The sequence below is a fragment of the Dermacentor variabilis genome, chromosome 1 (genome assembly GCF_050947875.1).
Source record: "Dermacentor variabilis isolate Ectoservices chromosome 1, ASM5094787v1, whole genome shotgun sequence".
NCBI classification, from domain to species: domain Eukaryota; kingdom Metazoa; phylum Arthropoda; class Arachnida; order Ixodida; family Ixodidae; genus Dermacentor; species Dermacentor variabilis.
In genome coordinates, this window is record NC_134568.1 from 270,947,478 (window position 1) to 271,235,835 (window position 288,358).

Below are 288,358 nucleotides of genomic sequence, written 5' to 3' on the forward strand. Positions count from 1 at the left end.
TATCTCCGCCACCTCACAACGCAGCCTGGTATTTGCATTTCGGGCCTTGACTAGAATATGCTAGCAACGTTGTCGTGTACAGCTTTATTGCCTACTGCTACATGCTGCTCGGGAAATGAACGTTTTCTGAGATCCCGTGGCCCGAACATAAAGTTCTTTTTTTTTCTCCCCCTCACTTTGTTCTTTTCCTCTCTTTAGTCGTAGATTATTTTACTAAGGCTATTAATGGTGAAGCCTTATTTGGCTCATACCAGGAACTTTGCGGTAGGTAGGTTCCTATCTCGCATCATTTAAGCCCCCTTCCATAAAAATACAGAGGGAGGATGGCGACGTGCCCCCCTCCCCTTCCCGGTCAAGTGCGTCCTTTTTGGGTTTTATTTGTTTGTATCGCTATTATAGGGGTGCGTATCATTGGCTATAATTCGTAACATTAAGCGATCCTTACTTCACTTGTTTCGTTGTTGTTGTTGTTCGTTCGAGCTTTATTCGCTTTGCTTTCGGCAGTACTGTCAAGGTTTTATGTTGTCAGAGCTAATAAAATGCGATGTCCAACGATTTCCTTCGGCGGGCAGTCCTTTCAAGCCCCTAAAGCGTGTTCACTTTCACAGCGCCAGCTGTTTCAGACATTTTCGGCTCTCAATACAAATAATATTACCCATTCATCAGTTCCTAAGACGGGCCAGAAAACTATAATCGTCGTGGCGTTAAAATCATGGCCGAAGTTGGAGGCCACAGCAGTGCATAGTATCTCGAAATGGGATAGCGTAGCCATTGGTCTCCCGAGTTTGCTCTCCAAAAACGGCGAGCGTCGATCGATCGTCGTATAGCTGTCGTCGTCGTCGCTGGGCCAGCTACTGCTGGCTTTCGTGTCAAAACGTAAGGCTTTCGTTTGAATGACCTTCTGCAATTTCTTTTCGCTTAGTTTACAGGTACGACGGTTTTCGTCTCGCATAATTTCCGTTGTCCGGGTTACCTGCGTTCTTTATAGGTCCCTTCTTGACATACTTTCACAATTATGTGAAGTTAAATGAGCATGGTAATTCAGCTGACGTCTATTAGCGCACACCAACGTAGAGCCGACGACCGAGCATACAGCACGACATTGCCACGAGGTAGCGATGGTTGCTGGCCAGCAGGCACGCAGGCAGGCAAATAACCAGGGCTCGCATGATGACAGGCAGCAATTTAACGGACGTCCGTAGTGCAACGAATCCGCCGCGGGCCTTGCCAGTAGCACTGCCATATATATTCCATCCGAGCTCGTCTTTGTTCTCATGGGCGCTTGGCTGAGCAGATGTCAAGCTTTGCCTCAAGGTTGCGGTTTCTATTGAATTGCCGGCCACTGTGTACCACAATGTATATTTATGAATGCATTTACTTCTGAAGCAGTACCGGTTACATTATTACGGTTGCCTAATACAATATACGGAAAGTAAGAAGCGTCGCTATGGCGCCCAAGTTGACTGTGTGGATTTTTCATCTCAAGAGACACATGCTTTGCAAGCCATGGTTTATTTGACAGGTGCAGAGTGAGTACAGAGATGGAAGCTGAAGTGTTCACATCGTTGCACAAATCACAAAAACAGCGTACAGAAAGAAAGCTCAATGTGAAACAGATAGAGAGATCACCGCAGAATGTAAATCACAATTTGTCACTTTGTGGCCGTTTCGAAGACACCTAACTGTACTGTGGAGAAAGAGTCGAAAACAGTCGAGGAAGCTGTTTTACATTAATTTGACCTGTACTAGATCAGTGATCCAGAGTGGTAATATGTATTCGTTAGCGTTTATGAGACGACTCTTTTAATTTAGCTTTAATACTTTAAAAACATATGAGGAAACCATAAGCTCTCTCAGCTAATTCAGAACTATAACTTTCACGAGATCTACTTGGTTTTTGTGAACTTGGTCTGTAGCATAATGCTTCGTAATCATACAGCCCCATAACCCCCCTATCCAAAAAAATTATGTAGATGAATACATCAGGAATATGGAGAAAGCCCTCTTCCCCACCCCAGTACGTTTCCAGAAATCATATGGGATTATTGGATATGGCATTTATGGGACATTTAAGTTTTTTCAATAAGGAGTATACTGAAGATTTCACAAATCAAATACCATTTCAAGATGAGATAAAATAAATTCTAACTATAAAAATCTACCATTAGAATAAGCTCGTATACAGCTAGGCATGTTAATACAGCAAAGCTAGCAGGGAGAAATATGATAACAAATAGAAAACTGCGGAAATCACATAAAAAAAATGATCTCAGGTATCCGTGTCTTATATGCGCTGCATTGAATAACCACTTATCTATATCCCTTGGGAAACAGCACGGAAAATATGCCATTTAGTGAGGATTTATACAGTGGCTTCATAATAATATGGACGTGACAAATATTTTGATTTCATACATGGTGCTTGGAATTTCTATAAATAGCAATTTTTTTTTGCATTTTACGAGCAGGGTGAAAAGAAATTTCACTGACAAAGAGGCAGAGCGGTCGGCGTCAGGTAGATTCCTATCGCCTGCTATATAGCCAGTCAGACCGGGACCATGATCATCCGTATATACTATGTTCTAAGTCAGCACCGAACTGTGACTTTTTATGACAACGTGCACAAGGTCTTAGTGCCAATATCAATCGAATAAGCTGCGTTGGAGTTCACGCTTTAAAGAAGTGTGTTATTTTAATTATTTAGTCCTAATAAGGTAGCTATTTCAGGCGCTTCAGAGAAGACCTTAAGTGAGTATTAAACAGAGCACAGCACCGGTTAGGACACGGTATCATATTTTAATTATTTTCGGCTACCCATCCAACGCAGCTGTGGCAGCCAGGATCTATGCGATAGAATCATTAATGGATGGAATATTTAGCTAAACTTCACTAAGTTCTCAATGAACGGTATGATAGTATATGTCGCCATTATAAAGCAAGCCAGCCAGTACGCAAATTATACGAATTTCCTAGAAGTAGCCTGCGTTGCAGCAGCCTTATAAAGAACAGTATGATCAAAATACGCTGGTGGTTCAGCTAACATTTTTGCACACAGCGAAAAAATGCAGTTCGGAAGAAGATTAACTGAAACAGCAGTGGGTTTTGCCGGCCATTTCGGGAGCGCAATTTCTCGGAAGTGAAGTTAGCCGCAAGGTTTCTAGCAGATTGGGGATGCTTTGCGTCGTGGCCGGATCCAATTAACAAAGTCATAACGAACCATGTGAATTTGCTAATACAAGCCCATTAGTGACAATTACAGCATTCAATAGTGATTATCACATAGATCCCGATGTCTGCTGCAGCTGATGGTGCGTCGCCTGAGAAATCGTGCCTTCACCTCCGCCTGTGCTGTAAAAGCAACTTAAAGTCATTTTTAAAACATCCTGAATGGCGACGGGATCGAGACTCAATTGCGCTAGTTGGTGAAGTGGCACTTTGGAAAATAGCGGGGAAAAAAATAAGGAGCGGCTCGAACGATAGTGACACACTTCTTTTTTCTCTACACTTCTTACGTGGCCTACGTGATATTCCGATATTTTGCACTTCGCAAACAAACAACAACGTTATGGGTTGTGTAACCTCTTCTTTATTGCCACGTCCTTCCCTTGTCCTGCTTTTCAAGATGTATACACTATAATAAGAAGAGTGTAACTGTTTCTCTTGCGTGCTCACGAGGTTTATTTTCAAATATTCTATAGGCAAGAAATAGAAATGCAGTTCTTAATTTAGCACATCCGTCGCTCGCAATTTTGTTCTGTAGCGAAATATTAAAGAGCCCCACAAACTAAAAGCTACATTCATGGTCTATTGGAAGCGCAAACACGCCCGCAACGAAGGAAGAATGAGACACCACGAGCGCATGTTGTGCCCCGTTCCTCTTTCGTTGTGTGTGTGCGTGCTTCCAGTCAACGGTGATCCACTCTCCTGTAAAAGCTACATTGAACAGCAGTATGAACAGACAAGAATAGAAAATAATGTACAGAAGAGCAACATATGCACCAGAAATAAGAGCTAAATGAAAATATAAGCCAAGAGGAGGCGCTGCCGGCGCAGACAAGATGTGGCGTTCGATAACGAGTATAAAGCAAGGTACCTTCGGTGTGGATACTAGCAGGCAATGACACATACACGCACACAAAAAAACAATGCTGCAATGAAAGCACTTGCACGTATATACGTACGGAACACACTGCACACAGACACTTCGGCGGTATTGTGAACAGTGGCACACTTGCAACGAACCTACGTAGCGCAATGGACGGAAACAAAGAATCCATAGGGTTGACACATGCTGCCACCATTTGGCCACTTGCAAACACTCACGCAGGCGCAAGTTGTTCGCCTTGTCGAAGAGGAGGAAAATCGCAGGTTATTTGCATAGCGCTGGGTGCAATTAAAGCTATCAAGGGCGGCAGACTAGATAAAAAAGAAAGAAGGACAAAGCAGAATAAAATTTTCGCCATCAACGAGACAAAGTGGCCATACTAAAGGCGCCAACAGATAGAAACGCGTAAATATTAGACCCTATATCGAAACACAAAACGAGAAACACACAGCAAACCCCAACCCTCGCGTAGCGTATGCTTATGCTGTATGGCAGACGTTCCCCGTTTTCTCAATAAAAGAGCAGAAAATTCAACACTGTAACAGATGCACTCATTTGCACAACGTAGAATGACACAACAAAGCGCGACACACTACATGCTAAAAGATATTACGTGCTTCTGCTCATTTTTAATGACAGTGAAGGAAATACGCCAGCTGCACGTGCAAAATGAACCCATTAAATATCAAAATATTTTTTGGAGGGTGGGGGGAAGATGGGCAAAAGAAATTGAAATGCAGTGAAAAAATTTACGATCAGGAAATCCTTTCGACCACAGAAATGTTCAAGTGAAATTCAGTAATTATGTCAGTGCTGATGTTGGGACCCAAGACAAGTGTGTACTAAGATCATCTGACTTTGTACTAGTTCTCAGAACTTTGGGCGTTTTGTACCGTTTCATTTTATGACAAAACACGTGACATAATGTTGACGAGAGGAGATGTCACAGTTACACCGCGATATAACAATGACCTCTTATCACGGTAACCTTTACGAAAGGTGCATATTCTCACATCTTGTGTGCACAGTAAAAGTCACACGCCACACTTCCTTCATTGCCTGTAACTTTTCTACTCAGTTATAGTAACCAATGCATCTAAATCACCGCGCTACAAGTTGTGCTTAGAAGCTACAACATGATAATGCGAAATTATGCACCTTTAGAAGGGCTTCCATGGTAACAGTACATACATGATGCTGAGTTCTCAGTAGAGACACAATCTTAAAGATGGGCGTTAGAACAGCAATAAACACGATGCTAAGTGGAATACGATGTCTCGATTATGAAAAAGAAGGGGAACATTCTTACACAGGAAGGCACAACATATTCAGATACACAATGACAACTTAAGTACACAAAACATAAAGCACGGATATGTTTCCTCCTCCTATGGAACCAATGTGGGCACTGATCTTTAGAATGATTGAACTGGCATAACACGTAAAACAGGGAATATGCGTGATTAAAAGAGAAAGTTTTTGGAAGTAGCTTCGGTAAGTTAAGCAAATCAAGCAAGGCCAGCGCGTGAGAACAATAAGGGGAGACTCTCACTCAACCACTCAAACACTAAGCTGCTCAGCGTTTCCTTTCGTCATGTTCGCTGCATAAATGTAATTTTCTGCTAAGCAAGCATCATATATATATATATATATATATATATATATATATATATATATATATATATATATATATATATATATATGTGTGTGTGTGTGTGTGTGTGTGTGTGTGTGTGTGTGTGTGTGTGTGTGTGTGTGTGTGTGTGTGTGTGTGTGTGTGTGTGTGTGTGTGTTTCTGCTGATGCAATGGGGCACCATAAATCGCTAGGTGCTATTTGAGTACATATGCAGGCTGTACTTGAGCGCTACCGCACACTGCCAAGCAATCGACTGCAAAGGGCAGTCACATGCCTAAGCTGCCTATATTTACCCCCACCTGAAAGTAAGTTTGCGTTAACAATAAATGATTTCATGGAAAGCTTTTGCAAGTCCCAGACGCTAGCGGTCTGGACAGGGCTCCGTTGTACGCTTCGGGGGCATCTTATTGAACCTGAGGTCAGATATGGGCGAAACCGGACACGTTTTCAACGGGGACTTCGGACGCTACAGCGGTTCGTAAATAAGTGAGCCGACCAATCCTGACGGGAGCAAGCATAACTTTAGTAAAGGCACAAGACCAATGAAACGTAGTTCTGACGGAAGAAGCGCTTCGTGAATTCCGTTCCTGATGCCCACCTTCACAAGTCCACCGCCAGACTCTTTCTCGCAGCTCACGGCGAAACGCTTTGTTCACACATCGCGTGTATTGCACATCGTGAGTGGATTTTCATAAATTAAGTACACCGCGTCACGTTTGCAGAACCAGCCGCTCTTACATGCTGTACCGTTCGTGTGAAGTACGCTTTTCTTTTTCTCCTTTCCTCAAGTCATATTTAGGGCAGCAAAGAATGAATGAACTCTAATAACACATGGAAGACTATATAGGTGGGGCTCACGTGGTGCGCAGGCGAGTAAATTAAAAACGAACAAAATAGGCGAGAACCCGCATTTCAATACTTTATGGGGCGCTGTAACAAATTTATTTTATATGCTTGTCCCACTGTTCCATTCTTCTTCTTTTTTTTTAAGCGTACCTCTGGCAGCCCGCGGGCACGGAGTGTCAGCGCTTTTTGTAATAGTTGTAGAAGTTTCGCGCCGCCCCGATGCGCCGTCCGAACTGTCCGTGGAAGGAAGGAGCGTATGCCCCGTAATGGCCGGCCAGCGGCGGTGCGGCCAGCACTGCAGGCGCCTGCAGCACGACCTTGGGAACGCGCTGCGCATACGGCGCGTACGCGTGGGCCACCGGCACGGCAGCCGTCGCGGCCGCGGCGACCACGGGCTTCGCCAGTGCCAGGCCCCGTATTACGTTCACGTAAGGCGAGTTGAAGACGGCGCCGGCCGGCGCGCTGGCCGCCGTACCGGGCTCGTTGGTGTTGACGATGACGCGGAATCCGTACGCGTCGGCCACGTACTCGACGCGCCGCTGGCGGCCGTCGATGTCGGTGATGGTGTAGCCTCCGCGCTTGTTGCCGTATGCATCCCCTACCTCCCAGCGGCCGTTGGTGGCGCCAAGTGGGTCGACGATGTCGTAGCTGAACTGGTAGTTGCCATAATCCTGCGTTAAGTGAATGCCACAAGGGCCCACATAAGGCGACGCTCTGAAATGGCCAACGCCCTGGTAAGCCCTATATCACTCACCAGAGCGACGAGCCTGTTATATTAGTCCGCTGCGCTTTTGCTCTTATTTGCAGCGCTAGCAAAATGCAGCGTCAAATGAGGACAAGAGCGCACGCTTCGTGGGGACGTCTCGTTCAAGCTAATCTGTGGCCGTGACTGCAAGCAAGAATATACTAATAATAATGCGATGTGACTGTGTGTACCCATCCCAAATGTGATTGATTGATTGATTGATTGATTGATTGATTGATTGATTGATTGATTGATTGATTGATTGATTGATTGATTGATTGATTGATTGATTGATATAAGGACTCACGTGTTGACTGTTCATTTCGCGTCTAGATATTTCTGCTGCCGTAATCCTTCAAAGTGCGCCACGAAACTCCAACACACGATTTCAAAGGGCAGTGGTCATAACGCTCCAAATTAAGCCCTCCCGGGCACAGAAGTTCGGAAGCATAAGAAATGAGAAGGCGGCTGGTAAAAGACCGCGTATTTCAGACTTTTTGCTCAGATCATCCGGCATCAGTCAACACCCGAGCTCTAGCAAACTGCCACTTTGAAAGATTGAGAAACAACTTTGGTTGTCGTTTTCTGCGCATAAATATGCACTGCGTGCATACTGCGAATGTATTGTTCCTTTCAGTCTGCCCCATAATTGCGGTTTAATTAAGTTCTATGTTTGACCAACTTCACTTAGAACTACCTGGCATCTTTACACAAGACAGAGCTCCGGCCACAAACTCATTCAGTCAGCAGCATTGTACGCATATTAGCTAAATAATCAAGTCATGTATGCGTAGCCGTTAAAGGCGAATGTAAATAAGCTACAGCTGCACTTATTTGTAAACAAACCCTTTCGCGCCAAAAAAGTGGGCATATTTACTGCAGCTGCTCCTTGTTTGGCCAAGAGCTAGAGAAAACTCCTGCCAAGCACGAGCTCCTGTGGTCTTTGTATACAAGCACGCACAGACAGGCGTCAGAACTGCGTGCACTGCGCGCACGACAGCGTGCCTCCTATGGAAAAAAAAAAAGAAAGTTCAAGTCACGCATGTGTCGAGGAAAATGTCGGGCATACTCACGTCCTGAGCTCTGTGCTGCGTGCTTTCACCTCCCAGCAGTGGAACGCCGGCGTTCGCCACGGCGAGCGTTCCGAGCATCACGAACAGCTGTAAATGTATCGATTTCAAGGTTTCATTCGGGTCTTAAAGGCAGACGTTGCACAAGCAGTTTGTTGCAGCCAGTGGTCCAAGCTAGCGCTCAGCGTGACCCAATGGCGCTCACTCGCCGATACTTATTTTAATGAAATAAACTATATCACTGTGTGCGCTCATGATGCGGTAGCATTGAATACTGCATCTTTCGGTCAATGCCATCGACATCGTTTGTGTGCTGCGTACAGTATGCCGTCCGCCTTGAAATTACACTGACAACAGGGTCGCCAAACGAGTCGCTTGCCCAAAGCTATCGTTCGTGATTTCACGCACATAGGCATGAAATGACGAACGATAGGGCTTCGGGCAGGTCTAATGCGGCACCACGACATGCACGTGACATTATGTTAGCGCCACCACCCCGAGTATCGAGCAGATTGTATCAAGTAGATCCTCTCTACTGTTTTCTGTAAACATGAAAAGTGACTGTGCATTGCTTTCGCTTTTACACCGTTTACGAATGAAAGTGGCCTGGACACCTTGCTTTTTGCGTCGCACGAGAAAGAAGACAACCTCCAACTGCCCTATATACTGCGACACCCCAGAGGTTTCTGCGCTTTCTCGAGGACTGTCCGCAATATGAGCGACAGCGAGACCATTTGCGTGATAAGTTGAATGATTTGGTCAGGCGTGATTTCTCTGACCAAAACACTCACTCCATGGCCATGCCTCGCAAAACAGAGATGTGCCGTGACAGCCTTATACGGGACTGCCTTGTGGACCGCAAGCTAATTGAGTTGATTTGGTTTGAACATTCTTCTAAGCTCTATATATATCGAGTATGCGCTTTCATGGCTAATTGAAAACTGGCATTCGTGTGTATACGTATAAGTGTGCACAGCGGATGTAAACGTTAATGCATATGGGTCACTTCTTCCGGACTTTTCGTCATGTTTACATTTCTTTATATGTATACATAGTATGTCTGTGTTCGTGCTAAATGTGTGATCGTTATATGGAAAAAGGGGTAGCCTCAATTTCTTAACTGTGCCTTGGAATAACCAGTTCCATGCAGTGTATAGCCTATAGCTTCCCATTTATCTACAGCTATTAAACTGCAACGAAAAATAACTTCTATCAGATTTTTGTGAACCTTAGGATGGTGGCGCCGAATAGAAACCCAGTTCACAAAAAGCTGTAATGTGCATGCAGGTCGGCGGTCCCTACATGTTCATAGTTTTGACAAATAGTGGATAAGCGTTAACAGGAGACGAAAATAACTATTACTTCAATATTACACGGATGCGGTATAGAGTAGACACAATAGCACCTTTACCGCATACCTTTTCCAGCAAACAGACCAGCAGAGAGCGCTAGCGGCAGGCGTTTACAAAATTAAAGAACGTAAGGTAGGACAGGCGGCCGCGGTGGTATACGAAGCACAGCAAATTATGAATCGGTATACCCATGCGCTAAGAAGAATAAGGATTCCAAGCTGAAAAAATCTGAAGAAACAAGCCAAGAGCTTGCGAGCCAACAGTTGCTGAGAGAAAGCAGACAAATTACATGGCCCGTCCTTCGACGAAGAACCTGTGTTAGCGTACGGACGTGGTTGGTGCTGGCACTAGATCCATCCTCGCATACATTGGTCCAATGATTCCTCTGCGAAGAATTCTTGGTTCATAAAGTACTTATGTTCTTCACCAACATTCCGACTCAAAAGCAGGAGAAATTTCGTGCTGCAACGCCAGAAATAGAGGGGGCAACTGGAGCTTTTTGTGTTACTTTTACATAAAGACGTTGCAAAGCAAATCAAATCGCAGGCATGGGCCAATGAAAGGGTGCTAACGGACTGGATCTCCCTCTGGAGAAAGAGAAAGGAAGAGGATAACCCGGTAGCTTCTAATTTGCTACCCTACACTGAGGGAGGAATAGGTGATCTAAAAAAAGCTAAGGTAAAAAGAAACTTTTTCTGGCTTATCTATTGTTCATATGGACAGGGATCGCAAGATTTACGCCAGCCTGAGTACTTAAATCGAGAAAATCGAGATAAAAAGCTAGTAAGTGCGACCGATCACAGTAATTCAAATCATTTATAACTGGTAACCTGGGGTTCTTCTAACGCGCAACGAAGCCTCAGTATACATACACTAGCGTTTTTGCTCCCCGCTCCAAAGAAAATCTTTAGCGTTCCTGTGTTACCGATAACGCCGCTACGACAAGCGGATACAGAAAACATTCGTGTCTTTAAGTCAATTTCGCCTTACTTTATATAAAAGAAATATGGGTAATGACAAATCAAAGTAAATTTTTTTTTATTTCTAAAGTCGACTCTAATCTCGCGCGCCAAAATTGTTGCTCGCTGTTTTTAAACAACTTCCATCAACAATGCAGAACGCCTTACTTCCGCTTGCGATAACTCTCCCGCTCTTTATGTGAGCGTTGAGTAATATAATGAAGCAATTACTCGCACTTCATCATCGCTAGGAATTTGGAACGTGTCCTAAGGAAATTCCATAACGCCTTGCCGCAATTTAAGACAGGAATGAAAGCTCCCGAGACTACAGGGAATGAAACTGCTGAAGATTGCAGCTTCGTGCACGAGCAATTCACGCAGTACCAGCAAGTGATGTCATTATACCTCCTTTTTCTTTAAAACAGAATGTTCCAGCTTTAACCACGGTCTTTCCTTTTTTTTTATGTTCGCAGAAACTTGAAGGAGCAGGCAAATATAATGCCGAAAGAACACCTCCAGGCCACGTTATGTAAATGATAAATGAAATGGCAAAGCAAGGACTGAGCTCATAAAGCTTTATACATAGAATTGTTTATCAATGGCCGGTGCCTTCGCCGTTATGTATGGCAAAACCCCTTTCCATGAGAATTACGAACGATCTCTCGAATGTAAGTTCAACATTGTCATACACTCGGCACGCTATTTATTTACTGCCAGCGCCCCTTCCGTCGCTGCGGCGACGTGTTGGCACGCTTGTTCCGTGGCCATGCGACACTGCCGGGATAAAAGGGCAATCGAAAGCCGGCACAATGCATAAAGCCACCATAAGAAGCGCTCGGGTCACGTGTGGCAATCGTTTCCGGTGCCGTTAACCGCCCTGGCGGCAGCCTCGAAGGCAGCGAGGAAGAGGACGGCAGAGAGCGCACACTAATCCGGCAGCAAAGCGGTGCCCGTGCGCGCATTTCTCGCACTGCTCACATTGACAGCCTCTTAAACGGTCGCAGAGCGCGCTGCGACGCTCGACCCTGCTGCGAACGACCAACAATGAGTTCCTTTGTTGCGCGGTCGCGCTCTTCGTGTGACGTGCGACTCGGGACAGGCGCGGCGGACTCGCGCCGAATTTGCATGGGCCGAACACCAGGCTGGGCCATACGCGCGCAACGAGAGCACGCGGGAGGAATGCCGCCATTGTCGGCCGGCGCTTATCTTTTCTTCGGAGCGGCAGTACTGCGCCGGCGTCCCTAACGGATTCCCAGAAACAATGGCCCGCGCAGCCCTAATAAGTCGCCCACTTCGGGGAAACGGCGGCGCCGCTCCGCGCAACTGTGCCACTGGGCGTGGGCTGCAGGAGCCGCCGCTGGCGGAAGCCTCTCCCTCCGTCGCGCACCGGAGACGAGCTCGTTCGCTTCCCTCTTCCAGGGTCCGGCACCGGCCAACGAGTCGCGGACGCCGCCGCCTGGCGTAATGCGGGGCCCAGCTGACCGGCCGTGGCACGCCGCCGCGGCGCGGCAGTTCCGTGCTGAGCGATCGGCGGGGAAAGAATGCGCTCGTCGACGCGAGAAGCTTATTGCTTGGCTGCTTTTCCATGTCGCGTGGTGCGCGGTTGTGACATCGCGCGATTCGTAATGTGGAAGCCGGGCACGTGCCCACGAAGGCCACTGTGAAACAGAGAGGCAGGTTTTTGAAGGGTCTGATCTGTTTCGGAGGCCGTCGGTACATCATGCTTTACATATGACTCGGAAGAAGTGGTAACTGAGAAGTTATCGCAGATTGGTTGGATCGCGCGTGCAAATTCCCATCGAATATCTGCCCGGTCTAGCGATGGCACGTCATTTTGACGAACGTCTTTTTTTTTTCCTTTTTCTTCCTTTTTTCTTAAAAGAAGCATCGGCTGACTTTCGCAAAGCCTCTACAGCTGTACACGCCTAGTTGGAAATGATCATTTGTCTGAAAGGCCTAATTCTATGGAAAGTACTTAGCTTCCGCCGAACAACACAAGGAACAATTGCGACGCAAACAATCGCCCCTACAAAGGGTTGGTGTAGTTAATACGCGCAGATACCTCAAAACCCTTCCGATTCTCTCAAGGCTTTCATTTAAAACAGTTTAACGCTGCATCACTTTAAACGATCTATCCCGTCAGCCGATAACAGAGATATTGCGAAGTCCACGACGCCTATATAGCCCCAGAGGCGCGAAGAAATTAGCGCCATTACCCGTCAGCGCGCGCCTCGGAGCAGCGCAATTAGATGGCTCTAGGCACTTGCCATGCAGCGTAGGAAGCTTCAACGGCTTTCCTCGCTTCAGTGCCCCGTATCCGCATGTTCAACGTGCCAAGCTCGCCTGAGCGCCGAACAGTACAGATACCTATCGCCACTTCGCTATTCTTTTTCAGCACATGACGGCTCTACGTGCACGCCAGGAGCCACTGGAGGCGCCGTGTTCAGCGCCTTGGTTTTTCTTTCAAACGTCACTAAGCGTTTTTTCCTTACCGGGCCGTTCCCTTCCTGCTTCTTCGTAGCGCCTGGAACGACTCGCCAGGAAGAGGAGGAGGCGATCGGGTGTCGTTAGCTTCGGCGATTAAGCTCTTGCACTTGTGTATGCGCGCACGCTTGATTGGGGATACACGCCGCGTGCACTGCCCCGAGCGGCGTGCTTCTCTGCGGACGTCCTTGTAGAGGACAGCGCGTACGCGCGCAGCGAAGGATCGCGCACAGGCATACACGCGGCCGTAACCGTGAGCGGCGTCAATAAGCAAACGCCCTCCACCTTCGCCCACTCCTCCTTTCCTTCGAGTGTGCTGGTCTCGGCTTTCCTACAGTCTAATAATAATGCTTAATCTTGATGTTTCGGTTTACTGCGGCCCCCCACCCCCCCGCGGCCCCCGCCCCGTGTGCACCAGATCAAACAGGCACCGATTGCGCTGCCGCAGCCAAGCGCGCCCCTCGTGCAGTTCTCGATGCCCTGGCGTTGCCAATACGTCGGCGCGGACTGCCCGCGCATTCCGAGGCACGCGACGTCAAAAATAGCGGCCTGCAGCAATGAGAGGAGGTGGACACCGATAATTACAGAGCAGTTCAGAATGTCGCAATACACACGGAGATTATATATGTTGGTATCCGTGTGTACTCAAGAACTGATTGGCGCACCCGGGTCGTTAGCCCCAAACGACAATATCAGAGAGTGACTTCCCCACTTCGTGTCCCGCGCCGAGTATAAACGCGCGCTACAACTTTATGTGGGACATGCTTGCTTAGTGGACGCCATCTGCTCCTTCACTCAAGCGTCAGAAGAACCGGCGAGACAGCCGCGATGTCAGACAATTAACTTGGCGTGAAGCCTTGCTTAACGAGCGGAGGAGGAAATCGAAACGAGAGGAAAGTGTGACAAGTTCTCTACAGTCAAATTATGACTGTTTACATAATTTTATCATAGCGCAAAAATAACTAATCACTCCACGGATGTTTATGAAGAGCAACTGATTTGTGAAACGGCTGCTGAAAGAGAATTTAAAAAATATATATGAAATGTAATCTTCCATCGACGAGTGCTCTGGTTACATTTTTGTTATTTACTTTTTTGTTACTGAGTATCCGATAAATAGAGAGAGAGAGAAGTGATAAAGGAGAGGAATGGAGGTTAACCGTGCTGAAACCGGTTGGTTAGCCTGCGCTGGAGAAAAGGGAGAAAGGGTACAAAAACACGAGAAGAATGCGAGAAGAAAAGTTAATGCCGCAAACACGTGCACTGACGCACACACGCACGCGCTCAAACTTTCATCGTTCAGCCAGTCGCAAGTAGTCACATAAGCTATATCACGATACCAGAATCTTCTTTTCTATGAAAGGCCTGTCATCAACTTAACCCAAAGCGGGGCGAAGGGCAGGCCTATGATCATCGTACGAAGGGCTTTTCACAATGACACCCATCTGCTATGTCAGCCGAACAAAGTTTGGATTTAAGAGGCATGTTTTAGCTCGATTTCACCACGAACACAGGTGGCATACCGACATGCTTTCCTTAGGCGGTAAAATAACCTGTGTGAATGAAATATGCAGTATCTCAGATTTTCTTAGAAGAAAATTGTATTGACAGATGCAAAAAAAAAAATTCTTAGGTCCTTAATTCTTAAAACTGCAAAATTATTAAGAAAGTAACAACCCAATTTAAGCGCTGCATCTCCGGCAAAAAAAAAAAAGCCATGAAAAATAAATTTTGCAAACGTCACCTGGTAGAACGTATAACGTCGATTTTATTAAGTCAATTTACGGTCGACATAAAATCGCTACCTCTTTAGGAGGAACTCCGTAAGTCCTATTGGAAAAATAGCAGATAATTTAAAGCCACTTGCGATGTACAGGTATCAGCTTTGTTAGTTAGCTTTACGTGCTTTAACATGACCAGTCTAAAAACGTCTCGTGTTTCCTTTCATAAGAAAGCTGCATAATTCTAAACTTGGGGCTATTTTCCTCTTTAAATTGTGATCGTTTTTACCGAAAGATTGAAGATTCCTGAAGCTTTTGCCTCTACAGTAAAAAAAACTACACTGAAAAATTTTAGTTGGCGACTGTATTTATCAAAATCGCAATGCTGAAAATTTGCGCAGCGTTTACTAGCAACTACGGAATACTTTTTTTTTTGCTTTTTTTGTTTTTCTCGTACGAATTCTTTACTTTAACCGAACGCATGAATTCGGTCTTGCTGGATAACTGCTTGTGGAAATTGAAGGAATAATTGTGTCTATTGAGGCAGAGGTGCATGGTGCACTTGAATCACATGAAAACCGGGTGTCATTTACAGCTAGGCTATTTGCAACTTCTCCACGTGTCTTATACAAGTAGCCAGTCCCCAATGCCGTTAGTACTGACGCCTGTAGTTGAAAGTGGACTCATGGGCCCCCTCTTCTTCTTTGCCACTAGGATGCTTTCTGCTGACGACGACTCTTGAAAGTGGACTCATGGGCCCCCTCTTCTTCTTTGCCACTAGGATGCTTTCTACTGACGACGACTCTGTCGTTTTGCTTTGGAACAGTACATCCTTTTCTTGATTGAGTGCGCTGCTTCGTCAACAACAACAACAACAACAACAAAAATCTCTGAAATACTCAGTCGGAGCCTTCAGGTTCCCACTTTGAGGAAGAAATTGCTGCGATTGTGGCATTTGCTCAATGCAGCATGTCCTCGTCCACTTCACGACGCCCTCTTCTATTGCTGGGAGGCACACGCTCGTTGGTTTGCCCACGTTCGGAGCGACTGCAGTTTTTGTCTTCTTCGTCCTGGCTGCTCGTGTTTATTATTGGAGATGCTGTGCTTTGTATACTGTATGTGTAGTTCTCGTAATCTTTGCCATTGAAATAGCTGTCATATCACTTTCGCCTTCCGTTGGAAGACGCATCCTGCGCTAGTTGACTTGATCCATAAAAATAACGTGCACCCATTATATGGCATAAACCCAACATGCTGCAATTAGAACCTTTCTTCGAACCATGCACCCGCAGCTAAAAGTATAAACAACGTAGGCGAGCGTCGCGCGCTGCCTTTTCTTTTTCTTTTTTTCACGCAGCTTGTACTGCGGCACAAACATGTTTTTAAATAAAATCGTGGAGATAGTGCTCATGCATAAATTGCAGTAGTGGCATGACGAATTTTTCCGTGAGCCAATGCCTGTAACTGTCTGTCTGATTCGTTCGTAGCTTGGAAGCTCTTAGTATATCCTGTCTCGAGTATAGCACTCGTTATTGGACAAAGCCACAACAGGTGATGAAGGTCCGCTGTAGATGCTAGAAGCAGAACACTTTGGGCAGTTCACTGGGTCTTCAGGCGTCAGAGCGCAAGATCAGATGACGGAAGACCTTCCCATCCCGTATTCTCCCAAGATACTCTTCTTCTGCCCGAGAAAGATAACGGGGACGGGGACGGGGGGAGGGGGGGGGGGACACGTGGAGGGATTAAAGCACGTGTGTTCCGACTTAGAAGCTATTTTGGGGGCTAAAAGCACAGGAGCGAGGGTCTAATAGGAAGTACACTCAGAGGCTGTATTGCATCAGCAGAATCCATCAAAGTGAGGATTCAAATAACTGCCAGAGTCCCCACAGCAGATATCCATGGTATACGGCTACTCACCTCATTTCACCAGTCCTGCTAAATCTCGTTCATATTGTATTTGTGTATTTTTCGCGCGGTTAGTTTCCACCTTACCGTGGCAGTACACACGAAGGCGCAAATGCCCGTTGTCGCGAATTCGCGACAAATCAGAAATCCGGGCACTCTGCTGTTGATCTCGCATTCCGGTATGTTTATTGATGGAGGTCATAATGTTGAAGTGCACAAGAATAAAAAGCCTGTTTCTTATTTTCGTTTCCTTTTCTGCGGCCAGTTTCGTCTGCACTGTCGGTCGGCAACAACGAAAAATCGTGAAGTTGCACGCGGTTGACTCCACGCTTGTATTTTGTATTCCCGACGCACGCTCGCTACTCGTTCAAGTTATTGCCCCGAGGTGACACTCCAAGATATCGCGAATTTGCGACACTGGGAGTTAAGGAGTTTGTAAGGAATCAAGGGTGGCATGTAACTATAGAGTCTAGTCAGATGTATGATTGATTTGCTTACCAACTGCGTCTTTAATAAAGGGAGAATCAGACATCCACCCGTTCGTAGCAATTGCTACAATGGAAACCGATACGGGTTCCTCGAAAGAAGAGCCTAGGCTCGCAGTTAAAGACAAATTCGTCGTGGTATGGGACTCGAAACCGGGGGACCACCGCTTTTCCGGGGCAGTCACTCTACAATCTGAGCTAACCAGGTGGCTAGTAGATGGCAGGGCGAAGTCGAATTTGTCAGCAACTAAAAGCAAAGGCAAGAGTTTCACGTAATAGTTCTGCGGAAACCCGCAAGGTGGAGAGAAGTAATTAATAAAGGGGAAATCGGGTATTCGCTCATTCGTAGCAATTGCTACGAATGGGTGGATGTCTAATTTTTTTATATGGTGTTATGTTGTCACGTTTAATTAGCGCCGGCTGCTCCTTTTCTCATAGGGATTAAAAAAGAATAAATAATAATAAAAATAGTGAAATCATAACACAAATTCCAGTCACATAGTTACACTAATGTCCCACTAAAACTGAAAGCGAAACTTCGTGCAGTAAAAGCAGGTTTTTCGCAGATGCCACTGAGGTAACACTCACTGAAAAACTGCCGTCTCTCTTTACTCGGAACGTTTGAACTTTTTCCTTTGCCGCCGAGGCAATTTCTGATGCAGCATGATTTGGATTCACTTGCCAAAAATCGTGTCCTTCTTCTGATGCATGGTCTCGGAACACCACCAGGATTCCTTCACTTTTTGTCTTTTTGTAGGTTCTTCATCGCACTCAATGGCTTCGTAATCGCTTAGGTCATAGTTTGAAGTGCTGTCGTTCTCCTGATTATGTCTTTCGTCAAGACGAGGTCTCTTGCTGTCACCTTCGCTGGGTTCCACCATGGTCACCGCAGGCGGGCCGTCAGCGCCTTGATGTTCAAGGACCAGCCGTGCCGGCTTTATGATGTCACGCACGTGGTGTGTGTTGGCAGAATCGTGGACGCGTTCCTGCAGTGCACTCATGTGCCTCCAAACACGCTGGCGGTCATAGGGCTTGTGCCGCCGTTCTCGGCTGCCGACCGCCGTAGCGGTTGGAGACACTCCCAGGAAAAAGGCGAAGAAGGCTTCGTACCTGGCTTCAATGAGCTCGTACGTCGCTACACTTATTCTCCCTGAATTACAGAGCAAAGAAGTCCGGACACAATGTAAACAAACTAGTTCAAACTGAAGTAAAAAGCGAGCAGAAAAGAACGGTGCCACCGTCTGGGAGAACTTCTTCTCGATGTCTGATTTTCCCTTTATTAATTACTTCTCTCCACCTTGCGGGTTTCCGCAGAACTGTTACGTGAAATTCTTGCCTTTGCTTCGAGTTGTTGACAAATTCGGCTTCGCTCTGCCATCTGCTAGCCGCCTGGTTATCTCAGATGGCAGAGTGGCTGCCCCGGAAAAGCGGTGGTCCCGGGTTCGAGTCCCAGACGAAGAGGAATTTTTCTTCACTGTGAGGCTTTTCTTTCGAGGAACTCGTGTGGGTTTCCTTTGTAGCAATTGCTACGAACGGGTGGATGTCTGATTTTCCCTTTATTAATTACTTGTCTCCACCTTGCGTGTTTCCGCAGAACTATTACGTGAATCAAGTGCGTCTTTTACAGAAATTAAAAAAAAAGGACATCTGTGAAACTTTTCGTGAAGTGTAACTTTCCTGTACAGCTTTCGGCTGACATGCCCAATTAGATTCTTCCTCCAAAGATGACAAGAGGGAAAATTCTCAAATAAGCTCGTCGTTTTGACATTTCATCGAGAGATCGTTTATCACACGAGTAGCCCTGAACAACTGGGATGGAAGCGGTTGTTAAATGAACGTAATATTGTTTAATTCGCAATAGATACATTTTTTCTTTCGCTCAATCTTTCCCCGTACATAGAAAAGTAAGGCCGCCTAACCTTTTAATAGAAGCATTCTGTCTCATAATTGCGCTGGTTAACCCACTACAAGGACTTGTTTCGCATTCTAGTCACGAAAGCTGATTTCACGAAGTGGCAGCCTGCGCAAATTGCTCGAAGTGCACAAAGTACAATTTCGATGTTTTCAATGCTTCTCAAACCGATAATCTTTAAGCAAATGAATGCACGCGGGAAAGCGTCACGGATGGGCCGAAGCATTCTCTCGGCGTCACTCGATCATTCTGTTCGGAGCCGCGCCCTTAGCTCTTTCAAGTAAAACAGCTTACCGTTTCAACACGTGAACTTAATGAGGCAGGTGTGCGCGTGTTTTGCATGCAAAAAAAAAAAAAAAGCCAAGCAGTTCCCTTGAAGGTTCTCTTGAAACCCTCGGTGGTCCGAAATAGTTGCAACTACATAGATCTCTGAAGGCGAACAGCGCGTTACTTCCAAAGTACTTATACTCGTATATGCATTCAGCAGAAACGCCAGCGACAAACGTGACTCTACCCAAGGCTTTTCGAGCAATAGAAAGAGCCAAGCTAAATTTCCATATATATAGCGAATGACCGAGAGGCTTCGGTCTCAAATGGAGGGGCCAGAGCATGGAAAGGAGAAATAGATTTTAATGAAGAGAAAGGAGGCGAGAGAGAGAGAAGTGGTTCTTGTGGGAAAGGAGGAAAGGTTGACGTAGACCTGGAGAGCTTGTCTCTAGCCTGCTCCTCCTCACTGGGGCAAGGGGAAGTGGAAGATAGAGGGAAAGGTAGATGGCAGGCGATTACGATATGGAAGACTTAATACGTACATCTTGTCCAATACGCGGAGGAGCACAACCGTGAGCAATATGGGCAGGAACACGGAGTCGGTTTCCGAGCAACGATTACTTGCAGCGTGTGGATTCAAACCTGATATGTGAATACACACCAAGTAGCTTTACGGTTAAATTCGTGGAACACTTTAATTTTCGGCATTGGGATGTTAAGCTGGCATGGCCGTTATGACCAACTGCGTATTTTGGCTTCGGCGTTGGTGCCACGGTGCTGGAACTGCAAAAAGAATATGATGTAAAAGAAGACCTATTTCATCGCAAACCTAGAACGAAAAGGTATTCTAAAAAACACCGGGTAGGTGATAAACGCTTCTCGACACCACGTCCCCCGTTTACTAGGACGCCGCAAACCGTCATAGGTCGCTTCCAGAGTGACACGGCCCTTGCAAAATCGCTAAAGACTTTCTTCGCGAGATATTAAACTAAAGGCATTCTTTTTTGGAGATATAAAAATAATTCGAACAAGAAATGGCGCAACACTAGAAACTGCACAAACCAGTACTATATAGGCATGGGTCATTTTTGAACAGCAACGACACGCAGGGTGCTGGCGAAAATAAGGGCGAAGAATCGGCCTCATATACTTTGTTAGATTGGGTAAAACTCCGGCTAAAATTCATGGCGACATGGCGGCTCCTCCTCTGTTGGAGCCAGGATGTCATACCTTGCGGGTACCATCTGGAATTTCAATCGGAGAAGATAGCTCAATCACCATCAGGGCAACAGCAGAGAAACCTCAGTCCTACGTCACTCTCGCACCACGTAGATACCATAGTGCCGACCATAGTGCCGACCATAGTGTCCCTGTTTAAGAAATTAACATTGAACATGCAAGCATTAACATCAGTAGCGGGAGGTACATATGTAGCTATAGTAAAGAAGGGCGGCCATAGCTACTCAGCCTCAGCGGCAGGTGGATTTGAAGAGTTGTGTTGTCCCATCTTGGAATGTTGTGAAAGAAATGTAGACTATAAGCCATGGTTCACAAAAGAACCTCTAACAACAAAAAAAGTTGACCCAGCGGACTAAATGACTACACAGAACTCTTACAAGCCCAATTCGATTTCTTCAGCAAATCTTGACGGACGAGAAAATTTATGTAAAAGTTGCAATTGCACATTCTAAATGAAACTTCATTGAAAAGCTTCCCTCTATAGGATGCGAGAAATTTCTAAATAGCAATTATTTAATTAAGCGGAATGCAAGAAAAATAATCTGAATATCTCCAAGCGACGGCAACCAGCATTACGCAATTCGCGACACTGGGAGTTAAGGAATTTGTAAGGAATCAAGGGTGGCATGTAATTATAGTCTAGTCAGATGCATAATTGATTTGCTTACCAAGTACGTCTTTTACAGAAACAAAAAGAAGAACAAAAAAGAAAACGATATCCATGAAACTTTTCGTGAAGTGTAACTTTCCTTTACAGCTACGCCCAATTGAATTCTTCCTCCAGAGATGACGAGAGCAACAATTCATGAATGAGCTCGTCGTTTTGACATTTCATTGAGAGATAGTTTATCATCATATGACTGGCCCCTGAAGAACTGGAATGGAAGCGGTGTCTAAATGAACGTAATATTGCTTAATTTCCAATAGATACATATCTTTTTCGCTCAATCTTTTCCCGTACATGGAAAAGTAAGGCCACCTCACCATTTAATAAAATCATTCTGTCTCATAAGTGCGCTTGTTAACCCACTATAAGAATTCGTTTCGCATTCTAGTCACGCAAGCTGATTTCACGAAGTGGCAGCCTGCGCCAAGTTCTCAAAGTGAACAAAGCATAATTTCAATGTTTTAAGTATAATACACCAAGGACAACACAAGAAAAATTACTTGTACTGACTAATTGAAATCAAGAAATTGTAAATTAATGGAACTGAAAGTGGATGAAAAAACAACTTGCCGCAGGTGGGGAACGATCCCACGTCTTCGCATTACGCGTACCGCCGGCGCCGTCTTCCCATCCACTATCTGGAGTATTTATGTGTTACTACTAGAACTAACCCTCGGAGTGTTAGCCAGCGCCCACCACGTTTTTTCATCCACTTTCAATTTCGTTAAATTTACAATTTCTTTATTTCAATTAGTCAGTGCAAGTAATTTCCCCTGTGTTGTCCTTGGTGCCTTTGTTTGTTGGCTTCTCATGCTATATATATATATATATATATATATATATATATATATATATATATATATATATATATATATATATTGTGTGTGTGTGTGTGTGTGTGTGTGTGTGTGTGTGTGTGTGTGTGTGTGTGTGTGTGTGTGTGTGTGTGTGTGTGTGTGTGTGTGTGTGTGTGTGTGTGCGGCCATTGTTAAGGATAACGTAACCATCACTAATCTGTTTTACCGAATACTTTTAAATCAGTATTTTCAATGCCAATAAGCACACCATGCGGACAATCTGTACCAAGTGAAGTGCCTGTAATGCCTGAAATTGTGCTTGACTAGAACTAGATAAAAACTTTGTTAGGCCGATTTAATCATTCAAAAGCTATTCGTCCTGATGGTTTACTGAATGCCCATCGGAAGCTACAGAGCTCTTGCCACACGTCAAGGAAAAGTCGTAGATTACTCCCGTCGAACATTCTGTATATGGATTTGCATGTATTCTTTCTTGACGGATGTCATGGGTCGCTGGTCAGCTTTAGAAAAGCGAGCACAGTTTGGCCAGTTTGTTCTGCCTTGACGTAGGAAGCCAGCGTTGTGTGTCGATGATGTTCTTTGCGCCCGGAACAACGGCGACGTCGTGCGCTCGCATTTCAAAGAACAACAGACGCAAACTACGAAAGTTCCGCGACCTGCAGCAAGAATTATAATATACAAGGTGCTCCAAAATGTCATGCCACAATATTTAAAAGTATGCAAACGCAACGTAGCTGGACAGAAGCAAGGTAATGTCGGTTGCCGTCGCTTGGAAATATTCAGGTTATTTATTGCATTACGCCTAATTAAATCATTAGTCTTAAATAATTAAGCAACCTTTAGATGGTATAATTAGATTAAAAGTGTAAATGAGAAAATTTTAGAGCAGCATGAAAAACTCTCGATACAGCTTTATGTTGCTCAATGCATGCTACATGCAGGTGTTTTTCCCAGCGTGAAAAAACCCCGCGAATACACGCAAAATTGCCGCGCGACGGGCCGCTCGAGGCACTTTGCGTGCATTCGCTGGCTTCTTTCACGCTCGGAAAAACACTTTTGTATAGCACGTATTGAGCAACAGAAAGCTGTATCGGGAGTTTTTCATGCTGCTCTACAATTTTCTCATTTACACTTTTAATGTAATTATACTATTTGAGAAGTTGGTTGATTAATTAAGGCTAATTATGTAATTAGGTGTAATGCAAATGAACAATATGAATATCTCCACGCGACGGCAACCAACATTACCTTGGTTCTGTCCGGCTACGTTGCGTTGGCATATTTTTAAATCTTGGTGCATGACAGCTGGGACACGCGGTATATAGGCGATTTTATATTCGCTTCATGGGCGCCGCCATCTTGGGCTGTTACATAAAGAATTTCGATGTTTTATTAGTAGTGAAGTGACGTAACATGGTCATAAACGCTGAGCGCATTTATACAAGTGTTTTCGTGCTTGCGCATTGACTGTAGCAAACTACACGTCGTCGTTAAAGACAGAAAACAGCAGCATTAACAGCTCAAGATGCTGGCACCTAAGCGCTTCCGTAAAATAGTCTATAGGACAAACGGATCGCTTCGTGAATGATCACGCAGGGGAACATTGCCCTCAATGTTAAAGACAAGGATGGTGCGCATTTATAACGTGTGCACATGTCTCTTCACGTAGATGCAAAACGCGTTTTGGGGAGATATAGATATTAGGAAACAGCAAAAATGTAATAGCGCGTTCATTAATTAGGCGCAGAGGATAAAAGTTCGTTAGCGATACTTCGGAGTCACCGTAACCATACATAAATGAACCTTCTCCCTATATTAAACTTTTGTTGAGTTCATATAAAGTTAAAATAAACTCTCTTGACATGATGTAATCTTGGACCGGTGGGCACAAAGAAGAAAAAAAAGCTATCTTTAATTTCAGTTCTGTTTGATTGTAGTAAATCTGATGTCAAAATATCTCGTGCCCAATAAACAAAATAGACCTTTAATTGACAGTGTTTAATATTATTTCATTTGAGCTGTTATTGCGAACGTTCTACCTTCAGAAAACCAATAGAGGCTACAGAGGTTATTTCATTTAGAAAAATGAAGTCTTCTGTTAACGCTGAAAGACAGATTTTCTTTTTAATTTTAGCAAAAGTATAGTCCATAGGGTAAAGTGAAATTCTTGTCGTAAATACTACGAGCGAAATAAGTTTCGTTCGTTTCTTTACTGTCCTCATTTAACATTTGTGTGCAGCTACACCACTCACGTTAGCGTACACATACAGATCTGGTATACGTTTAATTTCTGAAACAGTCAGGCTGCTCACCGAGCCAGTCATACCAGTCAGAGCATGACTATGTATTACTCGTAAAGCGGATACTTGGATGGTGTCGCGTAGTGCCGGCTGTTTTGTCGCTTTCGACTTGTTCTATGTAGCGTGATTATCTATATTTGTATACGTATATGATCTGTACAAATGCATAGCAGCATTTGACTCTTTTACACTCGTTGAAAACTGCTGTCAGGAAGGGAGTAAAAGTTACTGCCATAAGGAAGTGAACTACGTAAAATGACGGGAAAGGCTATAGTACAGTGAAGCTAGGGGAAAAATGATAATATTTATGTCACTAACATTGCCATAATTTTTCTGTTTATCTCACACACACACACAAAAAAAAATAGCAGTACGGGAGTGACATGCAGTAGATCGGCCGTGCTCGCGGAACCACTATGCACGTAAACGGTAATGATTGGATTGGTGACATGCTGTGCTTGGACGGAAATTTGCATATACGTTTGTTCTCACGATTTCAAGTTAACAGCTGTATTGTCAGCGCCTGTCCGATTTAGGTGTCTTTTCGTCTGCGGTAATCAGTTTCGCTTTAAAATCTAGTAACTTGCAGTTGGCGTATAGGGTGCCCCAGGTACCCCCTCTGTATTCCGGATCATGGCACAGTAGAAGAAACCCACACAGTGTAAAACTTTTGTACTTTGACGTGAGAAAAAGCGAGAGAGAGAGAGATGGAGGGCGCCTCGCACTCATCGGTAGGTATGCCAGGTGGCCTGTATAGCAGCTCTCGGGAAATGTGCGTCCAGATAGCCAACCTACAGGCGCAGTACACACATTCGTGACAAGCGCCGTGTGTACAGGCCGGCATGACGGTCGGCAGTTCCTGCTTCTGAGCGCCTGCGCCGCGCTTCGCCCCGTGAGAACAAAAGGGCCCCGTCAGTTATCAGGGCTAAAGCGCACCAGCCCCGTATGGAAATTGAGCCGCTTTGTGCGCGCCGCCACCAGAGCAGCAACAACCGTTTGGCTGTCCCCGATGGAGGCGCGGTCGGTTTTATAGGAGCGCTCATTTCCGGACGCATTCGTACTATATTCCCCTTGTTGTGTGCCTCGCTCAAGGAGAAGGCGTGACCATTCGCCGCCATATTTCGCAAATGACTTTTATCTCCCACGTCGGACACTTTTGAAGGCCCCTTAAATTTAAGAAGAACTACAAGCAACGCGGGCATCTTGACATTGCACTCACACGATCTGTGCCTGTCGGCGCATGCCTCGGCGGCCCAATGTTACGACAGTGGGAAACGCGACTACAGCGCGACACTGAATCACCGCGCGCGCATATTATATACGGGCGAGAGCGCTGCGGTACAGCCTGACGTGTTGCGACTGCAGACACGGAGCTGACGAGAACGCGGAGCGCTGAATCCAGCCGCGCGGGTGCGGCCCTTGCGTGCGTCTCATCAAGTCGTGCAACAGCCCCTTGCCGTTCTGTCCATTCCAGCTCCGACCTCCAGCCCTCCCTCTTTCCCTTAATCGCCACCTTCAGAATGCAGCCCGCACCGCTTCGCTTTCGAAACGGTGTGCTATTTGCTCAAAAGTTGCAAAATGGAAGAAGAAAGAAAGAAATGGAAAGAGCGCACTATAGCCTTTGCAGCATGAGTTACTCTCGTCAAACACAACACCCGTCTTTCACACTGAATGCCGCCCTACGAGAAAGAGAAAGTTCCGGCCCATGAGAGGACGCTTGTATAATCGACCTGCCTACACGTCGCTCAAGGTGTCAGAGTTTCATGCATAATAAAAACGAGAGTATGCACGCAACGTTGGAACTGAGAGTATATAGCAGTCGTCGAAGGGTGGCCGTAACAATCATGCTGCGAACGGTGCGAGGCTGGGCCTTCGATCTATGCACGTACTGCGCCAGAAACTGAACAGATCAAGGTCACCGATTGCGGGCGCAGACATTTGTGACAACGCTTTCACCGCTTGTGATTTTTTTTATCTCCACCTGCATTACGGGGCCTTGCTTCTCGTTCTGTTCCTTTGTGTAGCACTCATCGTGGCAATGGTCCGTTCTTTTACTGCGACAGCACAGTTAAGAGCGCGAAACTGGGTTCGTTGTGTCCGTAGAGTTTCTCAGAATTACCGAGAGGGAAAGATGGCGATGGTGTACGCATGGGAAATGCTGGGAAGTGGCGGCTTCGGATTTTCATCGTTCTCGGAGGACCAGGACACCTTGAAGGCGCGGCTGGCGAACAGCGTTATGTTTACCACAATGGTTCAGCCTCACCTAAAACAGCGTGCAAAATTCTGTTTTTTTTTTCTGTATCCTTGCGTAAGAACACTTTTCATTCAAATGTAAGTTAGGAAAAGGTACAGTTATATCAAACATGAACAGTATACTGGCGGGTGACTGAATGGCGGAAGAAAGGCGAGGATGTCTGCGATCACTGCTTCGGTTTAAATCGTTTGTTTCCACTTTGAGTCAACGTTAATGATATATATTTATTACTCGAAAACAAAAAAACAAAAGCATATTATTCTATGAAAGCTTTATTTTCAGAGCCATGACTATGTTTTAGGCCAAGTCACGCTCAAGAAAGGCCGAACCACTCATTTCCCTTCATTACCTTCTTTTATTTTCTTATCCCTTAACATCCCTTCATTTCCATGGAGGCACAGAACCCATAGCAAACTCGCATAGACAGTGGCACCAGATTTCGTTCTATATTGCAAGAAACTCCATGGCTGTGTCCCGTCGGTCCTTCCTCTACGTTATACGCGATCGTTGTCAGGTGTGACGAATTCCGCAGTTCATTCCATCCTCCGCTTCATCACCACTAGATAACAAACAAAGCTTTGTTCCCCACCCGCTACTGAGAATCAAATTGATGCCGCGCGCTACCTCAAAATGCAGCTGGGAGCCAGCCTAGTACGCCTAACCAATGAGCTATCGCACAAACTGTGTATATGGCCGGAAGTTGAGCGCCACGCAGACTCTGAGAGCGATGGCGTCTGTGCATGTATATTTTACAGGTCACAGCAGGCAATACTGCAAATAGATGACGTTTGTATACCCACCGCGAATGAGTTCTTGAGAAAATGGCCGTGTCTGCTGACCAGGGCTTTCCAAATTAAAACTTGTTGACGGCTTCTACACGGCTCCGTTATAAAACGCACACGCAGCATACAGCTCTACAGTGTCATGCGGCAGCCGTTCGCAGCTGCGGCTTTCGGCGCAGCAGATATTCTCGGCGTTGTTCTTGGAAAGACGGCTTTTCACTGACCCTGGATGCCGGTCAATGACTTGTCGTCGTCATATCGCCGTTGTAGTTGCTGTCATGTCATCGTATACACTTGATTACGCTTAAATACAGAATAACAAAACATTAGCGGTTATCACGACGCAGTCAGCCAACTTCTCATTACAGCGAGAAAGTGTGAAATCCCAGAAATCAACAGTGCCGTGCAAATCTCTGCTTCGCCTTTCCTTAATTGTCCATGTTGTTCCTGAAATTGCGAGGTCTGCATTGAGTCTGAATTCTGAAACCTCGACGAGAATTTTTAACAAAGTCGTGAAACGCATGTCCCCTATAACTAATTGCAAACAACCTTCCGTTAAGGTGTTGTTAAAGGGACGCTAATTAAGAGAAACACTAATTCCCAGCTTAGACTAAATTATTATTATTTCTGAACTCTATTTTTATTTATTTTGGAGTCGCTAGTAACGGGCTGATTATTAGACGCGAAAATGAAGGCAAAAGCTAAATTTATTTAAACCTGCGCTGTAACCTCTGCACCGGCACGTCAGTGAGACGTGGTTAAAAATATCTTTATCGTAATTGAACCGTGGTGGCTCAGTAAAATTTAGCCTTCGAAACTTATTGAACTTAGTCTTTAGCTCTTTAAGAATAGAGTGTAGTCCATCTTTACCGATAGGAAACCACGTAGGACCCAAGCGACGGCGTCAAAATCCATGATGTCACAGCGAGATGGTGCGGGAACTCCAAGGCTGCCGTCGCCACGCGTCTTTCCTTTTCTGCCTCTTTCGGGTTTGTCACTTATCTTATCTCGCAAGATTGGCTTTCTTTATTCTTCTTCTTCTTTCTGTGATAAAGAAGGGTAACTTACTAATGCAGCGCCTCTTAATTTTCTCTTTAGTGCCCCTTTAAGTATCCGCAGCGATGATTTCTGTCATTGTTTAATTTGCGCGGCACTGAAACAAGCGAGATTTAATTTGACATACTTAGTGCACTTATGCGATGCTACCTTCTCTATTCACTGGCACGATGCAAACTGTGAAAGGGCGATGGAATAAGTGCGACAGAGGCGTATATCCCAAGAAGCTGCCTCTAATATGTCCCGAACCCTAAGATCTTCTTCACTCCTCCTGATATCCTCTAATTTCCGTTGGATAATACTTCTATAATGCAACTTCGTAGCGGTAAACATAAACTAATGAGACAAACTATAGTACCCCTTGCGCTTATGTGCAATCCATTGTGCTGTCATCAAATACACAAATATGCGCAACACCGCGCTTTTTTCCTGTTTAGCGGAGCCTTGCCTTCCATTGACTTTCCTTCAGGTTCAAACTGGCTTCGCTGAATTGTGGATTTCCCCTCTGAAACCGCACGCACTGAGGCGGAGAAGCAATCTGCTGAGGGCAAACTTTATTGCGTACCTGCCTGATGGCGCTCAATGGCGTAGCCACGGGGTGCCCCACCGGGCAGCTGCCCCTCCAGAAGTTTCTAGATTAGTACGCGGCCTTCACAACATCCCTCCTCACCGCCCCTGCCTTTCTTTCGATTACGATCAAGTGGGTGCAGCCTCTCCAGGAAAAAAAAGAAATTTAAAGCCACTGAGGGCGCTGACACTATTTCAGTGGAAGGTAGGGATGTCATTGTTCATTCATTGCTTTCTAGCATCGTTTCATTTCATCGTTTTCCAGTTTTAAGCACGCATGGAAGCCCGACTAATGAATAAATACAAGAAGATACGGGGTGGTCAAGTTATCTGAAGCGCGAGGAGCCAAAAGCAAGAACGATTGAGAGCAATTGGGGGGAAAGCGATGAGGAGGCGAGTTTTCTGGTACACCTGTATTGCTGCGGCGTGGGTATACTGGTTGCGGAATAACGTGGTGACTTGCATGAAAATACGAATGTCACAGAGGAGCACGAAATAATCAGATTACGTGGAAAGAGAAGCTAAGTTATTCCCAGAGAAGTTAATGTAGAATTTGAATGCAAAATAAATTGAATTTAGAGCTCTACATTACGGCTAAAGAAGACATTTAAAACGAATTCTTTTTTAAGCTCCTAAAGGAGCGTTTACTTTTTGATGCTACAACTGAGTGTTCTTACGGACTTACTGCTACCGGCAAAAGTTTTACAATGTAGATGATATTTGCCACTGCTGTATGCAAGGGAAAGTTCCTTCCCGCAACGAACGGCAACAGTTAGAACATAGATCAAAGAAGCACTGGTGATTTCTTTTTACAACTGTCCCGAATAAGTTAATACACAAAAGTAGACAAGATTAGACGTACCCTGTCAAAGTAAACTGATACGTAGTTATCGTGTATGACTTATGAAAAAGGTGAAAGAATCTGACGATGGAGTATACAGGGTGTCCCAGCAAGTGAAAGCAGCCCGCAAATGCACGCAAAGTGCCTCGAGCGGCCAGTCGCGCGGCAAGTTTGCGTGTATTCGCGGGCTTCTTTCACGCTCGGAAAAACACTTTTGTGTAGCACGTATTGAGCAACAGAAAGCTGTATCGGGAGGTTTTCATGTCGTTCTACAGTTTTGTCATTGACACTTCTAATCTAATTATAATATTTGAGAAGTTGGTTAATTAATTATGACTAATTATGTAATTAGGCGGAATGCAAAAAAAAAATAATCTGGGTATCTCAAAGCGACAGGAAATAACATTACCTTGGTTCTATCTAGCTACGTGGCATTTGCATATATTTAAATCTTGGTGTATCATAATTTGGACACCCTGTATATGGTAAACGACAGCTCGAACAATGGTGGTGCAAATGTAGGGAAAACGCAGAATGAAAAGGACATCAATTCCTTAGGCCGATTAAGTAACTAGTGCTTCGATGGTATTTAGGTAAGATCCACGAATCTTAAGGACCAAGAATAGACGCAGAGGAAATGTTAAATGAAAAAAAGAACGATCGAGCTACAGGTGGAACCTGCAGCTGTACTGCGTCCCAAAGGGGATGCTCATGAAATTCATCGATTGCTCCTGTTTCATGTGCACGCCAGACACTTGTAGCGTTCACGTGGAGGTCATACGCCTCATCGCTTCTCTTGTAGGTGCCAGGTTACTCGACTCTCATTAGACAAGTTTCAAGAACGATACGACATGTTTTGATGTGACTAGGTTTTGCGACGGGCTACAGAAGTGTTGCGGCCTATAGCTTGCGTCTGTGCACACGTTATGCGATCGTGCGCCTCTCTAATCTCTTTCCTTAAGTCTCGCAAGAAGGTGAATTAACGTCAGTCGTGGTAAACCACCTCGTCTTTCCGTGGGCCTTTTGTCTTACAGTATAGACCATGGAGTAACATAGGAGTGACGACACTCCTAAAAGCAGTCCAACTTATAATGTTCTGCCGATCCAAGCTTCGTGAAACAACGCTTAAATGGTGTCGAAAACTCGTTACTAAACTTAGCAGCACAGTCGCGTTGCGCGATGCTGGCGAGCTCTCGGTGCAGCATTTGGTTTAGCGTCGACTTTTTCCACCCGCGGTTAACGAGCTGGCACACTTCGGTGACACGTGTTACACGCATTTGCCGCCGGGCTGCGAGATGTCGGCACGATCCGACTGCTCGTTCTCGCGCGCAAGTCGTTTGTTCTTACTGCTCTGTCCGTAAGGCGGCGCGCACAAATAACGCAATCATAAAGAGGATGAAAGAAGGGAGAGAGCATATTTTAAATGCGCAAAGAAGAGAGGTGGTTAGCAGTGGAAGAGAGCAATGTAGAAAGCTGGGCGCCTCACATGTTGCAAAGAGCTAGATTAGTTGGTCGCAACAAATTCCCTGCGAGACATGCAAGTCGGTGTTCCTCCACTCCACCGGCGCTCCTCCGTGGTCTAGAGGAAACGACTGCGATTCTAAACCTCCTGCGCGGTTCGTTTTCCTGCACGCGGTGTGCAACCCTTTGCGCCACAGTAGGGTACGCATGACGGCGCACGGATCATTCCAGACTGGCGCGAGAAATTTGCTTCGACCAACCGTTAGTAGGAATTGGTTGCAATATAACTCCGCGTCTCGTTTAGCTAAAACTCCCTATCACGGGGAGAAATGGCACAGTTCGCAATTTAAGGCAATCACGAGGTCAAGAAGCAGACTAAAAAAATTTAATTATGGGGTTTTACGTGCCAAAAACCACTTTCTGATTATGAAGCACGCCGTAGTGGAGGACTCTGGAAATTTCGACCACCTGGGGCTCTCTAACGTGCACCTAAATCTAAGTACACGGGTGTTTTCGCGTTTCGCCCCCATGGAAATGCGGCAGGAGCAGACTAACCACGAGTGTTTTCGTCGCAAAATCGTCATCAACGTGGGCATCGCAGCGTTTCTTTTTCTTGTTTTTGTTTAGGAAGCAACGGGATTGTTTCGTTTTAGCAATTGCGTTCTGGTTTCGAATTCACACCTGAAAGGTACCACGTGTAATTCACATTTTATTATAGCGAACGTAGCCTCAATTGTGCGTCGAATGTGTGTATACAGTGAGGATGGAGAGATCAGTTTCTATCTAACAGAAACTGTTGTCTACTATTACAACGAAAGGGCAAAGAATTAGGTGGCACGATTGACTTTTGGGGAATAACATGGTGAAACAAAATTTTTTTGTTTATTTAGCGTACACTCCTTAGACGTTTTCTATCGTTTCCTGCTGGTCAGCAAAGGAGAAATGGCCTCATTTCAACTTAGTTCAAGAACTTACTGCACTTGATTTCACAATAAACAGTCCCCATTCGATATTGACATGTGTACTTGTTTATCTTGATCGGATGACCACGTTTCACCGCCTCACAAATGTTATCGCACAGCGCAGGACGCGCCTGCATGTATCGGAAGTTTCTCGAATGTTATCGACGGTTCTATCCACTGTCTGTTGTCACCGAACCTTGGGTAATCTTATTTCATGAATGCGCGACCCGAATGGTGTAGAACTGTCTGGAAGACACGCGGGCACCAGCGATTACTCTGGAGCCTTCGATGACTGATGCATAAAAGCCGACGCGCTTGACCCGCTGATCATATTTCGACGATCGAAGACTGTGTTCCCCGCTGTCGTTGTGCTTTAAGTGTGGCCTGTTCTTGTGGGCACAGGTTCGCCCAATAAAAGTTAGTTTCGTCATTCACAGTATTGCTACTGTATTCTTTACCGTCACTACTACGTGACAATATTTTCGATGAGAGTATGATAGCTCTCGATCAACACTCAAGAAGGGTACTAAGCTAAATGAAAGGGAGAGAGCCATTGTAAGATCCAGCTGGCTACTCTCTAGTGTGGGAATAGGGTTAAAGGAACTGCATAATGAGGAGAAAGGACGAAAAGACAGAGAATGAGCTTGGTACCGCTTCAACGAGGATCCATGTTGCCATGTAGGCTCACAAAGCAAATTATTCCACAATCATACCGGCAACGGTGGAGATGAAAGAGTAGCCAAAGGAATCGAACTCGCATAGAGATGTAATTGATGTCTTCCAGGGTTCACCAGCCCAGCGACAAAAGCGAGGCGTGAGCTGCTGCAAACCGCCTTCTTCGTGACAGAAGAACGCACGATAACTAAATGCACGAAATAAATCAGCAAACGCGATCTATTCACAAAATATTAAGCATCCTTGTCAGCGCTTAATGCAGCGCAAAGGAACTTGCGCATAAGAACTATGGAGTTTCTTCCTTTGCTAAAGAACTTGAGAAGCGCAGCGAGTTTTGCGCCGCGCTTGTTTGTCGACACGGAATCCTGCAATGCGACTAGCGTAAAGGGTCCCCGCCCTCAAAATGACGTTGGAATTTTTTGTACATTCTCTACCAACAAACAAACAACTTATTTTAATTAGACTCACCTTCTCTAGCTCGATGCGGTTAGCTGGAATATTTTTGACTGGATATGGATTTGTGAAATCGCACGACGAAGCAACGCAGTCTCACTGGGGCGAAGAAAAGTTAGCATAAATTTGCTACAAAAGAGCATCAGAACAGCATCCCATGAAAGACCATCTTTCCCTATTTCGACACGTTCAACAGGATTTGCCTGCGCTGAAACTGCATGTCACTCTGCACAGTTCAAGAGGTAATCTTTTAAAAGTATGATGAAGAGATTTGCCCGGTCTTCCGTTAAGTTTAACAGAGCACACTGCAGGATTCGTATTGGCTGTTGTGCAAGTGTTCACATTTTGCAGCTGCGCTTTGCACAATTACGAACTGCCGAAGGAAGACTTCACTGCAAGTGCCATCCGCAAGATTTAGTAGCAGTAGGCACAGGAGTGCCAGTCAGTGGCGGTGTATAATGCGTATGCAGTAATCACATTTCTGAACGTTCGTATTTCCGAGCACTTCTTTCCCATCCTGAATTCTGGAAGGTCTGATTTACGAAATCAATCACCGCTGCAGACATCGTAATGTCGGGCCGTACGGAAGAGCACAAGCTCGAGCAATAAGCGACATGCAGAGAAACGATTGTCAATCAGCTAAGTTGCGGAGTGATCCCCAGTCCCCATCTGCGGTCAGAGGGACAGGACTCGGGATCGCGCCGGGCACATTCAGTAGATCCTGTCTAACTGCAGACCCTAGGAATCTTCAGTACGTACCTTCGCGTTCATGCTGGCTTGCCGGCGGAGAAGCTGCGAGATAATCCGGGACCGGCGCGGTGGATTTACGGGGGCGTGCGACGGTGGGATGCGGTACGACTCCCGGGATCGCGCAGAAGTGACGACTCGGCGCTTGGCGAAGCGCGTGCACACACACAAACACCGTTACTCCCTTTCCGGTCAACTTTTATATATACCCCGGTAGCAAGCGCGGTGCTCGCAATGTGCGGCCGCACTCGGTTCGGGGGCTGCAAGAGGGAAACCCCTCAGCCGCGAGTGGTGGAAATTACGAAAAAAAGTCGGCAAAAGAAAGGAAGACAGCTTCGGCGTCAGCCGTGACGTCACGCTTTTCTCGCTTTCTCCGCGCCGAACGCGGCGTGGAGTCCAAGCGGCCGTCGTCCGCGCGGAAGAGTCGCGCGCGGCGAGAAGGGTGGATGTAGGTCGTCATCGCGGTAGCCGTGCTCTCCGACGCCGGGCCAGTGGCCGGCGAGGGAGGAGGGGAGGTGGTCGGAGAAAGCGCTTCCACGCCCTCGGAACTTTCTCCGCCGGCCACACCTGCGTAGGCGCCTTGTCGCTCTCCGGCGGCGGCCACCACCGACGGAATCGCGAGAGCGCTGCAGCGCGCGGCGCATTGTATCGCCGATTTCCGTTGCTCCCCGCGCAGCGCGCCTGTGTGACCCCGCCAAGTTGCTTCGAGACTCTCGGGACTTATCATTTCAATTTGCGCCGTTTCGAAGTGGGAGCACGCGGGCGCCAAACGAGCGTCTCTTTTTCCCCTGAGCGTCACGGCTGTCCTCCGTTAGACGGATGCACATCCGCTGCGGGTGATGGATGGAGCGAGACCGGGTCGCGGATCAAACGGCTCAACAACTTTTAAAGGTCAAATCGTAGACGGCGCTATGTAAACCTTGCGCGCTGGGACAGACGCCTGTCTCCTCGCAAATGGGCGAAACTATATATGCAAATACATTCACTTGTTCCGTTTCTCAAACGTTTGGTTCGTGTCCAGTACAATTTGTGACAGACTTGTTGTGGAAAATGCCCCGTGCGTGCTGATGTCGAGGTAATAAAAAACATTTTCTTTACTGTCTTCCTTTTCTTTCGTTCAGACAAAAAATAGCTTTACATAAGCGCTTTAACAAAATGAAGTCCGCTTAGCGCACGACTGCAGCCTAGAATCTATGCAAAGAGAATGAAGAGAAACAAGATGCTATGGCTAGGGCTTCGGATATTATCCCCTGTCGCTGAGTTAAATGGGCAACCACGTTTTTCATGCAGTGTAGCTTAACCTTTCTAGTAGGCTTCCAACGCCTTTTTACCTTTGCTCCTCGACAAGCACCGCTTGGGAAGCGCTATCAAGAAGAAAACTTGCCAAGTTGAGTTCCTGTCGTACGTCATAACGCCTATAAACACGCTGACACAGTAAGTTCAGGAACGACACTGTAAAGGATCGTAAATTATCGTCAAAAAAGCGTGGTAGAAGGATGGTAAAAAATTATTTATTTCCCAAGCACTATGGGTAATCGGGTGTAAGCGAAGCTTTTAGTAGTGTTTGTGTTAATTGACGGCCATTGGTGGTGATGTTGATGGTGAATGTTTTTTAAGTTATTTAGCATATTTTGCACTATGACAGTGTTGGGGGTGATGTTCCCCTTGCGTGCACCACTTGTGTTTATCCACACAGTGCCCAGGACACACAACGAGACGTGTTTGCTTGAGACGTTGTTGTGGGCCATTGTTCGTAGCCTACGAGAAGGTTAGCGCGGTCATTTCCTCACACGGTGCATCGCGTCGTGGAAGAGGTGTTGAACTTTGGTTAAACTTCGGTGCTTTGCGCGGCAAAACCACAATCAGATTATGAGGCGCAAGGTAGTGGGGGACTCCGGATCGATTTTTACCACCTGGGGTTCTGTAACGTGCACCTAAATCTAAGTACACGGGCGGTTTCGCATTTCGCCCCTGTCTAAATGCGCCCGCCGCGGTCAGGATCGAACCCGCGACCTCGAGCAACGCCACAGCCACTAAGCTAATCAAGAGTGTTTCTGTAGAAAGTCATATGCCGGTCAAACCGAAACAGAGCAAGACTGCCAATAAGCGCAAGAAGAGTCTACTTGATGTCTTACAAGGAGCCACAGTATACATTGTCGGTGTGCCCCACTGGAAGAGCAATGGCAATGGCTAACGGACAGTAAGTTCGCAAAAACATTGCCTCATTGCCTAAACCACACACGGCTGCATGGTTTTACGAGATATTTTTTTTACTTTATATTGCCTTGACAAGAATATCTAGAATTGAGATTAAAAAAAAAAAGAACTAGCATGCGCAAGTAGCAAAGCGTTATATGCGATATGAAGGCATATAAAGCAATAAAGATCTATCCACATGCGCGTGGAATTATATCCGCACAGCATATGTCTTCTGCGGCTTCCACGTTTACCGCCATTTTATGAATGGTATTCATTTGTTGCAAGTAAGTTTGGGGCAAATAAAACCGTGCGTCATCATTTTTAACGGAGGACAAAACACAGGCGCATTTGCGAAGGTGAATTCGCTGCTCCCGCTCATGAAACTCGGCGGCTGCGGTCAGAATTTGGCATTCATCTCGAAACCTAGCAGAAATGGTAAGGAAGAAGAGTGCGCATCCTTTTCGGTATCGTTCACTGCGCATGATGGGGACCCATCAACCAAAGACAGTTTGCTTACCACGCTGACATTATTGGAAATACGCCGATGCTTTGGGTGGCGAACGATCAGAGGGGTGGGAGGAAACAGAGCTGCGACCTTAATTTTGTCAAGAATGCGCGTATCGGCGAGAATAGCCTACTGCCATAAGTCTCGGTGCCTGCACGCAAATGAGACGACTGCAGCAGCTGTGCAACGATACATCTAGGAGGCCGGCGCCCAGAGGCAAGCTGCGGCCGCGTTCCCTGTTCACAGCGATCGAGGTTCCGTGGGGTGGGAACGAGGTATAGGAGCTGAGAACGAGCAGCGTACGTGTTGCGAGAGCAGGCAGCAGCTGCCCTCCCACAAGCGTAGAAAGTGAACTTGCAGAAACTAGGCCGCACAGGAGATTTGGAAACGTGAGGCTGACAGTGTATCACATCCGTAGGCAGTCGGCAGGAGCCCTCGAGCATTTCCTTTTTTTTTTCCTAGAGACTACGCATGCAGTGTGATGCCACGCGGATCTGGCCGTGCGAACATTCTGTATACAAGGAAAGGACCAACGCAGAACGTTCGCGCTGGCAATTCCGTCTATCTGCTTTATATGGACATCTATGCAGTACTTCCTGACACATTTCAAGATCAAGATTACAAAGTGCACATTCAAACGTCAGTCAAATCAGGACATTTATCGTAGCTCTCACAGTCTTTATTTATCTATACCCTTCCCGTTCATATGTTCTACGCGCGAGACACGGATAGAGCTATGTTGAAGGTATGGTTCAGTGCCGCTTCGGTATATCCGTATGTTAGCTGGTCATTTGGATAGTATCATTCTTTCTTTGCGGTGTTCGTTTCGAATTGAATCTTCGTTGTTGATGGATCTAAGTGGCCTATCTTTTTCTCCCGTTGCCGCAGTACAATACAATCAATCGCGGGAGCAAAACTAGCTAACTACCGAAATATTCGAAGCATTTGTTGCGCCTTGCATGCTCTTCAACGATATGAGTATTTCGATAACGGTTCTCTCCGCAAGTATACTGTAATGCATTCGCCAATGAGTGTCACGGGTGCAATTAAACAAAATGGGCTTTTTTTTCCCCTTTTTTTCTTACACGCACTTGTAACTTCAAGAAACTACTTATAACTTTATTGAAGGGCAAAAGTAATCCAAACACACGAGTAATTCGAACATACCCCTACAACATACCCCAATAATGAGCACGAGAAATTCGAACACACCCCTTCCGTACCCTCCTGCGTGTCCTTCTATTCACCAATGAGCGCCACGCGTCATGATTCCGCCGTGTTTGTACAGGGTGTTCACGGCTGGCTCACAGTTGCATCCATGTGGCGGATGCGACTGACCCCGCAGCCGCGTCGTCGCATTCCTCGGGAACGTCAACGCGGAAGAAACCGAGTACTGCAGGATGCGCGGGCTTGTCGTCGTCGTCGTGCTTGCCCAACATTAGACAAAAACACGCGCGCCCGTGTGTCGCACAGTACCGTTCTCAGCTACTCCACGCAGTTTCTCTTCGCCCGTGTACTTTCTGTTCGAAATGACGCGCGCTGTGTTCCACATCGACCGCGAAAACTACTATCAAGAAAAAAAGCAAAAATTGCGCCTACCTTTGCGATCGCTTAGACAGAGCTCTGCGTTCACCTCGGCCAGCTACATAAGTTTAACATTTCAATCGGAAGTAAAAGGAACACTGCCGGAGTTTCCCATCGCGAACCTTGGCGTCGGCCTCGCCAGCACTTGTCTATAGCGTTCATTAGCGAACAGATGGCTACCCCATAAAGCATCGATAAGTGACTACATTGTTAGCACGGTCATGCGCGCGCAACAGAGTCACGCGATGCGGTACCGCGTATATCCTAAGTTAGTCGAGCGTGTTTTGTCTGTAACGAGTGGTTCACTCCGGTAGACAAGTGCACAAATTGGGGCTCATTACTTCAGCCGCTAATTATGCACGCCAGAAGTACAATAACTCAAATCGCAGCACAAGCAAAGCCGCGCAGGACACGAATGGGAATACGTTCTGATAGCCGATAACAAAAGGGAAGGCCTCGCCCATCTGATTTGTCATGTATTGCGTGGTTCGCTTCTCTATAGAGATCAAAACCGACCTTGCTTTCATTCTTCAATGGTGCCATTTCATCTGGGTTGCGGCACCAAGGTTGGAACGACCGATGCTGACCGTTCCCTTACGCGCCTGGGGTTGGTGCGCAAACAGGCGCGCATTTATAAACGCGCACGAACGTGAACGGCCGCGACCTTGCATGGAATCGCGGGAGTGGCGTATCACAAAACCCTGATTTTATATGCTGCTGGTCAGGGTTGAAACGTTTTGGCATGAAGCCGTTCGGCTTCCTTTCGACTGATGAAGGTGCGCGGCAAACAAATACGCTCGCCTTGGAGCTATACCGCACGCTGCACTTTTCTTTTCCCACGCTCCGTATACTTACGAAGCAGCGCGCTTCTTGAATATACGCATGGCCACTCGAGTTAAGCAAAAGCGTATGCTGGACGCAGAAGTCGCTCGCAATGCGGCACTGGCAATGTGACGATGGAAAAGCGGCAATAGCCGGAAGCGTTACGGGCTCGTTCTTCACGGGAACGCAATCAAGCTTCTGAACATGCATGCGCAGACGTGAAAATCGATTTAGTCCGAACGCTTAATTAATAATGCAGTGAGAGAGAAAGGAGGCAGGGGAGTTAAGCAGATTGGCTACACTGCATTGAGAGTGGAGGAAAAAGGAGAACGAAGAAAAAAAAAGGGGGAAAGTGAGAGAAAGTGATCATGCCCTCACTACAAGACATTGTTTACTGCGCATTCCGAGGCAATCACAGAGTCCGCTTGTCTAAAAAGAGTACTGACATTATAGTTTCGGCTCTCTCGTTTCTTTCTTTTCCTTTTCTTTTTTTCTGTTAAATGGCAAGGTCCTAGACCTCTAAACCTCAGAAAAAAAAAAATTCGGCTGAGACACTTAAAACTGCTTACGTGTGGCAATGCGAAAGCATTACACCGTTTGTAGACCTCGGAACGGCATGAACGCGCTCATCTTATACATTCATGACGTGGCGCCACCTCCTACCCATTGGCTGCACCGTCAAGTGCCTAATGACGCACGCACTAGGCACACCTTTAGTCAGCCAGAACCGTTGAGCCGCCGTGACGCCGGGGAACAGTGCTCGTCTCGCACCTTTGAGGCCCGGGTTCTGTTTTTACCCAAACCGAAATTTACCAGATTTGCTTTTCGAAGCAATTCATCTAGCTTGTTTACAGAAACCTCCCTGAGAAATAAGATGTCTATCCGAGCATTTTTTACATGTTTTTACTCCTTGCGCGTCGGCCATTTTTGGTGCCATTTTTGGTACCATTTTTCGGTCACGCTGACGCCGACGGATATTAGTGTAACGGGGCATATAATGCTTTCGCATTAATAATGCAAAGCCTCAGAGTGGCCTAAGCTTTTCTACACCCAGTTTCAGTTTCGTGTACCAGTATGTGACTGTGTTGAAACGTTACGACGCAGAAGTTGATCACGTGCGAGCAGGACATTGCGAGGTTTTGACACTCCCTAGCAGTGAGTGAACCGCTACGCCTCCGATTTGCTACCATGCACTGGGGGAAGGGATAACGTGTTCAAAAGAAAGAAAGGAGGGAAGAAAGAGAGAGCACCAGTCACGCACATACTTGAAGGAGCACACCAAGTCTACAAACGGTCGCAGAAACCTGTCGATTTCAAGTACTGTAACAACGCCCTCGTCGCTTCCTGAGCCAGCGACGCGCTTAGCCATGGTCCAAGAATCTTGGCTTCTGAAAACGGTATTGAGTCCAGTCAGTTTAACGCTGTCCGGAGAGGGCGTCATAACAAGAACAAAAGGCCAGGAAGTGTTTTTTTTTTGTTTAATTGAAATGAAAATAAATGAAATAGATGTACAGTTACCCTATATAATGGTGACGGCTACTCCTTTTCACATAGCAGAAATGCCCATATAATAAAATTTATATATAGTAAGTATAGAAAAAAGAAACAACGTCCTAGGGCCAATAAGTTACCGCACAGAGTCCTACACACACACACGAACATATCGATAAAAACGGCAAAGGCAAGTCGCACCACACTGTGTTCGTAAACAGAGTCACAAACGCACACAACAGCCGCGATGTCATCTGCGATGAGCAGGTAAACAGATGAGCAATACATTCCATGTTTTTTTTCGATGCCGCAGTAATCGCACGTATGTGTGTCAGACATTCTAATGCGTAACGAGTATGCTTTCGTGAATGCGACCCCGATCCAGAGGATACATAACAATGTTGAATTAGAGCAGGAAATTCGTGATGGCAGTTGCAGCTTCAACAAAGAATAAAGTGGATGCAGAGTACTGTAGAATAAACCACGTTATAGGGTTTGATAGCGCTTTGCGCACGTGGTCTCGTTGTCCGGTTAGGCGTCTGCTTTACTGCGTTATTCATATGGTACTTCACGCACTATCCGGGGGGCTATGTATGTATGTTTCTGTCTATACGTATGTTTGCATCTCGCTCAATAAATCACTTTTATTTTATTTTCAATGTGAAAAGAGGAGGCGGAACAAAAACCTGAAACAGCTTGACGAGGGTCCCGCCTCCTCTTACAGTCAACCAGCATGCGTAGAAACATCATCTTTCCCCAAGACATGCGAAAAGTATTCACAGTTAAACAATATCACAAAACCATGCACACAAAAACCGTATCTCACCGTTTTCCTGCCTACCTGGGTTACTGGGTAGTCTGTGCTGAGGGAATAGGGTTCGAAACCAATCGTGGGACCAGCCTGGGTCACTGAGTATGAGACAATGTGTACATACGTGCCGTTCTTCAAACAACCTCTTTCAAGCTGACAAGGGTCCCTGTATACATGTAGATGCGGGACTGGGTGGTGTTGGACTGGGTAGGTACCGCGCTGTTCGAAGAAACTCTTCGACACCGACTTGGAGCAGTGGGCATGTGCCGCTCGGTCTGTGCTCGTCTTCAATGAACCTCTTTGATGCCAACTTGAGTCGCTGGGTGTGTGCCAGAAGGTGCGTGCGGCTCTTCAACGAACGCCTTTTTACGCCAACGCTTTAGTGAACCGCGTCTTCAACCACTGGATATGCATGTGCAGCTCTTCAATGAAGCTCTCGCCAACTCGGGTCACAGAGTATGTGCCACTGGTTGTCCGGAGAGCGAGGGAACAATTCTCAGCGTTCGCAGGCGCCGGTGAGCCGCGCTTCTCGTCTCGGAGGCACCGCGCGGACTTCTCGGCCGCGCCACTAGATGGCGCATCGTGCCCAGAAAAGAAACGCGAGAGAGGAGCCCGGTTGGCGCATGACGCCTTTCTCAGCGTTCGCACGCACCGGCGCGCCATGCATTTCGGAGGCCAGACGCAGGCTTCGCGGTGGCTGAGCTAGATGGCGCCGGGTGTTCTTAGAAAAGCGCGAAGGGGGAGTCCCGCCGCAGTACACGCCTCGTACATAACTCCTTTCGATGGTGGCAATACGTTGTGTGGCTATATAGAGTCAATGTTAAACGCATTACCGTCTACAGTCATCGTGAGATGGGTTCTGCCGTTTTTTTTTCCATTGGCGCACATTGTTAAGGTGCGAGGCCCTCTATTCATCGCAGGTTCTGGTCTGCAAGCATCTGTCTCCCAGTTAAAGTACAAAACCTCTTTCATTTTATCTTTCATTTATTTGTTACTGTACCTATAGGCTGCATGTACAGCGGCAGACACGCGTAGCCCAGGCGCGCACGATGAACGACGAACTTGGCACACAAAGAAAATATCAATTACTTGCAAGCCATCGAACATAATTTAATGGTAATGATAAAAAAATGTCTTTAAAATTAATAGAGCTACATAAGATGAATTTTAGTAGCTGTTAAGAGTAAACCCTTTAATTATGCCCTGAAGATCTTTTCATGCTTGTTTGTTTCAGGTGCATTATAAGCTCATTTTCAAGGTATTTTTCCTTACAATTTATTTATGTTCGATGGCTTGCAAGTCGTTGATGCTTTCTTTGTGTGCCAAGTTCGTCGTTCATTGTGCGCATCTAGGTTATGCGTGTCTGCCACTATACATGCAGCCCTATAGGAATAGTAATAAATAAATAAATAAATAAATAAATAAATAAAGAAAGAAAGAAAGAAAGAAATACGTTTTGTACCATAACTGGCAGACCATGTGGATGCTTGCAGACAAGAACATGTGCGTCAATCCACCATGGTGGCGTAGTGGTTACGGCGGGACAAAATCCCAACCGCGGCGGCCGCATTGCTATGGGGGCGAAATGCAAAAACGTCCGTGGTAGCGTGCACTGGGTGCACGTTAAAGAACCCCGGATGGTCAAAATTATTCCGGAGTCTCTTACTTTGGCGTCTCATAATCATATTGTGGTTTTGGCACGTAAAACTCTAGAATAAAATGTAAATTTTTCAATATTCATCTTATAATCAATGCCACATATATCATTCAGATCGGTTCAGTGGTTGCCTGCTGAGAATATATCTGCTTTTTGTAAGTTTCGTATCCGTTTTCCATGAGCTTGCTCTTAGTGTCTAGTTCACCGACGAAATCTACGGAAAGTATTGTTTCTAGAGTGGTTTACGCTTGATCGAAGGACTAGAAGGTCGCTGGCCTATTCGGTTGCCAGCCTATAAAGAATAAGTACTCAAATGATTTCAACTGGATGAAACGTGATAGCATAAACCAGTTGCAGCAATGAAGCAGTTTGTGCGATTCCATGACACACTGAATTACATTCTTATAAATTTTAGGTTTCCTAAACTCTGCTGTAAGGTGGTGCTGCGGCCAGCAATTCCCAAAAGGCCAAATTCACCTGCCAACATCCTCGTCCTCCTCAGCAGTTGCTAACGCTGCTAGCTTCCACACATTACAATCCCTCGTAAACCATTCAACCCAAGCACATTTCAGTCGAACACAGTAAAGGCGCATACCGACATAGGCATGTACCGTGACGTTCCCCGCGTTATAAAAAACGTTTATTCCTCTTAGCCACACAGCTGATGCGGGTCAAGGGCCGATGATTTACGTAAATTGAGGCACTATTATTCAGATTTAAATATACAAAAAAGAAAACAATGGGAGGGCTTATGAAGGCATGTTGGTGAACGCATTAAGCGGGAACGTCAGTCTCTGTTGCAATGCGTAACGGTGCATGTCGTTAGTGATTGCGATTGCAATTTATTCAAAGTTTTGTCTACAATACCTGCATGATCAAGAAAATAAATAAATTCTGGAATGTTACCTGCCAAAACCACGATCTGATTATGAGACACGTCGTAGTGGCGGACTACAGATTAACTTTGATGACCACGTGGTTGTTTTTTTTCTAAGTACGCGAACGTTATTCTCTTCTTTCTTTCTTTTTTTTTGCATTTCGCCCCCATCGAAATGCGACAGCGCCGCAGGGAGGATCGAACCCGCAACCTCGAGCTGTAGCAGCACATCGCCACAGCTACTGGGCTACCACGTCGTGTCCCTACACAAACAGCCTGCAGAAGCATTAACACTCGTATGAAAGACGGGACCTCCGCCCGAGGAAGTTCTGCAACAAAATTGTGAAGCTTTGCATCGCATTAACATAGCGCAGAACGCAACTTCGCAAAATTCAACGACAATTACAGAGTTACGCTTCAATCAGATCCCTTAAGTATTTTTTCTTATAGGGGCCAGTTTGTGAATGTTGTGATAATGTTTCCGCTCGCTCCCAAAACAAATCTAGGTCTGCTTCTCGTACGCTGCATTTCAAGAGTCAGTCACGATTTTGTTGCAGCAAGGCCAATCACGACAGAGAATAGGCGCACACGCACGCACCCACCATTAGGAAAACTAGAGCTAACGACGTCCTGTAGGCATGATGGCCTATCGATACCTGTGGGTGCGCAGAAAGTTGTCCTGAACATACAGTATAGGGCACAAAAAAATATGATATGTTGTGTTTGTGTGCTGTGAGCTAAACTACTCAGAATCATTGTTCTGCTTTAAGCCAGACCGCTAGCGTAGGGCAATAGGCTCTTGAACATGCACTACCATTGTACTTTATTCGCACCGCATAGCCCACCCACCGTGTACGTAATTTGCGTATTCCAAGAGTATCGCAAGGAAACAGTCATATCCACCAGTAGCGAAAATGCGTGCGCGCTGGTGAGAGAAATTTTAATGATAGGTAGGGTGGCTAGCCGAGCAAAATGTTTGGCATGTTACTACAGGTTTAATATTATAGCAAGAGGTCAAAGGATGATATAAGAAGAAAAGATACACACCCGCATCCACTCGCACAAAAACTCGGAAAGAGGCAGCAGTGAGCACCATGAAATTAACAAAGTGGAGCTTTATGGCACCGTCAATAAGCAAAGTGTTATCCATTTCTGTCATTCTGGCTGCACCACATGGATGGATAACATTTTGTTTATTGACGGTGGCATAAAGCTCCACTTTCCACTGTGTGTATTTTCCATGTGTATTTTCCACTGTGTGTATGTGTATTTTCCACTTTCTATGTGTATTTTTTTCTTCTTTCTCTCTTGTCCTTGTCTATCGTCTGTAACATATGTTGAAACAGTGGGATGCTTATGTTTAAAAATTCAACACTGCGGTTTATCGGAGCGAAGATCAAGGTAAACGACTACGCGAAATGTTTGGCCTCCAAACCTGCGTTGCGAAAGTGTGGTCAGGTGAGCGTTATATCATGACAGATATATCTGACCGCGTCGTTCACACATGGTGCCAGTATTACTTGAATTGTGCGGTCAGTAATCAGCGTTGTGCGTTGTTGTAATGCTATTTATTTAGCGCCTTAGTTGGGACATTTACAGAAATACAGTTGAAAGTAGGTTCTTTCCAGCCTCTACATCCGATTTCCGGCAGGCCGTGCCTCTGTAACACCGGCACCAGTGCAGTGCAAGCTATTGAATGTGCAGTACCACAACAGTAAAATAAAAAGCTCACGGTCTTCAAAAAAATTCTACCTCTGAAAAATTTATGTGCTTCATTCATGTTCAGGTATGCGATGTTTGTGAACAGTGAACATTTGTCAACAGTAGGCCTGAATTCCAGTCACATCGTCTCCTGCTTGTCTCATTAGTTTCTATGCATGATGTTCATTTTCTCCACGTATCAAAGATGGATGGATGGTATGAGTGTCCCCTTAGTGTCCTCTCTCTCTCTCTCTCTCTCTCTCTCGGAACAAGATTCTAATCTGAACGTGGAGGATCTTCGCGACGTATCCATCGCGCACAAAAATGAACATATCACTTCGAAGTATAAAGTGAGCCTCATTTACACACTTTTTACATCTTGACTGCGTTTACATTTTTACGTGTTGCCTTATTTTTTAAAACAACAGGTTAGAATATTTCTTACCCACAATTGCGGCTCAGCGGCTATGACGCCCTGCGTCTGACCCCGAAGTAGCAGGATTCTTCATCAACGTGCAAGAAGACCTGTTCCGACGGCCACCTCCGTGTCAGCCTCTTCTCTCCTTTCGTAAAGCGAGCAGCTTCATTCATTCATCCGTCGCTCGCAAAAGAGAGAGAGAGAGAACAACATTGTGCAACGCTGGCGTGCGTGCGCGCTTTCCAAACCGTCATGGTTTCGATTTTGCGGAGGAGGAAAGTATCAGAACCACAACACCACGTATAGCAGAGGTTCGCATGCACATACCTGTGTGTCCTTTCTCAGCTCTTGCCACAATCATCCTCCTTCTCCTCGCTGTTACACCCTCGCGTTTCGCCGCGCTACGCTTTTGTAGATTTTCCTACTTCTGCGCGCCCACGGCAAGTGGCGAGCTTCTGATCAAGTAGCGCAGTTTCTTCGATAACATTTTAATTTTCCGTCTGAACCGACACAGGAGCCTCAGCAAGGGCACCCAAGTTTATGAAGGGCCCAGCATAGAGTTACGAAACAGGAAGTACCTCGTTCTAAAAGCCTAAATTGGCAGAGCGTAGTTTTTATGTTTTCTACTTTTTATTTATTTTCTTCTTTATGAACGCCTTCAGCATCTTCTGCAGCCAAACGTAAGCCGCTTCATGAGCGGTATAATTAGAGCGCTTTCTATTCGTCTATTCCACAAGTGCAAACACTACTTGCGTGTAAGTGCAATACAGCCGTCTGACTAAACAGGGCGCTCGTCACGTATACATGTTACGCAAGAATGCGGCAACAAAAAAGAATGCATGTTCACGTTTTTGGCGCTCCTCTTTCTTCCGGTACTGCACTTTCAGCAACATGCATAGCAGGCATCACTCGCTTGTGCACTGAGCTCGAAAAGCGCTAGCCTGCAGCCACAACCACCTCTTTTCCGCCTTCTAACCGCTGCCTTTTTGCCCTCATAATCTCTGCTCACCCCGCCGTTCCCGTCTCAAACTTGGTCGCGCCTTTTTGGCGTGATTATGGCGTATTTCTCGTTCAAAAGTTTCCTCTGCAGTGGCTTCCGCTGCTACCGCGCGCGACGTAGGTACCGAATGAGTGTATAAATTATGCATCAGGCGCGTGCCACTTTAACGTGCGCGAAAGAAGAAGAAAATATGGACATATAGCGAGAGTGGTCCACGAAGCCGAAGCGTCCTGCGAAGACGCTATTTTTCGACCCTTCCCGGCGCACAAAGGTAATCGCCTGCAGTTCGCGCTTCTCGCAGCAGCCGCGCGGGTGTGGCTCGTCGGTGAATGCATGCATTGCTAGCGGAACAGCAGCGAGCCTTCCTGCCTCGGCGACGAGACGTTTGGCGCCTCTTGCGAAAAAGAGAGAGAGAGTAAGGAAGGAAGAGCAATGAGAAAAAAATAAGAGAGCCTCTGCCGAACCGGGCCCAGGCGATCGTTACCGAATTAGCTTGACCAGAGAAAACAGCTAAGGGAGCGGCTTCGGCATCGTGCGCGGCTACAGTTGTTAATTGTCGGACAGAAACACGACTCCGATGCGCCAACAGTCGGACGAAAGACGCAACGGGAGTAGCTACAACGTTCAGCTTGCAGATGATTATCGGCACACAATTACGCCTTTCGGTTTCACTCCTTTCCTTTCTGCGGTTCCGAGTTTATCTTCGGCGGGTGTTTTCTTTTCGGCATGGCAGCGGGAACATTTTCACTCGGTATCCTACAGACGCGCCCCTTTTCTGGCCGAGGAAAAGGGCGGGTTACACCCTACCGTGTTCTTGTACGTCGTTACGCCGGCCGATGCGGAGATGCCCGATTAGGCAACGTTCTCTGCACTCCGTGAGGCGAATCAAGATCAGCTTCTCCGCTCAGTGGAGACGTGAACGACTCGTCGCTTCAGCGATACAAAGAGACCGCATCGAGCCACCGTTGAACAAACTGCATGATATAAGATACCGACGTCGGATATCTGACGCAGCCGCACACGTCGGAACTCCGGAGAGTCACAAGGTTTCCTCAAGGCATTATACAGAGGGGAATGCCCGTGGCGGAGTGAAGCCGGGTGCTATTAGCGCTTTGTCTGCTATGATATATATAGTCATAGCCGAAACAGCGCACAGCTAAATGAAGGGGAGATATAAGCGGATAAAGATTCCAGGTGACGAAGGATCAACCCTGTGGAATCATGGGCGCTACGGTCCTCTTGTAGTCAACGTCTAGCGTCCTCCATCGCTGCGTACGCCAGACTTCTTCGATCATATCCTATTCTCATCGATAGCGTGATAGATGTGTGGTCAGGCAAACATATACTGTTGCCATTAAAGAGCTGCCCACTCACAGTTCCGGGGCCGCTAGCACGTTCTGCAAGCGGCCCCGTGTTTATGAGAGACGTTGGAGTGGAAGCGATTTCTTACATACCGCTCTCATCGCAAGGCGGCGAAGTCGAGCCCACTATCGCGTGCTCAGCACCAGCACGTCATGTCGATTGATCCGCAGTGGCGGGTTGCATGATATACGCAATGCGTAGCAGATACATGCAAAAAAGGTTCGTACAGCTGAATGATCTGATCACTCAGATAGCGATCTCATGCGTAAAAACGTTGCTGTCGCGCTGACTGCTGAGAATAAAGTTATGCTGGTTAATAAGGGTCATTGAAAATAATGTGTCCTATCATCTTATGACATGCAGGTAAAACGGGCTTGTAGTTATTACGACTTGTATTGGTCCCTGATATATTTTAAATAAATATATTGGCATGCATGCTAAACTTCTTATGTGTTGTATCCATTACATAGGAACCGCTGAGAAATTGCAGATAGTACAAAAACAGAAAAGGCGGCATGTTATCGAGATTAGTTTCTCGCATGTATTATCAGATCCAGGGTCTGCAATGGCGTGACTACTCCATTTCAAGTTAATGTGATTGATGAAAAACAGCGATGAGTGGCTGAATAATTCTTAGCGACTTCCTAAAGTTGAGCTTATCTATGAATATTTGGGTGGAAATGCGCTTAAAGTATACTGCGCACTCGTACATCTACTGGTACGGCGCGGCCGGTCGTCAATAACGGCGCTGTGTACCAAGCTTTTGGGTTAACTGTAAGCTAAAACTTTCCCTGATCAGTTTATAACATATTATGGTGGCTGCAATTATACCTCTTCAATCTCAGAATCCGTTACATTTGGAGCCTATTAGCTTGCCAATAATTACGGGATTTCGTTCGCGTGACCTTTATGTAGTACGCTCGTTTTTTTTTTTTTTCTTTTTGCTCAGACCTCTCTTGATATGGCGGCCTAACAAGGAATCAAGTTGATTCTTAGAAGTTGTGCATGTCGGTATTGTTGCGACGGAGACGTCTCAACGCTGCCGCCACCGTTGCGAAGGAGGATCCAAGGCGATGGTGGTTAAACGAAACATATATGTGCAGTATGTACAAGGGCGTTACATGAACGGCTCAGAGGCCGGGAGCATAACCGATTCGCAAAAAAGCGTGCGACGAGAAACGGGAGCACGCCTCTGCTCGCTGTCGTCGTCGTCTCTCTCCGGCATCACGTGGTTCGGGCTTTTCCCAGGAGTCGTTGCAGCCGCCAGCGGTTCGAACTCCTCCAATCAGGAACCTCCGCGGGTTGCTGTCCGAATTCCGACGAATGGACGAGAGGCACCTGCATCAGGCGATCCCGGTGAAGTGGCTCATCGTCGCCGCTCCGGCGGCGCCACCGGATGTAACCCGAACATGACTCGCCGTCGGGCCCGGCCGATTCACTCGGCGCCAGGTTTCAGCCGCATGCCGCCAAAGCGAACTCTTGTCGGGAGCTCTGTTACAACAGTGTGCAAGAACCTTCCACATCTTCAAGTGTGCCACTAAATTATAGGTTAGTTTTGACAAGTCGTTCGATTCTGAATGTTATTTTCGAACGTGGCTGCTGGAAAATAATTTTGTATCATTTTTTTTTCTTTTCGTTACATTAGCTTTATCGAAGCGAGGCGCCGAATAATGCGGCGCATGATCGATGCCGCAGTCACTTTTTTGTTTCTTTTTTCTGACGAGAGTGACATGGAGCAACGGAGAATTTGCGAAGAGGAGCTTTGGAAAATAATCGCACCGAGTCGGTTTGCGCACTGAGGTAGTAAATGTGAACCAAGATTGTAAGCCACCACTCTGAGAGATACTACAGACATAAATGCGCGACGTCAGTGAAACACCTGAGACACATGCATGCGCAGCTAGATTTTATTAGATTGTTGTACACCTGAACGTCCCGCTTATACGGTCCGCTCCACGTAACAGAACGCTCAGTGTTTGCAGAGAACTGCGTTGCGTTCGTGTTTTTTTTTTTTTTGATGACCGCGTTGCAAAGACACGAGAGAGAGCGGTCAGGTTCATTGTAAAACGACGACAAAGTCACGCGGACGCACCCCCACTTTCCGCGTGGCCGCCATGGCTGCGGAGCGAGGGCGTGCAGCGTTCTGCTTTCCGCTGTTGGTATGAGCGTCCGCATACGCCCGGTTTCCCGCTGGGAAGCTGCGCGCAGCTTGTTAAAATACACGGGTCTGAACGGAGCACATACTACAAACGCCGAGCCAAAACTGTCTATTCTTGCACCACACCTTGAAGGATTGTGCACGGTACACGCAATTTATTTATTTATTTATTTATAATACATATCTTCAAGGCCTAGTAGGCACAACAGAAAGGAGTGGTGAAAATATACAATATTTGCAGTACAGAGCAAGAATATAAAATCAAACTACAAGGTGCATTTCACGGCGATCTTGAAGTTAGTAGTGTCACAATTGAGACTGTTGAGGCGGGACGGCGGTTCCATTGAATGGCGGTTTTTGGCAAAAAGGAAGAATGGCACAAATTCATTCGACAAGGTGGCCTTTCAATTTTGTGTTGATGGTCGATGCCCGACGAGATGTATTTTGGTGAAAAGATTTTCTTTAAGAGAAGGGTTAAAGTATAGCATATTCTATGAAAAAGACAGAGACGAAAGTACATGCGACGTAACCAAAGGTCAGGTAGATTTAGTTCTTTTCACCGACGTGACGCTAGAATGAGGTGAACAATTTCAGAGAATAAAACGGGCGGCGCGGTTCTCAATGCTTTCAAGGGGGAAATGGCAAGATTAGCACGAGCAGGGTCCCATATGGCACAAGCATATTCTAATTTTGGACGGACGAGTGCTTTGTATAGAGTAAGTTTTAGTGAGGTGCGTGCTGATGCAAAGTTTCTTCTCAAACAGCCAAACCTTAGGTTAGCATTGTTAGTGACATATCCGACATGCATATTCCATGGAAGGTTGCTAGTAACATACAGGCCAAGATATTTGTAGGAGTTAACAAACGACAGGGTAGTACCGTTAATGGAATATTGGAATACATCACAAGAGGTAGAGCTCGAGGAGGCGCGCATACTTTTGCATTTAGTTGTGTTAAGCTGCATTAGCCATTTGTTGCACCAGTTGGATACGCTATTCAGGTCGTCCTGTAGCCTACGGGAATCACTAAGGTTAGTTATTTTGCGATAGATGACACAATAGTCCGCGAGCAGCCTAATGGTTGAATTAGAGATACAGTCAGGAAGGTCATTAATGTAGATTAGAAAAAAAGCAAGGGACCAAGTACCGAGCCTTGTGGTACACCGGATGTTACGGAACAAGGTCTGGACGAAATTTTGTTACCGGTTGCAAACTGGGTTCTGTTAGAGAGGAAATCCTTTAGCCATGTAATTACCTTGGGATCAATACGTATTAAGAAGGGAAAGTTTAAAGATCAGTAAATCGTGAGAAACAGAATTTAAACGCTCGCGAAAAGTCCAGAAATACGTAGTCGCTGTCAATTTTCTGGTCCGCATTATTGAACAAATCGTTCGTAAAAGAAAGGAGCTGTGTTTCACAGGAAAAGAATTTTCTAAAGCCATGCTGCGCGTTGGTAAAGAAAGAGTTGGTCTCGAGAAAATTAATAAGATGTGAATAAATTATATGCTCCAACATTTTACTTGGGATGCATGTTAAGGAAATTGGACGGTCATTATTAGCGGAATGGACGTCGCCTGTTTTATGAACCGGAACCACCTTTCCCACCTTCCAGTCTTTGGGTAGGGCAGAAAGCTGTAAAGACTGGTCAAAAATCTTCGACAAAATAATGAATGAAAATAATTCAGCGCATTTTAGCATTTTTGAGTTTATGGAGTCAGGGCCACAAGACGAAGAAATTTTTCAGATTGCTGATAAGTTTGCCAACGCCTATCCAGTCAAAAAAGATGGAAACCATAGGCGGAAAATTTGCGTGTAATAAGAGTGGCACTGCAGTTGCAAGTAACTGCTGAAATAATGAGGAGAAGGTGTCGTTCAAGATGTCACATCACTCGTCAGGTAAAACAGGCACGTCAGACTGAATCAACTGCATAACATTCTTTTTGGTACCAGTGAAAACGGACCACAACTTTCGAGGGTTACAAACCAGAAACGATGGAAAATTTTGATCAGAAAAGTTTGTTTGGCATTGGCTAATGCCGAACAAAATTCATAGGCAATGTGGCGATAATGGGAGCAGTGATCAGGATGATTTGCAACTTTGGCGCGGAGAAACACCCGCTTTTGCTTGTTGCGCAGGCGCTTTAGCGAACTATTAAACCACGGTGAACGGGGATTAGAAGGTACCTTCTTTTAAAGGCGCGTAGCGATGAACTAAACATAGAAGTTTGTTTCTGTACAGAAACCGGTTTCATCTACAGTTCGTTGTGAGAAATGCACGAGGTAGTTTCCAGTAAAAGACTCAAAATCGGCAATTATTTAATAAACATCGGCTCTGTTATAATCTAGTATAACTTTTGAGCTATTGTTACTGTTAAGATGTGCCTTAAGAGTGAACTGGTTCATTAAATGGTCGCTTATTCCTTGCAGGAACGTTAGGGGAGAAACCAAGTTGGGCGCAGTGGTAAGAATAAGGGCCAATGTGTTGGCAGAAGTCTGTGTAGAACGCGTGGTGTAGTGTACCAGTTGGACTAGATTAAATTCGTGGCAGAGGTTTAAAAATTCGGAAAAGCACGGAGAACTTTGCTTAACAGCAACGGAGTCATTCGACCGCACAATATTCGGAAAATTGAAGTCTCCAAGTATAAACAAAGGTGACGTAGGGTATCTAATACTAACATGATTAATTGCATCATGGGGTTCTTAACAAAAAGAAACAGAAGCAGCAGGCGGTCTATAATAGGCACAGAAAATAAACTCGCGGTTCGCAATGATCACTCGTACACACACAAGTTCTAATGATCAAACAAGCGGAATGATTTGTGACACAATAGCATGTTTGATAGCTATCAAGACTGCCCCTCCTGATCGAGTACAGCGGTCATATCTGTACAGATTATAAGGGTTTTCACAATCCAATATTTCACTGCTCCTTATTTTTGCGGACAGCCACGTTTCAGTAATGATAACAACATCAGCGGAACAAGACTGAATGGCTGACGACAAAGCAACACGTTTGTTGAGTACACTTCGTGCGTTAGTGAAGAGTAACGATAAACCTTGCGCTTTCTGGCGTGCACAAGATGTATATGAGGAAACATTCAGCCGAGTGACTGTAGACTCAGTTACGGCCGCGTGCGCATTTAGGGACGGATAAATTTCGCAGACGCTATCGGTGGCTGCACAGTAGGCATACGCTTTTCTGTTGATGATAACTTTGTTGTGACAAGGTGTGAAGGGTTGTTTGCGGGCGTTTCCAAAATTGATAAGTTTTTTACGCAGTTGCCTTGCATACTTTTGCAGAAATATTCGCCCACAGATACACCTGAGCATTTTACCGTTGCCCTCTGGAAAAAGATAGTCTCTTTAATCGTAAATGTCGAGAACAGAACAATTATGGGGCGGGTCTTATTCGCAGAAAACGACCCCAAACGGTGCGCTCGAGATATAGCCGTGTCTGGAATTGAAATATTGAAATGCAATGAAAGGATGCAATGAAAATATATGCAGCGAAACGGACCCAAAGGCGAGGACAAAGCACCAATTCTCAAGTGATGTATCTCTATTTGCTCCGACAGAATGCGAACCTGATTGATAACGCTTGCATTACGCTCCGACGCAATCGGACGATTTCTTTCTTTCTTTTCTTTTTTGTCTCGCAGATTTCTTACTTTACTTGTTTATCGTTCGATCTTTACACATATAGATTTTTCTGCCTATTATTATTAGTTATAGTCCGTTGTTGTTGTTTAGTAGGTGACGTAAACCTAGAAAAATTGGCCGCTGAAGAGCCACCAATCCTACAATTTTCCATAACAAACCCAAGCGGCTAATAATTACTATAAGAAAAAAAACATCAATGACTCGGGTGAGCAATACGTCTTGTACACATTCATCCACCTTTTTCTTTGGCGAGCGGCAGAGCTGGCGGAGAGCTTAAGGTCTGGGATCTGAGGAAATGTGCACAGCTATACGTGGAGAGCGACAGCAACGAGCCGCGATGCTGAGGGAATTGGCTGGAGCGAGCACCAAACATGAGCTGTGCCAGTAGGCTGTTCCTGTTCCTGAAACGTGAGCTGCAGTACTTTTCGCAGGAGCCTTCATGCGTGAACATATGCGCATTCTTCAGCTGCTGTGATCATAGCATAAAAGGAGGAGAAACCACGACGTACAAACGTTCTTATTCTCACGCCTTTGGAGCGTGTCAGCGAGAAGCCGAACATTCGTGCGTGTGCGGATTGCCAAGTAGCCGAACTTTTCTTCTAGTTTTTTTTTCTCATTTATTTTCGTCCCCTATTACTTTATGAGGAAATATATGAAGCACCCCCATTTACGACCGCCCAACTAAAAAAGTATTATTCATATAACAAGGTTGCTGCCATGACAGTGTTTTGTTTAATTTTTGTTTTCGCTTTTCTGGTTCAGACAGACATGTTCGTTTGCAAGGGTTGGACCACTATGAATGAAAATATATCTGATCTGCGCTCAAGACCAGATAGTGCTACAGAATATATCTTCTAGAACACGAAAGAAAATGACTCGCCGAGTGCCACCTAGCGAAGTTTGAATTTATATAAGTCGGGTCTTACGTGCCAAAACCACGATTTCATTATGAGGCACGCCGTAGTGGGGGACTCCGGATAAATTTCGACCACCTGGGGTTCTTTTACTGTGCACCCAATGCACAGTACACGGGCATTTTTGCATTTCGCCTCCATAGAAATGCGGCCACCGCGCCCGGGATTCGATCCCGTGCCCTCGGGTTTAGTAGCGCCACGCCTTAGCCACTATATGCCACCACAGCGGGTAAGTTTGAACTCGCGTGTACATGCGTATGGCGCTGCTCAAATACTAATTAGGTATTTCATTTGTTACCGAACCCTAATGTAAGCAGCGCAGCGCAACGTGTCACGCTCTGTATCATACAACTAAAAGCCTGAACAACACAGTTAATTAGGCATCGAATGTTGGTACGACACAATCACGTTCCGTTCGGAATACGGATTACTGCTGTCTTGACGGCTAACGAGAGGCCACCCGCCGCGGTATCCTAGTGGCTTTGGCGTTGCGCTGCTAAGCCCGAGGGCGCGGGATCGAATCCCGGCCGCGGCGGCCGAATTTCGATGGAGGCGAAACGCAAAAACGCCCGCGGTAACGTGCATCGGGTGCACGTTAAAAAAAAAACCAGGTGGTCAAAATTAATCCGGAGTTCCCCACTAGGGCCTGCCTCATAATCAGATTTAGCTTCTGGCACATCAAGACCCTGAAATTAATTTTTATTTAGCGAGAGGCTGCGACATTCGACCATTAAAGCGAAGCTTTCTGATAACTTCTTCCCCCTTCTTTGCTATGATCCTAACCGCTATCGAATTGTCGCGCGCGCACTACACATGTGCGCATTGACGGCGAGTGGTAGCTGTCGCTCAAAAAAAAAAAAAAAGAAAGAACGAAAGTCCAGTGATTGGTATCGCACCCGGTTTCCTAAGCACCGAATCCCCATAAGGAAACCATCTTCGTACGCGTGCTTGAATATATGGAATAAAAACCCTTACGAATTTCTCTCGTGCAAGCCAGCGCTTTGAGATGCTCGAAGCGTTAGCCGCGCGTCGCATAACGATAAAAAGCGAACGCGCGCATCTAGCTGATGATGAAGACAGGAGGTACGTGACGCGTTCGTCGCCGAAATTCGCTGCACGCCTCTCATTGTGTTGTCATCGCTTATCGCATATAGAGAGACAGATAGAGAAGAAAGGCATGGAGGTTAACCAGATGCGAGTTTCCGGTTTGCTACCCTGCACTGGGGTGGGCGAAGTTTAATGGTTGGAAAGAGGGCAAAATCAGAGATAAAGATAAAACAAGAAAGAAAGAACAGGAAGGACGTTCCCATTAGAGGCGTTCACACAGGCCGTCAGATCGCATGAAGCGCAGTAGCACTTGCACGGGCTTCTGATGCGACGATAAGTCCCGTAGATGCTGCAAAACTCTTTCTTCCCGTAGAGGTCGGTCGTCCGACTGGTTGAATACGACGGAGAGCGATTGTCTCTGCACACTGTAGTGCCGCCACTGGGGCAGAACATATCGTAGTAGTCACAAGCTGTGGTGTCGGCCATCCCTATGCGGAACGCGTAGGCATTGGTAAACGCGACGCCAAACCAAAACCTACACAAAAAGGTCGCGTGTCTTGTCGTAATATGCCATCTTGCCTTGCTGGCTCATGAAAGCTTCCCGTACGCCTATTCCCACAGTGAGTGGGATCCGCATACTTTCTTTAGCAGTTCACCTCTTGACAAGACTGCACAGACTAAACCCTTCACTGCAACTCAGACCATCGGCCGGACTGCACCGACGCGAAGGGTCTCTTCTGCGTCGGTTGTGGCTGGGAATCGCCTTCACTAAATCTTGTTCAGCACTAATTGTAATGGTTGATAGTCCTCCTGCATGTGATGTTTGCGGTTCGAGGAGAACATTGACCACTTATTGTGCCACTGTACTCAATGTCAAGCACAAAGACAATATTTGTCCAACACATTGAGGAGACCGATCATCGGCTCAGAAGGCAGTGAAGGCACTTTTGTGCTTTTTGAGAACGTCTGGTTTGTAGGAACGGCGTTGACTCAAGTACTGTCCGTGCACGTCTCCGTACCCTCTCTCTCACTCCCTTCTTTCTCTTCCCATTCTCTCTTCCCCCAGCGTAGGGTAGCCAACCGGACTCTTGAATGGTTAACATCCATGCCTTCCTTATATATATCTCCCTCTATCTCTTGATATGTCTGGTTAATCTTAGCTCATCTCTCTTGCAACAGACACGTCTGTAATATATACACAGAGTATCATTTATTAATGCATGTATAACTTTCTTGGGTAAAGTGTTGTCGTCCTTCAGCACATTGTTTCTCTCCTGCTTTCGGGCGGTATACCCCAAATAGTGATATTCCTGGGGCATCGCTTTTCTAACCAATACAATATTACCGTGCTCGTCCACTTGTCCGCAACTTATGAATGGCTCTAGGATGGGTTTATTACAAACAGTATGTGCGCTCTAAACTGAATATACCTGTCACGCGCGATCAGTAACCTTCCAAAGGGTCAAGGCCAAATTTCGACAACTGACCAGCTTCTTTTTCAAAGTTCGAAGTTTATTCAAAAACAAATGTACGTGAGTACGAAAAGTGGACACGTCAAAGCAATAGGCTTTTCGTTCATAAGTGCTATTTGCCATTGGCCTGCAGCCTTCGCTACTATGTCAAGTATCAAGGTTTACTAGATGTTCTCTTACGAATAATTTTAGCGTAAGAGCTTTTTCTAAATACGGGCCCTGTTTTTAAGTGGTTTATTTTGTTGGCCACAAACTTTTACTGGCAAGAATTTCGAGATATGTGACATGCGCTTATTTATTTATTTATTTATTTATTTATTTATTTATTTATTTATTTACAAATACTGCCTTTTGCACATCAAGATATCCGAGGAGCGAGTACATAAAATATCACAGACCAGACAAGAACGTGATCGGAGATCAAACTGTCAAGAAACATATCATAACCAGGAACACGAGTAAAATACTATAAAAAAGATTAATTACTACTTCGTAGATGATAAGAGTCTATGTCATAGCTCTAAATGTTCATGAAATTACCCACCAAGACCATCCCAAATCGCAAATGTGTGCAAGTGAAAAGAGAATTTATAACAGCCTAGTGAACTTTCTAACGGAACAATGTTTAGGTAATGACTACGTCGAGTAGGTCGGTTAAAGGAATGAGAAAAAAACGAGCGGTGCTTTGATAAGTGCTATTCCACGAACAATTTTGTGCAATAGAATTATACGACCACGAGTGCGTCTATGGACAAGCGATTCCAAAAATAATGCACTAGCTTGCAAAGATGACAAAATATAACGATCATACCCAGGTATATTCAAGCAGAGGTCTTATTAGCGATATACAAGTTGTTACTAGCAGTCTCTTGTTGCACCCCGCGAGTTCCCTCTAAGATAACCTAATTTCCACAGCGCCTTTGTAAAATTTTGATCGATGTGTTTATGCCATTTTATATCTGTCACCCAAAGGTGCCCGAACTCGTCAACAGACGCAAGTTCGTACGCTTCGTTAAGTTACATGAACTGTAATGGTTGCTTTTTATTTCAAAAAAGTAATTGAAACTGTCCTTTTCATTTAATTGATATTTGCCACTACTTGCTGCACGCACAAAACCGAGAGAAAACTTTGTTTAACTGCGATTTGTTTTTGGTATTAGATATATGTTAGAATAAAAAACACCCGCGGTGGTACCCGCCGTGGTTGCTCAGTGGCTATGGTGTTGGGCTGCTGAGCACGAGGTCGCGGGATGGAATCCCGGCCACGGCGGCCGCATTTCGATGGGGGCGAAATGCGTAAACACCCGTGTACTTAGATTTAGGTGCACGTCAAAGAACTCCAGGTGGTAGAACTTTCCGGAGTCCTCCACTACGGCGTGCCTCATAATGAGAAAGTGGTTTTGGCACGTAAAACACCATAACTTAATTTAATTTTTAACCCGCAGTGGTGACGTAATGGCTTTGTCGTTGCTCTGCTAAGCCGGAGCCTGCGGGATCAAACCCTGGCCGCGGTGGTCGCATTTTGATGGAGGCGAAATGCAAACACGCCCGTGTGCCGCGCATTAATTAGGTGCAAGTTGAAGAACCCCAGGCGATCGACATTAATCCGCAGTCCCCCACTACGGTGCGCCTTATAATCATATCGTGGTTTTGGAACGTAAAAACTCCAGAATTTAATCTTCAAGAATAGATAACAGTCATTGGCACATAAATTTATCTTAGCAGAAGTGTTTCCAATTACTTTGATGACATTGCTAATATAGGCAACAAACAACAGGGGACTCAGAACTGAACTATGTGGTACCTCAGCGGCAACACTGACGAGGGATGAGCGAGTGTGGTTAAATGCAACAAACTGGGTTCTAGAACGACTTAGTCGTTTATCCAAGCCAGTAGCTTTGTGTGACAAATAATCGTACCAAGCTTAATGAGAAGCTTGTTATGACAAACCACAGCAAATGTTTCACTAGCCCATAAATATAGCATCAATATGTCCTTTGAAATTAAGTGCGGAGGCAATGCCATATGCATAGCCTAAAAGTTGCGATATGCCGCAGAAAAGCCTGAACGGAAGCCATACTGGGCATCTGAGAGAATGTTCGTTCCTTGCATTCGTTCTCTTTACACTCTCAAGTTTGCATAGTTGCAAGCTTATACATACTCTTTTTGGGCTGCACAAACCGAGGAAACAACCATTATATAAGCGGTAACACCCAGCTGCCTTTAGGAAGAAAAGGAAAACAAACCTGCGGTCACGCCGAGGCGAGGTTCATCGCGTATTACCGTGACAATAGTAAGAAACTCAAAACTGGAATTATTGTGTCCGCCCCGTCCTCGCCGCTACGTCATCGTTATCAGGCCACCCTCTCACTCAGCTTCACGCTCACCATGTGGCGAAGAAAAACTTCACCCACAACCGCGACTGAAAATCGAACTCGTGCCTCGGCTGCGGCAATGTGCAGTTCGAGACGCGTATGCGCGCTCACCACTGAGCTTTCGCGCCATGTTCACGCTTGGCAATTTGTGCCGGGATTTATTTGCCGCGCAGGCCCTGAAAGTGGTAGAGAGTCTGTGCATCGATTTCAGAAGGTACAGTCGGCCACAAAAGTTTACGGACCACGGTATCTCGGAAAGCGTTCAATTTCCAAGCAGCTTGTAACAGTAGTCAGTTAAACCGAATATCACAATGTTGTTCACGTGTACTAGTAGAGGATGTAAATGCGAATACTATGCTGCGTTGTGAGGCTGCGCAGATATTCAGCTTTTTCTCACATTTCGTGTTCCCTAAAATGTTGTGGCTGATTGTATATCGGGGAATACACCGTAGTGTAAATACGACGTTGTGAGCATCGCAGAGAAGTTGTTATTTAAGGCAGTGATCACTGTGACAGCCTGCTGTGGTCGCACTTGATGAATTCTGAGCAAGGCTGCTGGTTGTTCTAAGCGTTCCCTTTTTCTTTTCCTACTGCTTGATAACTTTTTTTTTTTCTTATCAACGTGTCGATGATTGACAGTCGCTAATCGGCATATAGCGGTGCAACGCATTTGCCTTCCTCTCGCACTCGCAGCGTCCCGCCGACGCGGACAGACGCGATGAAGCAGTTGTTGCGGCTCTTATTTGCGCAATCCGTGTTCGTTGGTATGCTGCTGCCGTGAGGTCAACGTAGCCCCGCTTCGCCTAGCTTCGCCCCGCTCAATGCGACATTCGGCGGAGGCCATCTTTAGTGGAGCACTTTCATTTGCTTGATGCTGCAGCACGCTCGTCGCGTACTGGACGCATTCTAATGAGACTTCGCGCTGCAGGTGCCGGTTCTTTAACCCGCCTGTGGAAACTTCTTCTTTTCTGCTTGTTGCGGTTTCCCGCGAGCGCTCTCCTCATTACCTTTTGTAAGGAAATGAATAACAACGGGCGTTCTGCAAAACCAACAACAGTGCTATATGCCAGCCGGCCACCCGGGGTCACGCGGTATAAAGGCTTTTGTCTCGGTCAACTATCGCGCCGGTGTCTGTCATACCGAGTGGCGGCGGTCCTTCGGGGCCCGTCTTTCTGCCGTGGCGTTTCTACGTTTCTCCGCCATTTGACCTGTGGTACGTTTCGCATCAAACTGCATACAAGTGCGCAGACATGAAAGCAACAAATAAAAGCAATACGCTGAAGCTGGCAAATATTTTCAAGTAAACGTACCTTCCTTGCCTCTGTGCTCTATCGATATACAAGGTATTCTTTTTTATTTTGGCTGCAGCAAATTTTTAAAAAATTTCCGCGGCAAATAGTATAATTTTAACGCTTGATCTAAATTACTCGATGATGTGGCCATTACTTCTACAAGAAATCAAAATGCTTAATTGAATAATTAACATAATTACGCTGATTAACTTTTTTATCCATATTTCGATCTACAAATTGTAGCTAGTGAGTATAAGGCATACTGACGTAGAACGGAACGGGGTGGAAAAGGCAGGAAGGTTCTCCGGTTAACCTCCGCGCCTTCCACAACCCGCTTATATATCTCTCTCTTCTTAACGTAGAACAAATTTTCAGGACTACGCCAGTTTCGAGATAATTTTCAATGTACCCGACGAAGTGCGTTGGCGTTCCAGTTACTTTTGTCAAACAAGTTTGACGGTGCATATCTCGAAAGTAGTGCCATCCTCAGAACTCTTTCTATGTCAGTCTTGCGTGCTCACAAGCTACAATTCGTATATTGAAATATGTGCCGTATATATGGTTACATAAATAAGTTAATTAGCGTAATTATGTTAATTATTTATTTAATCGTTTTGATTTCTCGTAGAAGTGATGGCCGCCTCACCCAGTAATTTAGATCAAGGGTTACAATTGCGCAATCTTCCACAAGCACATTTTAATTACCTAGCACTTGCCTACACACACACGCACACGCTGACAGTTAGAGAGAGAGAGAGAGGAAAACTTCCATGCGCGAGCATGTTTTCCTTGCTTACCAGTGCAAGTCCAAGATATAAGGCTGCAGAGGTGACAATTATGGAGTTTACATGTATGGCTCAAGAAAAACGGAAAAAAGAAATCACCGCCCAAGCACTCCGACAGATCGTTAATCAGCGAAACTGAAACGTGCGGCCCCGGTGTTTATGACTGGGTTAATCCCCACGGTTCATTAAACGACAGCTTGGTAGGCTGCCGGATCCTTGGTAGGCAGCTGCTGCTTGCGCTCGGCTGCACGAGCCTGTTCTTGTGCCCGGGCTGCAGCATCGGCATGGCGTATGCGAGCTCGTTCCCGGTTCTGCTCGCGGCGTTGCTGATCGAAAGCTGCCTGCTCCTCAGGAGTACAGTCACAATCAATTTGAAGGTGATCGCGCGAGCATCGACCGGCGGGCCTTCCAAGCAGCACAGCGACCGATTTCGGAACTGCGAAGATAAAGATTGCGCTGCCTTCTTCCCCTTTTTATGCTCTTCCAGGCTGCACCCGTCACCCCCATGACAGACTCTCCACATTTTTGTGTTTGTTTCCGTTTCATGGCAATGATGTGCGTGCGTCGCTGCCTCACGCATATCTTGTCCAACAATGACGCCTCTGTGCAAAGCACGACACGCGCTGTATACCGCTGCCTGTTTCTTGGGGCATAAAAAAATAACGAAAAGCTGCAAGTTGCTAGATGGGAGTGACAGCTGATCAGGGAACAGCAAAAGAGAGAGAGGGAAGCTGTGTGACGTTTCCCTCTCGAGTGACGGTGATGACGTAACGTGGCGCTGCTCCTAGTTTCGGTCGCCGCTCGAGCAATCACCTCGAAATTGATCGCGACTGTACGTATTACGCGTCGCCTACCCATTTCGGAGCCGGAGAGAAACTGTTGCGCACGCGCTCGGCCGCGACGGAGTGCAGTATACTGGCGCAGCCTATCACGCACCCCTTTCTTTTTTTTTTTCTTTTGTGCATGCGCGTGGGGTTGCGCCGGATCAGTTTTCGGCGTACAGGCAATAGACGGACGGACGGACGAATCGGCCAGCCATATACAGCTTCGCTGTAAAATTTGCTGCAGCTAAAGAAAAGACACCCTGTATATAATCAGACATGTGCAGTCTATCGAAAAAAATCAAAGCCCCTTTCTTAAAGAAAGATGGTTGAACTCGAAGCTTTCCCTCAACGCAAACTAAATTTAAGAGGAAGCTTTAGCTCGGGTGCTCCTATCTAAATACATGTAAAAGGAGAATTTTGTTTTCTCGGCAACCACTACACCAAATTTGACGAGGTTTGTTTCATTTAAAATAAGAAATTGAAATCTAGCGACTATTCGTTTCGAATTTCTGATTTTGGCTCTCAATTTTTATTAAAAATGGGCAAAAATTGCAAATTTTCGGAATCTAAACTATCAAGCTTACAGCACTAACTCAGCAGTGAAAAATGATATCACAATTATGTGAATTGCACCTAATAGTATATCTAAAGCGGACGAAATTGATATGTTACACGTGAATCTACAAGAAAATTAATAATACGGAAATACAGCTTTTGCAGAACCCTTGTACACCACGTAGCGAATTCACGTAAGACATAAATTGACATATAGAATTTGTCCGCTTTGAATGGTCCAATGGATTCCGCTTACAGAACTGTGATATCAGTTCTTGATGCAGAGCTATTAATTTGTAAACTTCGTGCTTCTATTTCTTTCAAATTTTCGAATTTTCGAGAACCCTTGTAACAAAATTCAGGTCCTAAATCGAAATTCCGCTGGCAAAAGTCACTATAATTTACCTTTATCTCTTAAACGCCACAAATTTTATCAAAATCGGTCGAGGTGTTATCTCACAAAAACGTTTTTGCGTTTTACATGTATTTCAATAGGCCGCGTCGGAGTTGTGGCTGAACTAAAGCTTCCTCTTAAGTCCAAAGCCAACGACCACGCAACGGTCGAACCCAAGAATTGCTGAGCGACCCGATGCTATGCATATGTGATTTCATTGCTTGTTTAGGATTGTATTCTTTGAACGTTGAAGCTGAACAAAGACACATTTCGTTAAGTTGCATAGCCTTTATTTTAGATCATGTGGTTGATCATATGATCATTTTAGATCATATATATATATATATATATATATATATATATATATATATATATATATATATATATATATATATATATATATATATATATATATATACCGTTTTTTCATGGGCGCGCCCATATTGTGAACGCAGTGGCGCCGCTTATGAGCAGCGAAATACTGGCTTGGGTGAAAGCGGTCTTTTGCATCGCTGGTATACGTTCGGCGGTAGGTTCTGGCGTTTACAAGCGTACAACCAGCCTCGGAGATCAATTGTGTATTTATGAATGTTCCATTCACTAATGTGACCTTATTGCAGTCAGTATTATCCTCTATATATAAGCTGCGGTTTAGGAGCCATGAAACATACGCGACGATCGTAACAGCGTGAGTACCGTTCTGCTACGATAGGAGCTGTGATGTTATACTTTGACAAGCGTTCAAACTGTTCGCTGTAGGTTAGATTGCGTGACTACTTAGTTCGATGGATGGGGTTTCCGCCCCTGAATAAAATAGTTTTGGCTAGTAATAGCAGCATATACCTTACAGTCTGAATTAAGCTTGTCCAGCAAATGGACTGTTTACGAACTGCACGAGCATCCTAAGCAGTTTAGAAGCGCTGGATTACAGATATCTTTGTTATATATACTACATGTTCCAAGCATACGGCATCAGCGGTTCCATATCTATAAACATTGTGCGGCGTGACTATGCGAGGTCGTATTGCGGCGTTAACCCGTTTTCTCTTGCTTTTTCGAGAAGGAGGATGATAGCCGAATTTTTTTTTTCGGTTGTGTTCGTTCCGTTCTCTACGACGCACTAACACACATTACGGAAATTTCGTCCTCAAAAATAGCCATCGCATTCTTTTTATGCGATCCCTCTCATATATTATGGCTGTATACAGGCCAAAAAGGCAATGCCGAAGCGCACAGCTTATATATATATCGTGCTGGTTCACCAAACGCAGTGATCGCTGTGTTGAGAGAGAGAGAGAGAGATGCAAATGAGAGAAAGGCAGGGAGGTTAACCAGACTTAAAACCTCCGGTTTGCTACCCTGCACTAGGGGAAGGGAAAGGGGAAGTAAAGACGGAAAGAAGAGCGTGACAAAAATAAAAGCGTGAGAAAAAAAATATGAAAAGGGATGAAATGGGGTCCTTATAGTCTTTCTAATAGGCCACTGTCACGTAGAAAAGTCAACAAAGCCTTGAGCGACTTTTGCTGCGACGACAGTTCACGTCGGCATTCCAAAACTGACTGTTCTGAGAGTGGCCTGTCGTCAAGGCGTGCCAACGTGGTCGCTAGTGACAGCCGGTGCGCGCTGTATTGAGGACAGTGGCAGAGCACGTGTTCGATGGTCTCCTCGCCGCCGCAGTGTCTGCAAGCCGCGCTGTCGTCCATACCGACTCGGAAGGCGAAGGATCTTGTGTAGGCGACACCAAGCCACAGTCGGCAAAGTACTGCTGTTTCTAGTCGAGAGAGTCCAGATGGGGGTCGAAGTCGAAGGGATGGGTCCAGTCGGTGTAGACGTGTATGCTGTAAGCTTGGTGTGTTCCATAAAGTTTTGATGGATTCATTTGCAAGCGCACGAATTTCGTCATATGACAATGATTGGAAAGCGGTTAGTGAGAACAAATTGACGAAAATCGGCGATGCGAGATCTTAGACCTCTCGCGTTCCACTGAAGGATCGACGCTTCTCTGACCTCCTTACGAAATGACTTGTGATTGTCAGTCATGGCTTCACTCAAGGCTTGCGAGGACGGGGCTCAGCGCGTCGAGCACTTGTAGTCCACTACGAGCAGATGGAGTGTCAATGCTTGTCAGCATGGCCCTGATGACATTCACAATGGATCGCAGCACCGGGATCATTTGGCAGTCGACTGTTGAAGCCTCACCGACAGAAGCGGGCTTCGATGGGGGCATCAAGCGTGGAGGCTCCTTAGAAGACTGAGAGCTTGCAAGCGCCGGCCACTCTTCCACGGGGGCAGCAGTTCCCCTCTGAGGCTTCCTTGTGCTCTCGGGCGTTCCATATGAAGATGATGGCGTTGGCGCAAGCGGCGCACGAGCTCCACCCTGTCTTGAGCGTTTCCGTCGATGACGACGTCGACGCCGGATCTTTTCTGAGGCTTCTCTATGGGTTGAGTTATCCCTCACCATTTGCTTCAGAACTGCGAACTCTTTTTTGATTCTTGGGCATTCTTTAGACGTCGCTTCATGGGTGCCTTCACAGGTGCCACACCTTAAGTTTGTGGCACGGCAGACATCTACCGTGTGTGACTCCGCGCACCGGGGGCATATAGGGGAGTTTGTGCAGGCGCCCTTAACATGTCCGATCTTAAAGCACTTGTGGCATTGAAGCGGCTTTGGGATAAACCGTCGTACGACATGTCGGAAGTGACCGACCTTTACGTGCGAAGGGATGGAATCCCCCTTGAACACAATCTTGACACAACGGCTGTTGCCAAGTCGGCATACGTGCGTGATGACCATTCCTTCGTATGCCGGTTTGATCAGAATTGGCAGGTCCGAGTTCGAAATAGCCAAGTCAATATCGTACATCACACCTGCAGTGCAGGCCCCATCCATAGGTATGACTGATCGTACTTTTATGTTGCCCAAATCTGTTATCTGTCGTAGCGTCTCCAGCGTGGTTCCACGGGTTGTGTCGCCAGCTAGAACATTCTTTCGTGTGTTCAGCCGGACTTCCTTGATTTCGTTAGGCGCCTTTCCCTCAAGAAAAACAGAGAGAGCTTGCCTGTTCAATACTCGAAGGTTGACAGAAGAATCCACTGGCATGAAGAGGATGGTGTGCGGCCAGCGTTCACTGCCAGCCTGCATGGTTGACGTACTCGCTGGTGACGACGCCTTGATAAGCCTCCTTTTAGCCCTTCGGCTCCTCACCGACACGAAGCTGTCATCAGATGAGTCGTCACCTGTGATTGAGTAGACCTCTGTGTCTTCGCTGGTGCTGGACCAGGTGCCTCGTTTCCTTGAGGAACTTGTTAATGTAGTGATCTTGCCAGACGGGCCGGCAATAGGCTCTGCATCCATGGCCACAGGAGTAGGAGTCTCTCTAGAGTGGTCACTGGTGGTTGACCAGGTGCCTTGACTCATAGAAGAGATTGCCGTTGCAGACTTCTGGCAGCACGGGCCTGCGGAACGTTCCGCGTCCATCGCCTCAAGCCAGGACGCGGAAAATGCCCCAGAGACTGATGAAAATTTGACGTAAACTGGCTAGCTGGGACAGATGCGTTCTAGCACTGAGTAACTTCGTCTTCGTCTTTTGTTGAGCAGCGCCATCGGCCTCATGCAGGAAGGCTAGCGTAGACATATAGTAATTTTAAGCCTACTAGACCTGAAATGCGCGAGAACGATGCCATGCATCACAAATATTGGATAGCGCCTGCCGCTTAGATGTTTCGTGGTCCTTAGGTTGCCGTGCACGAGCATGCGTCCTTATGTTTTGTTTTACTCCCTATGCCAAGCGATCAGACAGTGAGCTGATTTATCATTTAACGCTGGTAATACAGAGACACCGGGTTTCTTTGTTGAATCAAAACCGATATAAGCAAAATAGTTCACAACACATACACATACCGCGACTGATAATGTGCGTACACCGCGGCTGATGAAGCGCGTCACATTCTTGCGCCCCCAAGACATATTTCCGCCTACTGTAGTTACCGATGCACCGAAAGGCTTCCCTGACGACCTTATATGAACGGACATGGCGTAAATTTCACAAAGTACGGTTTAAAACATTCCGAAATCGTTCCGCAGCACGCGACAGCAATACTTTCAAGCCGCGCCTGATCGCCCAAGCCACCAGAGAGGAGGAAAGGCTCGCCGCACGCCCTATCCTCCTCGCCCGATGAAAAGGTCTGCACACACACACACACACACACACACACACACACACACACACACACACACATATATATATATATATATATATATATATATATATATATATATATATATATATTGTTCACTGTCCTTAACATTGTTCACTTGCAAGTGTTCTTATCGGTACAACTGCGAATGTAAACTAGTGTTCTACGCAGACGTGCAAGTTGGCTTTCCTGCAGTGCGTTTTCGGCGCTCACCGACGAATCAGTGAGACAGAAAGCTTCGCCTTAAAATCCGCTTCTCCTGACATGTAGCGATCCTCGTCAAGGCTCGGTTGTTTGTCCCCTTACAGCTGTGACCGCAGGTCGTGTCCGGTTGTTGAGGTTGCTCCGAAGACGAGAGTGAATACTACAATCCGCCGTCGCTGCCACTACCGCTAGGCATCAGTGAATCAGAGCGCTGCGCAAGACTGATTCCGCTCAGGTAAACATGAGCGTCTGGTAGTACCGGCGCAGTCACGCATTGCTGGATCAGCGCTAGCTGCGTGTCCCTTGTGTGCTCGCTCACAACGCGGCAGAGGGCGACGCAACGCAGTGACCGCCTTGCATGTGTTTACTGTTGTGACATGTGGTCGCGCGCTCGCTCGCTTGTTGTTCGAACGCGCTTTCGCTGCAAGAAACAAGCGCGATAACATGCACGGGGCGGCCACTTCCCTAAGCGCGAGCGAAAGGCATGGCGATCACCCAAAGCACACGTGTGTGTTATTCAGGTCGTCGCTTTTCTACAGAGGGGCCGCAACATTGTAAGTTCTCGCAGGAAATGGCTTTATTGTATGTCAGAGCCGGTCATCGCTGACGCATTCGACCTGCAGCACCGGCGCGACGCCAAAGACAGAGCCACGAGAGGGGCACCCTGCACACTGGCTTCAGTGACGGGTGTAGTGTCGCGCGGTCGACGTTACAACTGCTGCTTCAGTATAAACGCACGCTGCTTGTTGTATCTTTTGTTTCTCTCGATCTCTTGGCTTTGTTGCGCCTGTTTCCCCACAACTCTAGCTTCGCTCAAAGGATGTAATCTCGACAGGAGTAACCGACTTCGCGCAGTTCGGCCCTTATGCGGAAGAAACACGAAAAAAACCCCGTGATTTTCGTTCAAAAACAAGCCCTCCAATTGGGCGCGACCGACGCGGTGGCTTGCATGTATGTGCAATATTTGCCCGCGTTTTTGTTTCATTTCTTTTTTTATGTCTCGAAGCGCCTTGAAGCTCGGAACTTTCCGCGCTACATGCGAAAGCTTTCCATTGTTCGCCGACGAGCAACGTGCACCGCGGGTGAAATGAAACTTAGTTGAGTCCGGAAAACAAGCGAACAGACACGCGCGGGATCTGGGCCGATAAGCCGGCGGCGCGTTGTCCCTCTCACGTAAGCACCACGACATCGGATCCAACAATGGCCGCCGCCTTCCAGGTTTACGTGCGCGCCTTACCCTTGACGTGGCCGGTACACAATCGGAACCGGGCGGCATGCGTCCCCCGAACGCGTGCAGTATGTGCGTATAGAACAACGCACGGGCCGCCGCCGCCGCTTGCCCCGCCCGTGTTGGGGGGCGCTCTGTGTCACGCCGCTGCTCTCGCCGCTAAGCTCGCCGCGGCCGGCGGGGAAATATGCGCGGCGGCGTTTTGTAGCCCGGTTTGTATAACTGCCCCTACTATCTGCGCCTCGCAAACAATGAGCGATTAGGAAAAGTTCGCCCCGCGCGGCCCCGCTCTGTCACGCAGTGCTTCGTACGGCGGCGGGCCACCCCGCGCGAGGCAGCAGGGACACAGCGCGAAACACTGTGACCTTGGCACGGTCGAAGCCCCAGTGATCTAGCGGTGAATGCGAGCGCCGGAGGGAGGCGGGGAACGTGTCCAGGGTCGATAATTCGCAGTTGCTACACCACGCACGGTTCCTCGGGTTCTCATTAGCTGAATGATTTCTTTTACGCCGACTCAAACGCTTTCTCTCCAGTTTTGGTTCTAATGAGCGCCATATATACAGTCAAGGCGTACCTTTGTTCAACGTGCCAGTGATCTTGAGCCGCCAGCTGAGTCGTGCAGTTCGCGCAGACGGCGTAAGGTGCACCATAGGCACACTACACCCTTTGTATATCCTGTTTTCGAGTTTTGTGCACCACAGATAAAAGCTCTCCAATTGTAGTTGCTGAAAGGACACATACCTCGACCTGCGGTGGCGAAAATGTGCGTTGAAATCGGAAACTTTGTCACTTAATGCTAGGTGGGTCGACTTAGCTTTATCGTGCAAAACGAGAACCACATGGACACTGCCGCGTCATAAACCACGCTTGGCGATGTTCACGCTGTAATCAAGAATGAATGAACACAGCTGAACCTCGATTACAGCGCGAGTACGCCGCGACGTATGGTGTGGAATAGCTGTTTTTAGGCCTGCACACAGTTTCAGGCAGAGGCTTAGCCGACCGGAGGGGAGAAGGGGGGAATAGAACGAATTCTGAGGATGGCACCGGGCTCGAGATATGCGCCGTCAAACTTGTGATTTGACAAAAGTAACTGGAACGCCAGCGCATTTCGTCGGACACTGAAAATTAACATTTCGAAACTGGCGTAGTCCTGAGAATTACCCGCCGTGGTTGCTCAGTGGCTATGGTGTTGGGCTGCTGAGCACGAGGTCGCGGGATCGAATCCCGGCCACGGCGGCCGCATTTCGATGGGGGCGAAATGCGAAAACACCCGTGTGCTTAGATTTAGGTGCACGTTAAAGAACCCCAGGTGGTCAAAATTTCCGGAGTCCTCCACTACGGCGTGCCTCATAATCAGAAAGTGGTTTTGGCACGTAAAACCCCAAATATTATTAGTCCTGAGAATTCCTTCTACGTCAATACGACTCAGTGGGCATGGAAGTACTGCAGTGATGTGGCCGCCTCAATCAGCGTTCTGCTTTGTCGTGCAGGCTTTGATAACTGTTTCCACGTGGTTCCAGCAAAGCAGCGCAGGAATTACCGAGCTACCACCTCCCCGATGTGACGCCGTATTCTCCCTTGGATTGCCAGCAACGCCTTCAGCCTGTTGCAATGGGCCCGCTTCATTTCTTCGAGAGTACCAGCCTGTACTCACCGCAACCTGGTCTTCCACATCGTCGTATGCATCGCAAGAGCGCTTCTTAACAGTCTCCTCCGCCCCCGCTCAGTGGGCTTGGAAGTACCGCAGTGATGCAGCCGCTTCGAACACCATTGTGCTTTGTCGTGCAGGTGGGTTCTTCTCCTTCGCTCAACTGTAAAAGGTCTAGAAATCGTTGTGTGCTAGTACTTCCATGCCGACAAGTGTTATTATCTCTTGGTTGCGAGTGTGTGTATGTAACAAGGTTATTGTTTCTCGCCGATGACGTGGAGTTGAATCTTGGGCCTCCGAGGGAGGAGCCAAGCAAAGAGCACAAAAAAAAAAAAACTTCTTTCTTTGATAAAATGCCTTCATAAGAAGGTTGATGCAAAGCACAATGAGGTTATGGCATGTCTAAACGCCTTTAAAGCAGGACAGAATTCACTTGAGGAACAAATTTGCGACATTCACAACAGGCTTTCACTATGCGCTTGACTGGAGAAAACGCGAGCTTGGGCGTGACACCGCAACTGACAACTTTAACCAAACGTCTTGACGAGCTTAAAGATCGCTCCCGCCGAGATAATCTGATATTACATGGCATTGAAGACAGTGCTGCCGAAAAATGGGCCAAATGCGAAGAAAAGGTTTGTAAAATCCTTAATACAACGTTGAAGCTCAACTTGGGTACCGATGACGAACGCGTATCTTTGTGCGTACAGGCTGGGAAAATTCGCTCCGGGAAAGCGCCGGCTCGTCATAATCAAATTTGTCTTTCAAGCTAAGCGAGGGCATTCTCACTGAAAGAGCCAAGTTCAGGGCTTGTGATGTGTCGTTTAATAAGGGCTTCAGCAGAGGCTACACGAAGTGTGCGTAAAAAACTTTTTGAATAGGCAAAAGCTAGTAAGGAGCAGTTCACGGTACGGTACAACAAACTATATATAAACAAAAAGTGCTTCGTCTACTCGCGGGCAACCGATAGTATTTGTGAACTAGAATATGGCAGTGATGGAAGGACGAGCGATTTCTCGTCCGCTTCTACGTCTGCAGGTCGTGCCACTTCCTTGTCCTAGCAAGAACAGCAAATGTTGCGCCACCTGTTCCTCGAAGTATGTCCCTCCTGCTATCAAATATCCGAAGCATAACCAATAAGTGAGACACTTCAACGGCTGTTGATGACTCATGCAGTGCTGACGCTGTGGCGCTTACAGAAACATGGCTTTCTCAAGAAGTAGCCATCAGTAGCGAACTATTTAACTGCGATAAAAAGTACACCATCTACCGATGTGATCGTCACACCGGAAAAGGGGGAGGTGTACTTATAGCTGTAGCCGATAACCTAGCGTCGCATATGATATCAGTGAATTCTAGCTTAGAGCTTGTTTGTGCGCTCTTTTTTGCCCGTGCTACAGGCCGCTCAACGCGACACCTGATTTTTGGAAAGAATTGCATGACGCGTCATTAGTTCATTAGTTCTACAGTTTCCGCGTGCTCCTTTGTTTCTGTTCGGAGACTGTTTTAAAATTCATTGGTCAGGTACCAGACCTGCGAACACTGAGACGGTCATCGAGAATAAATCATTTGTTAATTTATGTTTAGATTTCAATTTGACTCAACTGGTCACCAAACCAGCAAGAGTAGGCCTTACGTCTGCTAACGCGCTGGATTTGATCCTGACCCCGACACCAAACTTGGTGCACTCACTGACTTACTTTCCTGGTGTTAGCGATCATTGCTGCCTTGAATTTACTTTAAACGTTGACATTTCACCCCGAACTACTGTTACCAACACAATAAGAAACTACAAGAAAGGAGACTATGCCCCAATAAATAAGGAACTGGAACAGTTCATCGATGATCAAATGCCTGTAATTTCTTACAGGTCAGTCGCGCAGAATTGGAGCCTTTCTATAGACAAAGTCGCTTCATAGATCGATAGGCACGTACCACTACAAGTTTCATCAATAGAGCAGCGAGCGCCACGGTTTACAACAAACCTAAAAAGGCTTCTAAATAAGAAAAAAAAACGCCTCTTCCGTTCTGCAAAGCTCGGCAGCAGTGTTTTTCGTTGGCACGCTTATCGCGAAGCTCTTTCCGCATATCATCATCAGCCTATTTTTGTGTCCACTGCCAGGACGAAGGCCTCTCCCTGCGATGTCCAGTTACCCCTATCCTGCGCCAACCGATTCCAACTTGTGCCTGCGAATTTCTAAATTTCATCACTCCACCTAGTCTTCTGCCGTCCTCTACTGCATTCCCCTTCTCTTTTCATCCTTTCTGTAACCCTAATGGTCCACTGGTTATCTAACCTACGCCTTACATGACCTGCCCAGCTCCATTTATTTCCCTTGATGTCAATTAGAATATGGGCTATTCCAGTTTTCTCTCGAGATCCACACCAACCTCATCCTGTCTCTTAATGTTACGCCTAACGTTATCGCATATAGCATGTCGCTCCTCTGTAAAATACGCCAAGAGTGACTCTCAACACTACGCTACCGTCGCTTTTGTCTACTAACCCATCCCAGTTTTGGAAAACCGTTAAACCAATGAGACACAGTCATAACCCTTACAGACCTATGGCCGTGCACTGCGCAACGAAGAATGCTTTTCCGTTTTTAACGACGTTTTCATTTTGCAATGTTCTTTTATTTATTCACGCGCAGTTTCGGTGCCGGAGCTATGAGACACCAGGTTTTTTCCAATGGACTTTCTCGTGAATATATATATATATATATATATATATATATATATATATATATATATATATATATATATATATATATGCACGCGAAATGCGAAGGTTGTGGGTTCGGTTCCCACCTGCGGCAAGTTGTTTTTTCATCCACTATAATTTCCATTAATTTATCGTTTCTTTATTTCATTTATTAAGCACAAGTAATTCCCCCTATGTTGTCCTTGGTATCAGTGTTTGTTGGCTTCTTATGATATGACTAATAAATATCGGGCCCCTCGGTTAACCCTCTTTCTTCTCGTTTATATATATATATATATATATATATATATATATATATATATATATATATATATACTCTGAATTTTCGGGGAGAGTATGCGTAGGACCTTGCTGTTTGGGATAGTGCCTCATGGTGGCGGGGCTGGCTAGATATCACGCGGATGTCGAGTCTCCTACTACAGTCTTCGCAGGATGGCGTACCTTGGCTGGACGTTGTTAGTCAAGAATGCTACGCTTCCTTGTGCGCATTAGTATTTTTTTCTATATTGTTGTGTGTGCAGCCACTTGTAAGGCGAGATTTCTTGGCCTAGGGTAGAGCTCCGAGCTCTACTCTTCGTCACCTGTGAGCCCTGCCTTCTTAAGAGCTTGTCGTGTTGCGATTTGTTAAGACGGAGGATATGCATACATAATTCTAGAGTAAGCGGTGGCCCCCATGATTTTGGCTGGTTCGCATTGCTTAAAGCCAGATTTGTGTTCAGTGATCATGTTTATCACGTGCAGTACATTTTGTATTTGCTATGTGACACGCTTCCCCCTCTTTGTACTGCCACTCGTCTTGTTATTGGCAATAGAAACCAAGAATTTGGGTGACACGTCTTCTTGGCGAGGGAGAGGGGGGGAATTTCCACGCCAGATTCAAAGTACCGGAGAGAGGATCGCACCCCGAGGAGGCAGTATAGGTACCGCTTACTGCATCTCAACGTTTCGGTGCAAAACAGCTGCTGGTCTGTTTCGGAGGCGCCAAGCTGCATCCTAGTGTGACGCACACAGGCGCAATGAAAACGGGACAGCACTGCGCCGTTGGGACAGCGGGACCATACACAAAATATAGACTATAGTATTAACTGTAGTGGTTAGCCCAGCTACAGGCTTGGTATGCTATACTCCTTATGTGCAGTGCTCGACGACCGAAACTCGATACTCGGATTGCGTGGCGGCCGGCACTTTTGTCGTTACCGGTGATCGCTGAAGGTCCGATTGCACCTTACAATGGATCACAAACATTCTCGCTTTCATGTGGTACAAAAATGCGTCAGCTCGGTGTCCCCAGCGCCCACCGGTGGCGTAAGAAGTGTGAAGAAGTCGCGCGCTTCGAGTGTCACGTTCCAATCGCTGAGCACTGTATACATGATGAGGGATGAAAGAGAATAAAATCGGGTCGTGTCCCGCCTAATTAGGAACGTCCGGGCGACCATCTTGCATGCCATGCGAAGAAGCATCACTGTAGGGCAGCCGCAATATTGCAAAAGTTGTCTTCGTAGTGAAGGGGATCACGCCGCAGCGTGCAGTACACCTGAAATTTGAGAACATATCGATTAAGTTTTCTTTTTTTTATATGATCTGAGGTAGAAACGAGTAAGAGAAAGATAAGAATGTATAAAACATCTTTTTTTTTTCTTCTCACTCAGGTGAAACCAGTTTGTGGATTCCGTGGTCTGGTAATTGTCGTTTTATGGTCGCTGCCATCTACAAGACGCTAGGCTGTTGACCACAATGATTTCTTACCGTGGAACATGTGGCACCAAAAGGCTCCGTATACGATCGCTAATATATTAGCAGATAGACCTCAAACACTGCTCGTTGTCAGCGCAGTCACAACACTGCCGCAGTAACACTGCAACACGGTGTCGCTTCTTCGATTCTGGTGAGAATTTAGAAGGTATACTATATTGGCTCCACAAAGAGCCGCCTACTACAAAGTTTTTTTATCACTACCTGAAGAAAGAGATAAAAAAAAAAGAAATAAACCATAAGACGGTACAAGAAAGAAAACATCCGTACGGTCGGCATAAATTCAAATGCGAACAAGCTGAAAATGGCTGAATACGTTCTTGCGTTTCCAGGTTCACCTGCTTCTGTAATCATGGACTAATTCAGGCTTCGAAACGTACGTGTGGGTTCATACCACGCTTATAAACCATCTACGGAGCGACTGCACATCGCACTCTCATGTAATTACGCGCAATGAGCGTTCTAATCAGTTTCTATTCGCGTTCCAATTTACGCTGACGGTACACCGCCTCATAGATACTGTACATGATGCACATTATGAAAGTACACTTCAAATGCAACCTATACACTATCACAGTTGTGAATACTAAGCGCTGTGTAAAACACTACCAAGGGGTGTGCTGCGTGCCCAACGTAATTTCAAACTGACTGACAGCGCCGTGTTTGTCTCCTCCTCATTCTGGTCCCGTTCGTTTAGCGCTGTTTGAATTTTATTGTTACCATGAGAAAACACCACCGGGTGACAATACGACAGGCTCTACCTGGGGTCACTTATACTATAGGGGAAACTTGCCCACTACGTTAGAGTTGTAAGGACGAGGACACGGATACGCCAGCGAATCTAAAAGCGGTTCGTCGAGGCGCCCTCCTTGCAGTCCGCTTCTGGTTGCAGCCACCGTCGAGCAACTGCCGGGAAACGAGGGAAGCACAAGACAGTTCCGACACCGTGTTCCGCGACTCAAAATCTTCCTGAAGGGGCTCACGCTTTCGACAGTGGCCTCCGCAAGGTTGTCTAGCAATAGACTAAAACCCTCATTGTCACTGCCTTTCGCGTACCTCCGCCCCCCCCCCCTTTTTTTTTTCCTCTGCGCCTCAGAATGTCCTTTGTTTTCGCACGATCCCGTTTGGATATATACTATATAGTTGGTCTATGACAGTATGTATGTCGCCAGTGTCGGTGCATATATATATATATATATATTATTTGAAGCAAATTTGCCTTACTCTTGCGCTGCAAGCTTATCCAAAAATAGTATTTTCTTTGTCATTGTCTTAATCGTGCGAAAGGTTTTCCGTTGTTTTCGTATAAGCGGAAGTTAGAAAAAGCGTGGTACCTGAAATTAACACGATAACACAAGCTATATCGATTGACCTCAATGACATTTTTGCACATAAAAACAAGCCGGTTCGTTACAGGAATATTTACAGGAAACATTTTCTGCTCTGTCAGCAAGCGCAGCAGCATGTCTAGTTAAGGTGATTTTCTATAAACCCTCACTTTCTTTTTCTTTTTTTCAAATTAAGGTTGCTGCAAGTGATAAGCAGCGTATACATATATGTGGCAGGTTGATGGTGGCGTCATAAGATACGTGCAACCATCGAACGCATAGGGTACGTACACTGCAAAAAATAAACGTAAAAAAAACAAAGAAAGAACTGAACATTTCAATTTTACTAGACAATTTCTTTCAATGAAGAAAACATACTATTTCATTTTTAAAAAGTACCTTTTCTATTAGGGTCAGAGACAGAATTTTTCTTGATTTCAACAGATTTGGTCCCCATACAGTAAAGTGAAAAATTTGTTATCATCACAGTGAGCGAAATGACATTTATTCGTCTCTTTACTATTCTCAATAGGTACATATATAGGTACATATACGTATATGTATAGGTACGTAGATATCGTATGCACGAGCCAATTGGCCTTGGTTTCTGAATAAGACACAACTGCAATCAGGGCGAGTGATTTCGTTCTGAGCATAGCTACATAAACTCGTAGAGTGGCGAATTGGATGTGCCGCATATATAGTGCCGGGTGTCTTGGCGCAAGATGTCTTGTCAGTGGTCACATCTCATGTATTCTATGCAGCGTGCTATTCTGTACATGTATGACCTGTTACAACTGAATTGCAGCATTTGACTATTTTCTTCGACATGAAATATGCAGTCATGAGGCGATTAAAAGTTACTCCCTTAATGGAATAGACTATATAATTAAATTAATTTATTTCCTGTAATGTTACAGAAAAACAATAAACAGGTTATTTTGGTGAAATCACAGAAAAAGCCAGCTAGCAGAAAACAAGAGAACAAAAAAATTGCCATACTGTTTTTTTTTTCACACAAAACTTTTAACAGTGTGGTACTTACATGAATGACCCGGCGACCGTTCCTAAAACGGCGCGGTAAGTGGTGACGCGATGGTCGGGCTCACTCAGCGATGTCCCGAAACAAACGAATAGTCTATAACTATTGTGAGTACGGTGGTGTGCGAATAATCGATATTTATAATACGAACCGAATAGTCTTTGCTATTGGGTTCTATTGTTCACTATCAAAAATTGCCGAATATTCGGATCTCCTCGAATACTATAAGGGATAACAACAGTTGCTACAGGGAGAAAGACTGATGCTGAATACTCTCGCGAATGATTCTGCTGCAGAACCGCGATTGTTGTGCAGTTCCTCGGCGTACGCACGAAAGAGGCGACTTCCGCACGATCGTTTGTGGTCCTTAATAAGCGTGTCTCGTTTCGTAGCAGCCTACGAATTTAAGAGAGGGAGACATTCCTTAATGAGTGCTGGAGATATTTGCCTGGCCGTACGCCTGGTGCGTTACTCCCGATGAGATTGACTCCATTGAAGCAAAGCAATTTCATTATTAGGTAAATATCACCATGCTTGGATTACGCATACAGCACTTAGCTCCTTCAGTGAGCACTGCACCCTAATACGCGTGCATGTGGTGACGTGCTGTGCGTTTGTTTCGTTACGGTAATTGTCATGGTGCACCATGTGGGTCACCTCCGTGGCTTCCGCTCACGCGATAGAGAAGTGGCGGCCTCGCTCGTGTTATCGCGCTTGTTTCTCGCAGCGAAATTTAGGCGCGTTTGAACGACGCAGAAAGTCATCCTGAAATGCAAACTACAATGCGTTCTGCCTTATGCGTCCGGGAGAATTCATTGCCCACGTCAGTGACGGTTTATGGCTCCGAGTAAGCAACAACTGCCGTCACATTTTTTTTTATTTATTCCTTCTACTGCCCTTTTAGTCAATGGTACGTTCGGCATTTTGAACGGTCATTGTGGCATTTGAAGAAACGCGCGCACGCGTGAAATCTACCGGTCGTCGCTAGTAAGCTTTTAGTGCGCTGGTATCCGAACTTAGAGAATCTCACCAGGGCGGTGTTGAAGACAGGTATACGTAACTAAATTTCAGTGGCTCAAGGTCCATTGCCACATCGTCGGCAGCGAAATAGCTGAAGCAGCAGCGCGTTCCGCCCTCGATATAAGTGCAGCGTGTGTCTGTGCCATTGTCAAGGCCTGGTGCAGCGCGGCAGTTTCGCCTGCTTGCTCATCGCAATGCTTTATAACACTGGAATTCACCGGAATGAGCAAACTCGCGAATGCTCTCCCTTGACATCATACCTTGCTGGTGAAGCAGCGCACTGACACGGACACAGTGACGACGCACAAGACGACACTCGCTGCGGGTGTCGCGGGCAAATGATTTTAAAAAATACCTTTAATCTTGCCCTGATTATCTTTGACGCCTCAAGGTGCGCAGGTATATAAAAAGTGTGTGTTCTGAAATGAAATAGTTGCGAGTGCAGCGAGTGTCTTGTGTGTCTTCACTGTGTCCGTGTCAGTGCGCTGCTTCACCAGCAACGCATGATGATTAATCACCAACTAGCCCAACTTTCCACATTACTGAACTCTCCATTGACACTTCGATGCAGTTTCGAGTACCGCCTGGTCCATTCCTCGACGTGACGCAAATTTACCGTCGTGTCGCTTACGGTTAGACGTCGCCGTTACGAACGCCTAGTGTTTTCGCATCGGTATGAAGTACAGTGCCTCGTACATCATTCGCGATTACGACGGGACTATATATACATATCCTTACATACTTCGCCTTTTTTAGCAACGAAAGACAGATATTTCGTGCCACTTTAAGTCAACTGGACGACCGAGCGCTCACAGAATAATATATATATTAACTGCATTGTTCAATGGGCCAAACGTATTTATAAAGGTAAGCACAACATCGCGGTTATCGTTGATTTACTTATCCAACAGTGTCCGTCGGTGGACCGACCTTTTTCAAGGGATACCAAAAATAACCGCGAAGTTGTGCTTATCATATATATATATATATATATATATATATAGGGATCGTAGACTCGACCATCATTCGCGCTTTTCCCTTTCCTGCCCGCTTCTCCTTCAACCACTGTAGGGTAGCAAACTGGATACAACAAGGTTAACTTCCTGTTTCCTTTTTTTTTTTCGCTGTCTCTCTCTCGCACTTAATGTTATTGCACGCATTTACAATTTTTGTCAGTTAAACGGGATCGAAATTAAATATGTATGTGCGAGCGACTGACAGCTGCATTTGTGCTCCTTTATACGCCGCTGCGTCTAATGATCGCAGTCTTAGAATAAAGAGAACAAGACCTTGGCTGAGTAAGTGTAGTGTTCGCTCTTTGCAGTGGTTCCATCCCGCTTACTAGCAATTTTGTAGAAATGAAAGCGTGTACGCTCGTGCGCGAGCGTATGCGTGTCGTTTGTGCTAACGTATACATGCGCACGCGTGTGCATATCTATACAGGGTGGTCATATTCAAGTTTTAGGGAATTTTTAAAAATAGCCTGTTACGCATAATGTAATTCTACTCATAGTTACAAATCAATTTCCAGGATGACACCAGTTTCGAGGTATTATTTCCCAAAGTGTGGAACGAAATACGTGGGCGTTCCAGTAATTTTTTTTTCCTTCAATGCATCAAAGACGTTTTCGTTAAAAAAATAGTAGGTGGGTACAACAGTGTATTATTACGGCAAGTCTGATGGCGTGTATCTCCAAACTGGTGTCATTCTAGAAATTCATTCCAAGTGGATACGCCTTGCAAACCCACCGGCTACAATTCGTATATTGCAGTATGTGACGTCGAGTATTTAATTGTGAAGATAGTCAGTGAATTTTTGTTAATTAGTTGAATGTGTGTTTCGATTTCTGGTGCAAGTTATATGTCTGCCTCTCTGAATAGTCCAGCTCAAGGACAAGAATTCTCCTATCTGCCACAGGCGATTTTAGAAATTCCCTAAAACTTAAAAAAACATCAACCTGTATATGCATGTGATTATACCGTTAGTGCCAGAAAGCAGACAATCGTGACGTCATTTCTTTTTCTTGTTTCTTCCGGTGCAACATTACACCATAGGTTTTGTTCCATCAGAAGTCTCCTTCGTCACACAGATGGCGCCAGTGTCCATAAACCGCCATTTTCTAAGCACGTGGGCTTCCATATAAGCTTTGCTGGCATGCGTATCTTGCATTAGACTATAAAAAAAGAAAGCTTGTAAAATGTTTGCAACTGCAAGCAAAAATTTAGTATAACTGCAGGAGCTACTATCCCTTGTCGACGGTTACTAACTTTTTACTATGTATTTACTAACGCTAGAACCATAAATGTCCATTTGAGATAAGTTGGTAATGGCTACTACCTCATCTTGCCACCAGCCGTGGTTGCCCAGTGGCTACGGTGTTGGGCTGCTAAGCACGTGGTCGCGGGATCAAATCCCGGCCACGGCAGCAGCATTTCGATGGGGGCGAAATGCGAAAACACCCGTGTACTTAGATTTAGATACACGTTAAAGAACCTCAAGTGGTCGAGATTTCTGGAGTCCCCCACTATGGCGTGCCTCATAATCAGAAAGTGGTTTTGGCACGGACAACCCCCATAATTTGATTAATTAACCTAATCTCGCCCGTGGTGTATTGTGCTGGGTGATGATAGTTTCTGCGCATCATTTAAATGAACTGTTTCTTCTTTCATTATATCGGATTAACACTTACGTGCTACTTCGTTGCGCACATGCGTGCAGACATTCGGTTATAGGAATTTAAGTCCCCAAATTAACTTATTCTAGGCATAGGTGCTCACCGGCACTAACTGCGGTCCCAAAAACTGTGACCATATTGTATACTTCGGGTAACGCAAGACGTTTCGCGTAGTAGCCGGCTCATTTTGTTGTGCGATACGTTTTTCTCTCGTGTGTTGTGTTTATTTCTGTTAAGTGTATAGTAAGTCACACGCGGCTTAACACTCCTTGTATGACCTTTATGTGCCATCAATTAATGGTGTAATAAATACGAAGAAAAATGAACGTGCGAATGCGGCCCTTGCTTTTCATTTTACCTGGATATGCTTTTAAATAGAAGCGACATAATCATGGCCTATACACAGTTCTCCGTATGCAAAAAGGCACCGGCACACTTTTGATAATGATAATTCAGTTTCGTTGATAACGGTTACTATAGTTCTTGCAGCCGGCACAGGAGTCACTACCCTTTCTAGTTAACGGCTACCCCCTTCTTCCAATAACTGTTAGCGCTACCGTTATATTAACTGCAGTTACTAACACATTAATATAGAAATTAAAACCAGTTAGTAACTTATGGTTAGTAACTACTACATCTTTTCTAAGATTGTATGTTTCAACCCAGCCCCCGCCCCCTCCCCGGTGGAACGATGTGACAAACACCAGAAATCAATTAACGTTTCCGCATTCCATACAAGTGTGGTGCGAGTTGCGGGTACTATATCGACAACACCTAGCCGGTTGAGCATACTTACCAGTTGTACAAAATTAAAATATAACAGGGTACGATTTGGCCTGTCTTGCTGCTGGCCAGGAGATGATGATGGCAAGGAGCAGTGAAAGGAGTGTAAAAAGCAGCATAACTTGATATCCGCTGTGCCACAGCCCTTCTCTGGCGAGGACGCAAATTTGGCCAGCGACTCTAGTGTTTGGCGTGGAGGCAATGGGCACCGGCTTTGCCGGCAATGCCGCGACTATACCGTGCCTTCAGTTTCACCAGTTTCATACAATACGTATGCGAGTTACGCGAATACTGATTTTATAGATGATTTATATAGTCCTTGGCGGACATTATGTGCGCGAGCAATGCACTAATCATGTACATTAATTAACCAAATTTGTAAATGAACATATTAGTTAACATTAAGAGCATGCAGTAATCGCAAAACGGAAGCCAGCCACTCTTGATGTGCGCTGCTATATGCACGCACAATATCGACAAAAAAACGTAAATCATTTATAAAACCTGTGTTCGCGTAGCCCGCGCTTTTTTTTTTTTAATTAGAACTGGTGAACGTATAACCAGAGTTATTTGATACAGTGTATAACTTTGAAGGTTCGGCATACCGCAGAACGCCGAGTGTTTTCTGGCGCTCGGCGAAGGTCTTTGTTATCGCGTTAAAGGCTTCTCGAGACACCAGTGTTATTTTCTCCCAGATCCGAGCATCACATTTCTCAACCGGTAGCGCAGCGCACCAATCAGTTCTTCAGCGCAGTCGTAAAATCCATTGTCCGGTGGCAGAGCGCCACAGCCGCGCGTTCAGACACAAAAAGCGGGCGCCTGCTGCGACCTCGCGAGCGTCGATTGCCGTGCGCAGGCGGTTCGTGTGTGACACATCTGCGCGTACTTTCTTTAGGAACCGGGGTTTTCGAACCCGGGGGCCAGTCTCGAACGCCACGCCATCGGCGAAGAGCGAGCATCATCACGCACTCTCACCCAGCGTATATATCGGACGCTGCCTGGTCACCCTTCTTTCTCTCGCCTGCCTTCCTTTCTGCACCACTTGAACTCAATGACCGAGAGGGACACGATTGGGTGTACGGTGTTGCTGGCACATAGCTTTGTTGTGGGCGCACTAATGACCACCGAGTTGCAGTCGAAAAAATGCGAAAAATCTCGCCGGTATCGGCCCATTTTACCCTCCATCTTAATGCTCAGACATCAGAAACGGCATAAAAAAAAAAAAAACATCACGAAAGGGGAGCGAAGTTAAGACGGGCAATGGCGTAGTCCCCTTTTAACGCTTGCGGAAAGCCTCGCTTTCCGAAACGGCTTCTGTGCAACCGGCGCACTGAGAGAGTGCTCCATTTGTCCCCGCTCTCGCTTATTCTTATTTATCCTTTTCTCGACACTCTCGCAAGGCCTGCACGCGCGCGCAGATTACGTGCTCGGTGTAGTTCGCGCTGTCGTGTTACGTTGTTGTTCCTCCTCATACCGGCAAAGCGCTTTCTCGAAGGTTAGACGAAATACAATTGAACAGAATCGCCGGGGCGTTTTCGAAGCAGGACCAACTAAAAGCTTTTTTCTATTTTTTAAAAACATTCTCATGTTTTTTTTTTCTCGCGGGGCGTGCGAGGGGCCAACCTTCAGCCATTCTCTTCCCAAGTGCATTTACAAGACCATATCGAAGCGGCAACGGCTCGCAGAGGTGAGGCAGCAAGGCCGCGACAAGCTGCTGGGTCAAACGTGACAAAAAATTTCGCCATTTGCGGCGGAACGCCCGTGTCGTCCGACGAAAAACAGACCGACAGGCCGCTGCGTTTTTGCCCTTCACAAGAACGCGCGCAGCTCTGCAGAAGCACCTCGGTAATTTGCTTTCTCGAGTTCGCTGTCAAAACGGTGACTGTCGTTCGACGTCCTTGACCGGTAAAATGAAGAGAGAAACAGCACCATCTTGAAGCATCTGAAAATGGGCGAGAGGCAAAAAAGAAAAAAAAAAAAGAAAACTGAAAGCAATATCGTGAACAAACTTGGAAATTTTGTACGCTCTAATAGCGCGTCTGCCGCTTATATGCGCTGCGCAGAAACATAGAACCCCGTAGCCGCAAATTTTCCAGCGAGGGTCTCTTTGGCGGCGTCGCCCTCGTATGCCCTCTGGGTTGTTGTGAGCATATATATGTGTGCACCTGCTCGAAAGCAACAGGGACATTCATAGACCCGCCGTGGTTGCTCAGTGGCTATGGTGTTGGGCTGCTGAGCACGAGGTCGCGGGATCGAATCCCGGCCACGGCGGCCGCATTTCGATGGGGGCGAAATGCGAAAACACCCGTGCACTTAGATTTAGGCGCACGTTAAAGAACCCCAGGTGGTCCAAATTTCCGGAGTCCCCCACTACGGCGTGCCTCATAATCAGAAAGTGGTTTTGGCACGTAAAACCCTATAATTAGAATTGGGACATTCGCAGACACGCGCGCTTTCTATGCATGCGCAACAGTACGTGTATCTCGCGCTCCGAAGTAAAGGTCTCAACCTTATAGTCGAATTGCGCGGACTCGCTTTGTTTCCCCCGACACACTTTACGCGTAACAGCATGCGCCAGAACTACTGCCGGGGCTTCGTTACGCACGTGCTCTTTGGTTAAATCCACTTTCGTCGTTTTATATGCCCTTTGTCTCTTCCTGAATAACCTCGTCTTGAATAACGTTTAGGTTCCTTATTTCTTTCATTTTTTTCTTTTTCTCTTTTCTCTCATGCTAGAATAACATACAATGCCCTAACAATCGCTGTTGCCTAAAATAACCGTCTAAAATTTTCAGAAATATAGATAGCGTCAGATGCCCCTTGCGCAAGGACAAAGAACAGGGACGCTAATAAAGAACGTACCAAGAGATTGCGCAAGAGCATGTCGTTGGAAAAAGAAAAGGCTTCCCGGATGCTGCCGGATGCGACTCGCGCGTGGCAGTCGGTATGTTAAACCTCTGCGCAACAGCGTGAAACACACAAAATACACATACCGAAAAAAGTAAAATAAAGAAACGAGAGAGAGAGAGAGAGAGAGAGAGAGAGACAATAAAACGCGCATGGCGCGCCGTTGTTAGCATGAATACGTGCTTCCACAACGTCCGTTACGGAGGGAAACTCTGAACGCACGGAATATGAGATGGTCTTGCACCCAGGTCTTTTTTTCTTTTGTTTCCTTCTTATTTTTTTACTAACAGCTTGCTACAGGGATGATGGACCTCGCCACCGAATGCGCACACTAGTGCCGGGGCAGTTTGGCAGCTCCATATTATAGCTAGCTGCAAAAGTTGCCCAGCGACTCAAATGGAGCCTTTCAATAAAATTTCATCTCAAGTGAAAGAGTACCCAACTTTCGCTTTTATTATTCTGTGCGCACAGCTTCACTAGAGCACGTGACTCGGATCAGAATTGCCCATTTTCACGTTTCAGCGTGCTAGTTACGATGGGAATGGCAAGCAAGCAGTTGGGGGGGGGGGGGGGGGGGGCATCGTTCTGTTTCACCTCGTCCTCACCATTGTGCAAGCGTATAACTTCGTTATTTAGTGTGCGGCTCCCGTCACATTCAACCGAACGTTCAATCAAAACAGGTTTAAAATAATTTCACTTGTGCGCGGATTAGTATGCGAGCTGTTGGAGGAATTAGTTTATGCAGAACCAAAAACATTTGTAGACACCGAACGACTGATTAGACTCCTTGATAGACTAAGTGCGTGATTTTAATGTCTCTATGTTCTGAGCGAAACACTAGGCTCCGAGAGACGCCTCACTGTATAGGGCTCCAGATTGAGTTTGATTGAGCTAGTGGCTTTTTTTTTTTTTTTAACGTGCTTCGGAGGTTTCATTATCACAGACTCGTGCATTCCGCCCCCATCGGAATGAGGTCGGTTGACATCGGTCACGAATTCCCACTACCAATATCAACCCAGAGCACGCCACTTTAAAGCCAGAGATATGTAAAGAAAAAATAAAATAAAATAAACATAATATCGGGCACTAACTAATCAAGAGGCACCAACAAGTAAAGCAAGAAACCCAAACTACATAATAAATGCTTATTGAGACGGAAATGAGTCTACGGCTGGATAACAGTCTGGTGTGCTACCCTTTTCATAACCCTGTCGCAATAAGATTGAACTCTGGTATGACTAGCGTTGTGTGCGCGTGATCATTTTCACAATAGGCCTTTAGCACAACTCCCCTATAACTAGCCGCAATTCCTACATGCTTATACAACAAGAAAGCTTCCACAATTTACAACATGCGCCCGCAACTGGGCCAATAACGGTCGTGAGAAGAGTGTGATGACTGCTTCGAGCGTGCCCGCCTTTTGCAATTTCTTGCGGCGTTTTTTTGGGGGGGAAGTGGGCGCCACATCGTGTTGCATTGGCGCGAGGGACGTTTCGAAGTCAGCTTCCTGTTCAAAGGGCAGTCAGGGCAGCCCCTCTGCATATGTCTTCTCCCTCTTTTAATGCGTTTAGCATTCTTTGAGAACTAACCGCGATTTTCTTGCGACTCTGCAACCGCTTTCGTGGGCCGATCCCGAAGATATAAGTCTAACACAGGGGTAGAGACCACACGGCAATACCGCACGGTGGCACGGTGGTAAGGGGAGCGTTCTCGCGTTCTTCCCTCGTGACAGCTAGCGTTTTGAGACGCTGTCGACGAGACGCCGTGCCTCTGGTCGCAGACGCTGCACGGGGTTCCGAGCTGGTCATTGAGGAAGTGGCGCTCGAAGTATCGGCTGGCTTCCCACATATGGTTAAGGTACGGTGGTAAGGGCAGCGCCACCCGTAACACATATAGTGCAACACAGTGACACAAATAACCACCTCACAAAGCATGCTAAACGCATTCTTGGATAACAACCGGGCTTCCTTCTTCCTAAAATTTCTTCTTCTTTGGAAGAATGGCGTGACATGTGCTATACCAACTGGGCTATATACGTACGATTTCGGTCCGCCCATTGTCGATTTGAAGAGGCTACGTAGCGCTTTGTTATTTTCGACTGCACTAAGACAGAATTGCAGGACGCGTGCGTTGGTTGTTTTCTTTTTTTTAGCATGCACGCCTTGCTTTGCATTTGTAGGCTCGTTAGCGACAGCTCTAATCTTGTGTGTGAATCACTCATTCATTAGCTATAAAATATGCCGGAATAAAATACCGAGCTTCACGAATGATATCGTGAGATCAGGTAAAGTTATCACGTAAAATTTAGTCATCTAATTTACACTCTAGGCTTAGGGCATATATAGGCCATCTTTAAGCACGTTATTACGAAGATCCTACACCCAACCGGTCTGCACTTCTACGCTTTCAAAGTGTTTTTCTTGATATTCTGTTGTTTGGGGAGCGGTTCCCTTCCCTAAGTTATCTACAAGGCGTACTTGAGGAATGTTCTACGCGCTGCCGGTGTAAGGAATGTTCAAATCCATTATTAAATGTTATATATATATATATATATATATATATATATATATATATATATATATATATATATATATATATATATATATATATATATGGAGTTGAACATATATGTCAAAATCACTGGATTCGTCGAATGTTCGTCACATAATCTATTGTTTAAAAAATTTGGACGTGTTTTTTACAGCGAAGCTGTTAACCTCTAGTTGGTAAAAATTTTCGTGTCCGTCAGCAAAAAAAAAAAAAAAAAAAAACGACCTTAAAAGAAGAGCATATCTCCTTTGCAATCAAGCATATACAACACAGAGCTCGGTATTCATTTCAACAAAAAAAAAGCACAAAACAAGCGCCAAAACCGCATGATGGATGATAAGGCGCCTGTGAACAGTGTGAGGCACGTTCCTTCTCCCCGCGTGTGTTTCCCAGTAAATATTACGGTTGCATAAACTGCTCCGGTGGAAAAGGGGCAGTAGCAGCATACGAATCAGTGAGAGACGTCAGCAAACTTCATATATAAAAGGGAGACCCGCCTGGCAACTCATTCAGTTCATTGCAAGACAGATATATGGGTAGACCACGCAAAGTTAAGGCTCCCGAAGCGCAGCGTGAATACGATGAGCGTCGAAGAGTGCAAAATCGTCATGCTCAACAACGGAGTCGTGCTAAGACTAGGCAGAATAATAAAACATTTCATATCCCCATCGACGGCATTTGAGTGGTTTTCTAACAACTTCGCTGGCCATCCGCTTTCGCAGGGTCGGGATGGCGAGTCAATTTTCTTTTCTTCTGCCGACAATGACGAATAAATGCGCGTAAAATTTCGATGAACGTCACAACGATATACAAAGCTTCTCAATGCAGGCATTGCGACGCTCTCACATTATTTTTTTTCTGCTCAGGTTATAGGAACGCTGTAATTCTTTACGTGATCAAGGTGCATGGAATACCACATAGAAACATGGCACACTTGATGCTTATATTCCCAACTATGTCGTAGAGAAGCGAATATAACCGCGATAACGCGGTTGAGTATCTGAGTAGCCACCGGACTAACGCACAGCCCAAGCACGGCGCCATACAAGCTTTCACTCCCTTTTCCCCTTCCCCAATACAGAATCACCAACACCGAAAATATCCTCTGGCTAACCTCTCTTTCTTTTATTTTTGTCTCTCTCTCGCTCTATTCACTTCCTAAAGATGAGGGGCGCTGTGTACTCGCCTAAGATAGTGTCCCTGTATATGCTCCCGCAGACGCATATACAGGAATAATAGCCTATAAGAAAGCAAACTAGCGGCCGATCAGGCATTTAAAGTAAAATCGTCTGTAGTAGCTGGGAGGACAAGAAATAAGCGATAAAAAAGGGTTTCGTAACTGCTGACTCGGCGAGCTAGTTTTGCACAACTACATGACGTTGTGTTTTTCTTTTTTTTTTTCTTGCTTTCTTTCTTTTCGCCGCACTTACCCCGTCGTGAACGAAACCAAGGCAAGCCAAGGCCTCCGGGTCGCCTCGTGACCTAACGTGACTAGCTCGTTAATTTAGAGATCGGGCGTTTCGGAAAGCCGTGCAAGCGACAAGACGACGTCGTGCGCTCGCCCATCTTCGCGCCTGTGGCAGGGGTCGTGTGGCGAGAAGATGCAATAGGCCGCCGCGCTCACGTTCCGTCTTGCGTTCGCTCTCACCACGACTGCACCAGTACGCCACAGTAGAGAGGAACGTGAGGACCTGAAAAAAAAAAACAAATAAAAAATAAAAACAAGAACAAATGGTAGTTTAGGAGTTGAACCGCGATATGATTAAATTAGGCACGCCGTATAGTGGGGGACTCCAGATTAATTTTGACTTCCTGGGCTTCTTTAACGTACCCCTAATTCTAAATGTGCGCGAGCGTTCTTGCATTACGCCCCCATCGGCCCGGATCGAACCCGCGTCCTCAAATTCAGCAACGCAACGCCATAGACAATGGACTATACCGTGGCGGGTCGTCAGTACTTCGTTCCGGCCCAACCTTCGAAGCATTGTGTGTCGATGTTGGCGGCGTCCCTTACTGCACCAACAAAATAGAGCGGTCATGCAAAGCGTCCCCTGAAGAGCAAAAAGAATGTGCGCCACAATGGAGATTTCTCGCCTCGCACTTTAAGCGCTACTCTGCAGCTAGACCTTTCCTAGAAGTGACGTATCGAATTGCGTTACACAAAGACCCCAGTTATACCTTTTAAAGGGAAACGCCATCGTCAAACACCGCTATTAGAAGTCAACAGTATATACTTCGGAAGTATTGGCAGTGTGTCAATTTGATTTCTGCAGTCCGCATAAGCTATTCGCTTACTTTGACAACCATAATCGATGGTTTCGGCGTAATTCTTCTTTCTCAACTGGCTGTCCGTACAGTGTCTATGGTGCTGTATATGCTGTATACCACTATGAAGCTGTATGCAAGAATGAATAAAGGATAAAAGTCTTTTTTTTTCTGTATTGACGACTATACGCGGACATGGTGGTTCTCACGAATAAGGAATTTAATGTTAAGAACCTAACATGGTCTAGACGGTACACTGGTGCTTAACATGTGAACAAGCACTGATGTTTAGCTATCTGAGCACGTGTAGTGAAGTGCTGCAGTCGAACAGATGACATGCGTTCTCAGACTGTCACTAAATCGTATCGGCAACATGAAGAATATATGCATACAGGATGAAGGGGCGCTATCTTGGCGTGCCTTCTTTGAGCCCTGCCCAATATACTGCGGCAAGGAGGCTAGTTTTCAATGCGACATGGTTCGCAATTGTTAGAAAATATGAGAAGAGCAAAGAGACGAAGGGAGGTAAGTCAAACAGACGCACGGTCGGTTTGTTCACAATGGTCGGACGAGATTCATGACCACTGAAAGTTACGCACGCTATCCTGCTATTCAAGCACACACAAGTAGGAAGGATCATGCCCCCGATGCGTGTAGGAGGTACCTGCCGTCTAAGCGATCAAGGACAAGTGTGGACATTCCAGGATTGACTGACGAGCTAGTTGATTCATTATCGCAGAAAGAACAGCGCTTCAAGACCGGACACAAGGAAAGAACCACGCACACATTGCGCTAACTGCGTTGGAAGGCGTTGAAACAACAGCAAGATAATAAACACGCAGTTGGTAGTCAGCGCAGTGTGTGAGTGATTATTCCCTAGTGTCCCGTCTTGAAGTGCGCTGTTCTTTCTGTGAAGTGTGGACAGTCTCTCGGAATGCGATAATCATCTGTGTACGCCACAGCTTTTCTCTAATCAAACAAAAACGCGTAGGCCAACTCACAACCACGCTGTATAAAGCAATATGAATTTAACCACATCAATCTCCGCTCTAAAATTAATATTAAAATTAAAATTAAATTCTAGAGCTTTAGGTGCCAAAACCACGATTTGATTATGAGGCACGCCGTAGTGAGGGACTCCGGGTTATTTTAGAACACCTGGAGTTTTTCAACGTGCACCCAATGCACGGTACACGGGTGCTTTTGCATTTCACCCCCCTCTGGCAGTAGCATGACGCCATAGCCTCTACGTAGGCCACCACGGCGGGTAACCTCCGACTTCTTTAATTTTTTTTTTCATTTCCCCTTAATACGAGTGACGAATAAAAACTATTTACGTGGTTGGTTGGTTTTCCTCTATATATGGCTCATGCCCACTATGGGGGATTGGCCAGGATTAGGATGGGATTAAAAAGATTAGTCAAAGTTAAAAAAAAATAAAAAACGAACTTTTTGGGGAATATTAGATGAAAAATTAGATAACATATGTTCCAAGAATTTGGCGTTGAAATCATCTTGAATCAAACAAATTTCTCAACGGCTTCACAGACATCCGTAAAAATGTCACATACTATATAGGAGGCTCCCAAAGACAGAATATTGGGAATCGAAAGATGGAAAGAAATTGAATGGACAGGAATCGAAAGAGACAAGGCGGCATAATATGAAGCAGTGAACAAGAAGTCAGGGTGTTGTTGTTGCTTTTGACTAACTCAAAGGCTCAACGTTCTTGTTTTATTTATTTAGACGTAGACACCTGGGAAGGTATAGCTACGTCATAGCCGGCTATCCCGAAATTCCACTTTCTTAACGAAAGCTGCAATAAAGAATGGAAATACAGAGGATATCCTAAGGCACCATGCACACACGAACAACAGGCGAACAAAGATTGCCTCGTCTACGTGCACCAGCCCCGAAAGCACAGTCCAGTAGGTATGGCTGTTCGCTCTACGTCTGCATTGGCAACATTTGAAAGGTGGCTGCCAGAGATTTTTGCCCAAATTTCTCTTTACCTGATAGAAATAACTTCAGCAATGATTGACCGAAAAATATCCTCCAAACCCCATCATCTCACTCTAAATTATTAACAATACATCCCTATGACAACGTCTTACAGAGGAGGCTCCCGAAGAAATAATATTAGGATGATGATGATGTGTGTGGGGTTTTATGGCGCAAGGGCCAATGATGACCAAAGAGCGCCAAGCAATGATATAATGTACTTGATGACGCAATTAATGACAAAAGGTAACATGGCTGACAAGGACAATATATTAAATATAATGAATAATAACATTAGAAATGGAAAGATTCAATCCAATGCGCTGAAATGGTGCTTCTAAAATAATTTTCCGTAATGATAAGAAACAGCGGCATAATAATAAGTAGCGAATAAGTAGTAGTAAATAAGAAATAGAATAAAAGTTGCTGCCATAAATTTCTATCCAACCTTCTCTTTCACTGATGGAAGCATACCTTCAAGAATGATTAACCAAAAGATAGCCTCCATACCAAAGCCCCTCTATATTACTCTAAATTATGTTATGTCTGGGAAATAAAGGCATAGATTGCAGTCCTTCACACCACTTAACTACAACAGTCTAATACAAAAGTCTAACACGCTAACCCAAAACGCTAACACTGCAGCCTTTTTTCTCACTCTGACGCCAGCACTTTATGGCAGCACCTCGCATTTCCCACCAACTCAACATTATATATCACTTAGATATTTCTTCCCTTTCTTCTCGTTTATTAGATATTATCTAGTAATATATATTTCTATGTATATTTTTCTAGTAATAGTAATATTTTCTTTGCGCTTACAGCGGCTGGCGCGAGTCGTATTATTATTATTATTATTATTATTATTATTATTATTATTATTATTATTATTATTATTATTATTATTATTATGTCAACATTATATATCAGCCTGACCGAAGTAGTTGGAGAAGTATGGGAGAGGCCTTTGCCATGCAGTGGGCGTAACCAGGCTGATGATGATGATGATATATCAGCCATGTAAGCAACTCCCGAGAGATTTGAGCAAAAGCTATTCGCAGTTTTCCTGAATGACCCATATTCAACTACGGATCAAGTTGCCTCTGAGCAGCTTATTCTTACTAAATAATTGCACAAACAATACAGAAGTGACATCCGGCTATCACCCAACAAAGCGAGTTCCATCTGCCTGCGGGATGCCTGCCTGCCCCCCCCCCCTTTCTTTTTTTGTCTCTAGAATACCGTATTTACTCGCATGATGCTCGCAACCCCCACATCGGTCATCACAAAAATGTATTTTTTTCCCTCAACTAAACATCGCACCCTCAAAAATTGCTGCAACGACTTTCGTCAGCTTGTTCCGGCCGGTGGTGATGATAGCGCATGGCAGCCGACCGCTGGTGTTACGATCAGCGATTTCAATGTTTATACAGACTCAGCAGAACGTTTCTCAGATTTCCGACTGGTAATCTGGGTTTATCACTTACAACACGAAACATATTATCATTTGGTGCCTGTCAATAAGCGCAAGTCACCGGTCTATCGTACTGCTCTGCGCAAGTTCATTGAAGCGTTCGGAAGATTACGCTGCTAGGTTACTGTGGTGTACTTCAATTCTTTCTTCTTTTTGTTGTTGCACGTTTATGAACGAGCCTTCTTAGTATTTTGTTACGCTTTAATTACCTAACGTTTCGTTTTTGATTGTTTGCTTTTTTACCCCTCTTCGTCTTTTGTTGGGTGCCCTTTTCATTAACTCCAGTGTGGCCAATGGCCCGCGAATGTATGATCCATGTGTTGAGGCAACAACATAGGACTCTGAATAGGTCGGGCCGGAGTCACTTTATTTGTTTAGTGATTCTAGGTGGAGCTAGTGTTTGCAGATAAGGGGTCTTTGCAGTTTCTATTAGTGTAGAACCTGTGCTCTGACTGCAAGGGTAAGTGCTGCTTGGAAGTAATATTTTCGTTGAGCTTATAGCGGCTGGCGCGAGAACTGCGATCTACAGCCACCTGACTTTTTTGGGGGGAACCCTACGTTCTCCTGGAATATTTTCTGCGTGTAATTATCGACTCTCGTAACATCGCATCTATCTTCCGCGAATACCAGCATTATGCGAGTAAATACGGCAAGCCCGTCCTTTTGGTTTGACTCCCGCGCCTGAGAAGGCCAGCGTAATATAGGGAAAACCGGACAATCACACGAGTTCCTTGCATATTCCACAACTACCACAGCCCCGACAGAGACCGAGAACTCGCAGGTCCGTGTGTTTGGGTGGCTGGCGCGACAGGACAATAGTCCATGAATTAAGACAAACGCACGGTGGAGAAGGCAATATGGCGTGGCATACTGTGCCCAAGCTTCTTATTCATGCGCCCGACTTTTCACGTCTCAGCAAAGCTTTAGCAATGTCCCTCTACGTCCACCGTTTACTTTCATTAATTTTACGTCCCGCTTTTCATTAAGAATTATATGTCTTCCCGGAATATTACTTTCTTCTTATTTAAACGTATTATGCCTTCCTTGCTGCGTTTAGTTCCCGTCTTTGTGCGTCCACAAGGCAATCGGCAAAAAAAAAAGCATCCGACAAAAAGAGCCTTTTAACATTTTGGCGCCGCTGACACCGCAAGGAGGAAACAAGCCCGCCAAGACAAAGGCAAGGAACTGCGGCTGAGCGCCTCGGCAAACGGCCACGCCCAGCTGTAAAGTAATCAAGACCGTATTCACTCTCAAGTCACGACTCCTTACCGCAGAGTAATACATGCAGTGGCCTCAGAAAAAAAAGGCGCCTACCGGCTGCCTGAGAACGGAACAAGAACCACCGTTCGTGTTGATCACCAATTAGCTTCCGCCATTTAAAGAGCGCGCGCAATTTGCATTGCATGGAACCAACCACGCGAAGCATGCCGGCTTGCATGGTGGCCCTTGTGAAAGGAGCTGAGTTGTTTTCTGGTTCACTATAATAAAGGCGCTGGGTAATTCAATCCTATAGTGCAAGCGAACTGACACGTGCATGCAGTGTGTGAACTCAGCGCCGCTTTTATCAAGCCGCGCAGAAAGCTACTCGTATACAGATATATCTGCAACATGTCATAAATGTGTTTAAGCTCGCGATTCAACGGACTTCCTCTTCTAACGCAACATGCTACTGACTCACGAAAGAAATCGATAAGGTGGGGGGAGAAAGGTACAAGCGCGCCCACTGACCTCGGAAGGCTTTGTAGTCTTTACTGGTATTTACCACCGTAAGCTTGCACTGCAGTCGCGGTCGTTTGCGGTTGCATATCGAGCGACGCCGCGAACGATTTGAACCAATAAAACCTTCCGTTCGTATAGCTCCTTAGGCCATGTCACAACTGCTATGGCTGTTACGCCAACAGTATAAATGCGCATTTCCACCGTATCGGCTTCTGCACCAGGGATTATGTTCTCAAAACGCAGTTACTGACTGCCATGCACTCGTGCGTCAGCCAATTAATCACGATAGCCGAGCTGTTACATGTACTAAAACTTTCTGGAATGTGACTCGTCCGTGGATGCTTGACATTGGTGAAAAAAAAAAAACACTGATACGCAGCCATAGGCCGAATGTAACTAGATTTCCCTAAACAAATTCGAGAAGCAAACACTTGTACGATATATGCACGCTGCGCGCAAGTAGCTCCGCCACGACACGTAGCCTCGCTGTTCACCTCCGCTGTCGCCGACGTGCAGTCCTTACTCATTGTTCGTTGTGGGCGACAGACGCAGGCGTCGAAGCAACCGCAGCAATCTTTAATCGCACCAACTACCACGCGACCACCGAACTCGAAGTGCGGTCACGGCAAGTGGGCAACCCCGTGCATGCTAGCTAGCGAAACGCCTACGGTGTGTACGCGTCTTCGAATGGGGCGCCTCCTGACCTTTCATCGTATGGCCCGATAAGCGACCCGGGCCAGCAGCTGGAGACTGGAGTGTTAACTGGTTGAAGTGAGCGGCAGCTGTGCAACTGCGACAGCCTGGAAGCACATCAGCCGCCACCTCAGCGGTCTCTATCGAAATAAAAATTAAATCAGCACTCCTGAGGTCACTCGACACCGGAAAATCAAAGAACGATTAAAAACAAAAGAGAGAGAGACGCGTGGAACCGAACGCTGCAGATCCCACTAAGTGCCGCGCGTGGCTACATCAACGGCGACCACTGAAAAGAGGCTGCATGCACGGGAGGTGAAATTGAAAGGCACTGTTGAGTAATGCACACAAAAGCACAGAAGGACAAGCCAGACGCGCACAGAAAGCAGATGAACCGAAGGAGAAGTGTATTGCAGGCACAGCGGCTACGCAGAGCATTGCTTATCGGAGAACACTGACGAGTAGTACGCGTATGCCTCGTTCCCAAAATGCTCGTTTTGTCGCCAGTTAATGCGCAATGTAGATCAGTCCTGCATAGCAGAGAAAAACAAGAAACAATGGTGTTGATCAGAAGTGGTGAAGGTACAAGTGCAGCAAATATATATCTATAATCAAAATAATTAAAACACCGCCATGACAGTCATTCACAGTGGCCATTTATTTTACACTTAACCTCTCATGACCAGATTTTTTTCTTTTTTTTTACACACACAAATACATTTTACTCGGACTTCTAAGTATTCGTATGAGTGGCGAGAAACCGAAGTTACTTTCAACGCATTTTCCGCTTAATTTCTAGCACGTACGTAAACAAAAACGAACAGAACATGGCGTCTAGCGCCAAAAGATGCCTCTTTATCCTCCATTTCACTCAGTGCGTCTTTCGACTTGAGAAGTGAACCATCTCGCATCTCGTGACATCTTGTGAAATGGTTAGTATCGTAGAAAGGAAGCTAGAAACTTGTTAGACCGACGTGAACCTGTAATGGCCGCGTCTGCGCGGGCTTTGTACCGTTCGACCTCGTTGCAAACTCAGATAGGGCTTCATTTTCCAAATGCGACATGTTAGAACACTTGGTTGTCAGACATGTCGCACTTGTCATTAGAAACCAGCTATCTCTCTGCTATCTAGGTTTGTGAATGGTGGCGACGGCTAACACTCGCAGGGTTCTAGTAGTAACACATAAATACCCCAGAAAATGGACTGAAGAACGGCGCCGGGGGGCGGTAGCCCAATTGGTAAAGCATCGCACGCGTAACGGGAAGACGTGGGATCATTCCCTACCTGCGGCAAGTTGTTTTTCATCCACTTTCATTTCCATTAATTTATCATTTCTTTAATTCAATTAGTCAGTACAAGTAATTTCCCCTGTGTTGTACTTGGTGTCAGTGTTTGTTGGCTTCTTATGATATGACTAATAAAAAATTGGGCCCCTCGGTTAACCTCCTTTCTTCTCGTTTATATATATATACATATATATATATATATATATATATATATATGGCCAGAGCTGCGTTCTAGGCGAAAACAATTTCCCTACGCATGCGGTGCGAAATGCAGTGATGGATGCGGCTGCAGCCGGAAACACAGGCAGCAGGGGGCCCCCGGCGCTGCAGCAGCCGCAACGCGCTGCTCGCCTGTGTACGCTCCACATCCCGGCTTAATCGGGCTTGCCGCTGCAACGCGTGCGAGCTTCTTCGCACACGCCGCGCAGCGGGTGCGCGCGCGGGCCGAAAACGCGGAGCGGTGGGAGCCCTCCTCCACGCACCATCCGCGACCCTAAACCTCCTCCCCCTCGCACTTGAATTGCCCTTTTTCATGTTCGCGGCGAGCGGACTGAACAGGAACAGCCGGCTACAGCCAAATGGACGAAAACAATGAACGAGCGCTGCCAACTATACGGCGTCAGCACAGGAAGGTCGACGGGTACTCTACGGCCTTGTTTTTTTAGGAAATCGCCCAAATGCGAAGCACAAGTCCGGAAAAGAACTCGGCGCGGTTTTGTTATGGGCTGCCGAATCGCGCAGCAAACTTGGCTCGAGAAGACAGTTTACGCGGCACAAAGCATGCCTCGGTTGCGTCGCGAGAGTTCTGCGTACCGCTCAGCCAAGAATCGTCGCTCTATGGGGAGAGCGACCCCTTTTGTGAGCGCTATTCTGCGAGAGACGGCGTAAATGTAACGTGTGCGGTGTCTGATGCTAGTGGTGGCAATAACAGTGCAGTTTGCCTTATAGGGAATACAAGCATAATGTTTCTTCCGCACCGAACTCGCACAATATGACGTTTACAAGCTAATACCGGGGCACCGTCGCTCCATGTAAAGTGCAATACCTATAACGTATCGAGAATTTACAGAGCAACATAGTGCAGGGAATTGCAGAGATCTGGTCACTTTCATAAGGGGTGGCCTTAGAACTGCGCTGTATGTTTCATAAAACGACAGTGACGAGCACGCATATGGAATATATACACCGATGTGACAAGGACAAAAACCCATATTCACGCTTTCCATTCCGCAATCCAAGTTAACCGTTTCGCACACAGATTTCGCCTTGCGTGACCATTTGCTTTCACTATTGACCCTCTTCGCGGAGCAGCTGGTTCTAGAGAAACGAGAGGGCGCTTTCGGCGGCGCACCGCCGAATTGGTGGAAGAAAAGTAAGGAAACGACAAAGGACGGAGACGTACAAAAGCACAGTTCGCAATAGGGGATCAGAAAATTTGGGCGTGGTAGTTCAGCGTTTTTTTTTCCTTTTTTCATTGTTTAACCTACACTCTAAGAAAAGTTTACACCCTTTGGAGTGCCCCTTCTGCCACACAATAATCGTTATCTGCCTTGATGCGTTTCCTTTCTTGAAAACGCCGCGCCCGCAACTTTCCTTTCGGGAATGCTATCAAGCTGATAACGCGCGTGCCGTTCGTTACTGGAAAGTTCCGGGCTCGCAGCGTTAAAGAAAGGAAACGCATCAAGGCATATGACGATTATCGTTGTGTGGCAGCAGGGGCACGCCAAAGGGTGTAAACTGTTCTTACACTCTTAAAACGGTTGCACCATTTGGGGTGTAAATTTGTACCACAACAATAATCGTCATCTGCCTTGCTTGCGTTTCCTTTCCTGAAAACTCGGCGCTCGCTACTTTCCTGTCGAGAATGCTGCGTCACACTGATAACGCGGCGCCGTTCGTGACTGGGAAGTACCGGGCTCGCCGCGTTAGAGAAAGGAAACGCGGGTAAGACGGATGACGATTATCGTTGTGGGACAAGATAAACCCCAAAGGGTGTACATTTTTCTAAGAGTGTAGAGTGTAAGTTTGCTTAAGAGTGTACACTTTAACAAAAGTTTGCACCCTCTGGGGTGTATATCTGCCACACAACGATAATCGTCATCTGCCTTGATGCGTTTCCTTTCTTGAAAACGCCGCGCCCGCTAATTTCCTGTCGGGAATGCGATGTCATGCTGATAACGCGCATGCCGTTTGTTACTGGGAAATACCGGGCTCGCAGCGTTAAAGAAAGGAAACGCATCAAGGCAGATGACGATTATCGTTGTGTGGCAGATATACGTACACTCCAAAGGTTGCAAACTTTTTTAGTGTGTAGTTGGCTGCAAAAATAGTGGTATATTAAGGAATGGAATGAATCTGCGAAGCCATGTTCGCGAACCGCTCTCTATTTAAAAAATTTGCACCCGCCGTGGTTGCTCAGTGGCTATGGTGTTGGGCTGCTGAGCACGAGGTCGCGGGATCGAATCCCGGCCACGGCGGCCGCATTTCGATGGGGGCGAAATGCGAAAACACCCGTGTGCTTAGATTTAGGCGCACGTTAAAGAACGCCAGGTGGTCAAATTTTCCGGAGTCCTCCACTACGGCGTGCCTCATAATCAGAAAGTGGTTTTGGCACGTAAAACCCCAAATATTAAAAATTTGCACCCTTTGGGGCTTATCTTGTCCCACAACGATAATCGTCATCTGTCTTGCCCGCATTTCCTTTCTTTAACGCTGCGAGCCCCGTACTTCCAAGTCACGAACGGCTTGCGCGCTATCAGCGTGACACAGCATTCTCGACAGGAAAGCAGCTAGCGCCGAGTTTCAGCAAGGAAACGCAAGCAAGGCAGACGAGAATTATCGTTGTGGGACCACAATACACGCCAAAGACTGCAACCACTTTAAGAGCGTTGCTGCAACTGTCCGTACGCGTTACCGGCACTTCGATATGTATGGCTTTCTTCGAGGATACAGAAATTTGCTCATCCGCCAGCGCTGTATCGCTAATTTTCAAAGAAAGTGCTTCAACCCCGGAACGTCGGCAAGAGTGAGTACCGCCGACAAACGAGTAGCGCCGCTTCCTGTCGTACGTTTCGCGCACAGTATCTACACACATCTACCCTCAGATGGCACGGAAGCTTACGCCCACTCTATCACTAACGTGCCAATAAGTGCAGTGGGCGCACACTTGAACATATGGGCAGCATATAGGCGCAATAAATGACGGACTACACCAACAGCGCACGAATGGTCGAAGCTGAATGTTTCATGACGGTCCAGAAGAGTAAGCGAGTTACTAGCGGTAATACATCTTTGCTACAAGGTATTACAATGTATGAAAGGGCTGCATTTCAAGCCGCGCGCAGCAAGAACAAATTTACCGGAACTGAGCAGACCCGCGAGCGATTAGGCAGAAATAATCAGACAGTGACCGCACTAAGTAAATTTACTGAGTCAGAAATGTGGCAAGCCACGGCTTAAACATATTTGCCAAATAGAAAAATAACAACAAAACACACTGATTCTGATTAATTTCATGAGCGGACAGTTTGGATAGCTTGGAATACATATTTAGCCTTACTTTTAAAAAACAAGCACCACATATGTGCTGCTCGCGCCATTTGGACATAGCTTAATCAGCTTTCAAAGCGCTTTTGCATGTTCTCTGAAGCTGGGGCCAAAGCTTCGTGTATTCCACCGTCTACGATATCTCCCGAAACAGAAGATTGCTAAGCCACACCAGCGTCATACACATCTATTGTAAACGCGGAGGCAACGCAGACAGTTGAGGCAAGCAATGAACTCGTCGTGCACCACGTGATCAAACATGGCAGCGCCCACGGGATCGCCGCGAAAAGGGTGAATACGCTACGCTAACAAGCGCGCTACTGCACTCACTGTCGTTGGCATTGAACGACAGCTCATAACCGACACCCGCGGTGCGTACTCATCGACGCATTGGTCGTACGGCCGCTTCGGGGCTTGACTGCGTTGCAGGGTGTTTGAATGACATTTGATATCGACCAAGCTCGAAAATAGTTGCAGAACTCCGCTTTAACAACCTTGTTGTAAAATTCCACAACATGTATGGTATATAGACAAAGTGACATGTGAATTTAATTCGCGTTAATTTATCTCCTGTTATTCTGGCGGATATTCAAATGTCAGCGCTCACAGTGAATGAAGGTTGGGGGTGCAGAAACGTGCGTGTTCGCTGATGACCAGTCGCCTGGCACCGCTTACTCGGACTTATTCGTTTGTTTTACAACACCTTCGGAAAAACGATTATGTTAGTTACTACGGGCAAAACCTTTCCATACGTTGAACAGGGAGCTCAAGGACAGTAAAATGAAACTGCTTCCAGCATCAAGTTGAGCTGTAACATATATTGCGAGGGGAATCCTTTACGTTTCTGGTAGAACATTGTCGGTGACCCGCTGGCCATTCGCCACAACAATATACCCTGAAACGCGCCATTTATAGGCCAGTTAATTATCATTCAAGTCGAGTTATATAACTCTTTAACCATCAACCATTCCGTGCTATAGTGTTTTCTATTGCTAAACTTCTGGCGCGCAAAAATAAATAAATAAAAATAAAAACACGGACAGGAACGCGCACAAGCGCTTCTGTGTGACGTGCATTCTTTGACCATAAAGAGGGTGAACCGAACAAGCTGGTAGCAATTCATGTCGAAAATTTAGCACTAAAACTAGACAAACAAGAAAAGGTAGAACACCCCCCCCCCCTCCCCGCCACAAGCGCTTACTATCAACTGAAGGTTTATTACGGAAAAACAGGTATATAGTGAATAAAATTGCGCATGCCCACTTACACGCTGAGAAATATTATGCAGCAAAAATAACACAAAAGGAACGCCAAGAAAAGGCGTGCTGCATGATGATTCCCTTCTATAGACAATTCTCCCTTTCATGTTTTGCTGTTGTGGGGTTTGAGTTGAGCGGGCTAACGTTGAGATTCAAAGATCAGACTGCGTGACGCCACATCTTACGGCATTCGGTTGAAAAATGGGCTCAATAGCTTTCAATAACTGGCTGCTGGATGCACAAGCGTACAGTAAAGGTGGTAATTTTCGCGATAATGTTCAGTTCTTTTTCGCACCAAACGTCTCAATCCATCGTCGGGACAAAGCTAACAGTAGCGAAGTAGCCCTGCCCTAATGGCCGCAATAGGCGCACGTTCGCCGACTGCTAAACACTCCTCGAATGTGTCGCAGCGAACGTGCATGCCCAGCCTCCAATGTGAGCAGACCCGAGGCGACTCTGCGCCGGTGCCTGTGTGTGTAGCCTGGTTTATTGCCCGTAATCGCGCCAGCACGCCATTTCATAAAACACTGACTCGCAGTCATCAACGGCGCGCCCCCCTGCACAAACGAAGTGAAATTTCATGCCCGAGCATTATCACCCTGCGGCCGATCTCGAGCATGTTCAGAATTCCGTTGCGCCACGCACTAAAAACTTAACGACCGGCGCCGCCGCCGGGCGCTCCCACCGTCGGCCGGAAAGCGCGGGCAGTGTGCGTTTACACCGCCGCAGCGGCGACCGCCGGCTGCCGCACGCTACCGCGGCAGCCCGGCCGAAGCGCCGGCGATGGCCGCGCGTACGTACAACACGCGCTTAGCCGCGCGGGTAACAGAAGTGCGCGACTCCGCCTTCGTCGGCGACTCTCCCTCCTTCGGTCAGCGGCACCGAAGCTCGTACGATTACGCAGGCCCATTGCGGAGATAGGCATCGGCATACACAGCCTTTGAAAAGGCCCGAAAACGCGCTCTCCTTCCGGGTGCGGCATAATTCGTGAGGGAGACCTCTCCAGCAGCGGTCGAACTGTGCAGCTATACCGTAGGCACAAACACAGTTTGTGGGTCAGGTTCGGCGGCTTTTTGTCCTTTCCGGAACTCGGGCCAGCATTGAAACGGCGGCGGACGTATTGAAATGTGCTCGGTCACGCTTCGATATGGCAACATCAGGAAGCGAAACTAAGAGCTGCGGCCTGTCGCACGTATCATCGAGCTTTTTTTTTTTCGTTCATTTTTTCTATTTGGCGGCCACACGTGCTCTGCCCGGCGGTGTCAAATGTTGGTCGCTCCACCCACTCCTTTTAAACGGCCCATTACGGGCACTATTGACACCACTATTCTGAGTTTAAAAGGGTGCGCCGAATAAAACGCTGAGCAACGCACGCGCGTGGCAGTTACGAGTAACTCGTAGAAATCAGCTTAGACGCCTTTCGAAAATGCTGTCCCTGTATAGCGCCATAACCTTACCACGCAGTGTGGCTCATCATGTGCGATTTGGAAAGACTAATATAAAACCATTTGTAATGAAATACCAGGCGTTTCTTTTTATGCGCAGCTTGCTCTTCAGAAAGAAGCTGTCATATCCAGGCCCCTGTGGTTTTGCAGATAGGCTACGTGGGTAGCCGGATATTAACAGCAAGAAAAAAATCTACGATAATTTCGCTAATTCTTTTCTTTTTTTTTCAAGTCCCCTGAAGACCAATACGGACATTACATAGGGTTGTTAACCCGCCGTGGTTGCTCAGTGGCTATGGTGTTGGGCTGCTGAGCACGAGGTCGCGGGATCGAATCCCGGCCACGGCGGCCGCATTTCGATGGGGGCGAAATGCGAAAACACCCGTGTGCTTAGATTTAGGTGCACGTTAAAGAACCCCAGGTGGTCAAAATTTCCGGAGTCCTCCACTACGGCGTGCCTCATAATCAGAAGGTGGTTTTGGCACGTGAAACCCCAAATATTATTATTTACATAGGGGTGTTAAAATAAATCAGTGATAGATACAGTACACGCATTCAAAGAGATAATGCATGTTAAAATAAAACGTAGAAGACAAGCGTAAAAACAAAAACATATATATATATATATATATATATATATATATAAAACTAAAATATGCTAATTAAATTTCTAATTGCTAACTTTAGGGCAGTTGTTCGAACAGCGAAATTAAAGTCGAGGAGTAGTGAAGTCATGTCTGCTTGCACAAATCCTGAGACTAGCCCCACTTTCGAGATATGCGACCTCAAAATGTGCTAAAAGATGTCTCGATGTTCCAGTTAAGATAATCTTGAACTGTTAGAGGCCCGATTTTAGGAAAATGCTAACTGGAACGCCCATGTATCGCAACACAAATTTAGGGTTGCATTCTCTCAAAAGTGGTGATATAGTTCCAGGATTTCTGCTAAGCAGGCATGACTTCTCTGTACTCCTTGGCTTCAGTTTTGCATTTACATGTGCCCCAATTTTAGTAATTAGAAGGTTAATCGCTATATTCTTGTCAACTAGCGAAATTACCGTTGAACATTTTCTCGTTGCTAACGTCTGCCTGGCCACGTAGCCTATTAGCAGAAACTGCAGGGGCCCAGATATGACAGTTTTTTAAAGCGGATTTCCGCATTGAAAAAAAGACGGTATATCGAAAAGAAAGGATGCGAGAAATGTTTACATACGTTAGGACGCATTATGCAGTGCATTTTCCCGTGAAAAGCTATTAAAGAAGCACATTACGCTTTTCGTGGACATATGTTTGTGCATGAGGACTATTCACTCGGGAACTTTATTGGCGAGTTCAGGAATGAATGACCGATTTTCCGCCCAGCTACTGCAGCGGTCTTGCGACGGCCGCGTTCAGTGTCGGGTGAATTTGCACCGTTGCTACAACAACGAACCGTGCAACTTGCGCAGCACTAACGACCAAGCACGAGTCCTTCTCTGACGCAAGAGCGCAGTCGAACGCATTTCGACTGCTTGCTTACCTGCCATGGCACATCATCGAAAATCGCCAGTTATAAAAAGCCTTTGTAGTATATGTTCCACAGATTCAAGCGAAAAAGTTGCGAGGTTTAACGTCAGAAAAACAACTCACGGGCTGTGATAAATGCCAATTTGTTTGTTTGTTTTTTCCTTACATCGGAGGGGGCGCCTCCTGAATAGTTTCCACTGCTTGGGGTTCTTTATCGGGCACCCAAAGTATGGTACACTGGCGTTCGATTTCGCGTTTCACCCACCCCCCATTGGAATGCGGCAGCCGGGGCCACGAGTCGAACCCTTGACTTCGCACGCGGCAGCAGAACGCCACGGCCACTGAGTCAACGCGGCGGGCCCGAGCAGATAACAATAACATACAATCGGTCATTCGTACAGACCAATCATGTTGGGGTTTTGCCCTAAAATTAAAATTTAACACCGCAGTTTACTCATGCCAGTTGGCTGATTTATACACTGACAACAGCGAATGGCGTTACTGTAAGAATGACAGCTAACCTCCTGGTGGATACACCGTTGCAATCTGTACTGATTCACCAAAGTACAAGCTTAGGAAACCTTACTGTCTTACTATGCACGGTAGGCGTGACTTGGCGACAATGTTTGTTATGTTTCTATTGCCGAAAAACAGTTAAATAATAATAATAATAATAATAATAATAATAATTTCACAGATAAACTCGACCTTCTTGAGACAATGTAGAACGCAAATATTACAAGCCATCCTTCAATTTGGTCACAATAGTCATCCCCAGCAAAGAATCACTTAAGCCTTCTATGAGCTATAACTCAACTTATATTACACACCAACAGAATATGGTGTAGAGGTCTGGTTACATACCGCCGCTTGTGGCTTGTAAACGCGCGGATACATACGGCGATGCCAACGTCGTCTCCCTGTGGCGTAGGCAGAACGGGGAATTCGCTTGCGGGTCCGATCCCCACATTCTTATTTTCTTAAGCTGCCACGTGTACCGAATGTCAGTGGCGTGCTAAAAACTTCGCTCTTTTCTCCCTTTTCCCAAAATGAAATCATAGCTACGACACAGTCGTTGTGATATCCTAACAGTATACACTACAGTATCATGGTTTGTATACTTAGCAGTTACAACTTGGCCAAGTAGCACTCGATAACCAAGGTGACGACGATCAATAACCGCGCCATACTTGCTACGAACAGTTGAGACTGCAACATTTATTTAAAAAAAAAAAATTGCGTCAAGTCCACAGTCACACGTTTCAGTAAAAATCTGATGCGAGGCTGTGAAACGGTACGTAGGAGCCAAACAAAGGAATCAAATCGGACGAAATGTCGTTGAGACGTACTACAGTCCTTGTATTTAAGGCCATGTATACTTATCAGGTGAATTTTAGTGCCTCCTTCTTGCAATTCTCAGTGTCCGCGTCAAAGACCGATTACGTGTTCCAATTAAACGGATGACATCCATAATAACTGAGCGACTCTGACATCAGAGAATCAAGACATGGCGTTCCCGTAATTCGAACGCCGAGAGTTCGAAGTGACAAAGGCTGTCGCTCCATTTCCCACGATACGTGCACGGTATCGGGGGCGAGCCTGCGGACTGCCGTAGCCTCGAAGAATCGAAACCACCTCGCGGCGTCGGCACGCAACCGATAGTTGAGAGGCACCGCTAGGCTAAACTTCGGTGCGTTCCGCCATTGGAATGCGCCTTCCAATATCCCTTAGAATTGTCTTGCCCCTTTTTTTTTATTTATTTTTTGATATCGTGGTCCATCAGCTTTCGTCCCCGATGAGAGCGAGACGGGAGTGCTATAGTCGCCCGAGCAAAGAGATTGCCGAAGCAACTCTGCAGCGACTTGTAGAAGAATCGTTAGCAGCAATTATAAAAATTTAATTAGAAGTTGTTGTCGCGCTACAAGCAAAAAAAAAGAAAAGCTTACACGACGAACATGCAATGCGTGTTTCACGACTTGTCCACAAATACATTTCTAAATGCTAAGCGCTTCTAAGTTTTTGCCGAACGAACTGGCAGTTATAGACGTGGGTCCACAGACGCTGCTTCAGTTGTCACACGAGGAGGGACAGCTCGGTTTCATTTAAACGCTCATATACGCCGCTGGACAAACTGTTCGAGTTAAAAAATAAAGCATAACGACATATACTTCATCGAAAGCAAGTTCATCAGCCTAAGGCGTTTCATCCATGCTATCGCTACGACATTTACACGTTGTGCTATTGCTATGCACTGCTATCGCTGACACAATAGCAACAAATACAGCAATCACACTTCTCTGTGCTTGTCGCTTCGCCCTAGATGAAAAAAGAAAGCATTAAATAGGTACTCGTGCCTTAAAAATACGGCTTAATTGGATCACAACATTACGGGTGAGCAAGGAAGAATACGCAAAAGTAAGGCCGCCACTAGTGAGGAATCGCGCACTACTACTCATGCTTACAAGTTGTCGTTCGCACGGCGCCTTTCAACCATTATCAAAGGCTTCAGGTTCTTCATACAGTGCCTGATAATAAAGCACACGCATAAAGTTTTCGCCGCAAATGTTTTATTGCTTCGTGCTCAAAAGGACATGATCTCGTGCAATTAAAGCAGCTAGTGACACTTGTCTGCCACTATTTTGTAACTATAGTTTGTTCTTGAAGGATCTCAACAGAAACCTTTTGACCATAACGAAATAGCTACACCAAAGTGCAATACTGCTGCAAACGTAGGTAACTTTTTAAGTGCAGCACATCTTTTCTTTTGAGAAATATTACTTCAGCTTAGTTCTTCTACACATGTCGTTCTGTTTGACGCAGCACAACACGGATCGTGAAAGCTCGCGAGGAATGGCGAGGAGCTATAACAAAATAATTCAGTCAGACGCTTAGAAAGGCAGCAGCTCCAAAATGGCAGGAAAGGGGACACAGGTGGTCTTGTGCAGTAACACTCATATTTGGAGCCCTTGATGTCCAGGGGTCGACATCTATATACGGCTATATTCACTGTCCATCCGGAGTCACAGTATAGGATATCTTTAGCTTTTTGCTCCTACAGGGCGCTGTCAACTTCAAACTCTAGACTCTAAACAGGAACAATTGCGCATTGCACTATTACACGAATCAACCCATACACGTATACGCCCAAACTTTGCCATATCTTGTATGGGAACCAGGTGCGCTGGCGGTATGATCTCACTAATTCCATTTCATGTGCCCGATTTTCAAGAAAAGCCGTGATATGATAGCACGTTTACGAACATGCCAACGAGGACGGCAGCCTGCTATTCAACTTGTGCTCACAAGGAACAAGCCTAATAAGACGCTTAATGTAATGAATGACAGAGCTGGATGGCTCTCGTTTGCGTCGGCTCAAATGGCATCATGAGTGAAAACAGGCTTAATACAGCTTCCACACGTGACAATGTGGCGACGTGGGCTTGTTTGTCAGTCATACTAAATTGGGATGAAGTGCACCGCAACACCAACAAGTAGACACAAGAGTCATTGTGTGTCTACCATTCCTTCTCGTCTCGTCACCTCAATTCAATATGCCCGTGCTAACGGGAACGTAATGGTTTGTTCTTCACTACTTCCTCAACACCGCCGTAGACAATACTAGACAATGACGCAGCTTTTCACTGAGGTGCTAATGGTGATGACGTCAGTCGTACGGAACCCACGAAATGAAAAAAAAAAACGAAAGTCGGTTGCTTTAAATTCCACTGACAAATCAGAGCCGCTTGCTAGGGCGGAGGGGGCAGCCACCGCGCAGTTATGCGGTGAGCAGCATTCTGGCTGCAGCCGCATTCTGGTCACGCGGTCGTCGCGGCCCCACCCCGCCTCATGAAGCACTGTAACCGCTGTAACTCTCGCACGGTCACTCACAGCTTCCGCCACAAAACATTTGGGCGCAACCGTTGTGCTGCTGTATGCGGTACAGCACACCGGAATAACGCAACAACCGCCACCACCACGCACGTCACGCAGTCATCACGCCCGTTCAGCAGGAAACTTCTCACTGTCCTTGCGAGTTCTAATAATGCAAATGACGTTGCGCTGCCTCGCAGTTCGCTTCGTGCCAGCGGTGTCAAAAGGAAGCACACGGTGACAGCGAACGAGAAGTTTTTCCCACTTTACAAGTTTAATAATATTTGGGGTTTTACGTGCCAAAACCACTTTCTGATTATGAGGCACGCCGTAGTGGAGGACTCCGGAAATTTTGACCACCTGGGGTTCTTTAACGTGCACCTAAATCTAAGCACACGGGTGTTTTCGCATTTCGCCCCCATAGAAATGCGGCCGCCGTGGCCGGGATTCGATCCCGCGACCTCGTGCTCAGCAGCCCAACACCATAACCACTGAGCAACCACGGCGGGTCCACTTTACAAGTTTGTCCTGCTGTATAGGAAATCCACTTTAACAGAACCACATGTACATATATATAGCGGCAAGCAGTAACCGACATCAATATAAACCACTAATGCGATCCACGATACATCACAAGTGCGCCGTGCAAACGCCCTTCACAAACGTGCCGTTAAGGAAGACAAACACATGGCGATCATTGTTGAACCTAAAGATATTAAAAATCTTAAATTAAAGAAGAAAAAAAAAGAAAGACGAGGCCTTCCGTAAAAAAAAGAAGACGAAAAAAAAAAAGTAAATGCTGCAGTGTGATGCTGCGCGCTTATAAATTCATGTATTGCTATTTCATAGGCAAGCAACACACGCTATCGTGGAAAACACTGAGCAGGAAGTGCACAAATGGCAGACGAAAATGAAACAAAAAGCACTGAGATTGAGTTAAGCGAATAGCGTCGATGATCTGGAACTACGCCATGTGCTCTGAACTTCACCGGCTTCTGCAACAGGAAATGAATTATAGAGTAGTTTCCTGATAAACCGAACCCGGTAAAGCCGAACTTCCGGATGTGCCGAACAATGCCAAAATTAAATTATGGAGTTTTACGTGGCAAAACCACTATCTGATTATGAGGCACGCCATAGTGAGAAACTCCGGAATAATTTGGAGCACCTGCAGGGTTCTTGAACGTGTACCTAAATCTACAATTTCAAAATACTTTGTCAGCTCTACACGTAACCGCATGTAAAAAATAGTAATAAAGAGAAAGGTTACTACGATTCCATTTACTTTTCGGCTCACACGAACTTTTGCGGTGACTATCGACACCGGTGAGTCTACCGCATGGCAACTCGAAATAATCGGTCGCAACAGGGCCTCTTAAAGAGGCCATGTAGTGGAATACGATGCGCTAAGTGTTCATAACAAAAGTTTAAAAAGGACACTTGACGTCCCCAGGGCTGTGATACTACTATCTATAACCGTCATGCTACAGGAGCAAAGGACGAGAAGACAGAAAATGAGAGGTCAGCACCTGAAAATTCAGATGCGTTATCATTTCTATTTGCATGCTTATAAATGTCAATGTTGATGAAATATAGACTTGCAACCTGTAGCCCCCCCCCCTCCCCCCGCCTGCAATGGAAGTACTCGTAGTTCTTGTGGTACCTTCCGAAGCTACATATGACGATTTCTCCGGGAAATAACACAAATGATGCGATGCAAACAACGCGGCTATACGTTATTCATTGAAATTTCTTCAGCAGCATGAAAACATTCAATGGTCCCTGAGCAGCCCGAGACAGATGCGAGCTTTCGTCTCGGCGCGCCCATCCAAAGCAATCGAAGATCACAGAATGGCCCAAGCAGTGAAGTTTGCGAGCACGCTACTTTCTGTCACTCAGTGTAACACCCATTTGGATAATAAATGCCGGCATTACGATGTACGATTCTCTTGTCAAGTTGCACTTGGGATATATTCAATATTTCCATTACTCCATTACTTCCTGTCTATTAGTTGTGGTTTTGCCTGGAAACCTCGCTGCTTTGAAAAAAAATACTGCATAGCAATCATTTGTCACCCGTGTTTACCCTTCAAAAGAGAGCCCTTCGCATTATAACACCTCACAATACACACATTAGGAGTGAAAGATTTATTTTGGATTCTGAACATCCTCAGTGTTTACGACTTCACATCCTAAAATATCGCTTCCCTTATGCATCAAATAGTTAACAGAAAGCTTATCTCAACTACAGTCTCACTTCGCCTCTCACTGTCGAAAGTGCGTCGCGTTATTGTTTTTGGTCGCCAAAAGTGACTACTGATGATTCTGGCCGAACTACGTTTGAGCGTATATGCGCCTAAGTTTGGAGCAGCCTTGATAATAAGCAAACGCTACTACGAACATTGCATACACTCCTAAAAAAAATTAAAGCAATCAGCTAGTTCACAATGCGTAACGCATGCATGCGCCTATAACCTTGGTTTTGCTGAAAATTGTGTTGACGACGTAAAAAGAAACTTGTTAAAAGAAGCATCTTGCGTATAAATTTTTCGCTGCTACTGTACCTTCTTACTAATCCTAGCTGTTTTTTTTTTATTTTATGATATTTACGTTGTATAAATAGCAGCCGCCATAAAATTGATTTTCCTTAATAACAATCCGTACAGACCCTTTAACAAACTTGTTGGGCCTCAATAGTGTTCACATTATGATTGTACAACTGACGTTAAACTTTCAAATTTTCAAGAAAAAGAATAAATCAGTAGTAGTCATCGAACTAGCACTCACCTCAACAACCATCTTGTCCATTTCCATGACTCGGAAAGACTCCATGACACTCTGTAGTGCTTATGTCCTCCTGCCGTGCGTGCAATATTCCAAGAAAAAAAGAGAGAAAGAGTCACGTCAGCAGTATGGCACACGTGTGTCCAAGGCTAACGGTACGCTTACAAAGCGACTTTATCAGGTGCCGATATGTAGGAAAAAGTATGCACCGGTATGCATATATGGCGGTGAACGTTGAACAACGTTGCCGAACTACTGCAGGCGCTAGACATATCTCGCAAATACTCCGGAGAGCGCGCCACTGACGGTGAGCCACAACGCATATCACTAGTCCTCAAGCCACCGAGAAGTGCACCAATGCATGCGCCGCAATAATCCACATTTCTCGCACAGATGCGAACCGCGGCTGCCCCGGAAAGGCGGTGGCCCCGGGTTCGAGTCCCGGACCAGGACGAATTTTTCTTCAACTGCGAGGCTTCTCTTTCGAGGAACCCGTGTGGGTTTCTGTTGTAGCACTTAGCTACGTTTGGGTGGATGTCTCATTTTCCCTGAATGGATGGATGGATGTTATGAGCGTCCCCTTTGGAACGGCGCGGTGATTTGCGACACCAAGCTCTTGCTATTATACTGCCTAAAGTCCTACCTAGGTAAAGAAGAAAAGCCACGCTGAGCTCCCACAACCAAATTTTCCGACCTCCTATTGTGAACTTTGCTTTTGTACGTCTCCGTTTTTTGTCGTTTCCCTACTTCCACCAATCTTCCACTCGCCTCTTACTAACCTCTATAGCGGCCATGTTTACTCTTCCCCTGCTCTCGCTGAATCCAAGAGCTTCAACGGGGCCAGTGGTGCCTAAATCTACTGCTGGGCAGATGTCTTCACGTTCTAATAAAACATGCTCCATCGTTTCCCTAGCTTTACCGCAGCAAGCACATGCTTCTTCTTTCTTCTTATATGTCGCTTTATAGGTGCGTGTTCTAAGGCATCCTGATCTCGCTTCGAAAAGTAATGAGCTTCCCTTTGAGTTATCATAAATTGTTTCTTTCCTGATTTCGTTTTTTCCTCTTCACTAGTTTCTCATGGCAGGTTTCTTTTCCATTGCCGATACCCATGCGATTATTTCAGCCTATCTGACTTAACGCTTGACGTTCTTTGTCGCTGCGTTGCTCACCATACAGACCGCAAACTTGCTGGCAAGCTTCATAGTTCTTTTCCTCCACTGTGAATCAATGTTTTTCCTGTACAGGTACCTCAACACTCTCCCAGCCCATTTACTTTCTTCCATATTTCTCAGTCGTTCTTCATAATCAATTTTACTGTGAGCGTCCCTCACTTCAAACTAGTCCAGCCCATATCACCCTGCACAGCTTCATTTGTAGTCTTCCCGTGAGCGCCCAGTGCGAAGCGTCCCACTGACCTTTAGTTCCCATCGAGTCCTGCTTGTACCCCTGATTTCAAGCAAACAACCGCATTTCCAAAATTAAGTGCTGGAACATTTACACTTTTCCACATACCCCGGAGCGCCTCGTACCTATTGTATCCCCATAGCGCTCTGTGCTTCATTATGGCTGCAGGTCTCTTCCCCTTCACTGTTATTGTTTCTTTCCTGTGTTTCCATATATCCATTGCCTTCGTTTATCCATATACCAAGGTATTTATATCCTTTTACCCGAGGTATTTCCTGGCCTTCTATTGCCACTGTCTGTTCACTGTTTTCATTGAATACCATAACACCTTATTTTATAACGCTAAATTTCAACCCTGAATTCTCGCCTTCCTGTCCACAGATATTAGCCAGACGTTGCAAATCACTTTGCTTGTTAGCTAGCAACACAATGTCGTCCGCATAATATAAACCTGGGAGCTGCTGCTCTACTACTCTACCCGCCTCTTTGTATGATAGATCAAACCCGACATTGCTTCCTTCTAGCGCCCTCTCTATACTCATCATGTACATCATAAACAGGAGTGGGGATAAAGGGCACACCTGCCTCAGTCTCTTGTTGATATCAACTTTCTCCTCGCTCCTCATCTCTTCCCATTCAACGCAAACAGTATTTTCTAGGTAAACCTCTCTCAAAAGCTGTAGAACATCGTCACCTAAGCCTTCCCCTTCCAGAATATCCCACAAAATGTTGCGGTCTACGAAGTCATACGCTCCTGTAATGTCTAGAAAGGCCACATATAACGGTCTGCTTTCTACTCTTGATATTTCAGTACACCGAGTAAGAACAAATAAGCTATCATCCAAACGCCTGAAGCCATTCTTAAGTTCTCCCAAAATGACATTATTCTCTGCCCATGCTTGCGCTTTAATTTGATTGCCTGCATTGCTAGCCTGTATATTACCGATATAATGGTCAACGGTCTATGTGAGTGAATTCTATATTTTTCCCCTTACCTTAATAAATTAATTTCATTCTGCTATGTCGCCAACTGTGCGGTATTCGTCTGTCTTTCAAAGTTTTTTTTTTTCCACTGCTTTCACCAGAGCTTCCTTACTTTTTGGTCCTAGTTCATTAATCAGCCTAACGGGAACCTCGTCTAGCCCTGTGGCTGTTCGCTTATGAATTTTCTCTTCGGCTTTCTTCCAGTTGAAATTTGTCAGCACCAGCTCCTTTTCCACCTGGTTCTCTTCCATGCTCTTTTTTTTCTTCAAACACAACCTCGTTATTGCCTTGGAAAGATTCGAGTGTTATTTTTCGATTGTAATTTAATGCCGCTTCCTCTTCCAGTTTGTTTCCATCTTCGTCTAGGATATGTTGTGGTATTCTTGTTGACTTCCTGCCTAATAATTTTATGTGGTTCCAAAATATTCTAGGTGCGGCCGTTCTTTTTCTCACGTATTTCTGACAACCAACGTTCACTTTCACCTTTATTTGCTTGCACCAGTATTTGAACCATAGACTTTTTCTCCCGGTATATTTCCCATTTACTGGCTACTTCATCCTGCCGCAACTGCGCATTCTTTGCCTGCCTGTGCTCTCGGGATGATTTCTGTCATTCGGCGATCGCTTCTCGTATCTCCCTGTTCCACCAGCTTTTCGGTTCTTTTTTTCCTTTCCAACGAACACGTTGTTTCTTTTTCCGTATTTCTGTCGTTATTACACTTAGAAGCTCACTATATTTCCACTCTTCGCGATTTCCCAAGTTCTTCCTCGACCCTAGCGACTATATTTGTTATTTGTTCAGCGTTCAAATTTGGACAGGCCATTTTACACTCCTTGCTCTCTTTCCCAACTACACATCTCATTTCCAAAATTATGCTCTTATGGTCACTCCCTCTGCTGCTATACCTTTCCTCGTCAATGACCATTTCTCTCAACTTATCATGAATTCCTTCGGTCATCAGACAGTAATCAATGGTCGATTGCCGGTTTCCCATTTCTCACATGATCTGCCCTACACACTTAGGCCCTGTATTCACGATAATGAGGTTATGTTGCTTACAAAGGTCTAGCATTAACTTCCCGTTGTTATCGGTATAGCCATCTAAATCCTGTATGTGGGCATTCATGTCACCTAATAGGATAATTTCGGCATCATTCCCGAAACCCTTAATATAAGCACTTATGCATTCCACTAACTCTTTACTCTTTGTGCAATTATTTCCGGTCCACAAATACTTAACGCCCAGCCAAGCTTTTTTTCCCACTCATTGTACCTGATACCCAAAAATGCTCTTGACATTTTGAATTTACTCTTTCATTTGGCTTCCCGATGGATGAGCATTCCGACTCCCCCTCCCTTTCTTTCAGGCTTAGTTCTGCTGCACCCTTCCCAAACATAATTCTCAATTATCTCTCCACCTTGCGGGTTTCCGCAGAACTACTATGTCAAACACTTGCCTTTGCTTCGTGTTGACAAATTCGACTTCGCCCTGCCATCTGCTAGCCGCCTGGTTAGCTCAGATGGTAGAGCGGCTGCCCCGGAAAAGCGGTGGTCCCGGGTTCAAGTCCCGGACCAGGACGAATTTTTCTTCAACTATGAGGCTTTTCTTTCGAGTAATCCGTATGGGTTTCCTTTGGTAGCAATTGCTACGAACGGGTGGATGTCTGACTTTCCCTTTATTCATAATTCTCAATCACTGGCGGCTCTTCCGAGTCTCTAAAGTGCGCTTCTGTAACCGCATACACCCCTATTTGTTCTCTATTTAACTGCTCCTCAATCTCTGTCCACTTTTCCTTTCTTCTGCCGCCCTGCATGTTTATGTAGCCTATTGCATGGCGAGCTCTTTTGTGCTTTCCTCCTTTTTCTGTTATTGATGGCGATGCTATTCTGAGGTTCCCTTAGGGACCTTCTTCATTACTACCTACTCTGGCCTCCTGAGCCCCCGTGGGCCCCCTAAAGAAAAGCAACAGTGCGACCAGCAAGTCGCCAGCCCAGTTCTCGAGCAAGCCTGTAATTGAAGTGGATCCCGTCTCGATGAAAACCACCACACCTTCTCACCTCCCTGTTTACTTCTACAACCTCGAAACCTTTCTGTCGGCTCATTTTCCATATCGCCTCATTAGCAGCCACTACGGCTCTTTGCTCGTGACTGTCACGTACAGGCACCTCCAGCACCGTGCACACAACGATCTGCACCTGAGGGGATAGTTCGCGCAAATCGCCCCCCCCCCCTTCGCCAAGCGTTGGGCAAGTCCTGTCCCTTTCCTGTTTAGGACGTCATTTAGCCCACCTGCTACTATGACAAGGTTGTGCACGTGGGCACTTTCCGCGAGCTTTGCTTTTGCTCGCTCCATGACAGAACCCAGTGTCCGCCCTGGAAATGTCCCCACCGCCACTCTTTTATCGCCTTTCACCCTCTCCACAATTACTTCTCAGCACCTAGCCAGGTTTGAGTCGCCGGCGACAATCACCATTTCACTCTCTCCTACCTCTCCCTGCTTCCCTTTGTCCTTTTCTGCGCGATTCGGACTCGACAAGGGGCACTGACCCCTGCGCTCCTGCCTTTTGTGTGTGGCGGCCTCAAGGTAGGTGCCGCTCTTTTCAGCTACCTCCTCCCCACGTTGCATGTATTCCAGGTGCTTTGCTGACACTCCCTCTCCTGTCACGTCGGGAGACTGTGTTCCATTGTCACGACCATTCTCGTTCACAATGGCGGCCCTGTTCAGCTTTTCCTGGGCTGCTTGAAATCTTTCTTCCACTACCTTCTGTGCATCACGCTCCTTATTTAGCTCATTTTTGAGATCTTCAACCTGTTTGACAAGCTTTTCCTGGAAAGCCTCCATTTTCTTCAACCTAGCATCGACATCACAATGTGCGGCGATTGACTCGACTCCCTCTCCATTCTCATCCGTCCCCTCGTCTGCCTTGAGGGACCCCCCGCACATGCATGCTTTCCCGGCTTTCTTGCCATGTATTGCACGGCTTTTTCAAATGCAAATACTATAGTACTATAATACTATAATAATGCAGAGCACGTGCCTTCTAGCAAAAACCGATACGCACAGGATCTAAATCCTTAAAATGTCGCAAAGTAATTCTCACCAATGTTTTAAAAGCAATCAATGCCGCACAGACTTAAGGTATGACACGTTTTCGCACGTGTTCAACCTCGCGGCCACGGTCTCACTTTCCTACTAAAGCAATATTGCCGATACCAAAGCACACACCGTAAAACCATTAATAGCCATTAGTCTTGTCACTACCAAGCTACTATTTAAAGGCTATAAAGACTTAATGTCGCACCCGGTTGCACGTGTTGAAGCACGTGGCGCGAAAGGACGCTCTGACAATCCTGCAAAACCAAATGTACACGAAACATACCCGCGGACTCGAAAAAAGAGAAACAAAAATATAACTACCCAATTATTATTTAAACGCAAAAAAATTTAGCAAATCAAAAACAAGCAAGCTCAAAGCATGCACAAAAAACATGATTTCGTCGCCGCCACGGAGGCCTGAAAAGCATGTACATTCGCCACAATATCTCACGTCCCGACAACCTTTATTAATTTTTTTCTTTTTATAAACCCATTTATTAATTACTTCTCTCCATCTTGCGGATTTCCGCAGAACTATTACGTCAAACTCTTGCCTTTGCTTCGAGTTGATAAATTCGACTTCGTCCTGCCATCTGCTAGCAGCCTGGTTAGCTCAGATGGTAGAGCGGCTGCCCCAGAAAGGCGGTGGTCCCACGTTCGAGCCCCGGACCACGATGAATTAGTCTTCAACTGCGAGTATTCTCTTTCGAGGAACCCGTATGGGATTCCTTTGTAGCACTTAGCTGCGTTTGGGTGGATGTCTCAATTCCCCATTATTAATTACTTCTCTCCACCTTGCGGATTTCTGTAGAACTATTACGTCAAGACCTATTTTTACTAAGTCTTAGCTAAAGTACATGTTCGCTTCTAAGCAGCGAAATACTATATTGGGGGTAAGCTCCACCACTGGAAAAGTTGCCGCCACCGTCAGCGTGACATGAGGGATCAGGTGGACACCGCGGCTGCTTCGGAAGCGCCGGAGAGAGTTGAAAACGAAAGTTTAATGTCCCACCTGCGCTGCGGTTCTGATTAGGTGGTGAGGCTTTCCCGCCTTGAGTGCCTGCTTGACAACATTCGAAAGCACCATGATAGGTAGTGGCTGGCTTTGGAGGCATGGTAGGCTACTGCTCGGTACCGCAGTGCCGGACGTACGCAATGAAGCCCGGTGTCAGCCTTATTCACACGTAACCGCAGGACAAGAAGCTGCGTGAAGCTTGCGTCGCGAAACTTTGAACTGGCAAACAGCCATGCGCTACAACTCGGTTATGCAGCAAGCACAGACGCGAGGAAGAATTCTGCTACGGCGCCGGGACTGCGACGTTCGGCGAGTAGCAGAAAACGCGCACTGAGAGGCTCGCCCTCGCCCGCTGCCCGGCTAATGTCACGACAGTTTGGTCTATGAACTTGTTGGTGCTAGACACTGGCAAGTTCATTGGAATGGAAAGGGAGCGGTAAGAAGCACATTAAAAAAGGCATGGCATATGTTCATGCTTATGTGATGTCTTAATGCACTGGATTACGAAAAAGAAACAGCGGTAAATCGCACGCTGAGAAGACCGATAAACACACAGTGCGACGCAGCTTCAGAAATAATATTGAAACGCCCAAGAATTTAGAAGAAAGAAAAAAGGATTGAATCGTCGCGACGGCATATCAGTCGCCGTAGGCGTCGAAGTCTCTGTAACAAAATTATTTTTTAACAGCTCTGACAGTGTCAACGCAACAATGGTTACTTGAGAACTGTCAAATGCTCATATTCTGAGGCCTACAGCTCACGGCACGGTGCGAAATCGCGCACGCAGCAAAAGCGAAACACTGCGCGCGGACATGCATGCAGTCGGTCGCTGCGAACCCGTGCGATCACTGCATTGAGGCTTCATTCTGTTATGCTCCATTTGGTTATATAGACAGCCCACTTTTCACACAGTTTGCTCTCAGCGTTTGCCTACTTTTCACGCAAGAAGCCGATTCGGGAGACACCATCGCGGTGACAGGGCGCACTGGCGTTCACTGTACGTATTCGGCAACGAGGTAGCGCCTGTAAATGATTCTGTGCTTTCAGTTTGCCCAAGGTTATTATTTCGACAGTAAAAAACTACCCTCGTTTTGAGAGTACTTACAGAAATGTCTAGGAGGGCTGACGCGTAGTGTTCTTATTGAGCGCCGTAAGCTAAACCTGTGAGGAGCGCGGCGCGTGATCCCTCGCACTACGCAAGGGAGGCGCATCCGACAGATGGCGACTACGTAAGTCTTCGCCCGCAATATATCGAGCTTTAGCGGTGCCGCCTCGATACGAGGGAAGATCGAACTATAACCAACTAGCTGACAGTGATCTCTCTCCACCTTTTGTTTAGGCCATCTCTGCAGCCTAGCAAGGTCTGAATATCAAGCCTTCCATCCAGTTCGTTACTTGGTCTGCATCAGTTAGTCAAACATGGCGTCTTCCCACGATGTCAAGCTCGAGTACCGGAGCATTATCAAATTTTTGTGCAAAGAAGGAAGTTCTGTCAAAGAAATCCACAGTAGGATGGTGAATGCGTATGGCAGTGAATGTCCATGTACTACAGTGACTCGGTGGTTCAATGAGTTTAAACGTGGCCGTGCGCACGTGGAAGTCGACCCAAAGTCAGGGCGGCCGACCACTTCAACCTATTTGGACCATTCAGCCTCAGCAGAAAGCTTTATCATGAATAATCGCCGAATAAAGGTGTCCGAAGTTGCCGGAGAATTGAAAATTTCTTATGGCAGTGCTTCCACTATCATCCACGATGTTTTGGGTATGTCGAAGGTCTCGGCACGATGGGTGCCACGGAACCTCTCAGCACAAGATCGACACCACCGCGTGCATTCATCAAGGGAACTTTTGCATCTCTAGTCAAGCGACCCAAACTATTTTCTCTCCCGCCTTGTGACAGGGGACGAGACGTGGCTGTATCAGTGGGACCCAGAAACAAAACAGAAGACTAATGCAGTGGAGGCATTCGGGGTCCCCTCCCCCCAAAAATTATACCCAACGCTCAAGGAGGAAAGTGATGGCGACACTTTTCTGGAACGCAAAGGGGATCCTGTTTATTGAGTATCTTGAAAACAGTAGGACAGTTGCAGGCGAATACTACGTCAATTTTCTTCGAAACCTGCGTAAAGCCAACGTGGAAAAATGCCGAGCATTAGTGACAAGAGGTGTCACTCCTCCTGCACGACAACGCCCCGGTTCACAGGTCTCGTGTTGCCCAGGCTGCCATTCGAGTGTGGTTTCGAACAGCTGCACCACCTTCCCTACAGTCCCGACCTGGGCCCGAGTGACTTTTATTTATTTCCGAATTTAAAGAAACACCCGAAGGGAACGAGGTTTGACGACTTGAACTTGCTTCAAACTGCCGCAGAGGAGTGGCTTGGCAACCAGGAAGTTTTCTTTTTCTCAAGGTATCAAAAGCCTTCCAGGAAAATGGGAGAAGTGCATTAGTGTGAGGGGAGATTATATTTAAAAATAATTTTTTTTCCCAAGGCGTGGCAGTTTTCCTGATATGCGAGTTGCAAAACTTTTTTTGCCATGGATATACACTACAGTAATTCACAAATTGCACTTACCCGTGCCATTTCATAAGTGAAAGTGTTAACTGTACCGCCAGAACCTTGTACGACACCACATACCGTAAAATTGCTATAAATGAGCGTCAAACACGGGAACATTAATTTTAATCCTTTTATAAAAAGATGCGTAGCAACCGCACGAGAATCGTTTTTGCGTACCATCGCACGTCGTGCCGCTAAGTTTGGCCAGATTTTGCCTGAGGCTTTCGGGGAATTTGATCGGCCACCGCACCTGCAGAATGTTTCTCTTTTTCGAAACATCAACGCCTAAACGACGCGGCGCCACATTCCGTGCGAAATGTCATGCTTTACGTCTTGCGCAAGCTTGCCTCGAGGCTACCGATTAGTACCGCTCCTAACCGTTAGTGGCGGCACTTGTTCCGTCCAAAGATGCAGCGCACGAGGCTCACGCTGAGCTCGAGGTATTTGATCCAGGCCGCATTTAAGAGGGGCGTAATGCAAAAACGTTCCTGTAGTTAAGATTTAGGTGCACGTTAAAGAACGCCAGGTGGTCAACATTAATCCGGAGTACATATAATGTCCGCGTTACTGCTTTGGTGTGCTGGAGATTCCGCCATTAATATAAAATAATGATACGTTGTTACTAGTGCACAAAAATTCACGTAGAAACCCATCTGGCAGTTGTTATGTGTGCGTAAGCATTGTGCCACTCGCTGATCTCCACGCAGCCCGGTGTCATTATTAATGTTATGAAACTTGATCCGACCAACATAAACGACAGCGCTGCGGCGACACGAACTGCTGCGGACGGCGGCGCAAGGTGAATTGATGCAACTACCGCAGGCGGCGACGCCAGGCTTGCTGATGACGTTCCGATCACTATAAGCCGGTATCGCTCTTGCGGACAGAGTATGCCGACTGCCGATAGTTCAGCGCGCTGTGTTCTCGCGGGCCCACATCTCGAAAGCGATCTACGAAAGGGGCAGGGTGCGGCGTGTGCCGAGGGCTTCGCGAGCGCTGTTCTCGCCGCTTCGTTCACGTGGAAGCTACCGGCAGCACGAAGATAAAGTTGCTCGCTGCTGCTGGATCTATCTTGAAAGCGATTGTCTTAAGGGAGGAACGGACGGACGGTTTTTCTCGTTGGCTAAGCATAGCAATGCTTACCCATTTTATGACGATTAATAATCAGGCCCAGCCACCAACTTTGCGACGTTAAAGGGACCCTGAAACGATTTTGCCGATTTTGTACAAACGCAGAGTAGTTAGAGTAGGTCCTTCTGATCACTGACACGTCTAAGTGCTCCGCGTAAGGCGTGTTATTATAAGGGTTTAAACATGTACATCGCTGGCGATCGCAGCACATTGCTCGGCGAAATTTTCAGCATATGACGCAAATCACCCAATTGACGTCAGTAGGGCGAGCTACTCGATTGGCCACCCAGGGCGCGGCATCGATAATTTTTCCACCTTTATGGTGAACAAATGATGTTCGTAATAGTTCGAATATTAGTTAATTTGTTTCTATAGGAAGAAAGTAACAGAAAGAGAATGCACAAGAACACTTCCTCACTACAATTAAGCACTTCCGGCCCACAGCAAGCATCGTCTGCTTGTTACAACGTGCTCCATTTTAACAAGAGCTCCGCGGTCAGAGTCTGTCTGTCTTCTCGCGAGCACTATGATTCGACTGTGTTGTGTTGTGGACTGCAAACGTAGCGACTGGCAATGTATCAAGCTGCGACATCGTGTCACTCTGCAAGGCAGCAGATGAGCGGACTGGCTGCAGCGCATCGGAGTGCCGCTATCTGATCGTCGCCAGGGTTTGCGCGTTTGCGGCCGTCACTTTACACAGGAAGATTACAAACGCAATAGCGTTTCGCGAGTCCGGTATCAGGGTAAACGCAAGCGCAAGGGGTCAGGGTTTGGCCGTTTGATCGTGGGTTTCACGGGATGAGCAGGAGCGCAAATGTGAATAGTCTGCACGGCGCAGCCACCTGGTGGCACAGAGCTCAACCACACACAGTAGCAGTAACGAAATGTATTCTTTGCTGCTGGTGTAAATTTTTCGCAGGAGTGTAATCATTAACACGTTTTTGTATGTTTAAAATAGTTTGCGCTTGGTTAGAGCAGTATTAGTGCTTTGTTCAGCTGGTTAAGCTCTGCGCCAACAGGTTGGCTGGACTGATCAGGCCGCTCATGTACATCTACGCTAAAGTTCCTTCAACAGCTCAAGTTTATATGCCTCCAGCCATCCGTCAAAACGCCCAGCTCGCCTGTGGTTACTGGAATACCAGACACATTTGGCGCTGCGACAGAATGCTCACAATGCGCGCTGCTTCGATAGCTCTCACTTGGCATCGACTGCCAAGCAGCTGGCGGAGAGTTTGGAGAGGCTTCGCACACTTGTTCCTAGAGAACCAGAAGTTGACGACACGACGTGCCATCATGACGCAGAGCCAGTGAAGGCGGAGCTTAGCCCCGATCACTCGGTGAACGAGTTGAGGAGAAAATGCACGACTATGGAGGAGGGCAACTTGTAATCATCCGTAGCTCTCTTAAAATGAGACGTTTCACACAAATTATGGTGCGAATAATTAATGTTAGCTCTACCCTATGCATATACAAAATTTGAACCGTTTCAGGGGCCCTTTAACTTCAGCACCAGCCCACCATGAGTAAGTGTTCATTTTCCCAGTGAGAACAAATCGTCATTAGTACTATCTTTCTCACTATGAATTGCTGGTGTGCAAACAATCAAGGGCACTGCACTTTTCATTTCTCACTGTCAAAAATCCGGTCTTAAGACTGAGCATGCGTAAGAATCTAATGAATACAATACATGAAAGGGTAACTTTTAAGTATACTGTATAAACAACATACCATTTGCATAACACTGAACTCGTTAGCATCAATCAAGAAGAATTTGCTTGAAAATTGGCTTGTGCTGCAGTTGCAAATACTAGCAAGCTCGCTAACACGCATGGTAGCCAACAAACCTTGCGTACCGACAGGGGTGAGAAGTCAACATCACTTGTGGCAAATGTAAAGTCCATTAAATGCTGTGGGTAGGGCTTTACTTGCAGAAACACAATACGGTTCAACACACAATCTGTAATGTATAGAAGTTTGATGATAAAAAGTTACATTTCACAGTACCCAAATGAAAGGAAAACACTAGCTATTTCTCGAGACCCTTCTGGCCATCACTACCCCTTCCACAAATGTGAGGCAACAAACATGACACAGAACAAACATTGGACATGGACCTGTGGTATTTATTTACAAAATAGGTTTTGACAAACAGTAGAAAAAATCCTTTTTACAGGTCTATGAAACATGCTGACACAGTGTAAAAATGAGCAATGAACAAAAAATACATGCATCAAACACACAGCAAAACATGAGGAAGCTTTGGACAACTAGCATCTACTTTCACACTTATAATCAGAACACGTGCAGGTGTCTATCTGGCCTGTAGAAACAGGACACACATAAAGCTCAACACACCAGCTGAAGCATTAGCATTTGTTGTAAAATTGTTTATCAAATAATGTAAGCCACAAAGCCAATGAGAATTCCCATGCCAAATGCACCCTCACTTGACCAGTTTACTTTTCATAGATTCAATGTTTGCTTTGTACCAAAAGAATTACCCAAGTTAACTTTCTCATTCTAGCTTGAAAAAGATCTGCAAAGCCAGTGAACATTTTTTCAAGAGATCTCAAACGGGCCTTATATATGTGCTTCTCAAAGCAAATGTAAACCCAGGACACAAAGAAGCAGCGCTCGTAAAATTGTCTATTTTAACCACGTTTCATCAAATGCAAGTTATACATGGTCATCACTATTAAAGAAAAGAAAAAAAAAAGGGGGAGGGGTATGCACAAGGAAGGTCAAGTTCAACAGCTAGTGCATTTGGCATGGAGTGACCCCAACATAAGGGAAAGTAGCACATAGCCTACGAGCAGCAATGCTAGCAAGACAACTGGAGAAGCACTGTTATTGCCATTGTTCCTTAACAGTGATATCTGGATAAAGCAAAACTTGTTCACAATAAAATTAGCAAGAGCAATGGCACTATGAAGAACCATACTAAATGAAGTAGCCTCATGCTCTGTAGCACAAAAAAAAACAACAAAAAAACCAAGAGTCTTATCATTTCATCGACATTTCTATCCAAAATAGGTAAAATTACACTGAGCTGACGGGTGAGTGATTCCACAAGCTTCTACCTTCAACTATTACAAGCAATAGTTTGTGCAGAAGGTTCCGAGCTTAGTTAAAACAACTGAATTGGTGACCATATACAAGCCAAATCATGCCCCCTGGAGATTTGTCAGAAACATTGCCTTTGCTGCTGAGAACCTTGTAAAGAAAAGTGATCACAGCCACGGTTAGTTCATATTTCTTGGCTTAGACTAGTTTGTCACATGCCAAGTTACTACTGCCTGGACGGCACAAAATTACCAGGAGCACGCTGAGCTTGCATATGTCAATATTATGTAGATGGTAAAAACCCTCAGTTTACACAAACATGTACCATAAAAAAATAATCTTTGTCCAAAGTTTCCTGAATGTATGCACTCAGTTGGTAATTATACGAATGACAATGCTTCAATTGGCACACATGTTCACAGACGTACAGAACAAAACTAGAACATATATATCTTCACAGTAATTTTTCCTGTGGCAGTTGTATGGAAGACAGCTGCAAGAACATGAGCTCACTACTGTACATTCTGCTTGTGTGCAGCAGACCACCAAAATGCTCTTGCAACTTTTCTTCTATAACAGCACAGCACGCGTCAGTTTGAAAAAACTTCATCAGACAGACAGAAATTATGATTTACCTCAAGAATCGCACATGCTTTCGCACAACATGGGTGACACAAGCAACCCCTTCCAAATCGATACTATTTATACTTAATTTTGTTATGTCTCTCTATACATATTTTATGTACAACCATATATATGTATCTTAACGAATGCACTGTAAAAATTCAGCAATACTTATGACAAAGAGACAAAGAGCGAGGATCTCCCACTTACACATAAGCACTGATATAACACTGATGAGGGATCTATTGGTGGCTGTAAGGCCAACAATTGATCCAGGTTGGCGCATACAGACCTTACACGAAACTGCTGCCATGTATTGGCAGTGCAATGCAACAAAAACGTTACAGATATCATGTTGAAGTATCTCACACGCATTGAATGCATAAGCCCACTGTGGTAAGTGCAATTTAGTTACTAGTATTTTTACAATTGTTCTATTTATCAGGATAAAGACATGTGAACAAAGGAGACACAGTAACATAGCACTAGGAAGGTCAAAATTTATATACAGTAGTAGTGACAAAATTCGACTCAATTTTCCTGCTTTGTTAGCTAGCTACACTGGAAGCATAGCACGAGAAAGACAATCGACAAAGACTAGACAGGACAAGCGCCAACTTTCAACACGTTTATTGCTGGGTTGAAAGCTAGAGCTTGTCTTGTCTCGTCTTTGTCGATCGTCCTTCCCGCACTATGCTTCCAGTGCAACTACGTATTACCAATCAGCCCAAGCCTATACCCTTCTTATTAGCTAGCTGCTGACTCCATAATCGCAGTACGAGATCTCAAGACCTCAAATGCGCAACAAATTATGTATTATATCATTTTTTTTAATGTGGCTGATTCAAAATGCAGAGTGGACTGTGGCTTCTTGGCATAAAATGCTTTCTTTGTTAAATTACATTCCACTGAAAAGGCTCCACACTTGTCCGCTTGTAACGCCCGTTGAGCATTGCAAGCAGACAAGTGTGGTGCATAGATCACACACCTATTGTATCTGCAAAGTATCAAACCGCAGCATGGTGCAAAAAAAGCTGAAATTTCAAATGAAAGCCTGCGACACCCTCCCTCTTAATGGAGCTCCACTTCCAGCTGGAGAACCAAGTTCACATGCATGAGTGCCTCTATGGCAGATTCACTACCTGCAATGGCACCAATTATGGCACGCGACTTTGGTAAATCGTTCAATGCAGCAGGTGCAAAACCACCCATAAAAGTATGCTGTACAACAAACAAAGAAAACATAAATGGGGTTGAGGGCATCTGACGTGGTCCCTTGTCTGCATTATGGCAGAAGGCAAGAAGGAATGTCATTATATTAGCAGTGAAGCTTGCCTCCTGGCTGCATGATTGTGCAACATTTAAAATTTCTCCTATGTTCTCCATTAATGGAACCAATTTGAGAAATTCTTGTGATAGAAAATCGTAAAACACCGTCTGGGTAGTGTTCCGTGTATAACCAAAATGAAAAAAAATGAAATTTTCTGGGTATTATGCACCAAAACCATGACATGATTATGAGGCACACCATGGTGGGCGACTCCAGATTAATTTTGACTAAATGGGATTTTTTAATGTGCACCCAATGCACAGTATATGGCCTCTTTTGTGTTCCACCCCCCATTGAAATGTTGTAGAGCACCCGCCTCAGCTGTGGGAGGTTGTGGGTTTGATTTCCAGCGCCTCCGGGTGCCCATTGGTTAAAATGGGCACAAGTTTGCCCCGGCCAGGTGTTCGGCTTTTAGAAGTGACATGCTTGGGAAAGGAGCCTGCTTCCTAAATTCCTGTCGAAACCATCGAAAGCACAAAAAGAATAAAAAAATTATGGGGTTTCACATGCCAAAACCATGATCCGATTACGAGGCACGTTGTAGTGGGGGACTCCGGAAATTTGGGCCACCTGGTGTTCTTTAATGTGCACCTAAATCTAAGTACATCGGTGGTTTGGTATTTCGGTCCCACTGAAATGCAGCCGCCATAACCGGGATTTGATCCTGTGCCCTCATGTTTAGCAGCCCAACACCAAGGCAGGTCACAAAAAGAAAAGTGATCCTGTAGCCAGGATTTGATCCCGTTTCTTCGAATTGGCACTGCAACTCGAAAGCCACTACGCCACCATGGTGGGTATAACCAAAATTTCTGACAGAGCCTGGTAACATCCGTATAAAGGGTCCTTCTCAATGCCCAGTGGGATATTTTCGTTATACACAAGTTGTAAAGGGCCATGCAGAAGTACCAAAATAATCTTTAAATGTGGTTTAGTAACAGCAGAAATACAGGTAAATGAAATATTGAGAGGCCAGTGCTAGGAGGCAAGCTACCCTCCCTAAAGTAGAAGTTTTCTCCCACTGCCTTGACTGGCACCTGCAATCAACATTCCTTTCTTGCCTTCTTTCACGTTTGAACCTAAGGCCCACATGCTGGTCATGTGACGAGCACCGCTTCACTTTCTCTCCTTTCTTAATGCATATGCCCCCCAATGCATATGCCCGCCAAAGGTACAAGTGACCACAATTTGCTTACATTGGCATAGCCAGGGGGGGGGGGGAATTAAAAAAAACACTGAAGTTTTCCGATGAACCCTCCTACCTCCCTTCCCCATAGAACAAAGTTTCAGGAGGTGGGCTCCAAAAGAGCGACACAGATGAAAGGAAAAGCGAGGCAAGGACTAGTGGCAGTCCAAAGGGGAGGGGAGGGCTGTCATGGGGGCGATCCCCTCTCCCATGCACAGAACATTGAGGCCCCACTCATGGCGCGCCTCTACCTCATGCTGGATCATGTTAACCATAACTACTGAGGGGGAATCAGCGCTAAAAATTCCCCACACAGATAAAGATGGGATGAGCACATGCATAAAACTTGGGCATTGTTGCTCCCCACCAGGCCTTCATGTCATTGAAGGGCTTTTCCCCACCCTCCCCCCTTTTTTCTTATTTTTCTTTCCCTTGTCTCTGACTTTATGTTAATAAACTTCAGAAGAGCTTGCTGTAGGGCTAATTAGTACAAGCTGCTAAATATGACAACAGGGCAAAAAAATATGGAACAAGAAAGACATACAGAATACTGATTTGTGCACAGCAAAATATATCAAGGACAGGGGTGCTGGGTCAGGGAACCTAAGAAACTGCCACAACAAACAGGTGGGAGGGCAGGTAGGTGGATGGCTTCGAAGTCCATGAAGAAACAGAAATACAGGAACGCAAGGGGCTGCCGCGCCGTTCAACAACCCAGTGAATGTTGCGTGTGACAGTCACTAACGGAAAAGAATTTTGAGAAGGGGAGTGGGGTGATGGATACTAGGAGGGGGAGACGTGCATAAAAGGCACCAAGAACTAAGTTGGCGGATACTTATGGACATAGGGAGTGCATCTCGTCAAAGCCCAATCGCTCAACACCAGATGGCCGCGGCCAGTCGCCTAACTGAGGCTCACCTAGCCCATCGTAACACGTGCTGCTTGCTGTGGAGCACCCATCCTAACTAAATGTCTTGGCAATTTTCAGAGTAGACGGGTGTCAGGAGACATGGCACTAATCTCTTGGAGCTAATGGCTCTTCTTTTACTGCGAACTATGGATGACGTAATTTTCACAAAGGCTTCTAAACAGGAAGCAGCCCTGCTTCGGACTGTCTTTATTTGTGTGATCAAGTAACGATATGCGCTGCGTGACGACTATCATGATTGCAAGTCACTTCCAAACATATATTCAAACATGTGGGACAGCAGGTCTACGAAAGTGACTGAAACATTAATCATATGACACTATTGGAGTTCTAGCGCAATGCTTCGTTCCAGTATTCTTAAGTGCAGAATAATATAGCATGCCCACGACACCGAAAGCGTGATTGAGTGATAGGTGGCTTGCGATATAGTACCAGCCCTCTTCCGTACGTAACCGTGGCTTTACCACTCGCTAGAAGATCTGGCTGGAAAACAACAGTTATCTCCACAGTTACGTAGGCTGCACTAAGTCTGGCCTGCAAACAAGACACACAATAGCGCATTGTCTTGTTCTTGTTTGGCCAAGTTCTTAATGATGTTGATTTTTCCAATCATGTACCAGCTAGGTCATCACCATACATGATATAAATACATAAATTGGTAAATGAAATTTTAGTTTTTATTATTATGATCACTTTTAGAAATAGCATAAGGATGACGGCACAATTTGATGCAAAGTGGCTGCACGCCTTAGCAAAGAAAAGCTTTTGTCATAAGTTAAGCAAAGTGTTCTTTTGGCAACGCAAGAACATGCATCCTCATTGTTAAAGCATTCTTGTCTAGGGAGTGCTAGGAGTTGGTCTTTGCATGCTGCACAACCTCGGTACACACACACACACACACACACACACACACACACACACACACACACACACACACACACACACACACACACACACACACACACACACACACACACACACACACACACACACACACACACACACACACACACACGCGCGCGCACACACACTCATAGGTTGAGGACGCACATATGAAAAAAGTATGCTTTATTTCCTACGTTTCGGCCGGGGTCCGACCTCTGGTAAAATCTGATGTCTGGTAAATCCCTGACGAAGGCCAGACACCGGCCGAAATGTAGAAAATAAAGCATTCTTTTTTTCCTATGTGCGTTCAACTACCGGATCCCGGCAGATTCGTGTGTATGTGTATATAACACACATGCGCATATGCATACACACACACACACATTATATATATATATATATATATATATATATATATATATATATATATAGAGAGAGAGAGAGAGAGAGAGAGGGGGAGGAGTGGGAGTTGTCGGCAGAGAACCTCCCTACCGAAACAAATTTCTGGCTATGCCACTGGCTACTTACGAATAGCTACCATCTATAATACTTGCACCCAATGCAGTAGAAGAGCAAACATTTCTTCACATAAAGTACTGCATGTGCTACTGAGCAGCAATCTTAAGTTTTATCTGGAACCTACACCTAACGTTTTCACAATGCCTGTGCAACACTTCCTAGACCCTTTGACAGCATTAGCTGTTAAGAGGTCACTCACACATTTGTGTCCATCTAGTGTTTGTGCACACAGAGGCAATAAAAAAAAAATCTACACAGGGGCTACATAAGCGAGTCAAAAGAGATAGCAGGTTCGAACTAAGCAAACAATGTGTAGAGCAGATGTAGACACAGAAAAGTTTCTTAAAAGTGTGTTTGGTAAAATACTGAAGTCCATAACAAATGCTACAAGGAACCTTGAATGTTGAGTGAATAGATTTAGGTGAACCTAAATTTTAGTGATGTTCCACTCTGGGCATCACTGGATATTATGCTTGTAAATGTATTTACAAACAATCCTCACAGGCAAGAGAGCAATGGTTTACAGTGAGATGCTTACTTTAAAGGAGTGGTGTCGCATAGATATTGCATTTTTCTTCATTTGCTTATAATACAGCTGCCAACTCAACAATCCCCAATATGGACCTCAATTTCTAGAATGTGACCAGCTCAACATGCATGCCAAAAGGAATCTGGTTGCATGGCATAGAGTGTAATTAATTAGAATACAGCGCTGCAGAGTTAAGTCCACACAAGTTTTGCTTCATTATCTATATGTTTGTGTTGTGTGTCTGTATTAATTGTGGGCAGTGCTGTATTCTAATTATACTGTTACAACTACCCCCAACACAAGCCTTAATCAAAGACGTGTCTGTTGAGCAGAGCTCATGATACACCATGGAAATCGGTGGTGGTGATTATGCCGTTCTTTGAATTGCCTGCATGTGCAACAGTCAGCACTGTGAAGTTCCCGCAAGCTGCCGTATGACCATGTTGATGAAAGCTACATCTTCCACTCTTTCCTTCATCACTCTACACTACAGAAGATAATCCTGGTCTGAGAGAGAACAGAGCACAATCGTGGTCCCGTACAATTGCTCATTTCAAAGCAGAATGACCCCTTTCACCTTTTCCCCAAGCTATCTCCATCAGTGCCTAATGCATTCATCTTTCGGCAAGATGCTCACAATGTGACCTGCGGCCACTGCACCATGCTGACTGACCTGCATGCAAGTCACTTGCAATCCATGTGACCACTGCCTTGCATTTCCATTATGTACTGGGGAAATCTGTTCTCCATGCCCCTAAGTTATCCTCCATATGGCACATGGTTTGAACTGGTCACATTAAAAACAGCAATTAACGATCTGGTGCCCTCTTGAGGAACTGAGGCCCTAAGCTGGGATCTTGAAATCAGCAGCTAGGAGTTTGTATAGACTTGCTAAACATTTTCTGCACTTCACAAGGAAGGCACAAAAAAGTCGGGCTTGGACAATTTTGAAGTAATGAGGCAATGCAGTTACAAAGCTACCACGAATCAAATGCTCTTAGGTGTAAAAACTAGACCTACACTTGATAGCAATGTAAAAGTTAATTTACAATATGGAAAGCATTTTAGTGCAGGCAGACAGTGTCACGAGGAAGATGTAAACAACACGGTACGATATGGTGTTTATGTCTTACTGCACTGTGGTGTCTACGCCTTCCTCTTGCCCTGTCTGCATGTGCTAAAACGCTTTACAAGTATGTTAATCAACATGCTCAACAGAAAACTTTTCTACAGTGCCTTGATAAAGCCAGAAAGTTTTGATAAGAGACTGTTGTCGCTTTTCTCCCAAAAAACACATCAGGCTTAGACGATAGAAAATGACCCAAAGTGTAACAAATAGCCGAAATGTCAGAATACAGACCAAATACATACAGGCATAAGCCAACAACCAACATTAACACATCTGCACTGCTTGCCTTGTAATTAAACAGCAGCATAGCATCATATTGGAAAGAATCAGTTTTAAAAAAAAGGAGAAAGGATAAGATGTTTAGCGCCAGCGAACGAGGACAGGAAGATGGCACTAACAACACGAAGTGTATTGTATTGTCAATGTCTTCCTTCTGTCTGCTGGCGCTAAAAATTTTATCCAAGTTAGAGTACCAACATGCCCAATATACAGCAGTGCTACAGCAGAAAGCAACATGACAAATAGAAAGTCCTGCTCAATGAGAATTCGGTGGCTCCGAAATTGCTGCTGCAAACACATTCAGAGCACAAATATTTTTGAAGTTCGACGAAGTGTGAGTGGGCAATTCAAATTAGATGGTCAGGGTGCTACAGAACTTTTCTTTTTTTTAAATCAATTCGGGTTTGATTTTGAGCTTAAGTGCAAGCCTTTATCAGCTGCACAGTGACTCCTTGGTCACTTTACAAAAGCTATTAAAACTTGCAACAAACCACTTCCATCAACGTCTCAAGACAGTTGCAAACCATATACAGTCAGTCACTGACCAATTTTCTGTGACAAAAGGTGCAAGTTAGGAAATGGCATTGCCCTGTCACCAAAAGTCTCCCTAGCTATGCCTGCACACGCACATTAGACAGACGCCAAGTACTCTTTATGTGACATTTGCAATAAAAAAAAATATTTGCAGAAAGCCCCACAAATTATAAGCATTGGAAGAAATTGCTGAAGGTTTAGTGGACTTCATTTCTGTCTGCTGTCACAGTAATGAGTGGAGGGTCTTACTGGAGTGTTATTTATTTATTTATTTTTTTTACGGTGAACACGTCCAAATAATTGAGTAGGCCTGAAAAAAATCAGTCTGCGACTGCAGTATAGGGTGCATGCACTGAAACTGGTCCAAGTGCCATGCACTGCTATGTACAAGTCGGGAAATGATTGAAGCCAAGTACTATAATGAATATATCTATTTCAGTGCTGGCTCTCATCCTTCTGGGGCCGTATTCTGAAATGATCCACTTTGGCGATACTATCGCCTTGACGATAGTCACGTTCAATAAAGCAACTGGCTGCTTACCCGTGATCACAGCATGCAGTACCAACACACACTCTCAAACGCTTCACAATGCATGAGGGAGCGCACCGTGCAAGTGTACGGGTGCTGTGCACTGACTACGGTTGGCTAAGGTCGTTTTAGGTAAAATAAATTGAAAAAGGAAGTGTGAAATGTTTTATTTGAAAGAATATATTGTGCTACAACTCATGCGCTTGCAAAACACATTTTTGATGATGTTATAAAGCAACACACTGTTTCCGCATCTGCGTGTCAGTCATCGTGCGCCACCAGAGCGGCATCGTCTGACTTGTCTCTGCTACACTTCACCACCAACGTATTGTTCATGGTGCTGCTGCCAGCTGTTCCAAGACACTGTCACTAAAAATTCCTGCTTACATGGCAACACAATGCAATAGCCTATCGATAGTCAACAAATACTGCTGTGTAAAACCACGTCCAAACTGCCATAAAAAAAAAATACTTTAAACTACCAACTTTCTTGTCTCTGCTACACTACACCACCAACCGACCGCGAAAAGGCGCGTTCGTTTACTCACTATATGTTCCGAGCCCTCAACAACACCACAACATCAAATTGGCGTAGGCCAGAACTACTAGATGGCTCTATTTTCTGGTTTTGCTAAAACAGCAAGTCAGCACGCGGCGTTGGCAGAGATGTGGCGAACGCAATAGTATCATTGAAGTGGATCATTTCAGAATACGGCCCCTGGTTGCCCCATAGCAATTAATAAAGCACTTTTGCCAGTATTGTTAAGCCATAGTCTTTTGTCTCGTCATGTGTCACATGGTGCAGCTATTTCAGGACAACCTGGGTTGAAATGCTTCACTAAATGTGCTGTGCAAATGTGGAATGATTAAGTACATATTAACAGATTCCTGAGTATGTGCTTCTGTGCCAGGCTACAATTTCAATGGTGAAGTGCACAGTTTCTGGTTGTTCAACTAGCTTAAGAAACAAGCCCAATGATGATGTTTTTATCACACCAATGCCATCCAACATGTGAAGAATGCATCATACAGAGCACCATAAAAACTTCGCTACTGGGCTTTTACAACAGTCATGAAGCAACAGTTTCTCATTAAATGTCTGAATGTGCATTACCTGTACAGCAGAAAGTTGGGCCAGAGTTTAGCTTATGAACTCTTTACATCCTCAGGATTTCAAGATGATGTAAAAGCTTGAACCTCGTATTCAGCAATTTTGATTGCTGACATACGACTGTGCGACGAAGGTTAGAAAGAGCGACACCTTAAGGCCTTACTGATCGCTGTAATTTGCACCACCAACCCATTCTTGGAGTACCAGAAAATATCTCTGGCAAGAGCATGTGATTGCCACTTAGTGAAGTCGCCCATTGTTTTAATGATGACAATACTGACATAAACAAGCGCTTTCATTTTTACTGGCTGTAGGTTTTACACATGTAGGTCTTGTCTCGCAAATTACATCTCGCATATACATGGTAAGCTATCGAGTTCTTTCGAAGACTGCTCATGTGAAGTGCTCATTGAGGAGTGTCTACGACCCCCTCTTCATCAGACACAAAGACAGGCACAATGAATGAGTTGCATGCAGTGTATACAATCGAAATGATGCTGGAAGTAGCACAGGCAACTGCCACAGGAGTGGTGTATAACCACAAACATGGTGAACTGACACCGTCACCAAGTGCTATAGTGCCACCATGTGTCCAAGTTTCAGTGCACAAACCCTGTACTGCTAATATACTACAGCCGAAATCGGCAACAACAAAATCCTGCGACAATGGAATCCTCGCGACAATAAAATATTTTCGTATCCCCATTGAATGCCCATAGGATTCAAAGCATTTTGTACCTTTCAACAATCAAATGTCACTGTACAATACCGCATCAACGAAATTTGCTGGAACGCAACCCTGTATATTACCTACAAAATGGCTACAGGCTACAAATGTGCTCAAATACAATTGCTTTGCACTAAAATTTCATAAAACACCCCCACATTACACTTGCATGGGTGCAGCAATTTCTGTTTACAAAAACAACCACGCGCCAGAAGCATGCCACAAGCGAACGCGTGCGCTGGAAACACGTCATGGCCACCATCTTGTTTGCTGATCGCCCGTTCGAAGCGGCACGCATGTTGCTACCACACATGACACTGATTTTGCACACCTAGTGCAGTGTGTAATGTGCGCCTCGGTGAGAAAAATGCAGCGAAAACAAGGAAATCCACGTCCCACTGACGTGGAATTGTTTGGGGCGCTTGAGATGGTGGTTGCAGCATGGAGTGCCATGCATCGGGCCATGATTGAGATATCGTCCAGGAATATGTATCCCTTGCTTCAAGAATGCTGGTTTTTGGTGCCACCCAACAGGCATTGCATGCGGATTTGGCGCCGGACGCAAGATTTGAACAAAGGGGCCATAATCGCGATTGATTGCCTCCAAGTATACGTGATACAATCACTTGTGCTTGGCACCAGACAACGTTGGCAGCGACAGCGTGCGCTGGAGAAATTCCGCTGCTTGCGTGGAGCGCTGTTGCTCTGCATCCGATGCAGAGTTACACAAAATCTCGTAAAAATGATTATATCTCCAAAAGCAATTGACCGAGAATACTGCTCCACGGCAGTGCTACAACTGCTGATCGACAGATGTGGGTGCACTTTGTACTGTCGGCAATGCGGTTCTATATCCTCGAGCAAAGCTTGCCAAAGTAGGCTAACGGAATTTCGACAGTAAAGTTTGGTTCTGCGATGCATTACCTATCTGTGTTGTCTCATTTCACAACAACAAAATTCTCGCGAAACCAATTTTTTCGTCTTCCCTGCTGATTTCGTTATTGCGAGGTTGAGCTGTATATACAAGGTATTTCAGTGAACACTTTGAAAATTTCTTAAAGGTTGCCTGTGGCAGATAGTGCAATTCTAGTTCATGAGGTGGTCTTCTCAAAATGACAGACACTAGTTGCACAAAAAAATGCAAATGCATAGTTGACTAATTAACAAATCATAAACCATTTAGCTAATTACCTTATGGCCCATATTGCAATTTACAAATTCTAGCCGTGAAGTTCGCAAGGCGGATCAGATCCGCTTGGAATGACTTCTAAGGATGAGATAATCATTCCTGAACTTAGCGGAGAAATGCATTAGCGTTCCAGTTACGTTTGTGGCTGAATGCATAAACGACGTTTAGTTAAGAAAGTAACTGGAATGCGAACGGATTTCTCCGCAAAGTTTCGGAATTAATATTTAAAAACTGGTGTCATCCTGAGAATTCGTTCCAAGTGAATTTGCCTTGTGAACTTCACGGCTAGAATTTGTAAATTGCAATATGGGCCACAAGGTAATTAGTTAGCTTAATTAGTAAAGTTTTGTTAATTAGTCAATTGTGCATTTCAATTTTTTTGCAAGTATGTCTGCCTCTTCAAGTAGACCAGCTCACGAACTAGAATTGTGCTATCTGCTACAGGCAATGCTTAAAAAATGTTGAAAGTGTTCGCTGAAGCACCCAGTAAGTATACAGGTTTAAGTTCACTTTCAAAGCTTTACTTGGTTTTAGCTATGTACAAAAGCAATAAATAACAGCTCAAGAATCCATTCTAAATCAACTTGGTAACATGACAGCCTGACCTACGCATGCGCACAAAGCTTTACGTAAAACCTCGAAGCTGGCAACAAGCATCCCTTATTCATGCGGAATATATGGAACCCTCAATGACACCTATGACTTACCTCATCATGTTTTGATGTCTGCGCATTGAACAGCTGCAGTCAAGCCGAGTGAGAGCTAAGGTAAATCGGCAGGGCTGAAAGCTTTTTACATATGTAGGAGCTGCTATAATATTAGTGCCCACTAAGAAAAAAAAAAAAACAGATAAAATGGGCAGGGGAAGGACACAAAACAGCCAGTGTTTTGCTTTCTAGCCAGTCCTGCCCCCGCAATAATCACTTATCCAAATCTACACCAATTAGCCAAATCTTGTCGTACCTTCATTTAGTGTCTGATGACCGGAATGGGTGAGGCAGTGCAAAATGTACGGATATGCCTTCTGTTCTTCATGCTCTGTTTTCACGAAGACGTGACCACCGTGACCATGTGGGGGACAAACAGGTGTGCTGAACATTTCCTAGCAGACAGAAGAAATTAAAGAGGTTCACAAAGCTTCTCTGCGAAAAAGAAAAAAGAATGTGTGTGAAGAGTTAAACAGCGGTCATTGTTCTCTTGACCCAAACCTATAAAATCGTAATCTCCCACACTGCTTGTCCCTTTGAGTGCATTTTGTGGGTTTTCTTTCTCCTGTCAATAACATCCTTTTGTTCCTAACCAGCTCCGTTGAGTTTACTGCTGGCAAAACACAAGCCTGCTCTTGGCCAGATCCACTGCAGACTACTGACAGGACTTAGCTTGCACAACGTTCCAAAAGACCCCGATACCAGTGAACACCAAAATGTCTCGTGTGCCCAATGTGCTCTCCAATCCTTCCTGGCCCACTGGCTTAACAAAGCATGTTAGCGAAAACCTACATATCTTTGTGTGTAGGTTTTCGAAGGAGACAAGAGTCAGGTGTTGGAAGAAGGAGAGTCATTAGTGCGTAAGGAGACATCGTTACTGCTACTGCTATCAGGGAGGTCATGTGTCGAGACATTGTAAGGTGATGCCACATGTGGGCATGAGTGGTGGTGATGACAGGGTGCTGTGGGAGGGTAGTTGATGCCCATGGCCTTGCGGATTGCCTCCACACTCACTATGCTTCCTGGCTTCGCCTGCATTCGCAAAAAAAGCAACCTCAAACACCAGTTTCTTCACAGTGCCCAGAGGCAGACAATTGCAAACACAGTTTTGTATCACCCCTTCAGGGGCTGTGTGCACAACTGTGCATGCCAACACTGCGCATCAATAGCATAAGCACTGTCGAAATAGCCTTGAAACATGTCTGATTGGACCTGTGCTGCAAGTTTCAATAATAGGTGTACAGTGTTTTAGTAAAACATGTTGGAAGGTAGCCGACTCAGTTCTTGCTCTTGGCGTCAGTGTGTCATTATGTAGTGGGCTCACTATCATTGTTTTTCACAACGCTTTACATCCGGCAACATTCAAGTGGCTGGATAGGTGCTTTCTAGGAGTGATTGAGTTACCGTATTCCTTAGAATCTAGGCAGACAGTTGTTTTTCTTTAAATAATCATACACCAAACTCTAGGGTAAGCTTAGATTCGAGGATTTTAAAAAACATGCCAGTTTTTAATTGAAGTTCATAAATATGGTGCATAGCTAGCGCAATCTAGAAAACTCAGTATTGCAGATGTTACTAGCCGTGTCAGTAGCCAACTGAAATACACAAGCGACGTTGCCATTTTGACCTGTGTCGTATCGGCATGCGGCGTGGCACTATTGTAATGGCACCAAACAGGCGATACCACTATGCTGCCACTTTCAAACGAAGAGTTGTGCTAGCGGCAGAGGCATCGTCAAACGTTCATGCCGGGTGGGACTTTGACATCAATGACAAAAACATCCATCATTGGGGGGGGGGGGGGCAACGGGAGACACTTTTTGTGTGCCCACCACAAGGAGATGTCAGTGATAAGGAAGATAGCGACGAAGAATGAGCTTGGCATGTTCTTATTTAATAAATACTGTTTTCATTTTGTGAATGCTGTCCTCGCTTTCTTGTTCGGCGTACATTCGGGGTAAGTTCTTTTTTTCTGGCTTCGGACTTGGCTTAGAATTGGGGCCGGCCTAGATTCAAGTAAATACAGTACTTTCCTGAAGAGAGTTCTAATATTGAGTCCACTTCCCGCAAACTTGACAAAAGTAACTCAAGAACTGAAAGCTCCTAATCTGTTCTGCAGCTATACTTTCTTTATTATTATGAAGATGCAAGAAATGTGACGCAATTAAATTTTTAATGGACATAAATAACTCGTGCCTGAAGGGGATAATGAAGTCTGAGAGACACCCTTTGAATGCCCACAGGTAGCTGTCTCACATGAAAATTAATGTGGCTGCGGTACTTGATTAACAGGGCAGTTTTAGGGCGACCAGTGGTTTCAACTGCACAATTTAACTTAACATGTACTTTCAATGTGCTGCTCCACAGAAAGTTTGCCAAGCCTCAGCTAACTCATAAAATGTACAATGCCTGTAAGCTGCAATAATTACATCAAGGCAAATAAATCTACTTCTGTCTAAAACAATTTCAATAAAATGAACGTTAGCATCATACCATACAGAAAAAATCGGGAAGCACAGCAATGCTTAAATTATTTCAGTATGTCACATTTAGGGGTCTTTGTTTGAATGTCATCAATATGTAATCGGTAAAGTAGAGAACAAACAAAGATGCCTGAATCAAAAGACATGTTCAGCACAATTAATACCTATGTGCATGATACTAAGGAGCACATGAAGTTGAAGCTATTGGCAAAGCAGTAAATCAATGGTCCACTTTCAAGTTTCCAACCTGAACTAAAAGCAAAATACAAATGCTGCATTATATGTAAATGAGAAAAATTTATTTTTGCTTTCCACTTTTGATGAAATTTTCATGTAAACTGAAGTCAAATTTTGATTAAGCAAAACTTGTCTAAACAACAAAATCCAGCACTCATGTGGCTTTTGCACATGTAAGGTATGTCCTAAGTGGATAAAAATTGCTGTAGAAAGTTGGTCTGGTTTAAGCCCTCTGCGACTTACTATACAGTAGAACCTCAAAGATAGGATCCTATTATGATTTCCCGGTGCCAATGTTTGGGATCGAGAGCACAAAAAAATAATTCAATACAGTTACGCTTCCTTTTTACTTTTTAATATGTTTTCACAAAACAAAATTTTTCAGCATCAACACTCAGTATATCACTAAACTGCGATTGTACGATACGTTTTCTGACTGCTAGACCCCATCTGTACAAGGCGTGAGGCATGCACACTCGAGAGCAGGCACATGCCACGGCAGCTTCCCCGCAGCACCCGCCTGCCCATGTTGTGTGAAAATTCTGGCACACTCAGTTTCTCCTCCTGGGTCATTACACGTCATATTCACAGGCATTGCCACCAATGGTATTACGAGTCTGTTTCACAGCGCATGGGGCATAGTACCGTTGGAAGCGTACTGCACACTTTTAATCGCTTCCAGCAAATGCGCTGCTATTCCCTGCACCGAGAGTCACATTTTGGCTCTGGCGGCATTATATTATGGTGTTACCTACCAGCTTGACTTCCTTTCGTCTTCCAGTCGCTGTCTTAAACACTACACAATAGGAAAACGACAACGCGCTAGGGCCCCACAATTTCTGCGCACGTCGGTGTCATGTATTGTGCTGCAACGATTCTCGCCGAGTAGGCACTTCAAAACGTTCCGTAAATATGTGGCACACATGTGGGTTAGGTATCTTTCTGCAGTGACCTGTCACTATGGCTTGTTGGTACAATTAACCTATGTGTGGCTCAAAGCTAAACATAGTGTTTAAACTTGTGGGAGTTTCATGGTTTGGCATGTAGCTGGAAGGATATATTGAGAGCTCAAAGAACCCATATACAGCTACTAGAGTAAAAACCAGTATGTATTAAGGTACAATGGAGCAGTTAAACTACACAAAACAGTAATGCAAGACCTTAATCCTGTGCAAACATGTTTACCTACAAACAGCATGCAACAACATGGCTGAAAAGGAAGGACTAACTTACATGAGAAGCCAGCTCAGAAAGTGTCTTTGCAATCTTTTCCGCTAGAACAAGAAATAAAGGAAATCATTTAGTGGATATCTGTAACAGCTCACAGCAAAGCAGTGAACCTCTGGAAATGCTTTAAAAATGAAAAGGTGTTGGCAAAACTTCAGCGCTAACAAAATATAATTGCACAAAACTGCATCCAAGCAGTGACACACATTAACTGTGCACAGAACTAAGACTGTTTTTGAAAGGGCAAACACCTTTTCCTTCTTGATGTCCAATGACATCACTAACTGATCACCAAGCTTTCAAGTGGCACTCAACCAATGTGGCAGTTGGCCCTCAGAAAGTCTCAGAATTGTTTGTCATTTTAGTGATGCAATTGATGATCTATGCAACAGCTTCCATGCTTCAGTATCATAATGCAGATTTCCTGAATTTTGACCGAACAGCAGCTAGGTTGATCAAAAACCTCAGCTTCACCTGAGGTAGCTCACTGCACAGATGCATGTGTGAAGCATGCAGAGTTGGTGCCGTGGGATGTGGAATTGACGAACGCAAGTAAGTGCACTGGGGCTGACATGCTGCAACGAGAGGGGCGATATACAGTAGCCTATATATACAGTCGAACCCATTTATAAAGAATGCGACAGTCCCGCAAAAATTGATCGTTAATCAGTAGTCTGTTTTATTTAGACTCGCCCTTAAAAATGCAGAAAAATTGACTGCACTGATGCTGGCATCAGCAGTTGCAATTCAGAAGCGGTGGAGTCCAAACAGCAGATTTTCAGCTATTTTTGTTCCCGGTGCGCTTCCGCACCTAGCTGTAAATTTCCATTAGAAATGCCCATCTAAAAAACAAAATGCGTCATTTTATAGCTCTTGCAGAATGGTGTCCAGTTCCGGTCATTTGTCATTCCGAAACTGCAAGTGCAACTGCCATCTTTTATTAGAGAGCTTTTGATATATTTTACTACCAGAGGGACATGACTATATTATGCAAAAGAGTGAAGCGGTCTAGTTGGCCGGAAGCGTAAATTTCAGAAACTACTGCGGCATGCCACCATTATGCGAAAGTCTTGGATATTGTGGTCTCAGCATTATGACTTCGCATCAGCCACACATGAGCAGTAAAATTACGTTTTCTATGCTGCTTTCAGTGGAAAGAAATGCAATGTTCGAGAGGTAGATCGTCACCACGAACCATTATCAGCAATAAGACAAACAAAGCGCCGCCGAATCGTGATTTCCTGATAACAGCATAGTAACCGCTGATACTTTGGAACAGGGGTGCATGAATAGCAATTTTTGAGAATGAATCGATTATGAATCAAATAGTGCAAGAAGCAAATCAAATTGAATCAAATATAAAATACTTTTCTAATAGCTTTTAAATAATGAATAGCCATTATTGTAATTAATATAAAATGATGTTCATATCCCAGTATTCTTTAAGTTTGGAAGTTTCTGTCATAGTATGTTATAAAGTGTTGTTTATTAAAAGCACACATTAAGCATTAGGAGAAAATAAGTAGTGTCTTAGCATGAACAGGGCTCTTGAGGGAGTGGGAATGATCGTTGTGCAGCCAGTAAATTATGGCTAGCTAAGCGACGTAGCCTACTTCACTATGCAAATTCTCATATTTTAGCTATTTATACTATGGCCGTGGGGGTGGAAATTTACCGTGCTTTGCTCCAATTTAATGTTCATTTGGGGACAGTTGTCTTTGGAAATATTTGAAAAGTATTAGACAAGTATTTGCATTTACGAATAGTGACTATTCAATTCGTTATCCAAAAGCTTTGAATATTTGTGCACCCCTACTTTGCAACACTGCATGGTGGCAGTGCATGGCCCAGCATTCTCAGACTCTGACTGTGTAGATATCAACAGCAACAATAGGAATGCCTAAGCGGCCAGTGATCCCATGGTGGAAGTATGTAGATGGTGATTCCAAATCGCTAAAACAGGCGTAATGCATGTGGTGCTGTGCGAAAATGAGAGTGCTACCATCGTGGCATCCATATCATATCGGTGCACACATCAGTGCACACCCCGCCTCATGCTGTTTATGATGTAAGCATCCTCCCTGGAGGCATGCCTTGACAGCAAGTGGCCTTCTTCACAGCTTCCGCAATCTGCACGCGGCGGCTGCTCGCGCATTTTGAAGGCAGTATCATCGTGGCAACTGGACTGGAGCAAGGCATGCGCTGCCGTGCACCTAGTTTAGTCACGCTCCCATGCTTTGGTATGTACTTTGCGTGCACCCTCTTTCAACTGTGACTGAGTTTGAAGCAGTCATAACAGTACACCAATTAAAAAAATGTTTGTTATCCCTGAAAGCAGTTTCAATAGGCAGGGTCGGAAAATCGTAAATACACTGAAATGTAGTCGTTTTAACCGATAGATTGTTATATCTGAGATTACTATAAGTGGGGTCAACTGTATAATGAAGTCAGTAAAACAGACACTTTACTTCATTGTATCAATATTACACAACAGTGAAGTTTTACCTTGCATAGTAAACGACATCTGTGATTAAAATGATGTTCTACACTGCTCCCAGGGTCATATCTTGTATACACAGACACACAAGAAAGTAGATGGGAGAACAGCAGTTGCTGTAGCTCTATTGGTAGAGCACTGCACAGATAATGCAGAATATGTGGGTTCGGTTCCACAGGTGGCAACTTGTTCTTTTGCCAACTTTCATTTTCCTTTACCTTTTATCATTTATAATTTTGATTAAGAACCACAGACCTTTATGCTTTTCTTGGCATCATGTGGTTGTGGATAAATGTTATACTCAAGAAAGGAAAAAACAAAAGGAGCTCCACATAAAGAATTCCTATTATGATAAATTGGAGAAAAAATTTTAAGGAGGCTGACAGTGGGGACATACCCAGCTCAAGTTCCAGTTCACTGGCACCCTGTATATGGCTCAGGTGTGCTGGTGGCGTGGCACTAAGCCGCTCTTGTTGCAGACGGGACAGGGTATCAATCATCTCCTTTGACTCTTGTAGCTTCTGTTGTAGCACAGCATTGATATCACTGTCAGCACTATCCAGTGATGAGGATTCTGAAACTGCAAAATTTTACAAGTCAAAAGAAACTCAAATAAAAGCAAAAGAAACTCAAATAAATTACATAAACAAACAGGCTGGCACTTGGTCATAACAAGGCAACACAACTTGGGCACAACTGTGAAACAATACGCTGTGCCACAAATTTCCACAATGGCCCATAAATTATCCCCTATTAAAAGGAAAACACATGCAAATCCAAACGTGGAAGCTGAGCCCAATGTAACAGAGTTAACCCATCACCAGCTTGATGATGATGATTCTGATCAATACCCTGCAACACTTTTTGAATGTAGTGCCATCTGCCCATCTCTGCCTTTTCTGTTTTTCCAAGCAGCACCAGTAGTGCTGCCTAATGTCTACTGGGAAGCTTCAGCTCCCAGTAGGCTCCCAGGGGCGGCCATTTTTGCTTTCTGTTGTGATGATTGCCAAACTTCGGAGTGCGTTCAAAAACTAACGCCTGGTATGAAAAAAGCGAACTTCTTAGAAAACGAAAACATAGTTCTCCTCCTTCATGTTCTATGGTGCAGAGTGTCTGTGAACGCCGCGGAAGGTCTCGAAAGCGGTGTTTCAAATCATCGATAGCGGACGGCCATTTTTGCTTTCTACTTTGACAAGCGCGAAAACTTCGGAGCGCGTTCAAAAATCATCGCCTAAGGGAAAAAAGCGAACTGCTTAGGAAACAAAAGAATAGTTCTCCTCCTTCATGTATGATAAGGCAGTGTGTCCGTGAGCGGGGCGGAAAGTCTCGAAGCTGGCATTTCAAACTATAGTTAGCGGGCTAACGATACCCAATGGGCACGGTACGGAAAGAGTTAAATAGTATTCATTGTGTTAGGTTGGTGTTTGCTTCTAGCATTAGTTTGCGAAAACACACATTCGCAAAAAAAAAAAAAAAATAAAATAAAAAATGCTTCTCTTTGATAATAAATTTTTTAAACAGCCGAGCCAGTGAGAATAAAAAAGAAATCATTGCAGGAAGAAGACCATGCTAATTGTGACCGATAAAAATGTCACAATGAAAAGGCTAGCACTCAATCTTCTATGGAGTTGCTTAACCGAACGTGCACCCGTAGTCAAATTAAAAACCAAGTAAAGCTTTCCTGATAAATAGCAATTTCAATAGATATGATGCTTGAATATGCTCCACTACCATTGTAATGCCCTCTCTTTGTCACCACCATTTCTTTTTTTATGCAAGGCATTTCCAGGATTTCAAATGTGTGTTTCATCTTTCTCGAACACAACAAACCTGTGTGCCATACTCGCAGCCAAAGAAGACAGTGTACACTAAGTCCACGCTGTGGCATGAGCTGGTCAAAAGAACAGTGGAAGCCTACTATCATTGTCTTTTTTTGTAACTGAATTACCTTGGAGTTTTAACTAGTAAGGTGGCTAAGTCATGATTCCCCTTATTTCACAGCAGGGTGCAAGTGAACTACTGCACACTGCTTATAATAGAGGACATAACAAAGTCAGCAAGTTACAAGCATCCTGCAATGATTCTAAAACAGTTATAACTACATGTCTGGTCTGTATGTCTCAAAGACAAAAACTTTTCTAAGAAGAGCAAACTCTTTTTAGAGTAAAAATTAAAAGGAACCTAATTTCACTGAGAATTCCAGCATACATAAACACACAAGGTGCCATCAACTCAAATTTCTTTCTTTTTCTTTTTACTTTTTTGCCTTTTCATTTTACTCTCCTTATCACACTTCCATGAACTGATAATGAGTTTAGAGCATTGGATACATGTAAGAGGCTGGTGTGCCTTAGTGGCCTAGCTTGCTCAACCTGAGTGTGCAGCACCTTTGGTAAAGCAATATTCAGTGTCCCTATGTGACACACAGCAAAACGTACTTTGTACCACAATGCCTTCGTGGATGTACTAATTAAATAAGTTGCAAAACATCACCTATATTTAAGCAGCACTTGGGCTACATCATTATCATCAGCCTGGTCTTTGGGTCATTAGAGGCCTTTGGGGCCCACTGCAGGGCCCCAAAGGCCTCTCCCATACTTCAACTAGTAGCCTAGTTGGAGAAGTAGAAAAAGTAGCCTGCCACTTGAGCTACATGACAGCCCAGATATACTGTATTCTCGTCAAATTATTAAAAGGCATTCAGTAAAATTTCACAATTTGCATCTAGCACTGACAATCACTACCATATACATTGCTATTGGTGGCATACTCCCTGGTGCCACATCATTGCCACATCCCACAGCATGTAAAAGACAAGCGATAAGTGCACTTAATATGCCATGCAGGTCCCCAAGTAGTCAGGCACAATGCACCAGGATCACAAAAAAATTTGTGCCTATAAGGAACTCCTAGTGAGTTGCAGTGCACAATCACAGTGCAGAGCAAATGCCAAAGGGGTGGGGGTTCGAATGTGTCAACAGAGTGAACCTGCTGAGCAGGAAAGGGGCAGTGCAAGATGATACAAGAGGGGCCTTTTTCGTATCTCACGCAGTACATTCTGGCAACAAATGGGTCCTGTGACCGTCCTTGCTTACAGCAGTGGACTTGGCAGACACTTGCAAGCAAACTCTATATGCAACTTGCTTTGTCTAAATGCAGCATCTCGCAGCTAGCAATTTGCAGCTATTACCCAGTTGCCACAAACCTTGGCATAGCAGCACCTGTACGCTTCAGCCTATGTAGTCGATTTGCATCTATACAAAGTAGTGCTGTAGCTTGACTAAGCTACATATGTTACACTTGAAGACCAGTTTCTCAACTGCCATTGTAGCAAAAATTTCTCTTTAATATCAACATACATTGCATTCATTGTAAGCACAATGTGTTCAACTGTAGCTTTACTTGCTCAAGTATACATATAATACCATATTTTTTAGCATTTAAGTTTCTTTTCCTCAAATTTTTGTCAGTGTGATTTACATAGCACGTGACCTAACAACCTTTATATTTTTTTTTCTCTCTCTCTTTTTAAAAACTAGCTTCTGAAACACCGCAAGACCACAGTACGTGCTCGTGGAGATGAATGCCTTCTCATACAACTCAACCAAAGCCCCCCCCAACGTTTTGAAAGCATGTGATGCAGTGGTACAAGTGGTACAGAAAATTTTTTAAGTTGTGTGTAGTAAAAGAAAAATGAAGAAGTGCAACACTAATGGTACTTCTGAGCACCATGCCTCAACTGTGAGCATTCTTTCGCAACTGCCACACACGCAATTGTTTGCCTGGTGCACAGGTGGTTGGTGTGCACTGTGGCATGCTGCAACAGGTACCCTATGAAGATGTGCAATGCCTCTGCGCTTGTACAGCAAAGTTTAACATGTCTCTTATTGTGTGCACAGCTGAAAATGAGAAATGTGCTGGAGCTGCATCACTTCTAGATAAGTGTGACACTGCTGCCTATGGTGGCCAAACTTTTGCATGATGCACTGGAGGGCGATGACTTCAATGACTTTAGATGTTTCTCTTCTGAATTTACACAGTGTTATTTTTTTTCTTACAGAATCAGTGTATTCAACACGGGACTTAAAACAGTGCCGACCAGCAAGGTTAATGCTCATCTCATCCAGCACATATGTAACATCACCCATCAGGACTACGCATTACAGTGCAATGCGCTAAGACACAATAGTATTTCACGATGAGAATACAAATAACCGTAGTTGTATATAATCACGCCACTCAAGTAAAAGGGTGCATCTTACATAGACTTTTGTTAATTAACAGTAGGCTTTTGTTAATCTTAGCAGACTTTTGTTAATTCGACTCTGGATAAAATCAATATTTCGATGAAATTTCAATTGACAATAAGTTCATTAATCACCTAAATTCAGCAATTAATTTTGTTGGTCAAATTAATGATGCAAATGTTGTAATTGTGGAATTAAGAACAGCGAGTGCACAAGACGTGTCACTTAAATAGGAGTCTGAAGACTAGCATTAGTTAAGATGTTAGTCGTCGGCTATTTCAGTCCCCAGTTACTACATATAACTGATGGGTCAGCGCTCATACATTTTTATAGGCCACAACGTTTGTAGAATAATTCAAATTAGACTGGTCAGCACAATGTGCTTGACCAAAATGCGACCCCACTGGATGTAGGGCCAGTATAATGTAGCAATTCCTTCTGCTTGGTTCTGTGCCACTCTTAACACCCACCATTCACAGCTCATCGATCACGCTGATAACATGGGTGGGGCACTGCTCACACCACTGATGAAGCACGACAAGGAATGGCACTGGCATCGAATGGTTACATTATCCCAGCCCTGGACCCACTACAAGGTCCAGGGTGATGTGAGGAAATAAATGGACTTCAAGATGGAATTCAAGACAAGGACGTAGTAAGAGACACGGACAAGCACTGGTCCATCTGGTCCATGTCACGGACCAGCTGCATTACATCACTTGCAGAGCCGTTTCTCACCTCATTCTGCTGTCGCAGCAAACTTTACAAACATGTATCAATGAATATCACCAACTCACGACATGCATACACTATACATTTCTTGCATGTACCTGTATGGTGCAGGTGGTCATGACGATCGTGGTGCTCATGATGATCATGACGCTCATGGTGATCATGATGTTCATGGACTTCATGGGGATCTCCATGCATAAGATCCCGTTCGGTAAAATTTTGCTGGACTGGTGCTTGGCTTGTATGGTTACTGTCCAGTACGGTTGAATCAGCTGTGAGATCGTTAAGTGCATAGAAGGAGTCGGGTGGCCTGAAATCACTATGCTTTGGTTCTGACGATTCCACTTCCATTTCTTCAACTTCAGTGTGATTTGTGAAGGATACAAGGTCCTTTTCCTCTGGCACTATGCCATTGCGATGCTGGAAAACAGAACATACGAAATAATTACTCCAATTTCATTCAATCCAAACATGGTTAAAAACAGTTGATGTGATAGACCATGTTGCATCACCAAATGCATCCAAGTAATTTTTCAGCACATAACAGACTGGATACATATAAAATTACGGTATCTCTGTTAAACATGGCAACATGTGAACTTACGATTTTAATACCTATGCAATATTTTTTTGCATCTACACGCATAACATACACATACTATGCATATCAATAAAGGAAACATAGTTAAATGCACAGCAGTACAGATACAGGTTATTTATTCAGCAACACAATATGGTGTCATGAACACGCCTGCCATCACTTGGGCCGTACGCGTCGCCAATGGCACCACTGTTGCCGTCAGGGGTATGTGCACTGCTCGCATAGGAATTGCTGGCCGCCAAGTTCTAGTCCTGTTCACCGTGCTGACCAGTTGCCCTCACAACCTAATCTTCGGGCTCTACTTTCTGACGACGCATTCTGCCCTCATTGACTGTTCCATCGGTACGCTGTGCCTCGAGCTTCTTCTTCTTTCAGACGTTTGCCCTGAACAACCGAACACCCTCTGCACTACAGCGTTTGTTCGCTTACCTCTAAAAGCCCTAACCTTCGTCGAATTGGCCTCAACAGCAACCGTGCCTGATGGAGACTATGTCGTCGCACCTATTCGTGATGTCCTCCTGGCGCACGACATCTCTGTGCCACGCTCCATTGTAACCCTTGCCGCTAATCGGATGTGTCTCCCAATTATCAATTTTGACTTGACGAAGCAAGTGTTTGCCTGAAGGCATAGCGGTGGCCATGCTCCAGTCAGTGACAGACGACCACGTCACTGCTTTTGCAGCCGACGCGTCTCCAGATCCTCCTGATTACCTGCAGGATGCCTTGAACCTCAACGGCCCATTACATCCCATGGTCGCTCTGGACCTCGCACCTGACCAAGCAGCCGCCCTATATTTCCTTTTGCTTTCCTACCAAGACATATTTGACACTGACAATCGACCACTTGGTCAGACGTCCCTTGTTAAGCATTGGATAAACACTGGTGATGCTCTTCCCATTCACCGCCGACGGTATCGCGTGCCCAAGGCAGAGCGGCAAGTTATTCAGCAGGAATTAAACAAGATGCTCGCCAGAGGCATTGTTGAGCCCTCGTCCAATCCTTGGGCATCGCCGGTCGTGCTCGTCAAAAAGAAAGATGGCACGTGGCGTTTCTGCATTGATTACCGCCAGCTAAACCGCATTACTAAAAAGGACGTTTACCCTTTATCACGAATCGACAACGCTCTTGATTGTCTTCATGGTGCCAAATTACTTTTCGTCCATCGACCTTCGATCTGGTTATTGGCAGATTTCCGTCGATGAGCAAGACCAAGGAAAGACCGCTTTCGTCACTCCAGATGGCCTCTACCAATTCAAGGTTATGCCGTTCGGTTTATGCAATGCCCCCGCCACGTTCGAACGGATGATCGACTCTCTGCTTCAAGGTTTCAAATGCTCAACTTGTCTTTGTTACCTCGACGATGTCCTAGTGTTTTCTCCTACATTTGAGATGCACCTTGAGCGCGTCGCAGCTATCTTTGACGTCTTCCGCAAGGCTGGGCTCCAATTAAAATAATCAAAGTGCCACTTCGGACGCCAACAGAATAAAGTGTTAGGCCATCTCGTCGATGCTTCCGGAGTACAACCCGACCTGGAGAAGGTTCGAGCAGTAACGGTTTTTCCTGTACCTCAGTCGGTCGAAGATGTCCGGGGTCTTGTGGGGCTCTGTTCTTATTTCCAACGGTTTGTGAAAGATTTCGCAGCAATCGCTTGACCACTCACTGAACTTCTGAAGAAATACATGCCTTTTACGTGGGGTTCCCCTCAGGCTGCCGCATTTTCACGCCTTATCACGATTCTCACCAATCCACCAGTCTTGGCTCACTTTGACCCGTCTGCACCTACAGAAGTCCGAACCGATGCCAGTGGTTATGGGACCGGCGCCATCTTATCACAACGTCAACACGGACATGAGTGCGTTATAGCCTATGCTAGCCAGCTCCTGACAACTGCAGAGCGCAACTATTCGATTACCGAGCGCGAATGTCTTGCTCTCATCTGGGCTGTTTCGAAGTTCCGGCCATATATATGTGGCAAGCCCTTGTCAGTAATCGCAGACCATCATGCGCTCTGTTGGCTTTAGTTGCTGAAGGATCCTACTGGCCGGCTCGGTCGTTGGGCCCTCTGACTGCAAGGATATCCCTATACAGTGACTTACAAGTAGGGATGCCAACACCAGGACGCAGATTGCCTCTCTCGCTACCCAGTCGAAGACGCGACCTCTACGTCTGATACTGACACCACCGCCTGTGTTCTCCCTGTTTTTCCACTGCTCCATGTGGCCGACGAGCAGCGCCGTGGCTCGTCCTTGCGTATCATCATTGACTGCCTAGAATCGTCACTTGCCAACAGTTCTCTTCACTTATTCACACTTCAAGATGGCGTACTCTTTTACTCCATTACTCCTAGTGATCCCTAACACCAGGACGCAGATTGCCTCTCTCGCTACCCAGTCGAAGACGCGACCTCTACGTCTGATACTGACACCGCCGCCTGTGTTCTCTCTGTTTTTCCACTGCTCCATGTGGCCGACGAGCAGCGCCGTGGCTCGTCCTTGCGTATCATCATTGACTGCCTAAATCGTCACTTGCCAACAGTTCTCTTCACTTATTCACACTTCAAGATGGCGTACTCTTTTACTCCATTACTCCTAGTGATCCCTAAACACCTTCGCTCGGCTGTTCTCCACAAACTTCACGACCCCCCCACTGCCGGTCATGTGGGTGTGTCACGTACCTACGACCGGAACCGCAGACGCTTCTTTTGGCCAAGGCTTGCTTGCTGCGTGTGAGAAATGCTAGCGACGCAAGACACTATCGACGCTCCCTGCTGGGTACCTTCAACCACTCGATATTCCCGCAGAACCATTCTTTCGGGTTGGTTTGGACTTACTTGGCCCTTTTCCTCTTTCTACCTCTGGGAACAGGTGGATCGCTGTGGCCACGGATTACGCCACGCGCTTCCTTCAAGCTGTGCCACAGATGTCGCCGAATTTCTTTTACTCGACATGATTTTATTACATGAAGCTCCGCGACAACTTCTCACAGACCATGGCCAGACATTCCTATCAAAAGTTATCGCAGACATCCTGCAGTCCTGTGCCACGAGGCACAAGCTATTCACATCATACCATCCGCAAACAAATGGCCTCACGGAGCATCTCAATTGCACTCTTACAGACATGCTCGCGAAATATGTCTCTTCAGACCACACTGACTGGAACCTTGCTCTACCGTTTGTCACATTTGCTTATAATTCCTCGCGCCACGACACAGGCGGTTATTCCCCATTTTTCCTTCTGTTCGGCCGAGAACCAGCACTGCCCCTCGACGCAACACTCCCTGTTCACGCAGCACCAACTAGTGAATATGCACCTGACGCCATCGCCCGCTGTGCCCACGCAAGGGAAACTGCCCATGACCGCCTTCTGAAATCCCAACAAAGCCAAAGGCATTTGTACTACCGGCGACACCGAGACGTGCACTTCCCGCCTGGTTCTTAAATGCTTCTATGGTCTCCATCGCGTTAGGTCGGCCTGTCAGAAAAACTGCTGTCTCGTTACACAGGCCCATACAGAGTGCTTCGTGCCATGACTCATCGCCCCTGACGCCCCATTTGCTTCCCAGTCCAGTGATATAGTGCACGTTACACGACTGAAGCATTATCAACCTCCCAGTGATGACATTTAGATGCTCCGGGACGTCGCTTCTGCTGCCGGGGGTAATGATACATGCATATTGCGTGCTTCTTGTGGCCAATGCATGTGGGCGCCCCGACGATGAAACGCTCTCTGGCTCTCAAGCTGTCGGCTAAACTGGCCAGCGCTGCAGTTACCTCTTGGATATATACTTTGTAAATAGTCTCCAGTCTTAATCCTTTGTTCGCTTAACAATATTGACATTTTTCATAAAAAAGCGCTGAAGACGAAGACGAAGTCAAAGGAACACATAAGACAGGACTGGCGCTCCTCCACCATGTCATGTTGTAGTGACGGTGACGAATGTAACTGATAAAAGCTTGAATTAAGAAATTTCACCCTTAATAGATAAGCGTTGCCTACAGGCACAAAAAAAAAAAAAAATCTTGCCGAAATTCAGTATTAAGTACGTTGTTTCTGGCATGCAGTGAGCGTCATTTGATGGCTTAGAGCAGGAACACAGGACAAAGAAGTTTAGCAAGCAACTTGCTTTCATTTGAAACAGTCAGACAGACCGATGCAAGATATCCAGCTGTACTGGTATCACACTACAGATGATGTGATGTGATGATGATGATGTGTGATGTGAAGCAAATTCAATGTACACCTATGGTTCACACATGACAAGAGCCATGTGTACAAGTTCCAAACTTGTTTTTTTAGGTGGCTTGGGTTGAAGCCCAGTTCCACTTTTCTGCCCTATGTTGCCCCCTATAACTAAGAAAGTGTCAAGAAAAAATTTCTTTTAATTAATTATGCTTAATATCAGCACATTTTGCACACTTAGGTGGAAAATTAACATTGTTTTCATGTTTTATGTAGTCTTTAAAAGGTGAACTCTGTATTGGGCAAACTAATGCCTAGAAAAAACAGCAACACACAAAGCTTGGCACTGGCCATACATGGTCCTTGCACCATTAAACTCTGCTTGTCAATTAATCATCAACACTGAAAGCACAATGATAGCAACAAGTACAGTCGTCGGCCGTCAAAATCTGATTTCGCGGGTCAAGTTAGTCTGCCCTCCCCCTATTTACATAAGACTCGGCACACATTTCAGAGCAATCGCTCGTGTTCGTCTACATTTGAGGCGTACAAGACCATTCACGCCACAAGCATAATCTGATTTGACATTCATTTGCTATAGAATCCATGAAAAAATTCAAGAATTTTCGATAGTCTTGCATCAATAATAACTTGATAACAATGATAATTTGGTAAAAATTGTCACTAGCAAAAAGGAAAATAATGTATGCGTGACATGTCTGTTTTATATTAACAATAAACCAACTAATCATTGGTAGACAAGCACTTACAGCTTCCAGAAGTTTTACAGTTTTTGAGTGCTCGCCAGATGTCAATACATCCAGAAGGTTGTCAACCATGTCCATGACATAATCACAATCCTTGGCAAAGCTGAGCAGACTGTTGAAGATGGAAGTAGAAATTCAGGATATTATTTATTGCAACAATGAAACTTCAAATGATAAGAATCTCAAAAACACAATGGTGCATACTTCAAGTAGAACCTTCATAAAAAATTGCCGTGGTTGAATGCGGTTAAACCAAGTTTGTCGAGCGATAGCTCGCTTTTGCTTGCTTTGGGAAAGGATGAGACCACTGGTTTACACAGATGTAACTTTGTTGTAACAGCAATTGCCTCATCTACAACTGCACCACAAGACAACACACAGACACTGCTCGACACCGTCAACACTCTTGGCACAAACGCGCAGTGAACTTGGCTGCAGCCAGTGCCTCTGGCGGTGGCGGCAAAGAAGACTGACCATGAGCTGCTGTTCATTTGACTCCACAACACATTAGGCAGGCTAAGTCCCAGTTTGACCTTGGCTGAGCTTGAAGGTCAGATTTATGGAACCAAGTATTTTCTGGGTTTTTACCTGGAGTAGTAGAGCTATTGCTCTAGAAAGCTCATATTAATGTGCAAGTATTTTTTGGCGAGCTCACCAGCGCTGTCACGCGAAAAGTGTAATGCCTTATATCTGCACAAAAATGCGTAATTTGCACAAAGTTAAAACATTTAATTGTTATGATAGTGTAAATGTAGATGACTGGTAGCTTTTAAGCGATAAGGAACAATTTAAAGAAAACAAAAACAATATACAAAGAGAATACCCATAGAGATACATAGGGCTCCTTAAACAACGCATGGGGAAGCTTTAGTAGGGGTGGAGGAGGAAATAACTTTATTGGGTCCTGAGGAACCCCTCCCCACCCATTCTTGGTTTAGTGGTCGGCAGGGGTCGCGGGCCGCACCCACGTTGGGACGGGAAGCCCGTGGGCCTCCGCCCTTTCGTGAGCCCTCTGGACGGCCTGGAGCTAGGTCTGGTGGTCGTCGCTTCGCAGGGCGTCCACCCAGTCTTCTTCTTTAGTGAACACGGTGCCGCTTAACGAGGAGCATTGCCAGAGCATGTGCGCTAGCGAGCAGTACGATTCGCCACAATCCGGACATTGCGGCTCTACTTCTGGTGAATAACGGCTCAGTCTGCCTCTCGAGGGGAACGAACCTGTCTGAAGCATTCTGAATATCGTTGACTGTGGTCTATTGAGTTTAGCGTGGGGGAGCGGGAAGGTTCTCCGACAGATGATAGTGCGTTGACGGTGAGCAGCGGGTATCGGTGCTCCCCTCCCTCCCCGCCACTTCGCTCGCCACGATCACCGCGGTGTGAGTCCTCGCGCGCGTGCGTGCACCAGCTCATTGGTGTTGAGAAATTCGGGGTGCACGTTGACCCCCATGTGGGCTGGAAACCATTTGACGATGTGATGACCCGCGGCTCCCTCGCTGCCGAGGACGGCCGCCGCTTCCTGCGATATCAAGCCCGAGGTGAATGCTCTGGCCGCCGATCGCGAATCTGTGTAGACGTAGGGACGTTCGGGGTCCCTCATTTCCATGGCTATTGCCACCTGTTCAGCCACTTCGGACGTTACCCACTTGACCGATGTTGCGTTAATTATCATACCATCCCAGCGTATAGAGATGGCCGTATACCGGTCACTGCGCCCGTACTGGGCCGCGTCTACAAATGCCGCCAGTGCTGGGCAGTTGGCGGTCGATTTCAGCAGTGCTCGGGCCCTCGCCTTTCGGCGCCCCTCGTTGAATTGCGGGTGGACGTTTCTCAGAAGCGGTTCTACCTTGAAAGTGCCCCTGACCGCCGCGCTGAGCGCAACCTTGCGTGCATTGCACTCTGCCTCTGCATTTATCCCTGCTTCTTCTAGGATGCGTCTGCCGGCCCTGGTGGTCGACAGCCGCAGGACCTGTGCCTTGGTCTGCGCTTCGACGATTTCTGATAGTGAATTGTGGACCCCTAACCGATCGAGCCGCTCCGTGCTTGTAGTGATCACAAGACCTAGCACCCTTTTGATGCTCTTGCGCATCAGTGTCTATCTTGGCCGCGTCTCCCTTGGTCCATTTTAGCGCCAAGGCTACGTAATTTACTTGACTCATGAGGAAGGCATGGTAAAGTCTGATGAGATTGCTCTCGCTGAACCCTCCCCTGCGGTTCATCACCCCGAGGATCAGCCGGAGCATGTTCTCCGTTTTTGACGTGAGTTTTGCGACAGTTTGCGTGTTACCGCCTTTAGCCTCAACTAGCAGCCCCAGGATTCTTACTGTGTCCACTCTGGGAATCGGCTGGCCTGCACTCGTGTGTAATTTGATCGGTATTTGATCGATCGGCGTCAAATTCCTCATGCCTTGTTTTCGAGGGCCTGTACAGCAACAGTTCCGATTTGCTGGGTGACAGACGGAGTCCCATTTCCTTCAGGTACGCTTCCGTTGTGTCCAGCGCCTCTTGAAGAGCTCGCTCGACTTCTGCATCGGACCCTCCCGGGCACCACACCGTAACGTCGTCTGCATACAGGGCGTGATTGACGCTGGTTATTCTCGTCAGGCGGTCCGAGAGCCCTTTCATTGCCAGATTGAATAATAGTGGGAAGAGCACCGCCTCTTGTGGGGTGCGTTACCCCCTTGACCGATGCTGCGTTAATTATTGTACCATCCCAGCGTATCGAGATGGCCATGTACCGGTCGCTGCACCCCGTACTGGGCCGCGTCTACAAATGCCGCCAGTCCCGGGCAGTTGGTGGTCGATTTCAGCAGTGCTCGGGCCCTCGCCTTTCGACGCCCCTCATTGAATTGCGGGTGGACGTTTCTTGGAAGCAGTTCTACCTTGAAAGTGCCCCTGACCGCCGCGCTGAGCACAACCTTGCGTGCGTTGCACTCTGCCTCTGCATTTATCCCTGCTTCTTCTAGGATGCGTCTGCTGGCCCTGGTGGTCGACAGTCGCACGACCTGTGCCTTGGTCTGCGCTTCGATGATTTCTGATAGTGAATTGTGGACCCCTAACCGATCAAGCCGCTCCGTGCTTGTAGTGATCGGAAGACCTAGCACCTTTTTTGTAAATGCAACCGCTGATCAGTTTTTTTCAATGCCAGCCTTTTTTGAGGATGCTTGACTATTCAAAAGTACCTTACAGGCCCCAGGGGGATCTTGAGTAAGGGGGACATCGTTGAACAAAAGAAAACAGAAAACCGATACATGAGAGCTAAAAATGTTTACAATAATAATGTGCTTGTAAAACAGTGTTACGAATAAAAACGGTAAAGCAATACAAAGAGTGGTCAGAAAAGGAATGAAAAGTACAGTTCATGGTAAAAGCGGCGCATCGCTCGCGCAAAATAACGCACATAGAGTGAGCACATAAAACAAGCAACAAAATTGAAAAGAAAAGGGAAAGACTAAGAAAGCCTACAGAAAGCGACAATTCAACCTGGCATACAGAACGCCGCATTGAAAAACATATGACACGTATATGACACGTATTATATGACATATGTACAGATGAATATATTTGTTATGATGAAAACTGCGAGTTCAGTAGTTGTCTGAATTTATCTTTACTCATTCGTGCAGCAGTAATTCAATAGCCTTCTTATTACAGTAACAGTGCCGCACACCATAGAACCAACATATTTCTGTTGTTATAACAATGACCCAAATTTTCGATGGTATGCAGTATATCACTTAATATTCAGAACAAAAACCCCATGCATGGTGTCGGATCCCAATGCATGTGCAAAGCCTAGCAGTCATATAATTGTAAAAAAGTCGACAAAGACACTCAAGACTGTTTACATGTGCGAATGCGAAAGCATTATGGTCTCTTTGGTGAAATCTTTAGTCAGCCAGATGGCTGCGACATGACATGTGCAATGATGCACGCACTAGGCACACCTTTAGTCAGCCCGAGCCGTGGAATTGCAGCGGCGCCGGGGAAGTGTGCTCGTCTTGCACCCTAGTGGGCCGGGTGACATTCCCACCCATACTGAAATGTAAAAAATTTTCTTTTCAAAGCCATTAACTTACTTTATTTACAGGAACCTCTCTGAGAAACGTGAAGCCAATCCGAGCTTTTTGACAAGTTTTTACTCTTTGCGGCGTCAGCCATTTTCAATACCATCCCACGGTCACGCTGCTGCCGCTGGATTTTTGCGTAATGAGGCATATAATGCTTACGCATTAGAAAAATTTTAATGTGGCTAAGTGGACATGAAGGCAACAGTGAAGGTACCTCTCAGCATACTGGACCCCAAGCTCATCGCCATATGTTGAGTACACAAGGTCAGACTCTTCCTTTGAGAGATTTGCAAATGTAGAATCATAGTGAGGTGCGTAAGTGCTGTAGGTCCCATAGTTGAGATAATTGACTGAAACAAAAGCATAATGAGATTAGCAGGCTTTAATAGGTAAACTCTTGCATAGTGATTGCCTTGAATTTGACACCCTTGAAGAGATGGCATAGCATATGATACATGGGCCAGCTGCTGCTAATACGTTCATATACAGGAGATCCCAGATGTATCAAACCCAGGCCTACCGAACTAACTACTGTAAAACACCCTTGTAAATCCCATGCGAAAGTATACAGTCGAACCTCGATATAACAAAGTTGTACTTGCAGCAAAAAACTTCTTTAGATCGTGAATTTTGTTAATTCGACATTTTAAACTTTTTGCATTAAAACAACTTCACAAATTCCCAAAGCATTTTGGCTGGATAATACCTTCTTAGTAAGCTTTCATAAACAAATCGCAAGACGGTTGGGCTATAATAGCGTGGTTAGGAGCGCCAGCGCGTGCAGTGCAGATCACACTGAGAGCAACGCATCGACATGGCTCACGACGTACGAGATTTGCATGTGTTGCGCCGTGCAGCGCCGTAAATTTTGGATGCAATGGCTGACTGTGCTTGGTGCCCACAGCCAGCACCCACAAATTAAAACAAAAGTGTAAAAACATATGAATATTGGTCCTAAGCCAAAAAAAAAAAAAGTCAGTTTCGCCAGAAAGGTGGAGCATTGATGGTGACAGCAAAGAGACTACATGAAGCAAGGTTCGAAGTTTTATTTATCAGTGTGACGCACGCGCACTCAGGCAACCATTAACAGATTTCACTCGATGACCATGACCTTGCAGTCACAACATGAGCGGGCGCTTTGTACTTTGTCTCAGAAACTTGAGATTACACGACTACCAAGACTAGACATGCGGAAAAACAAAATGCACGTGAAGCCACCATCCATTTCAGCTTGCTGAGGAAAGATTACCTCCATGATTGATATGGTGCATGGCCAGTGCACGGACACACGTGAGGAGAACAAGGGAGATAGGTGCATGTTCCTGCCCCCCCCCCCCTCACCTCCAGCATGCACTTGATCACATCACCATGCACATGACCTTGCAGTCACAACATGAGCGGGTGCTTTGTACTTTGTCTCAGAAACTTCAGATTACACGACCACCAAGACTAGACATGCGGGAAAAACAAAATGCACATGAAGCCCCCATCCATTTCGGCTTGCTGCAGAAAGATTACCTCCATGATTGACATGCGCATGGCCAGTGCACGGACACATGCGAGGAGAAAAAGGGAGATAGGTGCTGTTCCTGCCCCCCCCCCCCCTCACCCCCAGCATGCGCTTGATCACATCACCGTGCATTCACTCCCTTCCCATCCCTCTTGCACAGAAGGAATTGTCAGCTCTTGTGTTGTAGATTTACTAGCCACACAGGCTCCAATTACACGACTGAAATGGATTGAAATCGAAACTGTGTCACAAAGTTACTTTGTTTAATTGTGAAAAATAAATGCACGGTTTACAGTGCAATTAAGATTCGGAAATGAAAATAGTTTGTTACATCGCAATTTTCGTTGAATCGAGGTTTGACTGTAGTGCTGTTGTACACACCTATTGAACTCCTGTTCACTGGCAACTACAGCCGAATTTCGATAAGTTCAACTCGAAGGGGCCCGAAAATTTGTTCGAATTAAAAGGAGGACTTATTCTTGAAGTATTCGTTCACCATAGCATGATGCACGAACAATGCAAGTCGTGAAATATCATGGCGAGCAAGCACACAGTGAGTGAGGACCACGAAATCGCCCATGCCGACCAACGCTCGCTTCCCGATAATGGCAGAAAACGAAACTTCAGGGAGCAGGCTAAGCTGGTGCCAGGACGCGTGTTTCTATTAACGACCAACCCCAGCGCTCGACTGCTGCACCACCTGTACGTACTACGTTTTTAGGTACTTTTTCGCTGAAGTGCCACAGCATACACCCTAGATCCTTGTAGGTATATGGTTTTATGCCCCTGGCTGTGCCTGGGCGTGCAGTCCGCTCGGCTCAGCCCACATTCGCAGAAAATAGGCGGTGTAGGTAAATCTTAATTTTAAATGCGTAAGCATTTCTATGCTTACCCAACGAGAAAACCATCCCTCCATCCCTCTCGTAATAAGACGACCGCTTTCGAGATAATGCCCGCAGCAGCGAGCGAATTCGCCTTTGTGCTGCCTCTCGCTTCAACGCCAACAAAGCAGCGAGAACACAGCACTGACACTGCTGTCAGCACATACCTTACTCTGCCACTTTCGCAGATCGCTTTCAACATACGGGAGCACACGTCTCTTTAACAATGAGTAAGTAGGGAGAACATAGCGTGCGAAGCAATAAGCAGTCGACACTCGATCTTTGTGGGCATCGCAGATAGCTTTCAAGGTGTGGCACGTGCAGCGGTGCCATACAAAGCCGCCTCCTGAGTACGTTCATGGTTCATAATGGTTCGATGTGGATGGATAAGGCGCTCAAAATCGATAACGGCTTATAATGATCAGAACATCATCAATGCACCTGGCGCCTCCATCTGCAATACTTTGCTTGTGTCATCAATGCTTCTTGCGCCACTGTTGGCATGAGTTCGTGTTGCCACTGCACTGTCGTTAGTATTGACCTAATCAAGTTACATAACAGTGGTAATGACACTGGGCTATGTGGATATGAGCAAGTAGTGCAATGCTTGCGCATACTGACAACTCCCAGAGGAGTTTGTGTGCATTTTTTTTGCTCCAGGACGTTGCGCGATAGTTTGTTTAATATATGTCGTGTGTGGCGCCTGTGCCTTGCTACTGTCACGGCTGGAAAAGAAAGTGATATAAAGAAGGAAAGGACACTTGAATGCAGCTATGACATGGCTCATGGTGTGAGAAACCCTCCATGCCCTGCGATTATTCCAGCTTTTGTAGATCGAAGCGCCCCGCACACCAGGACCAACTTCTTATCACGTCCCTTTATCCCCTTATCCAGACTAAAAAACTTTGTCCAGTGTTACTTCAACTTCCGCAGGCAACTTATATTTCGAAACAGCCTAGGAGGCATGTTTTGAAATATATATTTTCTCTTAGCGGCAGCTGGCTGAGCAGATTGTGCACCCATGCATAACATCTGCCTAGCTCTATCAAATACCTAGAAGGATCTAAGGTGCTCGCCTTCACTCTTCGGGGGAAAAAGTACTAGAAACGTGGTACACGTGAGCGGAGCAGCAGTCAAGCATCGAGCTTGGGCGTAAAAAGAAACACGCCGCCGGCACGGAGGCATGTGCGTGCACAGAGGCCATTGACGGTGAGATAGTTACGAGGGAGTTGAGAGGAAGGGCACCGGAGCTGCGAGGAAGGGCGGGAGGGATTCAGATTTGCTTTCCTGCCAGCTTGATGGATGGCACTAATTACCTCTACCACCTAAGACGGCCTCTAAAGTAGAGGAATTGCCAAGGCCAGACTGGGTATATGCCGCTGAGTCTCTCTGCATGCTCTCATGCTTTTTCCTTCATCTGCCAACAGATCGGTGGTGTGTTTACGTTCTTCGTCCTGCGTTCTTAACGCGAGTCATGTCTTAACAAGCTGACAAAGTCGCTGTTCCCTATTATAATCATGTTGGTGTGTTCCGTTCTGTTGTCGCGTTGCCGCATTCAAAATGCAAGGAGAATGAGGTACAGTAAAACCTCGTTAAATCGTACTCGCTTAAACAGCAGTTTCGTTTTAAAAGCAGTAAAGTAAAATCCCTGAATTAGCGGCCATTGAACATAATGTGTTTTGTATCTGCATAAACCGTACCAGCTTACTGCGTACATATCCGTTAACACATAGTGTTTCCACTTTTCGTAGCGCAAACACGGCGGTGTGTCGTCTCCATCGAGCGGCCGGGCAGAACAACAAGCCTCAGAGATCAGAACAACGGCCTCCAAGTGCCCTGTGCATTTGCGCGTGAAACCACATGAACATCACCATTATTTCAACACCGTGCTTGAGAGCCAAGAGAAGGACTCGCATCATGCCGAAGCTCAGATAAAAAAGACACCGGGTGCTCAGCATACAAGAAAAATTAGACATCATTCGTGCTTTCCAATGTGATGTGAAGAAGTCGGCGCTGGCACGCGACAGGGATCTACTGTTGACCACAGTGCATGTTGACCACAGTACCGCTCAGTACGTACTTTTTCCGAGCTCTGGCCAACTACGGTTTAACAAGGTTTCACTGTACTGGGTGTTGCCTTTGCGTCCTTGTATTCAGGGTCTGTCTTGTTATACAGAATCAGATATGGCGCACTGTCTCCAACAACTTTTCCATGGGGACATCTCGGTTTAGACTCATCATTGTAAAAAACAAGCACGAACGAGACCAAACTAAGCCAACCAAAACAAATGTGAGCGAGAGCTGATGTGAGCAGACGATAGTGTGAAACAAGCGGTCTGACTGAACCAGATGCGAGTACGAATAGAGCAGTTGGGCAGGTCCGCATGACACCAGTTTCCCGTGCATATGTCACTGTAGGGGCTGCTCTCATTGGTCTCCTCCACTCGCGGCTCGCTTGCCACTGCGGCATGCCATGAAAAATCGGCCCAGGACCGATCCCTTCTGTGGTGCACATTTTGCAACTAGTGTGGCTGGGGCATTACGACATGACGCAGAAACGACGACCTTGCCATTTGAGAGAGGGTGAAATTTCTGCCTTATTTTTTTCTTCTTAGGGGTCTCCTTTCCTCTATGGCAGGGTCAGAGCAATGCAGGTCTGAGCTGCCGCCGCATGATTTGGTGCACTGCTGAGACCATTGTCAGAGCACGGTATGTTCAAATTAACTGTTAAAAATGCTTGTGCATTCGGATTGCCAGGCATTTTTGCCCATTGGAATACGTAGACATAACTTTGACGGGACCACAGCGTCAGTGCGAATAAACCGTAAGTTCGAATTAAGAGCGCTTGAATTAACGAGATTCGACTTAATTCGATTCCATCAATGCAATGTCTCGCATCGATGGAAATATTCAATGCGAATGAAACAGCACTGTCCTGGCAAATACTACTACCAACCAAGACATCGCATGTCAAGGCCAGTACATGCCACAGAGGAAAAATTAGCAAATTAAGGTGCGTGCCTTGGTTTTGCCCATTTCAATATGGATGGCTTGTACAAAGTGCAGCCGTTCTTTATCAAAAAAAGCAGATTGCCATGCTGCTTCAAGAATGCAAAAGGCATCCCAGTCTGACATGTGTTGAACAATAAAGTGTGGATGCCTTGCAATGTTTTCATTGAATGTCTCTGGGATGGGATGCTGAGCTGTAGATGCTTGGCTGCTGGTTTTGTCTTCTTGTAAACAAACATTCCCAAATTGGGTTCCGTGAACAGAATTTTAAAGTTCTGCGAATGACCAAAACAAATCAGATTCCAACCCCCATTTCGACTGATCCCAGTTAGGATTTAACATGTGAATAGGAATAGACTCTGATATTTTGCAAGCTGAGAGCAAGTTTCTAATCTAGCAGCCTGCCTGGTTGATTCGTTGCAGACATAGGATCGGCTGTTTGGAGAGCATGGTGTAATGGACTCGTGAGGCACAGTCACACAATTCACAGTACAAGTACCCCGATAGCTACATGGCACATATCCCCATAGGCGGGCTAGCTTAAGCGCCGAGTCCATTTCTACCTTATCCTGAACGAAAAGGCGCAACAAGTATTCTGCCACGCATGAGGCACACCGCAATCCCATGCTGCCAAGCAGGGAGATTTTAGAGTTCATGTTGCAATCAGTATTGTCAACGACCATTCCGTAGCACGAGTGACTCGAAGCATTTGCGTAAAAAATACAACAAACTAGTCTGCTTTTATGCATATGATCTTGGAGAAACAAATAGGTAAGCTCCCACTTGTCAAGGTCTCAGAAAACTCCAAGATGTGCAGAGTTTTCAGATAAGCTTCAGATTGACATATGTTGTATCTCGAATTATCAATATATATTACTGAACTATTGTGATTCCTTTCTTTGAGTTCGATATATCCAGAATTGACTGTTCTGTCACATACCGCCTACTCCTAAGTAAAGGTTTCCTTGTAATCCTGTCTTCCCAGAGTACTTTGCATTTAAGGGTTTCAGCCTCTGAAACAGGCTGAAACAGGGAGAATAGCAGTTTTCATGCACAGTGGCTTTATTGCAGGACACGTACTCACAGATGACGCATGTCGCACTCTCAAACTTTCTACGGAGTTAGTTGCTTGATTAGTTCTACCTCAGGTCTAAATCGTCAAACACAAAGGCTGCCATTCACATCTTTCCTAGGATTGCTGCAGCCTAATGAGCACCAGTGATTATTAGCAGATGACCCAAATATTACTGTTGGCCCCATACTTGCACGTTGCGATTAATTGATCTGAGGACCTGCGTCAAGCATTTTCTTGGTCGTATAGCTGTATAACAAAACTTTCCATGCTTTCAAATTCCGGTACTGTTAGCTTACTTTAGAAGTTCGCCGCTGTAAAAGTAAGAAAAATCAGGAGCAATTTACTTGGTCGTGCAATGTTTTTGATGTCATCCTTGAAATCCATGAGGGTTCCAGTTCCATGAGCAAGCTTTCCAACTAGCATTTCTAAGTTGACCTTCATTTCTTTCGATCCTGAAAGCAAGTAAAGACAAAACAGTTGATAAAACACACCCAGGAATTATAACGCAGTGTGCATTAGGAGGGAACCATGCAACATGGTACAGTAAAACCTTGTTAATATGTACCTGCTTAATAAGTAATTCCGGTTTAAATATACAGTTGCAGTGAATCCCCCAGCCTATCGCCATTGAACCTAATGTATCGGCTGGCCGCTTAGAAGCCGTAGTTTCTTAACGCATGCCGAATGGTTAGTGTGTAGTATTTACTTCGTTTTACTTCATGTTTCCTCACATACAAGCGTGGAATCGGCAAAATGTTGCGTGCAGAGAGCATAGATAGTGAAATTGCGGTGCACGGATCTTTTCCGGGCTGCAGTCACCACCAATACAATGAAACCTTGTTAGACTGTAGTGGGCCAGAGCTTGGAAAAACTATGTACTAAACGGTAGTACTCCTTAACCAAAATAGTGTGAGATCACTCACTTACTTATCAAAAAAGGAACTCAGACTGAGTGCGATGAAAGGGCGAAAGGGCAAAAAACGTGCGATTTCTTCATTTCACGCGACAAATGCCTTATTTTCGTTTGATGCCACGACGGCCTACCAGCGATGACAGCGGCCTCAAACTCTCTTAAGCTATGAGCCTATTTTCCTCCAGCCCTCTCTTCTTCTCAGCGAGCACCCGCATGAGGCTGACGTTACGCGCAGCATCTGCCACTGTCGGTCGTAAATTGCCCCTGCTGTCGCTTTTTTGGTTGTCCTCATTGCTGTCGTAGGCAAGACTTCAGCAATAACAGAGGCGACAATGGTGAAAAGTTGAACCTCAAAGTTGAACCTTGTAGCTGACATCTTTTTGCAGTCTCAGCAACAGTGCTGAGCATCTTCTCCTTCACATTCCAAATTCCACACACCGTAGTCAACGGTAGACCCGTCTCACATGGCATCGCCTACTTCGTGCCACGTTCAATAGCACGAACAATGGCCAATCTTTTTTTATGCTACGAGTTCCAACAAATGATTGAGGACCTTAACAGAGAGAGTGTAAGAGTGGGGGTGGGTGAAGATTAATATGCAGAAGACACGAGATAATTATGAATAGCCAGGCAAGGGAACAAGTGTTCAGGATCACCAGTCAGCCTCTAGAGTCTGTGAAGGAGTATGTTTACCTAGGATAATTACTCACAGGGAACCCTGATTTACAGACGAATAAAAATGGGCTGGAGTGCATATGGAAGACATTGTCAGCTCCTGGCTGGAAGCTTATCATTATCATTGAAAAGAAAGGCGTACAATCAGTGCATTTGACCGGTGCTTGACATATGGGGCAGAAACTTGGAGACTGGCATAGAATGTTGAGAACAAGTTAAGGACCGCACAAAGAGCGATGGAATGATGAACGCTAGTTATAATGCTAAAAGACAGAGTCCGGTTTGGATCACAGAGCAAACGGGTACAGCCGATAATCGAACTGACATTAAGAGAAGAAAGTGGAGCTGGGCAGGTCATGTAATGCGGAGGTTAGATAACCGGTCGACCATTAGTGTTACAGAATGGGTGCCAAGAGAAGGGAAGCACAGTCAAGGATGGAAGAAGACTAGGTGGGGTGATGAAATTAGGAAATTCGAGGGCGCTAGTTGGAATCAGTTGGCACAGGACAGGGGTAAATGGAGATCACAGGGAGAGGCCTTCGTCCTGCAGTGAACATAAAATAGGCTGCTGCTGCTGATGATGATGACCCGGTTTTTGTCCAAGCTTCAGCATGACGCGAGCCCTAGCTCACATCACACCACAACACAGGCCACTACTAGGCAGCCACAGCGCTCTCTGGCTCAGCGCCGAAATGATGTTGATGTTAATGTGACTTCTCCCTTCCAAGCACCCTCTGCATTTGCGCTTGGAGGCCGTTCTAATCTCTGAGGCTCGTTCTTCTGCCTGGCCAACCTACCGCCATGATTGCGCTACAAAAAGTGCAAACACTACATGTTAACCGGGACATACGTAATAACCTGGTACGGTTTATGCAGATACGAAATTCATTATGTTCAATGGTTGCCGAGTCAGGGATTTGACTTCACTACTTTTAAAACGAAGCTACTGTTTAAGCAGGTATGGTTTAACGAGGTTTTACTGCAGTGATGTCAAAACATGGTAGCCACGACATGTTTCCTACTTCCATAGCTCGTAGCACTTCCATGTTGGCGTCGTGGATGACTACGTGGATGATGGCCCTTCCATATCCGATACGGCTAGTACACTGCCGTCACGAAAGCGTTCGAAAAGTGAGGCCTCATGGAGAAAATTGCTCGCGGCCTTGCTGAGTATGAGGATGCCATCGTCGCTGCAAGGCTGCCCTGGCAGCAAATGAAAATCACTTTTTGCTGCCTGCTCACAAATAAAACTTGACTTTGTGTGTTTGAGTTAGAATTAACAGATTCTTTTGGGATAGTAAGTCTATAGTCGCTCATCTGCCACTGTCTGTTAAAGGAATACTAAAGGCAAGAATTAAGTCAAGCTAAAGCGATCAATTAGTGCTCGAGAATCTCTAAGGCGTTGATATCGCGAACAGAGCCTTAATAATAGAGAAATTGAGGTAAATGCAGGGGCATGATTAGAGACAACCCCGGGACATTCAAGTACTTGCCCGTTGACGAAAGCATTCCTCAGTTATATTCTGTCACTGGTACTCAACCATTCATTGCACAAAACATCCTTGTATTGTAAGATGAAATAAAATGCTACTTTTCCAGTTCTATTTCATGTTTATACAAAAGAACTTATTGAAATTACCCTTGACAACGACGCAAGCGGTCGAATGGTTTCATTTTCTCTTGACTTCACGTTTCCCACACTTTCGCACTTCAATAGTTATCACGTATTGCTGCGGTGGTTTTGCTGGCTTGCGAGACTGGCACAAACTGCAAGTAGCAGAAAATTCAACTTCCATGTGATGTCATGGAATGCCTGGTCTATGCCACTTGGCCAAAAAGGAGCTGCAGCGGCACTGCTGCAGTGCCAGCGGCGGGTGCTCCTTGCCTCCTCGCGCGTGATCCACAGCTCTCTGCTACTCAGTCTCCGTGTCACGTGGCTGTATAGCTCTCAGCCGTGTCTCTCGCTTCCCCGTTTGCAGGGCGTGTTCCTCAGTGGCATTTGTCGCCTCTGGCAGTGCTTGCGCCTGGCTGTCCTTCTCCCGCCTCCCCTCTTGCCCTATACGTCCCCTTACCTGGCGCAGTGTTGTTGTGGTGACTAGAAAGACAGTTACAGTAAAACCTCGTTAAACCGTACCCGCGTAAACAGTAGTTTCGTTTTAAAAGTAGTAAAGTCAAATTCCGACTCAGCGGCCATTGAACATAATATGTTTCGTATCCGCATAAACCGTACCAGCTTACTGCGTACGCATCGGTTAAAACGTAGCGTTTGAACTTTTCGTCGCGCAAATACGGCGCTGCGCCGTCTCCATCGGGCGGCCCGGCAGAACAACACGCCTCAGAGATCAGAACGACGGCCTCCAAGCGCCCTGTGCGTTTGCGCGTGAAGCCACATCAACATCATTTCGACGCGGTGCCAGAGAGCGTTATGGTGTCGTGCAAGCGAGGACTCGCGTCGTTCCGAAGCTTGGATAAAAATGACGCCGGGTGCTCAGCATAGAAGAAAAATTAGACATCGTCCGTGCTATCGAACGTGACACGAAGAAGTCGGCGCTGACACGCAACAGGGATCTGCTGTTGACTACAGTGTGTGGCATTTGGAATGCGAAGATATGTCGGCTACGAGGTTAGACTTTTCGCCATCGTTGCCTCTGTTGTTGCCGAAGTGTCGACTAGCGACAGTGACGAGGACGGCACGGAAAGCAATAGCACGGGCGATTCAGGCCCGACAGTGGCGTAAGCTGCGCGTTGCGTCAGCTTCATGAATGCAATCGTCGCGACGACAATAGGGGCGCGATAACATAACTCTATTCCAAATGAAAATTATTCCAAACTCCGGCACTTGTAATGAAAAAGGCGCCCCCGGGACTTCTGCAGCACTACTGCGGACGTGCACGGTGAATACGTAACGCCAACGAGGAATCTGCCATGCGTGTGTTTGCCGAGAAGAGGGGGCTGGCTGAAAAGCTGGCACGCAGCTTCAGTAAGTTTGAGGCCGCTGTCGTCGGCGTGCTAGGCCGCCGCGGCATCAAACGAAAATAACGCTTTTGTCGCGCGAAGTGAATAAATACTGCATGTCTTTTCCCCTTTCATCGCACTCTCTCTGAGTTCCGTTTTCGACAGGTAAGTGGGCGATCTCAAGCTATTCGGTTAAACAGTAATACCGTTTAGTACGTACCTTTCCCGAGCTCCGGCCAACTACGGTTTAACGAGGTTTCACTGTATAGCATTTCGTCCCCTTACTTCTACTTCCCACCCTAACCTTGTGCGGCCACATTAAGGCCTGTCTGTGAGTGAATGAGTGCGTGACCGCTACTGAATACCCCTGTTCTCCACCTGTTTCCTCATCCCACCTCAGAAGAAACATTAAATAATTGCTAATCTCCCCCTCTCTGCGGCAGTGACCCACAATAAGATCACATGTTGTCGGAGTGCTGGCTCGATAGCAGTGGATCGCGATGTGTGCTGCCCAATCCGAAATGCAGAACCGCCTCCATTCGGCGATGCATGTTCTGTATGGGGCTGCCTCTTGTTGAAATAAGGCAGCAGCTGCGCGCAAAGATCACATTACCAAGAAGCGTAATCGTTAGCCAATTTTTTTTCCTTCCCTCACATTCATTGCCCTCTCGTTTTTCATTTCCCTTCACTTCTTGTCGCTCAACCGCCGCCCGCCTTCATCTCCTTGTTACCGTCTCATTGCACTTTTTCTCCTCCTTGGCGTTTTTGTGTTGACTCTTACGTTTTCTCGCAGCAGCGCCTGCTCCGTCCCTGGATGCGTCCACACTGTGCCAAGCTATCTTCACACGGTGCCAAGAGCGTTGTTGGTCATATACCTCAACGCGTGCTTATGTTCGTGGATGTCTATGTAATTGACAACATACGGAGATTCGCACATCAGGCAACATTGCAGGTGACCTCCTGATGGACGTTACTGTGTTCAAAAGAAAGCTCTTGCTGCATGCCCGAAAGAAAGTCTATAACAAACTTACCCATCTTGTTGAGGTCTGTAGGTGACCAAAGAACATTTTAGCCTGCTGGCGGGCACGCATCACGGTACATGGTATGTTAAATCGTGATAAACCGTAAAGAGTGATTAGCAGCTGTGCTGCAGTAACCTTTCGCATTTACTTTTTTTTTTGGCGGTTTTGGTTTGCGAGTCCTGCAGAGTATCAGCCTCAATTTTAAATTGAAGTTCCTCGCAGCTTTGTCGTATGAAACCGTGTATTATAAACAACTTTTGTTGGCCAGATTATATACATTTTTGCATGGTCCCGAGAAAGTCATAATTGGGTCTCCACTGCAATTACAATGAACTGTTACTGCCAGCACAGTGGAACTATTACCCCAATACAGTAAAAAATATATCTTACCATTTGTACTTCCGCAGTCTGGGTTTAATATTGATAATGTAGTGCTTCCATCTTCCATCTGACGTAAAAAGCCAAACTGAGGGGGAAAAAAAAGAAGAAATTGTTAAAACAGAATGTCAGCTACAACAGTAAAGCAGTAATATGCTGTCAATTATAATCTCATGGATATGGTCATATAAGTTTAAATTAAACAACATTTGCACACACAAAAAGAAAATTAAAAAGGAAAGGCCACATTTGATGATGGCATGACAGGAAACACATGAAAAAGCTCCCATTTAATGCCAAAAACAATCCAAGGCACTTTTTTCCACTCGGGAAGTGATCACTGTCAGCTTGTTGCCAAAGCAAATTTAGTGACAGGAACATTATCTGCCCCCTCCAAAGGTGAAGACATACGATTTCTGGTACCTCCTTGACTTATGATCAAGATAAGACAGTTGCACTGACATTTCCTCTTCCTTGGCACACCAACAAGCTGCAGTTTGATTAAACCCTTCCCTCTGTTGTATCACCTTCTACATGCCGCTCGTTGCCTAGTTTAGTCAGGAAAGGAGCTGCCAGCAGACACAGTGGTGCACACTTCACTATTCGTTCAGATTTACTCCTATTCGACTGCCCTGCCACATGCATTACCTTCTCCACCCACTGCACACCACATTTTTTGTGTGTGCACACATGTAGCTTCACGCAACAGTAGGGCTATTTACGAGTACAATGAACCCCCCCCCCCCCAAACACCCTCCACGTCCTAAAGAAAAAAAAAGCAGAAGTATAAAGGAAAAATAAAAATAATTGCAGGTTGAGTAGGAAGCAGTCATGAGGAAAATGTGCAGTGACAATCACAGATTGTGTCAAAAAAAGACAACTTAAATCAGTAAAAGGGCAGCTGCTTAACATGACCAGCTCACCTTGCTATTCACTTTCTTCAATGTCAACCTGTCAGCTGCAGCCCGTGCCGCTTTTTGCGCTTGAAGCAGGATTTCGCTTGCCGCCTGGTCATCTGATGCTGCTTCTTCACTTCTAGAAAAGAGAGCAGAAATAAATGGAAATGCACAACTCTACAATTTCTACTTATTCACACCCTAACTGCACAAATACAAAAATGAAATAACTTTTTTTTTTTATTGGAGTTTAACATGCCAAAACCACTTTCTAATTATGAGGCACGCCATAGTGGAGGACTCCAAATTTCGACCACCTGGTTTGCTTTTTCCATCTGCGGTGCTCTGTGTAAGCCTGACTGGAGAGAGACGCATGTGCGCCTGGCCATGGCATGGGCCAATGCCTCTGTTGCAGATTGCTTCTCTCCCGTGAGGTTTCATATACATCTCAGGGGCAATAAAATCGTTGCCGTGCGCCGTATGCTGTATGTGCGAGCGAAAGCGAGTGAGGACGAGCCAGAGAACCCGGTTCAATCTCGCGTGCACGAGTGACGAAGACAGGGCGGATGCGTGCCCTCTCCTGCCGCACGCGAGGCACGGGGGATGTTCTTCTTCGGCAGCTGCTGCCTACTGCGCGGCCACGCAGGCACCATATTTTGAAAGCGATCTGCGATGTGGCTAAAGTGCACGCCAGCGTGGACCTAATCTTCAAAGCGATCTGCGATGTTTGCAGAGTGCGCATAGCACCAGTAGCTTCATATGCGATGTGCTTTTTACCTTCCTTTCGCATTAGCGAGAGCTGTACGTAGGTCAGTTCGCTCGCTGCTACTGCCGTGATTCTTCACTCCAGCGTTTTTCAGTGAGTTTCCGGGGTCATCGAGCAAGATATGTTCATGTTCACCTGTGCGTGCATGACACCGTACTTGTTAATGTAGTTACAGTCGACTCCCGGTAATTCGAAGCCGCTTAATTGGAATTTTCGGTTAATTAGAAGTGAAGTGCTGGTCCCGTCAGTTTTGCATGTAATCCTATAGAAGAAATCGCTCGATAATTCGAAGTCCTCATCCAGTAATATTGTTTAATTGGAAGTTAATTTTCAGCCGGGATCCTCGAGGTGACAGTCATTCTTTGGTAGAATGTGCAATTTTTCAAGTGTTGCAACAGTTCCGTGCTCCGCGTTGGTGTCATCGTCACCGCAGCCGCCCGCAACGCCATTCTTCTTGGAGCGGCGCAATTATTCATTGCTACGACTGCCGTGGCCTTCGTGATCAACTCCAGCGGGAGGCGTAGCGGCTCCCGCCGGAGCTGATCGCGGAGGCCACGCGGGTGCCATAGGTGCACGCAGCGCTGCATACTGGCAGTGGCGAGATTGTGCGAGATTAGTCTTGCAGCGTGCGCAGCGTATGTCGAGGCGGTTGAGGCGTGTGTTGGTCGAGCGCCTTTGTGCGGGAAGCTCGTAGGCTAGGTTGTTCCACGAGTGATTCGGAATTGACTGTACCTAGTCGCGCAATTTATAGCCATGGCAAACCGTGGCTCTTATCGCACGCTCGACCTCGCAACGAAAGTCGAGGTTTTGAAGGAAGTTGAGAAGGGAGGTGCTGCCAAACAAGACATAGCGCGGAAGTACGGGATCAAGCCGAACATGCTCTCTAACTACATCAAGAACAAGCGCACAATAATGGATGCATTTGAGAACGACAAGTTCAAGACTTCTCGGAAGCGAATGCGCACCGGCGCTTACCCAGAGTTGGAGAAGGCTCTGCTGGTTTGGATTAGGGAGGCCAGGAGCAACAAACTTCCTCTCAGCGGAGACATCGTTGCGATGAAAGCCCGAACGCTTGCAGCAAGGTTGGGGATCGATGACTTCGTTTCGTCAGATGGATGGCTGACGCGCTTTAAAGATCGCCATGACCTGGTTTTCAAGAGCGTGTGTGGTGAAAAGGCGTCCGTTAACCAGGAAACATGCGCCACGTAGAAGGACAGAAAGCTGCGTGAATATCTCACCGAATACAGACCGGAAGACATCTTCAATGCAGATGGGACTGCACTCTTCTATCTGCTTCTACCAGAGAAGACCCTGACATTCAAGGACGACGGCTGTGCTGGGGGCAAACGCAGCAAGGAGAGAGTGTCGGTGCTGATCGCGGCAAACATGACTGGCACGGAACGATGTCGGTTACTTGTGATCGGGAAAGCCGCGAAGCCGAGATGTTTTAAAGGCGTGAAGACGCTGCCTGTGGACTATGAGGCGAACAAAAAAGCGTGCATGACGGCCGAAATCTTCAAGAGCTGGACAAGCAAATTGGACCGCAAGTTTGCTGCTTCGAACCGCAAGGTGTTGTTCCTTGACGATCACTGCAGTGCTCACGTGAATGTGCCAGCCTTGAGTGCAATACGCCTCGCATTTTTGCCTGCAAACACAACGGCTGTTTTGCAGCCAATGGACCAAGGCATCATCAAGAATGTTAAAGTCCTGTACAGGCGGCATCTCCTCGAGCGCATGATTTTGTGTATGGATAGCTCCACAAAGTACGAGGTGAGCCTGCTTAGTGCCATCCACATGTTGGCGCGAGCATGGGATCGTGTGAAGCAAGAAACAATCGCAAACTGCTTCAGGGCTCGCGGTTTTGTGGCAGCTTCTTCGGAGGATGCCTCTGAAATTTCAGCGGAGGAAGCGTCAACAAGCGAGCTTGACGGCACTGATTTTGGTGATGCTCTCGGGGACATCAATTTTGAAGATTACGTCGCCGTAGACAAGGCGGTCGAAACGTGCGGTGCGCTGACGGATAGCGAAATTGTAGAGATTATTCGGCCCCAGGAAGCGACCCAGGAAAGCGACGATGACGTTGAAGGCGAGCCGCAACCTAAGGCTGCCGATGTAGCTGCGGGCCTTGCTCTTGCGGAGCGCTTCTTTGCCGCTGAAGGTAACGCGGAAGAAGCGTTCCGCCACATCTACAGCCTGCAGAACTTGCTTTCAGCAGTGCGATTCGGCAAGAAGAAGCAAAGCAAGATGACCGACTATTTTTCGTAGAGAAAATACTCGATTTCGCCACAAATAAAGTGCTGTTTTTTGTGTTTTGTGCTTAATTGGAAGTTCGTTTAATTCGAAGTTTTTTGTGGTCCCCGTGAACTTCGTATTAACGGGAGTCGACTGTATTAAGCAAATTTTTACAAGTTTATATGGCCGATAAAGCTATCTTTACTTCGTATAGCTATCTACTAATTTGCTATCGCAATCGATGCCTCGCTTTTCGGGCGAAAATACAACTTTTTTTTTTTTAAGCAAAGCTTTCTTTGCTTTTTGCGTTTTCCTTAGTCTTTTCCACTGCTGCTGCTGCTGCTTCTGTAGACTGCTGTGGGGTGCTGTGGCTGCTGCTGTCACGCACACTGTGTCAGGGGGTGGTTCAGAGGGTTTATATAGATGACAGGCACGAGTAAGAGAGGAAAGGCGAAGGGAGAAACTCGTTTTCACCCCACCACATCAAATGTGCACAATACCCTCTGCAGCTCCCTGGCCATTGCCACTGTAGCCCTTTGACAGCTGTAATTATCCGTGACTCCCCTCGGAAGCATTGCAGAAACTGCAGCGCTTCCCTTTCTACTAACATGCTGTGAGGCCAGAGGGGACGCAGACAGAACTGTAGAGAGAAGAAGGAGAGGGAGGAGAAAAGGCAGTTCCCAAACAAGAGAGGGGGGAGGTGACGTGAGAAGGCAAGGAAACCCCACTACTGTACGACACTGGTTGCGGGGACACAAGATAAGCTTGAGTTCAAGGTACAGTACAGTACATTGCTGTTATTTCTGAAAAATAAACGCCATACAAATATGCCAAACGGGCAACTTATGCAGGGCACGCAGAAGCGGAGCCATATTAATTAAAGCACACCGCAGGGTCCAGGAGACACTACAGAAGCAGTCGACCGTCAAATCAACACTTCTGTGCCTGCCGCATTAGCCTTGTGGCTATGGCATTGTTAGAGGTCGTGGATTTGATCCCAATCGCGGCAGCTGCATTTTGACAGGGGCGAAATAGAAAACTCACGTGCACTTAGATTTTGGGACATGTTAAAGGACATCACTGCACCAAAATTAATCTGGAGTCCGCCACTATGGCATGCCTCAAAATCCAAGTATGGTTTTGGCATGTACAGCCCCATAATCCAATTCAAGTTTAATTCTTCTGTCACAATGCGATATGCCATGTGAGGCAATGACAACGCGCAACCCTCTCAAAGGTTATAAAATATGGCGCATAAAAACGCCTCAAGCGAACACCTCTCCCTGTGTGTTCTGTGTACTACACAGACAAACAGCAGTGGTGCTCACGAGGTAACGTTTAACATCAACTCACCACTCTCGTGTTAGCCTAAACGTTGAAGAGATTAAGCTTTAGCTGTCAACATTACTGCTAATTATCATCAATCAAAATATCCAGCTTGGAAAGCTTCGCTTACATCGATTCCCACAGTGCATGGTATCTGCATAATTTTTTTCCCTGCGCGTCAGCCGGCGCAACGAACGCGCGGATGGAGCATGAGCCATTTCGACGTTGGGGGCGTCGGACCGCGTTGGCCACGTCCGGTTACGTTGGCTGCGCCAGTTATTTTAAGTATAGACGCTGTTGTTCCCGCCAACGTGACCGTGTGTGTGCACGTGCTCAAACTACGTCGGAATATATACGCATATTAACCGAGCGATTTTTTTCTCTGACTTTCATTAGTTCGAATTTTGTATAATTCGAATTTTCGTAGCATCCCCGTGGAATTCAAATTAATGAGCTTTTACTGTAATAAGACTACGTTATTGCAGAATTTTCGTTTCTGATTCACCAATGGTAGTTTTACACAAAGGATCAAACCTCCCAGTCATTCCATGGACTGTCCACAACGTAGCCAGGGAGCTATGCCATGTATAACAGTGTCGAAAACAAGCTGCTCGCAGTGTGACCTGTTGGCGTTGCGTTACACCATGCTCCATCCACGAAATGAATGCGTTTTGGTCTATCGTGCGATAATGTTCAAACATGAAGCTTGCATTAGATAAAGAGGGCTTCATGTGGCCAAGACTTCTAAAACACATCCCTTTCCACATAGCATCCAGATGGCTGGCTAGTGATATGCAACTACTGCCCTCTAAATCATGTTCATCGCAAGAGTTGCACATGACATGCGCGGGCGAACTAAAGGGGTGATTCAGTCGCAGATGATGCACAACATGCACTGCTTTTGATGCGTTCTGCGCATGTGCTTGGCTTTCGCCACTTCCTGCACCTGGCACTGCAGCTGAGCATGATCCCCACGCTCACATGTTTACACTAACAGTGGGCCAAGCTGTACAAATGTGCTACCAATCACTGAAAATCACACACATCACCCAAAAGATAACTCACGATCCACTCTTGCTCTTTTTGGCGAATTCTGGACTTCCAAGTGGTGCAGCCTCTATGGGCACTGGAGCATCAGCAACATCAGTAGGTGGTTTGACATCAGGGGCAGTGGCAGTCCCATTGACATCAAACCCCAGCTCTTCAGATGTCAAGTCAGCAAAGAATGGAAGGGAACTCTCCAATGCCAAAAGCTGATCCTGAAATGCAGTAGAATAATATTTTCTCATTATGTTTGTAGCAGAGCACAATATGCAGCCAAGAAATAAAAAAGCTATGCAACACGCTGCATGTGACATTTCACTCAGTAGCAGAATTGAAAAAAGACCATAGCGAGTGGCAGGAGCTACAAGAGGGTGCACTCAAACGAATAAACAAAATTTGAAAAATATAATTCTGGGGTCTTGCTCGTCAAAACCACAAGTGGGAGTCTCCGGACTATTTTTAAAGCCACACTAAATGCAAATACTAAGTTGGCGTGGACTATTTTAAAGCCACACTAAATGCAAATACTAAGTTGGCGTGGACTGTTTAAATACTATTCCAGAAACCTCGCAACGCTTGTTTCGTGCCAAGAAAAGACTTAGTTTACGTGAGAATTGCATCTGAAGGGTCCGAATACCTTTTTCGAAATTCAAATCTCCTGCCACCAAACCAGGGGAGTGGTGACATTGCATACGGCATCACCACCCTTTGCTGCCGTCGGTGAGCAAAACGGCACCCGACAGATGGCGGCACCGAGCTAAGACAGGGTGATGAATTCACCGCTGCAGCTGCTTTTTGGCCAAGTGGCGTAGACCGTTCGGGCATCTCACATGGAAGTTGAATTCTCTGCTACTTGCAGTTTGTGAGAGTTTTGCAAGCCAGCAAAACCGCACAGCACTACACAATAACAAAACTACTGAAACGCGAAAGCATAGGCAGCGCAGAGTCGAGCAAAAATGAAACCTTTCGACCACCTGCGTCGTTGCAAAGGGTAATTTCAATTAGTTCTGTTTTCCAAACATGAAATGGAACTGGACAAGTAGCATTTTATTTCATCTAATACAATACAAGGATGTTTTTTTGCAACGAGTGATTGAGTACTAGTGACTCAGGAGCGTTTCAGTCATTGGGCAAGTACTCTAATGTCCCGGGGAAGTCTTTAATTATGTCCCTGCATTTACCTCAATTTCTCTATTATTAAGGCTCTGTTCCCAATAATGTTGATGCCTTAGAGATTCTCGAGAACTTATCACTTCAGCTGAACTTAGTATTTGCCTTTAGTGTGCCTTTAGTGTCCCTTTAGCCACCCGGGGTTCTTTAACATGCACCCAATGCATGGTACATGGGCATTTTTACATTCTGCCCCCATCAAAATGCAGCTGGGACAGCTGGGATTAGATCCCGGACCCTCTAGCTTAGCAGCACAATGCCAAAGCCACTACACCACTACAGTGGGTTACAACCAATTTTAAAGTTGACAGCAGATTTGCTATTTTGTGCAACTGTCTGTAAATTTTGAAATTTATTGCTACCACTATTAAATATTTTATTGTAATGCCAACAACCCATTCAAAACACAAATAAATACCTTGGAAAGTAGCTTGTTTCCAGAGTACCACATACGCTTTGCAGACTTGAAGTAAACAGTGTCAGGTCGGTTGTAGGTCATTGCATTATCACACATTAACTTCAGGTCCTCCTGAATACAAATGAAAATTACACTGAGTTATTACTTTGTCCTCACAGTAGTGAGTTATGCAATTGGTCCAGGTCACTTTGAAGCACCAGAGCAATTTCAGACCAATAAATGGTAACATTTGTGGAAATATTTAGAGTAGATAATATAATATTGCTTTTCTTCAATGAAACTCGGTATAAGTGCACATGCATACAACAAGAGGTTGAGATGCAGGAAGAATGCCCAAACACATTACTGCTATATTTGGCAATATTAGCCCGACTCTAACATGCCCCCAAATAATGTGCACCCAATTTTTATGAATTTAAAGTAAACTAACACAGAAATGAGATTAGAGCTCCTAACCAAAATAGACATCCAATTCACATTCCATTTCTTAGCAACAAAAGCGTGGTACATGCCTCTGATTCTGGCAATCAGAAAAAGCTGAAACTAGAGAAGTTTACCTTCAATGAATATAAATTTATGAACAAAATGTTTGTTGCAGTCACTCTCAACAGCACTTCACCACTGTTTACGGTCCACAGCATGGTGTCCTGGCTTCCACCTGGCTCATCCTTTGTACACCAAGGACAAGCTATATATATAGTTGTCATTTTGGGGCATGAAAATAGTGCCAGCTTAGCTTGTCACCGTAATTTACAACCAAATCCTGTTGGCAGCTCAAAGTGACATTGTGTTTCTGGCAAGACCCACTGACATAACAGGGCAACAAGAGCCGATTTCACAGTGTTTTAGGTTATGATTTTCGTAGCACTCAGCTCTTACTGGCTGAAGACAACAAAGAGTAGAGACGAGCGAAAATTAGGGGTGTGCAAATATTTGAAGTTTCAAATATAACTAGAATACTTCTGCTTTGAATCAAAATAGCAGAATTCAATTTTAGAATTTCATGTTCCATTGAGATTGAATATACAGGGTTACCAGAATTATCGGAGCCTGCCTGCCATGGAAAAGGATCCATGTTTATACAGTAGAACTTCGTTGATACAATCCCATTTTGTACACTCCCTATGCCAACGTTCATGATTGCGAACACAATAACTGACCCCAATACAGGTAGTACGGTTCTTTTATTACAGGTTAATACATTCCCAGAAAACACAATATTTTGGCACCAGTGTCCTGCGCATCGCCAAACTGCGATTGCATGATATGTTTTCCGGTTGCTAGAACCCGTGTGCTCTCACTCGCCCACTTATATCACTTGGAAATGTCAGCACACACTCGATTTCCTCTCCCGGTACCAGCGAATCTCCTCACGGATGCATGTGGCGTAGTGCCGTTGGAAGCGCCTACTGCAAGCTTTTAATAGGCGATAACCTAAATGCGCCGCCGTTCTCCCTTTCGCTGCTAAAGGTGCACAAAATGAGCATTATGTTTCACTGTTGAGGCATCGTATTCCAGCATCCCCCACCAGCTCAGCTTCATTTCGGTTTCCCGTCGCAGTCTCAAAATACTACAGCTATGTGATAGCAAAACAGAGCGCATCGCCAGCCACAGCATCTCATGCCACAATGATTCTCACTGAGTAGGCACATCAAAACTTCCCATCAAAATACCCCACCCGAATAGGTAACAATAAAATTCAAACAGCGCTAAACGACAGGACCAGAATGAGGAGGAGACAAACACGGCGCTGAACTTACAACTGTTGTAGGTTCAGCGCCGTGTTTGTCTTCTCCTCATTCTGGTCCTGTCGTTTAGCGCTGTTTGAATTTTATTGTTACTATGCAACACCAACTCGCCCAATCCGCTGCCCTTCCGAATAGGTAAGCTGCTCACTCAGGCCGAATTTGAGGAGCACAAACGTAGGCTTGTTAAGCCGAAAAAATTATGATGCCTGCCTGGTCTCAGGCTGCTTCGCCCCACTGGCTTAGCACGTTCTGGCATCTTGTGCTGCGACTATGTGTATTATGTAGATTTCAGCTACAGTTGAGTCTACAATATTTTTCAGTAACTTCGGATCATACATTTTCCCGGTTAGTACCTTTAATCGCTTATTTTTACCAAGACGTATGAACAAGGTTGTACTGTATATAGTCACGCAGCCAATCGAAGTGCCTGGTATAAGCAGTCACTTCTAATTTACAACCTACTCAGCTGAATGGAATTCCAGTAGCATTATGTGTATCGAAGTAAACACATTTTTTACTTTCCAGGTTTCCTTATCGATTTGCTAGTGGATACAACATTCTAAGCCTGTATCTTTCCAACATTCACGTAAAGTGTTCTCAAGTAGAGGACTAAAAGCACCGATACTGATGATGGAGCAGAGTACAGCAGAAAAGCCGCAAAAATTTGTCAAAAATTTGTCAAAACTGTCAAGAATTTTCCACTAATATTTAGTAAACAAGGCAGCAATGCAAACTGAAATACAATCTACAATTGAACCAAATTAAGAACTAATGTGGTGCCAAAAGGCAAGGAACATTGACACCTTTGGCATTGCCCCACTTTATATTACGCCCCATTAGCCACAAGTAATTTCAAAGAGAAACGGAAGTATTTTCTATGAAAAAGGAAAGATCAGTTTAGCTTCCATAGCTATCACTAGAAGAAATATCTGTCAGCAGTCAAATGTGAAGCATCAAAATAAAATTGTAGTGTTTAATGTCCAGAAACTACATAACAGATTATGCAGGACACCATTGTGGAGGCCTCCACATTAATTCTGACCACCCAGAGGTCTTTAACATGCACCCAAATTATGGCGCACAAGCACTCCTGCATTACATTATGGCCCCCTTTGAAATGCATCCACTGTGGCCAGGGATATATGGCAAGCCTGCAGGCCAAGATTTTTATTTATTTTTCTGTCCCTTTTAGCCTTTCATCAAATAAATTTCATTCGTAGTCCTGCATTTGGGTTGTCTATTTCTACGATTGCTATTCTGTCCAGTTACGCTGGTAAATATGTCAGCTGTTCTAGTAACCAACTAGCCAGCCTTAGGCAGCCTAACCAACTTTAATTATGCCGTAGTTAAGGATGCTCGTAATCCACAACACTAAATCCAGGCAAAAGAGATTAATATGTGACAAGTTCCAGATGTGCCATTATATGCTAAAATACTTACCCTGAACTCGCTGACACAGGCATATTCACTGTCATCTATCTTTTTTCTCATGGTACTAAAATCCATAGGATTGTGTATGATTGTTGAGTAGCCCGGTGCAATTATGTCATTCACAGGCCAAGCAAAGAATTCTTGAGGGTCTCTCCTGGAAAGACAACAGCAAAACAAGAGAATTTACTATCCAATAAAACCCATCTAGGACAAAATGGACATGCTTGCAGCAATGGGAAGAGGGACGTGGCTTTGAAAATCAACTTCCTTATTTCGGCATGGATAGTGATGAAAATTGGCACAAATGTTTAGAATTTCTCCCTGATGCTTCCATTAAAGTTTCAGAGTGATACCTTGAGAACATTTTATTAAATTTGATTCAGCAGAATGTTTCAACCTCGAACTTTGTGAAGAGCCTGGGGAACTTAAAAAACGTGATAGAAGGCTTGTTAAGTACTGACTGCATAGCTAAATGCAGGCGGAAGATCGTGACAGTCTTGCTTTTTTTTTTTCTTGCAACACAAACTTTTTTTAGCCATTTTTTTATGTTACCTTGGCATCAAAAATTCAAGGTAAAGAAAGAGAGACTGTCACGACCTGGAACGTGAAAAAAAAAAAAGAAACAGAGCCAAAATAGGCTAAACAGTAACAAAGAAATCAGCTCTTGAAACTCAGCACAAAGAAAAAAAAAATAGTTTTGAGAAAATGGCTCTCAAAGTTTAGTTTATTTCATCTTCTCTTCAGTTTTCTAAAAGGCACCAAATCTGTAGTCTTTCATGTTTAGTGATGTGGGGCTTTTTAGACATGTAGCCTCTGGTCTGGTGGGCTTTCATTCCCGCCCACCCCCGCCCTTTTTTATATATGGCATTCTTTGCTACCACAGGTTTGAGGAGTCGACGCTCGACGAGATTAGTCGCGTAGTCCGAAGTGCCGATTCGCAAAATGCCTAGCCGTGGGCTCGAGGGGTCGATGCTCGACGTGCTTATCGCGCAATCTGAGGTGCCGATGGGCTAAGTGCCTAGCAGCAGGCTCGAGGAGTCAACGCTCGACAAGCTCAGTCGGGCAGTCCGACGTGCCGATGTGTGAAATGTATAGCCACAGGCTCGAGGAGTCGACACTCGATGAGCTTAGTCACACAGTCAGAGGCGCCGATGCACAAACCGATGCACGAAATGCTTAGGCGAGGTTTCGAGAAATGCGTGTCACTGATGCTCGGAATGCTTAGCCACGGGTCTGAGCCATCCACTAACAGACGCATCAGCCACGCTACTGTGATGTCCGCGTAGCGTCCGTTTTGATACTCAGCGAGATTACTGAGAGTGGAGACTGCCCAGAGCTCACGAGGTGCGAAGAGTCGAACAGACGACGTGAGCGCCAGACCAATGGCGAACTGCGCTGGAGTCATGTGTGCATTTTCATTTTGCAATACAGTGCAAACCATGTCACACAAAAAAACTTGCAAAGGGTTGGTTCTTTGCAGTACAACTACAAGCTTCTCCCATGTAACATAAAGCAATTCTTTCAACTTCTTTATAGCCCACTCTTGTCTTTCTTCCTGCACTTATAAGACACGGGCAAAGGAAAAGCTAGAAGATGAGAGAAAATAGGTTTATTAAGTCATTCTCTGTTTTACAAATTTTCTTACTTTATTCGTGGGTTTAATGTCCCAAAGCAACACTGTGGCTATGAGAGACACCTTAGTTGAGGACCCCAGATAAGTTTAGACCACCTAGGGTTCTTTGATGTGCACTTAAATATAAGCACACAAGTGTTCTTGAATTTCATCCCCATTGAAATGCGGCCTCCGCTTCTGGGAATTGCACCTGCGACCTCATGTTCAGCAGCAGAATGCGATAGCCACTGTGCTGTATTTTGCAATGGTTCTTTTTATTTTCCTCTTTCCCTTTTTCATTTGCTCACATGAAGCCGTGCCTCTGCTATCGTTAGGAGTAGCTACTCAGAAAACATGAATGCTTGCCAAAACATTTCTAGCCAATTATCTACTTGGAAGACACCGTAGAGCAAATGCCGAAGCAGCTGAGTAAACAGGAAATAAGTAGTATAGCAGTGAAGCAGTGAAAAAGAAACAAATGTCACATAATAAGACTGGATATTAAAGCAGGATTGTGGTCACACAATGAAGCACCAATCTATTGCAATTTCCCTTGCACATTTTACCCTTAAATGTAAATTTAAACATGAAATTCATGTCATACAAAATATTTGTAAATACATTTTCCAATAGCAGTGCACTTTTACGGCAGATACTCCACAAGGCACAGGTTTTGTGTAATTGTTGCATTGGCACAGGATGAAAATGAAAATTCCTCCTTGGGGCAATTTTGTACAATAGGCGCAGCTGATAGGCACTGCCCAAGGGTTACTGTTATGAGTCATCACTAACATCCAAGAACAACCGGACCAAAAAAGACCGAAAAAGGCACCGGAGGCATGAAAGCAACATATACTTTGTGCATAAGAATGTCACGGATTCCCAGTCATGGGACCATGGACATCAGTCCTAGATTGCTTTAAGAACAATATGGTATATCACATGAAGCAAGTGCTAGTAAACCTGCAACTGAGTAATCTATAGGTTGGCAGAATAAGTTCACTCATACGTCCTCACCAATATTTTCGCAAGCTATGTACCCCCTCACACTCGTGTATTCACACTTGTTGGCACTTGCTCACATTCCTAATCGCACCTGCTAATACTTACCAACACTCACTCATTTTTATTACGACTTCCATTCCCATTTACAGGCACCCACTCATGCTCATACTCATGTCCACTCAAAATTGCTGTCACTAATTTTCACTTATACTCACGTTAACCAGCACTCAATCCTGTTCATAGTCCCACCCACTCAGACTTGCATCAATCACTAACACTCTAATCTCACGCCTGTGAAATCAGTGTTGACCGAGTATGATTTAGTGTGCCCATAAGTGAGTATGGCGATCTATGGAGTACCCCTCAAGTGTCCACACAAGACAGAAAAGTAGACAGTGACAGTGTGATGAAATTGCCTAAGGAGATCACACCTTCAGGTAACAAATGGTGTGACAGCTACCAATTAATACTTTGCAGCTACTGCTGCTTTACTGAAGCAGGGTGCCACATACAAGTTAAACCTAGCTTTAAGAAAACGGCCTGCTTTGGTAAAACGAAGGTGCTGATCAAGCATCGCTGCTTGCAAATATAAATATGAGCAGTCTTGCAGATCTGTGTGCCAAGCATGCACCTTGGCACACTGTCTTGACTCCAGCAGTGGCTGCAAGGCATTGCCTGCAAAGCTGGCTTACTGTAGTGCTCTACACAGCAGTCAGAAGGTCTGTACTTGTGTGTCCTTAGCAAATAACCCCAAAGAAGTCACCTAGTGCAAGAATATCACTTTCACGAATAACAAATTGTAAGCAAACAAGCTTGTGAATAGAGGAACAGCTCCACCAAGAAATGGGGAGCATCGGTATTCCTTTGAAGCAATTAGTACTTTAATCCACAAAATAAAACATGCACAAAATTTTGACACCATGTAGCTTAACTATGTGCACTACAATGCCAGCTACTAGCTGTTGCCATGGTGTGCCTGCACCTGGATTCCATGAACCACAATAGACTTTCATCTCATGCACATAGACTGCAAGTGCAGACACAGATGAACAGTCTTCAGTGGTTCCCCACTTCCATGCAAAATGCTCACTGTATAAAAAATCCCTTTTTTTTTTTCATGCAAAAGAGCCCCAGAGACTAGCAAATTGCTTACTTCTGGCATTTGGTTAGCGCTGTGTGAATATCCAGAACTTTCAAATAATAAATCAAATAGTGATCTTTCAAATCAGTTTTGAATTTAACAGACACTATCCAACAACACAAAATTTTTTTAATAGTTTTCAAATATTTCAAATTACCAACTGTGCCCAATCAAGCACAAAATTTTAACAAAAGTGCGATAACACAAAACAAGAACATGCAACACGAGAACTACAGTGGAACGATTTATGTCACGCAGGGAGCCCTACTTTTTTGGTTAAACTGCTATCATTTGCACTTACCAACAAGTCATGAGCATGTGAACAAAGTGCTTAATTGCTCCTAATGCTCTATTTCTACTTTTAATAAACAATGCTTCATAATGTACAATACAATAACAGACACTTCCTAACATTGTGAATATACTAAGATGTGAAGTTCATTTTATATTAATGGTGAAAATGGCTGTTCATCATTCAAAAACTATGCCACATTCTTTTAATGTTAAATTCTGTCTCAAAAATTACTATTTGCACAACTCTAATTTTGGAATTTTCTTCCAACAGTGGCAGTTTACCAGCTATCAAAGAAAAGAAACAGGTTTCTGGAAAGCCCATATAGCTTTGAGACCTACTTTTGAAGGTTTTTTAGAAGGTAGTAGAGCAGCATCTGCAGGGGACTCTTATCCGACTTCTTTAATGTACATGTGCGAGGATCTCTAATTGGGCGTTCAGAAGGTGGCTGTGAAGGCTCAGGCGCTGCTGGCACCAACTCCTGACGGGGGCGCTTGGCTGGTGGCGGTTCCACTGCATTAGCTGCTGGTGGGCGCTCGTCACTGCCCAAGGAACATTCGTGCTCACACTTCCGCTTCTCCTACAAAAAATGGAGGAAAGAGGGGGTGATCATAACCTATTGGAGCTGTTAGCCACAAAACAAAGTACAAGCTGGCCAATCATTGTAATCTCTTTATCCAACTGTCATGAATATGTTCAAAAAATTACATTCTGGGGTATTACGTGCCGAAACCACAACATGATTATGAGGCACGCTGTAGTGGGGGACTAAGGATTAATTTTGACCACCTGGAGCTCTTTAATGTGTACCCAATGCAAGGCAAACAAGCGTATTTGCATTTTGCCTCCATCGAAAAACCAGGATTTTATCCAGTGCCCGAGGGCACTGGATAAAATAGCCACTACGCCACCATGCTGGGTGTAGCATGATTAAACAAAGTGCTTAGGTGTAAGCATAATCTTAAGATAGTGTAATTTTCACACACTGAAATTATTCATTAAATGGCTTGCACAGTAATTCATTCACTATTCTACAATGTCAATCATATCACTGTTCACTTGATATTCCTTTCTCATGTTCTCACTGTATTGCACAGTGTATTGCACAGTATTGCACTGTATCTAGTGATTTTGTCTCAAAATTTAAGCCATTAGGCGTTTCAAGAAAATGTACAAGGAAATGCTGGCTTAATCACACATCACTTTTATGTTTAGTGGGTTCATCTCGTTCCATCATATCTATAGAAGACCAGCCATGATGCACATGTTTTTCATGTATACTCCATGTCATATTTAGCAGGCAATGGAGCAGAAGCTACAAAAGCAGTTTGGTCATAGAAGTCTTACTTCACATGTTCTGCAGTGCAGTTGCTTTTGATCTGCGATGACTTCTATGGAATAACTGCTTCATATACAACAAACCTTGTTATATATAACGAAGCTGATGAGGGAGCCATAAATTACTCTGTTATATGCATTATTGCAGACATGTACTGTACCATGAATCTTTATAACGATTTGAAGGAGAATTTCACTTACTTCATTATAATGAGGTTTAACTGTACCATTACAACTTGTGGATGTAAGATTATATCGAATCATGTATTTGTGCACCTTCGCGTTTCCAGCATGTGACATACTATGTTCTTGGTTATGATCGCAAGCAGTGTGCTCTAGCCACTGGTCAAAGAAATGTGTCCCTCCGCTTGTTTATGGTACTAAAATAAGCTCAGATCTGTGACCTCTCTACCGTGTTCATATAATAATTACATCATATTGTTACAGTGCAACAAAGAGTGGTGCGTCAGAAGACGACTTGACGTGTAGAGGTGGAATCGGTCTTGACAACCATCTTGTTTATGCATCGTTGTCTCTCTTGTAAATATTGTAAATAAATCTTTATATGTGACTTCTCCAACGTAACAATATTTTGCAACATAAAAGTATGATGCTTATTTTAGATTCAATTACATAATGCATACCCAATCTTTCTCTCATATGCTACACACATTCCTTGGTCGCAAATGTGAGCAATGACTGAAGTCATAGCATTGCCTGCAGTGTGCGAAATGAAGTATACTTCAGATAAATTTTACTAGCTGTTGATGTACTGACAACCTACTGCACTACTTTTATCATTCAGCAAGTTATGCACCTACAACCAGTGAGGAAGTCATAGTTCAATCAGATACCCTACAAGCAATAATAGTGCCAATTCAATGCTAACTCAGCCCTGAAATCTTATTTCAATTTACTGCGCACAGCTGATGCTGTTGCATGCAAAATAAGAGCAGGCATATGCTTTGCAAATGCTGCTGTGCATGATGTTACCCCAGCCAAATACCTACAGAACAAGTCACAAGCATTTCATGTTCAAAAGGTCTCCTCACATATAATGAGAAGCCAACAAACAAAGACACCAAGGAAAACATAAGGGAAATTACTTGTACTTACTAAATGAATGAAAGAAATTGTAAATTAATGGCAATGAAAGTGGATGAAAAAACAACTTGCCGCAGGTGGGGAACGATCCCACGTCTTCGCATTACGCGTGCAATGTCCTAACCAACTTAGCTACCATGGCGTGGTTTCCCCATCCACTTTCTTGGGTATTTATGTGTTACTACTAGAACCATGGGAGTGTTAGCCAGTGCCACCACTCACAAAACTTGGCAGCAGATGTGGAACATCCTTTCTGCCGCAGGCATCACAAGCACGTGATCTTTCTGGGCGAAGGCAACTGGTCAATAAACCCGCACATGCTACCTGAAGGCATCAGTGTTGCCGGATTCGGGATCCTCATTATGCAAGAATGGGAAGAACCGAGGGGCCGGAAGTTTATTCAGGCCTCTCGGTTAACCCCCTTTCTTCTCGTTCTTCTCACATAGACATTCTGCAGCACAGTAGCATAGGGTCAGCCATATTTGTTTATCTGTGCACTGCCATGAGTAGCGTTGTGTTTCGAAAAGCCACTGGCATGATGGGCATACAGCTGCAAACCGAGCAGCAAACTTTTTAAGATCAAATTAATGGACAATGACTCAGTCAAACATGTGAATTTGATGACGTACAGAATACACCATTCCCCATTTGACTGTAATCTTAAGGTTGACTGCACAGCCTCATAATCCTGGTAATAACACATTCGTGAGCAATGCACCCAACTTCTGTGGTGCATGCCATGTACAAGAAATAAAAATCATCAAAAAATCATTACGCCAAGTCCTCATGTTTGCGTTGCGACATACACGCAATAAACTGCAGGGCATATTTTCAGCTTAGCAGCATTTACCAAGGTGACTGAGTACATGATTAATCCCAAGTGGCTTGGCCAAGCCCAATTGCATGTCTTGCTCCCTTACTTGTACCATGGCTAACCACACTAAAGGTGCAAACATCCTTTTAGAAATTATACACACGGATACACAGACTGAAGCACTTGTACATGCAAAGTACTTTCAGATACCACTGTCACAGATATTGAACTAAACTATGCTCTTGACAGTTCACAGGTGTTCGCATGTAAATGACTGGCCATCAGAATGTAATCAAACGAGGTGTTAATGGTAAAAGTGACATGTTTAAAGTACTAGCCTCATGTAAACAATCTTGTGTGCAATGGTGACAAGCAATGAAATGGAAATGGCTGCCGCGTCCACTTCTTGCCTACAAGTTGAACCTCATGAGAGCGACAATTTTGAGCAACATCTCCCAAGCGTTGTCGGTATAACAGCAGCAAATGCACACCGAAACTAGCATGACACATGTTCTAATAATTTAGGTTCATTCCTTTTGCTGTACAGAGCAACAGAATATTTCTGAAGGTCTTGCAGTAGGTTTTTTATCTTTTCATGTATCAAAATTTGGTTGTTTGCTCGTTCTATGCGACAACCAGCAGTGCTTGACTGATGTACACCCTGTTCCGGCTTCACTTTATTGGCCAGTTGCTCATAGCATTTCCGGGTGACGAGCAATGATTCTAGACTTCCAGAACCGAGTGATCGACTTACAACAACAAGTGGTCTGTTTGCACGACAGCGTGTTTCTTTGCTCGAAGTCGTCGTTTGTCACTGTTGCGCACAAAATCGCTCACATGGGGTTTGGGCTGAAGAGTATGCTCCTGCTTGGTTCGCATGCTGCTTTTACACTATAACAGCCAAAATATACAGCCTTAAGTCAGTACAGTTGCACACACCCAATGACTATATGTGGGCAATTGCACCAATCCTCAATCATATACAACTTTTGTGTGGTTACGAGTATTCACGATCAGCAGTGGAAATGAGAAAAATGCAAGCTACTCGGTGTTGTGGAAGAGCCATGACAGGAATTATGGCCATGTGTTCTCATCACTAACTTTCCTTCAACTGTGGCAGGTATCTGAAGTAATAGGCATTTTTAGACATAGGCTGGCCAGTCTAGTTTCTATTCTGATGCAATTTCTTTCAGCTGATTTAAAACTATTTGTCTTATTATACAAACTGCACTGTTTGAGATGCAAGGATATGCAAAAAAGAAAATTAAACAACTTCTCAACATAAACAACTACCAGAGTTGCCATTTAACAGTATAACTGAGAACGTCAAAGGCATTGTTGTTTGCAGCCTTTCCTCCAGTCAGCATTACAAACTTGTTCTAATTGCATGCATAAAACAATGTCATCAATGGGCAACATTACCATGATACAGACTCCTTCCTAACTTTCACCATAGCCAGCTGTAGCTTCCATAGTACTGCATGGTTTTAGCAAGACAGCAGTGGTGAAAGTGAATCAACGAACCAGGAGTGCAGTAGCTAATCACTGAGAAAAGTATTGCTCTTTTAGCAAAGAATCAGAGCTCTGACGAAGCTAGGGAAAAGAACAAGTGGAGAGCTTCAAGAAAAACTGTGTGCTTATGGTAACTCTACAGTACAAAGCACCTTTGAAGACTCTTCCAACAGGCGATGTCACTTTAAGGTCAATAATTTTTTTTCAGCTTCATGAAGAAGTGTTGCAGGGTCCCTTTAAAAGTATCACACATTTGTTGATCTTGTTGTGTTAAGTGACATATTTATGGACGCATTTTAGGCACTCAAACTGTAACAATGACCATGGAAGGATTTGAACCAGCATACCCAAAGCATTTTTGCCTATGCCTGTATTCCTTAGGTTTGCTTGCCTCTCAACAAGGCTCTCAACAGGGCCTCCCAAAAAAACTTTTATCTCCGCAGCAATTCTAGAAGGCTGCAGAATCCAAACAAAAGCTTTCTTTAGGCATCTGACACCCTTGCACACCTAAAATTCTCAAAGACTAGGAACAGTCATTACAGTAACAGTGCTTGAATATGCTTTCTCCGAGACCCTGAGATTAACTAACATTGGGCAACTTTGGACAAGACTACAAGGACAATGCCCAATGAACTTGTTCATAGGCCCACTTGAACATTTAGCTTAATACTCCTACCCTAAATACAATGCCTGCCTTTTTTTTTCTTTAGCAGCCACTGTTGCTTTACAGAGCTGTCATCTTGATGATTTCATTTAAACTCTCCAGATGCTAATGCCACATTCACACTGTATAGCAAACTTTGTAAACACAGGGTGGCAAAACTGGCTTGAACAGTACACATTGCGAAATTAAAAATGGTTAGAGCAAACATGTGAAAAGAGACTGCTATTCAGTGTAGGTCCTGCTAACCTTCTTTTCAGAATCCTTATGGTGGTGGTGGTGATGGCGATGATGATGGTGATGGTGGTGCCTGTGCCTCTTTTCCCTATGTTCTTTGCTGCTGGACTTCTTCTTTTTCTTCTTCTTGGACTTTTTGTGCTTACTGCTGCTGCTTCCCTCATGTGCATGACAAACCATGCCAGGGGCCTCCACACGAAATGCTGCTGGTGCAGCTGCTGCTGCCATTGGTTCATGCTGTTGCTGGGCTGGAGGCACGCTGTGTGGAGAGGCTACAGCAGATGGCGATGGCACAGGTGTCTGCAACCCACCTGTGCTCCCGCCAACCTTGAGAACCAGCTTGAGAGACTTTTCTTGGCGGTCTGAAACAAAAATTGCATGGTCATGTGTGTACTTGTGCAAAGAAATGGGTGAAGACTAGGAAGAAACTTCAAACATCTCCCCTGGCATTTGTTTTTTGTATAACTGGACACTACATATAAGTAGTGTTCCTATATAGAGTAAAAGCACAACAAGGCCCGTGGCTGTGGGCACTGCAGTGAGCATGACAGTGGGCCTGTGGCTGGCCTCACATCAGCATCATGTGAAATCCGTTTGTTTTCTTCATGCAGTTACTCGCCTTGTAAACAACGACCACGGTCAGAGGAATGCACTGCACACTCATACTCGCTGAACCCATTGTAAATTGTGAAGGCTGTGCACAACCAATGTACTACAAACAGCGCTGGGAGCTGTCACATGCCGCTACATTGACGTCACCAGCCCAGGATATAAATGCGCAGCATCCATAGAATTTATTGAGTGGGCATGTCAGCTGGCCTCGCATCAGCATCATGTCAAATGCAATGACCCGTTTTTTTTTCCAGCTGACATGCCCATGTAGCCTGAGGAGAATCTGCTCTGTTGGACGCAAATTGCCTCTGTCTCTGCTTATGTTGTGATGTAACATCAAGCCTAATCCTGGTGCAGACGTTCAAGAATTGCTTGCAGAACTCTTAGAACGTCAGAAATGCATTTGGAAAAGGTTGGATGGCATTGAGTTAAAGAAAGTAGAAGTCACTTGAGCTATAAACGAAATGAAGACAATGACATATATGCTAGAAAAAAAGGGTTGGAAGCTTGGAAATCAGAAGAGTAGATCTTGAAGATAGAAGCAGGTGAAATAACGGTTGTTTTTGGTATCCCAGAAAAAAATTAATGAAAATTCTGAGGAGCTCAGTGAAAGTGTACTCAAAGGCGTATCTGCTGACATCTTAGGAATGCAAATATTGTCTGCAGAAAGGATTCATAGAATTGGCTGCAAACAACCAAGTAAACCTCGCCCAATAATCCTGAAACTTATTGATTACCACGATAAAGTAGCTGTACTAAAAACAACTATAAACTAAACGGTACTAACTAGAGGACTGCTGCAGTTTACAGGCTGATATTGGCGACATCGAAAAATGGTACTTGATGAATAGGCTTACATTGAACATTAAGAAAACTTCTGTTTTGTCTCTTACGAGAAAACATGACACAGTTATGTTTAATTATACTCTTCTTGGCGGAAAGTATCTTGTGCTGCCCATGTGCGTAACTTTAGTGTTATTGTTGACTCGAAGCTCGATTTATGGTTGCATGTATCTTCAGTTGTTTTGCACGCATAGAGACATATTTATATTCTAGGTTAACAAGAAAACTTCATCAATAAGAGTGTCTGCACACTCTTTACTGTGCTCCCGTGAGACAACGCCTCGAGTTCACGTCAATGATGTCTCCGTTAGCTTTTCCAATCGAAACAAAAATGTTCAGCATAAGTTCGTACACATACTGTATGACAGATATATTGGTCGCTGTCGTTTTTGTAACTATGAATCTTCCCTAGCAGACCTTATTATGTCTACTCTTCATGACAGGCGACTTGTGCGTGACGTGCAGTTCCTTCATAAAATTGTGCGTGGCTCCATTGATTGTGACCAGTTACCGACGTCACTGCAATTTCGTGTGCCTCATGCAAAAGCTGCCAAATGTTGCGATGCATTTTATCCTGAGATGCATGCCATTTATCCCATGACTCATTTGCAGATCACCTATAATTCATCCTTTCATAGCATGGACATATTTGCCTAAACTGCTGTTTTTCATAGCTCTTCTTAGATTATTGTTTTACTGTCTATATCGTATTTGTGATTTTCTTTTTTCTGCAATGTGTCTAGTTCATGTCAGGGTGTTTGTATCTGACCTAGTGTGCGCTCGTTTAGGCCAATGGCTGCTGAGGCACAAAGAAAGAAAGAAAAAGAAAGGAAGAAAGAGTGAGTGAGTGAAGAAAGAAAGAGTGAGTGAAGAAAGTAAAAGAAAGGAAGAAAGAGTGAGTGAGTGAGTGAGTGAGTGAGTGAGTGAGTGAGTGAGCGAGCGAGCCAACAGTAGTGCCAGTTCAAGGGAATGTAGTTAAGAAATCGCAGCAGTGAACTGAAACAGAGTCAGGCAAACTACTCCTATGTATTCAATTTGATGCCCACAGTATTATTAATAAACTTGACTCGGAAAGTATCCCATTAGCGCATGCACCACATGTCACTGTAATAACAAAAACCTGGTTCCATTCATAGATTAATAATGATGAAATAACACCAAATAGCATCCATCGGAAAGATAGACCTTCCCAAGGTGGTGATGAAGCTATTCTGCTTAAAAGCTACCTAAATGTGACCAGGTTACCTGACATAGTTGGCATAGAGTATGTCAGCATTGAAATGTATCTTGAGGAACTCAATCTGGCTGTAGGTGCATTTTACCGCCCTCCAAAGGCCGATAGAGCCTTTTTTGATGGAGTTAATTATTTTATTTGTACCTGCAATACAAGTTCTCGCAATGTACTGTTAGCTGGCAATTTTGATGTTCATGTTAATTGGAACAAGAATGACCCAGAGCCACTTTCTGTGCTGCTGAGCCTTTGGTTGACATCGTCCTTTTCGATGATTTAACGCAGCTACTAAAACAAGCCACCCGTTTTTAACGCAACACACAATTCATTTTGGATATTTTTCTTGTAAGTGGCAGCATCCTTCATTGAAATCCTACTTTGTAAGTTTTTGATGGTGTATCTGATCACGAAATGTTATTTTTAAGCTTCCACTGTGCATAACGAAAAGAGTGAAAGAAAGTGAAAGAAAATTGTGAAAGAGTGAATTTTACATGTGCTAATGGCGTCGCCATTCTTGACTTGTTAGATACATCTTTTTCTCATTTCTGTACTTAGATTTAGGTGCACGTTAAAGAACCAGAGGTGGTCCAAATCTTTGGAGTCCCCCAGTACGGCATGCCTCATTATAAATCGTGGTTTTGGCACGTAAAACCCCATATCTTTTTTTTCTTCCCGATTTCAATATTTTGTACAAGTCACGCACTTTCTCTGTTAATGGTTTGTGGGTTTTCTTCAGAAATCTTGTAATGAAATGTGTTTCAAGTTATTTTGCCTCAAAGATTATCAGAATACATTCTGCTCGGCCATGGATGACGAGGGAAGTAGTGTGTATATGACGGAAGCTAAAGTAGTGCCCAGACAACTGCCCCAGAAATCATCACCGGCTTATGTGTTGAAGCCTTCCGATATGAGTCTACGGTTAAATGGAACTATAAAAATGGATAAAGACTAATATTTTAGTGAATCTTTGAAAAACTTTCTCCTTTCGTCTCCTGTGAAGTTCTGACACTCGTCACCTAAAAAGCGATACGCGTGCAAAATCCTCATTGACGGTGAATTAGTCACCAATGAATCACTCCTTGTGTCATCATTTAACAAGTTCTTTTGTTCCATCTACGCAGACGATGATGGCAAACGAACCGACTTTACAATTCCTGAGGTCGTCCCTCAAATCACTGACATATTCATAACTGAAGGTGTTTTGTCACTGCTTCTTAGTACTGATGTGGAAAAAGAAAGAAACACTAGGAATTGATTGCATACCGAACACATTTCTAGTAGGGTATGCTGAATGGTGTTAGAGGTATCTCTCTTATGTTCAAAAAATAATTATCCAGTGCAGAACTCTCGACAAAGTGGTAGTGCATGAAAGTTACTCCTGTCCCTAAAGCTGAAAACCCTTCACTGATTACTTAATACAGAGCCATATCTTTACTATGTGCCTGTTCAAAGATGCTGGAATACGTTATTTTTAAGCATGTGTCAAATTTTCTGCAGTAAAATAACATAATTAAAGGGACACAATAAAGCCAAATACTAAGTCAAACTAAAGTGATAGATTAGTGCAGGAGATTCTCTAGGGCGTCAATATTATCGCGAACAGAGCCTTAATAATCGAGAAATAGAGGTAAATGCAGGATATGATTAGACTCCCCCAGGTCATTCAAGCACTTGCCCGATGACGAAAGCATTCCTCAGTTAAATTCTGTCATTAGTACTTAACTACTCATTGCAAAAAACATCCTCGTATTGTATGATAAGATGAAATAAAATGCTACTTGTCCAGTTCCATTTCATGTTTAGAGAAAAGAACTCATTGAAATTACCCTTGACAACGATGCGGGCAGTCGAAAGGTTTCGTTTTCGCTCGAGTCTGCACCACCCACGCTTTTGCATTTCAATACTTTCCTGACCGCATAGTGCTGCGCTGGTTTTGCTGGCTCGCAAAATTCGCACAAACTGCAAGTAGCAGAGAATTTAACTTCTATGTGATGTCGCGGGCTGCCAAATGGTCTACGCCACTTGACCAAAAAGAAGCTTCAGCGGCGAATCCGCCGCTCTGTCTTGGTTCGGTGCTGCCATCTGTCGGGCGCCATTTTACTCACTGACAGCAGCAAAGGGCGGTGACGGCATATGCAACGTCACCACTCCCCTGGTTGGGTGGCGGGATATTTGAATTTCGAAAAAGGTATTCAGACACTTCAGATACAATTTTCTTGTAAACTTAGTCTTTTCTTGGAACGAAACAAGCATTGCAAGGTTTCTAGAATGGTATTTAAACAGGCCATGTTGACTTAGTATTTGCCTTTAGTGTCCCTTTAACTGGCGACAACCTGGTTTTTGTAAAGGCATGTCGATGGTCAATCAATTAAGACGATAGATGATTTTGCCTTAGCCTTAGATAAACAGTCAAATAGATATTATCTTGTTGAACTTCCAAAAGGCATTTGATCGTGTCTTGCGTAAAATTCTTTATTAAAATTAAAACCCATGTTAAAAAATAATTCACTGTTGTCATGGGTAGAGGCATACTTATCATCTAGGAGCTCATGTGTTTCGAACACAAGCTTGTGTTCGTGCCTGGCACCAGTGAAATCAGGCATTCTGCAAGGGTCGGACGTTGGGCCATTACTCTTTTTATTAATCATCAATGGCATCGTCGAAGAAAACCTGTACAAATTGAATTGTTTGCAGATGATTGCACCCTTTACCAGGAGGTAAACGATCCTAATGACCAGACATTATTAAGTAGTGCTCTAGACAAACTACATACTTGGTTTGGTATAAAAAGTGGTAAATGAGCATCAATACACAAAAAACTGTTCCTATGACAATATCACCATTGCCTTATCGGTATTCAATTAATGGTCACTGTCTCACTGCTGTAAATCACTTTAAATACCTAGGCATAATAATCAGTTCAGACCTCCGGTGAAATGACCACATCACTTTTATAAAAAGAAAGCCATGAGAAAAACTCTGATACCTAAGGAGATCCCTACACCAGACAACTTAAGAAATAAGATTATTTGTTTACAGAACCTATATTCGTCCAGTTTTGGAATACGCCTCCGTGGTTTGGGATCCGTACACTAGGAAAAATATTGATAAGCTTGAGAACATACAAAGAAAATCTGCTTGTTTTAGCTTTCGCTTGTAAAATCTCCATACTTCAGCTAGTGCTCTCCTTCATACACTGAAGCTGGATTCCTTACAACTACGATAATATCATGATAATATCATGTACTTGCAGATAAGATTGCAGATATCATGTACTTGCAGACTTGCATGATAAGCTTGGCATTGACTTAAGTGCATACACAGAAAAGGTTGGCGTATATAACCTTCACTTCATTCCCTTCATTGTGAACAAAGCTCCTGTAGTGAAGCCGAAACGACTTTTTTCCTTTTTGTGATCAATGATTGGTCAGCACTCGATATTTCCCGGCAGAAAAAGTTACGCGACGACACACGGATTATTTGAGGACGCACTTCGACTACACGGCCTACAACATCTGTAACATGAACCAGACTGGTTAAAATGGACAGTCCAGCGACTCGTACCAACAACATCATGGGGGAAAGTAGCATACGGATCACCAACACCGGCTGTGCCAGTCACGGTATTACCATAGTTCTGGTGGCCCAAGCATCTGGGGCTAAACATCCGGCGTTTATCGTCATTCTGGCTAGAGCGTTCATGAACCTTCCAATTCCAGGTAAATAACATTATTTAGCATATTTTTCAGTTGTATCATGTGACAACACGAAGGAATGCTGGTCGCAAGGGTAATCGAAAGTGGCAACGCTGACCCTGACATAACACCCGCGACATCGGTGGTGCAATAACTACCATATTGTCACATAGTAATGACCATGAAAAACATGGCAGCAAAACCGTGAATAACTTGACTAACCTTTTACTGGGCGAACCTGTGCCCACAAAAGCAAGTTACACTCAAAGCACAAAAATAGCAACAAATACAATCGGCGATCGGCGAAATCTGATCTGCCGGTCAAGCACGTCGGCTTTTATACATGAGTCATCGAAGCTTCCAGAGTAATCACTGGTTCCCTCCCATGTGTCTTCCAGAAAGTGCTACACAATTCGCGTCACGTTTGCAATCAGATTACACAAGCTTCGGTGACAACAGGCAACGCATAGAACCACACGTGACATTCCAGTAAGTTTCAATCATGCACGCATGTCTTACGCTGAGCAATAACTAAGTTGTTAGCGGGTGAAATGCAGTCCCCCAGGAAAGGATAAATAAGTAAACATGTCAATATTGTGTCATTTTACCCAACCAAGTGAACTGGTCCTAACCACTATTTTAGGCACAAAGTTGCTACAACTCGTAGAAGGACGCGAACTAAGCACATAAGCAGCAATTGACAGCCACGAAAGTAACACATCCAGTGGTGGGAATGCCCTTCAGCGTTTTGGAGCAGCCATTGGAGCAGGGAAAATCTAATTTTGGAGCACCCACTGCTGTGTTTGGAGTAGGTGTAAGCCTTCCACGAAAGCGTACACAAAAAAAAATAAATGTAGTTCAGTGTTCTCTTTAGTTCATTTGCTCATAATAACTAGGAGCAAAATAAGTGATTCATCACAGCAAGTTACGACGGCAGCGGCGATCATGGATTAACAGTGATATGCTATCGGCGGCGCTGTGCAAAACCACGCAAGGAACATCAAAGGGACACCATAAAGAAAAACACTCTTCAATTTTGTGGTATTAAGTAGATTATTAGAGCAGCAAACGAAGGCCACAGTCCTCAATAAATTTTGCACCGCAATACCAGCACTAGCTTGATTTCATGGATTTCAAAGCGCTTTTTCGTACTTGGCCTGTTGTGGACCTGTAAAAGCTCTTGAAATTTGCTAAGTAGCCTTCGGCTTTTCTAGGATGAAATATAGTACCAACTACACCGAAGAAGAGTTATCTGGGGCTGAGCAGTCGCCATCAGAATCTATGACATCACGGTGAGCTGGGGCGCAAAATCCAAGGCGGAAGTCGCAACTTGTCTTTCGTTCTAGCATCTCTTCTGGCTTACGGAGCCTGTTCTCACGGTAAGAGGGGCTATTTATAGCAGCTTAAATTATTTTTCTTTCATTTTCGCATTAAGGAAGGACCCCTTCGTAGGTTTGATATTCCGCTCATTTTATTTGTGTTTTATGAACCATATCAGGGCGGTGAGAGGACATGATGTATTTTGTTCCGCCACTGATACGCATAGGCAGGAAAGGCGTATAGGGCTACAGTGCTTGCTTGCTTTACCAAAGGCACATGTATTACCAAAGACAGTTGACAAGGAGCAATTTTGGTTGTAATGCCGAATGCTAAATTCAACGAGCTCAAATTATTTTGAAAGAAAGAAGTAATACTGTGCAACTAATAAAGTTGCAAGCAAGCAACACGAATAAGTGTGGTGTACACTGATAATCTTTTTGTATATAAAAGAACCATTGCGCATCGGCCCTCGATGCGTAAAACTACAGCGTTGATCATGCCATCGCAAAGTAGCGTGGCCACCCATCTCATTGTATCCTCATGCACGCCTCACGGTTGGCATATAAAAATAGGAATCAATTCAATTCTGTCACCTGTCACAGCGCCGGTATCACTGGCTGTGATGCCCTGAATATGGCCAATGAATGCAATGGCCGAACAGTTCTTGTATTGCGCGGTAGCTTCCCAATTTTCACATCGCCGAAACTACACTGTGTCACAGCAGTGGCGCAATTTAGGTGAAAAGACACTTTTGGAGGAGTATGGAGCTGCAAATTACAGTCGGCGCAATTGGCTCAGCATTCCCACCACTGCACATCACTTGATCAAGCAATAAGGGAGCAATAAAACTTTTGTATGGGCCAGTTGGTTCATAGCTGAAAACCTTAACGAGTAGCACAAAAAACATGGACTAAGAAAGTAATGGGCCCGTCCAGCATCCGTCCTGTGTACAGTACTTGTGTCTTTCTTGATCCATGTTTTTCGCGCTACTCGTCAAGGTTTTCAGCAATCAGGGAGGCCTGCATTGTAAAGCTGGCACTTCGACAACTAATAATCTAACAAAAACCACCTTCTAGAACATACATCACGGGCAATAAAAAAAATTTTTAAAAGCGTTATCGCGCATCTACATCATCCACAGAAAAACTTATGCGATCTATGCAAATTATGTTCACTGCCCCACGGAGCCAAGAGCCAAGTACGCCACATTCAGATGTTAATAAAGTAAACAAGTTGTCTTCAGGGAGGGCAGTGATATGTGACAGCGCAACGTGTGTGCACTCAAACAGGATTACTTCAGAGTGCCTAAGAAAGTGCGCAGCTTGCGTAAACGAATACGGTGTTATTGATGCTGCTTAAAGAAGTGCGTTAAATTGATTATCGCCAACAAATTTTCCTCCGTATTCTTTGACAGCACGTTTCACATTCTGGTGTAATATTTCAATCAAATGTGTTTCGCTCACAGATTTCGCCATCATGTTGGACAGTCGAGTCGTTATGAAGACCATTACACTATGCAGGTTTGCAGAAATATTTTCACAGGGTAATAACTAGCTTGCTCTCTAGTTTCGGCCCGTTTTCAGTGCGGCTCAGGATGCAACAGACGCGAACACCCGGTAACCAACAAAGCGAACTCGCGCGGCATTAGTGCCACAGCGAATGAGGCGGCGTTAACGCTATTTCATAAAGCGCTGATGGTCACGGGCACTTAACGTGATGAGCTCTGTAGCTTAAGTTTCGCGTGGTGAAGTACAGCTGTTAATTTAAATGAGCTGCAATGTCGGCCTTCTAGGCTTAGTAATTCAATACAGAACAAGTCCGTGCATGCCATCATGCACGACATTTCGACTGATTTACCTGACACGACACAGTCACCTATGCGACAAGACGCATGTTCTGCAACACGTACACAGACACACACAATAAAAAGCGAGTGCATCCAAACACATCGGCAAAAATATAGGCGGACACAAATACCTTCCATAAAGATCGCTCCAACAATACGGTCAAACCGAACGCACGATGTGTGCACGCGGAAGAAATTACCTTCATCTTTGGCTTCTTTCTTTTCAGACTTATGGTGTTTCTTGTGCTTTTTGCTGCCCATGATTATCCGCCCGTGCCACACGCCGAGTGATCGCCGTTACACCAATGATTGCAAAAAATTTACAGACGCGTAGCGTTTTGCCATATCACGCCCTCTCTTAGCGAAAGAAGAAACCAGAAACAACTGCGCACAGAAGTGTTGAAGAGCGCCTAGCGATAGTACCGTATTTGGTTCATGCAAAATTGGGTATTATTGAAGGAAACTACAATAAAAGTCAGTTTGACACATGCGTTGCGTGGCGCCCTGAATCTCGAGCGCTATTTACGCGCAACCAGTTTCATGCAGGCGGTGTTGCTTGTTCTTACGCTTTCTTTTTTTGTAAACCAGAGCTGAAAATTAACTTCAAACTACTGTAGTAAGGTTTTCCAAAAATCGTGCGACAATGCCTTACCACTACAGTATACAACGTTTACTGGAGACACTAACCTGCCAAAATATACAACGCCCTAGATGCCATTAGCAGGCAGATCTCTATATCCAATAACATAATCACGTTTTATTACATCTCAAAAACATCGGCTGCAAACTGGCAGACCAGTTACAACCAGGCGCAAGCTGCTGTCGTCGTTATCTTGTTTCGCAAAAAAAAAAACAATTTCTCGATAATTCTTTCTGCGAAGCTTAAAATAGTAGCCTACAAGAGTAGTACAGCCACGTAGCAAGGGCATGCACCCGTTTCCATGTTTGAAATAGCGCGCCTTTGCAGTTATCTTCCACTCGGAAAGCCCGGATGTTGACGTCAGTCATCACGCGCTCGACAGCGTTTCTTGCAGAGACAAACCGCCATTATGAAAACTGTAACAACGCCCTCCAGTGTTGGACTATGATATTTCCCAGTAAGTTTTCGTGTTTTATTTTTCACGGAATCTGGAAAACGGAGCACTTTTCTGAGTTTTTCGTGAGCGCAAGATAGGCACGATCAATCACAAAAATGAGTTGTAGACGCCACGCGGTCCACCGCCGTAAACCGAGAGGAATATCAGCGGCGAAAGTCTGTGCCTCTGCTAAGCCTAAACGTTGCGACCAATGAAACAGTTCTCGCTGTTCGTGCAGTTGAGACGCAAAGGACAGTTTCCTGGCTCCCTGGATGATCACACGAGCGCGGCGAGCCGTTGAGAAGGTATGGTGGTCATCCAACAGTATCCGTGTTGCGGTGGAGCGTAATAATTAGGTCGAGGTGGGCTGACCGGCGGCCGTCCTGCGCTGCAAGGAGCTCGATCCTTTTTCCCACTGGTGGCGCTCATCGGGCATGCAGATGGCGCTTAGGACATCTTGGTTCCCTAGTTTATCACTAGGGTCTTCATGTCGCGGGCTACTTCTATCCCTGGGCGACGTTTCACGCTGGTTGCTCGTAGTTCTGCTCGCGGCTTAATTTGGAAGCTTTGTATGGCAGCTACGTGCGATGTCGGCCAGGGAGGGAGTCGCCATGAGGCCATGTTTGCTTCAGTTCAAATATGGCTTCCAAGCGGGCATTCTGGCGGCACCAAGGTCGGCCGGCGGCTGTGCCTGCAGCTCGGCCCCGAGGCTACTGCCTTCCCGCTATCTGAAAACTTGTGGGTGCGCACCGCATTACTTGATGCCGTGAAAATTTTGCATCGTCTTCGCTGTTTATTCACCTTGTTTGCGTCGCTTGGCCAAGCCCTGTGTTGCCCTGTTCATGTCGCAAATGTGCTGCTTATGCGTTCAGACGCTGCGCGCGAGGAAAGGAAGAACACAAATTTTCAGGCCCTATGCTCCCACAGCGCCTGCTCCACGTATAGAGGCGGACGTTGTGAAGCGTTCGGCACGGGGCTTCCATGCCCATAACGAAATAATCTGATTGGTGCTGATGTGTAAACTGCCAGACGTCAAGCGGGCACTGGCTGGGCGATTCATACATCTGCAGGGCGAAGCATCTTCGGCTTGCATGAGTGCAAACACCCGAAGCCGTGTTGGTGTCTCGAGAACGGCAGCTTTCGATTCTGCGAACATTCATCGTAATAATTTTATTACACTTGTAATACATTAGGTTCGTGATAGTTCACTCAACGGCTGATTTGCTTAGCACAAGCTTTCGATAAATGCATTTTAGGCCTTGCGTTGATAATTATTGCATCAACTGGAAATTCCTCGTCACTCATAACGCAAATGCACTCTTAGTACTCGTATATTTTGTGGGCGATACAAACACCAGAACAAGTGTTGTAGCTCAGTTGGATAAGTAAAATATTACGTCTGTGTGCTTGTACAGTACCTAAGTGAATACGTATTTCTTGCGCTTTCTTTTCTGTTGTCGATCACTTCATTCTTAGTGTATTAGGCTGATTAATCTGTGTAGGAAGTGTTATAAAGGGTGAATAGGAGTTTGCTTGTTTCAATATGTGCAGTCGCGAGAAAAAGTTTGCGGACGACGGCATGAGCAAAAAGGTGAAATATATTCAAGCGCAGATCCGCGGCATGGAATTAGTTTAATACATTGTGTTGGTCAAACAAGCGCACGTAGGCGTGCGCTCTTGAATTCAGCCGAAATGCCCAGGCTGCGGAAAAAAAAAATAAAAAAAGAACGTGGTGGTTTTGTCTCCAAACTTTCGTTCGTGACTGTGCATCCCGTTGCTTAGCATTTCACGATTTTGCTCCAATAACTGTAACCGCGATGGTTCAGTGGCTATGGTGTTGCGCTGCTGAGCACAAGGTCTCGGGTTCGTTTCCCGCGCCTGTTGGAGGCGAAATCAAAAACGCTCGTGTACCGCTCTTTACGTGCACTTTTAAAAACCCCAGGTGGTCGAAATTAATCCGAAGACTCTCAAAAACCACTGCGTGGTAAACCCCACAAATCAATTTTTAAGCGCTGCCAGTTTGCTTTCGAGGAGCTTATTAACATTTTTGGGCCATTTGCTGACAAATGTGTGGCTATAGGTATGAGTGCCTCAGTCATTTTTATCAATGTGCCACTGAAAGTGCTTGTGCTGAATTTCATTGTTAAGTTCTTGTTATTAGCTTTTTGATGTGCATGTTTAACAACTTTCACAGCTAAAATGTGTGTTGCTGTGAAAACTGTGAATAAGGGCTGTGTTGCTGCAGACAGTGCTCTTGTTCATAGTGTAAGCACTCTTCTCTTTTTGTACTGTTGAAGGGAGAAAGTGAACGTTTTAATGATTTATGTTGTGTATGGAAACAGCTATAAGAATTCACCATGCTGTAGAAAGGTAACAATTTTTTTTTGCAACTTAAGTTTGTGCCCCGGGATTGAAACAGGCAGTCTGAACATAGCAGGTTTACTACAATGCATCCTGACTGGATGTTCAAGCTGCAATAGAATAGCTTTTTGTCGCAGCTTCCGTGACTGTAAGCTGATAGTATGCACCCCATATATTTACAATGAGCACCGAGTTGACTGTGTAGCCCTTTATATATCATGATAGCAATCCTACTTGCCGCAGTGGTTTAGCAGCTACGGTGTTGCGCTGCTAAGCACGAGGTTGCTGGATCAAAACAGCAGCTTTTCGATGGGGGCGAAATGCAAGAATGCCCATGTTCCGTACATTGGGGGCACATTAAAAGTCCCCTGGTGGTCAGAATTAATCCGGAGTCCCCCACTTTGGGCGTGCCTCATAATCAAATTGTGGTTTTGGCACGTAAAACCCCAGAAAGACAAAGCAATCCTACTTAAAAGACACTACAAGCTTTACTAGCCAGATTGTGCATAGCAGCATCAGTAAAAAAATGCACACAACAAAGCTCTAATCAAATGTTTCAGCAACATTGCAGTGAGTGATGAAATTGATTGAGTTAATGTCTCAAAGCAACATAGCGGCAATAAGAGATGCTGTAGGGGTTGGCTACAAATTAATTTTAATCACCTGAGATACTTTAATGTGCACCCATTGGAATGCAACTGCCGTGGTCAAGAATTGAACCCTGGATATTGTGCTTGGCAGCAAAATGACCAAGTCATGGTGGGTAATAAAGTTGCTTGGCCAGAATGCACACCCCACATTAGTTCTTTGCACACTGGGTCATTGCAGTGTTAAAAGCAAAACTAATAATGAGCCTTTGGGCCTTTTCATTGTGCAACATTAGGCTGATTCCACAAAGCCATTCACCCTGGTCTTTCTAAAGATGAAAGAACTGGTACCTCGGTCTCTTGGATGACATAAACAGAAATGAATTGAACATGATACGGGTGTCATGCGCCACACTTTTGATCGCGATCAAGCCTGATCAGGATCAAATTTCTCAATCACGATTGGTTTCTTTGCGCAAGCTGCACAAGGGAGCCAATTGCGGTTGGGAATTTTGATCCAGATTGGGCTTAATCGTGATCAAAAGTGGTTGTGTGACGCCGGTATAAGCAAAGTGCATCAAAGTTGGGGATCGTCCCACTGAATTCTTATGTGTGGTGCTGTTGTAGTTTTGTCACTGTTTCATTATATAAATTCAGCTTCATATTCATTACGTAAAACACTACACCAGTGTGAGAAATGCTGTTAATGTTGTGTTCCCTCCACATACAAACCACATTGCATTATAAAATGTTAGGATAGAGAGCTGTTCCTGCCACCACTAGCTTTATCAATTAAGAGCCATCAAGTCACCTCAGTTTCACATTTAAATAATGCCACGACACTGAAAAGTGTTAACAAGAATGCATTGCAAGTTGCACTTACTGTAAGCAGAGTGGCCAGGGATTTGTGGCAAGGTGTCTTCGAATGCAGTCCACTAAACTGTTCGAAAAATGGAGAGCACAACACTCCTTGCTTTTTTTTTTCCCTTTTCTTTGTGCCACCTGCGTAGGTCCTGACAGTAAATTCTTGAAATGTGTGTGCAATATTCTATGTGCATCTTTGGTCAGAGCTGGCCGAGAATCATTGCCAAATGTGAACTTGCAACATTGCCGTGTTTTGACAAATGTGTTCAATGTCAAATGGAATCTCATCCAGACTGCTGTTATTCTTTGTTACATTTCCAGATTTGTAACCTGAGTGTGTTCTTTGTTGCGGGGTGCTGAGTACAAGTGAACAAGGCAACCAGTATCCACAAGTGAATGAACTATGTCGGACCAGACAGACACACCATCTGATGGGACCTCCACTGGTCCTGAACCAGCAAGTGCCGGTGACTCTGAGGCCATCTCTGACATTCAGAACTACTTGGCATCCTTCAACAAAGAGATCCAAGGTGACGGGGCTTCTTCAGCAGCTGTGACAGCTGGAGACGCAGTTATCACAAGCGCAGACACTGACACAGCTGAGACTGAGCCTTCAGTCACAACAGCCGATGGCACCACTACTTTTTATGTGACACAGACTGCTGATGGCTTTCAGTATGCAACATCAAGCCAGGTATGCCTTAGAAACCATCATATCCTGAGTTGAAGCTATGCTTGTTTATTATAGTCTTTCTTGCTGTAACAAAACTAGCTGTTTTGCATAGACTCTTGATGTGATGCTTTATCTTGTTTAACATGATTTGTAGGAAGTAAAAGGTCTTGCTAAGTTACGGGAACATTTTTGCTTATAGCTTCAATTATTCGAAACCTGCGAAGCTGCTGAAAGTTTTAGAGGACCACATGGTACCTTGGTTTGGCAGCTACCTGTGCACTCGAATGTAGAAAGCTGTTTTGCGTTGCCTTCTGATTGCTGTCACACTACCTGTACATGTGCAGGCTCAGTTTGATGGCACCACTACCTACTACACTCCTGCCCAAGCCACTTTCTACACCACTGATGCTGAACAGGCCACAGAAGGCACTGCTACGGTAACGGGCACCGGTCAACTGGAGGCCATTCAGGGTTATGCCACCACAGCTGATGGCAAGGCCTTTCCAGCCACAACCACCACTAGTGATGGTCTCCAGCAGATAGTGCTAGCTGTTGGCAAGGGCCAAGGAGCAGAGGCACGTGAAATTGCTGTCACCATTCCAGATTCTATAGATCAAGTGAGTGTTCTTATGCAGTCAGTTGAAACTGACTCTGGTAGCTGACAGAAGTTTCAAAATATTTTGTTGGTCTCCCTCCCTCCAGAGACAAGTAGACCTTTTGTCCCTCTATTTTGCAAGCTACTTTCTAAATTACACATTTTATTTATTGATGACAAGCTGTTGTGGATCATTCCTTAAACTGATTTCACAACGTTATGAGTGTTTGCCATTGTGGGCAACACAGCAGAAATGAATTTTTTCTGCTACACTGCTACACAGTGTTTTTACCTGATTGTGACAGCTTCTAAATATGAGTTACATGCAGGTGCGGCATGAAAGCACTGAAGAACTGCTGAAGGCTGTTGAGCAACAAGGAAGGGCTACGGCAGATGGGGTGCAGCCGTCAGACCAGCCCACATTTGTGGCCATGCAGCCTGGTACTGCTCATGATGGAAGTGATGAACAGCAGGTAGGGCTCAAGACATTAATTTGACACTTTGGCTTTCATGTGGGCACCCTTAAAGTAACAAATATTGGTAATTTCTCTTTTTATTTATTGCAGGTGATACTGAACACTGGTAACTCTTACCAAACTGTTACAATTGTGCCATCAGACACGAACCCAGGAGAGGTCAGCTATGTGCTCATTGTGTCCCAGCCCGATGAGGGCAAAGAGGACTTGGCCAAAGCTGACATGGACATGTCTGTGTATGACTTTCATGAAGGAGGAGATAAGGCTGGGGCTGAAGTAGTGACAGAGGAAACCTCCACACCAGAGCCAGTAGCCAAAATGCGTACCATCAAAATTGCACCCAAGAAGAGCCAGACAGTGACACAGGCACATATGTGCAACTACTGCAATTACACGAGTCCAAAACGGTACTTACTGTCTCGGCACATGAAGAGTCATTCAGAAGAGCGACCTCACAAGTGTTCAGTGTGCGAGCGAGGCTTCAAGACGTTGGCATCGCTGCAAAATCATGTTAACACACATACAGGCACACGCCCACACCAATGTAAAGAATGTGACGCGGCCTTTACTACTTCTGGAGAGTTGGTTCGTCATGTGCGTTACCGGCACACCCATGAAAAGCCACATCGCTGTACAGAGTGCGATTATGCCTCAGTAGAGCTAAGCAAGCTAAAACGGCACATGCGCTGTCACACGGGTGAACGGCCATACCAGTGCCCACACTGCACGTATGCCTCGCCTGACACCTACAAGCTCAAGCGGCATCTGCGGATCCATACGGGGGAGAAGCCGTACGAGTGCGATGTGTGCCATGCTCGTTTCACCCAGTCAAACAGCCTAAAAGCCCACAAGCTCATCCACTCTGGTAACAAACCCATCTTCCAGTGTGAGCTGTGCCCAACCACCTGTGGTCGCAAGACAGACCTTAGGATCCACGTTCAAAAGTTGCATACCAGTGACAAACCACTAAAATGCAAGCGGTGTGGCAAATCCTTCCCAGACCGCTACACATACAAGGTATGCCCACACTGTTTGTTGTATTGTTTTTATTACCTATGCCATGTGACAAACATGGAGCAGTTATTGCAGGCCACTGAAAGAGCACAGCTGTCTTTCCAGATTTATTCCTTGCTTAAAATATAAACCGATTTATTGAAATTGTCAACCCACTATTGGACCATTTCTTGCCAGTGTTCGTAGGTGTTCTTGATGCCCTTAATTGTCAAAAATGCCATTTTCAAGGCCTTGAGAAACGCTTACAATTCACAAAGTGCCTAAAAGTTATATTGTTTTTGCCCAAGCTTAGTGGATATTGTTTAGATGCTTTGCCGCAAGTTTGATGCAAGCCAAAAGTAAAGCAAATCCGATCTGGGGTACCATTTCAGACACCGGTCGAATTCTGTCAGGTTGGCAATTTAAGCCAGTGTGAGAGGCTGTGGCAGCCCTGTGAGCCAATCAGAAGTGACAGAATAGCAAATTTGACAATGCAGCGGAATTCGGGTGTCCAGAATACCACCATTGGTTAGTGACACCTTGTTTGTGATAGTTGGTGTGGGATAGCTCACCACCCCCTTTTCCATGTAACTTTTTATTTCTTTAAAAACATGCCTGCTGTTTTTTGAGGCCATTGTTTGGTTTTCAACCTGCTAAACGTAATAGTGTTTTCATTCTTGAAGATGCTTTGTCAAGGCTGTGGATTCTTTGAAAACCCTTAGAAATTTTTTCATGAATGCTGCTATGAACCCTGATTACAGGAATGGAACAAAACTGAAAGAGTGTTAAGTGACCTGTAGAACTTGATAGGTGCAAAAAGAAAACGCACACAGCTCAAGTGAACAACTAGCCTCATGCAGGGACACATGGAAGTGGCAGTGGCTAAATGTTGGTATTTTATGCATTGCATTCTTTGACATCAATTTCAAGTACACATGAGGCGTCACTGGGATCCATTGCAAGTACACACATAGCGTCACTTGGATTGTTACTAGGAGCATGACTAAATTCAAAGATAGGGGACAAGAACAAGTTGTAACAGGATTTTAGCTTTTTTTTTTGTATTTCTTTGTGCTAGCATTCGGGTACAGTTCAGTTGAAGTTGTATCTAGTGTTGTTTACTTTTGATGAGTAGGTTTGGCACTTTGCTCATATCTTTGTTCCACCGTGGTGTGCATTGTGTGTGACATAAGTTGCCTTATTACGGTGGTCACCATCATCAGCTTATTTATGTCCACTGCAGAATGAAGGCCTCTCTTAGTGATCAATTATCCCTGTCTTGCTCCAGCCGATTTTATCTTATGCCTGCAAATTTGCTAATTTAGTTACACCACCTAATTCTCTGCTGCCCTCAACTGCACTTCCCATCCCTTGGCACCCATTCTGTAACTGTGATGGACCATCGGTTGTCTGCCCTACGCATTCCGTGGCCTGCCCAGCTCCATTTCCCTCTTAATGTCGACTACAGTATTGGCTACCTCCATTTACTCTCTAATCCGCATCGCTGTCTTCCTGTCTCTTAACGTTGCACCTAATATTTTTGATTCCATCGCTCATTGCACGGTTCTTAACTTCTCAAGCTTCATTATTAACCTCCAAATTTCTGCCCCGTATGCTAGTACCGGCAGAATGTAATGATTGTAGCGATAACCTGGCTGTCATGATTTGGTAATGCCTGCCGTATTGGTAATGCCTGCCAACCCGTATTTATTCTGTAAATTTCCTTCTCATGATCAGGGGCCCTTGTGACTAATTGGCCTAAATAAACATACTCTTGTACAGATTTTAGAAGCTGACTGCAAATCATAAATTCTCGTTCTCTTGCCAGGCAATTGAACATTACCTTTGTCTTCCTCATATCAGTCTTTAAGCCTACTCATACTTTGTCAGCTAAGGTCCTCTATAATTTGTTGAAAGTTACCACCACCATTCCTGTACAGGACAACATCATCTGCAAACTGTAGGTTGCTGACATATTCAGCATTGATCTTCACTCATAATCCTTCCCAGTCTAATAGCTTGAATACTAAGCATGCCATGAATCATATTGGAGAGATTGTGTCCTTGCTTGACTTCTTTCTTGATCGGTATTTTTCCACTTGTGGAGAATCAACGTAGCTGTGGAATCTTCATAGATATTTGCTAAGCTACTCGCATACGCTTCCTGTACTTCTCGACTATGCACTGCCTCCATGACTGCTGGTATCACCAATGAATCAAATGCCTCTTAGTAATCAATAAAGTCATATAAAGAGGCTGATTTTACTCTGAATATTTTTTTGTTACCTGATTGATGACATGCATGTGATCAATTGCAGAATTCCCCTTCCTGAAACCAGCACGTTCGAAATCAAGTGTTACCCTGATTCTGTTGGAAATTACCTTAGTGAATGTTTTGTGCAATACTGACAATATTGCGGTGGTATCTTGCCCTTCTTGCCCAGGTACATGTAAAGAGCCATGAAGGAGAGAAATGCTTCAAGTGTGACCTGTGCCCTTATGCATCCATCTCTCAACGTCATCTTGAGTCTCACATGCTGATTCATACGGACCAAAAGCCATTCCGTTGTGATGAATGTGACCAGGCCTTCCGGCAGAAGCAACTGCTGAAGAGGCACAAGAATCTTTACCATGACCCCAATTATGTGCCCCCTATACCCAAGGAGAAGACTCACGAGTGTCCCGAGTGCTCTAAGGCATTTCGGCACAAGGTGAGTAACACTACAAACGAGTTGTTCTTTGCCAAACTATGCACTAAACTTCCTCAGTTATTTTTTGGAAGACACTTTATTTCTGTACATATTTTAAGCAAGATTCTTGTAGTGGAAGGGTAACTCAGTATGGCAAAGTAGCTTTAAAAATTCTAGTACTTCTTAACCTATTTTGCCACTTACATTTGCTTTAATATTTGACACCAGAGCATTTCTTTCAATTAATTTCGGTTAAAAGGGACGCTAAATGTAGATTGTAAATTTGTGCTGACTGATGGATGATTGTCGTCTTTATTTTTGGATTAAAATGCAGAGTAACTGTAATTACAGCACTGCATCACCATTGTAATGAAGTACTTCCAGGTGTCAACAGGGGAGTGGAATGATAGTTTCTGTGGAAGCACTTTTCATATGGCCTAGTTTTTAAAAGTTGTTTTTGTCTGTCTGTCCTTTTTTTTTTTTTTTTTTTCCCTCCCACACTTTGAAGGCCTAAGGCTTGTACATTGCAGTGCCAGTCCAAGTATGCAATTTCTTGCCTGGAAAAGCTGCTTAAGCTGATATGCTGTTTTCACACATACATCCTGTGCAGAAATATATTTTTATAGTGTACGGTTTGATAGAAGTATTTTGACCTGTCGTGGAATGTACCAGAGGATGCAGAAAAGACACCTTTGCGGATGTATGCCAATCCGAGCATCAAAGACAGCAAAAGTGTATAAGGGAGTTCTGGCATCCTTCCTAAAGGTCTAGTTTGCCACTGCCTGAAATCTATCCACAATTTTGCAAATGCTTCAGTATATACTGTGTTATTCTTTCTATACCAGAGCCTTTTCACACACTTTACTACAGAGCCTTTGCACAGAGTACTTTGCTCTAAGTACCGAGATGGCCCTTTCGGCGGTGTACTGCATGTTGCCTCAAGTAAAAGTGCACGAGTGCGAAACCATGACCGCTTCGGCCCTGCTACCGTGTGACAGCTGTCGGAAATATGATTGGGTAATCGCATACGCACTGTGCTCCATTCATACTGCAAAGTGTGAAATGGTAGAGGGAAGATGTGTGCAGTAGATGGCTATAAAATTAGTGACTGGCATATTAAGGAATGGAATGAATATATGTGGCCATGGCCACTGATCGCTGCTACACCAGGACTCCCTTGGTGATGCACGGCTTTCCTTGACGACCAAAATTCGTCAGCCTTCTATCACTAACTTTAAAAGAAAACTTCCAACCCTGGAACGTCGGCAAGAACGAGCACCGTTTGTTACAGGGTGACAAAGGGGGTAGCACCGCTTCCTGGCATAGCAAGTTTCTCGTATGTTATTGAGACAAATCTACCCCGACTTACACTCAAGTGTAGCCCATTCTTGAGTCGATGTACTGAAGCATGGGTGATGGACTGAGCAGGCCCATGAGCGATTAGGCAGAAAATAAAGATAGTGACCACACCGAGGAATGTTACCCGAGTCATAAAAATGACAAACCACTGCCTTGGAGTGTTGGCAAATAAAGAATGAAGAGCAAAAGACACTGATCTTGATTTAATTCAGAAGCGGAAAGTTTGGACAGTTTGGGATACATATTTAGCCCCACTTCTAGTACAAGCACTGTATACACTGCTTGCACCATTTGAACAAGGTGTAATAAGATCTCAAAGTGCTTGCTTACCTGTCCTCTGAAACTATGGCCGAAGCTTCAAGTCGACCACCTAGTCAACGTCTATGTTGTATCTGCTGAAACAGGTTGGCTAAGCCACTCCGGCGTCATGTGCATTCATTGTAAACACAGAGGCAGCTGGGGCAAGCAATGAACGTGTCACCATGTGATCAGACATGACTGCGCCCTGGGATAGCTGTAGAAAAGGTCTATATGTCCGAATTTTGTCACTTTTTATGCCCGTTTAGATAGCCACTGACTTCAAAGCCACAGTATGACGCCTGAATTCCTCAAACGTGCAACAACTCATGAACTATAACATCTTTTAATGTGAGAAATTCAAAAAGCGTGTCAAATTTCTTGTAAAGTTAGCGTAATGAAATTGGGGAGGGACAAGACTCGCATGGTGTCACTGATGGGTTGATGCAGTTTTTGAAGCCGCATTGGGATCGCCTTGCTGAACGCTTTAGAAGACTGGATGATAGGGAGACAAAGATGAAGGGTGCTGCATGTTCTGACAGAAGCAACAACTGGGGACCAAGCTTATTATCTCAGGTGTAGAATGTGGAGAAGTGCAGAGTGCATAGGGAGAGAATTGTTTATGCAGCATTGTCCAGCCTTCGGCGAGACACTGTCATTACGTGGCTTGTGACCACTGGACCAGGCTGACCGGCACGTACATTAGCCATTTGTGACTACCATCTGTGATTTTCGTGACGTGCAGAGATGCTTTGTAAACAAGCCCTATGCTAAGCAGCTTTGCTTCATTTGGCACACATATTGGAATGATCACCTTAAAAGAAAAGATAATTGATGATTTTTACTATGTTCAAGGAATTCTGTCACAATTTTTAAAAATTTGTTTTATTGATGAATACAGTAAAAGCTCGCTAATTCGAATTCCGCGGGGATGCTACGAAAATTCGAATTACAGTCGCCGACTGTTTATTCGGACCTCACAGGGACTGCGGAAATGTCCGAATAAACAGGTGTCCGAAAAAGCACATTAGGGAAAAAAAATCCTTTATTTCCACGCACTTATTCGGGATCGGCAGTAGGCTTGAAGAAATTGTGAATGCGCTGTTGCACACTGTTCCGTTTACGCACAATCAGATAAGTCTGAATCCGCATGCGACGGCAGCGTAGCACATGGTGCGTCATCTTCCGACTCGGAGTCATCGTCCGGCGGTGCAGCAGAAACGAGGGCAGACGCAAGGCCAGAGCAGCAGCCATCCTCAAACAGATCAAGCGACACGACATTAGCACAAGCTTCGTCGACGCTGCGGAGTACAGTGATGGGAAGACCTTTGCCGTCGTTGTGGTCGACTCGAGCGGAAACACTTCCAATAGCGCCTCGATTCGCACTTCAGACCCCGTAGTCGCCGAGCAAGTCGCCATCGCCCTCGCCCTGCTAGACAGTCGTGGGTCCGAAATCTATAGCGATTCCAAAACGGCAGTTAGGGCTTTTCAAAAGGGTTGCATCTCCAAGGAAGCTCTTCGTCTTCTTAGCGGCTCGAGTCCACATGCTCTCACAAACCATTCAATTCACTGGTTTCCCGCTCGCGTAGGATCGGTCGAGGGTGCTCCCCCGAACCTCAATGAGTCTGCCCACGAGGCTGCGCGTGACCTCACCGACCGCGCTTCCTCTATAAGGAGCACTGACTCCCCTCCTCTCTACGGTCACAGGGACGCTCCCGCTACTCACAACGAGATTATTAAATATTTCTACATGTCAAGAAGGGTCTTTCCACCTCCTCACCCCAAGTTGAATAGGGCGCACGCCGTTTCGCTTAGGCTCCTACTGACCAGCACATATCCGTGTCTGTCCGCTCTCCACGAGGCTTACCCCGACGTGTATCGCGACGACACCTGCCCGTCCTGCGGCCAGACCTCCACTCTACCTCACATGCTCTGGGGGTGCGGATCGACATACCCCAAGTTCATCAAGGAGGAGTGGGACTCGCTTTTGCGTAGCCCCGCTCTAGAAAAGCAAATCCTGGCCGTCCGGCGTGCCCGCGACCGGGCCGGTGGGCTAGACCTGCCGGTCCCGACGTGAGACCAGCCGGGTGCGCGACGAGTTCGCGTCCTCGCCGGACCTACAATAAAGTTTACCGTATTTACACGATTGTAAGTTGACTCGAATGTAAGTCGACCCCCCCATATCGCTTGACCGAAAAAAAAAAAAAAAACCCCGAGGGCGCATTCGATAACGAAAATTTATTAGTAGCTGACATGGTCACTGGTCTACTCGTCTTCACTAGTGCTGCCATCGTCATCGTTGCTGCGGTCCCACAGCGCGTCGTGGTCCAGCGAAATTTCAAATTTGGCAAACGACCGCACCAGGACATCTTGCAGAACAGCAGCCCACGCCAAATGCACCCAACCACACGCAGCCGTCAGGGAGGCTCTTTTGACAGATCCGGTTGGCGTAATTTCGCAGTCTTCTGCCGCCAGCCACTCGTACTCACGGCGGAGCAGAACCTTAAAATTAAGGCGAAGGTCCGGGCTTGTTTCATGACCACGTCACACTTCACTGGCAGGGACCGATCACGCATTTCAGCGACGCTGCCGCAAGCTTAGCCTACAGCTCCGGAAAGCGTCCAGACTTCGGCACGTGGGAAATTTCTCACTTGCCGCCACAGGGTGAAAATTTCGCTTCGCTGCAGTCGCCACTCTCGCACCACCCGTTTAGAAACATCGAAATTGCAGCCTGCAGCGCAGTGATTTGTTTCTTCGGCGTAAAGGATGGCAGCCCTCTTGAACGCTGCTGTGAACGAGTGCCGAAAGATTAGTGGGCCTGCAGCACTCATGACGACTGGAGAAGCATAGAAGTAGCACGTAGCCGGCAGTCAAGTGGAGCGCGTCAAAAAGTTGGTCAAACCAATGCCAATGCCTTTAAGGCCTTTAAACAGAGAAAGAGAAACCCGCGAACGGTGTCTGCTCTTCCGTGAACTACCGATACTCCCCGCAAGCGCCGCCGTTCTAAGGGTGCCGCCGCAAATGGGAACAGCGGCGCTTCCATCAACTATCGACACCCCCCATGAGTATTGCATGCACTGTAAGACTCTCAAAAATGTTGAAAACCCCTTCCGAAAAGCAAACAAACACGCGGGATAGCGAAAAGATACGGGTAAGACCATAGAGCAAACATAAAATTGTAACTACGTTGTAGCTCTCGTTGGTATCGCTTCTTTTTTGGCGGGGCCATGTTTTGGTTTCGATTGTAAGTCGACCCCCCAACTTCAGACTTTAAAATTTTAAAAAAGGGGTCGACTTACAATCGTGTAAATACGGTATTCACTCACTCACTCACTCACTCACTCACTCACTCACTCACTCACTCACTCAGAAACCTGACGAATGATCTCGCCGTCGTCGAGTTCTGCGCACGTCAGTACAGCAGTGTCAGCACCTGTGAAACTGTCAAATGAGACGGTGTCCGGAATCGCAATGCAACCACTGCGCAGGTCTTGGTAGAACATTTTCGGCGTCAGTAGGGAGCACATCAGAAGGCAACAAATCCTAGGCCTCCCTGCACCCGCTTGCCGGCATTCCCCAGCGCAGTCTGCGCGGGGAATGCCGGCATCTGCACGGCTGATAAAGTCACATTCTGTTAATAACTAAGGGTAGTCCGCTTCTTTTAATGAGTTCAGTACCTTTGTACATTATGTATGCCCGTAACTGATGACCCCGATACTGTAGTTGCAGGGTCGACACCTAACTTATAAAGCAAAAAAAAAAAGCTGGATACAAATTTTTTTGTCAGTACTCACTTAATACTTCCATAGTCTGCTATATCCAATGCATGTTCCTGTATGCTGTGCCGGCTCAGCACTGTACATTGTGCCTGTGCCGACGTATAGTGACTATACGTCGTCGCCGCTTCTGGGAAATCGAGTTACCTTGCCTTGCCTACATTTGGGGGTCATTGCCCCCTGCTCTTTCTTGGAAGTGAGGTGGCTGCCCAACTGAGGCACCACCACAGCCACTCGGCAAACCTGCTTTTACTTTGGAATAAAGTCAGTCGACTCTTCGTTCTCAATCTCTCAAAATGTGTATTACTTGCCTCCACTGAACCGAGCTCCCAACGTCAGTACTGACCACGGTGCCACACAGAAGCTCTTGTGGAACTCCCACAACATAGCTTCATTGTGAATGCAATAACTGGCAACTGAAAGTTTGAGTCTCCATATGGCTAAACATTGTGGTGAATATGCAACCCAGGCACACTTAAGTTATAAAAATGGAACAGCTGTATAACAACAGGGTACTCTTACGGTATTGAAGGTATAGTCCGGAAAGATTTTGAGTCTCCATATGGCTAAACATTGTGGTGAATATGCAACCCAGGCACACTTAAGTTATAAAAATGGAACAGCTGTATAACAACAGGGTACTCTTACGGTATTGAAGGTATAGTCCGGAAAGATAGAACATTAACAAAGCGATGTTCAGGCATATTATGTGCCTTGGAAAAGCTGTGCCGTACATTGTCCATAGAAACGCACAATAGGCATAGGTGTGCATACCACTAATTGTTGCTGGGATAGGTAGTTCACACTTACGATGGAAAAGATGCAAAATCATGTGAAAAAACAATTGGGCAGGAAAGAGATGAATAGATGCTCTTTCCTGTTCGGTCATTTCTTCACATGGTTTCGCTTCTTTGGTGTTCATGTGCTTCTGTTGCATCCCAGCTTGCATACCTCATTTACCTCAAATATTTTCTGTTGCTGCTATACTTAACCACTGAAAAACTTGTTACATGTAATATAGGATGACAACCACAATTGTTGCGATATTGGCACGGCAGGTAGAGGTCAAAATGTCACCCTTGTCACCTGGAATAACATGCTAGGCATGTAACCAAACAAACATCTCCAGCATCCATTAAAAAATCTTAAGCCAAGTGCACAATGCATGAATGAGACATTGCTGCAAATCCTGTTTGTGTTGGTAAAATTACTTGGCGGTTTCTGCAGGGTAATCTGATCCGACACTTAGCAATCCACGACCCAGAAGCAACAGCAGCAGAACGGGCAGAAGCTATGCGCATTGGTGAGCCCAAGGGTCCAGGAGAAGAGCCAGATGGTGAGGAGGATGACTACATGATGGAGGATGATGAGGATGACGACATGGATGATATGGGCATGGAGGATGGCATGGTCAATGAAGGCCAGCAGGTAGGCCCACCACCTGTTCTTGACTCATCATACTACTCATTTCATGCAGTTGGGAATGAACTTTCTTCCATGAGTGTGCAAATATGTCAAGTTTCGAATAAAAATTGAATAGTTCTTTCTGTTCAAATTGTATTCAATTAACTCTTTCGTTACCACACCTATAGAAATTGATCACTTTGATCGACAGTTTTTCTATGTGTTGTTAAACATTTCCGTTAAAATTCTGTTAGCAACATCATGCATCATCTTAAATGACGACTGAACTATAACTATTTCTCAGATTTTACTATTTTTAGCAGATTGTGGAGTCTGGGAAAAACATAACTTTGACTGGAGGTCACGTCAAAACTAGCCTCTAGTGCTCCTAGAACTTCTAGAATTTGGCAACATAATATTTAAATGAAAGCAGCAGAAAAGATACAGAAGTTTCTCTCTGGTTGTCTATTTTCTGATCTGATGTATATAGACTATATTAAGAATGGTAGACAGTGATAAGTGAATGTTATTTTTTATATTGTGTTCGACTAATATCAAGTGCAACTTTATTCTCACCACTGTGGGTTGCTTTTATCAGGCACCGCTTAGACAGCGTTTGTACAAATTATTACTAGCGATTTTTTTCGTCGTGTCGGGTTTTCACTCAAACAAGAGCACGCAGTCAATGCCAGATTGACCTTCGACCGAAGCTTGACTAGCTGTCTAATCTCTTACATTTTGAACAATGCCTCTGCAAGTATATTTATTCATTACTGTACAGTACTGTGCAACACTCCACATTACTGTACAGCACTGTATAGGAACTGAACAAAGCGTGTGGAGGCTCCAGCGCCAGTTTAACGCACGCTAGACCACCTTGCCTGCACAGAATAAGTTGATTTAATGCAATGTTCAAGTACGAGGAGGCTTCTGCATGCTCCCTGACCTGACAACCATTGCTTCTTGAACTTAAAGAATGCAGTAAAAAAACAAACCAGGCACCTGTTGCTATGAGTAAAAAATGCTTCCTGTACAATAGGAACTTACCCTGCTGTCACATTTGTGAAGCTGCTGCTTTCCCGCTTAGGTAGGGCATCGCTATAGCTAGTATTGATGCCAACAAATCTTCATAACTTTTTTACATGATCTGACTTACAATAGTTGGGAACTAGGAACCAGTTGCATATTTTGTGTATTTCATATTTTTGTTACCCATTACTTATAGTACAAAAATAGCAAAATATTAACTTCCGTTCGTGTTGCCTGAGGTGCTTCTTTGAAGTTTCACATAAGAATTCTCAAAAATTTTCTGTGCAATCGTTACTGCTATACAACCATTCACAACACCAATGTTAATTTTATGTATCGCAGTATTTGTTGTGACTGCTAAGTCCTGAAATGGTCAAATATAAAAACACCAAAAATTAGCACATTTCTAGCGGTAACAAGAATTAAAGGAGTTGCTATTTAAAATTTTTTAATAGTATTTGTATCGGCTCAGGTTGAATGGGTGACAGTGGTGACTGTTCTGAATGAGTCTGCTGCAGAAGTGCCATGATTGCTGTGCAAAGGCACCAGTTCCCAAGTAAACGCATGGAGGTGGTACTTGCAGCTCACTACCAGCAGAGTGCTATGTTGGTCGAGCTGGTGCATAACTACCATATTTATTTGAACATAGGTCAACATATTTTTTTTAAATGTTACCTCAAATGAACTATTGACCTGCATTCGTGACCAAAGAATGTCTGCCTATATTTGCGAATAAAGCTAGCAAAAGTACCAAGCTAAAACATTTCCTCTGTTGCACTTGTACCTGCTGTAAAGCCATTCTGGAGATTATCCATACTGGCTTAAGGGGGGACGCGGGGATCAACTCTGGAAAAACGACCCAAAAATCACTTTTTAGAAAGTTGCAGATTTCGAATCTTTGACCCCTTTTCTATAAGTTTTCCAAGTATTTCCGCTGAAAACGACTGCTAAGTACCATAAATAAATATATACATAAGGCAATACAGCGAAAATTTCGTGAAAATCGGTGGAAAAGTCGCGGTTTTCGAGCGTCCCTAGCTCCGGAACGGCAGTACGCGGCGCGGCCATGCTGGTACCGTTGAAAAGCGCGCCTCTTCGCCTTTTGACTCCTCTCTTTCATTTCCTGATAGAGAGAAGAGCAAGCATAAAAAAGCAAGAAGTCTGAAGGTCGCAGAGCTGCTTGTCGCGGCCGCCGATTGGCTTGCTCCGTCACGTGCGTTGTATGAGCCGCCCCATTGGCCGGGTCTGGAAGCGAGCTGCTGCGGCGTCTGCTTCTCCCGTTTCTTCGCGCGCTGGCTGCTGCCCTTTTGTTTACGTGTTAGATATTCGAAGTACGCCGCCGCTTCATCGCTTTATTCGGATTTTAGTTTTCTATTTCATTTTGTGGTTTCTAGCATGACTTGGCGGACGTGGACGACGAAATACGCGACCAAGCACCGCTTCGGCAGCCGCAAGCGCAAGCCGCCGAACATCCGAAGGATAAGTAGTCCTAGCAGAGTTGCGTCCGTGCGCAAGCTTAGACTGTCGACGCATTGCCGGGCAATTCGCAGGCTGTTGCAGCCTTGAGTGCCAGTGGTGATGATACCGAACTAATAACCGCCTTTTCCGATGCTTCCGGGCCTGCAACGCCCTGTAAATGCTCCGCGACGTACCCCGATTGTGCCACCGCCGTCACCGAGATGAACGACGAAAGTGCGGTCCAAGCGCGAGCGTCTGCGGCCGTGAAGACGAACCGTGCATCAGCAACGGTCGCACCATGCAGTCGCATCTTGAGTCACAGTTCATATTGTCGGAGGTGTTGAATATGACCGCCGCCACTGTCCGCGCGTCACTTGGTTCTGTGCCGGCAACCGAACGGAAGATAGGGTTTACGGCTGGAGGAGCATGCTCGGTGGCGACGGACTCAAGCGAGTCGAGCAGCTGAGAAAGATGCCTTGCGCAAGAAGAGGGCACAAAAAGCACATGAAAGCAAGCATAAAAGATCCAAGAAGCCAAGAGATCAACCTGACACCTGTACCTACAAGGCCGGTAGTTTCTAGTCGAATAAACATGGCCCAAAACTTCAAACACCTTTTTCTCAAAACTTTTTTCTACCACCAAGGTCAACTTGCAAAGCCAATATCTCAGCCACCGTTATGAATATTTTTACACCGTTTGTTTTGTTACACTCATTGTGCACCACTGCACACAGTGACATGTTTTGTTTTCAAAATAGTTGCTTCAATAATTTGTTATCTTTTGTTTTCACAGTCGAGATTTTCATGCAACTGAAGTAGCTGCAAAAGAATGAAAATATAAAAACATTCTGTTAGGCAAAAAAAATTACAGGAATGTCACTGTGTGGAGGATACATATAGGAGTGCTATCAATGTTTGTTTGAACTCCTAGCACCAATATACAGGTGTGCAGGCATTTTGCAAAAATGAAAGCAGAACAATTTTGTAAACAAAAAAGTACTTCAGATATTGCAGCCATATTTTCACCATATTTTCACAGTTTTGTTTATGTGATATTATTAACATCTGTGCAAAATTTAATCAAAATCGGATGGTAAATAAAAAAGTTAGCTTTGATCCCCATATCCCCCCCTTAAGGTATGCTGCATATCCAACACATGCGACGGCACTGAAGACAATATTGTCTGGGCCGCTGAGAACGTCTGCGAAGCGTCCTTGAAAGCTTTTCTGGCAGTTCTAGAGAAGTGGCATTAACTAGCAAAATTTAGTAGCCGTGATTGCGTTAAATATTGGCGTGTTGTGTTCAGAGTTTTGCGTTTTTCTAAAAAGATATGGGTCGACCTATATAATAATTTTTCATTTTTCAGTGAGTTCAACATCTAGGGGTCGACCTGTATTCATGTTCAACCCATTTTCGAGTAAATAACGGTATTCGAGGTACTGTGGTGCAAGGTAAAAACACGAGGAAGAAGGAGAAGGGAAGAGGCACTCTTTGTCTCCTTTTTACTTGTGTTTTTAGCTTGTGCCGCAGTACCTCAATAGTTCTGTGTAATAATTTCCTGTCATTCAATAAGGTTGCCTCCCCTTTAGGCAGCCAATGAATTCGTTGTTTCAATTTAGGCAAAGCAAACAATAATTGGCTAATCTCACCATGTTTGCATCCATTTAAACCCATGTGTGGTGCTGTGGTATTAGTTAGCTGTTCCAACAAACACGACAGTGGATGTGCACCTGTTGATGCGCTGTTCCTTCGTTACATTACTGTCAGTGTCATTACACTCCAGACACGATTGTTTTCTGCTGTCTCAATCTTCAAGCTGCTCAGTTGCAGATGTTCATTTGTAGATGGCATTATATGTATCGAATAACATAAATAAGCCAACCCCTTTTAAAAAAATAATTAGATGAACTTCCCTAGCTTTTTTAGTTAGTATTAGATTCGGTACTCCGAGGTTGTTTTTCTCAAGTGTTCATTTTTAGTAATTTTGTGATTTGAAAGTTTTCTATTTGAACACCCCATTTTTTCTTGTAATTCTTGTAATTCTCACTACATTCCAAATAAAGAGCAATATTATTTTACTTGCCCTTTCACTTTGTGTCATTACAGTCGAACCCACTTATAACAATATTCAAGTGCCATGAAAATTCCATTGTTATAACCGGGTTGCATGAAAAAAAATCAAAATGGGGGCTAGCGTAGCTGTACTGAGAAAACTTTAATGATGAGGAGGTCAGTTCTCCTCACCACCTTCCTCCATCTGGCTTGTGATTGTGTTGACTCGTTTAACTGTTTAACTCTGCTTCCCGTGCGCTCCGATCGCATGTTGTTAACAAGCTGTGGCTGTTGGCGTTTCAAGAATGGCACTGCTATAACAACTGCAAAAAAGGGTCACGGGCGGCAAGTGGCATACAAGCTCCGCCAAGGCATCGCTTTGGTGTCCCCAAAAGGTGCCTTTTTAAAAAAATGCGGGAAGGTTGCCACAGCAGCATCTCCACTTGAGAAATCCAGAAGAAACACTAGAGTGAGATCGCCACAAGCATCTCGCCACATACTTCCCGCTGACTTGCACAAGAAAACCGCTTGTCCGTCAGCCTTGCTTGCTTTTTGCGAAGCTTGCCGGCATCCTTCTCCAAGGCATACAGGTGGTCCACGTAGTGAAGTGGAAGGTCCCTCGCGAAGAGCCCATGAGGGACTGAATCATCTACAGGACCTCCTGCGGGGACAATATTGAAACAGCCTGGTCTACCGCATCAACACTGCTGTCTTGTCGCTATCCGATGCAAGCATGTTCGTGACGATTGCCTCATGCGTTAGAAGCACTTGGTTTCCAAATCTGTAGCAGTGCGCTTTCTTTTCACTGCCAACGTTGTGCATTGCCGATGATCAGCGGGCAGATCAGCCATCTTCCGTTTCGGCTGCCAGTCAAACGACGCTGAGACACAACTTTGCCAGGAATGACTTTGAAGCAACAAACAAAGACAAGCATGAGCGACTTAATCCATTAGCAGAATTGCACAGAATGAGAGCCAGAGAATAAAAAACCAACTGTCAGGGTTGAGCAAGCAATCTGGGAGTAGTGCCAGCAGCATTGTCAGTGCAGTTGGCGTGGTCCATTTGTGTTTGAAAGGAGTGGAAGGGCGCCGGGAGAGATGCACGCGAGGCTGGTGTGCATCTCTCATGAAGAAAAGCGCGCGGCGGCAGTTTGGGTGGCAGGCGATCGTGCAGTGACTCGCATTTCACTTTTTTTTTTTTTTTTTTTTTTTCAAGGATATCGCGTTTTATTACCTTTCGTCATGGACATTCAGCAGCCAGACTTCATCATTATAACCGATAATGCGGCATGGGGACATTGTAGTAAGCAGGCTATTTCCCCATCGAAAACATGCAAAAGTTGACGGTGCAACAGCTTTTCATTGTTATAATAAATATATTGTTAAAACCGGTATCGTTATAAGTGTATTTGACGTGTGTACAGCATGCTAGACGGAATCTGCAGGAGGTAATATTCTCACATTACTGCATAGCAATCTTGCGCTCAAGCTTTCAGAACAAAACAAGGAAGTGCCATGTGAAATGCAGCTTTACATTTAGGCATCTCCACATCCTATATGAGCTTGCTGATTAATATTGGCAAGTTAGGAAATTTTGCAAGCTCAAGCTATGGGGCTAAATGAAACAGTGGGATGTGTCCGTATTGCGTTGAAGCTCACTTGGGTAGCATGCTGTCTGTTACGTTTTATTGTGCGCCTGCATTTCATAAGGTGGAAAGACGACCATGTGGAGTAGGACAAAAATGACAAAGTAAGGAGGTTTGGGTCATGGCGAGACATCTTTACATGTGTGCTCAGTTTTCTGTCACTTTAGCCAACTGCTATTTGACAATGAAGACTTCTTTAGCCAACTGCTATTTGACAATGAAGACTTCTTGATAATGTTTTATGTGATGTTGATTTCCGGCACTGCTCCTTTTACAGGTTGTTGTATTTGAGGTGATACAGATTCCTGCAGCAGATGGTGTAACTATGGAGCAGCATGCAATACGAGCAGTCCCTGAGGATGCGCTGCGCATGACCAGTAATGGTGGTGTCCTCACTGGTGCTGATGGCCAAGAGCTTACCATCATTCAGCAAGTTCCTCAGGATCAAACTGTAGTCACCGAGGTGGTGAACAAAGCTGGTAAGCTTCTTGCCAACTTTTTTTTTAAGTCATGTTGCAGATAACATCCCGAGATCACCATTGAGATCAGGCAGGTGTGGCAAAAGTGGTTCCCCGTAGCAGCAAACCCCCCACCCCCCCCTTCCTCCTCCAGCTTAATTTTCTCTATTTAGAGTTCATTTTGCAATACATTATATGCAGTTGTTTAGTTATACAGTAGAATCTTGGTTAATGGAATTACTACTTAAACATCAGCATAGTTTTAGGAAAGGACTATCATGTGAAATGCAACTATTAGAATTTACGGATATTTTCCTAAACATAGAAACGGTTGCTCATTGCCATCTCATAGCCAGACTTTCATGCTTAAACATAGATTCCCTAACAGTATCTTGGATAAGAAATTTCTTGTCATTCCGTAAGCACTTCACCGTCGTCAATAACATTATTTCCAGTATAAGTGATGTAACATCTGGCGTACCACAAGGAAGCGTACTCGGACCATTACTTTTTCTGATCTATATTAATGACCTGCCATCCGAAATAACGTCATCCATGCGCTTGTTCGCAGACGATTGTGGGATCTATTGTCAAATCTGCTCACCTTCGAATCGCGTCGCTCTCCAATGAAATCTCGATTGTATTACTAACTGGTGCTCTTCTTGGCAAATGACCCTAAACACTGATAAATGCAAACTAATAACATTCACCTGCAAAAATGCATTTTCCGCTTCCAATTACTCACTGGATATGAACCCCGTCGCATGCACCAACTCATACAAGTACCTCGGCATTCTCCTTACACCTAACCTGTCATGGTCTGTGCACATCGAAAAAATAACTGCCAAAGCCTCACGTATGCTCGGTTATCTTAAACATAACCTGCGCGATGCTCCTGCCCTCATCAGACAAATCACCTATCAGACATTTGTAAGGCCACAACTGGAATTCGCAGCCCCTATCTGGTCACCTCATCAAGCTTATCTAATCGCCACTCTGAGTCAGTCCAAAAGCACGCTGCCCGCTTGATTGTCAGAGATTATCACCACAACTCTAGCATGACTAGCATTAAGTCATCTTTAGCCCTCTCATCTTTTGAATCGCTAAGAACAGTAGCATTGCTTTTTCTGTTTCTCAAAATAATCCATAGCATGCATCCTGCATCCTGTATCCTTCAAAGCACGCTTATGCATATTATTTCCATAATTCATCACAACTAAACCTTACTGCGTACCTAAGTAAATGCTTCTAGCAAAGTTATATATATTTTCTTTTTTGTGTTTTGTTTGTTTGTTTTGTATTGCATTAGCATTGTTAGAGACTAGTTCTTTCATCTTCACCAACTACCATTTGTCTAATTTCTTGTTACTCCTTTTTTGCTACTTCACACAGTCGTCTTGTTTCATTTATTATGTTATTTATATTGTTAGATATTTGTTCTTTTATGTTTACTCGCTAACAATGTGTAATTTCTTTGTACTGCTTTCTTTTTGCTAATTCCCTGTATCCTCCCCTCATGCAATACTCCTTTGGGAGCCTTGAGGTAACTGAATAAATAAATAAACAGCCTTATGGCTTGTTGGTGTTTCAATAAGACAATGCAAAAAAAAATATCAATAAACGGAACTGAAAAGGTTACCAAAAATGAAGCTGAGCAGCCAATCTTGGCGGCATCGCGACAGGCATCACTGTTTACGCCTTTCCTTTTCAGGTTTTGTTGCCAGTTTTCTACTTTATTGCTAAGGCGGCTTTTGCTGGCTTTTGCTGGTGCCATGGTTATAGACACCTTTCCCTGGTTAATGTGGCTCTATTGGCATTGTGGTTCCTTTGTGTTGGCAATGTTGGTGAGCTGCAAGTTTAATTAGCATTTCTGATGGTGGCACAGATACGCCCACACAATGCACTCATGCTGGAAATGAAGAAAGTTGTCGATTACTTAGAGTCGATGCATCACTGAAACGGCTATTTTCGTTACTAAATGACTCTCTTTGTAATTATGTTTTGTGCTGCTAATTCTAGTCAGTGGCTGCAAGCAAGTATAAGCTTTGTAAGAAGAAGCTTTCTAATCAGATCTGCTACACCTATCATCTGCTGTTGGCAATAAAGTATCTGCCCTTTTCAAAATAGCTTCTTGTGTGCCCTTGAGCTCAGTCTCTCGCTAAATGAAATTCCTGTGAGAACGTATTTCCTTGGACCCTTCAGGTTCTGTTTAATGAGAGCCTACTGTACTAATATAAATCGTAGTGACCTTATGTTTATTTTTGAAGTGCCTAGATGGGTAGCCTCTAGATCAGCATAAATTTTCATGGTTATGTGCATAAATGACAGTTTCAATCATTTTTAGTTAGTGAATATGGGCAGCTGATGCATTCAAGCAGTTTGGAACCCACCCTCAGCATTATCTAGCTGAATGGTGAAATTTTTTACAAACAGGCTCTGGTAAGAACTGATTCTGAGTGAGAAAAATTTATAATAGCAGTCAAAGAAGTAACCCGGGACCATGTTGCTTTTTAAAGCGAAGCTCTTGGCGCCTGTTCAGGCATTGAGCGTCGGCATCGTTCCTCGGCATAACCGAACGAGTGAGCACAACGAAAGGTGAAAGCAAGCACAGAGCGCAGCATGACATGAAAGAAGAGCGCACGAGGAGGAAAGTGGAGCAGGAGGGTGTAGTGAAAGCATGAGGCGGAAGGTAGAGGAGCGGAGGGGAAACGTCCTGCGCATGCGCCGAGTTGCTGGCGGTCATGGCATCCGCTGCCGCATGGGTGATCTCGTCTACGCTTCTGAGGGGGCGCCAGGGTGGTGTGAGGTGGGGAGGGCTACGCTTGTCTGCGGCATCAGCTGCTGAGGCCAGTCCATGGTACCAGCGTGCGTGACAGGGATCACTGCTCCTGCAAGGGGCGATGGCTTGTGGCTACGAGGAAGGCTCAATGTGACGACGCTCCCTTCGGTGTTCTCACCACTGGTGGCACGATTTCCCCGCACTGAAGGGTCGCTCTCATCGTTGGTGGAATGAACGCGTAAGAAAAGTGTAGTGCCATGCAAGGCGAGCTGTGCGTCGATAGCTGCAATATGGCGCCAGAGTAGTGCTCGTCATCTGTATGGAAACAAAGTGCACTACTCACAGCGTTCTCTTCCTAATGTAAACCGTGTACCTATATAATCATAATATACAAAATATTGACGCATGAAATGAAAACACGTATAGAGCTGCACTAAAATTTCACATTAGGGAGTATCATAATCGTCGGTGAATTTTTTTAAAGGTTTTCACGTGGGGGAGCCCTCGACTTGAAGGGGAGCTTCGCACTGCGACCTTGCTCACACAGGCTGTGCAAGGATTGAAGGATGTCAATGTTTACCGATGGTTTCAGCAGCTTATACTCTTCACACCAGCATACCCATGCCTGTGTGAGCGAGATGAAATGTGGAGTCGCTTCATTACTAAGCTTTGACATGTCAGCAGGTGTTTGTGCCACTGAAAAACAATCACTGTAAAGTGAACAAGACCCTCAAGCACCTGTAAGCATGGTGTAAATAGGTTGCTAGACTAGTGAGCAAAATTCCCGCTATCTTTCCCGCCAAGAGGGGATGTTTTGTAGCAGTGCAGCAAAATGTCTCCCATCTCTCGGTGATGTCTACGTCGGTCCCTTGGCCCTGATAAGGCACGACATTGTCGTCACATGATCCACACTCCTGCTGCTAAGTGAGGAATTCCTTCCCCTTGTGAATACTGCTTTAAACATGTGGAGGAACAAATGCTGGTCGCTCAGAACCCCAAATGCATGCTTTACAACTTAGAGGCTGAGGTCGTTTCGTGGTTTAGGTACGGTTGGTGACTTAATAGATTGACTAGCCTACATTAGTTTTAGTTTCAAGGCGGTGCCAGCGACCATGCTGCTGAGGCACAAAAAATATCATCGCCCCTTCTGCTCGCCCCTTCTGCTCGCCCCTTCGCCCCTATGCATGCCGAATTAGCATGCATAGTCCGAATTATTGAATGGCGCGCTCTAAGGTGTCCAAAATTTATGCTGACCATATAAGTATAAATTAAGTCAGTAGGGCCAGCTGTGGGTCCTTAAAGCTGTCCGAATAATCAGTTGGTGACTGTACTTTTGCAATCTAGGAGGGCCTTCCATTCATTGTCTTTGATTGTAAAAGCTAATGTGTTGTCCTGTGTTCTGTATTTTGACATATAACACATTAAATTGTGATCTTTTATGGGTTATTTTTATGCAAGGATTATTACTGAAATAATTTTACCCCCTTCCTCTTTTTTTTAGCACTTGTACCAATGAAACGGCCACGTGGACGGCCAAGGAAATATGCCACTATGGAGGCAGCTGCAAGCAATCAAGGTAATTTTACATGACCACTTTCAAAATACTCATACTAAAGGCAACCAACCACATAATGGTTGCCTTTATATTCCTTGCTATTTGCTTACTGAGCGAGTTGTCTGGAGATATACGAACTGTGCGGTTAGAACATTTTTTGTGTTATGGTTGTTGAAATTTGTTTAGTTGAAATTTTCCTCTGAATTGACGAAGGGTGAACATTAGAGAGGATGAGTGATGTAGCATAATTTATTGTTGTAGTTCGACATTTGTAGCTGCCGTTTGTGGTAGCTACAAGTTGGAGCCTGTTTGCCTACCATTCTTGCAAAAGAAATGATGCCATAGTAAATGTTACTTGAAATGTACTAAGGGAGGGTAATTGTCTAGGTAGTAAAAAAAAATTGTAGCTTTCACACAACTATGCAACAAAAGTCAGACAGTGCCCTTTTGAATATTCCTGCATTCTGCTGCAGTTCTCCCTGTGTTACATCAGTTTCTGACGTTCCTCTATGTATACATATGTTTGTACAGTAATCTACAGAGGTACGCGATCTTGGAATTACTGGCATAGTGCAAGCAAGACTGGGGCACGGGAAGAGAAGATGAACGCAATCTCTGTTTGTTTGTGCGTACTGCAGGTTTCTGCACCAATAATAACGGCACCCACCTCTCCTCTTCAAGCAGCTAATGTCAGTAGCAGGGGTTGACATGTTTGCCACATCAAGGCGCAGCTATGTGCGACGCCATGGGTTACATTAGCAATACACTGACCAATCCAGAGTGGCAGCAGTGGCATGATTGAGAGGGTATTAGATTGGTGCTCTAAGCTATGCAACAGCAAAAATGGCGCTTGTAGTAACAGCAAAAATGGCCCTTTGCCATACAACCAGTTCATTCAGGCACATTATGTTGCAATTTTGATTAGATGGTTTACAAGTTGCAACTGCAAAGCAGTCTGTCAGGGCGATACCTAAAGTTACCTGCTACTCACTATGGCAGAATGCTTTATCAGCTTATAGAAGACAGCACAAATATAGGAATGTGCTTATATTTCATTTTTTAAATTATATGTACATTGTACAGGTGCTGTGGATCAAATGTTAAAGGGCCCCTTACCACCATGTTTGGGCATTGTAAGCGGACAAGCATGGTGTATAAAACACACGCTGACAACCGTGTCTGCAAAGTATCAAACTACTCCACTGCGTGAAAACAGCTCAAATTCCTAACAAAGGCCTGTGTGCCCTTCCTCTTGAGAGAGGTCTGGTTATTGCAAAAAAATCAAGGTCACACGCACAAACACCTCTGTAAGACGTACTGCCTGCAACATCACCATTTATGGCACTTTGGTAAATTGTCCTATGAAGAATGCACAGTACGCCGTGTTGCAGAAAACAGAGGGAAGAAAAAGTTGTGCAGACCTCATGCTCTGTGGGAAATCGATGTTATGCGAATCATTTTGCAGGCTATGCAGCATTGTTAGAGGTTCCGCAAAGCATAACCAGGTTCATCAATGTGTGTGTACGGCAAGTACAGTGAACTAGAATTAACTTTGGTGGGTGTGTGTGACGACAGCAACAAGGCTGTGGCGCTCGTAACGACGATTGCATAATTTCTATGAACACTTGAGTTGATGTGAACCAGTGGCATGAAGGTGCGAGATGGGTAAGAAATGCAGTAAACTAAATGCTGAGTGACGGCAGTGTGTGGTATCACTTAGAGGACACAAACAGATGACTTGACGGCAATACAGTAGCACAACCTAAAGCCTATGTCCTTTCATAGCCATTCGGACAATGGCGTGGTGTAGCTGCACACCATGATCGAGCTGTGGTAACACTGCCATGGTGGAATTCCATGCAGCGTTGTTGTACTCGGACACTATGTGCACCAGGAAAGAGTATGCCTCAGTGTTTGACTAAGGGGCCTGGTAACGCCCAGAAGGGCTGTGAAAGTCCAGTACGAGCTTTGGGAGGAATGAGGAGGCGGTACGTTGCTCTCCCATGGGAAACATGCCTTTCAATCGCTGCCAGGATCTTCTTGTACATGCCACATAGCTCGAGCGCAGATGGTATGCAAGAGTCAGATTACAAAGCTGGAATGACGATGCAACGATCATCACAGCATCACGAACACAACCATATAATCATTGGCATAAGTTCTTGTCGTGGCAATGTCATGACATTCATGGAAATCATCTCATGGCCTGACATGCAGACCATGGCATTTAAGATGTACATGGCATGACACACATACCCAAAATATATCCAGTCAGAGAAATGCATGCCATGCCATTAAATCCATTATAGTGATCTCATTCTTGACAGTTTCATTTTATAATGTGTTATATGTTAGGATATCCATGACATGCATGTCTTCAGCATGGCAAAGCACTGTAGCTGTGACAACATATGGTCTAAGAAACTTTATTTCAGATGCCACGAATTACTGCAACAATCTTGTGACGTCTGTGGCTTGTCTCACCTGTTGCAGTCTGAGATGCGACTCCAACAGTTGCAAAGCAATGGGAACTGCTGTGTCATTTGGTAGAAATTATGCAGCTTGAAATGGCCTATATCACTACTGATTCTTTGTAAATACGCTGCTACACAAAGGATTACTAAAAAAATTTAATGTTTGCAGAGATGTGCTGTTTGATTATATTTGTAAGTATGTTGCATAACTGATTTAGACGGTCTTAAAAAATAACCGCTTGGCTAAAGTGTTTGTTAGACATTGAAATTGCTGTTAGATATACATAAATGTTTCAGCCAAGCACTGCGCATGTCATGTTCATATTATGTTCAGTTAGTGCAGCCACTTTCTGATATGGGATAGGGGCAGACTGCAAAAATGCTTTTTTTTATTATTATTATTATTATTGCGATAAGGCTTGCCCTTAAGGCATAATTCTTGGACTGTATATGTGTATTATATGTGTGCTGTGAGGCCTGTGTTGTGTATGAATTGGAGCATTGTTTTGTGAAATCTGTTGTCATGTATCCAGCGGTCATAGCTGGTTGTCACACTGTAGCGGAGGCCGGCTTCCAAAAATGCTTTCGAACCGAGGCATTTTTGGGTGCGCATGAAAAAAAACCTGATGCACCGAATATTAATCCTGAGCCCCTAGTTAGGTGTCTCTCATAGTCAAGCTGTGGGGCTATGGGGCTCGCATTTAGCTATGAGCTTGGCGGAAGCTTAAAACATTAGAAACTTCATTGAATTCCTGCATTTTGTTGATTTTTTACTGCTACCATTGAAGGCTTCATTTCCTTGTTTTGTGTGCAGGTGAGGAGGTGCTGGGCATGGGCAAGGGGGAACTGGATGCACCACAGAGAGAGGCTGAGATGGCACGCAGGCGGCTTGAACAGAAGCAGAAAGACATGGAGGAGTGCTTTGGTTTCAATGTATGGGCTCACACCTTTTTTTGCCAACATTTTTCATTAGGTCTTAGATTACTTGCCACGAGCTTATTTTGCACATTTCTTCTGTTATTGATGTTTCCAGGATGAAGAAGACGAAACAATACTGGCGATGCCAGCTGCACCAGGGGTGAATGGACCGAGTGAAGAGAAAGTTCAAGATGGCACAACCACCACCTATATATTGATGCAGGAAAATGGTGACGCTGTTTAGATAGGGTTTCTGCCATATTTCACCTGCAATGTCTCATCACTCCTGCCAGCAGGGTTTCCATTGGACCCTCTTTTTTTCTCATGTGTTTTTGTTTGGTTGTTCCATGGACACTTGACCCTCATATCTTTATTTGTATTTTTGTTGTTTTTGTTTGGTTGTTTTACGATCCTGTGTTTTCTCCTCCTGTGCTCTTGTTTGGTCGTTCCGTGGACATAGCATCAGTGAACCATTGTTTCTTTCCATCTGCACTCCTATCTGCCTTGTGCTGCCAGCTGTCTATGAAACATTGTTGACTCTACCATGAATGGTGTCAGGAGCTTTCAGTCATCTGTATGATAAATACTGAGTTTGTGTCTCACATGAACAGCTTTGAATGTGAATGGTCATTGTATGAGCATATATCTGTTGTACAGTTGCCATAGGTCAGCACCTACTTGTGCTTCCTTTTTTTTTTTTGCATCTAGAAAGAGTGCATCACTACTTTCGTCTGTGCATTTTCAGTGAATGAGAGGCTTCTTTATGAATCTTTTTTCATTACGTGGTAATGGAGAAAGGTGTGCTGGTTCCCCAAGGCTTTCAAAGCGTGATATGTTCATGTTTTGGCGCCCCGCCTCATGGTCTAAGTCAGTCTCTGTGTGGTTTTGGCTCGAAAGTGTACCTGGCATCTCTGTTTTGAAAAGTCTTGTGGGTTCTTTTGTTTCTTATGTACACAATGGTCATTCATCACAGAAATTATCATAATCATTATTTGTTGACTTTTCTTCTCATTATCATAAAGCACCAGCTGTGTGACACAGTAGTGTGACAAATGTGATTTAACATCAGTGTAATTGTTTTGTAAATATGCATCACTTTTCAGCACATGCAGTGCATTTTTTGGCACACCATCTCCATACATGCAATGGCGTCAGATTGTTACTGGGGTGTGCATTGGTATTTTCAACAAATTGCATGCAACATGGCTGGGCGTATACATACAGCTAGTTATGAAATTTTTGCTGTTGCTGCATGCCATTGTTTTCCACAGAGTTGTGTGAAAATTTACATTTGAGGACTGTGAAGCCCCTGTCATACGCAAGCATTGATCTGTACCCTGGGGTGACCTGTACTGGACTCGTTCAATATTTGATGCAGTTGTAGGCAAATTTGCATGGAAAACAGCATTTTTAAGACCATGTCACATACAAGTCACTCTCTCTGCCCTGGATGAGTCATGAACTGAAGCTTGTGTAGCGTTTTTGGGTGCAGTTGTGTGCGAATTCACAGAAGCTCTGTCAGAAGCCAATTGATCTGTGCCCTGGACAAGTTATGTCTTGGAGTCCATTTGATGGATTGTATACCATTCAACTTATTACAATGAAACTCTGTTTTGAGTGCTAAGTGCTATTTTACTAGTTGGAAGTAGAGTTCTAATAAAATTATGCATGCCAGTGTATTGTGTTCACTGTCGGTGTAGTATATTTCTAGTGCAAACACTAATAGATGTGCATTTTATGCAGGATGGTAAAGTGACCAAGTTATAGAATTTGGAAATGAACAAAAAGGACATTCAGTCAGTTATAAGAGTAAAGCTTATTTTTCAGACTTGGTAAGAAGAGTAGCTGCAGGGGGCATTTATTGGATGCTATCAACAATAAATTAACTGCATCGGACACAATGACGACATATGTAGTTTTAACCAATTTCCTTTTCTACTGGCTTGTTTCTCACTGCAGTGGCATCTGCAAGAATTTGATATCAGCACACAGATAAATTTGGACTCAATTCTATGCACAAAGGGATTGTCTTGGCTATTTTTGATAATTTTAATTGTGTACTTGGTTTTTGTATGCAGTGGGGTTGCAACTGTGGTTTCACCTCATCGATGCTGAAGTGGAACCATAATTAGCCCTTTGTGTCATATGTAACTGCATACCGAACTTGACAGGCACAAGCAGCATTTGCTGTATTGATACTGGGTTCTGGTGTCTCATAGGCTGTGACAGCATAAATAACCAGGGACCCTAGCTTTGGTGTGAAGCTCAGTGGCCATGTAGGAGTATATCCACTGCATCCAAATATGGATCCCAGGCTGTTTTATCAGCAAGCCCTTGGCTACACCACCACTGGAAAACACCATGCTGCCTCTGCTGTACATTTTTTTTTTTTTCATTGGGAAAGCTGCTATTTTATGTTGTATATGCAACAACTGTGCTTCCAGTTCTTGTAGAGCACCATGTGCTAATAGCAAAAACTATAGAACCAATTGACACATTGGCCATTGTAGCTGTTCAGCACGGACATTCTGTCGTGCCTAGGTTGTGATATATGTAAAATTGCAGTTAGGACAAAAAATGGAAACCGCAACAACCCGCTAGACGAGGTTATCCTATTTATCCTCATCTGAAGGAGAGACCACCCCCCAGATTACACTTAGTACCAAAACGAAGGCAAGGTTATTACTATCTGCACTGGTGCACATCAGGTTGGGCTTTCTGTTGCAGGTAGTGCACAAGGCATGCCAGTATGAGGATTTTCGTTTTAAAGCCTGCAGTCGTTCCTGTGCAGATTTCACAAAGTGGGGGGAATGCTGATTTGAAGGATTAATAGCATCCCCAAACTTTTTCCTACTCTTCCTAAAACTCCAATAGCTTCCCTCTGGCATTCCCAAACGCTGGCATTTCCTCCATCATGACTGAAATCTGCAACGGTGAAGAACCATTTTGCCCGTTACTGCCTACTGCTGAACATTCGGCAAACACCCACCCATAAACTCCGCTCCACCATTAAGCGTACTACATTAAGCAACATCCGGCTAGCCGGATGGGCTCTGACAAACTGGTGGTCGAACTTCTGCACGAAGCAAGCGGGAACTGCAGAACAGTCGGAGAGCGCTGTAACTGTCCCGCCTCACAATATCCGTGCAGTGCATGACAAAGGTATGAATTTAGTTACGAGAAACACTTGAAAGCCAGAAAATGGCCTCGTCCACAAACTTTCTCTCTATGCCCATTATGTGCCCGATTCCATCCGTAATCCTTCCGTCCCAGCCGGTGTCGCTCATGGTAGGCAGTGGACGAATGCTTATTGTCCTAATTCCTTGTTGGGTGACTTGATCCGTGCTTCACTGAGGCGCACAGATTTGGTGTGACGGAGTACAGGCAGCATACATTTGTACTCCAATCTGTTAGCCGCATGTGGTCTCTCATTGTGAGGCGGTTGAAGTCAGAAAATAGTGTGAAGCTACGCGGCCACCGATGTCCTGACAACTCATAAAAGACTGCTCTTTGCCGTAAAAACAAACTATTTCGAAATCCTTGAAGATGTGTGCAACCCTCTTTTCTTGGGGTAACGCATCAAATATTGCATGTTTGCCCGCTGCTGATGCACTCCGAATTGCTGAATGTGGTACATTAAATATTGGGCCTGCGCCATAGCTGTATGTAGTGTGGACAAGAATTCATCAGTTCATTTTCGCTTTTTTGCCTTGCGCTGAATGGCCGCCTGCTTACTTGTGATGCCCTTAATATGTTTAGCCTCTGTCGACGTCATGCATCGTACCGCTCCGCGTGCACCAGTGCTTAGGCTGAGTAGACGACGATCCCTATGCTCTGCAGGGTAAGCATAGGTGGGGTGCCTCTCGTGTGTAAAGGGATTTCGCGTGTGAGTGTGTGAGAGAGAGAAATCGCCAGTCAACTCTTTCCCAACATTTTGCTAATCGTCGGGCGTTACGTTAGCTATACGGTAGAATTGTTCACAAGAGAAAATTTTATCCATTCACAATGCTGGCCATCTTATCGAAAGCGGCCGGCCAGTGGCAAAGAGCACTTGCGAACAAAAAGTTTGTGAATTCAGCCCCATGGTTCCCAGCAGCTGGTCCAGGTACATGCTCCCACCGAGCTGGGCAAGCACTCGTAGATGTCTTTAATGTCGATTGAAAACTAGAGGCGGCCTCGTGGACTACAATCGAAAGCCTTTGTTGTCTTTATAACTAGGTGCTCGGGACCACCAAATTCCTTCGTTATACAGGTCACTTCCATGCAAAGATCGTGCATAGCACCGCCCATAATTGAGCAAGTTATGCACGTTCAACAAGAGAAAACTTTAACATGAATGCAAAGAATTTAGATCGTTATTTGTTTTGCGCACAATTTGACTGATGGAATGTGCAACTTCCGCCTATCTTACTGCGCTGAAGTTCAGGATATGCACCGCCGCTGAAGGGTGACGCAAGGTAAAGCTGCAATCGTCGAAAACCAGTACCGCCTCCCGTGCCACCAGAATTATTGGTTCGTTTACAGGATTTTCATCACTGTTTCCTTCGTTGGCATTCACGCCCTTTCAGTCCTAAATGGCTTTAAAGACGTCGAAGGTATTCAGATACGTACATCATCACTTCGCCATCAAGTACCCGCTGCTCTGTTACAACCAGAATGTCGAACCGAAATAGTTTAGGGTTCATTTCGGGTTCACGCCTTTCGGTTCAGTTTCAGCTGCAGAGCTAAAATAATAATTGATTCGAACCGGATCGGAGCATCATTATACCGGTTCATTGGGGTTCAAACAGTTTTGAGGGAAAAAAAAGCATTCGCGTTTTGGTTGAAAAACACGCTTTGCTTTAAGAGAAAAACGAGTTCCCCTGGCTACTAGCTGAGTAAAACTACAGCGGACCATTTTCTTTTGCATGGGAATTAACATGAAACAAAATGTCACAAAATTACGTGTCATGCAGAGTTTTCATCTAGGGGACGGAATTCGTAGATTTATTAGGCTTCGTGGCACCTTGTGCGCTTATGCAAAGCTTCACAGCGTTGCCTCTCCCCCATATTTTCTCCTTCATTGGGATCTTGAAGTTACCCACAGTCATTTTCTACACTGCAAAATTAAGTACCTAATTTGCTGTTAACTACCCCCGGAAGGTAGCGGCCATATTATTTGCACAAATAAAAAAAGAACAACGTAATAAAGTTGGCTCCTAAAATAATTCAAAATTATTCTCATCATTCTCGTGCACGCAATCACACAGAAACGTCATTTTTCTAAGATGTAACGTTTTTCTCTTACTGCGAAAAACACACAAAAAAAAGAAACAGAAACGTGCGAAGCAACATGGCGATCCTGCCACTGCGCTGTCACGCATAGTGGCGTACCTAATTTGACTTATCTTGTATTTGAGAGATGATCGAAAAAGAAGTGAAAGGTAGTTATGTATGCGGACAAACGGTGAAGAAGAATTAAAATAACTAGCTGCTTTAACTTCATTGTACAGTATACAGGCATTTTAATAGCTTCACAACAGCAGCGCCAACAGAATAGGGCGAGCGCAAGGCGAAAAGTACCATGGATGTGCAGGGACAGAAACTACTTTGCGCTCCTTTCACGTATAGTAGGAAACTTCCAGTACGTGTCATGCATTAATGTGGCAGTAGAGGGCAATATATCATCACTACCATCACCACCTTTCATTACCAAAAAAATTGGCCCAAATTGCTCACAGCGAAGCACCGCCGTGTACATTTCAGTGCGCGCCGCCGACCGCCCATCCACACGCGGCAGAGTGACGTATAATGAAAAAGCGTTTGGCGAACATACCTTTTTTTTTCCGGTTTGTAAAGGGGGCTTATTCGGCTCGTAGAGCAGCAGCGTCAAACGCAGCTCCAGCAGGTAGGGCGCAGCCAGAGAGCGAACTGGGTACGAGCCACGCGATGGCAACGGGGCTGCCGATATTCTTCGTCACAGTCACCCCCGAAATTGAAGAGTAGCCATCCTGGCGACCTGGGAAGCGGTGAGCGGATCGTAATACGGCTTCAGCCGGTCAATGTGCTCAGTCTCTCGCCCCCGACGACGCAGATCGGGAGATGGTGCACGGGTTCGATCACGTAATTAACTGGTGATGGTTGCGCAACCATGCGGTAGGGCCCGTATTACTTCGGGATGAGTTTGGCCGAAAGGCCAGGAGCAGCAACAGGCGGGACCCAAAGCCACACGAGTGAGTCGATGGGGAAAGGGTGAGGGGGTGGGCTGAGGTCTTGGCACTCTTTTTGGCGGCACTGTTGAGCAGACGTCAAAGAACGGGCCAGTTGTCGGCATTTCTCGGCGTACTGAGCGACCGTAGAAACAGGTGAGCATTCAACAGGGGCCGGCCGGTACGGAAGAACCGTATCAATGGTGCTGGAAGGATGGCGGCCGTAAAGCAGAAAGAATGGTGAGAATCCGGTAGTGGGGGCTTGAGAGGCAGAGTTGCATGCGTGTGTGACGAATGGATATACAAGATCCAAGTTGGAGTGGTCAGACGCAACATACATTGATAGCATGTCACCAAGAGTTCTGTTGAATCGTTCTGTTAAGCCATTGGTCTGTGGATGATAAGCAGTAGTAGTGCGATGAATAATTTGGCATTCGGATAGGAGTGACTGCAGGACGTCCGAGAGGAATACGCGACCCCGATCACTCAGCAGTTCACGAGGTGCACCGTGGCGGAGAACAAAGTTGTTTAGAATGAACGAGGCGACGTCTTTTGATGATGCGGCCGGCAAGGCGGCGGTTTCAGCATATCGTGTCAAATGATCTACGGCTCACACTATCCATCGGTTGCCAGCGCCAGTAGATGGAAAAGGCCCGTATATATCAATGCCAATACGGTCAAATGGCTGAGCTGGGCAGGCTGGAGAGGTGCGGCGGAGAGATGCGGGACACATTTGCGTCGTTGGCAGGCAATGCAGGAGCGTACGTATTTGTGGACGAAGTTGTACATCACTCGCCAATTATATCGTATAGGCGAAGCCGTGTGCAGGTTTTTGACACTCCGCCGTGACCACACTGCGGGTCAGAGTGAAAAGCGGAGCATAAATCTTCTCGAAGGTGGCGGGACACTACTAAGAGCCATGTGCGGCCGTCATTGTGGTAGTTGCGGCGGTATAAAAGTCCGTCGCGGATGGTGAAATGCTGCGCCTGTCGGCGTAACGCTCTAGGTGCCGAAGCTGCCGGAGGATTTGATAAAAATTCGAATATAATGACGATCCATGGCTCTTCTCGTTGCTCAGCAAGTGAAGAAGTTCGTCGCGCTGCGTCGTAAGGCCACTAGCAATAGCTACGCGCCAGTGCCTGAGGAGGCGATGCCTCGAGAGCGGCAAGATAGGTGGAGTCGTCCATCGTGTCAAATATTGAAGATGATGCCAGGGGCTCTGCTCTGCCAAGGCTTTCACGGTGGCGTAAAGTAATTGGTTCGGCCGATGGATTTGACACGCACATGACAGAGGCGCCAGTTTTGAACTCGAGGACGGCGAACGGCAGTAGTAGTAAACGTCGAGCGGAGAATGCGGTCTCGATGGCAGGAAGAGATTCAAAGGTGCCTGAATAGTTGCGGCGTTATTGAAAACGTGGCGCATATGGACGCACATTGTTGGGGACGTTCGGTGTAAGGAGGCGACAGTTTTACGTGCCACGTGCCACGTGTCCAGCGCGGCCACAATAAAAACAAATCGAACGACTGTCTTCCGTGCGCCAATGGTCTTGAGGTCGTGCATACTGCACCATGCAGTGGCCGGACTGGAGGGGATACGGGCCGGCGCAAAGGCGGGCGAAGGGGGCCGTGGGTCTGTGGTGCAGGCCTCGTAGCGACTTCGGCGTACGTCAGGAAAGTGGCAGTCGGAGCCTGCTGGAGAGAAGGCGAAATGTGGTCGGCTACCTGCTCCTTGATGACAGATTGGAGAGCGGGCGCCAACGGAGAACTCGACTGGCCGTGTGTAAGTGGAATCAGAGAAAGCTGACGAGCCACATCTTCACGGACGAACTCCTTGATCTGTAGCAGCAGCGACGTGTTATCCGGGGCAACAGCCAAGCTCGACATTAAAGTCGCCTGAGGAGGATATTGACGGGTGGCTATGCGTTGTTTGTGTAGCTCGTCGAAGCTTTGACGGAGACTGACGAGTTCAGAGACTGTCGCCGGATTTTTCGCCAACAGAGCATCTGGAAGGCATCGTCTTCAATGCCTTTTAAGATATGGCGGATCTTCTCGGCATCAGCCATTGTGACGTCAGCGCGGTTGCAGAGGTCGACAACATCTATATAACTGGTAAATGTCTCCCCGCACTGTAGCGCAAGACCACGCAAACGTTGCACGGCGCGAAGCTTGCGAACGGTGGGGCGCCCGAACACCTCCGTCACGTTAGTTTTGAAGGCTGTCCACGTCGTGAGATCACGTTCATGGTTGCGGTGCCACACGCTGGCGACACCGCTCAAATAAAACCACACGTAATTCAGTTTTTTGGTGTCGTCCCAGTGGTTGTGGATGTTCAGCCGGTCGTAGTCAGCGAGCCAGTCTTCTACGTCATGGTCTTCAGTACCACTGAAGATGGGTGGGTCGCGTTGACGCAACTGGCCGGGGCTGACCACGGTAGTCACCGGGGCAGCGGGTTGTGGTTGTGGTGGTCCTTCTTCCGGCATAATGAAGACAGGCTGCAGTGTCCGATTGCGAAGTTCCAGAATTTCTGTTGTACCCAGCAGCTTCACCAATTGTAAAGGGGGTTTATTCTGGTCGTAGAGCAGCAGCGACAAACGCAGCACAAGCAGGTAGGGCGCAGCCAGAGAACGAACCTGGTACGAGCCACGCGATGACAACGGGTGATGATGATGATGAAGCCTCAATCAATGGCACAAACCCACTAAGGGGGATAGGCCACGAATCGGGTGGTAATATGATTGAATAAACAAAAGAATTTGGTTAATAAATAACTAACACAAAATGTAAAATATATATATATAATCCAAGATGAAAATTAATAAACTGTCAATACATGAATAAATTAAACTAGTGCAATTTTTGAATAATAATACTAGAATGATTTTTAAACTGTGCATTTGTGCTTTTACTTTTCGAATTTCCTAGACTGAAGTCGAAGTAAATAAATTGTGGAAACTAAGAACTACTAACAAGGGATTCTTTTTGTGTCACATAGAAAATTATAAATGGCTAGGCAAAGGTTCCTGTGGCTGTATCTCAATACTGTTGCTCCAAGGGAGTGAATAGCAGTGCTGTTTAAAGGCAATCCTAAATTTTGAAGTGGGGTTTCTAGACATAGTTTTCGATGAGCCGAAAATCGTCGACAGGATAATAAAAAATGGTCCTATAGATTCCGGTTCATTGCAGAGGTAGCATAGAGGGGATACCGCCAGACCACACCTGTGCAAGTAAAAATCAAGTGTTGGAATACGGCAACGCAGCCTAGTAAATGAAACTTCGAATTTCCGGTTCCAAGAATAATTTAGGTGCAAAAAAATCTGTACATTTTGTTAATGACAGGGCTTTTTTGTCTTCGCTCAAAGAAAATTGTCTATATCCGGCTGCACTGACGTGCGCCGTTGCCGGCAGCACAGATAGCACAGGACCTGTTAAAGAAGCTCGGGCCCAGGAATCGGCTATTTCATTAATATGAATGTCTCGGTGGCCTGGGACCCATACCATATGAACCAAACTTAAATGAGGCGGAGCTAATGAATAAAACGTGTTCAATGTTGTCGATTGTGTAGACGTAGTGAGTGCGCTGCATACAGATAGAAAATCTGTGACGATAATAACTCTTGTAGTATCAACGGGTAATTTCCTCAAGGCAAGAACTATTGCCAGAAGTTCGGCATGAAAAATTGATGTGTAATCTGGTAGGCGAAGTAAAGAAGACCAATCGAGGGATGGTGAGTAGATACCCACGCCTGCCTTCTCTTCACACGAAGAAAGCATCAGTCGCTATTACACTGATATTGAAACGGGCCAAATATTCCTGTAAACGGTCATTCAAATATGTTGTGGGCAGATATTTTGCATTGTTAGGAAAAATGTCTGCAAATTCAATTTTCAGCGATCCTGTAGACCTATGAAGCGGAATTATTTCTCTAAGGCTAACATTTAAAGGCGTTAATTGTGCTTGCACACATACAACTTGCGGGGTATGCAACCGTGACCATGTGTACTCAAAAAATGGATTTGGTTCACTAATAAATGCATATTGTCCACGTCGTAGCGAAGATTCATAAGCTCTTAAGTAGGTTTGAACCGTAAGCATGCGGAATCGCGTGTGAAGAGTAGGTAGGCGCGCTTCCTGGTATGATACATTATTAGCAACGAATTTAGGCAGACCTAAACATAGTCGAAGAGCTTCTCTTTCTAACAGAACAAGGGGTCTTAATTTATATTTTGCACTTCCAGAGAATAAAACACAGCCAAATTCTAGAATCGGTCGTACGTACATACGATAAATCATAATTAGTGTGTCACTTCGCATACCAGAACGTCGGTTACTGATTCTACGTAGTAAACCTACGGCTCGTGTCCCCCTCGTTCCAATATTCTCTATGGGAGAAGGCCAGTTAAGTTTTCCGTCATATATGATACCCAAGTATTTAAGTGACTCTACCTGAGGAATGGTTCTCTGTTTATATAGTAATGATAACTGTAACGGCCCGGAAAGCGGAAAAACAAGGACTGCACTTTTGTTTACGTTTAGTGATAGATGCAGATCGTGAAGCCACGTCTGTAGAGTACAGAGGTACGTCTGCAAAGACAGGTGAAGAGAATTGATGCCTCTAGCAGTCGCGAAAAATGCAATGTCATCTGCATAGACATACAGATTCACATCCTGGTGCAGCGGTACTGAACTCATCAATAGGTTAAATAGCACAGGAGACAGAACAGCCCCCTGGGGCACCCCTCTTGTCTGATCGAACTGCCTTGAAGAAAAGCCGTTTTGAAAACAATGAAATTTTCTGTTTCTTAGAAATTGAAAAATCCATGCCGTTATATATCTAAGAAAATTGTAGGACTGTAATCTGTCTAGCAGTAGAGAGTACTCAACGCTGTCATAAGCTTTTTCGATGTCAAGAGTCACTAAAGCACTAACTTCTTTTCTATGTTGAGCAAGTTGGATGCGGCTTTCTAAATCTACATGCGCACACCGAATGGACAGACCGGGCCGGAAACCTATTTGGCATGGGCTCAGTAACGAATTTTGATATATATGATCCATCATACGATCATATAAAATTCTTTCAATAAGTTTTACCATATTTGACGTAAGAGAGATAGGCCTAATGTCGTCAAGATTGTAGCCGGCTCCTTGTTTTTTAAGCAACGGATAATTTTGGCTGTCCTCCATTCTTGTGGAATCCGTGAATTTTGTAGAGAATAATTTACCGTGTTCAGAATGTCATCAGGAGACATTTCAAACAATAATTTTAGCATGGCATTGGAAATGCCGTCAGGCCTGGAGCTGAGGCAGGCAGAGACCTAAGGACATTAGACAGTTCTGACACTGTGACTTCCACAAAGTCATCGGCGATGGGTGCCTTAGTGGCACATTCGGCAAACGTGATGTTAAGAGTTGCGCTAAGCCCTTTCCTATGAATTCTAATGAAGCAGATATCTCGCGTGGTGAAAGAATTATCGATTCAGTATTCGCTGGTGTCGGTATGAATTTTCTGTATCGCAGGAATCTGAACAGAGCTTTTTCGTTGCTGGGCTTAGAGAGGAAGTCATGATGTTTTTCGTCATATTCGCATTTGGCATTCGATACTGTTCTCTTGAACGCAGCAGCTGCGAATTTATAATCACTCCAGTTACTCGGACACTGATTGTAAAGTAATTTCTTCCACGCGGCTTTTCGTCTTCTATAATCCCGCGTGCAATCCGAATTCCACCAAGGAGAGGCAGTACTTTTGCTTATGTTCACATTAAATTGGGACTTTTTAAAGGAACATCTCCATAAAGCGCAAAGCCTCATGGCTTTGATGTCATTGGGTACCGTTTTCTGGGAGTTGAGGACTGTTTTCAAGACACTCTGAAATTTCTGGTAGTTGACAAAAGTCCGCGTCGGAGACTCCAGGGGAATAAAATGACAGACAATATCAAACCTAATAGGCAGATGGTCACTATTTGAGGCTGAGTCGACAGTAGACCAGGAAGTTACAGAAATTCCTCAACTGGCAAATGTAAGATCCAATGCTGATTTAGAAAGGCCCTGAATAAAGGTAGCTGAATTCGTGTTTAAGCAACAAAAATTTTGACTAATTGCCCAGTCCGACAATCGCTTTCCACATGAGTCCGTTTTGAAACCCCAAGACACATGATGCGAATTAAAGTCTCCGGCTAGCACAATTTCTTTCCTACAAGATTTGACAACGGTATCGAGGAAGCGAGTATCATGCACGCCTGTGGGAAAATATGTAATAACTAATGAAAATGGGGAACAACCACGAATAGTTACATCTATTGCTAGTATCTCACACTCTTTAGAAATATACTCATAGGAAATGTTTACTTTGTGGCATATTTTAGTTGTTATCAAGAAAGCAAGTCCTCCGCCTCTCGATGGACGGTCCTATCGAAATAAACGATAATTTTTTATATGAAAATCTTGGCCATTGGAAGGCCAAGTTTTCTGCAAAAGAATAATGTCGGGAGAAAGTTGTGAACAAAAATATATTAAATCGGTAGCTGCTGAAATAATGGAACGGTAGTTCCACTGTAATATCTTTAAATAACCTATGATGAATTAATGCCTACTTTAGAGACCGCTTGCTCTAAAATACTGCCTTTTAGAAAATCTTTCTTCGAAATACTGTCTTTATTGTACTTTCTGGGTTTTGATTCAGGGACAGAGCTGGAAGAGTTAGAATTAGAATCTGACTTGGAAAGACTGTCTTTCACAAACTTTTTTTGTTTTTTGAGTGCGGCACAAAGACCGACGAGTTATCGTTAGCTGGTCTTGTTCGTTTGAGCGTCGGGAGGTCCATTTCTACATCCTGTTTTTTTCCGACACTGATCCAGATAAGCAGCCGTTGTCGGTCTGCTGAGTTGAAGTTGATGGCCTCGCATTGTTTGCGTCTTCTACAGTAACTGATAAGGGATCCATTGGCTGTTGAGCATTCGATGTTAGGGTCTGTGAAAGAATCTGCGAGCTAGCATTAGAACTCGTTAAAGGACTGAACAGCTGAATCATTTGTGAAGTCAGCACTTGAGCTAGCGTCTCCGACAAGTTTAATGTTAATTGTTCCATTGCTTTTGACAACGCTTTTTCGACCGCTGTCGCAATAGAATCGGAAAGGGCTGAGTCTGCAACCATTTGCTGACGAGCTGTCACTCCTGCATATCCCCTAGGTCTCCCATGAACCTCAGCAACAGCATCACGGCGTGCGCAACGTCTCCTTTCAATGGCATCTATAATTTGCATTTCCTGTGATCTTGCAGGGCAATTCGAGTAGTTAGCGGGGTGACCACCACCACAGAGACAACCTTTCTCTTCTGTTGACGAACAATCACTAAAATTGTGGTTGTCTCCACAAGTACGGCAGCGGGGTGCAGATCTGCAGCCCCTGACGCTGTGACCAAATCGCCAACATTTGTTGCATTGTAGAATGCGTGGAGCCAGAGCTTCTACCTTATAAATTAGGGGCCATGAACCTTAATTTCTGTTGGCCGCATCGTCCCAGCACATGTAATTATAACCGACTCTGTTGGTATCTTTTTATTGTCAATTACTCGACTACACCGGTAAACGGATATGACTCCAGCCACCGAGAACATGTCTAAAATCTCGTCAGGGGCTAAAGTGACGTCTACCCCTCGCACAATGCCTCTAGAGCATGCGAGATGTGGCGGTACGAAACAGCTCACCGGATGTGAAGCGAAGGTGGTACAACTGAGTAGTTCTTTCACACAGGTCTGGTCTGGTGAGCGGCATAGTATACCCCCTTTGCCGAATTGGCGGACCTCTGTGATCTGGCAGAAGTGCGGTGAGGCCTTCTGCAATTCGCCCTGAATCGTCTTTGGATTTTTCATATTTATCGTTCCGCCGTCGGTGGGCACCATGGCCACAGGAACATTGCCGGCTCCACTGCGAAGAAAAAACTCAAGCGGCAGCTCATGAGGAGCTACCGAGGCTGACCACGGGGAAGCCCCGTAGCCCGGTGATGATACAGACATCAAGCAAGGCTAACACAAAAACACATAAAGAAAAAGAGTAACGGAAAATTACAAGCTAGGCAAAGAAAATACCACCCGATACTTGACCTACGCCCCCAAAGCAGGAGAAGCCAGAATGGAGGAACTCGTTTCCTAAACGCATAGCTAGATCGAACGCCGAGCGTCGAACGCTCAGTTCGTCGTACTAATCGCACGAGAGACGGAGTCGGAGACGGAGCAGTGACCAACACCAGCGGGCGCGAACGCTACTGGAACGCGAACTGGCAACGGGGCTTTTTAGCCTGCCGATCTTCTTCGTCACAGCTTCTACATCTCCCGCCTGGTCCAAAGAAACTGTCTGCGCCACGCGACGATGTCCTTCCTTTCCAAAAGCGCAGAGTTCCTTTAGCTCCTCCGGAAAGCGAAGCCAATGTCGCTTATCAGTCTGTGCATAGTCTTTTCACTCACACCAGGCATCTGCATGTCGGGGCCAGTTGATATTCTTAGCAATTTTCGCCGACGTAGGCAGCTCGTTGCGCATGAAATATTGATGCACCTTGCGTCTTAGGACACCAAGCGTGAAGCTGTCATCAGCTGCATTCTTGTACTTCCAGTTTTCTTAGTGCTTCTTCCCCACTTGAAGTCAGGTCTTCGCCGCTTTGGAGATAGCAGCGCACCTCGAAGGGCTTCTGCTTTTATCCTACTGACGGAACGCACACTCACGCCGGTCACACTCTTTTATGCACGGTGTTAAAAACGACCCAGCTGAGGTGCAAGTGTTGCCAGCCAGTTGCGACGACGGCGGCGTCAACTTTCAAGGAACGACACCGTTGCGCTCTAGCCTTGTCGCCGTTGTGACTGAATGAGTTCGGCGAAGCAGGCTTTTTGCCGCAACACGACACCGCCAACCGGGTCGGCCGCGAGCGGGGGAGTTGCCGCGGGAACGTCGTCGGGGGCCCCTTCCCACGCGCCGACCAAGAAGCAGGACAATGGCTACCCGGGCGCGCCGCGAGGGTCAGCTCCGAATTCTACGAAATTCGTGTGATGTCGGTTTCGGACCGTGAACTGTGTGTGTGTGTGTGTGTGTGGGTGTGTGTGTGTGCGCCGTCCCGGAGAGAGGCGGCGTGTTTACAATGACTGGGCGAACGTTTCCGTCTCCTTGGAATCAAGGGGGGACCGAGTGTTTATAAACCGCTGTTGTGCGGATGCTCGACACACTTTCTTAAGCAGTCATGTTAGACTGAGACACTCTCTCAAGCAGTCGTGTTAGACTGACGTACTTTCTCTCGCAGTCATGCTAGACTGACGAACTGCATGGAAATACTGTAAATAAGCCCATATTCCTCGTTCTCGATGAGAAGCAGTCCTTCCCTTCATCAACGTCCTCAGCGTGGATAAGTTGGACGACGGCATGGGCCAGCTACCTTCGAATTCATGCCGGACTCCAATCTTGACAACGGGTTACGAGCGATGGGATTGAGCCCCCAATCATAACAACGGCGATGGTGGTGAGCTCCGGATGGTCACGGGTGGTTACAGCATAAACGTTGCATATCATTTGCTTCGTCTGCTTAGACAGCCATTTTTCGGTGCAGTTCTTCTTAAATTTCTGTGGTGAGTGGCCCATATTCACAAAAACATGTATCCCAAGTACCATCCCGGACGACACAGAGCAAGGGCAAAGACCTTTCACAAACGTTTCGGCATGGGACCGGGAGTGTATTACACGGGTGCTAGTCGAACCAGCTCCGACACCTTCGCCGCAGTCTCTACGTGTAAGAACATAACAACGGCATCCTTAAAAACCTCCTTGGCATTCGTGGCAGAGGCTGCAACCATCGCCTTGGCCATTATAGACGCCGAGCGCCAAACCAATTCGGCTGTCGTATTATCCGACCCACAAGCGGCTTGCCTCCCGTTTCTAAATGGGACGGCACCCCAATCAACAATCAAAATTTTAGGCAATCAATTAGAAGGGCACCACACTATCATATGACGTCCGGCACACGAGGGACTGGCAGGGAACGCGAGGGCAGATCGCATTGCTCGATGAATAAACGTCCGAGCAACGGCATGGCGCAGCGACGACCTTCCACCGAATTCTCGTGACATCCTCTTAAGGCAAAGACAGGTGCGGATATATGCCACATGGGGCACCGATAAAGGCCTTCAGTTCCTGAATGACAATTTCTTTTTCGGTGGAGCAGCCACATGTCGAAGTTTAATGACATTTGACCCGATGATGCTGATAACAGCGTCTTGTGAAGTGAACAATTTGAGGGCAATAATAAAAAAGATAAACACGATTTTACAAGTTTAACCTGCCTTAAAGGCTAGTGAAATGTAAAAATAAGCACACTATGGTGCCGCTAGCTTTAGTTTGTCGCTGCGTTTTACAATATTGCAACCGACGAAGCACGAAGGCGATGGCGATGAAATCGTCCTTGTTGTACAGTGCATAGAGTTTCCTACAAAAATTACTAGAGGGAACTCTGGCTCTGCAGTCGTTGTACCACCATGGGAATTATGGGACGTACATGGATTTGTCTGATCTTCGTGCTTGTGGATTCAGACGTTCTTGTGGCTTTGTATATTACGCTATATCAATCTTATTGTCGTAAATTTCAGCGCAATCTATGCTCTTCGAAGTGCAGAAGACGCCGGGAACAAGCAGAATTGCTATTAATTGCAACGATTGAGCTTGTCCAGGCGGCCAAATCGAAACGCGCCAAGCGTCTCACGGCACTGGTATGCCCGCGATAAATTCATAAGGGTGTTTCATTCGCTTGTCGATACACGCGTTCGTGGTTTAATGGTTTCAATATCAGGCTTCTGTGCTAGAGTTCCTGTGTTCGAATCATGTCGTCGGACAAGGTTAATGATGTTGATTTAATTATTTATTACGCGATTCACTATTGAAAATGACGAGTTCACGAAGCCGTTTGAAGCCAAAAGGACGAAGTTTAGGCAAATCCATGTACTTCCCATAATTCCCATGCTGGTACAATCGCTCCCATTGCAGCTCCCGTGGACACTAGCGCCAGAGTTCCCTCTAGTAATTTTTGTAGGAAACTCCATAGAGTTACTATACTGACTCTAGAGGACAAGCCAAGCTACCCATAGGGCCCATGCATTGAAATAGGGAACCGATTTTGACTGCTTTTGATTTTTAACTGCAGGTGTTGCTGTGAGATCCTTAGTATGGCTGCGTGCAGCATTGTGACACTTGGTGGAGGCATTTGAAGTGGTAGCCAAAAATAGAAAGAATCATCCTTGTCTGCATGAATGCTTTCAATTTCTAAATGCAGTGGTAACTGTCACTATTGGTGCAAGACCCCCCCCCCCCCATCTAGGCGGCAAGTGCCATAGCTCGATACTGAATTTTTCCTTTAGTGTTTCACAATGCGTCTTATATGTCCACATTAGATGTGATCCGTTTATTTTTATTTATCCCAGTGTGGAGAGAGCATCATTAAATTGTTTTATATTTTTGCGTGTCTTGTTCTTTAGTTTGTTTCTGAATTTATCAAACAACAGTCTCATGATGCTTAAGTGACTTACGTAATGACAATCATTAGCCTTTTTTTCGCAGGAAAACAACGCATTTCTTTACCCATTGTTTGCTATCCCATCACTCGCATAATTTTGCAGAGTATTCTACTTATATTGACTTGCTTGATCTCCACTAAAGAGTCTTGCATTTTCAAATACCAATCTTTCCTTAAAATCATTCGACACTTCTCATAATTTCTGTACCTTGGGCTTGTGATACTATGCATTCACCATTTTTGCTTGTTGTTTCCGACTAGAAATGTCTTCTTTAATTTAGAGCTTAAATTTTACCTTTGGAACACACAGAAGTGCTTGTCATTGCATATCTGCATAACAGGGGAACATGTTTCATTAAGAAGAAGAAGTATTTTAATGATTGGAAAATGTAGAGAGGTCGGCCGGATAATGGAGCATCTGGCCTGCTACGGGGAAGAGGGGAAGAAAAAGGGTCACAATGGGGGATGATAATGGGAGGAACGAGGTGAATGACACATTACACAACTGGTATCACAGGCGTGAGTCCAGGCCCGTGTCACCTAGGAAACGTGAAAGTGCACGCATTGTCTCTGTCGTCTGCCAACTCTGTGGCCACGCGCCTAGCAAGAGGTCCTCCGACAGTGGTCCATTGTGTAAATGTCTCAATGTATCTGCCAATGTCAGTCTTTCTCGCGCATACTCAGGGCACACCACGAGCACATGTTCTATAGTCTCTACAGCGCCACACACTGAACAGTCCGGGGAGTCTGTCCGTCCAATAATGTGCAAATATTTGCGCGTGAAGGCGACGCCTAATCGCAGTCTGTGTATCAGGCATGTACGAGAGCGTGGAATTCTACGCTGAATAGGAAATTTAATATCGAGATCCAGCCTTTTAAGGCGGACGTGACGAGCGTCTGGCTGGGCCCAGTATCTTCTCGTCGCAATCCTCATTAATTCCGACAGGAGGCATGTGATGTCCGGTCTGGAGAATGGCACTACAGTTCGCAGGCCATTGCTGAGGGCGCGCCTTGCTGCAGCATCGGCCATCTCATTACCGTTGAGCCCACAGTGTCCCGGGATCCATTGGAACACTATGCGGTGGTGTTTTTCTTGAGCGTATGAAAGTAGCTCGGTGATCTGCAGGGCCAGAACCTGATATGCGGTGTGGCGCAGGAAGCATCCCAAAATTTGCAGCGCGGGCTTTGAGTCCGTGAAAATGCACCACTCTTGAGGTCTTTCCCCGCAAATGTGGCGAATCGCTTCCCGAATAGCCACAAGCTCCGCAGCGGTTGATGTTGAATTATGGTCTAGTATGAAAGCTCGAGTCATCTGTTGGGCTGGTATCACCACAGCTGCTGTCGATGCCTTTGGTTACACGGAGCCGTCTGTGCAAACATACATCTGGTATTCTGACCAGATGTACGCGAGAGCAAGTTGTTGTAGTCCACTGACGGGAACCAATGATTTCTTTAGTATGCCGGGGACATGTACGCATACGGAAGGTTGAACCATCACCCATGGTGGTTTGACGGGGTGATATGGAAGGGCATAGCCTGATGTTATGTGGGGTAGATGGCAGCGGAGTGCACTTGTGAAACTGCTGTCCGGTCGCTCATGTAGAACCGACGTCAATGGATGGCAATGGTGTCGTGTCAGTAAGCGTAAATACACACGAAGTGGTTCGTGGGACAGGTATATCGGCAATGGGCATACGTGGGCTTCCTCAATTGTGCCTTTGTTGGAGGCACGCCGTGGCAACCCGAGGCATATTTTGAGTGCCTGCGCTTGAACGCTCTCTAATGTCCGTAAGCAGGAAATGCTCAAGTTTGGGAGTATCGGAAGGCTCTATCGAATGTAGCCTACGAAAAGAGACTGATAAAGTCTTAGTAATGAGCCTTCCGTGGGGCCCCATTTCATGCCTGTTGCGAAGCGAAGAACATGGCAAAACAGATTAAGTTTTTGCTTCAACATATTAGCATGCCTCGTCCATGACAAACCGTGGTCGATGATGATGCCCAAGAATCTGTGGTGGGAGACATAAGGTATTATGACACCGTTAATGGAGATCGGGTAGCGGCAGACGGATTTGCGCGTGAATGCAACCACAGCACATTTTTCGGCAGCTAAGCGCAAACCCTGACGCCGTATGTATCGTGAATTAGATGACACAGCCCGTTGTAATTTCGCACGTAGTTGTGGGCGTGTTGTACCAGAAGCCCAGATGCAGATGTCATCTGCATATGCACTGATGTGGATGTGAGGTGGAAGCTCGCTCACCAGGCCAATCAGTGCCACATTAAATAATGTTGGGCTGAGAACTCCTCCCTGAGGAACTCCACGGCATACCTGATGACGGTTAGTGTCTCCGTCAGGCGTGGACATATAAACGAAACGGCCGCTGAGGTAGCTCAAAATCCACAGGTAGAGCCGGCCACCAATACCCAAGTCAACTAGGGCATCGGGAATGGCTTCATGAAGGATGTTGTCGTAGGCCCCTTTGATATCTAAGAAAACAGTGGCGACGAGTCGGCGTTGACGTTTTTCATGTTCCACTGCAGTAACGAGGTCAATGACGCTGTCGATTGAAGAACGACCCCGCCGAAAGCCGGTCATCATGTTCGGATAAAGATCATTTCTTTCCAGAAACCATTCGAGCCTCGCCAGGACCATTTGTTCCATAACTTTATCAACACAGCTGGCTAATGCAACTGGGCGGTATGAGGTAAGCTCATAAGGAGTCTTTCCAGGCTTCAAGAGAGCAACCAGGCGGCTGATCTTCCACTGCTGCGGAACAATACCGGAGACCCATGTGTCGTTGTAATAATTGAGCAGTGCAGTGCGACCAGCCCTGCCAAGGTGAGACAGAGACGAGTACGAGATCCCGTCAGGGCCAGGAGCAGATGAATGCCGACACGACGCAAGAGCAGCCTCTAATTCGGGCATCGTAAAGAGCAAGTCGTAGTGGTCACTTGAGGAAGGTGGCGCAAAAACTTCGAATTGGATTGAGGCTGGTTGAGTTGTGCCCACAATCATTTTGCAGAAGTCGTCCGCTACCTCTACATTATTGCGGCGTTGGTAAAGGGCCGGAGCACTGAAAGGGTACCTTTCTTGTGGGGGAAAACGTAGGCTCCTGACTACATGCCAAATACGTGACAGCGGCTTGCGAGGATCCAGTGATGAACAGAACTTTCTCCAGCGCTTCCTTCCTAATTTCTCGAGATGGCGCTTTATTTGTCGTTGAGCTGGGCGACGAAGGGCGAGATCGTACGTGGATTTTGTCCTTCTATATTTCCTTTCAGCGCGCCGTCGGACTGCGCGCAACCCCTCGAATTCCACGTCGATAGGAGACCCCGGTGTAGGTGCACATATGGTCCGCGTGGCCTCACCGAGGGCGGACGTGATCAAGTCTTCTATTTGCGTTGGTGACTCGAGATTCGCACAGGAATTCTCCACGAATGTCTTAAAAGTGGGCCAGTCAGTGCACCGCACATGAGACGAAGTGGTAGGTGCGAACCGCTTGATGCAGATATACGTTGGTATGTGATCACTGCCATGTGTTTCCACATCACTGAACCAGCTAATAGAAGACTGTAGTCGTGAGGAAACAAACGTCAGGTCCAAGCAGCTACTATAGGACGTGTCACGCAGAAACGTAGGAGAGCCATCGTTAATATTGACGAAATCCTGTGAGTGCATAAAGTCGGACAAGGCTTTGCCTCGGTTATTCATTACTGTACTTCCCCATTGGGGGTGATGAGCATTGAAGTCGCCCACAATAATATGGGGAGCTGTGCAACTCTGGATTGCTGAGGACAGGTACGAGAAATCAATGTGATCTCTGGGTGGAATATAGCCGCCGAGTATCGAGAAGACCCGCCCTTTAAGCGTTAACGTCAAGCAAATGTAGTGGTTCGTGTTATGGTGCTGGAGGACAAGGCGGTAGTGTGGAATATCTCGGCTTATGCACACTAATACCTTGCTGGTTTCATCAGCTTCTCGAGACCACAGCAATACATATCCAGAAAGGCGGAAAGCAGAAGGCATGTTGGGCTCACATATAACAATCACGGGGAAGCGGTATTTCTAGACGCGCTGTCGGAAGTCACTTAGGCGACCACGCAGGCCTCGGGCATTCCACTGCATCACTACACTGCGACGTATGTGCATCGACACAGAGGAGGGGTTGTGTGGTAGCGCCATAATGAATCACTGCAGTGCCGCCAAGAGCGGCTCAATTGCATCCAAAAACTGAACAACAACCCTTGCTGTTGGCATATTGAGGCCTGAAAGCAGCGTGCGCATGGAATGTAAAAGTTGTTTCAGAAGAACGTTCACCTGCTGGCCTTACGGCTTGTCCTTATTGTCCGCTGGACCGGCACGGAATGATGTACGCGTTGGTTCGACGACTTTGGATGACAGAGCAGGCCATTCCACATCAGAGGAGGTGGATAATGTACCCGCATCTTTCTGAACCACCGTGGTAATATGGGGCGCTGCAGCAGGCGGCGTCTTATCATTCTGCGGCTCTATACGTTGAGGCAACGGAGCTGAGAGTTGCTGTGACGGTGGCTGAGACAGACTAGTGACGTGTGACTCTGGGCGTCGGTGTCGGGAACGACGTTTGCGGCGACGAATAGACGCGGCCGCTTCTTGGTGACATGAGTTGTCTTCTACCATCTTCTTCAGTATAAGCCTCTCGTTCTTCATCCTAGGACAGTCTTTAGCCGTCGCCTCATGAGCGCCGAAGCAGTTGGTGCACTTGACTGTCTCCGTCTTGCAAGTGTCATGCTGGTGTGATCCGCCGCATCGACGGCAGGATATTTCGTTTCTGCAAACAGCACTCACATGGCCAATCCTGTTGCATTTGTGGCATTGAGCAGGCTTGGGAACATACAGACGGACAGGATGCCGCACATAGCCCACCTTGACGTGGGATGGGATAGAGTCGGCTTCAAAAACTACTTTAACACACTGTGATCGGCCGAAACGATGAATGTCGACTATCTTGGCCGTAGATTTGATGAGTGTCCGCAGGTCGCTGTCCGTTATTTGAGGGTCTACGTCTGTAATAACTCCAGCGGAAGTCGGTTTGCCGTGAGAGAGATAGGGGCGGACCGGCACACCGCCTAACACTCCAATTTCTTTCAGTTTGTCCACGGACGCCCGAGATTTCACATCTACCGTAAGGACATTCTTCCAAGCGTTGATTCTGACTTCTTGGACTTGTCCCGGAATCAGCTGGTCGAAGAATTGGGACAGCCGCTGTCTGTTGATGGTATTCAAATTAGCCGTCTCCGTTGTGGCTACGAAAGCCACAGAGAACCCGTCAGGTGCGTCAACATTCGCTGCAGGCAACTCCCTCGCTGCTGATGTCCGGCGTAACGCGCCAAGTTTGTCAACAGTCTTTGTAGTCGACTCACCAGCTGTTGATGTCCGGCGCAACTTCCTTTTCAGGCGGCGCGAATCAACAGGCGTGAAGCTGCTACTGTCGGAATCCATCTCAGTCACCGTGGAGTCATCTGCCGAATCTGAAAGCTCCACGTCGGTGACGGCCGTAGCACAGAGGGCACCAACCGGCCGAGCAGCAGCTGGGTCAACTGCGTCGACGGGAAGCTGCACGGGACGTGTGCCCGCCATCCCGAAGGACGACGCGATCACTGTGTGCACACAATATTAAAAAGCTACAGAAAAGTGGAACAGCCGAAAACACAGATGCTCTCTACCGTCACTTCTTCTTCTTCATGTTTCATTAAACATTTGCAAAAGCCAATAGAAGATTGATGAGTGCAGATTGCAGTGTGATTTGACTGAATGAGCCATAAGAGTAACTCATCTCACTTGGTAAATTAAAGCACATATTAGTGTGATGTACAACATATATGTTACACCAACGTGGTGGGTTGTCTTGCTTATAAAGCAAAATAATCGGCGCGCGAGAAAAAAATTGTTTTTGCATACCCCTTGTACACACTGATTTAAGGAAAATGAGCTGGAGCTGTCCACATAATCTGCCTATTTTACCTGCGAGTATACTCAACAAAAATCTGTCCCACTTGCTTAGTGGTATTTGAGATTATTTCAGTATTGCATATATGTGCCTGGTGTCTAAACTAATTGAATTTTGAAAATGCTTGTATATGGACTGTATATGAACTGTATATGGCTCCCACAGGGAGCCATATACAGTTTCATTGCCAAGAAAAGTTGTCTGCGAGTATAGCTACCGTCATCACGTACCATGCTAGAGCAGGGTAGCAAAACTGGTTTGAATTTCTAGTTAGCAGATGGCGCCACAGCATTAGCATTGGTGATGCGTTGACGATGCGGAACGCTATAAAATTTTAATTGTCCATTGCACCCTTAATTTACTACCCCGTTCTAGCATGGTACGTGATGACGGTAGCAAGCAAACGCCAAGTAGTCGCCGAGTAGACACTGTGGCGCAGGTGAACATTTGTAAGGGCATTCACCCCCACTACTTGCTAAGAAGGCTGCAAGGTAACTGCAGGGAAAGCCTTTTTTTTCCACGTTGTCGCCACCGACATTGTGATATTGTCGCAGCATGCAATCAGTTTGAAGAAACCACTCTGGTAAAACTCGGCGCCTGTGATGCAAGGCCTGAGACATGACCTCTACCATACACGATCTGTAGGCGTTTATGGATGACGGACACACTAGTCCCACGTGCCCATTCATACCGAATAACAACACGCACTTCCATTGGTGACCACGTTGTCAGCGCACGTCGGTCTGCCGTCGTGATTTGTAGTCGAATAACTTCGGGCACGCCAGTCTGCTGTTACTCTCTCTTCTTCGGCGCTCTGCGCATGCGTCATTCCTCCTCCGCTGACGCTCCTTCCGTCGTTGAAACAGCAACAGGCGTGGATTGTTTGTTTCACCTTGTGTACCATCTTCTCATTCAAAAAATTACGAAACTTACTTTTGGAGCGTCCTTCGTAATATTGAGTTCCTTGCTTGCCCTTGCTCCTGGATCCGAGCAGTTGGTCGCGCAAATAAGAACCACCGTGTCGTCGGCGTGTGCCTGTATTGATACACTGGACGGGAAGGGGAGATTTAAAAGCCCATGAATAAAAATAGGAGATTTCTAATTGAAGCTTTGGCTGACGCGAAGTGCGCTGGTTTTAAACAAGAATTAAATATGAAACGAATAAATGTATGCGGAAACCAACGTCAATTATTGTCAGTGTAGGCGCATAGCCCAAACGAACGAACGAACGAACGAACAAACGAACGAACGAACGAACGAACGAACGAACGAACGAACGAACGAACGAACGAACGAACGAACGAACGAACGAACGAACGAACGAACGAACGAACGAACGAACGAACGGGAAAGTGAAGCGATTTGGCGCATTATAGTCTGCACGGCTGCTGCGCCATAAAAATCCCAAATTATCATCAGAGTGAAGCGACAGTCCCCCGCCGCCCATCCCCGCTACGTGATCGCCCGAGAGCACGCGTTCTTTCCCTAAACGCCTTCCCTCGCCTTCTCGAAGTTCCTTCGTGGCAGCCCTGGAGAGCGTTCACTTCTTCCTCTCTCTCGTGCGTGGGCGTCAGCGTTCGAAAATCCGCCAGGGATCATCATACGCCGCATCGTCCACGATGGGCTGGCCACCGCCGGACGGCCAGCTAGACGTGTGCCGAACGAGCGAGCGACAGCGTCTCCTCCTCTCCCGCACTCCGAACTTACTTGCGCCCTCACTCACGCCTACGTTTGCAAATTATCAGATAGGATGGTTCTGTATCGCTTGCAGCATTACGTATATAGACAAACACATTCTTCACCCATTCCAAGTCGGATTTTGATCAAAGAGCACACGGTGTCCTACTGTTACTGCGCGAGCAAATTTTTTTCCTACTAGCACAGTACAAACAACAATAGTAGTTGGAAGCGACATTGAGAAGGCTTACGACATGGTCCCACACCAATCAGTAATAGAAATCGCTAAACATTTTGGAATAACCGGCCTGTGCCTAAATTTCATAAAATCTTTCTTATTTAATCGCTCGTACGAAATCACAATTGGAAATTCATTACCTCGATCACAAACAAATCACATCGGCGTTCCGCAAGGCGCCGTTCTGCCCCCACTTTTTTGAATTTGGTAGTGGCCCGTCTCCCTGCATATGTCAGAGACATCTCAGGCATACATTTTAATATACAGGATGTTTCTGCGAAGGCTTTCAAAATTTTTTAAAGGTTGCCTGTGGCAGATAGCAGAATGCTAGTTCATGAGCTGTTCTACTCTAAGAGGCAGACATTACTTCCACAAAAAATTTAAATGCATAATCGATTAATTAACAAAAATCACTAAATAAGATTTTAACTAATTAGCTTATGGCCCATATTGCAATTTACAAATTCTAATCGTGGAGTTCACAAGGTGGATCCACTTGGAATTAATTCTCGGGGTGTCATCAGTTAGGAGGACATTCCCGAACATTGCTGAGAAATCAATTCATTTACTTTTGTGCTTCAATACAGAAACGACGTTTTGTTAATAAAGTAACTGGAGTAATTTCACTACGCTTCTAAGTCGAAATAAAGAAGAGTTGGCTACTGAGCAGATGGAGGACAACCCGGTGTGTCTAAGTGAAGGGTGAAGTAGCGCTCAAGAACTCCTGAAGAGGACTGAGGAGAGAGAGACACTAAAGGAATCCCACTTGTCTAATCTCAGCGAAATTATAGCAGAGTTTGATGAATGCTTCGTCGACATACCGGGTAGAACTGATTTGACTGAGCACAATATTGAGATGACGTCCGAGGAGCCAGTGCAATCAAAGTGTTATCGATTCTCTCCTAGGCAGAGAGAACTCCTTGACTGGGAAATGAAGCGCATGCTCGAATTAGGATCAAGTACATCCAATTTCAAATATTGAGTAGAGGGTGGAACAGGTGAGTCGAGCAAACTATGTGACTGCGCTAGACCTCACCCGAGGGTACTGGCAAGTACCGCTCACGGAGCGAGCCAGCAGATACGCGTCATTCGTCACACCAACAGGCAGCTATCAACCGACAATGATGATCTTCGGACTAAAAAGTGCTCAATTTTGTTTTTCCCGCCTCATGGATAGGGTTCTAAAGGGTCGTGCTCTACTTAGATGCCATCGCAGTCTTTTCTGATTCATGGGCAAACCATATGGTGCATCTTAGAGCGGTGCTCAGCCGTTTACATTCAAGCTGGGCTCACCGTAGAGGCCGAGAAGTGTTGTCTTGCAAAAGCAACCGTGGACTACCTAGGTCACCACATAGGTCAAGGTTTTAGGAAACCTAGTGATGTTAAAATATTCGCAGTATATCAGACTATCCTCGACCGAAAACTAAGGCAAATTCGTTGTACTGGTATTCATTCCAGCGACGTTCACAATACGTATGAAATATAGTAATTTGGACGGGACGTGATTAATACTTTGTTATACAGGTCATTTCCTTGCAGAGGCGTTCGTTGTAGGAGCGCTCTACTGTATTGGCCCGTACAGAACGCCACGGCGAAGTTCAAATCGTCGCTGTAAGCCATGTTCCGGAGACAAAGAGAAAGTCCAGGAAATGTGAGCAGTACTTTTTCTTAAGAATAATCAGCGCGGTTCGCTGGTGGGGGAATCCTAAGATATGGCACCAGCGAACAACTGAAGGATTCGACAACCGCATCCTTACGAAAAGCAATCCCTGTAGAAACATCCAGGTGACGTCAGCCCAATCCAGGTGACGTCAGCCCAATCCAGCCGATGTCAGCCCGAGTGACTTTAAATGAGCATTGACGTGTTTCTTTCTTCCTTCCCTTCCTTCCTTCTTTCTTTCTTTCTTTTTAAGGAGCATCGGAACTGCATGAACTGAGTGTATGTGTCAGGAGCCTCACCGCCTGTGCGCGGACAGTTGCTCTCCACACCTTCGTGCCATATTATCTTTTCTATACCCGTTCCCCTTCCCCCAGTGCAGAGTGATCAACTAGGCCACTTATTCTGGTTAAATTCTCTACTTTTCATCTCCCATTCCTCTCTCGCTGCTGTCGACGATGCTCCGGCATGCTGGACACTCGACGCTGCAATGCTTGACGGAAGGCTTTGGAGCTAACGGATACAAACGCTTGATTAAATTTTGTATAAAGACGAGGCGAAACCTGCTGGCCGTGTTAACAACGTGGATGCCTCAGTGCACAACGAGCACAGGAGTCGACGGCGACAGCCAAGACTAATCGTGACCTTCCTTTCTTCTCACTGGGATTAATATACTTCCGAGGGAGTTGTGAACCACAGAAAGCTTAGCAAGTTGGTAGGGCTTCGTGGTGTGAAACAGGATGCGTACAAGAGCGCCTGTGTCTGTGTCCGTGTGTCCTTGTTTTGTACGCCTGTATTTTCATACCATTAATGTGAGGGTACGTCCTGACGCCGGAACACCCCCTTGTTGCGCAGCTGAACTGTGCAAACACGCGCACGGTTAGCAGTGAACAGAGCGGCAAGACACATTTGGGACCGCATTGCGTTATGCAATGTGGTCTCTTGTGTTATGCAGAGTACGGAGCTGCGCCTCACTGGAGCGATGAACATTCTGACCCTTGGCTTAGTAGTCATCTTTTGCTGAGACTGATATACCGAAACGATCCTGCATGCATACGGCCCCTGTGGGCGACATGAAGGGGGCAAGACGAGACAATGTTAACAGCATTGCTCCTTCTTATTGTCCCTCTCATGCAGTGTGCCTCTCTCACACCAACAACAGTGTGTCACAGCGTGCTGTCGTGTGCTGTGTTTTAATTGGCAAGGAGTCAAATGCGGGAGGAATATGAAGAAGAAAGTGGATTCGTGGCTGTAAGTGGCGTTCTCCCTGGCGAGTAGGAATGCCTTGAGCGGATAAAATTATAGCAGGTTAGCAGGCACGTACTCCCCAGCCCACGCCACCACTCTTCACCCATATTCTTAAAGCACCGCCAAATCAAGCTTGAGACTTGACAGCTATTCGGTGGTCAACACTGGGCTGCTGTTACAGTATTATTATGGCCGAGGCGTGGAAGCGATCGCTGATCGGGTCAAGGGAAAGGCCACTGAACCGAGCGCGTGAAACAGATTGATATTCTCCCACCTAAAAAATGGAGGAATGTTTTCGCCTTTCTCATTATTTCGATGTTTGTTTCGAAATCTCAAGGTGCTGCCACTGAAAAGGCTCCACTGATATCTTTCCAACGATCTACCTTTCACAGCCATCCCCCCAAAATTTCAAAACTTCAATAAAACCCTGTAATAACCGTTAAACCCATAAGCAATATGAATGTTACCCGTTACCTCTTCTGTTCCCCCCCCTCCCCCTAATTGTACAGCACTCTTCGCGCAAAATTGGCAACGGGAGACAAGAGTCACAAGAAGTTAAAAAATTAAGCGATCTACTGAGAGAGAGAGCCGAGGCAATAGGTAAACAGGAAGGAAAAGCAAAAATTAACAAATTTAACCAATTGTGAAAACAGATATACGTATAAAAATCCTTTTATTTAAAGAAGGAAGTCGAGAAAACGCCGCCGGAAGTGTAGAATGGTTACCGGTACTTTGAATGACGCTTCTACAGTTATCATTCGAGCCACCTGACGTAGGCACTTCTCTGCTATGCTTATGTGGATGTTTTTCTATTACCTCTGTCCCACGAAACGTGTGATGTCATTGCGGTCTTGCATTTCCTGCCTACCCGGGTATACAGAATGGCATTCGCAATTGATGGCGATGTTTCGGCACCTTCCGCACGCAGGCACTCGGCAATCGAGACGTATACTTTCAGGTTGCGCTTCGCCCTGCACAAATCGGTGAGGTGCTCTTCCTGTACTTTCAGCAGCGTGCTCGTCTTGTCGTCGGTACAGTGCGCTTTTCGCTTTTCATCCTCCGCTGACGAAGCTGCAGAATTGGCTTCCGTGGTAGGTGGATAGGCTTTAGCGCTGTACCACTTTGAAAACAATAAGCAGACATGAAAAAAAAACAACAACATACGAGCGTTTGTAAACATGACCGACAAGAGGCGCTAGCGTCCAGTCGGAGACTGGGAACAAGAAAATAGCTGCACAAACTGCTTCAACTATCATGCTGTACGCCATAAAATTATTGAAAAGTTAATGGCAGCAATTATGACAATCTGTACGCTGATTACGTTTCGTTGTAACTTATCGATTTCGTAATTTTTGCCAAGCCCCCTTCGTCGAGATTACACAAGTCGCGCTTGCATGAGTTCGGGAAACACATTCAATGGGCGAATGCCATTAGCTGTTAATATCATTCTTTATGCCCGCGTAGAGGCAACAAAAATGACATTAAGACGTAATCTCGTTCGCTACGAATGACATTACACGTGCCGTGTGACAGGGGTATAACCTTCCGCGGGAGCGCATGCAGTACGCCTGGAACCGCAGCGTCCAGTGCTCCACGTGGTTGTACGGAACTGGCGGCCACGCTTCATTACGCATCTTCCCAAATAATTAGACGAGTCAGTTTTGGCACCTATCTAGGTAGAGCAGTAAACGAGCGATACAAAAGAGCTGTGATTGCCACGCAAATATGTTTCTCGATAATTTTTCCAGAGCTAATTAGAAAAACACGACATGAAATCTTCATTTTACGCTTTGTTTTGTTTACTTATTCTCGGCTGTGTCCTTCCTGCGCTTCTTTCCTGCGCGGGTCAATATCATATGGTTCCTGGTTCGCCAAGTAAAGGATACGTGAGTGTCACAGACGTACTTGTGAGATACACCTTATTTCATTTCTCTTTTGCGGGTTTACGCGCCTTTATAGCGAACGGTGGGGATTATTTACGTTTGCACTAGTAAAAGTGCACCCACTCCTCTCATTTGCGTAGAAAAGTTACATAGTGGGTGCCCCCCCCCCCCCCCCTCCCTGAAAAAAAAAAATTCCTGGGTACGTGCCGTTAGGTTAGGAAGTTATCAACAAGCAATATATGTCGTCAAGCAAAACTATACTGCGGTATATTAAAACAAATTCAGCGGCAAATGCGAGAGAATTGCGTTAGCATTACGTCGCATCTCGTTGAGGTCCCGGATCCATAATTTAAACCCCGCGTTTATAATATATATTACACATACAACACGGGGACGCTCCTCTAAGATCTCCCATCCCCTCTCTACCTACACCACGTTACCTGCTTCTCACCATTCACAAACACACACTTACTCCTCTTTGACACTCCTAATGCGAATGCATTAAAAGAAAGATAGGGTGGGGGCGCTTAATTTACAAGAAATGGGCGCGAAATGCTAGCAAAGGGCGGAGAATAATTCGACACGAAGGCAAGACGTTATGGGAGAAAGTGCAACGTAATGTGTTCCGACCCTAATTTTCAGCAAGTTTATTCTCCTGAAAGTGGCATAAGAAATATATATCATCATCATCATGAGCCTGATTACGCCCACTGCAGGGCAAAGGCCTCTCCCATACTTCTCCAACTACCCCGGTCATGTGCTAATTGTGGCCATGTCGTCCCTGCAAACTTCTTAATCCCATACGCCCACCTAACTCTCTGCCGCCCCCTGCTACGCTTTCCTTCCCTTTGAATCCAGTCCGTAACCCTTAATGACCATCGGTTATCTTCCCCCCTCATTACATGTCCTGCCCATGCCCACTTCTTTTCTTAAATTATGGGGTTTTACGTGCCAAAACCACTTTCTGATTATGAGGCACGCCGTAGTGGAGGGCTTTGAAAATTTCGACCATCTGGGGTTCTTTAAAGTGCACCTAAATCTAAGTACACGGGTGTTTTCGCATTTCGCCCCCATCGAAATGCGGCCGCCATGGCCGGGATTCGATCCCGCGACCTTGTGCTCAGCAGCTTAACATCATAGCCACTGAGCAACGACGGCGGGTCATTTCTTTTTCCTAATTTCAACTAAGATGTCATTAACTCACGTTTGTTCCCTCACCCAATCTGCTCTTTTCTTATCCCTTAACGTTACACCCATCATTCTTTTTTTAATAGCTCGTTGCGTCGTCCTCAATTTAAGTAGAGCCCTTTTTGTAAGCCTTCATGCTTCTGCCCCGTACGTGAGTACTGGTAAGACACAGCTGGTTATACACTTTTCTCTTGAGGGATAATGGCAACCTGCTGTTCATGATCTGAGAATGCCTGCCAAACGCACCCCAGCCCATTCTTATTCTTCTGATCATTTCAGTCTCGTGATCCGGATCCGCGGTCAATACCTGGCCTAAGTAGATGTATTCCCTTACCACTTCCAGTACCTCGCTACCTATCGTAAACTGCTGTTCTCTTCCGAGACTGTTAAACATTACTTTAGTTTTCTGCAGATTAATTTTTAGACCCACCATTTTGCCTCTCCAGGTCAGTGAGCATGCATTGCGATTGGTCCCCTGAGTTACTAAGCAAGGCAATATCATCAGCGAATCGCAAGTTACTAAGGTATTCTCCATTAATTCTTATCCCCAATTCTTCCCAATCCAGGTTTCTGAATACCTCCTGTAAACACGCTGTGAATAGCATTGGAGAGACCGTATCTCACTGCCTGACGCCTTTATTTATTGGGATTTTGTTGCTTTCTTTATGGAGGACTACAGTGGCTGTGGAGCCGCTATAGAAATCTTTCAGTATTTTTACATACGGCTCGTGTACACCCTGATTCCGTAATGCCTCCATGACTGCTGATGTTTCGACTGAATCAAACGCGTTTTCGTAATCAATGAAAGCTATACATAAGGGTTGGTTATATTCCGCACATTTCTCTATCACCTGATTAATAGTGTGAATATGGTCTATTATTGAGTAGCCTTTACGAAATCCTGCATGGTCCTTTGGTTGACAGAAGTCTAAGGTGTTCTTGATTCTATTTGTGATTAGCTTAGTAAATGCTTTGTAGGCAACGGACAGGAAGCTGATCGGTCTATAATTTTTCAAGTCTTTGGCGCCCCCTTTCTTTTGGATTAGGATTATGTTGGCGTTCTTCCAGGATTCCGGTACGCTCGAGGTCATGAGGCATTGCGTAACAGGGTGGCCAGTTTTTCTAGAACAATCTGCCCACAATCCTTCAACAAATCTGCTGTTACCTGGTCCTCACCAGCTGCCTTCCCCCTTTGCATAGCTCTCAAGGTTTTCTTTACTTCTTCCGGCGTTACTTGTGGGATGTCAAATTCCTCTAGACTATTCTCTCTTCCATTATCGTCGTGGGTGTCACTGGTATTGTATAAATTTCTATATAACTCCTCAGCCACTATATATATATATATATATATATATATATATATATATATATATATATATATATATATATATATATATATATATACCAGAAGAAAAATACCCTATATACTTATATACTATACCCTATATATATATATATATATATATATATATATATATATATATATATATATATATATATATATATATATATATATATATATATATATAGGGTATAGTATATAAGTATATAGGGTATAATATATAACGAGAAAAAAGGGGGTTAACCAAGGGGCCCGATTTTTATTAGTCATATCATAAGAAGCCAACACTGACACCAAGGACAACATAGGGGGAATTACTTGTGCTTAATAAATGAAATAAAGAAACGATAAATTAATGGAAGTTAAAGTGGATGAAAAAACAAGTTGCCGCAGGTGGGAACCGAACCCACAACCTTCGCGAAATGCGAAGGTTGTGGGTTCGGTTAGGTTATATATATATATATATATATATATATATATATATATATATATATATATATATATATATATATATATATATATATATATATACCGCTGTTTTTACTGCGCATTCCTAAAATTTTGGACGTTTAATTCAGTTTGCCCACTCGGCCACCAGGCCCCACCGCACTGTAATCCCCACTGCCGCTAATCCAAGACTCCAGATTGCGAAATTTCTGTGATTACACAAATAGTGACGTATATTGCCGCCTGCTACAAATCGGGGAACTATTCAGTGACGCGGCGGAAGGATAACACGCGTGCAGGAATCGAACTATAGAGAACTCACGTTCACTTCCTTGGTGTTAATTTTATACGTCTACACTTCGTCTAAGTTGTGACGATGCTTTGCAAACTTCCATTTCAATGAAATGAGAGAAGATGCGTTAAACTAACCATGGCTCTATTCGTAGTGCCAAATTCCGCTTCGTGCGGTAACTCCTTCGCAAATCGCTTTCTGCGGAGATATTTTCTTTCCGTTGACTCTATATAGTATAGTTCCAAGTTCAACCTTCAGAATCACTCAAAATCAAAATTTGTTCGCAAAAAAAAAAAAAAAAAAAGAGAGACGGTGCTGCGTGAAGTTCGCTTAGACGCAAAGAACCTACTTTGTTTAAGTTCTACTTCGTGGTCCCTTTGATTACATATTCACGAAGGACAGCGTTTCAACACCAGTTTCTAGTTTGCACGCGCTCGGCGCTCTGGTTGTAGATACTGAAAACAACGATAGGCCTGTCCGAGGTCGTAGGGGAAATATAAATGGACCGACTGTGGAGACCTGTAAGACGCGGCCGGCTGGAAGACTGCTTGCTGACACGAAGGCGGGGAAAACATGCAAATTAGTGAACTTCATATTTTGAATTATATTTAGTCTCTAAATGTACAACACCAGAAAGGTAAAAAAGAACGAGTTTGGCGACATGTGTCACCATTCCGTTTAAAAGAGGAACGATCATCATCGTTATACTGGTCGTTATCGGCCAACAGAAGCGAATTTTGAGGAAAGACAGAGAGATCGGCCTGAGATAAAACTCTTCTCGCCTCCGACTACGCATAGAAAAAAAAAAAGGGGGGGGGAATAAACAATAATTTATCGTATGGAAAATAAAATACAAGTTCGTCTAGGGGGCCCGTTCACATCTTCGAGTATAAATCCTGCGTTAATTGCTCAGTATTTCGAGGAAGACATGGTTGGCTCGTTTAAATGAGCTTTGGTGAGGAAATGATATAACGCCTAAAATTGTCTGTCCGTAACACCTTCCGTCACCCGTCAACAAGAAGCGAAAGAAACTGCGCCGATAACTATTATTTCTGGTAGTGCTTCTGCTTCCTCACCGTCATCGTGACAGTATTTAGTAAAAAAAAAGCAGCAACAACATTTTTTTTGTACTGTAAGTAGAGAATGACGACACGGACTTCGAGGGACATACGACAGCGGCGACGCCGCGAGCGCAGGTGGTGATCTGTTTCTGAGAAGAAAAAAAAATGATGCAAATCCAATGCGTGTGTTGGAATGTATATGAAGCGAAGTTACCGTGAAGCGGTAAATACTTGTATGTAAAACAACTAAATGTGATGCCCATAATTGTCATTACTTTTATGCAACGTGTAATCTCATACCCTGTTAATGTTTATGCACTACGCTCTTCACAAAGCGAAAAAGAGGGAACGAATGTTTTTTTCTTTTTAATTCATGGTTGTGTTTTGATTGTGTTTTTACGTATACTTTACTTCCTCACACAAAAGATGGGATTTCTAAGTTCCAACATCCAAACTGTCAGTTCCATTGCCTCGCCCCTCCCCCCCCCCCCCCATCCGCTTAATTTAACCACCCGGTTCATGGCCAATCCACGCTGTGGGCATGCGCCTCGACCACTCAGGACAACAACAACAAAAAGAAAAGCTGAGAGATTGGCTGGAGGAGCGTTTCTCCGGCCTGCTACTCCACATAGGGGTAAACGGGAAGGGAGAAAAACAGGAAATAGAGGAGGATGAGAAGTGCTGCCGAAATGCAACCCCCAGTTCATGTGTATACGCACACTGTGAGACGTCGGCGATGTTTGATCCTTGTTGGGTGAAGAATGGTGGGGAAAAGAGGTGTATGCACAGTGAAGAACGACGCGTATGTAATGTACTCCATGTGTCACAGTATGTAGATATGGAAGCAGAGTTAATTAGGCTTCTATAACACCTGTTTCACCGTGACGCTACCATTTCTGGGGGACTGGCCAGGTATGGGCACGTACGGCCCAAGAGTGGGGTTAGCGGCCAAATATAAGTAATTTCAAAGAAACGGTTGAATGTCATGCGCTGTTTCATTAAGAGCTCTGTGGGAATTAGAGATTCATAATAGGTGGCATTGTATGTACATATTTGATGTCGTTGTTTATTTGATTAGGCGCAACAGGTGGGTACTACTTTTGAGGTCAACATGCACGGCTTATACAGGGTGCCGCAACTATCATGCACTAAGATTTAAAAAAAATGCGCGAATGCCACGTAACTGGACAGAACCAAACGAATGTTGTTTGCCGTCGCTTGGAGATAGATCTTTTTTGCATCCCTCCTAATTACAGAGTTAGTCTTAATTAATTAACCCCTCAAATGTTATAATTAGCTAGATGAAAAGTATCAATGTTAAAACTGTAGCGCAACATGTAAAACTCCAAATACAGCTTACTGTTGCTCAATACGTGGTACATAAAAGTGTTTTTCCAAGCGTGAAAGAAGCTCGCTAATATACGCAAAACTGCCGCGCGACTGGTCGCTCGAGACACTTTGCGTGTACTCGCGGACTGCTTTCACGCTCGAAAAAACACTTATATAATACGTATTGAGAAACAGAAAGCTGTATCGGGATTTTTTGATGTTGCTCTACAATTTTCTCATTGCAACTTTTCATCTGATTAAAATATTTGAGAAGATGAATTATTAATTAAGACTAATTATGTAATTAGGTAAAAAAATATTCCGATTATCTCCAGGCGACGGCAAACGACATCACCTTTGTTCTGTCCAGAATCGTTGCGTTTGCATATCTTAATATCTTGGTACATGATAGTTGGGACACCCTGTATAAGCCGGTGCGCATATATAACTTTTGTATGCATATTAACAAATATATCCTAAGAGATACTGGCAGGCGCGAAACCGTTGTGGGCTAGGCAAAGAAAGTTTCGCCTTAAATATTGTTAACAACAGCCTGGCGCATGAACTCTGCCAATTCAATTTTGGCCTAGCTGCAAACAACTCTCACTAATTGTATATGACATGTGGCAGTCAGCGCGAATGACGCTGTTCAGTCGCCGCTCCAGTGGTAGCTGTGCCCTAGCTTTTTGAAACACTTCTTTTTCGTTTAATTTAAAATTTAATTTAAATACGCGTTTCATGTATTACACAAACAAGCAGAAAAGTCGCAAATCCGAGAATAACGACCGAGCATTTAACATTAACAGTAACTTGAGATTAAGTGGCAACGATAAAAATGTTTATTTGTGACGGTGTAATGGGAGTAGATATCAAGAATGACTAGAAGAGATATTGTTTTCCGTCAAACTCATTGCTCGGGAGAACTAAGCTGTTGTGTGGCTTGTTTTCGAAAATATATGCCGCTCTGATGACCCACTGTGGCTGCAGCGAGAAATCCACGTGGAACTGGTAACCTGCTGGACGCGTGGTTGGAATGGCACACTCGCGGAGCTCTGTCATTCATGGGGACCCTTCGGCTGCCGGGTGCTACCGCAGCGGCCGCCGCGAGAACTGACCACTCAGTTGATTCGCCTTGTGGGGGTGAGGTTCAAAGGGCCACGGATTAGGCACAACGAACAACCGTATCCCGTCCATGTAAGTGCTGACAACGCCCTTGTAAGCGGTGCGCGGAACGCCTGCCTTAAAATCTTTCATTATGTCCAGAACTACCGCGATTTCAGCAAACTCACTCTCATTCACGTAAGGTATCCTTGCCGGAGTTTGAGCAACGAGTCCCTTTTTGAGATCCTCGAAGCTGTATATCCTGCTCTCGCTAACTGTCATTTGAAACGCGTGATCGTAACGATTTCGGAGCAAGTAACTTAAGTCCATGCCACTAAAGCGCACGAAGACTTTGTTGAGGTACACGTCTCTCAAGTACTTGTCGAAGAATTGCCCATCGCTGACGCCTACACGACCGAACGTCCGTGAGCGTGACACTTCGGGCCGGATGCACGCGCGGCCTTTGCGTTGTTGAGGCTGGCGCATCCAGTCATCCCAGAAAGCTTTAGGCCATCGAGGACCAATCTCATTCCATAACTCACGAGTCAAAAGCCACCCTAATCCTGAGAAAAAGTCTGTGCGGTGCAGCATATCTGGCAACAAGGAGATGTGACTTCGTTTGCCGTTATCGTTGTAAGCAGACACGCAAAACAAGGTGGGATCCTTCCGTAGAATGGAAAGCAGCGAAGCGAAATACTCGAAGAAGTCGGGCGCAATGTCCAAGTCGTCCTCAAGCACAATGGCGGCGGTGTGATTCAAACGATCGAAAACTTGCGTGAGCGCCCACTTGTAATGCCGCGAGATGCGGTGGTAACCCTCGATGTTAAACACTGCCGTTATACCCTCTGTGAGCTTCTTCTGATCGGGCTGATGAAGGAGAGTAAACTTGTGCTTCCGCTGATAATGGAGAAGTAGTTCGGAGGTGACGTTATCGTAGCCGTCCTGGCTAACGATGACAGGGAACCGTCGCTGCGACGGGCGGTACCGCATCACCTGGTTCAGCGTGCGTGTCACGGACACTCGGTTGCAGGTGAGCACCAGGACTGCGATGACCTCCCGTTCCTCCCTGGCGTCGTCGATCGCTTTCTTCCACTGCTTAAGCCGGTCGAGCACTTCATCGTTAGAGTGGAGCTGCGAGCGCACGTCTCGCTCCAGCACGATTGCCTGCGAGTGCAAGACGTTGTGCAAGCGACTCTGGTTGATCTGCACGAATATGAGCCCGGTGACGATGGCCCAGAGAAGGGCGCCGGCCAGCAGAAGCACGTGCAGCCGGTTCATGGCCGTCACCGCGGCTGGCAGCGCACGGCGTCGACGACCATGCTGGCAGCCCTGCAGCTTGGCTGCCGAGCGTGCTCCGGCACTTTTCAGGGCGCGCGAGAACGCCGCGTATCCGGCGCAGCTGTTCGGTCGACGGGCCCGACGCTCTTTGGTCGCAGCCGGCCGCTTCGAAAAATGTGAATGGGCTTCTCGCTCACCCGCCGCCGCCGCCGCCGCCGCCGCCGCCGCTGCTGCTGACACTCGATGAACAACGTGTATAAGCACCGGGGAAAAGAATGAGGCACGTCGTTTTCAGTCTGACTACATGCAGGCCGTGTTTATTCGGCTCGGCACTTCCTCTTCTTTCGCAGCTAGCGCGCGCTGTTCTGCCTTCGCAGCTGTTCTCATAATGATACGATTGCACGCAGGACACGGGCCAAAATAATTCGGTGCTGTGAATTACTTTCGAAAGCTATAGTTGACTGCTTTATCGACAATAATATTTTACATAGCCCTTAGCTTTGCCAGCTTCCATTGAATCTTCCTCCTCCTCCTATTTTCTTCCTGGTTACTTCTTGTTCTCGATGTGCTCTCACTTTAACCGGTGACACCCGGTTAAGCTGTTGGTGGCACCGAAAGCTACGTTCGCATCCCGCTCAAGCGGTCAAGTATTCGGCGGCGGTATTCCACTGTTCGTTTAACATCTTTGTTTTTCTTTTGACTTGCATATTGTTATTTTTTTTTCACCTTTGTTTTTAGTATGTCGCGAGTTTAAGCGAGTCAGACAAACCTAATGTCTCTTTCTTCTCCCGGTCCAGAGCATTCCCCTACCCGAGAGTGGCCTATAGATTCATTTTTACACAGTGGCATCAATAGTGTCCCTGTATCTCTTGTGCCTACCAATGGGGGATTAAGAGGAAGCTTTAGCTCGGGCCCAACTCCGACGCGGCCTATTCAAATACACGCAAAACGCAAAAACGTTTTTCTGAGATAACCCCTGGACCGATTTCAATGAAATTTGTTGCATTTGAGAGAGAAAGCTAAATTCTAGTGGCTATTGGGAGCGAAATTTTGAGTTAGGGCCTGAATTTAAAAAAAAAATTTTTGTTGAAAATATGAAAGTTAAAAAAATAGAAGCAGGAAGTTTACAAATTAATAGCTCTTATTTGGATCCGACTGCTGGTACGATCTGTTGGGAACTCGGCGCTGACGCCCGTGGTTGTACCTGGGTCGCAAGCCCCAAGGGTAGCGTTGGCCTGGCGGCCTGGGGTACAACTGCAAGCATCCGAAGGTCCCGGCAAAGCATGAGTCGACAGGTAACAACGAAACAACTTGTTTATTTTAACATCGCAAAGAGTTGGCGGTCAGGTTTGACCGAAGTAGAGAGACGGGAGAGCACTTCACTCAACGGAAGAAATCGGAGCCCTCCTCTGGCGTCCGGGGGCAGCTGTTTTTATACTCTCGCAGTTGAGGGCAAGAAGGAACCCCTCAAAAGACGAGCACGTGAATGTACAATGGGCTAATGGTGACGCACACTGTCGTAGCGATGCCGTAGCACCATGTCGTGGCGCTGCGCACGATCTCGTAGCACCTGGTCGTGGCGCTCCGCAGCATACTGTCGTGGCGCTGCCGGTCGGACACAATGACTGTAACGAGAAGATGGTCCCTGCTTTGGCATCGCCTGTTTCGGGCACAATGACTGGAACGAGATCCCTGCTTTGGCATCGCCTGTTTCGGGCCCAATAACTGGAAGGAGATCCCTGCTTTGGCATCGCCTGTTTCGGGCACAATGACTGGAACGAAATCCCTAGGCGGTCGCATCGCCGCAGACGCGCCTGGAAACACCTGGCGATGAGTGTTGCGGTGACGACGATCGGGCCAAAATGTCCGCCGCCCCGCCGCCGTTGCGCCGGCAAAACCACGTGTCGCAGGCGAAACGCAACAGACCGCCCCGCCGGGGAAAGGAGATCCCGATGGACAGGGGACTGCATCCGCTGTCCGGAGGGATGTCGCTCGATGATGCTCATAACCGAAGTCGGGCGTCCCTTGACGTTTCTTGAGCGCAGCGCACAGAGAAGGCCTCGTTCTCTCGTTCAGGTTCGCACGGGACACTGCAAAGTGACTTCGGGAGAGTTCACATTTTTGTTCTCGTTCCCGGCAAGCGTTAGAACTACGCTGAAAACTCAACCGCTCAGTCAGCAAGCACGGCACAACCCTCACTAAGCCCTGCCAGGCTCTTTCCCCTTTTTATACCACTGCCTAGTTCCTTACAGTAGTCTAGCATCACTCAGAACGCGTCCACAAATTGAAAAAATTGCACTAGAAAGCATATCATCACTTTGAAACACTAAACAAAAGCAATATGTTAAAAAAAATCCTGCCTCAGGAAGAAAAACATCAGTAACAAACAATTTTGAGGCTGATTCCTACGTTAGGGGCTTCGACTTAAGCCATCGGCGTTACCGTTGAGACTCCCCTTTTTGTAACGCACCTCAAAGGAATATTGTTGTAAAGCGAGGCTCCAGCGCAGGAGGCGGCCATTTTTGGGAGAGATGGTCTGCAGCCATTGGAGAGGGCAGTGATCCGTCTCAATGATAAACCTCGAGCCGGCTAGATAGCATGACAATTTCTGAACGGCCCACACGAGACATGCACACTCTTTCTCGGTGGCGCTATACGCCTGCTCACGACTGGTCAGCTTACGACTAGCATACAGGACGGGGTGTTCTACTTCTCCATTTTCCCGTTGGCACAGTACAACGCCCATGCCTCGCTCACTAGCATCGCACTGAACAATGAACCCTTTTGTATAGTCTGGCGATCGTAGCACAGGCTGGCTTGTTAGGGCACTCTTTAGGGCGCTAAAAGCTCTTTCCTTTGTCTCGTCCCAGACGACTGTTTGAGGCTCTGTCTTTCTTAGAGCATCCGTCAGGGGAGCCGCGATATCAGAGTACCTAGGGATGTACCTCTGATAGTAGCCGGCGACACCTAAGAACGACCGAATATCGGTCTTTGTGCGCGGTTGCGGAAAGTCTCGCACAGCGGCCACTTTTATTTCAGAGGGGCGGCGACGACCCTGACCAATCACGTGACCGAGGTAGACAACCTCGGCCTGTGCTAACTGGCACTTAGGAGCCTTTACTGTCAAGCCTGCTTCGCGCAGGCGGGTTAGCACTGCCCGCAAGTGTGTCATATGCTCAGACCAGGATGCGGAGAATATCGCTACGTCGTCTAGATACGGTAAAGCGAATTCTTGCTGTCCCCGCAACACTTTATCCATGAGACTTGAAAAACAGTATGGCGCGTTCTTCAAACCAAAACTCAACACTTTAGGACGGAATGTTCCCATTGGTGAAATGAACGCCGCATACCTACTAGCCTCTTCTGTAAGTGGAACCTGCCAATAACCCCTGACAAGATCTAGGGTGGAAATAAACTGAGCGCTACTAACTTTCTCAAGGCGCTCCTCGATGTTAGGGATCGGATAAATTTGATCCTTAGTGATGGAATTAAGCCTGCGGTAGTCGACGCAAGGACGAGGTTCCTTGCCCGGTACCTCAACTAAAATCAAAGGGGAGGTATAATCACTCTCACCTGCCTCAATAACACCGAGCTGTAGCATTTTCTTTACCTCAGCCTCCATAATATCGCTCTGGCGGGGTGACACCCGATACGCCTTGGATCGTACTGGCTCTGGGGAGGTAAGTTCAATATCATGAGTAAGTACAGAAGTCCTACCAGGCCTCTCAGAGAACAGACCTTGAAACTCTTGTAATAGCTGGTGTAGTTCGGTTTTCTGCTCAGGCGACAGCGGTGCTTTACTGATAAGGTCACTAATGACTTGACCGGTGTCTTCCCTGTTCGTCACTGAGCCTAGTCCCGGAAGCTCGACCGGAAGCTCTTCAGGAACGTTTACCATCATGCACACCACTGCTTCCCTTTGTCTATAAGGTTTGAGCAGATTACAGTGGTAAACTTGCTGTGCTTTCCGCTTTCCTGGCAGACTTACCACGTAGTTAACGTCCGACAGTTTCTGAACAATTCGCGCTGGGCCCTCCCACTGCACGTCTAGTTTGTTGTTTAGCGATGTGCGCAATATCATGACCTCATCGCCAACCTCAAAACGACGGGCCCTGGCTGTCCGATCATAATAAACCTTGGCCCTCTGCTGGGCCTCTGTCATTGCTTCACCTGACAACTCCTGTGCCCTTCTTAAGCGTTCGAGGAGCTTAAGCACGTACTCCACCACGACTGGGTCGTCGCCCCTACCTTCCCATGATTCTCGAAGCATGCGAAGCGGAGATCGAAGCGAGCGACCGTACACCAGTTCAGCTGGCGAAAACCCCGTAGCCGCATGCGGCGCGGTCCTTAAAGCAAACATCACCCCAGGCAGACACAGCTCCCAGTCAGTTTGATGTTCAAAACACAAGGCTCTCAACACGCGCTTCATGACGGAGTGGAGCTTCTCAACGGAATTCGACTGTGGGTGGTACACTGAGCTGTGTAGCAGCTTTACCCCACACCTTTCGAGAAAAGTTGTCGTCAAAGCGCTAGTAAACACTGTGCCCTGATCTGATTGAATTTCTGCAGGAAAACCAACTCGCGCAAATATGGACAGTAGTGCATTAACTATCTCAACTGAGCTGAGTTCTTTAAGCGGCACTGCTTCAGGGAACTTTGTCGCTGGGCAGATCACAGTCAAAATGTGTCTGTACCCCGTGGCTGTTACCGGCAGAGGTCCCACTGTATCAATAACGAGCCGTCTAAAAGGCTCCGTAATGATAGGTACCAATTTCAACGGCGCCCTCGATTTGTCCCCTGGTTTGCCCACCCGCTGACAAGTGTCACATGTCCTCACGAAATGGTCTGCGTCCCGAAAACACCCTGGCCAATAGTACTCTTGCAAGAGACGGTCCTTAGTTTTCTTAACTCCTAGGTGTCCGGACCACGAACCCCCATGTGACAAGCGCAACAGATCCTGACGATAGCATTGAGGCACGACCAGCTGATCGAACTCCACTCCTCGGCGGTCTAGATACTTCCGGTACAGGACTCCACCTCTTTCCACAAAACGCGCAGTTTTCCTGGCGATACCTTCTTTGACATTGCAGCGCACGTTTTCCAGGCTGCCATCCTTTTTTTGCTCGGCTATCAAAGCCGTCCGGCTGACTTTTAGCAACCTATCAAGTCCGTCTGACGTAGGCGCGATGAGCAAATCAGTAGATAGCTCTTCTAACTTTCCCGCGTCGGGATTTTCCTCTCCAGTATCTGGCGCCTTCAACGCTACAGACTCAATTCTATTCTGTTCGGGCGTGCTCTGAATATCAGCTTGCTGCGCCTCTGACCCTTTTTCGTTGTTTGATAACGTCGGCCCCGCAACTACCGCCTTTGCAGCGAGCTCCCGAACCTTCGATCTGGTTAAGGCCTGAACACTAGCTTCACCAAACAAAAGCCCCTTCTCGCGCAGGAGGTGATCGGACCTGTTTGAAAATAGGTACGGGTACTGGGGTGGCAGCATAGATGACACTGCCGCCTCCGTCTCAAGCGCTCCGAAAGGTCCTTCAATAAGCACTTTTGCTACCGGCAGACACACGCTATGAGCTTCCACGGCTTGCTTGATCCACGCGCACTCGCCCGTGAACATATGGGGTTCTACGTAAGACGGGTGAACTACATCCATCGTAGCTGCGGAATCGCGAAGCACTCGGCACTCTTTCCCGTTCACGAGGAGGTCTCGCATGTAAGGCTCGAGAAGCTTCATGTTCTCGTCAGTGCTGCCTATTGAAAAAAACACAACTTTTGGTGTTGTTTCCGGACACTGCGCCGAAAAGTGACCCGGCTTCTGGCACGTATAACACAAGCGCGCTCGCCTCATCTCGAACCGCTTTCTGCGTTTGGCTGCCGCCGTCTCTTTACGTTTGGTCGGACTGCTTTCGCTCGCATCCGCACTACGCGTGTCCCCCTTTAATCTCATGGGTGTGAACTTCGGCCTCTCAAATTTCGAGCCAAATTCACCCTTTTGACCGTCCTTAGCTCCGCGAGCCCGACGCGTCACAAACTCCTCGGCTAGCTCAGCGGCTTTAGCCACCGTACAAACGTCTGGCCTATCCAAGACCCAGTATCGCACGTTCTCCGGTAACCGACTATAAAACTGTTCTAGCCCGAAACACTGCAGAACTTTATCGTGGTCACCAAACGCTTTCTCTTCTTTGAGCCACTCCTGCATGTTCGACATAAGCCTATACGCAAACTCTGTATATGACTCACTTTTGCCTTTCTCATTTTCCCGAAACTTCCGACGGAACGCTTCCGCAGACAGCCGGTACTTTTTTAGCAGACTCGATTTTACTTTGTCGAAATCCTCTGCTTCCTCTCTATCCAAGCGAGCGACTACGTCGGCCGCCTCGCCGGGTAACAAAGTGAGCAAGCGCTGTGGCCACGTTTCCCGAGAGAACCCCTGCTTCTCGCACGTTCGCTCAAAGTTAACCAGGAACAAACCAATGTCCTCTCCAAGCTTAAACGGCCGCATCAGGTCAGTCATTTTGAACAATACGCGTTCTCCTGCACCGTGTGCCTGACTTCCATTACGAGCGCGTTCCATCTCTACCTCGAGACGCTTCATTTCCAAAGCGTGTTCGCGCTCTTCTTTTTCTTTCTGCTCTTTAAGTTCGCGCTCCTGTCTTTTTGACCTCTCCTCAATAGTCTCAAGGCATTCCGACAGCTCGTCATCCTCAGCCTCTAACTCAAGAATAGCCGTTATCAGTTCCGGTTTTCTTAGTTTGTCTGAGACATCCAGACCCAACTCTCTTGCAAGCTCCAACAATTTCGGTTTGCGCAACGACTTCAAATCCATGGCTGCTCTGAATGCTGCTTTTTCTACTGCTTACTATTGTCTTGCCGCAAACTAACCCGGCAGCAACGACAACCACAATTACCAGCTCTGTTTCTGACACTAACAAAAGCCTGGCAAAGCTCAGAAGAAGAAAGTCCCGCACTCACCAAACCTCGCAGGCAGGAATTCCGCGCAGTCGTTCCGCTGCAGGCAACCAGTCGTCACACAGGGCTCGTTGCACTGCTCCCGGATCGTCGTTGAGCTGCTCAGCATACTGTCAACTGCATCTCTTTGCTGCTGGCCTCCGTTGTCGCGATCTCGCCGCTGGCAGACCGTTGTTTGAAGTCGTAGGCGATCTCACCGCTGGCAACCAGATGTTTGGATCGCGACACTGGAGCGATCGGATGGGAACTCGGCGCTGACGCCCGTGGTTGTACCTGGGTCGCAAGCCCCAAGGGTAGCGTTGGCCTGGCGGCCTGGGGTACAACTGCAAGCATCCGAAGGTCCCGGCAAAGCATGAGTCGACAGGTAACAACGAAACAACTTGTTTATTTTAACATCGCAAAGAGTTGGCGGTCAGGTTTGACCGAAGTAGAGAGACGGGAGAGCACTTCACTCAACGGAAGAAATCGGAGCCCTCCTCTGGCGTCCGGGGGCAGCTGTTTTTATACTCTCGCAGTTGAGGGCAAGAAGGAACCCCTCAAAAGACGAGCACGTGAATGTACAATGGGCTAATGGTGACGCACACTGTCGTAGCGATGCCGTAGCACCATGTCGTGGCGCTGCGCACGATCTCGTAGCACCTGGTCGTGGCGCTCCGCAGCATACTGTCGTGGCGCTGCCGGTCGGACACAATGACTGTAACGAGAAGATGGTCCCTGCTTTGGCATCGCCTGTTTCGGGCACAATGACTGGAACGAGATCCCTGCTTTGGCATCGCCTGTTTCGGGCCCAATAACTGGAAGGAGATCCCTGCTTTGGCATCGCCTGTTTCGGGCACAATGACTGGAACGAAATCCCTAGGCGGTCGCATCGCCGCAGACGCGCCTGGAAACACCTGGCGATGAGTGTTGCGGTGACGACGATCGGGCCAAAATGTCCGCCGCCCCGCCGCCGTTGCGCCGGCAAAACCACGTGTCGCAGGCGAAACGCAACACTCTGCATCGAGAACAGATATCGAGGTTCTATAAACAGCATCCATTAGATCATTCAAAGCGTACAAATTCCGTATGTCAAGCTGACGTGAATTAGTTGCGTTGTGCACAAGGGGTCTGCAGAAGCTTTATTTTCATATTACCAAATTTTTCGAGATTCATGCATAACACATCAATTTTGTCCGCTTTAGATGTACTATTACATGCAGTTCTCAGAATGGTGGTATCATTTTTCATTGCTGATTTATAGAGTTGTAAACTTGATAGTTTCGTTTTCTGGAAATGTTCGATTTTTGCTAATTTTTAATAAAAAATTGACGACCTAAATCAAAAATTCGAAACCAACAGTCACTATATTTTAAGTTCTTTTAAATTCAACAAAACTCGTCAAATTTGGTGCAGTGGTTGCCGAGAAAAACGAATTCTCTTTTACATATGTATTTAGATAGGAGAACCCGAGCTAAAGCTTCCTCTTAATACGGATGAAGAACCCGAAATCGATTCAGGCGGAGCTTCGAAAGACCACGTTCCAGTTCCAGAAGATCACCGAGGTCCGTCAACTTGGTCGCGGTGGTATTTTTTGCTGTTCATAAGAACAGGAGTGCGTTCGAGACCTCATCAACTGTTTTGAATTTGCATCGAATTCGTTGAGCCCATTTATTTCAGCACACCTTGCATGCTCGAAAGGCTTAGCTCGCGTTGTGGACGCGAGCCTGGGCCCCTCTGAAATTCTGGACTTGTTTTCAATTGCTGGTGCTGTTTCTGTACGCCAGTGTAGCCGAATTATTGAGAACAAGAAATCATCTACGGAATCGGTTATTGTTGTGTTCGCGGGAACAGTTCTTTCAACGGAAATCAAGGCATGGCCCCTGATATGAAGAGTAGAGCCACTTTCTCCACGCCCACTACAGTGCTTGAAATGTTGGCGTTACGTGCATAACATAAAAGGCTACAGGTCGGTTGCTCGATGCAGACTATGCAGAAAGAATCACGACAGCACAGACTGTCTCAGGAAAAAAAAAATTTGTCTATGCAATGAAGCTCACCTTGCAGACCATTCGAACTGTTCTGCGAAGGAACAAGAAGTAAGAATACTCGAAGTGGTGGAACGCAGTCGATGCTCACGTAGGGAAGCAGTTACTGAGGTTCAGGGACGAGCCCGGGGCTATGCAGGCGTAACAGCTTGTCACACTGCTGGCATAGATGTGTCTATATCCAAGGCCATAGCAAATGCAGTAGAGAAAGCTGAACGTAGAGAAAAGGCTACGGAACGACTTGCGACGACTATTTTTGAGTCCTTGGCGCAAATGCTGTCTAGTCAGCTGGCGCAGTTCATTGGTGCAGCATCTACCTAAGTTCATGAATCCCAGATTTCAAGTGTTCTAAAAGTAGCTCAAAAACAAACATCGTCCGGCCAATCCGTTAGCTGACTCTCCTTGCTCAGGACCTTCGGCACATGTAGGACAAACTGAACCAGAAATCCTAACGGAAGATTATGAAGACTACGAGGATGTAGACATGGAACTTAAGAGTGTGAAACGCACCAGATCTCCTTTCCACAAAATTTATTCTAAGTCAAAAACTTACAAATATGGAAAGTAGAACCTCTCCAAGAGGGACTCCTTGAAATAGAATATGTTTGATCAGGCAGTTTCCGCTACCGTTCTATCTTCAACACGGCCTCTTTAGAAATCTTACAGTGGAATTTCCGTTCGATTGTTTCTGCTACTACAGACCTATCATATATTTCTTCTAATTTTTCCCCAGACATAGTTATCTAAAAAGATACCTGGCTTTCAAATGCTCAAAAATGTTTCCTAAAAGATATCGATTGTTTCGTTTGGATCGGCCTGCCAGAGGTGGTGGCGTTGCTTTCTTGGTTTCAACTAAATTTAGTCACAAGGCCATGGTATCATATCAATGTATGTCTACTGAATGCGAAATTGTAGCATTAGACATAATACTCCCACAGTGCTCCCCTTTTACCTTAGTTAGTTTATATTTCCCAACAGGAGTGCAGGATACCAGATCTCTAGACAGCGCATTAGCTTCCTGCAGAAAAGGCGTAGTACTCACTGGTGACTTTAATTTTCACCATGTGTCTTGGTGCTTTAAAACTAGTTTAGGTGGAAAACGCCTGTGGGAACGGACTCTTGATAATAATATATCCTGTCTAAATTCAAAAGTTGCTACGTTTGTTTGCGGCCAGTCTCAATCGGTCATAGATCTTACTTTTTGCTGCTCGTCTCTAACTACATCCTCGGAATACTATAGACTGTGCTGCAAACAGCGACCACCTTCCTATTATTTTTGAGGTTGCTTCCCCTGTGATTTCTTTTTAGAAGAAAAAATACCACATTTGCAAACTATGAAAACTTTCAAAAGAACTTGAAGTCTACGATTCTGTCCCGTACGAATATGCAAGACGATATTAGGGCTATAAGCGTCTCTGCAGTTTTAAAACGTTCCTTGAAGAATGCAGCTTTTAATTTAACCTCCTACACAGGTAGAGCTTTCGTTTCGTGGTGGTATTCGAAATGGTGCGCCGGATCACTGAAAACGAAAAGCTGCCTGGAAGCAACTTCTTTGTAATCAATGTCCAAACAATTGTAGTGGCTACCAATTCGTTGCTGCATCTTTCAAGCGCACGATAGCTAAAGGCAAATATGAGTATGATATGAATAAATTCACTTATTTGTCTAAATCAAAAAACAAAAAAGCACTTTTTAGATTTTTACGCTCTCGAAAGATGATTCCAGGAAATATTGACTCTTTTGTCCTTTCGCCACGTGAATTGTCCGAATTATTATAAAATATTGGAAAGGGAGTACAAGACAGGGTCACTTCAATCGTTCCACCGTACCTATTGAAACCATTTCCGCTAGAGGAATTTAGGAAGTTACATTAGAAGAACTTGCGGTTGTTGTTTGCTCTCCGCCTTCTTCAGCGCCACGCCCAGATGGAGTTGCCACAGCCGTGATAAAGATTCTGTATTAACTGTCCCCGCTAGAAATTTCGAATGTGGTAAATTACTTTTTAGAAGATGCCTGGATACCTTCAGAATGGAAACTTGTTAAGGTACTTCCGATACTTAAAAGAAACAGGGAGGTGGATATGGTTTAGATAACATTAGGCCAATTCCTCTCCCGTCCAATTTGGTTAAACTAATGGAAAAAAATTGGAATAGCCGAATTACGACCTATATTTCTGAAAACTTAATACTTAGCCCTAGTCATATTAGCTTTAGATCTGGGGGCTCGATATGGTGTGCGCACGTAGACTTAGAGAGTCGCATACAACTTGCTCGTCGCTGAAGGGAATATTCAGCATTAGTGACCCTAGATCTAGCTAAAGCTTATGATTACGTGGAACATGGCATACTGATAAGGCAACTAGAGAATCACATGTTTCCGAAATGCATCACGGCATGGCTTTCGGAATTTTTCAAGGACATAGAATTCTACTGTTTTCAGAGCGAATGTTCATCGTCTAGGTATAAGGAGAAACGCGGAGTACCACAAGGGTCAGCGTTATCTCCTGTTTTATTTAATAAATGTTTAAGCTCCATCTTTCTGCTCCAGGGCATTCATGTATACGTTTATGCCGATGACATCGCTTTTTTTGCATCGAATGATAATCTACATTCACTTTATGAAACGTTACAAAATTACTTATGCACTCTTGTAAGTTGCATTGAGAACATACACATGTCTCTGAACGTCAGTAAAAGTTCACTTCTTCTCTTTCCTTTAGATGTTCCCGTTCACATTTCCCCTCTTGTATCGTCAAGAGTTAATTCCACAGGTGGATTTTCTTAAATACCTGGGAATCACGTGTGATGGGATACTTAACTGGAAAAAGCCACGTCGAAAAAGTCGCGCCTAAGGCCCTGGGTGGTTGCGAAAGATCAGTAACCGACGATATGATTTGCGAAGACATACATTAATTATGATATATAAAATGTATGTCCGACCCATCATAGAATTTGGGTGCGTCTTGTTTTGCGGCAGCCCAGCTTATAAAATTACAGACTTACAGAACTACAGACCCATCTCATTAACTGCCCACTCATGCAAGTTACTCGAACATATAATTTTTAAACACATCACGGAATTTCTTGAAAGCCACAATATCCTATCCAATTACCAACATGGTTTCCGTCGCGGATATAGCACCACTACCTAACCTAATCGAATTCACGCACGATATTTGTCAATCATTAGATTTAGGCGGACAGATTGACGGCATTTTTGTTGACTTATGCAAAGCTTTCGACACCGTCCCACACCCAAAACTCCTCTACAAGCTTAACTCCATTCTAAATAACCCTTCTCTGGTTGGTTGGATACATAGCTTCCTAAACGAGCGTTCTCAGTCTGTGCAATTTAACGGCTCTATTTCCTTTCCTGTCAGTGTTTCATCCGGCGTCCCATAAGGTTCCGTTTTAGGCCCGCTTCTTTTCTTATTATATACTAATGATTTGCCGCATTGCGTGTCCGTTAGTATTCGTCTTTACGCTGATGATTGCGTCCTCTATCATAGTATTAACACACCAATGGATCATGATTTACTTAATGACTCCTTTGCAAAATTTTGTAGGTGGTGCAAGGAATGGCAAATGAACATTAATTTCTCTAAAACTGTTTCCATGTCCTTCTCCAGACGCCCATCTCCATCACTTTTCACGTACACTTTCCATGGTCAAAATTTAAAAAGAGTAACCGAATTTAAATACCTTGGTCTTCATTTCTCCCATGACATGTCATGGTCGAAACACATTGACATCATATGTAACAAAGCTTTTAGACGTCTCGGTTACCTCCATCGTTCATTGCGTAAGGCTCCAAAGGATACCAAACTGATGACGTATAAAACATTTATCCGCCCCATTCTTGATTATGGCTGCATCATATGGAATCCTCATAAGAAATCCGATATTAAAAAGTTAGAATCAGTCCAAAAGAAATCAGTGCGCTTCATTTTTCGCAACTATAGCCGAGATTTTTCCCCTTCTTCCCATTATACAGCTACAGGTCTTACAGTGCTTTCATCTCGCTGCCGCTTAGAATGCATGAAATTTTTACACACGCTGATTCATTCTGAGCGCCTTGACACACTACATAATTATTTGAACTTTAGTCCACCTTCTATCACTAGGAGTTCTCATAATCTCAACCTTATCCCTTTCTTTTACCGAACGGAGATGTTCAAGCACAGCTTCTTTCCACTGGCCATTGAACTCTGGAATTCACTGCCTGGAAGCATCCGCTCTTTACCTATGCAAGAATTTTTGAAAGCAATTACATATACTTGATATTCATATTTTTTTTGTGCCTGTATCTCATTTTCTTGCTTTCCTTATTTTTCACTACCCACTCCTGCAATAGCCTCACCGAGACTGCAGTATGTATAAATAAAAATAAATAAAAAAATAAAATTCAGCCTCTGATGCTATTAAAATGGGAAGCTCTGCGATTGTGCCTTGGACTCCCTAAGTTTGTTGCAAACACCGTTCTGTGTATGGAAGCGTGAATACCATCTTTAAACAGTAGATTCAGGATTCTTACTGTACAAACTTACCTAAAAATTTACGAGTCTCCTCAAAGAAGCTCAATGTATGTTTTCATTAACAAACCAAGTACATTTTTTATCAATCATTGGTCGCGACTTCACACCCATCAGATCGTATTCGTGCAGGCACAGCTATACCACTGAATGTGCAAATTCAAGGTATTCACTCAACAAGTCAATCCAAGAAAAGCCTCCAGATTTGACGACATTTTTCCCATCAAATGCTAAACTAACGCTATTCCACTATTTAAGTGACCAATTACAAGATTACCTTTCTCATCTGGAAACAAGCGATATAATAGCCACTCATGCTTCAGAAAAGGCTGGCGTAAGCATTTTCTCTCGGTCTCTTGGTTGGTCCTTTTCGATTCGCCTTCCGGATTACACGCCTATATTCATAGCAGAATTATTGGTGATTGTTTTAGCGCTGCGCAAGCTTCCCTCTAATAAATCGTCAGCTGTCGTAGTTACAGATTCTCTGTCGGTATGTGCGTAGCTTTCCTCGGCAACGAATATAACTATTTTAAATGTGTTCCAAAATTTAGTTCCTACAACATTACAAAAAATTAACTTGATGTGGGTTCCTGGACATCGCAGTTTATACTTCAACGAAATGGCAGATGTATTAGCCAGAACATCTTTTGATTTGATTCCTATTTGTTTTGACCTTTGATTCCAATTTTACCGATGAGAGCCTACGTCGCTGCATCGGGATACAGAAAAATCTACCTACAAAATGATTTTGAGCAAATTAGCACTGATGCATCTCCAGACTTTCAGCATCTCGGTTATTGCTGGAATAAACAGTGGTGTCCTTCTCGGCAGTTGGAAGTCACGGACACCAGATTACGCTGTTGCATCCCGCAACTGAATTTTTTATTTACATAGAGCTGGTCTGAAGATGTCCCTTCTATGCCACAATTGTAAGGAAATTGAATCAATGGACCACTACTTTTTATCATGCCGAAGATATTGTTTCCAGTACAGTGTAGTAGCCGCCAGTAATTTTTTTCGTTACTGAGATTTATTTAGATAATTGTAAACAATTATCTAACACGAGAGATACTATCCTAATTATAAAAGTGTCAATGGGGCATTTGTAGGCACATCCAAGGAACATATAACTGCGGTATATTCAACGACGCACTAATTCTGTATTAATATTTTTCGACTGATAAATAAACCCAGCCAAATATGAAAAATACCACGAGTATACGCTCCCACCCGCATCATAAAGCAGCACCCTCGAACAGGCCCCCTCTGAATTAGCCAGAACGAAATAAAGGAAATAAAGAAAAAACATCGTGATCGAGGTAGTGCCTTATCTGCCGCGTCCCGGCCGAACGAATACGTCACGTTTGGTGTTAGTTGGGAACAAGCTCTGATAGCTGCTGCCTTGGCGTCGATAAAGTGCACGGCTGCTTTCTTTTTATAATTTTTTTTGTCAGAAGATCTATCACCACAAAATCGCATTGATAACATCAGTACAACGATTTAAAAGTGCGTTTTGTTTCATCCCAGTCGCCATGTCTTTCTCCAATGAGCCGAAGGAAAACATGATCCTAGTCTTGGGAGCTGAAAATGGCAACAAGAGGAAGGCCGCAAATATATACCAGTCGTGGAAGTGTGGTGATAGACCAAACGCATCGACTATCATCAGAAACTATGAAACCCTGAGACAAACCGGCAACTTCCAGAAGCAGCTGCGGAAGACTATCTTTGAGTCCTAGTTTAAGCACGGATGTTCTAACATTTATGGCCTCAAACCTTCATACTAGCGTGCGGGACTTGGTCGCCCAGGTACCAATTTCCAAGTCATCAGTTTTGAGGATTCTATATCACTCGGCCTCTCACTCGTACCACCTTAACCAGCGTCAATGCTTGGAAGATAGGGGGAGTTGCAGAATCGTCTAGATTTCTTGAACTGGTTCCTCACAAAAGCCGATAAGTCACCGGACTTTTGAGCAACATCCTGCGCACAGGTGAAGCCAACCTTTGCAGAAACACCTAGGTGAATTTAAATATTGCACACTATTGTAGTGACTACAATCCACACTGGGTACCAGCGCACTCGGCACCAGTACTAGTGGTCGTTCAATGTGTGGTGCGGAATTTAAGCCGGTGCTATAGTCGCACCCATCTTAATTCGATCACACACTGACTAGACAACGTTACGTGGACGAAATCCTGGAATGAGTGGTGGATGATTTTCTCAGCGAATTCCCGCTGTCACGTCTTCCACTGCTGTGGTATCAGCAAGATAGGGTGCAAGCACACAGCAGCAGCCAAGCAAAAAACTGGCTGGGTGCGACTTTTTATGCGCAATAGATTGGAAGGCACGGGCCTGTAAATTGGCCAGCTAGGTCACCTGACCTCTCTCCACTAGATTTCTTTTTTGGGGGGTTATGTGAAAGATCGTGTTTACATGATCGAGACGGACGTGAGATGAGTTCAAGGCAAGGATTACAGCGTTGGTCATTAAGTAAGCCACAGAAGATGTGATAAAGCGGACTCAGTACTGCGCAGCTGCAGAAGGAGACCTATTCGAACACGTCCTCTACGCAGCAGCTCAACGGCGCTTACGAATTCAAAGATAATAAGGGCCACTGCAATCCAATGATTTTATTTTTTTTTCTTGTTTTGTGTGCAGACGTCCCGATTCCCAATTCGGCTCATTTAGAAGTGGTACATTTAATTAATTGAACGCATCGGTTTTGCCATTTCTCTCCACGTGGGTCGCTTCCCTGTCTCTTTATTTCGCTTTTATTTTTTGTCACGAGCTTGTTTTTGCAGCAGGTATGCACTCTCATGAAAAAAAAATGGAGGACTCTTAAGCTTCGCCTTCAAGAGTGGAACGCGATAGCGTTATCTCACCCCGTTCGCACCGCGTACTCATTCGCTTGGCATGCTCTTGAGTCAGACAAAGACATAGTTTTCATATACAACACTTCTAAGTCCACAGCACAATTTGGGGCATCCTCGCACCGGTCCCCGCACGGCCCCAATGCGCTCAAACGAGACGAAGGGGAGAAGCGGGCGAGTGGCGCACCACCTGTCGGGGCAGCGCCGTCATTGCGCGGAGGGGGGGTCTTCTGTGTTTGCCGCAAGATGTCTCTTCGTGTGCGCCAAGCGCAGAAGAAATGTAGCGGAAACGTACTTCGCTACTCGTTTAACTGCGACTTCTGTAATTTACATGCTCATAATTACCGATATACACCGCAGTATAACTTTCTACGGCACTTTTCTAAGGCAACACCGCATTCACTAGAGGCGCTTTTGTCCCGTTTGGAACCATCGAACTTATGGCTGAGTGGTAGCGTCTACGTCTCACACTCCGTAGATCCTGGTTCGATTCCCACCCAGCCCATCTTTCAAGTTGTTTTTATTCATGAATTACATTGCGGGATATTTCGCTCACGGCCAACGCCGCCAACGACACCGGCTTTTCTGCGACACGAGCTCCTTAACCTTGTCGTTTTAATAAAACCGTCACTTTAATTTGGCTTTGGTTCGAAGCAAGT

The 288,358-nt window shown here is 45.4% G+C and overlaps 4 protein-coding genes and 1 non-coding gene across 14 annotated transcripts; 2 read left to right on the top strand and 3 right to left on the bottom strand.

Annotated features, from left to right (window-relative positions):
- Positions 1–6,718: 6,718 nt before the first annotated feature.
- LOC142573624 (uncharacterized) lies at positions 6,719–34,653 on the bottom strand. Its single transcript, XM_075683031.1, has 3 exons — positions 34,323–34,653; positions 8,407–8,493; positions 6,719–7,259 (listed from the first exon to the last, which is right to left on the bottom strand). The coding sequence occupies exons 1-3, from the start codon at positions 34,332–34,334 to the stop codon at positions 6,765–6,767; spliced, it is 594 nt and encodes a 197-aa protein (XP_075539146.1). The 5' UTR covers positions 34,335–34,653; the 3' UTR covers positions 6,719–6,764.
- Positions 34,654–83,297: 48,644 nt separating this feature from the next.
- On the bottom strand, positions 83,298–201,698 carry LOC142564614 (bromodomain-containing protein 7-like). Of its 6 annotated transcripts, XR_012824628.1 has the most exons (20): positions 201,530–201,698; positions 191,795–192,144; positions 186,458–186,696; positions 182,076–182,220; positions 178,888–178,998; positions 177,321–177,514; positions 171,959–172,070; positions 171,048–171,123; positions 165,437–165,544; positions 158,832–158,967; positions 154,557–154,665; positions 149,101–149,422; positions 144,421–144,603; positions 141,533–141,573; positions 137,836–137,974; positions 124,167–124,270; positions 112,126–112,195; positions 90,214–90,325; positions 89,705–89,965; positions 83,298–84,759 (listed from the first exon to the last, which is right to left on the bottom strand). XR_012824628.1 is itself a non-coding variant. In XM_075675694.1 (18 exons), exons 1-17 carry the CDS (start codon positions 201,588–201,590, stop codon positions 112,127–112,129), a joined length of 2,499 nt encoding a protein of 832 aa, XP_075531809.1. In that variant the 5' UTR covers positions 201,591–201,698; the 3' UTR covers positions 83,303–84,759; position 112,126. The 6 variants fall into 6 exon arrangements, 3 of the variants coding, with proteins under 3 accessions (XP_075531809.1, XP_075531799.1, XP_075531818.1); XR_012824629.1 differs by lacking the exon at positions 90,214–90,325 and having other exon boundaries at positions 83,300–84,759; XR_012824631.1 differs by lacking the exon at positions 89,705–89,965 and having other exon boundaries at positions 83,301–84,759.
- On the top strand, positions 116,017–116,091 carry TRNAP-CGG (transfer RNA proline (anticodon CGG)). Its single transcript has one exon. It is a non-coding gene; the product is annotated as a tRNA-Pro (tRNA).
- A 626-nt stretch (positions 201,699–202,324) lies between the features above and the next one.
- Positions 202,325–234,525, top strand: CTCF. Of its 5 annotated transcripts, none has more exons than XM_075675712.1 (11): positions 202,325–202,426; positions 206,539–206,911; positions 207,235–207,507; positions 207,815–207,958; positions 208,052–208,978; positions 211,399–211,665; positions 218,304–218,504; positions 224,942–225,143; positions 229,403–229,477; positions 232,745–232,863; positions 232,964–234,525. In XM_075675712.1, the coding sequence occupies exons 2-11, from the start codon at positions 206,621–206,623 to the stop codon at positions 233,090–233,092; spliced, it is 2,628 nt and encodes an 875-aa protein (XP_075531827.1). In that variant the 5' UTR covers positions 202,325–202,426; positions 206,539–206,620; the 3' UTR covers positions 233,093–234,525. The 5 variants fall into 5 exon arrangements, with proteins under 5 accessions (XP_075531827.1, XP_075531859.1, XP_075531836.1 ...); XM_075675744.1 differs by having other exon boundaries at positions 207,235–207,465; XM_075675721.1 differs by lacking the exon at positions 202,325–202,426 and adding an exon at positions 202,435–202,710.
- Positions 234,526–269,599: 35,074 nt separating this feature from the next.
- On the bottom strand, positions 269,600–271,540 carry LOC142564659 (alpha-1,3-mannosyl-glycoprotein 2-beta-N-acetylglucosaminyltransferase-like). Its single transcript, XM_075675757.1, has one exon. It carries the CDS (start codon positions 271,299–271,301, stop codon positions 270,009–270,011), a length of 1,293 nt encoding a protein of 430 aa, XP_075531872.1. The 5' UTR covers positions 271,302–271,540; the 3' UTR covers positions 269,600–270,008.
- Positions 271,541–288,358: the final 16,818 nt, after the last annotated feature.

Excerpts from the sequence above, each read along its gene's own strand:
- LOC142573624 (XM_075683031.1), bottom strand. Across the intron at positions 7,260-8,406 it reads CGCAGCACAGAGCTCAGGAC|GATTATGGCAACTACCAGTT; the intron begins GTGAGTATGCCC and ends CACTTAACGCAG.
- LOC142564614 (XM_075675694.1), bottom strand. The coding sequence starts at position 201,590 with ATGGGCAGCAAAAAGCACAAGAAACACCATAAGTCTGAAAAGAAAGAA. Across the intron at positions 165,545-171,047 it reads AGACTGCGGAAGTACAAATG|GATCGAAAGAAATGAAGGTC; the intron begins GTAAGATATATT and ends ACTTGCTTTCAG. Across the intron at positions 158,968-165,436 it reads CAAAAACATTGCACGACCAA|TCAATTATCTCAACTATGGG; the intron begins GTAAATTGCTCC and ends CTTTTGTTTCAG.
- CTCF (XM_075675712.1), top strand. The coding sequence starts at position 206,621 with ATGTCGGACCAGACAGACACACCATCTGATGGGACCTCCACTGGTCCT. Across the intron at positions 206,912-207,234 it reads AGTATGCAACATCAAGCCAG|GCTCAGTTTGATGGCACCAC; the intron begins GTATGCCTTAGA and ends GTACATGTGCAG. Across the intron at positions 225,144-229,402 it reads CGAGGTGGTGAACAAAGCTG|CACTTGTACCAATGAAACGG; the intron begins GTAAGCTTCTTG and ends TCTTTTTTTTAG.
- LOC142564659 (XM_075675757.1), bottom strand. The coding sequence starts at position 271,301 with ATGAACCGGCTGCACGTGCTTCTGCTGGCCGGCGCCCTTCTCTGGGCC.